Genomic DNA, 277,995 nt, shown 5'->3' with positions numbered 1-277,995 from the left:
TGAGCCACTATTTTACCTCTTTTTTTTTTTTTTTTCCAGCTTTCCAAGTAGCCGTAAAACCAATGTGTCAGATTCTCAGGAAAGCTTATACATATAATATTATATATTGTACATATTATATATAATATATTGTATAACATTATACATTATGTAAAATATAATCAGGTGATATATTCCATAGATAATATTGCACTTTGGAGGAAAGTGAAGAACGTATCCTATGTGCAGCCAAAGAAGTCTCACTGGAGCACGGAGAATTTGGTTGGAAATCATAGGTTTAAATTAAAAGAAGGAGAGCAGTCCTGGGGCACCCGGATGGCTCAGTCAGTTAAGCGTCCAACTTCAGCTCAGGTCATGATCTCACGATCTGTGAGTTCAAGCCCCTCAGCAGGCTCTGTGCTGACAGCTCAGAGCCTGGAGACTCATTCGGATTCTGTGTGTGTGTGTGTGTGTGTGTGTGTGTGTGTGTGTGTGTGTGTGTCTCTACCCCTCCCCCACTCATGCTCTGTCTCCATCTCAAAAATAAATAAACATTAAAAAAAAATTTTTTTTTTTTAAAAAGGAGAGCAGTCCTGCTTAATGTTAAGGGAAGAATAGCTAGATGAGAGCCTTTCCACCAGAAAGTTCCAGAAAGGGCTTGGACCATCGAAAAGGCAAAGTGGCCACTGACAGGCTGGTGGGAGGACAAATAGGACAGGATGTACAGGGTCGGTAGCCACCGAATCTGGGAGATGCCAAATCCAAATCAGAAACCAAGAAACCATGACACATGAAACCAGAGGCCAGAGAACCCAGACGACATGAAAGGAGAGCCCGGGGGTCTTCCGGTGAGTTCCAAGCTATGGCAAAATCAGGTCAAGAGCCCAGGGTCATAAACAGCAGCAAATGGAACCTCCAAATATCTCCAAATGTGACTCTAAATTCATTTCCAAAATAAGACTGGGAGTGGCAGGAGAGAGTTTGAAGTTCCAGCCTGTTCAGATGCTCTGCAACATAAAACCCTGAATGTTTGGGGGAATGAAGCCAGAAAACCTCCCAGTCAGCTTCTAACATCTGCCTCTGGGGTGAGAGCAGGAAGCACTGGAAATGAAGAGCCTTCCCAGATCTTGAGATCTGGGCTTGAAGGACAGATCCCGTGTGCTTATGAACATCCCTTTGCTGCCATCAGCACTAAGGTGACCTTCTGCACAGTTGATGAACAAGAAACGTCCACATCGTGCTTTTTTAAGTCATTTCATTTAATGCCAGAAAAGACTTATGGAGAGGTGTTTATGTCATACCCATTGTACCAATAAAGAAACAGGCTCAGAGAGCTTAAGTAACGTGCCTAAGGTCACGATAGTGAGTACTGGCACCAGGACTTGAACATGAAACTCTTCTCACTCCAGAATTGCCTGTTCGTTCTGGTACATTTGCTGCCACCAAAGACAAGTATTTCTCCAAGAGCCAAGAGGTGAATAAGAAGTCAAGCTATGGGGTGCCTGGGTGGCTCAGTCGGTTAAGCATCTGACTTTTGGTTTTGGCTCAGGTCATGATCTCACGGTTTGTGAGATAGAGCCCCACATGGGGCAAATGCTGACAGCACAGAACCTGCGTGGGATTCTCTCTCTGCCCCTCCCCTGCTCAAGCTCTCTCTGTGACTCTCAAAATAAATAAAATAAACTTTTAAAAAAAGAAGAAGGAAAGCTACACTGAGAGTAAGAGATGTGTGTGTATTGAGGAGAAGAAGAAACAAACATAAGCAATGGGCATTTTTCCCAAAGGCTGATGGGGAGCCAGACGTCCTGGAAAGGAAAAGAGCAGGAATAAGGAGGGAAGGAAAAGATTGGAGTCAGAAGGCAGGAGGAAGGGAGAAGATGAGCACCAAACTCAAAAGTGTCCCTCCAAAGCAGGGATACAAGATGCCTATCACACGTGCTGGCCAAAAGTTCCGGGGGAGTCTTTGCTTGGCCAAGTAACGGAACCAAGAAAAATGCCTGGAACCTAGCGAGGACTCAGGAAATGGTAGTGGAATGAATGCATTTGTTATGCAAGAAAAAAGAGCTCCCTGTTTACCTAAGCTGCTGTAAGTCTGCTTTTCTATTCCCTGTAGCTGAATGTCATCCTAATGGACACAGAAAAACACAGATGACATATCAGAGCCTGTCAAGGTGGGAGGGATGCGTTGGCGAAGGAGGGGGTCAGGAAAGGCTTCACGTGGGAGGTGGTGGCCTTTGAGTTGGGACCTAAAAGCCTTTCAGGTTCAATAGGGAGAGATGGGTGGGGAAGGCTGTAGTGGGAACAGAGGCAGAAGCGGCAGCAGGAAATGGTGGCGAAGAGTATCCTGTTCCTGCAAGTTCAGAAGCCAAACCCAAACCCAACTGAACAACAGAGGACAACGTTTTGCTTCTGTGATTGGGAAGCCCAAGATCGGACTCCCTCCGGGTCTGTCTGGATCCAGGAGCAGAAATTATTACATCATCAGGTGTGTGTCCCTGGTCCTTTTAACTCCTTTCCTCTCTGGCTTTGTTCTCGGGGAGCTCTCCCTGAGTAGCAGACAAGGTGACCAGGCAGCAGGGTCAGACGCCCCTTCTCCCAGCTTAGAAACCTCCGCAGAAAGGGAGGTTTGGACTCTTACCACGCATATATCAGACCTCAGGGAAAGCACCATGGGCCTTGCCTGGGTCATTCCTGATCAATGCAGCACAGACGGGGAATGTGAAAGGAGCCATTTCTCCAAAAGCTCTGCCTGGGCAGGACCCCACCTGCCATGTCCCACCACGTGCAGAAAGAAGACAGATTTCTTGATTGGTTTAAAGGCAAAGGACTGCTATGGGAGTAAGGGGTTCCAGAAACTGAACAGAGAACAGAACTTTAATGTTTATTTATTTTTTATTTTTTTAATGTTTATTTATTTATTATTTTTTAATGTTTATTTATTTTTGAGAGAAAGAGAGAGAGTGGGAACAAGGGAGGGGCAGAGAGGGAGGCAGACACAGAATCCGAAGCAGGCTCCAGGCTCTGAGCTGTCAGCACAGAGCCTGAGGCAGGGCTCGAACCCACAAGCCGTGAGATCGTGACCTGACGCATAAGCCTGACGCTTAAGCCGGACGCTTAACCGACTGAGCCACCCAGGCGCCCCAAGACAAAAAGTTTAGAGCATCCAAATCAAGTTTCTGTCCTGAGCTGCACCAAGCTGTCTTTGCCTACAAACGACCTCAGGCAGGGAGTCTCTGCCCTGAAAGGTCTCCAGCTGCTCAGAGAGTACAGAGTTTGGTTCTGCTGGTGATGCCTTAGTCCAGGGAGGGGCTACAGGCAATTCCAGAGGCCAGGCCCCCAGGGCAGAGTCCCCCAGGGCTCCCAAGGAAGATGAGAGATGACAGGGGCCTCTGGCCAGCACACTGGCTGTCACGCTTCCCGAACCACATTTGGTTCAGCCCAGAGATAAGGAAACCAGCCCAGGATTTGCCACTTTGCCCAGCTGTCCTGCTACTTCTGCTTCAATGAGAGAGAGAGAGAGAGAGAGAGAGAGAGAGAGAGAAAGCCGTGTCTTGAACAGTAGGAAAATGGTCATGCAGCCAACCAGAAGGCAGATGAAGGAAGGAGAAAAGACAAATGTGAGAGGAAGTGTTGGCAGGGGCTGGCCTCGGAGGCGTCCCCTGGAGGTGCAGTGTGGCAAGCTCTGCCTTCATGCAATTCTTCACAATCTCAGTCAAGCAGGGGAAGGCAGGTGCCTCAGATCAGGTGACCCTGAGACACACGCTCAAGAACAGATCTGTGCCCGGCTGCTCCCCAATCTACTCGTACCCAAACAAACCGCTTAGTAAGGCCTGTGGTCACTGTGGGTTTTGTCTACACTCCATCTTCTGGTTCCTTGGGGAACTCACCCCTCATTCCCTGTGGCCCACTTGGGGCTATCACATAGAGCAGGACATCACAGATGGGGCCCTGCTCAGGCAGTCCTTGTGCAAAGGTTCCTCATTTTAGGTTCCCTTCTGTGCTGGATCAGTCAGGAATGGCCCAAGCAAGGGCTCTTGCCAAGGCCTGACATACGCATATTAAGAGTCTTGGGACGCCTGGGTGGCTCAGTCGGTTAAGCAGCCAACTTCCGCTCAGGTCATGATCTCACGACTTGAGAGTTCCAGCCCCGTGTCGGGCTCTGTGCTGACAGCTCAGAGCTTGAAGCCTGCTTCGGATTCTGTGTCTCCCTCTCTCTGCCCCTCCCCCACTCAAGCTCTGTCTCTCTTTCTCCCTCTCTCTCTCTCTCTCAAAAATAAACCAACATTAAGAGTCTCAAGGGGCGCCTGGGTGGCTCCATCGGTTAAGCAACCAACTGTTGGTCTCAGCTCAGGTCATGATCCCATGGATCTTGGGATCGAGCCTCATGTCAGGCTCCGTGCTGACAGCAGGGACCCTGCTTGAGATTCTCTCCCTACCTCTCTCTCTACCCCTTCCCGCCCTCCAAATAAATAAACTTAAAAAAAAAAAAAAAAGGAATCTCAAGAAAGGCAACTCCTAACTTAGATCTGAAAGCCTTACAATATCGGGGATAGCCTCTCTACAGTGGCCTTTGTCTTACACTCATTGCCTCATGCTTGCAAGATGGCTGCTGAACATCCAGACATCATATTTGCTTCCAGGGAAATCATTATTTGTTTTCCAGCTATTTTGCCTCTTTTAGTAGGAGAATGAAAGCTTTCTTGAAACCCACCAGCAGACTTCTATGTGACCAGTCATGCCTCCAGACTACATCACCAACTCCTTCTGGTGGCAACAGAGGAAATGAGAATATAATTCCCCCAGTCTCTAGGGTAGATGAGGGAAAGGAGAGAGACGTTAATAATGGCTGGTAGGTCAGCCTGGGAAGAGTATCGGCTCTGTTGCATCTCAGGGCCCTAGTCACAGTAGTATCTTTCATTATAGTTTGTCACATGCCAAACCCTGAATCCCCTCTGGGAAGGGACTGAGTTCCCGGTCACTGTACCATCCATGGGTCCCGGCACACAACACTTTGATAAATACGTGCTCGGTGAATGCGTGTGCGGCCTCCTGCTCCAGCTCTTGGGGCCTCCTGGCAGGCAGAGCAGATGCGTGGCTCCCCTGGGGTAATTAAACGTGCATCCTTCTTTGATCTCTGAGCCATCCTGTTTGAGATTCAAAGTGGAAAGATACCAGGGTAGGTTTGTCCCTGTGCCTTGTCTAATCATCAGAATGGGTTAAATCATTTCTATTTCAGGTCTCCTATGATCAAAAAAGGTTCCCTGGCAAGAGTGTCTATTTGGTGCCTTAAAGGCAAGCAATTGTGGGAATTAAGAATTAGTGCTCTCTCTGACTATCCCCTTGATACAGTTAGAATAAAAGCAGCAGTGACATTGCCAATGACCCAGATGTTGAAGAAACCTTGGATTAAGCCACAGAGGCCCTCGCCTCCAAATCCTATAATATTGCATTAACACGGGCTCAACCTGCAGAATTGGATTTAAATCCAGCCCTTGAATGCTCCCCCTGCCTCTCCCCTTCCCCACACCTAATCTCATTTTGTCCTCAGAGTGTTGAAAATAATGGTAAGGCGGCTGCCATGGAAAGTGGCTGTGTGAGCATTTTTTACATTAGAAAGACACTTAATAAAGTAAAAGTGCTTTAAGTCCAGAAGCCTCTTCCTTTCCATTCCTCCTGCCTGGATAATAAATGGCGTGGTACAGCTCCCAGCTTCTGTGGCCCCGCCGTGACAAAGGCCACGCTGCCTCTCCCTGAGCACAGCACAACACGAGGGTATTCGTGCATGGGGGGTCATTGGAGCCAGTTCTACACAGAAACACAGCCCAGGAGTGAGTCAAGACAGGGACACCTTTATGGCCCCAACCCACTCCTCCACCTCCACTCATACACGTCATTAAAATAATTAATAACAGGGGCGCCTGGGTGGCTCAGTCGGTTAAGCATCCCATTTCAGCTCAGGTCATGATCTCACGGTTCACGGGTTCAAGCCCCGCATCGGGCTCTCTGCAGTCAGCATGGAGCCCACTTCGGATCCTCTGTTCCCCTCTTCTCTCTGCCCCTCCCCCACTCTCTCTCTCAAAAATAAATTCCAAAATTAAAATAAATAAATATCATAATTAATAATAATGGCAATTACCATTTATTGAGCGCTTAAGATATGCTAGGAACATTACATTCATGGTCTCATTCAATCCTCTTGAACCCCCTAGAGGCAGGGACTATCATTACCCCCATTTTCCAGAGAAGGAAATGGAGGCTCAAAGACGTTAAGTCACTTACCCAGGACCCCACAGCTGGCAGGTGGGGGGGTCCCGCTCTCAGACGCAGGAAAAGCCCCCATGCCACCTGGGCCCCCTCCGTATTAGTGTTGGGCTGCGGTTCTCAGCCAAGGTCAGTCGGAACTTGAGGGACCCCGGCCCAGATCAATTAGATCTGCATGTCTGGGTTTGGGGCCAGACAGCTCAAATCCGGGATCTGAGCTCCCAGCTGCAGATGTAGTGGAACAGGAACCTTTCTGTGGTCTGACCTCCAGAGTCACGCATTCTGGCCCAACACCTGACTAGCTACTGATTTTAGGACGTGATCGACGCACCTGCCAACCTCATGAAGAGAGGAGCCCCTGTGACTAGGAAAAAAGACAACACAGACAGATCTGGGCTTAGAGCAGCAAGGCCCAAAGCTAACTGCCCTGAGAAGCGCGCCAAGAGCCAGGATCCTGTGGCTGGTCACTTCATCCACCGATTAGTCTATTCACTCGGTAAACATTCAACAAGTAAGTATATATTACGTGCAAGGCTGTCAAGTGGAGAGGGAGGAAGATAAAAGATTCCTTCCATCCAGAGGAATTCTCTCACAGTTCCCGGCCCTCAATCATTTACGATCTAACTGAGGAGAGCAGCTGGCATGAGAGAAACAACAGCCACAGGTATATCCGGTGCCAGATGAATGAATGGTCCAGACCAGGAAGTCTTCAAAAGCTCTAACAAGGAGTGATGCCCAAGGTCAAGCAGCTTCATGCAAGAGGAGGGATCTGAGCAAGCCTCACCGGGCTGCAGAACCCGGTATGTGCCAGTGGCACAGGAGGATCCACCCCATCCCATATCGGTTCCAGCCCGAACAGGGACGATAGCTCATCCTAGATTCTGTGACCCAGTACCCACCACAGGCAGGAAGGCACTGACGGTGGGGAGGGACCCCAAATCAAAGAGGCTAACAGTCCTGGCCAGGTGGGTGATAGCAAGGTAGAGGGCATCTCCTGCTCCATCAGAAGCCCCTCAGCAGAAGACCCAGTCTTACCTGATAAACCAGGATAACAGTACCTTTCTCCCAGAGCCACTGGGAAATCAACCATCACAACGACCACCAGCTCCACCACCATTGACGGAGCCCGCTCCACAGGCCAGGCGAACCATTGACCACTTCACCCACTTTCTGATCTCCATGAATCCACCCAATGATGACAGGAAAGTGCCCATTATTATATCCTATTTTCCAGAGAAAGAAACTGATCTTCAGAGAGTCTAAGCAATTCTGTCAAGGTCATATAACCCATCAGTAACCCAGTAGACTCAAGCCAAGACCCATTGATTCTAAAACCCATACCCCCCTGGGGCACCTGGGTGGCTCAGTCAGTTAAGCATCCGACTCTTGATTTCAGCTCAGGTCATGATCCCAAGGTCATGGGATGGAGGCGTGGAGTCTGCTTAGGAGTCTCTCTGTCCCTCTCCCACACGCAGGTTCTCCCCGCCCCTCCTCTCTCTCTCTCTCTCTCTCTCAAAACAAAACAAAAGACCAAAAAAAAGAAAGACAAAACTCAAAGCCTGAACCAAGATGTACCACACAGCAAGAGTAACCTGGAGTCAGAGACCACCAAGGGATCCATGGATAGCATTCAGGGGTCTATGAACTTGGCTGGGGAAAAAAACTGTACCTTCACTTGGTGGCATCCTGGGGTTGAGGGCAGGAGCAATAGGAATCTTTGGCCCCTGGAGGGATGTTCTTTATCACTGACATTGTTTAAAATTAATGGTGCATGGTGATAATAAAAGCAAGGCGAACTTCGATTTTGTTATTGTTTTTAAATTTGCTACAGACCATACACCCTTTTTGTCTGCAATAACCTCTAACTAAAATTTAGCATTTCCCTCAACTCTAAATGTAGGCACCTCCCACAGAAGCACTAATAGTACCTGGGATTTTTGTCACCCATAGAAATCACAGATGTTTTATACCATAATATAGTCATTGTATGTATCTCCTGGGTCCAAGGATATAGTTTACACTCATCACTTCTTCAAAATTATGGTGGTTATAAGACCAATGTTAGCCCTTGTTACTTAATGGGTGAATATAGAAGATTAGCTGCTACTCCGTTCACAAATTGGTTTTGGCTTTTAGTGTTCGGATGGCCAGATTTCAATGTGCTTGGTTTCCTTGGTAATCCTATGTTCTATAAAAGGGGACCCTGGGCTCCAAAGACTCACAAAGAAGAGTGCGTGCCACCCACTCTCATGGGTGAACATGCTATTTAAATGCTGGAAATATTACAATCTTTGGGCTATTTTACTTTCCACATTGGTGTCTTATTTCCCCAAATAAACCACTAGCTCTCGAGCGTCATAATGTTCTTAATTTTTTCCACAGGCCCTTACAAACAGTGGTCATTCTACCACTGTTTGTTGCTTGACTGGCTGATAGAACTCCTTCAAGCTTCAGTGGTCTAAACCCAGTATCACATTCACTGACCAGGAGATGAACAATGTGAGAGGAGACAGAAGCATATTGAGATCAAACCTTCCATATAATTGGCAAACCCTGGGTATGGGGTGCTAGAGCTTGATTCTTAGAAACTAAATATAACTGTAGGAGCAAAAGGTCCACTGGAATTTTCCAGCAAGGCTGACAGAGTAGGGCAGAGTGCCCAAATGTCCTGGGAACCAAAGCAGACTCCGAGCTGGGAAAATATGCCTGAGCAAGATGGCATCCTTTTGGTACATACTGGAGGGCTTATAAAATAATGCCAGACAGCCTGGGATCCAAGTTTTTGCAAAGAACTCTGCACAGAACATCATACAAATACTCTCTGGCACCAAGTTGCTGAAGAGGGTTCTGGTGCCCTCGGTTGTAGTTAGTATGAAGAGCCTCTGTTCCAGTTATCTTAATTTTGTAATAAACACCCAAGACTCCACAGCATAAAACCAGCATCATTTTCTTCTGCTCACACATTCTGTGGGTCAGCAATTCGCGCACAGTGGGGGTGTCTCTTAACTTGTTCATGATGTCTTGGGCTTCAAAGTTGGCTTCTGCACACACATGCCTGGCACCTGGGCTAGAATGGCTGAAGGACAGGGCATAGCACCTACACACGGCCTCTCCATGTGGCTTGAGTTTCTCACAACATGGCTAAAGGGGGCTTCCCCAGAGGGAGTCTCTGGAGGGTGAGCATTGGACAGAGGACCAAGTGGAAGCCACGGGGCCTTTTCTAGCCCTTCTGCCATACTCTATCGGCTTAGGCTGTCACAACCTACCCGGAATCAACAGGAAGGGGCACAGACCCCACCCCTTGACAGAAAGAGTACCAAAGAATTTTGGAGTCACATTTTACACCCATCACACTGACCAAGCTAACATTACTGCTCTTGAGCTCACAGATAATGTCTAGAGACACAAGTGGGCCAGACATGAGGCGGTCTCTCATCAGGGCGGGAGACGAGGGGATAGCGGGTGGCCCCAGCAAAACCCCTAGGGTTGTCTTTCAAGAGTGAGTCCACCCTGCCCCCAGACAGGCACCCCCAGAGGAGTTTCAGCTGCCACTGACACTTGACAAATGAAAAGAATCCTCTCAGCATGGTAACCCAGCGCCCCACCTTGATTGCCATTCCTTCTACACATCCTTAAATCTCCAAATCACCCTCTGGCGAAAAACCTGCTCCCACAAAGCCAGTTGTGCATGCTGGCGTGTCTCATTGTTCTTCTATTAAGACACATCATTCACAAACACTACGGCTCCTAAAAGATACCTTCGGCTGTCACTTACATAACAGAACTTGGCAAAACAGATGGAGCACTCCAGTGGTGTCTTTGCCTGGGGCAGCATATGCTAATGTCTTGGCACAGGCACCTTGGGCTGCTTTGCTGCCCAGCAAAGTTAAATCAGCTGGAAAGTTCGAAGGGGTGATCAAGATCATGAAAGAGTGAGTGGAAGAAGCTTTTCCTCGTCCCCAAGAAAACAGAACCGCCTTCTACCACCCTCAGTCAAATGATTGGAGAAATCTGTAGAACCGATGCCCAAAATCAGCAGGAAGGGAGGAAGCTTGATGCTATCTGAAGAAAGAGACTACACATAGAAAGAAGGGGCATACTACCCCCAAACGTAGGAGAAAAGGGGCATTTCAGAGAGAGAATGGCACGCAAGACATTTGGGGGGGGGGGGGCAGGAATGCACCATGCTTCTTATTCCCAGAGTATTAAGACAGCTGGCCTAGGTGAAGTGGAGGGTTTGGGTTTGGGAGTTGTAGGGGACACTTATCATTTCATCTGCCCCAAACAGCACCCCCACCTTCTTTGGGAAACAGCTCCTCCCCCATTTGGTTCTCTGTAGCCCTTGAGATGGGCCCGTGACCTCCGCCGGGCTAAAACTAGTGATAGGGCCCTTTGACATCAGCGATTGGTCCAGGGATATGCAAATGACCTCCGCCAAGCCAATCAGAGCCCGCCCTCAGGAATGTTTTGTCTGGAGTTCCCCCGGGAGCTGCTTACTCTCTGCTGCAGGGAAAAGAGGCTGCGGAGTCTACGGGGCTTGAGTTCAAGCCCTTCGGTCTGGCTAACTCCTCGTCCCGGGCTCGCCTTCTTACTGGCTTTGGGAGCTTGGGCCAGTTCTCCACGTGCTCATCTGTAAAATGGGGATAACCACACCCATGCCACAGGGTTGTGCAGATGGTTACTTGAGAATGTAGGCCTCTCACTTAAAAGTAGTGCTTGACACTTACTAAGAGCTCAGTAGGTGGTCATGACTACTTTAAAGACAACATCTCGGGGCACCTGGGTGGCTCAGTGGGTTAAGCTCCAACTTCAGCTCAGGTCACGCTCTCGCGGTCCATGAGTTCGAGCCCCACGTGGGGCTCTGGGCTGACAGCTCAGAGCCTGGAGCCTGCTTCTGATTCTGTGTCTCCCTCTCTCTCTGCTCCTCCCCCGTTCATGCTCTGTCTCTCTCGGTTTCAAAAATAAATAAACGTTAAAAAAAATTTTTTTTTTATAAAAAAAAAAAAAAAAAAAAAAAGACATCTCCAGAGTTGGCCGGCACCAAGGCACTTGCTGAGTGTAACTCAGCCCTCAATGGAGACAGAAATGAGCAACCCAGCCTTCCTGCAGTTTGATTCTAGGAATCAAGAAATTCTCTTGTGGGGGACCTGGGTGGTTCGGTGAGTTGAGGGTCCAACTGGTGATTTCGGCTCTGGTCACGATCCCAGGGTCAGTGGGATCAAACCCTGTGTTGGGCTCTGTGCTGAGCTGGGAGTCTGCTTATGATTCTCTCTCTTTCTCCCCCCCCCCCCCCCCACCCCTCTCTCCTGCTCTTTCTCTACCTCTCTCTCTAAAAAATAAATTTTTTAAAAAAAGAAAGAAATTCTTTTATAATTTAAGCTAGTTTGATTTTGATTTCCATCACTGGCAACTGAACAGTGCTCAAGGGGTTAAGAAGAAATGAAAAAATGGGCAAAAAATCCTTAGAAATACATCCATAATATGTTTACCTAAGTACACAATTAATCCATTGAAATAATGTTAGTTTATTATGACTATTCCTTTTTTTCATTCCTTTCCCCTGAAATTACTTGCTCCAGAAAACACAAGTCAAGGCGGAGGGAGTTCCAAGAAGAAGCTGGGATGGGGACCAGGATATGTGTTACAGATGTGCAGAAGGTTAAGTGAACTATCAGCCTTGTGAGTTCCAAGCCCAGAGACCCCCTGACCCCATAACACCCCTGACTCCCATTTCCCAAAGCGATGAGAGCCCAGGATGCTAAGAACTCAGGTTCAGTATCCGGGAGCCTAAGGGGAATCTAAGAGGCAGAATCCCCATGAGAAACCAAACCGAAAAGCCAAGCAAACAAGAGAAAAATGCCCACTCTCACCGCTGTAACTTAATGTTGCCATGAGAGAATAAAGTCATAAACATAAATGAGAAAAAAATGGTTATTATTTTTGGCTGGTGTCAACTCTATACCTGGAAACCAAAGAGAATCAAGTAGGAAAAAAAAGAGAGAACTGTTAAAATCAATAGGAGAATTCAATAAGGTGACTAGCTATAAAAATTTATATATGAAAATCGATAGCCTGCTACGTACACACAACTAATTTGAAAATATAATGAAAGAAAAATCCCATTTAAAAAGCAGCAACCCAAAAAAGTCAAAAAGTCAAAACAAAACAAACAAAAAGCTAAGGATAAACCTAATAAGGAATGAGCAGAACCTATATGAAGACACATTTTAAAATTCTAATGAGGGCCTTACATAAATTTTTAAAAGCTGGACAGATGATAAGACAGAGTGGGAGACTACACAAATGGAGCCAGATAGAGAAACCAGAGAGAACAGATAACAGAGAAGATGGAAGCAGAGGTGAAAAGGTAGAGAGCCTGGAATTCTTCATGGGCCAGTGGGGGTGTAGAGGCAAGTGCGTTCCTGGGGTGCCCGTGGCTCTGGGCATAGCTGGGGAGGAACTGACCTGCGTGCCCACCACTCATCCCTCAGCCGCCCACTCCTTCCATGGGGACATGTTGCGCTCCAGGCCCCCAAGATTTAGGGGACTGAGTAGGCCAACAAAGGTGGACACTGGGCGGCAAAGGCATTGCTGTGAGTAGAAGTGGCATCCCATCCTAGCTAAATGAAAATCAGACCCTCTGTTTCAAAATACAGATTCTATTATTATCCAGATATAGGGAGGCCTCAAGATCAGGAGACAACTGCCATTGGAAAGATAATTTCTGTCTTTTAAAAAAACTGTGAGAACAATTGGACATCACATGCGAAAGAATGAATCTGGACACAGACCTTACACACTTCACAAAAATTAACTCGAATCATATCACCGACCTAAATGTAAAACACAAACTCTAAAACTCCCAGAAGATCACACAGGAGAAAACCTGGGTGACCTTGGGTATGGCTGTAACTTTTTAGACGCAACAGCAAAGGCACGATCCACGAAAGAAATAATGGATAAGCTGGACTTCATTAAAATTAAAGACTTCTGCTCTGTGAAAGACAATATCAAAAGAATGAGAAGACAAGCCACAGGCTGGGAGAAATTATTTGCAAAGGACACATTGGACTGGTATCCAAAATGTGCAAAGAACTCTTAAAACTCAACAGTAAAAAAAATAAGCAACATGACTTAAAAATGGGCCCAAACTTTAACAGACAGCTCGTTAAAGAAAATATACAGGTGGCAAGTAAGCATTTGAAAATAAGTTCCACATCATGTGTCATCAGGGAAATGCAAACTAAAACCACAACGTGATACCACTCTACACCTATTAGAATGGCCAAAATCCAGAACACTGACAACACCAAATGCTGGGGAGGATTTGGAGCAACAGGAATGCTCATTCATTGCTGGTGGGAATGCTCATTCATTGCTGGTGGGAAGGCAAAATGGTACTGCCACTTTGGAAGAGACTTTGGAGGTTTCTTACAAACCTAAACATACTCCTACCATTGTGTGGTAATCGTGCCCCTTGGTATTTCCAAAGGAGTTGAAAACTTACACCCACACAAAAACCTACACACGGATTTCTACAGCAGCTTTATTCATAATTGCCAAAACTTGAAAGCAACCAAGATACCTTTCAGTAGGTGAATGGATAAACTGTGGTACATCTAGGGGCGCCTGGATGGCTCAGTCGGTTGAGCGTCCGACTTCAGCTCAGGTCATGATCTCATGCTCTGTGAGTTCGAGCCCCACGTTGGGCTCTGTGTTGACCACTCAGAGCCTGGAGCCCACTTCAGATCCTGTCCCCCCCTCTCTCTGCCCCTCCCCTGCTCATGTTCTGTCTCTCTGTCTCAAAAACAAAAAAAATAAAAAATTTTTTAAATAAATAAACTGTGGTACATCTAGACAATGGGATATCATTCAATGCTAAAAAAGAAATGAACTATCAAGCCATGAAAAGACATGGAGGAAACTTACATGCATATCACTAAGTGAAAGAAACGCATCTCAGAAGGCTATATACTGCACGATTTCAACTACATGACATTCTGGAAAGGGCAAAACTACCGAGACAATGAAAAGATCGGCATTTACCAGAGGTTGGGGTGGATGACTAGATGGAGCACAGAGGAGTTTTAGGGCTGTGCAAATACTCGATACAGTGCCATAATAGTGGATAACTGTCATTGTACATTTGTCCAGAACCATAGAATGTACAACACCAAGAGTGAATTCTGAGGTGAACTATGGACTTTGAGTGGTTATGATGGTTCATCAGTTGTAACAAATGGACCACAGTGGTGGGGGATGGTGAGGAGGCTATGAATGTGTGGGAGCGGGGAGCATACGTACCTTCCCCTCAGTTTTGCTATGGACTTTTAAGTTGCTCTGAAAAATAAAATTTTTTTTTTTTTTGAGAGACAGAGGGTGCAAGTAAGCAGGGACAGAGAGAGGGAAAAAGAGAGAAGGAGGGGGAGAAAGAGAGAAGGAGGGGGAGAAAGAGAGAGAGAGAGAGAGAGAGAGAGAGAGGCGAGACTCACCAGGAGTGGGGCTTGAGCTCACCCAATGTGGGGCTCAAACTCACCCGAATTTTGGGGCTCAAACTCATGAACCGCAAGATCATGACCTGAGCCAAAGTCAGATGTTTAACTGAGCCACCCAGGCACCCCTCAAATAAAATCTTGAGGCACATGGGTGGCTCAGTCAGTTAAGTGTCCAACTTCAGCTCAGGTCATGATCTCACAGTTTGCGGGTTCGAGCCCTGCATCAGGCTCTGTGCTGACAGCTCAGAACCTGGAGCCTGCTTCGGATTCTGTGTCTCCCTCTCTCTCTACCCCTCCTCCACTCATGCTCTGTCTCTCTCTATCTCTTAAAAATGAATATTTTTAAAAATTGGTAATAAAAAGTAAATAAAATCTTAATTTAAAAAATAATCAATTTTTAAAATAGTTTGTTATACTTACAGATCCCAAGAGAAGAGAGGCATGCCAATTCATGGAGGGCCACACGGGGAAGTCCCGAGGCCCAGCAGGAGGCAGAGTGAGTGAGTAGAAAACTGGGACAAGAACCTTTCTTGTGGTTCATGCATGAAAAGACAGGTGAGGCAAGGTAAGCAGGCTAGTTTGAATAATTTCAGCAGTCTCTAAGACAGGGGCTGTCCCTAGTTGTCTGGAACCTGGCTCTGGGGTGACTAGGACAGGAGAACAGTGGCCCAGGGCTAAGAGTTTGATAAAGGGGTTGGTTGAGGGTATGGGCGCTGGTTTGCAGGTAAGTTGTTTGCTATCTCTAGAAATTAGCTGACCCAGGCAGGGGCAGTGTCTCTAGGGTCAGTAAGGCCCCAAGATAGCAAAGGACTGAAAATACAGAATAAAAAGACATGATTAATACGCCTTCCTATCACATCTTCCCAGTTCACAGCGCATTTTCACTTTCATGAGCCTGTATCTTCTCTACGACTTTCCTGAGAGCGAAGAAACCCAGGGCAAATGCCCATGTGCAGTTTTCTAAAGCTCATAAACCAACTACTCAGGGTGACACATGGCTCTTCGATGGCAGATGGAAGACAAGAATTTGGATCTTCCAACTACCACCAAGGCAGTTAGTTTTTCCTCTACAATACTTAATGGACAACTTCATAAACACGTGTCTACTTGTTTGACATACAAGATGGGGTGGGGGAGGGGTGACTCGGTTGCCTGAAAATCCCTGCTTCTGCAAGGAGCTAAGGGTTAAAAGTATTGAAAGTTCTCCTTGAAAATGCAAATATCCAGGTAAATTGACACATAAGCCACCATCTTTCATTAAGCCTACAGGCCAGAGTGGTTTATCCATCACTAACCATTCTCCATGCCACTCAGAGAGCACTAACTGGGGACATGTCTGGACTAGACACTGAATAGGGTGGGGACCAGGTTTAGCAGGACACATTTGCTCCGGCCTCAGTGTATTCATCTGTAAACTCAAGAGGGCTGGATTGGATTATCTATAAAATCCTGAAGTCAATACCCCCCTTCCATTAAGGGTAATCCTGGAATAGAGTCTTTCCTAGCCCCATCTCTGTTTGGCATTTGAATCCAAATCTCTTTGTTCTGGTAGGCAGCTGTTTAGGGCTTTTTACTCATTTAACAAGTGGATCTTTTTGAAGTTCTCATTTAAAATAATTTGATATTCAAGCAGTATGTGTGTGGTTCAAAGTCATAAAATTATTCATTTGAAAGACTTCTCCTTTTTTCTCAGATACCAATTGAAGTGTGTAACAGTTCCCCCGAGCAAAGCTCGCTGCCTAGAAAGTCCTCCTTCAGCAATGCTTTGCCACCGTCACTAAATTGAGTTATTCCGACAGCCTTTGATGCTCTGGGTTTTTTTTTTTTTCCTAAGTGTGCATATGAAAGCTGAACAGCAACATAATTTAATTCTTCAAGATTTACTTTTTAATCATCAAGGTGGCTCTTCTGGGGTACAGAGAGTTGACCCCATTTTCTCAAGTTGAAATTGATTTAGGTCAAATAATTCCTAGAATTTGAATTAGGTATTTCTCTCCTTATCAGGTTGAACTTCAGGCTTCATTTTCCAGCAGCTGGGAACATCTGTGCTACCTATGAATCAAAGATGATTTGAGGAAACCAAATGTGGGCAAAGAAGGTATTCACAACTCACTGAATTCTATCAGTAAAATTCTTCATGACAACCTGAATTGGTGTCAGGGTACAATTGTGTTAGGCGTCTGAATTCCTTTTACAAAAGGAAAATGAGACAATTACCAAGGACTAAGAATGTAATCAAAATAACACAACCGTTTTTCTGCTGAATAAGAAATCTTTCTGTACACACTGTGGCATATTATTCTGGAATAAAAAACATTTGCCACCAGGGAATTCTACTGAAAAAAAAAAATGTGCAATGGAAAGTTAAGGGCTGTCTTTCTCTTAACTCCACTGTGCATCCCCTGCCTTAAAGTCTGATTATTTATTCAATGAGCAAGGGACAAATTTATCTATCTACAATAAAGCACCCTGCTTACATCAACAAGATGTTTCTCCACGCAGGGATTGAGTTTGAATATATAAATATTTCTGTATGGTTTGTCAGTTACTTTTTAGTAATAAAAATGCTAACTTAGGTTCCCTCAATGGAGAAGTGTTCTCCGAAAATGATTAAAGAATGAACACGGGGGGCGGGGGGGGGCGTGTCAATGTAAAGATCAAGGACCTAAGGCAGTCTCTAGCGACATCCACCTGGAGCTTTACCCCCCTATCTGCCTGCAGATTCATACCTTCATTTATTTGACCATCTGGGCACCAGTGGAATTAAAACTGTCCTTTCATACTCCCAGATTAGGATTTTTTTAGGAGGACAAAGAAGGGCTGGCGTGGATCCCCAGACCCAAGAAGGGTGTCAGTTTCAGGGAAGTTCCTAGGGATTTAAACTGGACCAGGGTCTCATGAGAGCTTTTCTCTCCCCACCAAGCCACAGAAACTTCTCCAGCAGGAAAGAAAAGATTGAGAGACCCTTACATCAACTCAGTAAATAACTCCTGAGTGACACCTGGGTGGTTCAGTTGGTTTAGGGTCCAACTTCAGCTCAGGTCATATCTCGAAGTTCATGGGTTCAAGCCCCACATCAGGCTCTGTTCTGACAGCTCAGAGCCTGGAGCCTGCTTCAGATTCTGTGTCTCCCTCCCTCTCTGCCCCTCCCCTGCACTCTCTCTCTCTCTCTCTCTGTCTCTCTCTCTCTCTCTCAAAAATAAATAAACATTAAAAAAAAGAAACAGAAATTCTCACAGTTGTGTTTCATAAAAGGCCTTTATGGGCACGTGGGTGGCTCAATCAGTTGAGTGTCTCTGTCCTCAGCTCAGGTCATAATCTCTGAGCTCCACATCTCATGTGCAACTGTCAGCACAGAACCCGGCATCAGATCCTCTGTCACCCTCTCTCTCCACTCCCCTGCCCTCACCTCTCTCTCTCTCTCTCAAAACTAAACACTTAAAAAAATAATAATAAAAGGCCTTTATTTCAACCACCCCTATGATGTACTCACGTATCATTTATGTTACCCAGATTTTCCTTAGATGGGCCCCAAATCTGCCTCTCTCTAATAATTCAGTTAAATCACAGAATGTCACATTTCCAACTTTTTTAATCTGTTTGTTCATGGTTATCTAAAAACATATATTCCTCATATCTTTATCCATCTGTGCCCATTCCTTCCTTTACGGACATAGCTGATCTTCATCTGTTTTGCTTCCCTAAGACTTGGAGGGTCTGCTCTCTCTCATTTAGGAGGAGTGAGGAATCTGGTATCAGGAAAGGGAAGATGTGGATTCAGGCTTAGCCAACCCCTATCAGTTATTCACAATTCATCAAAATTATCAGTTTTTCACAATCCCACTGTCTGGTGTAGCGTGACCTCCCCCCTTCTCTGGCCCCCTGCACTGATGATCACAGTCTGCCTGATTTCTCTGGAAGCTTCCATCCCAGCTGTCAGAGCGGCAGGATCATGGAGAGGGTGTGGGCATAGGATGGGGCAGTTCCTCAGCTGACCCAGTGACTCACTTCTCTGGCTGTTCACAAATGGAAAGGTGTCGTGGACTCTAAGTCTATAGTTCTCTTTTGGCTAGCAAAAGAGCAGACACAGGATTAAAGCGAGAGATGGCTAATGTCCAGGATAAGACAAAAGCCCGAATAAGGGTCCTTGCCCCATATTTATTCAGATCAGAAGGCTTACAAACGTGATGGGTGTGCACAAAAGGACAAAGAAACTGTGAACATCAACTTGTTGTGAGGGAAAGGGGTCTTGAAGATTTGGGGGTTAGGGATTTGGGTTAATACAAAACAAAATCCGGGCACTGGGCAGTCGGGAGGAGGGTTGTTTACAGCGGACACGAAGCAGCACCTCTGTTTACCTTAGCTAGCCTGGGGGATGAGATAGATAGGGGGAATAACCTCAGGGTTGACAAGGCACCTTTTTCTTTTGTTAACCATCTCCACCCTGGGCTGCTTTGCCTGCAGTGCAGCAGTCCATAGTCCAATTCACTAGTTTACCTAACCTGGCCCTAATCTCCTATGAAAGCAGCTTTCTGCTATAGTACTAAATTGGGGGTGCTTCCACCCTGAATATCTAATCTTGTTTATTTCCTATTCCTATGTTTTGGGCACCTTTGTGCCATTCTTATTTTGGGCCTTTGCCCCTCCCTCTCTATTCTGGGAGCTCTGCACTCCCTCTCTATTTGGGGGTGCCTTTGCACCTCCCTATTCCTGGTGCCTTTGTGCCTCCCTATTCTCTAGGTGCCTTTGCACCCCCCTATTCTTGGGGTGCCAATCTGGTTTACCCAAACTCAGGTGTGAGCATTTTATGACTTTGTAATTCTTTATGCCTTGTTAACCCATTGGTGTAAGCCCAGGGGATTCCTAAGCTTACCCCCACAGAAAGGCATAAGGAAGCCAAGAGGAAGCCAGAGAAAGCTTTCTGCTGAAGCACCTTCACATGAATATAAAAATGCCCAAAGTGGGGCACCTGGGTGGCTCAGTCAATTGAGTGGCCAACTTCAGCTCAGGTCATGATCTCACAGTCTGAGTTCGAGCCCCACATCAGACTCTGTGCTGACAGCTCAGAGAGTGGAGCCTGCTTCCAATTCTGTGTCTCCTTCTCTCTCTGCCCCTCTCCCACTCGCACTCTGTCTTTCTCTCTCTCAAGGATAAATAGACATTAAAAAAAATTTTTTTTAATGCCCAAAGTGTCATCCTTCTTGAAACTTTTGTGCTGGAAGGTTTATTTATTTATTTATTTATTTATTTATTTATTTATTTATTTGGAAGGTTCTTTTAGACAAAGATTGCCTGACCTACTATTCTGTCAGTCATGCCCCACCTTTATAATTTTGCCTGTTCATTTTCCACTTATATCTGCCATTTTCTTAATATTTTCTCTTTAAGTCAACTGACATTTTGTTCAAATAAAGTTAACTTTAAAATTTTTTATGTCACAGGGCGCCCTGACATCAATTCAATAAATAACTCCTGAGTGACGCCTGGGTGGTTCAGTCGATTAAGCGTCCAACTTCAGCTCAGGTCATGATCTCACAGTTGATGTGTTCGAACCCCACATCTGGCTCTGTGCTGACAGCTCAGAGCCTGGATCCTGCTTCAGATTCTGTGTCTCCCCCTCTTTCTGCCCCTCCTCCACTTGCTCTCTGTCTCTCAAAAATAAATAAAAATGTTTAAAAAAAAAAAGATTTAAAACATTTTTTATGTCAGTGTTAAAAAGAGAAAACCAGTTTCACTTGCCATGTAAATACGAGGTAACCATAAAAATAAATATAATGGAAAACAGTATGATTACATTCTAGCTAGCTCTGTAACTAAGGCGTGCTCTCTCTTAAAGGGAGATTAGCAAGAACAGAGAGCTGGTTAGAGACAATCAGCACCAAATTGAGACCTTCTCTTTAACTAATCAGAATTATCAAAAGCAAATTCATCATCATAACAATAAACATGTATATAGCCCTATGTGCCAGGCATAGTTCTCAAAACAACCCCAAAAAGGCAGGTATCAACTCTATGCCCTCAAGAAATGTGGAAACTGAGGCATGGAGAGATTAAGTAGCTTGCCCAAGGTCATTTATCCAGTAAGTGGTGAAGCCAGGATTCCAGCCCAGCTAGTGTGACTCTCAACAGAACCCAGTTCTCATGATGTTACTTAATGTTATGCATTCATCAGCTAAGATCCCCACCCCTTAGCGACCAGTGATCAAAAGCAGCCTGAATCAGAACAGAGACATGCCAGCCCCTGTTCACTCATTTAGAGTCAAGACTTGTATTCACTGCACAGTGACCTTGATAAAAACAGATCCTGTTCTCAAGGTCAGTGTGCTGCCTTCAACGAGTGTTTCTTTTACAACTCACTGGTCATTTCAGTTTCTGGGCGGATTCTGCCTGTTGTTTGGTTTCCTGTTCAAGTAACATAATCCTTCTTAAAAGGAATAGGCACATACCAAGACATTTGAACATTTTGCACTTAATTTTAGCTTTACCATCTTCAGGCTTTGAACTTTATCACACGTTTTCTGGAGGGATGAGGAGGAAAGAAAGAAAAAAAAAAAGACTCTTCAGCAAGGACCCTGCAATTCTTTCATAGAAAACATGGGGGAGGCAGAAAAATAGGAGGCTCTCAGCCTCCTCGAGCTTGAGACCTGATTAAAGAGGCAGTGGCAATTCCAACCATTTTAGAATTACAGAGGATGAGGTGTCTTGGTAATTGCTGGAGGCCAGGGTTGGTGACTTAATATACTAGTGTTTGGATTAGTTAATAGTTCAATTCCAAGAGGTTATGATTGTAAATCCCAGGACTGCTGGCTTGGCTCTAATGTGCAGCTCAGGACCGTCTATGAAGTTGCCATTTACAGTCAATTTCCTCAGAGAGAGGGGAAAGAGAGAGAAGAAAATGAAAAGAGGGAATATTTGAATATCAAGTGAGCGCTTTCGATAGCCTGCGTGAGTCCCGGGAGAACCACAGTGAAGTTGACAGCACACTCTGAGAGCACACGTCACCTGCTCTGGAGTGGCACATCAGTTCATTAGAATTAATGGGTTGTGATGGAGGAAAATGTATGAACTTGACCTCCATCCCCACTCAACTCCCCTGCTTCAGTGCTCACCCCTCCTGTCTCTCGCCCACCCCTGGCTCCTCTCTGCCTCTCTGGCCAGAATCCTGCCCACACCTCTCAGTTATGCCTCTAAAGCCACCCTTGATCATGTTCCTGTTTTAAGGACAGACACGAACCAGTTTCTGACATAGCTGTCAGCCCAAATGGGTGCCGGGAAGAGACTTTTCTGCAGAAGCTGCTTTTCTTGCTTTGCTACCTGCTAAATTACTTCTATATACAGCCAGACCATACCCTGGCCTGACCGTATTTATAAAATGTGTGCAGAACCAGGCTGAAATAAACACAAAGCCAGCAAAGGGGAAGGTTTGGGGGTCATTTACTGCAGTAGATGACAGGCTGTCCCTAGGAGCCCAGCCAAGAGAAAGCCAGCTCCTTTTTTGGAGGTGAGGAGTTTGTGTCCCAGCTCACAGTGGGGTCCTCTGTGTACCGCCTTACCCTTTAATACACCACTATCCTCCTAAATGAGGCAGGGTGGACTTTTCTTGTGCTCTCCCAAGCTAGAAGGATACCAGGGTCACCCCCAAGGATTTGCTGAGGTGAGAAAAAGAGATTCCAGAAGCATAATGCACTTACTCTAAGAGGAGATCACTATTAACTAGATGCTTGTCTTGTAGACCTTCCACTCTGGCATAGCTGAAGAAAACAAGCCCAGAGGCACCTGGCTGGCTCAGTTGGTAGAGCATGTGACTCTTGATCTCCGGGGTCGTGAGTCCAAGACCCATGCTGGGTGTAGAGATTACTAAAAATTAATAAATTCAAAAAGAAAAGAAAATGGGCCCAAACCCAGAGGCAGTTTTTTTTCTCAAAAGCTAATGGGGCCCCTTCCAAGCCCCAGATGTGGGGAGCGTATTTGGAGAACTCACAAGGTCAATGGTTCTATAAAATTTGCAAAAGCCAGAGGCGCCTGGGTGGTTCAGTCAGTTAGGTGTCTGACTTCGGCTCAGGTCATGACCTCAAGGTTTGTGGGTTTGAGCCCCACATCAGGCTCTGTGCTAACAGTTCAGAACCTGGGACTGTTATGCCCAGAATTCGTGATCCCCAAAGACCACCAGGGAGCTGAGTCCGATGCAAAAGCAAAGAGCCTGTATTCGAGCTAGCTCGAGCTCAATCCCCTACCTGCACCGATACAGCGGTGACATACCAGAGAGAGAGAAGGTTTCAAAAGCACAAAGGTTTTATAGGGATCATGGTCTTAGCCGATTGGCTGGGGAAGGGTCGTGGCCTCAGCCGATTGGCTGGGGAAGGATAGAACAATGGCTGCCAAGGTGTGGTCCCAGATCAGCAATTATCAGCGTCACCTGGAACTTGTTAAAAATGCAAATGTTGGGCCTGGTGGTCACAGACCTACTAAATCAGAAACTCTGGGTGTGGGGCTCAGCAATCTGTGTTTGAACAAGTCTTCCAGGAGATTCTGATGCACCTGAAGTTTAAGAACCACTGTGTCTGAGGATCTCTAACATGTTTGGCCTCAGTGTATACAGAACGTTTCTCACTGGTCACCTATTAACCATTGGCTGTCAGCCTTGCTGTGCTATATAAATACCTAGCACCAAACACCATCCCCAGAGACTCTGATTAATTGGTTTGGGGAGGGGTAAAATGCTTCCAAGTCATTCTAAGCCTGGACAGGGTTGAGGGCTCCTGCCTCTGGCCCCTACCTGAGAGAAGCCCTCCCTCTTCTACTCACACTTTCCACGCCTCTCATACTCCCCTTCCTCCCACCTTACACTTCGAAAGAATGCATCAATCAGTAGCCTGCTTTCTTAGAAAACATAAGTTACTCAAGGGGAGGAGGCGTGGTCTGAGGTTTGAGCGGGAACCTCTTTCTGCGGCCATGTCAGGAACATAGTCACTAGTTGGCCGGCCTAGGTCTGCTCTTTCAGGACCTGCTTCGGATTCTCTCTCTCTCTCTCTCTCTCTCTCTGTGCACCGCCCCCCCCATCTCTGTCTTTCAAAAATAAACATTACAAAAAAATTTTTTTAACTTGCAAAAGCCAGGCACTTTTGTATTCCTTTTCTTAAAGAAGCTTCCCACCATAATGTAAACTTCCCACCCCATAAAATCCTATTCCGAGGGCACTTGGGTGGCTCAGTCTATTAAGTGTCCAATTCTTGGTTTCGGCTCAGGTCATGATCTCACGGTTTGTGGGTTTGAGTCCTGCATCGGGCTCTGTGCTGACAATGCAGAGCCTGCTTGGTATTCTCTCTCTCCCTCTCTCTTTCTGCCCCTCCCCAGCTTGTGCTCTCTCTCACTCTCTCTAAATAAATAAATAAACATTTTGTAAAAATCGCACTCCCCCCTATGCAGAAGGACAAGGTCCACAGCCCCCTCCTTCTACTTGCACAGTCCCATCCACCCATGCAAATTGGCCGACACATTGACCACAAACACCAGAGGATAGAGGACAGAGTCAGAGGAGAGGAAGGAGGATCCAGAAAAGAGGGGAATTCTGAAGCACCCACTACCACCACACCCAAGAGGGCCTCCAAAGGGACTGGTGAGCAGAAGAGAGCAAACTACTTCCCAAGGTCCTTTGGGCCCAGAGTGTAGTAGAGGCAGCAGAGTATAGTGGAACCAGACTGGGCTCAAAATGTCTCCACCACTTAGCAGCTGGGTGATTTTAGGCAAGTTCCTTGACCTTTCTGTGCCACAGTCCCTCATCGGTCCAATAAAAGAGTAGTTGCCTCATTGGATTGTGAGGATTCAATGACCATATGCATGTAAAACGCTTATAATGGTGTGTGGCATATAGAAAATGCTAGAAGGTGATGGTACCATCCTGCTCTTTTAAATACTAAATGCATAGCTAAGGTATTCTGTAAGTAATGCCAAGACCACTGTACAAAGTCACTCCGATCAGCTCGCAAAGGCAACATTACCTTCCTAAAATTGCCCGGAGACCAGCTCCCTGTACCTACTGCGGTCCAATTTCTACAGCAGCAATACAGACCTGTCCATTTTCCAGCACACTCCCCTCCTCACATACACAGTGCCCTTTCCAGCTGGTAGCCCCCTGCTCTCTCCCAGGACCAGGGCATGCTCCCCTCAGCCTCAAGCCTTTGATTTCTGCATCAGGAATGCCTTCCACCTTCCCCTCCAAATCCATACCCCTGAATCCTGTGATGCTTGGGTCTTCCCTCCTCTTTTATTCTTCCACTTAATGATTGCCATCTGACTCGATAAGCAAAGCAAACAATGCTTTGTATTCTGGGCTGCATTATTTTCTGAGCTTTTGCCAAAGAATGAGAGCATAAAAAGGGAACAAGCACTGTTCACACAAGCACTGCACATATCCCCTCATTCACTCATTCATTCATTCGAAGGTCAACAGGTGCCCGGCTGTGCTTGGGTTCTCCAGGGGGAGCAGTGTTTTAGCACGGAGAGTGTCAGGATCACCTGGCACGCTTGTTAAAATACAGATTCCCAAGTCTGGGATAGGCCCTAGAAGTTTGCATTTCTTTTTTTTTTTTTTAAGTTTATTTATTTATTTTGAGAGAGAGCGAGAGAGAGAGAGAGAGAGAGATGGAGCACAAGCAGGGGACAGCTAGAGAGAGAGAGAATCCCAAGCAGGCTCCACACCATCAGCACAGAGCCTGACGTGGGGCTCGATCCCACGAACCGCGAGACCATAACCTGTGCCAAAATCAAGAGTCAGATGCTAAACCGACTGAGCCACCCAGAAGCATCATAATTTGCTGTTCTAACAAGACCCCAGATAATGTGGATGTTTCTGGTTCAAGACCACACATTGAGTAGCACTACCAGGAAAGGCTGTCCCCCTTGGTGCCCAAATTCTGATGACTAATAGTCAACTCCCCTGCTATTGACCCGCCCTTCCATGCATGCCTGTCTGCATCAGGGCCTCTTTCCTCTGGAATAGTCTTCAACACCTCCCTACAAGCACTCCCTTCCACCCTTCTTTACAAAGCTGGCTTGTCCTCACCAAAAAGTCTCCCTACCCTGACACACACACACACACACACACACACATGCACGCATGCACACACATACACACACACATTATCTTCTATTTATGCTATTTGTCTCTTTCACAGAACTATTCAGAATTTGTATCAAGTATTTGTTTACTTGTCTGTCCCACTAGAATAGAAACTATGACAGCAGGAACAGTGTCTATTTTATTCCTCTATGTACCCCTAGTGCCTACCACAGAGCCTGGAACACAGCAGGTGCTCAGTAAATATGTTGGTCCATTAACTAATTCCTTCAGCAAATATTTAACGAGCATCTACTCTGTACTAGGCACCATTCTAGATGCTGGGGAGACAGCAGTAGCAAAAACCCGTATTCATTTTCATGGCGGGAGGCTGACAATAATCAATGAGAATAATAAATAACTGAGTTGTATAATATGCAATAAGGCATTAGGTGCTATAGAAAAAACAGAGTGAGGGGAGCAGGAATGGTTGGTGGGGGAACCGGGCTGTGGATTGAGATTTTAAGCTGGGTGGTCAGGCTGGGCCTCTTAGAGGTGACATTTGAGCAAAGGCTCAGGGGTTGAGGCAGTGTGCCACATGGACATCTTTGGAAAGAGCTTTCCGGCCGGTGTAAAGCCCCTAAAGCCGCACTGTCCAGCAGAATTTTCTGTGCCGATGGAAATGCTCTATCTGTGCACTGTCCAGTGTGGGACATGTGGCTAGTGGGAAGGGCCCTGTGCAGTGTGAAAACGTGCAGGACATCGAGTGCAGGTGCAGGGGAGGGACCGGGGGAAAGTGGGAACAGATGAGCTCAGAAAGGTAAGACAAGATCAGATACCTGGCTGGTCATCTCAAGGACTCCGCATTCATTCCGAGTGAGGTGGGAGCCATTAGAGAGTTCTGAGAAGGGCAGCGATATGATATGATTTATGTTTCAAAAGATTCCTCTGGCTGCTGTGTTGAGAATTAACTGTAGAGGCTGAGGGTAGACGCTGGGAGACGAGTGGGGAGGCTGGGCGAGGCGGGCAGGTCAAAGATGATGGCACATCAGAGCGGGATTGTGGCCGTTAAGAATGTGCTAAGCGGCAGGATCTAGATATATTTTGAAGATTGAGCCCAAAGGATTTCCTGACAGGTGCTGATTAAAACATATATTAAGCTTTGAATATACGCCAGGCGCTAGCTATGAACTTCTTCTAAGCCAGATTTGCCAAAGAAATGTCACCCACGTTTTGACTGGGACCAGCTTTTCCTGAGACAGATTGCACTTCGGGGCATTCCTCACTTTCAGTGTCCTACAATTTGGTCTTCCAACATTGCCTCTTCATATCAGAGCCAATAGAGCCTGCTGGCACCATGCAATTTGTTGTTATTATTCACCCAGCATCACTCCATGGTATGTACATTAAGGAAATAGATGACTCAAGTCCTGCATAAATCCTTCACTCTGCTGTTTTATTCCCCTGTCCATCACCTCCTCATTTATTCTTAATATTCAGGTTTGCATTCAAGGCCGGGTCAGTCCTCTGGAGGACGTCCATCTTCCTCCTCTCGCATCTGCTCCGTCCTCTCCCGGGACTCGCGCAGCCTGAGGACGGGCAATCGAGTCGTCCGTCTTCTGTAACCATATGGCTAAGATGTAGTCATTACCGTTGTCGGCATTGTTGTGCTCTGGAAGCTCATTAAGACAATTAGCTATTAAATACCAAAAACAATTAAGCTAATTGAAACAAACCATATGCGGTCTACACCCTTGCGTAGACAAAAACTGAACATGTGGCTAGAGGGAGGCACTACAGACGTTCCCGTGCCAGAATAAATCAGGGAATACGGGGGCTGACGACGGAGGTGTCTCAGCACCCAATCAGTTTACCACCACGAAAGGCTTCTCAAAAACATTTGGCTTGATTTTTGGAGGTTTCTTCTATATTGGAAAAAAAAAAAAGTGGATTCCGGCCCAAATGTTTCTTGCAGGCGGCAGCATCGTGCTGTTACCCTGCCTCTGACCCGACTCCGCGGCTGGCTGCGGTATCCAGACACTCAGAGGAGCAAAGCAGCCTGCTAAGGGGATCTCTGGAGATTGTGAGTTCACAGACATCTGGGGGAAAGGGCTTTCCCATGGTTTCAGGTTCAGGCTGGCCCCTTTGGACAGCATATATGAATTCCAAACGGCGGGGGAGAGGAGAGATCCAGAACCAGAGGAAGGGAGAGAAGCCACGGAGACCGGGAGAGGCTCTATAAGGAGTGTGTGTTTATCTGGAATTTTTCTGGCTCCACGTGCCAAAAAAAAAAAAACAAACCTCAACTAGAATTTGCTTCAGCTAAGAATGGACTTCAGCCAGGAAGAACAAGCTTCCGGGGACAGGGCCTCAGGACCTCGCAGGGACTCAGCCCAAATCGGATTCCATCTGTCTGTCTCTTATCTCTGCCTAGTTCTGTATTGGCCATTCTCTGGCTTCAGAGAGACTGTCTCTGGGTGGCAAGGAGCACGGATTCTGTCAGTGCCAATTTAGCAACCCCAGTGGATGAAGAGAACTTCTTATACCCCGTGTCCATGTCACCCCTTGTCTGTGCATGCCCACCTTTTGGACCGGTCACCACAGCCGTCCCACCACATGGGATAGGGTGGCTCATCAGATCCCTATCACAGGCCCATCGCCCCCCACTCCCGTCCCACCGGTGGCCAAACGGAGAAGCATGAAAAGGAAAATTTTACTGGCAGAGCAAAACAATAGCTACGCGGTCCGTAGGTCAGGATGCTAAAGAAAGGACCAGAATTTGATGGAGAGAGAGAGGAAAGAGGACGGCCTGGAGAAAAGTACAAAGATATCTGAGCATTCATAAGGCTCCTTTTTTTTTTTTTTTTGTAGTTCTACCATCCTGCCATTTCTCTGCTGAATATTCAAAAAACAAGATTATCAACACCCAGGATTCCATTCCCCACCCCACCCCCCCCAGCATCTGCATCACCCTCAGTCCACAACTGCCTCATATAAAATGAGGTAGCAATAAAGTGGAGGGAAAATAACCTTAAGAAGCCCAGCTTCTTCCTCTCATAACTGATCTGAGTCATTATCCGTTGGTTGATGGACATACGTTATGGGGGGGGGGGGAGGGGTCGGAAATCCACGACCTTATAAGCAGTGGTGTCCTGGCATAAGTTTAACAACCTGTTATGAAGAGAGCAGAGACCTAACCCACAGTGTCTGCTCACTCCCACTGTGAGATACTCCCGCTGTGGTTGATGAAGCTATCAGGGTGATGACACTGAAGGCAGAATTGGGGGGAAAGATACAGCTGCACATTGTTACAAATCTTTCCTCCCATGCAGATACAACAGGCATAAATAACTTCAAGAACACAGATAATAGTAAAAGTAATAAAATAATTAGAGAGTGACAAATTTCAAGTATTTGATACCTTTGCTCTTAACAATGTATTTAATTAGGCTTACGTCATTTACTTTTTTCAAACTAAGCGTTTTATTCTGAGGTCATATCACAATTCAGATACTGACATGGACACAGCCAAGAATACAGGACATTGCCATCGCAATAATGGCCACTCGGGCTGTACTTTTATAGCCACCCACTTCCTTCTTAGCCACATCCCCTCCTTAACCCCCAAAAGCACTAACCTGTTCACTATTTCTAGGATGGCGTCACTTTAAGAATATTATATAAATAGAATCATTCCGTGTATAACCTTTGGGGATTGGCTTTTTTCACTCAACGTTATTCTCCAGAGATATAGACAGTTTGTTGTGTGTACCAAAAGTTCATTTTTTTCATTGCTGACTGGTATTCCAGCTTGTTTTCACTCGCTGAAGGACATCTGGGTTGGCTATTACAAGTAAAGCTGCCATAAATATGTGTGTAAAAGTTTCAGTATGAACATAAGGTTTCATTTCCCTGAGACAAATGCCCAGGAGTGCACATGCTAGGCTATGTGGTACTTGCATGTTTAGGTTTCTAAGAAACTGCCAGACTGTTTTTCCAGAGTGACTATACATTTTCCCTTCCACCTGCAATGTGTGAATGATGCAGTTTCTCCACATCTTCATTGAACTTAGGTGTTGTCGTTTTTTTTCTTTTTCGAATTTTTATTTAAATTCTAGTTAGTTAACATACAGTGCCATATTGGTTTCAGGAGTAGAATTCAGTGATTCATCCCTTACATACAATACCCAGGGTTCATCACAGCAAGTGCCCTCCTTAGTACCCATCACCCATCTAGCCCATCCCCCACCCACCTCCCTCCATCAACCTTCAGTTTGTTCTCTATATTTAAGAATTGTCACTATTTTGGGGGCCCCTGGGTGGCTCAGTTGGTTGAGCATCCGACTTCAGCTCAGGTCACGATCTCGCAGTTCATGGGTTCGAGCCCCGCGTCGGGCTCTGTGCTGACAGCTCAGGGCCTGGAGCCTGCTTCAGATTATATGTCTCCCTCTCTCTCTGCTCCTCCCCTGCTCGCACTCTGTCTCTCTCTCTCTGTCTCTCTCTCTCAAAAATAAACATTAATTTTTTTAAAAAAAAAGAATTGTCACTATTGTTTATTTTAGCCACTCTGATAAGTGTGTAGTGATATCTCATTGCAAGTTTAACTTGCATTTCCCTGATAAGGCTAATAAGTTTGAGCATCTTATTTTTTTACATATTTTTTTAATGCTTATTTATTTCTGAGACAGAGAGAGACAGAGCATGAGTTGGGGAGGGGCAGAGAGAGAGGGAGACACAGAATCTGAAGCAGACTCCACTCTCTGAGCTGTCAACACAGGGCCCAATGTGGGGCTCGAACTCAGGAACGGTGAGATCATGACCTGGGCTGAAGTCAGACACTCAACCGACTGAGCCACCCAGGCACCCCAAGGTTGAGCATCTTATTAATGTTTATTTTATTTTTGAGAGACAGAGACAGAGCATGGGTGGGGGAAGGGCAGAGAGAGAGGGAGACACAGAATCGGAAGCAGGCTCCAGGCTCTGAGCTGTCAACACAAAGCCCCATGCAGGGCTCAAACCCACCAACCGTGAGATCATGACGTGAGCTGAAGTCAGACGCTTATCCACCTGAGCCACCCAGCAGCCCCAGACTGAGCATCTTTCATGTGCTTATTTGCCACCTATACATCCTCTTCGGTGAAGTGTTTCTTCATGTGCTTTGCCTATGTTTCAAATTGGATTACTTGGTTTTTTGCAGTTGTTTTAGAAATTCTTAATCTATTCTAGATACTAGTCCTTTGTCAGACATGTGGTTTGCAAATATTCCGTCCTACCCTGTAACTTATCTCTTCATCCTCTTGGGGTCTTTTGCAGAGTAAAATTGAAAGTTTTTGATGAAGTCCAGTTTATCAATTATTCCTATTATGGGTCATGCTTTTATTGCCAAGTCTAAGAACTCTGATTAGCCTTATATCCTAAAGGTTTTCTTCTGGTTTTTTTTTTTTTTTCCTAAAAATTTTATAGTTTTGACTTTTACCTTTAAGTCTGTGGCTTATTTTGAGTTAAGTTTTATCAAAGGTGTGCAGTTAAGATCAGAGTTCATATTTTCACCTCTGGATGTCCAAATCCTCCAACACCATTTATTAGAAGGGCTATTTTTCCTCCGTTGAATTGCTCTTGTATTTTTTGTCAAAAATCACTTGTACATATTTGTGTGGGTCTATAACTAACGTCTCCATTCTGCTCCATCAATCTGTGTGTCTATCCCTCCACCAATACCACACAGTCTTGATTACTGCAGCAATATAATAAGTCTTGAAATCAGAGAGACTGATTCATCCCATTTTATTCCACTTTTTCAACATTGTTTTAGCTATTAGTTCATACACTTTTCTATGCAAATTTTAGCATAATCTTGTATATATCTACAAAAAAAATATTGCTTCGATTTTAATAAAAATTTCATTAAAGGGGCACCTGGGCGGCTCATTCGGTTAGGCATCCAACTTCGGTTCAGGTCACGCATGATCTCACAGTTCATGGGTTCAAGCCTCATGCCAGGCTCTGTGCTGACAGCTCAGAGCCTGGAGCCTGCTTCTCCCTCTCTCTCTCTCTGTCCCTCCCTCATTCACACTCAGTCTCTCTCTCTCTCTCTCTCAAAAATAAACATTTAAAAATTTTTAAACAATAAATAGAAATTACATTAAAACTGTATATCAGTTTAGGGACAGTGGACATCTTTGCAATGCTGAGTCTTCCAGTCCATGAACATAGTATGTCCCTCCATGTATTTGGGTTATTTTTTACTTCTTTCTTAAGTGTACTGTTTAGTTTCCAGGCATTTGTAAATTTTCCTGTTATTGATTTTCTAGTTCAATTCCACCATGGTCAGAGAACAAACACTGATGATTTCAATTTCAAATACAGGGGCACCTAGGTGGTTCAGTCCATTAAGCATCTGACTCAGGTCAGATTCCAGCTTAGGTCATGATCTTGCAGTTCATGGGTTCAAGCCCCACTTGAGATTCTCTCTCTGTGCCCCTCCCCCACGTGCCTGCTTTCTCTCTGAAAATAAACCTTTTAAAAAAAGAAAAGAGTATATATTCTAATGTTGTTGGGTTACCATTCTATAAATGTCAATCTAGTCCTGTTGGCCAATGGTGTTGTTGAGTTCTATATCCTTGCTAGTTTTCTATCAATTGTTCTATCAACTGTTGAGAGGATTGTTAACATCTCCAGCTATAACTGTGATTTGTCTGTTTCTCCTTTCAGTTCAATAAGCTTTTACTTTGCATATTTCATAGCTTGGTTGTTGAAGTTTTCTTAATGGATTGACTTTTTATCATCATTACATAATAATCTTCTCTGTCTCCTACTGCTGGGCAATGATTCTGACTCTCCACCAGGCCCTCCTCTGCCTCCACCTCAGGGGATGTGGGAGAATGTGCCTCCTTACCGGTAGATAGAGATGGAAGTATAGGTCCCCTAGTTGGCCTTCTATGACACTACCCCAGCAAGGTGTGGAGGTCTCTCAAGGTTGGAAATGTAGGCTCCCCACTTAGCCTTTGTTGGCATGAGTGGGTATGGGGCTACAGTTTTCTCTGGTGTTTGGCAGTTATTGTTTAGACGTTTTCTATCTTGCTGTGTTGCTCCTTTCCTGACCATTGGTTAGAGAGCAGACTTTTGTTAGAGCTTTTTTGTCTGTCCCCACGGGCAATTTCTGGGTTGCCGGCTCTTTTACAGCTCCATATTTGGGAAAGATGAGGCAAAAAGAAATCCCAAGGAAATCACTGATGTGTTTGGTCTCTAGGTCCCTAGCTGGTCTGCCTTCTGGTCTCCTTAGGGTGTTTCTTTCATATACAATGACCAGGGGCTTTAGCTGTAATTTGCAGGAAAAATAGGGGAAACTACAGCTACTGTAATTTGTTTTTTAATAGTGGCTGTGTTTAACAACCAGCTCACAAGTCCCTGAAATTCTAACAATTGATTCCTGTAAACTGGCTTCCAGACACCACTGCCATGAATCTCAGAGGAAGTCAGAGCCCATCTTCCACCCCAGAAGCTAGAAATGTCACATATTCTCATTCCCAGCCTTCCCTGCAGTATGGACACAAGCATATGATATAAGCTTGGAGAACCGGATGCATCCACCTGAGACCTTGGGTCAGGCTCTGGCCATGCCAAGAGGCAGGACGGCGGGATATCATTCTAGGACCACCTGTGGCAGCAACCCTGAGATCAAGAATCACATGCTCTTCTGACTGAGCCAGCCAAGCACCTCTCACCCAACTTTTTCTATGGCGTGTCTTTGACTGTGGTTCTGGCCAACGTCACTTCTGAGTTGAATTCTCCTACCTTCCCAGTGGTTCTATATGTGGTTCTTTAAGCTCTGTTTCTGCTTAAATTAGCTACAGCTGGCTTCTATGAGGTGCAAATAAGCATTCTGACTGATGCACATTCCACTGGCCCTCAGCAGCAAACCCTTCTGGAAAATAAAATCTTGGTCTCTCCTGCAAACGTCCTTATTCTTGCTCAGGGGAAATGGTTTAAGGAATAACTGACAGGTAGAAGAGCAGGGGACCTGCATCTAGAAGGGCTTGCTGAGAGGGACAGCGGAGGAACCCAAAGCCACCATGACTTACCCCACTTAGTTGCCAAACACCCTCGTCAGCTATTCTGACCCCACACACAGTGAGCATACACTTAATTACAGTCTCTCCCTGTGAGATGAGCGATTTGGCATTGGGTGGAATAAACCAACTAGACTGACCCTGGGAACGAGACAATCCCAATGACACTGAAATTTTATTTCCCTTTCTCCCCTTCCACTCACTGTGCTCCCTCCGGCATCACTGAACACCCATTCACTGCTTAGAGGAAAGTTTTTTTTTAATTCCTTGAGGGTGGCTTTGGGGCACAGAAGAGACCACGCATAGTTCTACTTGGGTCTGCTCAAATACTCAAATGAGTATTTGATTTATTTAAAGTAGAGATTCAGAAATGTATTGCTCTTCCTTCAGCTTTTAAAATTGGCTTAGGAAGCTTATTGTCCTATTTATAAGTCTAGCAAATATTAACAATCACTTCGAGAGGGCTTTTGATTAATGTTTGGTCCCATTTATACACTTAGTTAATTAAACTTGTTTAACATTTTAAGCAGCATTTATAAATTTAATACATTCCATTCTTCTTTAAGTACTTCATCTGACTGACACACCTTCCCAAGTACTAAAGTGACTCTCAGAAAAGTTAATAAATTCGGCATGCAAAAAGCAGTCAAGCTTATGTTCTCATAAATTTCCAAACTATATGTAAATTTAGAGAGATTTCAACTTCAAATCTCAATCAGTTATTCAAGTACAAACATAAAAGTGGAATGTTAGTGGTCTATTATTGTCATAGCCAAATTCTCCTTAAAACCACACGTACATGAAATATCCTCACTATGGAATGAATGTTAGTGTCCCCCCAAAATTCCTATGTTGAAATCCTAACCCCCAGTGTGAAGGCATTTAGGAGGGGCCTTTGAGACATGGTCAGGTCATGATGGTGGAGTCCTCATAAGTGAGATTAGTACCCTTATAAGTAACCCCAGAGAACTCTCTTGCCCTTTCTTCCACGTGAGGACACAGTGAGAAGACAGGCAGATATCTAGGAACCAGGAACTAGACTCTCACACACCCCAACTCTGTAGCAACTTGATCTTGGACTTCCCCACCTCCAGAACCGTGAGTCATAAATTTCTGTTGTTTATAAGCCACCTAGTCTATGGTATTCTGTTATAGCAGCCCAAACAGCTAAGACAATAATATACACACAAATTCCTTTAACTGGAAAATATTAAAACTACAGTTTTGATTCCCTTAAACATTTGTGTGCTGAATTTCATGTTTTCCCTGGACTACTAAAATGTCTATCCATGATAAAGATGATTTCCTTCTTTTTAACTAAGGTTGTTCATCAATGAAAACTTTGGGGCAGATGCTGACTGGATCCTCATTGGTGGGAGACCACTCCCTTAAATACTGGCAATTGATTACTAGTTTTCAAACCAGAGTCCAGTCCACAGCCCCTATCCAGGGCCCACATTTGATTTTGCATTTATTTGACCCTTAAGGTATGTAACTATATATATGTTTCCATCTAACTCTAAAGAATCCTACATTCTAGTGGTACCTGGCTGTCTCAGCTGGTGGAGCGTGTTCTTGATCTCAGGGTCATGAGTTTGAGCCCCACATTAGGTGTAGGAATTACTTAAAAAAAATAAAATATTTTTTTAATTTTTAAATTTTTTTTTAATATTTATTTTTTGAGACAGAGAGAGACAGAGTGTAGGCAGAGGAGGGGCAGAGAGAGAGGGAGACACAAAATCCGAAGCAGGCTCCAGGCTCTGAGCTGTCAGCACAGAGCCCGATGCGGGGCTCAAGCCCACCAACCGTGAGATCATAACCTGAGCCTAAGTCAGACGCTCAACCCACTGAGCCACCTAAGCACCACTTAAAAAAAATCCTTAAAAAAAATAAAGAATCCCCCATTCTTTTCATGTGCTTCTCATGCCTTAGGACTGCACAATTCTCATGGATATTGAACTTTCTTCTAATTGAATTCGTTATCTCTTAGAGCTTTGTCTGATTATTCAGTCATGACTCCCAAAGTCATCCTCCAAGATCAACGCTCAGCCCCACTCCTCACCCTACCTCACCCCCTGGAGATCCCTGAGTTTCTAATTCCCCTGGGAATAGAAAAGTGAGCTCTCCCAAGATCTATTTTCCTGGCAAGGCTAAGGAAAATGTTCTTAAGCTTAGCAACTTTGCCCATAGATTGTTTGGGGGTTACCGTGGCATTGCAGCCTCTTGTTCCCCACCCTTCCTGGGGCAGGCACTGCAGCAGTCCAGGTCTGTTGGAAGAACAGGTCCACAGAAGACGCACTGAAGCAAATCCCCAATACCCAGAAAGATGAGGGGACATAACCAAAGTCATCACCTAATCCCCTGAACCCAGGGACTAGAACCCAGGACTCCTGACTCCCAGCCTCATGCTCTGGCCACTGAAACACAACGCCCTCAACAACAGCAAAGCCAGCAGAGCCAGAAAGGACCTCACAGATCACAGCCCCCAACCAATCAGCCCAAACATTAGAATATGCTACATACAGCCCTTCAGGTTGCATGGGAAACAGAAGAGAAATAGGCATGGTCCTGCCCTTTCTAAAGTAAATAAATGCACCATGTATTTGTATGTCCACACTAAGGAGAAGCAATGATAAGAAATGATTTTCAACTATAGTGGGAATGGAGGTGAGGGCTGGACCTCAGAGAGCAAACAGGGTATGAGGATGGCCTCCAGGGATCCTGGCATTAGGGAGAGCTCTTACAAAGAAGCATTATATTCGACGGGACCTCCAAAACCAGAACGAAGGAGAGGCTGTGGTCCCTCCATCATTAACATTTTGAAGAACCACCCATAAAGCAGGAATGGGACAGCTAAGATGGAACTTAAAGCTTTCTGCTGACTGGAGCCCCAGGGCCATCTCTCGGGCTTCCCATCCATCCCCCATCTTGGCTCCTACAGCTCCTGGGGCCCTTGATGGCACTTTCTCTTTCCCACCTGCCACTCATCAGCCTAGTATGCAGCATCACAACATCTCTCCTTCCGGCCGACTCAGAAAGAAACCCACAATGCCTGTTTGGGTCTTGAGGGTAGTACCACTAACAGACACCAAGAAAGTGACAGCTGTGAATGAAACTAACAAACACAAGAACCAAAACATCTTTCGGAATTTTTTAACGGTTCTACTGGTGTCACCCTTGGCTTTCAGGGGATCCTAAATAGGGCAGCGTCCTTGACCTCTTGACCCTTCCTTCTCTGCCACCTACTCACCTCTCTGCCCTCCATGCCCCCCTGTGACCAGGCCTTGTTTTGTTGTGGCTGCTGTCGTTGCTGTTGTTGTTGTTAGGGGCACAAAAAAAGGCTCAGGCTGGGTCTCTGCCCATCTTATGGCCCAGAGGGGAGACAGATGAATATGAGCCATGGAGGTGCCATGGGAGTCATGCCGTGGCCAGCATGCTAAGGGAGCCTCGAATGAAAGTCTCATTGTGTACATTCTTCAGTGCCCCCTTCTCCTCAACACTGTCATCCAGCAGCCCCCAGGCCTGCTCTCTCTCCAGTTGGACCCATCTCCTCTCTGTCCGTCACCTCCATGACCATGGCAGCCCTGACCCAAGAGCCCTCTGCTGCTTCTCCAGGCCCCCCAGATCTAAGTGGGGCTCACCCACCCCCACAGAACATCCCAACAGCTGCCTGCTCGGTCAGCACTTGACAAAGACTTGTTCAATAAAAAGAAACATTTCCAGGGTGCCTGGGTGACTCAGTCAGTTGAGCGTCCGACTTCGGCCCCGGTTTGTGAGTTCCGGCCCGGCGTCGGGCTCTGTGCTGACAGATCAGAGCCTGGAGCCTGCTTGGGATTCTGTGTCTCCTTCGCTCTCTGCCCCTCCCCCACTTGTGCTCTGTCTCTCTCTGCCTATCAAAAACAAATAAATGTAAAAAAAAAAAAAAAAGCAAAAGAAACATTTTCAACTAGATTAAAAATAATCCCAGCAGAGGTCTCAAATAAATCTTCCTTCCAGAACATAAACCCTACAAATACTGGAGTTTGCTCTTTGCACAAGTGGGCAGTCACACAACTAATCAAGTTGTCTCTCGGAGAGTTATATCATTTATTTATCTGGAAACCAAACCCCTCACTCTGGGTTTCCTATTTGCCACACTAGATTCAATCCACAGTTGGATCCACAGAACCTGTTTTATTGCTATTTTCAGCAATGGCTTAATGACCAGCTATACGGGTGGTGTTGGCACAAGTGTCCTTGACTTCTGCTTCGCCTTTCCATTGCTACTCAGAATTCCCTTCGGAAGCTCTAAGTGTCAACAGGCATGATCATTATTTGAGTCACCTAATACAATAAGAGATGTCACACAGGCTGCCAAATGGGACACATTATTGCCAGGTTCTGTGCCCTGAAGGAGGGGTTCAGGGCAATCCAAGCAGATGGTCTATGAGCGCTGACAGCCAGAAGCTTTCACGAGGGCATCAGACATCTTGAGTGAGCTGAATCCTCAGCACGGAACAAGGCGCCAGCCGCCCTCTTTGCTCAAAGTAAAAGAATGAGGTAGCACTTCCCTGGGCCTGAAGTGGGCTTGGACTTGTCTGAGAACGAAAGTGTGGGGCAGCCACCCAGGATGTGGCCATGACTCCACTCAGAAAGCTGCAAGGGGAGGGTAAAATGGCAGTGGGTCCACTATTCTCCTTATCAGAAGGGTCCTGTCCCACCTTGCTTGTGCCCACTTGCCAAGCTGCTTCTAGTCTCAAGCAGATAGCAGTGGGGCCTGTCATTCAAAAATACCAAAGGGGTGCCTGGGTGGCTCAGTTGGTTAAGCATCCGACTTCAGGCCAGGTCGTGATCTCACAGTTCTTGAGTTCAAGCCTGCGTCGGGGTCTGTGCTGACAGCTCGGAGCCTAGAACCTGCTTTGGATTCCGTGTCTCCCTTTCTCTCTGTCCACTGCTCCCCCGCCCCGCTCGTGCTTTGTCTCTCTCTCTCAAAAATAAATAAACATTAGCAAAAAAAATTTTTAAGTACCATGACCTCAGGGTACCTGGGTCGCTCAGTCGATTGAGCATCCAACTTTTGATCCTGGGTCATGATCTAACCCCCTTGTTGGGCTCTGCGCTGAGCGTGAAGTCTGGTTGGGATTCTCTCTCTCTCCCTCTGCCCCTCTCCCCCATGCGCTCTCACTCTCTCAAATAAAAAAATAATAATAAAATAAATACGTGGCCTCTAACCCCATCATAGTCCCCCAGAGCTGGGCCACCAGATGGTACCAGATGGGGCTCCTTTCTGTTGGTTCCCTCTCCTTCCCCCGGAAGAAGACATTCTCAATCAAGCTGCCCAATGCCCCAGGAGGATGAGGTGAGAGGGTCAGTGAAGAGAAAGTCAGAGAAAACCCAAATGAAATGAAATGAGCTCTAACTGTCCAGGCCCCAAACCAAGCCAGCTGCCATTCTATGGGTTTGCCACTGCTTCATCATCCCTTGTCTTTCTTCCATGCCTAACCTGGCCCCCACTGTGCCTCCTTCCTCTGCCACCCTCAAGGTACCCATCCCTGGCAAACTTTCGGGGTGCTGCAACCTCCTCGGGCCTCTTGGAGCCTCTACAGGCCCCCACCCTGGGTGAGGAAGAATCCCCCTGACCAGGCAGTTCAGCGTACGGGTTGGCCAACTCTGGCCTCCAAAACCTAATTCAACTGCACCTGCCTTCCCTCCATGGGGGTCGGGAAAAGGTGGGTGGCGCTTGTCTTCAGGGTCCCAGGCTCTTAGGTCTTATTCAAATCCTTCCACGCTGGGCGACATGTTCACTAGCCAGAAGTTGTATCTGGTTCTACCTTTTCACCTACTGCTCTGAGGCCCTGGCTCCTATTTTTACTGAAGGCCACCAGCCAGGACCCAGACGCATTCCTTTTGAAAAGCCCCCGCCATCTTGTTTCTCATTTTCCAGTTGAGGAACACCCCCACCTCCCAGCTATTTGCCAAGTAGAGATGACTGACACAGCCTGTGTCCAATGAAGAGCCAAGCTTTCGTGGCTCAAGTTAGCACTTGCCCTCAGGGGCTTAGGAAGTAGTAGGTTCTTTCCTTCGGGGGTGCCCGCATCCCCCAGATCAAATGGGGAAACCCACCCGCACCCTGACGGACCCCCCACCCGCACCCCTGCATACAACGCCTCTCAGCCACGCCCATCTGTTGCCTCTGCCATCTCGTTCGCAATCTGCTCTGCTCTCAATCTACTTTCCGGGTTTTTGTGTTTGACCTTCATTCACTTTGCTCCTGGCACAGTCCCTCTGAAATTCCACCGGGACTTGGCCAACCTCAGGGAAAAGGGATTTTGTCTTCATTAGGCCAAGGGAGCCAGTCAAAGGCCAAATGAACTTAGAGGCCATGGTGTCGCCGGAGACCAAAGGGGCCGGCTGGACTGAAATGCTTAAACCCAAATGACAATCTGGGACGTCTGGAAGGGCATCTCTTCCCTATGAACACCACAAACGGCCTCGCAGCGCTCTGTCCCCTCTGTGCTGACCAGCTTCAGGGCTCTAGCTGTTGGCCTGAACACGAGGGACGAAACTAGGAAAAGGCTAAGGAAGAAGCAAGGCCAGCTAGGGTGGGGCTGAGGAAGCCTGGATCGGGATGCGCAGAGCCACCCAGGGGGCTGTGGAACTCCACGTAACATTCCCGGCCCCTCTCCGTGTCTCCCAAGGAGGCACAGAATGTGCGTCCCTGGGATCTCTGACCACGAGATCCAGCGGGTCCACCAGGTGGCAGCGCTACTCCTGCCCGGTGGGGACGGAGCCTGCAGTGTGAGAGAACGGCCACCAGGGGGCAACACAGGGCCAACCTGCTTCACAACGCTACCGGTTGCCTAGCAACTGTGACGCAATGGGCTCCCAGTTTGCACCCTCTTCAAGGCCTCACAGGTTATTTCTGGCATAACAGACTGTTGCACAAGGAGTGGCCTCAGGAATCCCCAACTGCCACTCTTTTAAGCCGTGAGAATCTAAAATGGTCCAGGGACCCAAATCCAGCACCACCCTGGCGTCTAGGGGATTGGGCTACTGTCCCTGCTCCTCGGAATGCCAGGGATCAGGAAAAGAAGATAAACATTTTCCATTTCCCTCTACAGTCCCAAAGCCACTGGGGACACTGATTTCTCTAGTGGCTAAAGCGGAGCAACCTCCTCCCCTTCCCCTTTCCCACCCTCCCCCTTCTAAGCAGGGGCCAGATTAGCAGTATGTGACCTTGAGCCAGACCTTGAGCCTCCTGCTCCTTCCTCAGCTGTACTCGAGAGGGCCCAAGGGGGTGACGATAAGGTCCAGCTCGGACCTTCTGTGGCCTTGATTCTCTCCCGTCCCCCCAAGAATTCTGTCCTTGCCTCCAAACTCTCCCTGGCTTTGATGACCCTGAAAATAGAATTCTTCCAATTCCAGTTGGATAAGTATGACCTGAGAGACCAGAGATGGAACCAAGAAAGTGAGGCAGACACAAGACAAGGAGTGTGGTTATAATGAGCTCAAAGCCTGTGCCGGTCTGGTCTGTGAAAGGGCCTGGGTGAGCCAAGGTCAGTGCCCTGGGCAGAGTCATCGGGCTGCTCTGGCCGTGGCGGTGGTGGTTCCAGGCACGTCTCTGGGTTGTGAGGAACCCGCTGGCCCTGGGGCTGGGCTCCAACTGGGGCCCAGGTGTCGATCACTAAGGTATCGGGGTCTCTGAGGGGCACCACGTTGGAGGATCACACGGGCATGTGCAGCTCGTTGTATTCATCCTGGCCGTCCTCGTCAAAGTTTGGTTCAGCGTCTTCAGAGTCCAGCTGCAGAAGGGAGAGGGTTGGGAGAGGCAGGGAGGTGGCTCCCGCCCTCCCAGTCCCCGGCAACACCTCCGGCCAGCAGCCCACACCTTCCCGGGCCTCGCTGACTGCGGGGACCATGACGCCAGCCTGAAACACTTCCCTCTGGCCAAAACCCTCAGGTCGCCGGCCCAGTGACACCTCCCGATAACAGTAACGGTGACAGCCGCTACCGCCACTCAAGTACTTCCAAGGGGCCAATCCTCGCTCCTGTGTTACCCTGTACACCGCGTTCGGGTGGGTGACTTCAAAACCACGTCCCTTCCTCCAGCTGACCAAAACAGAGCTCGGGGTGGGTTTCGGTGCCACGCCACCCCCGCTTGTCCCTGAGCTGTGTGCTTTTGTGCAGGACACGACCTACACAGCTATCGGCAGTAGTCCTGTGCGGATTTCACACCAAACCGTCATACTTGGTGCTTTACCTGGATTAGCGCTTAACCCTCACGACACTCCTATAAGGAAGACTCCATTATCAGCCCTTTCCTACAGCTGGAAGTAAGATTCCAGGAGGTTAGGTAACTTGCCTCTGGTCACCCAACTAGCAGGTGGCACAGCAGAGGCTGGGACCCAGGAGCCCCCGATTCCAGGGCCCATCTGCCCTCACACCGCCCCGCGCGGCATCCCTTACCGCCTGCAGCTCCCTTTCCTGGAAGAGCCGGGGCAGAAGGCAACGCCTCAGAGGCACCGTAAGCAGCAGCAGGAAGGGAAAGGCGAGTGAGGCCGCTGTGGACTTGACGACCCAGAGCAGCGCGATGCAGCCCAGCTGGATGCAGGTGAACAGGTGCATCCGCCACGTCTTCACCTGGGGAACCGGCCTCGAGTCTCACAGCGGCGCAGCCCTCCGCCTGCTCCCCCCCGCCCCCCCGAGTCTCTGGGGACTCAGCTCCCCAGGCCCCAACTTACCCTCCACCGTCATCCTGTCCATCTCCAGCCCAGGAATCCCTCGCAGCCCCTCCCCATCACCCCTCCTCCCCACCTCCATGCTTCCTGGCCCTACCTTGGTCACATAGGGTTGCTCAGGATGGTGTTTCGCCGGCATGAGGATAAGCAACAGACGCTGGGACAGCTGGATGCCGGACAGTGACGTGACCCCCATGTACAGGAAAATCCCAAAGAGCACTGCCAACGGGATCCGGCGCAGCACAGCCCCCATGACGATAGACAGGCCTGGAGGAGGTGACACAGACCTACCTGACTCCTCGGACGGCCCCCATGAAGATGGACGGGCCCCGTGGAGAGGGGATCTGGGCCTCGTCGCTACAAACAAGAGAAGATGGAGCAGGACAGAGAACCAGGAAAAGGCTTGGGGTAAAAAGGTTCACAGAGTGTTAAGAGGCAGGTTGGGGTCACAGCGGGTGCTAGACGTGATGCCTTCGGAGACTCAGGAGTCACCTGGGTCAAGTCCGGGATAGACAGTGGATTTAAGGCCACAGGGTCCGAGAAGGCAAGTCTGTGGGGTGGGGGCAGGGGGCCTTGCAAGGTGGGTGCTCTCACCCACGAGGCTGGCGATGAGCACTCCAGTGACCCGCTGCTCCCGCACCTCCTGGATCTGGGGCTTGTCGCCAGGAGCGATGGCAGTGCGCATAACAGTCAGTGCATTCACATGAGTGACTGAGCGGACGGTGGCAGCCGTGAGCCAGGGCAACCCAAACAGCCCACAGAGCCCCCCCAGCGAGCCGATCAGGAGCAGGTCCAGGTGGAAGCCAGAGCCCTTGAGCAGCCTCCGTGCCTTCTGGCTGACGATGAGCCTGCAGGGACGGGACGGGAAGCGAGGGCTGAGGGGCTAGGAGGGCAGGCCAGCCGCGAGGCCGGGCACACGCAGCAGGGACAGCGTCGTCGTGGGGGAACGACATGCAGGGAAGAGCTCTTCCCAGGGCCTGCCAGTTTCCTCTTTCAAGTTCCCAAAGTGATGTTCTCACGGCTAAGCAAATCAGAGCTAAAATCTCATACTGTGGGTATTTAAAGCACCACAAAAGCCAGATGCCAGATCTCACCACGTTGTGGTTTAAAACCAAAATGAGACACATGCGAGCATCACTGGGCGAGAGAACGTACTGCCAGAGTGTGGTGAGGACTGCCAAGTGCCACCTCGCAAATGGTGATGCAGACAGATGGGTATCGTGTCACAGCACCGCAGGGAAACTGTGCCCAGGCCCACGTGCCCCCCCCTTGCCACCACTCCCACCGCTTCCCGCTCTTCCCCAACCTCCTCCACCCAGGGTCCTCCAGCCCCCTCACGCAGTGATCTGTGTCTCCATGAAGATCAAGATGAGGACCAGGAGGGCAGGGACAGCCGCCGCCACCATCATCCAGGGCGGGAAGGGACGGGCACTGCCCAGGGGTGGGATGAACCACGTGCGCTTATGGGGGGATGTCACTGAGAGCCCTGTGGGCACCGTCAGCTTCTGCATGGCAGGAAGGAAGACAGGGTTCAGGCACACGGCCTCCCCATGCTAAGAACCCCACAGGGTGGTACTGCCCCCACCACCAAGTTCTGTGTTCCCTGTCCCAGGACTCCAGGAAACCTGGACGTGAACAGGTTTTGGGGAAATTAGTTTTCCATCTTCCAAAGTCACTGTCTCTGCAAGGGTCTGGTAAAAGAGAATGACATCTTTTCTCCCTGAGGCCCAGGGACACCTGTCATTTGGCCTCCAGCCCATTACTTGCTCCAGGAGTCTAGGCACAGGGTCACACAGCCTCACACACCGCCCCCCCCCGGCTGGCCTCCTCAGCGGCCCCCAGCCCACCCACCCACCCCAGCGCGGCCCCAGCAGGTCACCATGTCACTAGGAAAGCTGAGGCCCACCCTTGATCGTGGCCACTGCAGCAATGGGAACGAGTCGTGGCCTCCCTCTCAAGACTCTGGGGTGAGAATCCCCTGCTGGGGCTGGGGGGCGGGGGGGGGGGGGTTCGCTCACCTGCGTGTAGGTGTCTGTAATAGAGTAATCCACTAGGACCATCACCAGAATGGAAATGGGGATGCCAAAATCCCCAATGATGCGGCGAGCCTGGAGAGAGGAGCCAATGGGGTAAAGGAGCAGAATGTGAACGTGAGGGTCAGGGGCACTGACATGAGGGCTCATTACTCCCGATTCCCTTGGGTCTGAGCTGGAGCCAGAAATCCCCTGACCCGTCCCTCTAAGTCCCACGGGTGCTGCACAGCTCAAGAGGACATTCCTCCCCTGATTCAATTTCTCTGACACTTCCAGGGGGGAAGGGACTGCACAGATTTGGTTTAGGTCCATGGGTTGACCGGGACAAGGGGGAAGCCCCTCTCTGGAGCGGAGACTGGCAGTGACGGCAGGAACTGGTGGTGGGGGGACCCACGGGGGCCCCCCACTCCCCAGCCACGCACCTTGCCACCCAAGAAGCGGCTGTTCCTGAACTTTCGTAGGAAGAAGGCAATGAGGAAGGTCCCAAGCATGAGAATGAGGGACAGCAGAGCCGTGTTGGGCTGGTTCCTCGGGCCCGGCGGCCCCTCAGTGGGGGGCAGGGCGCTCCCATTCAGGTCTAGCCCAGCCTCCAATGCCCCCTCGGGAGGGTAGAATGGCAGCAGCGGGTGCTCCGTGAATACCTGTGTGGGTTACAAGGTTGTGACACTGAACCTGGGCAGGTGACCCTAATTTCATCACCCTGATTTCATACAGCTGTGAGGGCGAAGCCTGGGTCCTCACATACCTGACCAGGCAACAGCATCACAGGACACCCAGCTACACCATGCACGCACACACGCGCGTGCACACACACACACACACACACACACACACAGTCCTCTACAAAAGGAGCCCCATAGCACCGACAGCGCCCCACTCCATCACATACTGGTTGGACCCCACTGGAGTTCCAACCTGTACCCTCTGGCTGTGGCTCCCTGCCCTTCAGCGCTGACCTAGCCCAGGGTGTCCCAACCCCCCACGCCCACACCCAACGGAGCCCTCCTCCCTGCCCCCTCTGCTCCCAGGGCTCCATGCGCCACCCCCATGCTCTCTTCCCCAGGGTGCTTCCCAGCCCCCACCTACGCCCACCCCCCAAGACCTCTCTGGACCTCCACCTTGTAGAGCTTGTGGAAGGTCTCATAGATGAAAATAAGCGAGATAAGAAAGGCGAAGATCTCCTGGGTGAAAGGTGAGATATAGCGGACCAGGAAGCTGCCTTCGGCGGCCACCAGGGCAAGGACAAAAACCACCAGCCAGAGGCCAACCCACACCCGGCCGGTGAGGTACTCCAGGTCCTGGGCTCGGCAGAACTGGAGGACAGGAGGGAGGTGTGGTTACCCACAGAGGTCAGAGACCCTGGGCGGGGGGGGTTGGGGGGGGTGGAGGTCATGGGATCCAAAGGGGGAGGAGGGGAGACACTGCAGGGACCCATGGCCTGGGCCAGGGGACAGGGCGTGAGAAGCTGATCCCTGGGGAGGGGCAGGGTAGCGCCGTCACCTTGAAGAAGGCTTCTTCGAACACCAGCAATGGCCCGGAGAAGCCGACCACAAGAAGCGGCTGGGCCCCCAGCAGGGAGAAGAGGACGCCAAGCACAGCGGTGGACACAATCAGCTCGGACACGCCCATCAGGCCCTCCGTCTTCTCCCCTGGCGAGGGCGAGGGTCAGTGGGAGGGCCCTGGCCTGGCTCCTTGGACCCGGGCCCTCCTCTTCATCTAGCTTACCCTGACCTGGGGACCCAACTAGTACAGAGCAGCCCCCCAGAGCCCAGCCCATCCCTCCCAGGCCCCTCACCACCAGCACCCCTGGGGCGGCCACAGCCTCCCTTGCCCCTTGCACCCCTCCCACCCCCTGCAAGAGTGATCCCTGGGATCCCCCAACCACAGACCTTGAGGGTGACGCTGGGCGCCTCGCCCTGCCTCCCCTCCTTCTCACCTAGCAGGCCCCCGAAGGTGATGGCGGGGCTGAGGGCAGCGAAGTAGATGAACAGCACGGCCGCCACGCACTGGGAGTGCAAGGCATCTCGCAGGTCACTGGGGTAGTGCGGGTACCGACGCTTCACATCCCGCACGAGCCCCCCAAACACTGAGCCAGTCCGCAGCAGGGGGTCATCTTCGGGGGTCGCCTCAGAGCCCCCCAACTCCACAGCCAGCTCTGGGGGAACAAGGGGCTGTTGGAGCACAGACCACCCCTCCTGCAGCAGGGCCCTGGGCTCAGTCCTCCCTGACAGGGGCTGGGAGCGGGCATGCAGGAGCTAGGGAGTCAGGGCAGGCTGGGTCACGACCTTAGGAGCTCCAGGGCGGGTAGGGGATGGGCCCCAAAGGGGCTGACCTTTCCCAGGGGCCACATAGCTTCCCTGGGTAGTCATCTCCACTTTGGTCTGTTCACGCTCCCTCCGCTTCCTCAGCAGCTCGCGCTGGAAGGCGGCCACAGAGCGCAGCAGGTCACGGCCCTCTACCTCCGATGGGGGGATCACGATGCTGCCATCCAGGAACTCGCTGATGGCACTCAGGAGGTCCTGCCGGTCATCTGCCTGGTAGGCAGCCTCATGAAACAGCTGGGGGCAGGAGAGGCAAGGGCTGAGCCTCCCAGAGCGCCCCTGGGAGGGCTTCGGAGAGGAGGCGTTGGGCCCTCACAGAGCCAGAGGCAGGGTGGATGTCTGGCCACGTATACGCGTCCAGTCCGATTGTCAAAATACGGAGTCATGTCCCTGCTGGCCAGCAATCGGCCAGCCACAACCCTGAACCTCCAAATGCTTTCTGTTCCCCTAGGAGCTTTGAGATTTTTCCACAACGCCACAACTAAAGGGGCAACGCTTGGCATAGCAGGGGCCCCCGAAACCATTCTGACTAGAGTACCCACACCCTACAGGTTGGTCAGTACGGATTTCCAACATCACCCCTGGCCAGAGGACCTTCCTATCCAAGCCGAGGAGAAGCCACAGCAAAGACCGACATACCCAGCCCTCCCCTTCAAGTCTCATGACTCATCCAGAACTCTTTCTCCCTCTTCAACCACCTCCCCTTCCAACGGCCCCAGCCTAGGGCTCCCTCTTCTCCCCTTGGCCAACAGCTCCTTCACAACCACTCCAGAGCACTGTCTCCACCCAGAAGGGCCCCCAGCACCCCTGCATCCACAGGCATCAAGGTAGGCAGGGAGAGACTGGGGAAAAGTAGGGCTCAGGGGAACAGGCCTAGAGCACCCAGCCCGGGGCCTGCAGGACCCACCTTGTCAGACATGAGGGTGGCAATGGAACGCCCAAGCTCGTGGTAGTCAGTGCTGGTGTGGCTGGGACCCAGCATCACAAAGAGAAAGCGAACCGGCACCGGGACCTCGAGCACAGACTCCAAGAGCACAGCCTCATTCAGTCGCACAAAAGCTGCCGCCGGCTGCTCCAAGAAAGGCACGCAGCCTGTGGGGGAGAGTAAGGCACCGGGCACTGGGTAAAGAGGATCAATCCAGGCTGGCCCTAAAGAAAACATCTGGGGCTGTCATGTACAGTTGAGCAGGTTGCGTGCTGCACGAAGAAACCCCAATCTAAAGAAACCCTGTTCATTCATACGTTTACATATTTATTATGATTCATCAATAGATGAAACGTTCACAGTCTTCAAGAAAGAGTGCTTCTTTTTAACTCCCACAAAAGTGCCGTGCAGACTAGCAGCAGTCCCAAACAGCAGAAAACTGGACGGGAGGCAGGCAGAGGACTGAGAAAGAAAGAGCTGGGGGCAAGACAGGCTGTCAGGAAAAGCAGGTACAAGTTGGGGGGCTGGCCAGGGATGGAAGAGGTGGCCTGCAGGCCAGAGCATAAGACCAGCAGACCACAGTGGAAGGAAACCCACACACCCAGTAACCCCAGCCCCCTGCCCTCCTTACCCACGAGCACAACAGTAGCCTCGGCATCTTCAGGGATCTTCTCCAGTAGCTTCAGGCTTTTTCCCCGGTGACTGTCTCCCCCAGGCATGTGGAGGGGCTTCTAAGGACGCAGAACTGGAATAGGGCTGGGACCCTGACCGGAGGCCGTGGCAGGCCCTCCCCTCCCTTGCTTCAGCCCCCCTGGACTCTGCCCTCCAACCCCTGGACCTGGGCCCTGTTTTGTCCCTCCCCGGGGTGACGCGCCCCACATCGGGAGCAGACCACTCGGGCTGTGGACCCCTCCTCCAAGCAGCTCACGACCACCTCAGCCTTATCTCGTTTAAACGGCTCCCATGGGTCTGCCACATCATCTCATCTAAACCTCCTATTTCTGTAGGGCAGAGGCCCTCATGCATATCTGGATCCCCCACATGCCTTGTGTGGTACCAGGCATCCAACCTTCCTGACCCACTCAACGAAGCCATCAGTGGCCTCCAGTGTGAAATCAGAAGCCCTCTCAGTCCCCCAGCCCAGGTCAGAGCAAGGCGACTGACCTCCTTGGCATCTGGGTCATGAGGCCAGAGAGGGGCTGGTTCCCCCACGTCCTCGGCCATGGTAGGCACTGCACCGTCAGGGCCATGGCTGGGGGTTGGGTGATGATTCCCCATGACCGAGTTCACGCTGGAGCTGGACGGGTTTCGGGGAAAGAAGCCAGTGTCCTTGTCATCATTGGGATGGCTGTGAAGAGGGCAGAGGGAGCAAGGCAGGTTAAGAGGAGATGCCCTTAGTGGACTGAGGTCATGAAGAAATGAGAAATAAAGGGTCGGGGGGGGGGGGCGCCTGGGTGGCTCAGTCGGTTGAGCATCCGACTTTGGCTCAGGTCATGATCTCACAGTTCGTGAGTTTGAGCCCTGCGTTGGACTCTGTGCTGACAGTTCAGAGCCTGATTCTGATTCTGTGTATCCCTCTCTGCCCCTCCCCTGCTCATCCTCTGTCTTTCTCTCTCAAAAATAAATAAAAACATTTAAAAAACTTGAAAGAAAAAAGCAAAACAAAGGAAAAAAAAGAAAAGAGAAAAGGAAAGGAAAAAGAAAAGAGAAAAGGAAAGGAAAAAGAAAAGAAGAAAAGAAGAGAAAAGAAAAAGAGAAAAGGAAAGAAAAAGAAGAGAAAAGAAAAAAGAGAAAAGGAAAGAAAAAAGAAAAGAGAAAAGAAAAGAAAGAAAAGAAAAGAGAAAAGGAAAGAGAAAAGAAAAGAAGAGAAAAGAAAAGAAAAAAGAAAAGGATCTGCATCCCTTGTACCTCAGTGTAAGAAAGAACCTTCTAACGGCTGGTGCCGTCCAAAGATGAACGAGGAATAAACTCCCTGTCGCCTGGGTTATGCAAGCAGAGGCTAGAAAGCCACACAGGTGAGTCTGTGCTCCTGGAAGAGCAGCTGACCTAGAAGGCCCGTCCCAGGCGCCCCACCCTGGCACCTGTGTTTCAGCAGGAGGGTGCGCAGGACACTGGCCCTGTCCTCCGGACGGATCTGGTCAGACACGATCATGGTCTCCACCACGAGATGTGCGATACCCGGCAGAGTGGTCTGCTCCAGGTCCAGGAGGGCAGCTCCTGGGGGCACAGTCGAGGAAGGGGGCAGGGCCCCGTCAGATAGGAACAACCACCCCGGCCGCCTCGCTCCCCCAGGGCAGGCAGACACGCGGCGCGAGCCAAACGCCCGGGGCTCACCGTTCCACACCGTTCCACGTGGCCTCGCCGAGCCAGAGAGGGGGGTGTGCAAAGGGAACACAAGAGCAAGGGACAGCCCCTCCAAACCCGGGGAGGGGAGCCACGGGCGAGCTTCCCGCACGTGGACTGCGGCCTACTACGGCCCAGGTCCTGCGCCGGGCACCAGAGGCACAGCCCAGGCCCTCAGAGCTTACGGCTACGCAAGCAGTCAGACCCCACATCTCCAGAGTGGCAGCCGGACCTCGCCTGGGCCCAGGACTCCAGTGAGCAGTCCCCAAGAGCCGGACGGCCTGCTGCGGGCCAACCTCCGGGGTCTCTGAAGAGGGCACTGCACCCCAGGGCCAGGCCCGCGGGGTGCCTACCGTGGGCGATGGTCCTCCGGAGCTCCAGAAGGCTGCGGAAGGAGAGCGAGGCCACGTGGGGCTTGCCCCAGCGCTCTGTCTCTTCCTCCACATCCTCCTCAAACTTGATCCAGCGCGCCGTCTCCCGCCAGTGGGGCTCCTGGCTGCGGTCCAGCGTCAGCTCATTGAGCTCCACAAACACCTGAGGCAGACGCCAAGGTGAGGGTCTGGGGGCCGCCAGGTGGGACCGGCGGTCTCGGAGACACGGTGCCCAGGCGAGGCAGGGAGGAGGGAAGAGGAGGCTCTGGGGAGGAGGGGAGAGGAAGCCGCAGGCCCGGTACCTCATGAGGCCTCCGATCCAACGTCTTCTTCTTCTTCTTCCTGCGCAGGATGGGGGCCAAGCCACCGGGGCTGCCCCTCCCACCCTGCGTGCGCGACGGCTTCTTCACTAGGTGACGCCGCATGCCAGGGTTGTCCTCCAGCCGGTGACCTGCAGACGAGGCAGGCTTCGTGGTCCCAGGGGTCCAGCTCAGGGCCTCACGGCCACAGTTAACCCCTCCGGCCCCCTGCTCTGCCCAGCCAGTCTACCTGGCGGGTGCCACGGTCGCCCAGGGGCCATGTCCACACCTCCACACCACAGACAAGGACAGTGAAGCCCCGACAGGGAGATGGACTAGCCCAAAGTAACACAGGGGACCACCGGCCAAAGCACAGTAAAAAGGCAGACCCCAGCTCAGTCCACGGCCCCAGCTCCCTTCCCTCGCCCATGGCCGCTGCCTCTCATGCCGGAGCTCTATGACCTGTATCAATTCACCAGGCCCCCAACACTTTCCCTGTGCCCTCTCTCAGCACCCAGGTCTCCCCCATTGATACACACATCTGGCAGACTCAAGGAGAGCTCTGTCCCTTCCTCCCCGCCTGCCCCTCCCAGGCCAGCAGCTGCGGAAAGGCCAGCTGCCCAGTTACTCACAAGCTGGTCCCCCTGCCATGGGGCTCAGCTGGCCCTGGGTGGGTTCCCATGGGTCACAGTCATCAAGGTCCAGCACCAACATCTCTAAGTCCTCTGAGGTCAGCGAGTCTCGAGTGCTGGGGGCTGGGGCCATTCCAGGGCCCCGGCTCTCAGCGTCCTCAGGCCTAGGGCTTGGTGCCCCAATGGGCTCTGTGACCTCCTCCAGCAGGCTCATCATTCCCCCGGGGGCCGAGCCCTCGGCCCCTGCTCCCTCCCAGAGCCCTGGCTTTCCTAAAAGGTGGGAGCCTGGGCCAGTGGTCTTCACCCAACCAGAGCCTCCTGACTCCTGGCAGCCCCGGGCCTGCTCCCTGCTGCTTCCAGCCCCCTCCCTGAGTCTGTAAACATGCCCTCCCCCTGACCCCCACCCCCACACCACTGCTGCCATCGGATTGTTCCTGTCCCTGTCCTCAGGCCCTGGCAACTTTCCATGACGTACTGAGCTCAAAGCCCTCCCTCCCACCCGCGCCCACACACTGTGGTTCCAAGGGGGAGGGAGGTGGGGTCAGTGATGCCCCTGGCCCGGGCACAGAGCCCCGTGGGTGATGACAGGTGGCACAGAAACCAGGGCACTGATAAGACGGAAGGAATGTGCCGAGATCACGGCCAGGCCCTGCCAACGGTGGTGTGACAAGTATGGGGCCCCCGATGTAGGGAGAAGCAGGACCCAGAAGAGTGGCTCACGCTCAGGGGGCCAGTGTGAAGGGGCCAAAAAGAAGATGAGAAGATGAGCCTTAGGGGAAGAGGAGATATAAAATCTCCAAATGCCATGGGGAAGAGAGGTTGCCTTATTCAGGGGGTGACTCAGAGGACAGAATCAGGACAGAAGGACAGAGGTGTCACGAAGGGAAATCTCAGCTCTGGCAACCAGAGAAGTGGCTTGGTGAGGTAGTGAGCTCCCCGCCCCTGGCCACATTCCAGCAGACAGGGATACTGCAGAGGGGACCCAGCGCTAGTCTGGGGAGAGCACAGAGCTTCCCCAAGGTTCCTCACAGGCGGGGCGCCCATGGGGGTGGGCCACGGGGGCTGCCACAGGGTGTCACTCACTCTTCATGTCGTCCAGGTCCGCGGAGCCCAGCATCTGGGCCTCTGCCTCGTCAGTGGGCACCTGCTGCTCCGGGCCACCTGGGCTACCCAGGGCACTGCCTGGGCACAGCCGTTCCCGAAGGTCATAGCTGGCCGACGGGCTCCAGGGCCGGCTCTTCTCCCCAGCGACTCGGGAGGCCCGGGCCCGGGGGCTCGGGGAGCTGAGGAGGCACCATGGCAGCCTTGGACTTGACAGGGAACCATGGTGGAGATGGGCCAGGTTAGGGGGTTCCTTTGCCCTCCTCCAGTTTGGGGTGGGGCCTGGAATAGCCCCCTGGGCACTAGACACAGACTCCTTCTGGGCAGAGAAGGAAGCTCACGTCCAGCTCCCTGCCCCCACCACACCAGTCCCCCCCTTCCTCTCTGTCCTTCCCCCTCTAGCCCTGTCCTCTCTAGTGACACCTTCTCTCTCCTCTTTGTCAGTCATGTGGATAGAGAGGGAGGCGTGCCCCTCCCCGCTTCCTCCGCCCCCTCTCCTCTCCTCCCCTCTTCCCCGGGGTCAGAGCTGGGGACAATCCCCAGGGTCAGGAAGGAGCCTGGGACCTGCTCTGGGCTGGATGCCAGTACCTGACTGACTGCTGGGGGCTCTTGTCAGAGCAAGGGCCCACCGAGGGCAGGGGCTTGGTGAAGGCAGCCTTCCCGGAGAGGCCAGGACTGTCATCCTCGTCACTTCCAATGGAGAACTGTGGACAAAGCAGAGTGCCTGGGTCCCTGCCCAGACTCAGCCCCCAACCCCCGACTCTGCTTCCCCCAGGCAGCCCCAGCCCCCTCTGCTTCGTCTTCCTTCCTCTCCTCTCTGCACCCCTCCCTGAGGAGTCGGTGCTCCTTCGGGGGCAGACCCATACCTTTGCTTTCTGTGGGGACCCTGAGGGCGGGGGCTCCACAGGTTCTGCCTCAGATTCCCCTTCCTCTTCCTCCTCCTCCTCCTCCTCCTCTTCCTCCACTCCAGCTGCCCCCTCCTCCTGGATGGGAGGGGTCCCCTCAGAGGGGGGAGCAGAGGTCTTCTCCTTCTTCCTCTTCCTCCTGGTCTGCCGGGCAGAGGTGGGGGGCAGTCGCCGCAGCTTGTGGGGTGGAGGCAGGCGCGCCGAGAGCGGGTGGTGGGTGTGGTGGGATGTGTGCCGGTGAACTGGGGGTGCAGGAGAGCCGGTTGGGGTCCCCACAGCAGAAGGGGGCCCCTCACCACCCTAGGGGCACACACCTTATTCTAGCTCAGGGCCTCAAACAAGGGCACCCTAGTCCTTCCTCGAGAGCCAGGCTCCCCCCGACACCTGTATCCACGTCCTGCCATTGGTAAGGCCTGGCAGAGCGGGGGAATGGGCCTAAGGGAGAAGGTCGTGAAAGGGGGTCTCGGGGAAATAGGACACGATACAGCAAGGGGGGAAGGCAGAGTCAGAGCTGAGGGAGGAGGCAGAGAGAAGAGAGCAGGGCCGGAGGTATGGCAGAGACTTGGGGAAGACGAAGGTCACGGAGGGAAGCCTCAGGCCCATCTCCCTGTGTCTCCCCTGCATCTGGGGCCCGGTCCCCTGGAAGGTGGACAGGCGATGGGTGAGTGAGGCAGGATGACTTAACATGGCATGGTGGCCCAGCACAGCGTCCAGCACAGCGTCCAGCACAAGATGGCACTGGGTGACCAAGCCAGTGGTGAGCACGGTGATGGTGGCAATGAAGGTGATGGTGGTGAGGGCGGCCACACTAGGGGTCCCCAGGCTACCCACACTCAAAGTCCCGCTCGCTGTAGCTGCGGCTGGGCTTCTCAGGGTCCCAGGCCGGGGGCTTGCTGATGAGGTCCCCAAACCTGCTCACAGCCAAGGTCTTGCCCAAGTCATCGTCCTCCTCCTCCAGGTCTGGACTCAGAGGGGGCTCCTCCAAGGGCACCCGGACCTGCAGGCTCAGACAGCCTCTCCTAAGGACCCTTGACCCAAGAACGCCCCACATCTCCCCCCTCCCCCCAACTCCCAGCCCTGGCTGTGGGCGGGGGGAGACCAGCGGGCTCCACCTTCAACAACCCCCTCTCCCTGCGCCCCAGGCTTGGGTCAGCATCCCAGGCTCCCCGGGCTTGGGAGGGGAGGGGGCAACAGAACTGAAAAATACCAAAGCGCGCCCCCCCCCACCCCATACCCTCCAACCCAGCTCCATCCCTGGATCTGGGGGTCCCAAGGTCGGCCAGAGGACTCCCCTCTCCTCTTTGGGGGTCCCTCCCGTCTTCTTCCACCCCCGCGCGCGTCAGTCACCTGGGGTAGGGGGGAGGCGCCCCCGGGCGGCGGGATCACTCCGTTGGCCATGGCCGGGGAGGCGACTTGGGAGCCTTGCTCACTGAGGGACCCGTGACCCGGTTGAGAAGAAGGGGGCGCTGCAGGGGCCTAGTGAGGAGCCCTGGGGGAGGAGGGCGGGGTCAGGAGCCTCGCGCGGCCGCCCTCTCCCCCTCGCCGAGCCCGATCCCCCCGCCCGCCCGCGCGCCCATCCGAGGCCCCGCCACGCCCGGGACACTCCGGAGCCCCGGCCCTGGTCCTGGCCCGCCGCGCCCCGCCCTGCGGTACCTCGGGGCTCCGGAGCGTGCGGGGCCAACGCCGGCCGCCGCGCCCCATCTCCCGCGCGCGCTCCGGGGCCTGGCGCCGCGCAGGGCCGGACGGCCGGGGGGCGCCCGCGGCGGCGGCGAGCCGGGCCGTCCGTGCGGACGCAGGCGCCGGAGCCCGCAGCCCGGGGCTCCACCTCCTCGCGCTCGGCCCCGCAGCTCCGCCGCCGCCACCGCCGCCGCCGCCGCCGCCGCCGCCGGGCCGCACAATGGGAGCGGGCGGGCCGTGACTCACTCCGCCCCGGCCGGCCCGGCCCCCACGCGCGAGCCCCCGCAGGACCCACCCTGCCCGCCAGCCCCTTCTCCCGGCGCCCCACGCATGGCCGGGGGCGGGTGCACGGCCCTACATTCCCACAATCCCCAGATCGCTCCCCCACTTTGCTTTTAGCCTCCCCTCCCTCCCCTCAGGAGCCCTGGAGGCGACCCCTGCACCCACACAAGCCCCTCCAACCTTGGGAACTGGGCTCACAGACACCGGAAGGCGGCCCCCACGTCCCCCTTTGGTCCCAATATAGCCTCAGATGCCTGGCTTCTGCCACCGGGCACCACCCAACATTTGACCTTGGCACATCACCTCCCCTCCCGGGTTTGCCCCTCTGTGGCCTGGAGTAGGAGTGTTCCAGGGTTCCATCCAGCTCTAAGATTCTGTAGCCCAGTTGCCACAGCCCCCCTCCCCACCTACACTCCCTGAGGTCACTTCTCCTTTTCCAAGGTCATATCTCCTTTTCCAAGGTCAAAGGTCTCTGGAAGGAACTGCTGGATCCCAATTTGATCCTCCGGTGTCTGGCTGAAATTGGGCACCCAGCCCCAGGCTACATCCATAACAGCCCCTGAATAAAATGTGTTGAAGATATAGTGCAGCCACTTCCCCAATCTTTGGGAAGACAGAAGACGATGTGGGGGCAGAACTGGGAGGGAGCTAAAGGGCAGGGGAAGGTGAGCCAGCCCAGGAGAGGGGAAAAAAACGCCTGCAGAGAAGGGGTATGGGGGACAGGGTGCTGGACAGGATGGTGCTCTGCGTGGGAAAGAGGTTTAACCTTGTGACCTTGGGCATGTTATATACTCTCTCCTACCCCTGCCCTCATTGGCTCTCGGCTCAATTCAAGAGATTTTCGACACCGAGAGCCACACAAGGGGAGAGGGGAGGGCAGTGAGGGCCTGTGAACACCCACTTAGCTTTGCACTGCACCAGACCCTCTGCAAACTCGTTTCAGCCTTCCCACAACAGAGATGCAGGGAGGCTGATTACCCTGCCATGGTCACAGCTGGGAAGCAGGCTGCCGAGCAGGTCTCGGGGGTGTGTACAGGGTGACTGTCCAAACCACAGCCATTTAACTGCCCCCAGCCTCTTACATCGAAAGAAGTGTGCTCGGCCTCCCCATCTTGCAGGGCGGGCGGTCGTTGAGAGGATGAAACAAGACGCCAGTGTGAGTCAGCTGTGTGCCAATGGAGCATGTGGAACTGTGCCCCAGAACTCCGGGAGTGACACCCATCTGTTATGGATTGAATTGTGTGCCCACCAAATTTATACGTCGAAGTTCTAACCCTGGGCACCTCTGAAGGTGGCCTTATATGGAAACAGCCTAGTCAGACTGGGGTAGGGTGGGCTCCTTTTCCAAAAGGACTGGTGTTGTCATAAAAGGGGGAGATTTGGACACAGACGCACACTCAGGGAGGACACCATGTGAAGACAGAGTTGGATGCCACAAGCCAAGGAGCTACTAGAAGCTGGGAGAGGGGCCTGGAACAGATCCTTCTCTAGCATTTTCAAGAGGGAACATAGCTGTGCTGACATCTTGATCTCAGGCTTCCAGTCACCAGAACTCTAAGCTAAATCTCTGTTGTTTAAGCCTCTCAGTCTACGGTGCTTTCTTACGGCAGCCCTAACACGCTGATATGCCATCCCAAACCTTTATACTCTGAGCCAGGTGACTCGGTCCCAAGACTCTATCTGGAGAGATGTTTGCACAGGGCCCTCACCTCCTTAGAGATACTCAAGAGCCTTGGTACCTTTTCCAGTCGGGAACATTGCAAAGGGCTCTGTTCAGTCTACCTCCGACCCCTTGGTCGTCCTCATGGCCCCGTCCCTGGCTTCTAGGCTACAAACTTGGTATCCAAGTTTGGGGGAAATGCTGATGGCCACTGGTTGTTTCATGCCAACTCATCCCATTAGACATCAGGGAATGCTCCATTTCTCCCACTTCAGATGTCCTGGCCTCCTGGAGGCTTTTCCAGTTGTGTTCTCCTGCACCTGTAATTGTCAATCCCCAACACAACGTTCCCAGTGGAGTCTTTAATCCTGCGACAAGCGTGCTCCTTGCATACTCAAAGAATGGCCACTGTGTGTGCGAGACAAAGGTAACAGGAAAGGTGACCAACGCAGAAACTCAGAGTACCCCACTGGCACCCTTCTCCTCAGCCCAGACTGACTTGAATGCCCGCACCCTCCATGTTGAGGCCCAGAACACTTGCCTGACACATGTACCACCACCAAGGCCTGTCCCGTATGTCCAAGAGCTCAGAAGCCACGCCACCACACCACCCGGATGCAGACACACGAGCACATCGTCCTCTAGGGTTCCTCACAAATGGACCAGGAGCCCTCGGGGTGGGTCCTCCCCTAGCCGTTCCCTGCAATCACAGTCTTGTGACCAAGCACGTTGGGAACCAGCCTGACGTAGTGGATATTTGTCCTCTGCAGCCACCCAAACCTTTGCAGACCCTCTACATTTTTGATCGTTGCCCATGAGTACTGTCCCTCCAAGGTCAAAGCCGAGTGCCCCTTGCCGGACTCCCTTGCAGCTAGGGTACAGACGCAACCTGGGTTCCACCTAGCAGACTTGCCTGTGCAAGACCTGAAATCAGAAGTGAGCACAGGAGTGGAGGCGGGTGGGTCCTCTGAGAGCAGCAGTGCTGCTTTTGCTGGAGAAGCTGTACTCACGGGGCCGGTCGTTATTCCTCTCTATTCCTCCCCCAAATACCACCTAACGTTCATTATTTCCTTTAACAAATTCCAGCTTGAAGTAGCTCAGCATTCTGACTGATGGAATCGGGGAAATGGCTCTGAGTCCAGGGCACAGGCTAAGCAGGCACCAGGCATTAGCAGTACCAACACCAGGGAGCTGGGGGCAGGCACATGAGAGAATGACAATCTTTTTTTTTTTCTTTTTTGAGAGAGGGAGAGTGTCTTTTTTTTTTAAGTTTGTTTGAGGTGGGGGATGGGCAGAGAAGGAGAGAGAGAATCCCAAGCACACTCCACACTGTCAGCACAGACCCAACGCGGGGCTTGAATTCATGAACCATGAGATCATGACCTGAACCGAAATCAAGAGTTGGACACTTAACCAGCTGAGCCACCCGGGCACCCCGAGAGAGAGGATCTTAAGCAGGCTCCATGCCTAGCGCAGAGGTCAACATGGGGTTCAGTCTCATGACTGTGAGATTGTGACCTGAGCAGAAATCAAGAGCCAGACATTCAACTGACTGAGCCACCCAAGTGCCCCGAGATGACCATCTTATTAGCAGACCTGGGCAGTCTCTGTCCTCTTATTACTATGTCACTCCTCACCAACTCTATTCCTTAATCTGTTGTGTTTTTCTTTAAGTTTATTCATTTGGGGTGCCTGGCTGGCTCAGTTGGAAAAACATGAAATTCTTGATTTGGGGGATGATGAGTTTGAGCCCCACATTAGAGGATTAAATAACCTCTAGAGGATTACTTAAATAAACTTTTTAAAAATAAAAAATAAAAACTGGTGCAGCTGCTCTGGAAAAGTGTGGAGGTTCCTCAAAAAATTAAAAATAGTTCTCCCCTATAACCCAGCAATAGCACTGCTAGGAATCTACCCGAGGGATACAGGAGTGCTGATGCATAGGGGCACTTGTACCCCAATGTTTATAGCAGCACTTTCAACAACGGCCAAATTATGGAAAGAGCCTAAATGTCCATCAACTGACGAATGGATACAGAAATTGTGGTTTATATACACAATGCAATACTACTTGGCAATGAGAGAGAATGAAATCATGCCATTTGCAGCAACGTGGATGGAACTGGAAGGTATCATGCTGAGTGAAATCAGTCAGAGAAAGACAGATATCATATGTTTTCACTCATATGTGGATCTTGAGAAACTTAACAGAAGACCATGAGGGAAGGGAAGGGGAAAAAATAGTTACAAACAGAAAGGAAGGGAGGCAAACCATAAGAGACTCTTAGAACAAAGAACAAACTGAGAGTTGATGGGGGATGGGGGACAGGGGAAAATGGGTGATGGGCACTGAGGAGGGCACCTGTTGGGATGAGCACTGGGTGTTGTATGGAAACGATGAACCATGGGAATCTACCCCCAAAACCAAGGGCACACTTTATACACTGTATGTTAGCCGATTTGACAATTATATTAATAAATAAATCAATAATGAGTTTTAAAAAATAAATAAATAATAAAATTAAAATAAAATGAAGTTGATTTTTCTTTAGTAATCTCTACACCCAACGTGAGGTTCAAACTCATGACCCCCCAAATCAAGAGCCACACGCTCTTCTGACTGAGTCAGCCAGGTGGCCCTCCATTCCCTAACCTTCATGATACACAATAATGACTTCATTACCTTAAATGTTGGTTGTGCTATCCTGGTTATAAACCACTTTAATATTCATAATCTCATTAGTCCACAACAACCTTCTGAGGTAGAGTGTCTTAATCCCATTTGACATGAGAGAGAGAGAAAGGGCTCAGAAAGTTGAAGCGATTTGCCCATGGTCCAGGGCTCTGGAGACAGCATGGCCAAGAATTGAACCCAGGGGTGGGGAGCCTGGCTGGTTCAGTCGTTAGTGCATTCGACTCTTAATCTTGGGGTTGTTTGAGCCCCATGTTGGGTGTAGAAATTACTTTTTAAAAAATCTTTAAAAAAAAAAAAAAGAATTCAACCCAAGGGCTTCTGGTTTCATGTGCAATATTCATCCCCATACATTACAGTGGCCCCAGCCCCACCCCCATGTCCTGACGTCCTCCTGCAACTGTTGAACTTTCCGCGTCACGAGCACAAACTGTGCCATCCATGAGAACGGAAATTCCAGATGAATTTTTTAAGGAGATTGCACCTTTGCTACCAGAGGCTGCAGAGGGGAGTGGTTAAGCATGAGATGGCTAGAGCCAAGCAGCCTGAGTTCACAGCCCAGCTCTGCCACCTGACAATCACATGACCTTGAGCAGGTTATTTACCCTCACCGGACCTCAGATTCCCCATCTGTAAAATGACAATAATAATGGGGTTGTTGAAAGAATGAAATGAGTTCATCCATGTAAAGCACTTAAAACAGTGTCAGGCACATAGTAAATGCTCAGTAAATGTTAGCTAGCTTCAATCCCATTACAAATCTAAGAGACACGGTATGGAAAAGACCTCGGGTAACTTAAACTACGAAAAGTGACAAAATGTACACACACGAAGTAAGTGGGAATGGTCTCACACTTAAAAGGACCGTAAGTCAGTCTTCCAGCCAAACTGGGTACTAGTCATGCGAATTCAAAGACAGAGAGCTCCAGAACAGCTTTTATCCCCACCAGGATAGATTCTGACACTCCTTGGCCAGTGGACCAAACTTTGCTCTGGTAATCGTCCCTCAGCAGACTGGAGAGCTTCTAGAAGATGGGAGGGTGTGGGTTCATATGTGCTACCGACAGAGCCAGTTGCCGTTTCAACTGGCCTAGAATCCCCTCTGGCCAAGCAAGAGTCCCTCACCCCTGTTCCCCAGAGCTGAACACCCAGTGCCATTTGTGGTTGACTGGCCAGCCTCGTGATGAGTAAGACCTTATTTTTACAAGAGAGATACCATGGCTCGAGAAAGAGCCCCAACTCTGGAGTCGGGCTAAAACAAAAATAAAACAAAATACCAGTTCAATGCTTGGCACAGAACAGGTGCTCGACAAATGTCATTCTTATTTACTATTGTTATTTGCAGTGGTTCTGCCATAACCCGTGTCCCTCAGCAAACCTGGACTCAGATCTGAAACAAATCCAATCTCAGGAGGGCACTGCCTCTCCCGGAAGGTTTTTTCACCCCTGCAGAGCCCACGTTTCAGCTTTGGATATACGGATTCTTTGTGGCTAGACTGACATTTTGACACAGAAGCTTAGGTCCTTTTGCTCTCCTCCCCCAACCCGCCTGAGCAGACAGCTTGCTTTGAATTTTGGTTTTTGAGAATGGGTAGGACAGAAGCCTGCAAGCCTTTCTGCACTTTCTGCACCGTCTTCTGCACTCAGTCGAAGTCTCAGGAAACCAAGGGAGGTTTGCAGAGGGGGAAAAAGAAGGGGTTAGCGAGACATGCGGTGTCTTGGCCAGAAAGGGGTGGAGGGTCCAGAGGTTGTCACAGACCCTTCGCCTCCCCCAGTCAGCAAAGCAGGAGGAGGTTCCCCCAAATGTGGGGAATGGGGAGGGTGAGGTCAGTGAGCCCCGCCAACCTCATGGGATGGGGGCTTGAAATAAAAGTTTGAAAATGTTTTTGTGGGGACGTCTTCTTGGTGGCTCAGTCGGTTAAGCATCTGACGTCGGCTCAGGTCATGATCTCACAGTTCTTGAGTTCGAGCCCCAAGTCAGGCTCTGTGCTGACAGCTCAGAGCCTGGAGCCTGCTTCAGATTCTGTCTCTCCCTCTCTCTCTCTGCTCCTCCCCTGCTCATGCTCATGCTCTGTCTCTCTCTCTCTCTCTCTCTCTCTCTCTCTCTCTCAAAAATAAACATTTGCAATTTTTTAATTGAAAAAAAAAAAAGAAGAAAATGTTTTTGTAAAGCAGGGTTTCAGGCATACCCAAGTGTGTAAACCAAAACCCACACACTCACTCTACACATCAGGTGTTGGATGTACCTCTGTGAAAAAACCAGCCATGCTCCCTGCCTTTGGGCTGTTTATAGTCAACAGACAAGCAACACATAAGTGTATTACAAAACATGGCAAGTGCCCGTTACAGAGACCACTGAGGTGGCACAGCTAAGGATACGCTCTGGAGAGAGGAGACGATTGAGCAGAGGCCATGAAGGGTATGGGGGGGAAGCAGGGCAAACGAGAGCATTCCACGCAGAAGGAAGAGCTTGGGGAAGGCCGGGTGGCAGGAAAGAAGAGGCAAGGATATTTGGGTGTGGAGGGTCTGGGTGGTGTTCTTCTGCCAGGACGTGGTACCCCTGGAGCCTGGAGCCACCAGGAGACGGATTTAAAATGACTGAGGGTGGGGGCACCTGGCTGGCTGAGTCGGTAAAGCATACAATTCTCGATCTCAGGGTTGTGGGTTCGAGCCTCACGTTGGGTGCAGAGATTACTTTAAAAAAATAAGATCTTTTTCAAAAATAATAATACAGTGACTGAGGGTGAGCCAGGGTGGACAGTCTAGAAGACAGTTGAGTCTAGAAGTCTAGAAGGTCTAAGAGGCAAGAAATACCATTTAGGAAAAAGAGGGGTCCTGACTGGGATCTGGCATCCCCTTGGTGAGAATCTTAACATTCCTTGCCCTGAGCCTCCGTTTCCTCACCTGTAAAACAGAGATCATGCTTTTCCCTCAGGGCTGTACTGAGGGCAACGGCATCACTGAGATGATCAGTGCAAAGACCAGCGCAAAGCAGGTGCTCCAAAATGGAGGTTATACTTCCCCGCTGTAGTCTTACCCACCCTTCGTGCGCCGGCTCCGAGGCGCCGTGTCCCACTCGCTCGCCGGACTGGAAGCTCCTTGAGAGCAGGAGCACGTCTGATTCGTCTTTATTCTCCACCCTCCCATCTTCTCTCCAGAGAGCCTGGCCCATTTTAAGAGCTCAATAAATGTCGTGGAATTGAAGACAAGTACGCGAGTAATTATAGTAACTAATAAACTGAAGAATGTTTTTGCGGAGGACAGAGAAGTCCCCGTGTCCAAGATGATCAAATGACAGAGGACGGGCCAAGAAAAAAACATGCCATGGCCTGCTCGCATCCCCAGCAGTGTCCGAGCTCCACTCCGAAGCACCCTGGGGAAACAGCCACTCGTGAACAAGCGGGCGGTCAAGATGTAGGTTTCTTCTGATTACAAAGGGCATTTCTAGGCAACAAAGCGGGCTGTGATAACTCGCAGGCAGTTTGTTTAAACCAGCATTTATTTACTGCTTTCTGGCTCACACAGCACTTCCACGTGCATTACCGCACTCCACAATTTGGTGAACTGGCAAGTTATAGATGAGTCTCATCCTCGCTGTAGATCGAGGTGCCACGGATCAGTAAGGACAAGTGACCTGCCCGTGGTGGAATAGTCAGCCACAAAACTAAGGCATAAGCCTGGACCTTCTGGATCGAATCCACCGTGCCTTTCCCTGGATGACCATCACCCCACGCGCACTCGTGAGTACACAGATGCAAAATACTGCACGCACCTGCAGACAGGCAACGCGCAGCCCAGCACTGTGGCTGAACTTCCAACCACACCTAAGCGATCCGGGGAGGGTCTTCTCAGAAGCCACCGCGGCATCCTGGCAAAGGGGGAGGGATGTGACTCTTCATTCCACGTGAAGTGACCCATCAGCAAGGGTGGACCCTGTCTCATTGAGAATGAAAGAAAGAGTCTTCGAGGTGACCTACTCCCCACCTTCCAAAGTCTCAGGAGTCGTCTATACCACTCAGTTTAGGGGGCACCTGGCTGGCTCAGTCAGTGGAACGTGAGACTCTTGATCTCAGGGTCGTGAGTTCAAGCCCCATGTTGGGAATGGAGTTTACTTAAAAAGTAAGTAAAATAAAATTTTAAAAATAATAAAAAAATAAAAATAAATGAAAACTTTTAAGTTTTGGCTACTGACCGCCTAGAGCCTCATCTAAGTTTTTAAATATTACTTTTGAGGGCGCTTGGGTGGCTCAGTGGGTTGAGCATCCAATTTTGGCTCAAGTCATGATCTCTCAGTTTGTGGGTTCGAGCCCCATGTCGGGCTCTGTGCTGACAGCTCAGAGCCTGAAGTCTGCTTCAGACTCTGTGTCTCCCTCTCTCTCTGCCCCTTCCCCGCTCATGCTCTGTCTCTCTCTCTCTCTCTCAAAAATAAACATTTTTAAAAAATCAATAAATAAAATAAATATTACTTTTGAATCATAACTTTAGGGGGGTTAAAAATATTTTTAAAATAAAAAGAGCCTCAATACCATCCCTGACCCCCTCTGCCTTGTTCTCATCTTCATCCCCGTCACAACTTGTCCCTCTGGAATTCACTTACACACAGAAGCAAATATGAATATATACATTTCATCTCATCCTACCTTATTTCTACAGAAAATGTGGCATAGTGCTGTTAGTGACGTTTTTAGGGAGTGACTCCTTTCTCTCCACTGCTTCAGGCCTGCACTGCCAGCAAGCCCAAGGCCAGACAGATGATCAATGAGCACTTGTTAGAGGGGAAAGGCCAGACTGGATGGACAGGTCGATCCCTGGGGCCAGTCCAGGGCGTGAGAGGCCAGTGCTTGCTGACAGCCATCTGTGCACAAGCATCAGTAGCAAAGCAGGTCCCATCCGCTCAGAGGGCAGCAGAGTGTCAGAAGCAGGTGCATCCTGGCACCTGGTGAGGTGTGGCGCTAAAGGCCAGATGCTTCCGAGAGTGGTAATGGTAATGGCCTCACCATCGTCCACTTCTTCGGTGGCTGATACCAGCACCTGTCTTCCGGGTCACCAAAGAAAGAGCAACCACAGGACAAAGGGTGCAGAGGACTCCACTGACTTGTTAAAGAAGACAAAGAAGCCCGTAGACATTTTAGGCACAAAGAAATGGAAGAAGTTCCTCGTGAACTACACCAGCCTCACACTGCTTTGCAAATCACGCTACAATGACTAAACGTTAGTCTGCCCCATAGGGACCGTCTGACGGGACTTCTGGAGAAGTCCTTATAAATGGGCCCGACCTTTCTGAACCGTAGCTCTAGGCCAGCGGCTGGGGAAGGTCTCTCTTGGGGCCAATACCGGCTTGTTCGCAGATGGTGCAAAAGTGCTGATGGGGAAGGGGGTGTGCACACCACCAAGAAAGTGGACTAATCTTTTTGGGAAGTTTTAATTTGCTTCAATTAAAAATTCAGGCCAGCTCTGAGCCAACAGAAGTAGGTGAACTTATTTTCTGAACCTCTGCACAGTCCTTTCGCAGGCCTGTCACCGAGGGACCTCCACCCTAGCCAGCATTTCCCAACTGGTCAGTTCCAAGATTCACACCGCTTCCTCTCCACTCTCCAGCTAGACCAGACCAGGATCCGGCTGGGGAAGCAGGAGACAGAAGCCATCTGGCTCTGAGGTGCAGAAGAAACCCCCTCTCTGGGGCCTCGGCTCAGGTCTGCCAGGTCTGGGTCATTTCTATTATACTGATGGCTCTTTTCTTAGGCGAATTGGCTCTACATCTCATGATCAAAGGGTGTAGGAAACACCTGGGAAAATGAGCTGCTTTAAACGACGTACGGACCGTAGTAAGGGCTCACTAAGCCATAGCTGTTAGGTTATTACCTCCCTCATTATTTTGAGGTGTGCCTCTATAAATCCTCAAGGGAGCTTTACATATTGGCACCACCAGCCCCTCTCAGCAGTCCTGACCCAGAGAAGGTAGGTGATTTCCTGGAGGTAGTTTATGGGCTGCTGGAGAAGCCCTCCTGCCCTGACGTGTGCTCTAATGGGCTCTGCGGTAGGACCTGTGTCCTATTAACCAATCAAGTGAAGGAATAAATAAACTCATCCTTTCAGTGTGCTTAGGAATAAATATGCTTCAGGACAGGAACAATGCTGACCCACATGAGGGTCAGAAAAGGCAGAATTAAGGAGGGGGTCTTAACCAGGATCAAAGGCTTCTCCCTCCCAGGGCCCCACAGTTCCTTCACCTCCTCAGAACTCAGGGGCTTCTCGGGGTGCCTGGGTGGCTCGGTTGAGCGTCCAACTCTTGATTTGAGCTCAGGTCATGGTCCCGGGGTCACAGGATAGAGCCCTGCGTCAGACTCCAGGGCTGAGCACGGAGCCTGCTTGAGATTCTCGCCCTCAATCTCCCTCTTTCTCTCCCTGTGCCCTTCCCCCCCACTCATGCTCTTGCTGACTTTAAAATAAATTAGACGGAAAAAAAATTAAAAAAAAAAATCTAGGGGCTTCTCTCTTGTACTTTTGCTGTCTCGTGAGCAGGGTTTGAGGCTGAGTGACAGGCCTCCAGTGGCATTGATTATTTCCCATACGACTCCACCCTCTGGAGCCCCAGGGTTTGCAGAGGCTGGCTGGGTCAAGGGTAGAACTGGGGCACAGTCTTCTCTAGCCTACAGCACACCCCAACCCCAGGCCCCACCTTGGACTCCCCCAAAGCAGCTTTACAGTGATGCCTGACCCAGTTTCCAGAGCACGTCCCTCCCCCATGAACCCTAAATCGAAGGCCTTCTAGTGGAGAGGAGTAACCCCCAGACCACTAACAAAGAAACCATACGCCCCTGCTCTCTAGGTCCACACCTTCCACACCCTTCTATGTTGACTTTTCCAATTGTAACAGATGAAAATTCCAGAAAACATGGCAGTCTTCCAAATTCAGGTATGCAAAAATGTGGTTTTCTTGACAACTCAACCCTATCCTTGTAACGAGCCCCCATTTCCAACCAACGGAGAAGTTAATCTGTTAACATTCAAGTCAAGTCAGCCTCATCAGTGATTTAAATTCAAGCAACTCGGGGCGCCTGGGTGGCGCAGTCGGTTAAGCGTCCGACTTCAGCCAGGTCACGATCTCGCGGTCCGTGAGTTCAAGCCCCGCGTCGGGCTCTGGGCTGATGGCTCGGAGCCTGGAGCCTGTTTCCGATTCTGTGTCTCCCTCTCTCTCTGCCCCTCCCCCGTTCATGCTCTGTCTCTCTCTGTCCCAAAAATAAATAAACGTTGAAAAAAAAAATTAAAAAAAAAAATAAATTCAAGCAACTCAAATTTAACTTGGTCATATCCCCATCTGGGGGCTGGACCTACACCACCCTCCGGCTGTGCTGCTGCAAGGACCCGGCCAAGCTCTCTAGCACGCTTTCCGTGCACTTCCCCGCACTTCCGGGAACCCACAGTATCCTCTGGGCCCCCTCCCCTTTCCATTCGAGAGAAATCTGGGCAACTGTCTCCAGCCCTATCTTGCCACGTCCTTCCAAAAGGCCAGCTCTGTGTGTCCTCGTGGCACAGGGAACATCTGACTGGTCACTGTCTTCCCTAGTTCCAAACACGGAGCTAGGCACAGGGCCCCTCCACCCTGAGAGCCCCCAGCAGTACGGGGCATCGTTCCTTCACTGCTCCTAATGCCCTTCTGTAAACACTCTCCCCTCTCTCCCCTGCAGAGCTCTTTGTCCCTTTCTGGTCCCTCTGAAATCTCTTCTTACCGTTTAGCCCTTTGACTTAAAACCTAAGGATCGTCATCTCTGTTCTCTACAGTTCTGCTGGAAGGGGTGAAAATCACCCATGAATTAATACTTCACCTAACATCTCGCTACACCCTGGAGGAAAGAAACTTCAGATACACTCCATCTGGCTCACCTGTCCTGCACGAATCTAGGATTACGCAGGGCAGGGTGGGCAGTGGTCCCTCTCTGTGAACTGTGAGTGGGGCCGGGCACAGAGGCCCATCTGTGGCAGGGAATGGGAGGCAGTGAGGCTCTGTGGTTTGCTGACTGCCCAGGCTTTGAAGTCCTACGAGTCTGGACTCATCGGGTCTCCGCCCTTTACTGATAGGACGTTGAAGAAGTCATTTAGCTCCTGTAAGCCTATTTCCTTCAACAAGACGCCACCCACTTCAGGACTCCTGTGAGGAGCTACCATCCCTAAGCACTTGGCTCAGGGCCTGGCATATAAATGCTCCATAGATGAGAGCCACCCCAAAACCACACAACAGACTCAGCCAGAGCCCAGCTTCTGGGTTTAAGGGAAGCTTGACTTAAGCCCTCAACACTCCTTCCCCAAGCTCTCCTCCCAGGGCCTCTGTGCACAAACATGTGGGTACCACTCCTCCCGCTGTGCGCATTCCTGGGTGCAAAAATCAGGTCCCAAGTCAGGCTGGTTCAAGTCAGGGTGCGGATTTACACAATTAAGACCCTTTCTATGGCTTGTTACTTGCTTCAAATTAGCTTAACCCAAAAGAGAGACAAAGAGAAGAAAAAAGGAAGGGATTTCCTTTAGTTCACATAACCCAAAGTTCCAGGGGCACCTGCTTCCAGGCATGACTGGACCCGGGAACTCCAAAGACACCACCAGGACTTGGTCCTGCCCGCCCCGTCTCTCGGCCCTGTCCTGTCTCTGCGCAGTTCCACTCTCAGGAAAGCTCTCCCCTCACAGCGAGCAGCTCCAGGCTTCCTCTCAGCACCCCTCACGGGGGAAACGTACCTCTTTCCTGGGTGTTCCGGCAACCAGACCAAGTCACATGAGCGTCCCTGAACTGATCACTGCGGCTACAGAGACAGAGGTGAAGGAGCAGGGTCAACCCAGCCAGGCCACCAGGCTGAGCGAGGAAGTGCTCAGACAAGAGGTAGGGGCGGCAACCCACAGAATGCCAACCACTTCCTCCGCAGCCCAACTCCACACACCCTCTCCCCAGACACCGTCTCATATCGGGCACCTCCTGCCAATGACCCGAGAGCTGCATTAGTTTCCAACGGTAATCCGAGACAGTGAGAATCGAACTGGCCCGACTGTTCGTTAGGCAGTGATTTCCACATCAGGCCCCGTAACAGGCACTACTGGCTGAGGACTGGGGCCCATGAGTCAGGGGTCCTACTTGCTCCCATCAGCCAGGGCAGAGTGGGGTTGGAGACGGGGTCTCACAGAAAAAGCAAGGCTGCTTGCGCTGTCCACTGAGGGAGAGCTATGGGTGGGGCAGTTTCTGTTAGAAGAGAGAAAGGAGCGGCAGGCTGCATGAATGACACATGTCAATACCTCCACGGCCTCTGGAATGGAAACAATTTATTGATACCTGAGACACTGTGCACGAGACACGTTCCTACTGACCACTTAGCTTGACCCCTTGGGCCAGACCAAGCCAGGCAACTTCTCCCACCCTTCCCTTGGGTGAGATGACCCTTTCCTGGGTCATTCTGGGGCCTCACTGAGCGTCCAAAGGCTGGAGAAGTCCACAGCCAGAGTCTGGAGAGACAGCCTGCAGCCGTGGCTCCTAAGGCCAAAGCGGGGTCGGCAAGGAAGCCTCATCGGTCAAGATCTAGAGCCTCCTGGGTCACAGTCCGGAGTCCGATGGAAAACAACTCCTCCCAGGGCTCCCGGATCCAGGCCAACAGGGCCGTCAGCTGCTCAGGACACACAACCCGAAGTGCCCAAAAACTCTCCAGCCGGGACACCTGGCAGACAAAGTGGCGGTGAGGTGAGGCTCACAGAGGACCCACCGCCCGACTCAAAAGGCGTCTTTCCTTCCCCAAGCCTGTGTCACTCCCTGTAGGAGACCCTGACTTTGAGCTTTTTAAACAGAACGCAATCAACACTTACTGGAGGCCCCCCAGAAGGCTTTCACATTTACTATCTTGTTCTTTTAATCCACCGTTTTTCAGAATATAAGTTCTGGAGTCAGTTCCAAGGAATTGGCTGGAGTTCAATTTCTGCATCTAGCACTTGTGACCCAGGCAAGTAAGTTAATGTCCCCAAGCCTCAGTTTCTCCATCTGTAATAGGCCTAATGAGAGTACTGTGAGTCTGAGTCTGAGTCTGTGAAAACCAGATGGCTGGCACTGGGGCCCAATCGAGCACGAACTCCAAGCGGCAGCCGGTGCGTCATGAAAGGCTTCCCAGGCGACACAAAGCCAGGCTCCAGGTCCATGGGGTTCCCATGGCTGTCTCCCCTGCCTCTACCTGCTGCTGATCCAGACACCCAGCGAGCCTCCCAGTTCCTCGCACCCCACTTCTCCATGCTCCCTCCAGCATGACTGCCCATCACATCCACACTGCCTCCAATGCCCAGCCCTCCTCGACTCATTTCCCACACTGCCCACCACCCCTGTGCTCCTCTCTCTCTCTCTCTCTCTCTCTCTCTCTCTCTCTCTCTCTCACACACACACACACACACACACACACACACACACACACACACCTCATCATAGAAGACCAGTCGCAGGTCCCCCGGGGCCGTGCGATACAGCAGCACCGAGCTCAGGCTGCTGAGTGGCCACTGCTCCCTGACATGCACAGAAGGGCCCAGCCCCCAGGGCAGGGACTTCTCAGAAGCTTCATCAGATGGTGCTGGAAGAGGAGGCTCTGCCTGGGACCCTGCCACGTCCTCCTCTAACAGGTACAGGGTGGACAGAGTCATCAACAGGGACACAGGGCAGGTTGCAGGGCCTAGAGGGAAAGAGACAGGGCGAGGCCCAGGGTGGAAAGCCGCAGAGGAGCCCAGATCCCCGGGGCAGCATCCCAGGGCGCTCGAGAGGAGTGAACCACACCCTGCTGAGGTGGTCAGAGAGCAGCCTGTGCCCCTGGAGGCCAGGGCCCTCCCTTCTCCAAACTCCAGGCATCTCTAGCTTCCAAAACCTGAGGCCCAAGACAAAGGGAACCTGCCCCACCACCCACCCCACTCAGAAAGAAAGATCCACTCGCCTCCTCTGACAGGATGAGGTGGAGCAGACCCAGCCAATCGGCTCCACTTCATAGAAAGCCCACACCCGGAAGCAAAGGTCTCTGAGCAACTGAGGACCCAGGAAACCTCCTGGCCCCCCTCAGAGAGGCCGGGAAGACTGAGGCTGTCATTTGGGTGTGCCTGTGAGTGAGAGGAAGTCCGGATTCCAGGAGCTGAAAATTGCTACCACGGCATGAGAGGCATGGGGGTGGGGGGGAGGCACAGCCAGCGGCCTGGACAAGAAGAGGTACCGAAGCCTTACCTTCGACCAGGAACACCCGAAGGTAGAAGAACAGGGGAGGCTCCGAGGAAGAGCCCCTCTCCAGCAAAGGCCTGGGGAGAAGGTGTGGTCAGCGAGGGGGGCAGAAAATACTGAGAGGGGCAGGGAGGAGGGACCAGAGCTGGGTCAGGGGGGTGCAGGCGTGAGGGCAGGTGGCAGGCCCAGGTGCTCAGGGCCTAACCGTGGCCGGAGCTGGTGGCGAGGGCCTGTGCACCAAGAGCGGCCGCATGGGCCACCGAGCCCGGCCTCGGCCTCCTATCCACTCACCAGAGGCGGTGCTCCGGGGTTACCTCCTCCTCTGTGGCGCTGACACTGCTCTTCCAGGCAGGAGGCAGAGCCTGCAAGACATCTGGACCGAGCCGGCCAGGGACAGGGAACCTCAGCGACCCCACCTCTTCCACCCCACCCTCTCCGCCTCTCAACACCTTCCGTTCTCACGATCTCTAGATTTCAGAAACCTCTACAAGGGACGAGTCCCAGTACCCGTCTGTCTCTGCTGCAGCTGCCAGACACGGGCAGCCCCCACCTGCCCTCCCTGCACCTCCCTTCCCCCTCTCCCCCCTCTCTCACCGGTGAGCTCGTCTAGGAAAGCCCGGCAATGTCTGGCATCTCGGGGCAGCAGGACACAGCTGCCTGTCCCGGCAGCCCACTCCAGCCGCAGACTCTGTCCTGCCAGCCCCAGTTCGAGGCCACTCAGGTCGTGCAGGGGGACGGCCAGGGTTGGCTGTAGCCAGCTAGCCGGAGGCCCGCTGAGGAGAGGCAGGGCCAAAGCGGTGGCGAACAGTGAGTGGTGTGAGACCCAAGGGGGCCCCGCCCTGACCCTGGCGGCCCCGCTCGCTCACCTTATCTCCCCTGTCACTTTTAACACGTAAAGCCTGTGGTCCGACACCACCACAAGACACACAAACTCCCCAGGGTGGCCTGCCAACACGACGGGCACCTGAGGAGCAGGGAAAATTAATGAGAAACAAGGGAGGACCAGGGAGGAGGCTGCCAGGCTGAGAACAGGTTCGCTGTGCTCAACCCTCCCCCCGGTGCTCACGCACCCTGGCCCCACCCCCCTGCACCCTGACCCTCAGCTGGGCTCAGCGGGTTTCCCTGCCTGGCACCGTGCCCCCTCTGGCCCACCCTCCACACTCCGCTGGACCGTCCTAAAGCAAACTAGACTGCCACTCCCCTGCCTCAGGGCTCCTGCGGCCCTTGGGATCGGGTCCAATCCCCTCGGCGGGCACTTGAGGCTGCCCCTCAACTGACCCCTGCCTCCCTCTTCAGACTCCTCTCAGGACACCCGCCCCCTCCCGCCCCCTCCTCCTGCTGCCCCTATAGCAGCCTTACCCACGCGCTAGCTCCTCTCTCAGGCCCCCACCTACGTGCTGCTTCCTCCCCCCAGATCCTCACCTCCTACTCTGTAACTCCTTTTTCAAGACCCGGATTACACCTTAGATCGGCTCCCCAAAGAGAGGCTCCCTCACTCAGCCCGATCCCAGCCCTTTCCAGACCATCGGGTTTCTCACACCACAACGTAAGACGACTGGCGACACCAATTTACCCTAGGCCCTTAGTGTCCTGCACATGCTAGATGCTCACAGAGGAACCAGTGACATCGCAGATCTACAACAGCAACGGGAGGTCCCCCTCGAGCGCCAGGTGCTGTGCTAGGCAGCTGTGACGCGGGCCCTCACTGACGCCACCACGCTCTGTAAGGCAGGCCCTGCTACCCCTGTTGCAGAGCGGTGACAACTGAGACTCCGGTATCACAGCCACGCTGCACGTGACCGCTGGAGTTGAAACCGGGAACCGGACCCGGTGCTTCCAGAACCACTGCCCTGACACGATCTGCTGCGCTGGCAGCGAGTGGGCACTCTGGTCAGTGAGAGGCGCGGGGCAGTGCCGGGCTGGCGCAGACCTTGGTGCAGCACTGGAACTCCTCCTGGGCATCGGTGAACACCTCAACATCCAGGAAGAGCCGGAGTCGGTGGTCCACGGAGCGGAGGCCGTGGCGCTCAGGGGCTGGGGGCAGCAGTGGGCCGTCAGCCTTGGCTGCCACAGCGCCGTCCCGCCTCCCCGGCAGGACCTCCTGCCTCCCGCAAACACCACCCCTGTCTCGTTTCACCTCTACTCACGGGGACTGAGGCTCCAACTGTGGTGATCTCGGGAGCCTGGTGCCTGAGATGGGGCCGGGTCGGCCCTGTCACTGTGGTCACTGTGGTCAGAAGGGTCACAGACAGTGCTGGTGGACTGCAAGGGAGCTGGCGATTGCTCTCCCTCCCTGTGCTCCCTGTTGGTGGTTCCCAGGGACAGAGCCAGGAGAACCACATGATCGCTACCACAGTTTGGACATACAGCAGGAGATTCTGGAAGGAAAGATGGGCACAGTCCCTGTGAACCACCCCCCCGCCCCACAGTGTCACAATCCCCTACCATGCTCATAATGTTCCCCACCCCCTCTTGGACTCCCCCTGGCCGGCATCTCCAGCTTCATACACTCCTACCATTCCCAACGCCCCTCTCCCCGCTCCCTCTGCAGGCCTGTTAACCACCCTCCATCCCGGTGAGGGAGCAGCAAACCCAGACCCATGGCCTGCAACCTCCTCAAAATGGACCCCACCTTCTGATCTGAGGCCTTCTCAGAGAGGACCAAACTCAGCCAGGCCCTGCTCTGGTCCCCTCCCACAGCCTCAGGCTGGTCATGTGCTCTGATGCTCCACCAGCCACGTCTGAAAGCTCCAAATCAACAGATCAGGAAGGCAGGGTGCCAGGTATGGGCCCAATTCCAGACTCTGTCACTTAACAGCTGTCATCTGGGCAATTATGACAAGTCACCTAAGCTCCCTGAGCCTGGTTCCTCTTCGGTAACAGAGGGTGATGACAGTGCCTATCTCACAGAGTTGTCAGGATGGGTGAACGGACCAGGTAAAGAACCCAGGTCAGGGATCGGCAGCAAGAGAAAAAACATTCCTTGAGCAGCTATAGCGTGCTGGGCATACGCTAGGACTTTTGACGACAGAATCAAAACTCTCCCGACCCCATTTTGCAAATGAGGAAAGCAACGATCTAATAACTGAACGTACCTGGACTGAGACCGTGGAGCTGAGGCTAGCGGTGGTAGCTACCATTTACGGAGGACCTGTGCTTTGTGCCAGACACTGTGCCTGGCGTCTTTGTCACATTTAAATCTCCTAACAGTACAGAGGACAAGTTCACTCCCTTCTTTGTTCAGATGAGGTAACCAAGGCTCAAATAAAAAGAGGACGTAACACACAGGAACGTTCAATAATAATGACCCACTGAAGGGACCCCAGGGGCCACATGACCCTGTGGAGCACAGAAAGGTCTTAGAGGGGATGGGGCTCTTTCCACTGTATACATTGTACTTCTGGGCCTCTGGGGAGGGAGGTTTAGAGAGGGGGGTGGAAAGGGGTCTATTTTCTCAATAAACTTTAAACCTCTGCTCTAGCCGCTGCCAAGAAGAAAAAAGTGGCTACTAAAAGTCATACGTTTCAACACAGACGTTATCAAGAATATTTCTTTCTTCTTTAATGTCTTCAAAGACATAGCTTTTTGACTGATCTACAGTGAAAAAAATCTCTCCCTCTAAAGAACACAGTGTGAAAAGATGCCATGAGGCACCACTCGATATGAAGTAGCTTCCAAGGTCAGTCAAGGAAGGACAATCTCAGCCAACTCCCACAGCATCTTACTCAACAGCCAAACACACTCAGAGGACAGCACTACACCCAATACTGCAGTGAGAGCTCAGGAGCTTTTATGCAGTTTCTAAATATTAGCCAGAAAAAGTGGAAAGAGCCTTCAAGTTATGAAAAAATAATGAGTACGTTTAAATAGTTTCAGAGATTGTATTTCCTGACTTTCAAAAAGAAAGAATATAATTTCTCTTTTTGCTCCTTTTCTTTTTTTTTTTTTTTTTTTTTTTTGATAAATGTATCAGACAGATGAGTCTATTTTCCTCCACGCAGAAAAGCTGGTCCCAATTCCTTCCCGTCCCTGGGGTTCCCCCTCCACACTCCCTCCCTCAAAGCCACTGTCTCTGAAATGGTGGGAGAGGTGTGGGCAGGAAGGCCAAGGGCAGGGCCCGTACCTGTCTCTTGGAACAGAGGCCTCCAGCCTTCCTCACTGTCTAATCCCAACCTGGGCTCCTCTGGCTTGAACTCATGGCCACAACGTAGACACTGGAGTCTGCCCCTCAGCGGGTCTCTTGCTTCCCCAAGCTGACACTGAGCCGTGGTGGCTGCTTGGGTCAACACGGCAAGCAGCTCCTGATACAGGGTTGGCCAGAAGCAGCTGTGAGCAATGGACCCTGGCCCTTGACCTCCCAATCCTTCCCCAGCCTCCTGGGCCTCGCTCCGGGCCCCATTACCTGGATAGCTGCATGGGCATCGGGCTCCAGCACCACATATCGACGCAGCTGCCGGTCAGGGCAAATATAGGAGAAACGCAGGACAAGGACAGGGGCCCTGGGGAGCGGATCTGAGCCCTGCACACAAAGAGGGGGACTGGGTAGAAAAGAGTAGAGAAGGGGCGCCTGGGTGGCTCAGTCGGTTAAGCGTCCGACTTTGGCTTAGGTCATGATTTCATGGTTCGTGGGTTCGAGCCCTACAGCAGGTTCTGTGCTGACAGCTCAGAGCCTGGAGCCTGCTTCAGGTGCCATGTCTCCCTCTCTCTGCCCCTCCCCCAGTCACACTCTGTCTCTGTCTCTTTCAAAAACAAATAATAAAAACGTTAAAAAAGAAAGAAAAGAAAGAAAAAAAGGAAAAGAGAAAAGAAAAGAAAAGAAAAGAAAAGAAAAGAAAAGAAAAGAAAAGAAAAGAAAAGAAAAGAAAAGAAAAGAAAAGAAAAAGGAAGAGAGAGTACAGAGTGGACCAGAGGGATTCCGGTTATACTGACAGCATGGCAGACAACAGTAGCTCTGGATGTCATGAAAATGCTCCTGCTGCCATCCACGCTCCAGCTCAGCAGCCCAGCCTCCCAGGCTGCCTGGGGCCATGCCTTTGCCCCCGCAGCTTCCCCCTTCTGCTCCAAGAGCCAACGAGAGACTGTGGGAAACTCGCAGTCCAGTGCTTTGCACCCAACAACCATGCTGTCCGAGTCGGCTCCTGCAAAAAGCCCAGCCCCTCTTCCAGGACCCCTAACACCACCGCTCACCTCGAGCACCGCTTCTCTGCCGGTCCGAGGCTCGGGCTCCACCTCAGCCGCCTCTAGACTCTGGAGCTCCAGCCGTGCCAGGGTCCGGGCCGCTTGGAGTTCCACCTCAAACAGGTGGCCAGAAGTGACCCGGAGAAAGCATTCCCTGCCCCGCACGCCCTCAGGCCCCTCCAGGGGACACACCAACATGGGGCGACACAGTTCCGCTGAGGAGAGATCAGGGGAGCAGCCCCATAAGAAGAGAGAGGTATCCCTGACTCTGCCCTCCCAAGGGGTGGCCTTCCATCCAAGAGGGGTAAGCCAGGGGCGCCTGGATGGCTCAGTCGGTTGAGCGTCTGACTTCGGCTCAGGTCATGGTCTCACAGTCCGTGGGTTCGAGCCCCGCGTCGGGCCCTGTGCTGACAGCTCGGAGCCTGGAGCCTGCTTCCGATTCTGTGTCTCCCTCTCTCTCTGCCCCGCTCCCATTCGCCCTCTGTTTCTCTCTCAAAAATAAACACTAAGAAAGACTGCAGGGGTGAGCTATCCCCAGGCTGGGTTTTCCTAACTCTCCCAGATACGCCACCAGCACCGGGCCCCGTCTCCCTGACGGGCACTGAGCGCTCACAACTCACCCTCCACTTCATTCTGCTCCTGCTCCTCCTCCTCTTCTTCCTCCTTTCCTTCTTCCTCCTTCACCAGCTCCTCCACCACCTCTTCTTCCCGGGGCTCCGGCCGTAGCCTGACCTCCTCTGCCATTTCCTGCGGTGACTCCTTCTCTGGGCGGGGAGGCCCAGGCACAGACCCTGGGCTCAGGGTGTCTGGGCACAGAGTGCTGAGGGCAGGGGTCTGGGAGGCAGCCAGAACTGGGGTCCCAGAGGTCTCCAGGTGATTCCTATACTGTAGCCAGTCACAGCCAAACCGTTCCCGGAAGCTGTTCATGAGTTCAAGTTCCCGATGCTGCTGCACAAACTGCCCTGGGCCGGTGGGGAGAGCACCACTGAGCAAGCCCACGCCCCCACCACAACCCCCGCCGAGCCCGACCTCTTCTGCAACTCTCCCTCACAGTGAAGTAAACGGGTGTGTAATGTTAATAGGGGCTGGGCATCAGGGGGAAACTAAAGGCTTCCCCTCAGCAGCGTGTCCTGAAGCGTGTTCTGTAGAACACCTGTGGTCGTGTGCAATTCGGAACCACACAACATCCACTCCTTGGGAGATTCGAGATACAAGGGGGCACCCTGGAGGTCCTGAGATGTCCTAGAAGGAGGACGTCTATTTGACTTTGGTTAGCCCAGAAGTTCCCATGGAATCTAGTCATCAAGTGACCTTTCGACAGCCTACAAAATTCACGTTCCTTGAAAAACACTTTGGAAAATGCTGCCCAGGAGTGGTCTCTTCTCCTTTCCCTAAATTAGAAAGAAAGAGGAAAGCCTACGAGGCCCTCTATAATGCTGTGCTCCACCACAGACAGAATCCTTCTACCGAGAAGACTGGGACAGGACACTGAAGACAGGACTGGGCAAGGGCAGCTGGGAGCATGGCAGACTTACCAGCCGGGGAGGGGTCCAGAGTACGGGGCTCTGGGTCTGTATCACTGGGTTCCGAGATACTTGCTCGCCTCACACGGACTCGGCTCTGAAGGTGGACAGAGGGCCCATGCTCTCTATGAAAGCCAGGGCCTCCCACCCTGCCATCCATGGCCACCCCCCCAACCTACCCAGAAAGCCCCACTCACAACCAAGGACGAGGCCTTACTATTTTCAGCCCATCGATAAACCAGAGCACCCATTAAAGGGACTCAACCCCAGCACAAGGCAGCCTAGGACACCGTTTACCTTAACCTTACGATGTGGGGGCTGGGCCACAACGCCCCCAGAGGAGATGCTGTCGCTCAAGTCAGGGCCACCTGAGGTTTCAACAGTACTCCCTGCTGGCCAGAGCACAGGTGGAGCCATGGAGCTGGAGGATGTGGAGAGCTGGGGTGTGACAACAGGAAGGACAGAAAGGTTGGAGCCAGAGGTACACGTCTGCCCTGCCAGGCTAGCCAGAGGACAGGCCCGACTTTGCAGCTTCCCAGAAAGACCCCTACCCTGGGACCCCTTTCATGTCCTCCCAAACCAATCCTATTCCCAGAGCTCCCAGCATACTAACCTGAAAGTCAGTCAGTGACAAGACTTTCCCATCGAGAAGGAACTGAGCAAATACAAAAGAGGAGGGGTCGTGTTGGTGGTAGAGTTCCTGCCTGCCCACGCAGGGAAACCCTTCAGCCCAGGGACCACTAGGCTCAGCGAGGGGTAACAGCGTAACAAGCAGGGAGTCCGGGGCTATGGCCCCTCACCCAAGGATGGGGTGGAAAGAGGCACAAGGGGGCGAGGGCAGGACCAGGCAAGAAAGGGACAGCAGAGCGGATGTGAGAAGATTACTCACGCCGGCTGCAGCATCCCTGACACGGGGTGACAAGTACTGGGCAGTGACCGCCCGATGCGCAGGGTGGAACCACAAAGGGTTCCCCTCCAGGTAGAGCTGAAGAGCAGGAAGGGGAGACTGAGATGGGCCTCAGGCCTCCCTGAGTGAGGAAGGGCACTCACCAAATCAGTCCAGGAGGGAGGGAGAGGCGCACAGCTGGCTCCCAAGTCCCAGAAGCGCTCAAGACTCACCTTGCGGAGCTCAGCCAGTAGCCACAACGGGGACAGCTCCCTGTGTCCTTCTAGCAGGTTGTAAGCCACATCCAGGTGCCGCAGGTTCCTCAGCCGCTCCAGGCCTGGGTGCAGATGAGAAGGGAGGAAGGACAGGTGGGTGAGTTCAGGGGGCAGGGTGCTGGGGGACATGCAGCAGAAAGACCAGCCTGGGCATCTCAGACCTACCCGTAGACCCACATGAGGCCCTGGAGGCATGCGGTTCCCGGACCACTCTCAGTCTCACATTGCCCCTAAAACCCTGTGTGCCCCCGCCTACTCTCTGGCCCCCCACTTCCCTCCCCAAACTCCCACTCACCCTGCAGGCTCCGGAGCTCATTGCCTCGCAGTATCAGGGTCCCCAGAGCGGCCCCTGAGGGTCCTATTCTTGGCACCATATGCAGGTGGTTATAGGAGATGTCCAGATGGCAGAGCTCAGACAAGTCCTGAGAGGGGTTGGTGACAAAGATTCTCTCCTTGACCAGACCCTAGCCGGGCTCCTCTGAGCCTTCAAGCAGGCCTCAACCTTGGCCTATAAAGACTGCGTACTCTCAGCACAAATGATTCATCCAGTCCTCCACGCCCCCCCCCCCTCCCCGCACCATGTTAACAGACTTGAACAAATACTGGCATAGTTCCTAATAGCTCAAGGTCACATCATTGGGAAGACAACTCCAACCCCCTTCCGTTCCGTCCTAGAGAAACTCCAGGCTGCCAGGAGAATTTAGTTTGTTGCAGCCAATGCCTGAAGATACAGCCCCTGTGTCCCAGCCTCTGTGGGAAGGTAGGAAGCTGACTCTGGCAAGCGCCGGTTAGCAAACCCAGACCCAGATGGGTTTCATATGGACCAATGCCCCCTTCCTGCTTTCTGTACATTTCTACTTTCTTGACCTGAGGAAACTAACTGGAGAGAATCTGCTCAAGCCCCTGTCTTCCCCGGCCCCATTCCCTCACTCTCCCTTTAAAGGTCCCAGTAATCTCTGCACAAACTGAATTGGAATTCAGTTCACGCTGAAGTTTACTACCAATTAAAATAGTTTTACTGCTGATTACATTCCACGCTAGCTTATTACTACTCCAATGGCACGTTACAGATTAAAGTCTGTTCTCACCACATTAACTAGTGTCTGACTTTGGCTACCCCTGACTATGAGATGCGGGAGAAGGCTCTTCACCATCTTCCCGAAGCCATCTTTTCTGAGCTAGGCATAGGCTGAGCAACATCCCACAACCTTCGCACCCACGGTAATACTACACAAGCAGGTACTCCTATGACTTCTGCTTGATGGGTGAAGAAACTCAGAGGTTAGTTTGTCCCAAATCACACAAGGGTTAGGAGCTGAGATTTGAATGCTGGCCTGTCTTATGCTAGAGCCTAAGTTCTCAAACAGTACTGCCTCCAGGATGCAGCCCCACCTGGGGGAAGGCGGGGAACAAGACGAAGGTGGGAGCAAAACCAGGTCCAGGAGAGAGGATCAGAGCAGAATCAGAGACCCATGTGGTGCCAGCCCCAACCAGCCTGCCCATACTCACCATCAGGAAGCCCTCACAGTCCTGCACTTGATTGTGGCTCAGATTCAGGAAGCGCAGAGCTGACAAGAGACGCTGGGGGGCATGGGAAAAGCAGCAGAGAATCAGACACCTCCGTGCAACCAGCTGGCCCTCCTCCCTAAGGGCCTGTCCGTGTCCTTCCCCAAATTCCCTTCCCTCTCAGGCACTCACCAGGGAGCTGTCTAAAGAAGTCAGCGCGTTGTAGCTGAAGTTGGCAGAGAGTAGAGCCAGCCAAGGCAGGGCAGAGCAGAGGTCACCACCGCAGGCTGAGAGGAGCTCCTGAGACAGGGTGCTCCATTACCGCCACTGTCCCCTCCTCCCCAATGCAAGGCCACGCTGTCTCCCAGCCATTCATTCGTTCTTTATATACTAAAGTCGGTCTGCAGAGGCAGACTGAAAGAAAGCCCAGGGCCCTGCCCCCAGGAGTTCATTGTGGGGAGAATGGGGAGACAAACATGGGAATATTGAATACAAGAGGGTAGGTGTGGCCATAAACATATAAACAGATACATAGTGCTCTGGGAGCAGAGCAAAGGGGGCAAGGACACTGTCCAGAGGGAAGCAGGAGGCAGGGAAGGCTGCAAAAAAGAGGGAATGTCAGAGCTTGGTCCTCTATGTCCCTCAGAACAGGGCATCTGGGCCCAGCCTTCATTCTCCTTACCTCTAATGCCTGGATGCTCCTGCTGCAAATCAGGGTCTCTAGCTGGGAGTAGATGCCACAGAGGCCACGAAGGCAATGGATGGGGACACTTCGGAGCTGCGGTGGAGAAAAGGAGGGAGGGAAGGAGGGAGACAAAACTTCACAAAAGGCAGACGCTTCGCTTCACTTTCCCTCCTTTTACAGGGAGGGAAAAGTCAACAAGGCCAACTATGACTCAGAACCGTTACACGAGACAGATGTCACACTGCCACAGAGCAATGGGCACACTCAGGCCTGCCCCCCTGCCCCACCCCCCCCCCCCCCCCCCCCCGCCGGCAAAAGAGACCGTCTCTCTTTCTCCATTCCCAAAAGGTTGTCCCAAGCTGGGTTTTGTGTGCCAGCATCCAACACTCCATACCTCCAGATGCCGAAGGGACTTGAAGGGAAAAATCTTGATGGGCCCTGGGAGGCCAGAACCAGGGACATGTACCAGCTAAAACAAAACAAAACAAAAAAACACTCATGTCACTGAGGCCAGCACATCTCTCTTTCCTTAACCTCTCCTCCTCGGCACAGCCACCCACAGCTCTCACATCTCCTCGATCTGGGCCCTGCAGACTTCTTGCACCCATGTACCCACCCCCAGCTCTTGGGCCCTGTGTACATCCTACCCAATTCCCACCCCAGGACCTTGAGTGAAAGAGTTTTCTGCAGCACATCGAAGAGGAACTGAAGCTGGAGGATGACAGGGGAGTCGGCGGGATGAGAGGGCAGAGCCACAAAGCCTGTCTGGCCAGGGCCCCATGGTCCCAGGTGCAGTTCAAATACGTGGCTCAGCTGCTGCAGGGTGCCAGTCAACAGGCTCAGAGTGCTACGGCCAGACAGGACCACATCACCTGCAGCGAAAGGGGCGGACAGGAAGGAGAGCATAACAAAAGGGTCTTTCCCTTTATCCTAAGACTCTGCGACCCCAGGACACACCCAGTCCAATCCACACTGTAATCTTCCACTGCCAGGATCGTACTATCTCCTCCCCCGCCCAAAAGTCTTCAATGGCTCCCCTCTATCTTCCCAAAAAGTCCTAACTCTTCAGCCTGAAATATGAAATCGTGTCACTACATCCAACCGACTTTTCCAAATTTTCTTTCACCATCTGCTCAAGAGAGTCTGGCCTACTCACGATGCTGGGAATACAGTCAGCGTGGTTCACAGCTTCCTCGTTTTCTGATATTCCCTTCCACTCTGCTCAGCCTGAGACCTACCTCCTCCAGGCAGGCTTCTCACTGTGTCACACTGCTGTACTTTTAGACCATAATCATTCATTTTACATAAAAGCTGGTAATGTGTCTCATCTTTTTTTTTTTTTTTTTTTTAGTAAACTCTACATCCAACATGGGGCTCAAGCCCATGACCCCAAGATCAAGAGTCACATGCTCCACCGCTGAACCAGCCAGGTGCCCCAGGTGTTGGTTTCATCTTTACTTCTTTTTCTGATTGAAAGATAGGCACACTTGCAGAAACTTTCAAACAATCCTAAAATGCACGTCATAAAAAGAATAACCGCTCGTTATAGCATTGGTACTATTCTTGATCTGTATGCTAAAACTGCTCTAACGAGACTGTCATCCTTGAGGGCATCTTTTGATCACCTTGGTACCCGTCACTGCACCTAAAAAAGTATAGCTATGAGGTAGGCACAGAGAAATTTTTTTTTTTACTTTTTTTTTTTTTTTAACCAAGATATAGGGGTGCCTAGGTGGCTCAGTCGGCTAAGTGTCCAACTCTTAATTTCGCCTCAGGTCCTGATCTCACGGTTCGTGAGTTCAAGCCCTGGGTCAGGCTCTGCCTTGGCAGCGTGAAGCCTGCTTGGGATTCTGTCTCTCTCTCTCTGTTCCTCCCCTATTTGCACACAAATGCTCTCCCTCTTTCTCTCTCAAAAATAAACAAACGTTTTAAATAAAAACAAGGATAGAGTCAAAGGATGTTGCAAAAATGTTACAGACAGGTATTCTATACCCTTCACCCAGTTTCCACCAATGGTTACATTTTATGTAAATGTGGTAAGAGATCAAAGGCAGGAAACTGACGATGTATATACGTACATCCCTATAGTTCTATGCCACTGTCATTGGTGTGGATTCCTATAACCAACATCACCATGAAAATACAAAACTATTCCATCACCATAAATATCTCTCTCTAGCTACCTCTTTATAGCAATACATACATACATACACATATACACATACACACACACACACACACACACACACACACACCATCATGCCTAACCCCTAGAGCACCAGGTCAGATTTGTCTGAACAAACCAATAAATCCTGTAACCTTACTTGAAAGATGGTCTATGTACTTGACACAAAGGATAGATGCAGACAGGGTTCAAAGACTCTTCCCACCCTCAAAGAGCCCCCCAGTCTACAAGAGATAAAATACATACACAGTTAATAAAACAAGCCAGAAACTGCAACTGCTACAAACAGAGATTCCACAGATACCATCAATGGGAGTACAGAGTGCTAGAAGGCAGCTAACATGAATTGGGTAGTATGTGACAGACAACTTTGTTACCTCATTTAAACTTCTTTAAAATCTCCTAAAGAGAAGCACTACTGACCACCTCTTTCAGATATGAAAATGAGAGCTTAGAAAAGAATATCAACTGAGATTATATAGGTGGTAGTTAGTTGGTACTTCTGTCTGATTTCAAAGCCAAGGCTTGTTGTACCACAACTAATGTCAACCACGTACTGAACAACCAGTGTGGCTCCACCATGCCCAAATCCTGAAAGAACAAACTCTAGTAAAAACAGCTACCAGTTTTGAGCCCTTACATATTATGCAAACACTGTCCTAAGTGCTTTACATGAATTAAAATTAATCCCCTCGACAACTTTTTGAGTCAAGCACAATCATTATGCCATTTTGCTGGTGAGGAAAACTGAAGCTCAGAAAACTTAACACCGCCACGTTTGAAAGACGGTTGGGATTCCAACCCAAGTGAATCTGACTCCAACAAACCTCGTGCTTTTAACTATACTAAGGGTCTTGCCACACAGCAATGATTATACTAGTCCCTGGTCTCCAGAGACTTACAGCCAAGTAATGATCACCTTCCTCTGAGAGTATCAGAGAACGCATGGAGGAAGTGGTACTGGAGTTGGGCCTCGAAGGATGGCTAAGGTTTGAACTGTCAAAGACAAAGGACACTGTAAGCAATGGCACCAGAGAAAAAACCCCAGAGAAGTAAAAAAATGAACTGACGCTCGAACCCTCGTGACCTTAAACAGCTGTAATTCTATGACTCCTAGGGGGAGTGTCTCTGTAAGGCAGGGTGCACCCCCACCCTGCCCCAGCCCCCAGATCAACCAGGTATCCACTCACCAGACTCCCGCAGCAGCCCGGCGAGCTTCCACACCAGGGCGTCCCGCTGGGCGGTCGTCATGGCCACGGGACGCTGGGGGCGGAGCCTGAGAAAGAGGAAGCGGAAGAGCCTCAGGTGGGTGGTAGTACAAAAAGCCTAGGACGTCCGAGCAAGCCGAGACCTCGCAGGGAAAAAAAGTAAGAGAGAGAGAGGAAGAGCATTCTGCCGGGTACCCTTTCGAGGGGCATAAGACCCAGCCACCCAAACTGACCTCCTGTGTGCTCCTTCCACCAACTCTGCAGCCCGGCGCCTATCAATAATGGACGGGAAGTCCCGCCCCGGAAGGAAGGCGGGGAAGCGGGACAACCGGAAAGCTTGCCTGCGCTGCCGGAAACCACGCCCTAAGTCGTGCAGACGTGTCGGTTGGAGGCGGTGGGGTCTGGGTGCGGATGGGGCGGTCCCTCGGCGCTCCGACCTGCTGGGCCCGGCCCCCCCCCCCCCCCCCGCCCGAAGGGGAGCCGCCACCGCCACCCCCGCCCCACTCGTGGGCTCCGCTCGGCAAGGGACTTCCACTCGGCTTGGCGCGGCCCCTGTGAGGAAAACAAACCTGACTCGTTGTTTGCAGACTGAGCGGGGAAGCAAAGTTTTGGGAAACGGAATTTTCTCTTAGTGAGGAAAGGACTCGGCCAAAGCGAACACTTGTTTTCCAGTTAAAGGAGAGCGAGTCCGCCATAGGAGTTTTTTTTGGTATCTGCCGAAAGCGGGAGCTGGCAAATTTGCCACTTCTGGAGTGCCCCTTGACGGTTTTTCCTTAACGTCCCTCCAAACTCTGTCCTTTTTTCCTTCAGCAATGTCAGACTCTCATACTGAGATTGGTAATGCTCCACGTGTATCAGGTCTCTTGTTTTTACCGCGTTCCGTCTCGTAACACGTGAATAAAAATTGTTAGGCCAGCTTTGAAAAAAAAAAAGCAGGTTCACAGAGGCTACGTTACCTGCAAAGGTCTTTCAATTAGTAACCAATTTTGTCAAGACTGCCAAATTTTCCTGGTTCCAAGTTCCCATTAGAGCTTTCACCTTGCTCCCGGTCAAAAGAGGACCTCCCGGCGCCTGGGCGTCTCAGTTGGTTAAGCCTGGGACTCGATCTCTGCTCAAGTCATGATCTCAAGGTTCGTGAGATGGAGCCCTGCGTGGGGCTCTGCGCTGATGCCACGGAGGAGCCTGCTTGGGATTTTCTCCCTCTCTCTGGCCCCTCTCCCGCTTGTGTTTTCTCGCTCTCTTTCTCAAAATAAACATTAAAAAAAAAAAAAAAGACATCAACTACTGAGCTAGATTAAAGAAAAATGTAACGATTTGTTTTTCAGGGAGAGTTGTGCCTTAATTAAGTGCCTTTCTTAATTAAGTGCCTTTTCTACAGAGGAAAATCAAATGAATCCTTTACCAGTTGAGGGTGAGACTATAGTTACCTTTATCTCAAGTTGCAAAATTTGAAGGATCTATTTTTCTAAAGACATAATATTTGAAATGGCAATTTATGCCTCTAAACCAGACAATTTAGCGTTTATCACATACTGTGTGATCTGAGCCAAAAGCCTAAAAGGCAGTCAAATGAAGTAAGTGGAAGCACGTAGTGAACGGTAGAGCAGTATACAAAGGAAGAGTAGAGCCTCAATATATTTTTGTCAAATTATTAATCCCAGAGCCATGATGGTTCAGTCTCTGTTCATCCGTCACCTGGAACTAGGAAGGGAGGGTTCTCCCATAGCTGTCACTGCCAACGGTAACCCTCTGAGGCAAGAAGAGAGATTGTTTTGGGGCGCCTGGGTGGCTCAGTCGGTTAAGCGGCCGACTTCGGCTCAGGTCATGATCTCTCGGTCCCTGAGTTTGAGCCCCGCGTCGGGCTCTGTGCTGACAGCTCAGAGCCTGGAGCCTGCTTCAGATTGTGTCTCTCTCTCTCTAACCCTCCCCTGTTCATGCTCTGTCTCTCCCTGTCTCAAAAATAAATAAAACGTTAAAAAAAATTTTTTTTAAAGAGATTGTTTTGAAATTCCTGACTTGACAGTGCTTTGAAATCTTTCAGGAGTGTCTTGCCAGCCCACAGATTCTGAGAATTGCTCTATTAATACGGAGAGACCCCTGTAGCCAGATTTGCTCGCGATCCCTTGGCCCCCCAGAAATGTGAAAGTGGAACAGAGAGCAGCAAAGAAAACTGAACTATGGAGGGAGAGGAAAACATCCCCTGAGAGAAGCAACAAGGGAAGACTAAGCAGTTCTTGTTTCCAGGCCCTGCGTGAGGCCCACTCCCCTTTCTGCCCTCAGGCTGCGGGGGAGAGGCCTTGGCCACCTTCCAAAGAATTCCTACCCAATTTTTTTTTTTTTTTTTTTTTTTTTTTTGCCTAAATTAGTTTGAGTGTGTCTCTGTAAATTGCTACCATTAAGAACCTTGAGGAAGACAAAAGCTTTTTTATTTTATTCAAGTTTATTTAAGAGATAGACAGCACGAGTGGGGGAGGGGCGGAGAGAGAAAGAATCCCAAGCAGGCTCTGCATTCAGTGCAGAGCCCCAGGCGGGCTTGAACTCCACAACTGTGAGATCGTGACCTGAACCGAAATCAAGATTCAGATGCTTTAACTGACTAAGCCACCTCGATGCCCCAAGGCAAAACCTTTTTTAAAAAACTGAAGTCTGGGTGGCTCAGTCGATTAAGCATCCGACTTTGGCTCAGGTCACGGTCTCACAGTCCGTGGGTTCGAGCCTCGTGTCGGGCTCTGTGCTGACAGCTCGGACCCTGGAGCCTGCTTCAGATTCTGTGTCTCCCTCTCCGCCTTTCCCTTGCTCACCCTCTGTCTCTGTCTCTCAAATACACATTAAAAATATTTTTTTTAAGAAAAGAAGAAAAAATGATGACAAAGTTAGTTACCAGAGAATACAGACCTCAGAGTCCTAGTCCAAAGCCTGATTGTTTCTAGTACCTTGGAGCATGCAGGCCCCTAGACTATAGCCCACAGGGCAACAGAGTAATGATTCCTGGTTAGGACATGAACCACTGTCCTAGATACAGACCTCACTGCTGTGGTGCTACAATCTCCCACAGCAGATGAGATGATTGAGACCTAAGGTTTCCTCCAAAATGAAAATTTCACACCTGAAACTGGGTTGTGGGTAGGGAGAGTGAAATTGGATGATCTGTTTCTTTTACCAACCTCTTCATGGAGTGGGAAAGGGGGGCAAATGGAAGAGAATGAAGAGGTGTGAATATCACCTGCAAAAAAAGAGAACTGCGGTAAAGGAGTTTGTGCTGGAGAGGCCCTGTGCCTGGCACTGATGGCCCCAGGATTGAGTGGTCAGAGGCAGCTCTTTCTACATAAGTTACCACACATTGTTTCTCTTGGCTCTGATACCAGACCTAGCCACAAAAGACTGCCCAGGAATTGGCCCGGTTGCCAGAATCAGACATATGGGACAAATCAGCAGCATTACAGGAGGTCTGGCATGAGAACACTGCTTTAGACCGTGACCGAGCGAGCCCATCAGAGCCTGGTTCCAGGAGAGACTGAACACAAGGCTCATGAAAGGAAAGCCAGAGAAGCAGAAGCCAAGCTCAGCGTGAGATTAGAGAAGCCAGGGCCCGAGAATGGCTGACTGAAAAGGAAGTAACAAAATAACAATATCGCAGTGACCCAACAGTAGCTGGGAGAGCCCAGCCTGAGCAGATTTTGCAGTGCTGCATAAAATAAACTGAGGGAGTCCCTGAGTGGCTCTATAAACCTGAGGTCCTTGAGAGTGCCTTAATTCTTTACATTGTCTCTGCTGGAAACCCCTAGAATCATATGGGGAGGGGTTAAGAAGCGCTGGAAGAAAGATGGGAACCTTGAGGTTAATCCAGAAAACAGAAAGGAAGAGACGAAATGAAAGCTCTATTCCTCATTAGAAGCTGGATAGGAAACCGGATTGAAGGCAGCTACGGAGAAGACAGGAAAGCAAGCAGAATCTTGGAAAAGAAGAAAACGTCAGTTTCAGGCATAAGCCTGATGGCAGAGTCAGGTGCGTATGTGACACGTGCCTTCCATCTCAATTCTTCCTGCACACAAAGCTGGAGAGAAGAGTCCACAACAAGGGAGGAATCTGGAAGTGGAATAGTGCAACGGGAAACTCGGATCAATGGGGCAAGGAAACTAGAGAAAAGTGAGATCAAAGGGCTTAGGGTCTCCAGGCCTGGGGAAAGGGAAAGGCAGTGGCCGCTTTGGAATCTCAGAGCCCGAGTAGAACCTCGAAAAGTTAAAGCAGGTCTTCATTCTTTCACCGGTTCCACAAATATTTACTGAGCCCTGACTATATGCCAGATCCTGTGCTGGCTTCCGTGTAAATAAAGGAGACAACAGTATGGCTCTTGTCCTCAAGAAGCTGGCAGTGAGGGGCGCAGGGGTGGCTCAGCCAGTTGGGCGTCCAACTTCAGCTCAGGTTATGATCTTTCAGTCTGTGAGTTCAAGCCCCACGTCGAGCTCTGTGCTGACGTCTCAGAGCCTGGAGCCTGCTTCAGATTCTGTCTCCATCTCTCTCTACCCCTCCCCGGCTCTCACAGTGTGTGTGTGTCTCTCTCTCAAAAATAAAATAAAAACATAATTTTTTTTTTTTTTAAAAAAAGAAGCTGGCAGTGAGGTGGAAGGACAGACACCAACAATCACATTTCAACATTGTGTTCACTTCCTATTGCTGTAACCAATTACACCAAACTTAGTTGCTTCAAACAGCACCGGGTTTGTTACCTTACTGTTCTGAAGGTCAGAAGTCCAAAATGTATCTCACTGGGCTAAAATAAAGGTGGCAGTGGGGCTGCGTTTTTTTCTGGAGCCTCCAGGGGCGAATATGTGTTCTTGTCTTTTCCAGTTTACAGAGGCTGCCCACTTCCCTGGCCCCCTTCACAACCAGCAATGGCTAATTGGGCTTTTCTCACATCCATCCTTCTGGTGCTAACTCTTCTGGCTCCCTCTTCCACATTTAAGGACCCTGGTGATTACATTGAGCCCGCCCAGATAACCCAGGATACTCTCCATATTGTAAAGTCAGCTAATTGGCAACCTTAATTCCATCTGAAATCTTAATTCCCCCCTGTTATCTAGCGTGATATTTGCACAGGTTCCAGGGATTAAGACACAGACATCTTGAGGGAAGGGAGGAGGCCATTATTCTGCCTACCATACTCATGATGCGTGTTATGGTAGAGATAGTGCTATGGGGAGATGGTTCCAGTCCCAGACTGCAAGCTGAATACAGGCTGCAGCCTCTTGCTCTCATCCCTAATGGTTAAAAATAAAAATATACAAAGGATATGAAAATGAATGTAGGAGCGCCTGGCTAGCCCAGTCAGTAGAGTATACCACTCTTGGTCTCAGGGTGTAAGTTCAAGATTCACATTGGGTGTAGAGATTAGTTAAAAATAAAATATTAAAAAAAAAAAAAAAGTGGAGGGGCGCCTGGGTGGCTCAGTCGGTTAAGCGGCCGACTTCGGCTCAGGTCATGATCTCACGGTCCGTGAGTTCGAGCCCCGCGTCGGGCTCTGTGCTGACAGCTCAGAGCCTGGAGCCTGTTTCGGATTCTGTGTCTCCCTCTCTCTCTGCCCCTCCCCTGTTCAAACTCTGTCTCTCTCTGTCTCAAAAATAAATAAATGTTAAAAAATAAATAAAAAAAAAAAAGTGGGGTGCCTGGTGGCTCGGTCAGTTAAGCGTCTGACTCTTGGTTTCAGTTCAGGTTATAATCTCACAGTTCGTGAGTTTGAGCCCCATGTCAGGCTCCATGCTCACGGCACAAAGCCTGCTTGGGATTCTCTCTCTCCCTCTCTGCTCCTTTCCCCCTCGCACTGTCTCTGTCTCTCTCAAAATAAATAAATTAACTTTAAAACAAAAAGAGGATAGATCAGCACTAAGAAAAAAATGAATTCAAGAGGAAGAAGTGAGGGAGCAAACAGCAATGGTAAGCAAAGACTTTAGTAAATTCATTCAAACTAAAATGTAGGACAAAATAGGCCCACACATACAAAGGAGGGAGGGAGGAAGAAAAAACAATAAAGGATAAGAGGGGGGGGGGGGGGGGGGCTGGCTGGAGAGGGCAAGGGCAGTGCCTAGCCCACAGGGTAGATGAGAGAGGAGGTCACAGGGCCAAGGCCCCCAAGCACACAGGATTTGCAATTTTTTTTTTTTTTAAGTAGGCTCCATACCCAATGTAGGGCTTGAACTCACAACCTTGAGATCAAGAGTCATATGCTCTACTGATGGAGCCAGCCAGGCACCCCAGGATTTGCAGAATTTAATAAGAATGTGAAGACCTTACAAAGAAACCTGAAAACAGGGGTGCCTGGCTGGCTCAGTCAGTTGGGTGTTCAACTCTTGACTTTGGCTCAGGTCATTCATTATTCCAGGGTCGTGAGATTGAGCCCCGTGTCACGTTTTGTGCCAAGCGTGGAGCCTGCGTGAGATTCTCTCTCCCTCCACCCCTCTCCCCCTGCTCATGCTTTCTTTCTGTAAAATAAAAATAAATAAATAAAAATTTTTTAAATAAAATAAAGAAACCTGAAAACAACCTAAGTGATGATGTATCAAGATATAAATTGGACTCAGGACCCCCTGGGTGGCTCAGTCGGTTAAGCGACCATCAGCTCAGGTCATGATCTCATGGCTTTGTGATTGCATGGCTGTGCTGACAGCTCGGAGTCTGGAGTTGGCTTCTGATTCTGTGTCTCCCAATCTTTCTCTGCCCCTCTCCTGCTTGTACTCTCTCTTTCTCAAAATAAATAAATAAACATTTAAGAAAGAAACAAAGAAAGAAACAAAGAAACAAAGAAAGAAAGAAAAGGAAAGAAAGAAAAAGAGAGAGAGAGGGAAGGAGGGAGGAAGGAAGGAAGGAAGGAAGGAAAGAAGGAAGGAAGAAATTGGCCTGGGCAGAAATGCAAATCTTCCAAATTTGATAGGCCTAAAGTTACAGTCTTTAAAAGACCATGAAGACTACATCAAAGGTTTTCCTGCTATTGAAGATATGTTCCCTTGGTTAAGGTGCTGACCACATCACTTCTCTGTAAGGTGCTGTGCAAATGAACATGAGTACAGAAGATCACATGTAATTCAACTTTCAACTGGAAAAGTTGTGAATGAACTTTTCAAAGAGGCGAGGGAACATTGGATGTCCCTCTGAAAGAAGCCACGTGAGCCTTGAGTGATGACAAACAAAAGTGATTTGCATGTAGAAGGTACAGGTTGGGGCATTCCTTTTATAAGGAATGAATACATCTATAGACCAAACCAGCCACAAGATGTTCAGATTTTGCTTAAAACAGTTTCAATAACAGTTTCAGTTTAGATGATGGTGAGTTGAAACCATACAATGATCCAACAAATGTTCAATTTCTGGAATCTGTTAAGGGTGACTCTGTGTGTATGCTTGAAATTCAGCAACTTATACTAGAAATCCTTTAAAGTGACGTTACTGTTGGCAGAAGGTTTCAAAAGAGACTCCCCTGGAGCTTCAGTGACTGGTTCACGGTGACCAAGTGAATTTGGATATGGAGAATGGTCAAGATCAAGAATACCTAAAGCCTAGAATAAGGTTCAAGGCTTTCCGTGGAGAAAGACAAACCTTTGGAAGCCTTACACCTGAAATTGTCAGTACACCTTCCTCCCCAGAAGAGGAGGAGAAGTCAATACTTAATGCAGTTGTTCTTATTGATGATTCAGGGCCAACAAAACCCAATTCAAATCCAGGGGCGCCATGCTGGCTCCATCAGTAGACAATGTGACTCTTGATCTCAGGATCGTGAGTTTGAGACCCACACTGAGCATAGAGATTATTTTTATTTTTTTATGAATTATTTTTTAAAGTGTATCTATTTATTTTGAGAGAGACAGGGAGAGACAGTGGGGGAAGGGCAGAGAGGCAGAGAGACAGAGAGAGACAGAGAATCCCAAGCAGACTCCAAGCTGCCAGCACCACTCGGGGCTCCATCTCACAAGCCATGAGATCATGACCTGAGCCAAGATCAAGAGTTGGACGCTTAACCCACTAGCCACCCAGGCACCCCTAGAGATTACTTCAAAAAAAAAAAATTCAGGGGCGCCTGGGTGGCTCAGTTGGTAAAGCGACCGGCTCCGGCTCAGGTCATGATCTCACGGTTTGTGAGTTCGAGCCCCGCATCAGGCTCTGTGCTGACAGCTCAGAGCCTGGAGCCTGCTTCAGATTCTATGTCTCCCCCTCTCTCTACCCCTCCCCTGCTCATGCTCTGTGTCTCTCTGTCTCTCAATAATAAACATTAAAAAAAAAAAAAAGAATTCAATCTGGGTTAGCAGATGACAGTCATTTGATACGAAGATGCAATAGCGCACCAGATAGTTTCCTGGATGTTGGGGACTTTATTGCACAGTCTCATCCTGAATTTCCAAGTCTTCACTTTATTCTTGTGACTTTATTTCCAAATAGCTATTAAAGGCTAGGAAAGAGTATGTGCCATATTAGTAAGGAAAATACTTTCAACATTAAAACAAATTATTTTTATTACTTTTATTTATTTATTTTTAAAGTTTATTTATTTTCAGAGAGAGAGCGAGCGAGCATGAGTGGGATAGGGGCAGAGAGAGAGGGAGAGAGAGAATCCCAGGCAGGCTCCTCACTGTCTGCACAGAACTGGACACAGAGCTCGAACTCACAAATCATGAGATCATGACCCGAACCGAAATCAAGAGTTGGATGCTTTACCGACTGAACCACCCAGGTGCCTCTTTAGTGCTTTTATAAATACATTTTGGTTTTATTCTTATTATTAAGGTCTTCCAGCCTTGGTATAGATAATATTGGACTAAGGATGAATCTTGAAATTAATATCTTTGAGTTTTTAGTTGCAGGGCTGGCTTATGGGGATAGCTTTTTTGTTTTTTAAGTAAACTCTACACCTAGCAGAGGCTCAAACTCAGGACCCCCTCCCCCCCAGATCAAGTTGCATGTTCTACCTCTTGAGCCAGCCACACACCCCATGGTGATAGCTTTTAAACATCCAGGCAACCCAATTTGTTACATGTTCACTGTTAATGTAACAACATTTATTTGCAGAAAAATGAACAAACCCCCTTTGCGATAAATGTATTTGGTAGAATTTGCACTACAGTTTCTTTCTTTTTTTTTTTTAAATTGTCACTGTTTTTTTTTTTTTTTTTTTTCCAACGTTTATTTATTTTTGGGACAGAGAGAGACAGAGCATGAACGGGGGAGGGGCAGAGAGAGAGGGAGACACAGAATCCGAAACAGGCTCCAGGCTCTGAGCCATCAGCCCAGAGCCCGACGCGGGGCTCGAACTCCCGGACCGCGAGATCATGACCTGGCTGAAGTTGGACGCCCAACCAACTGCGCCACCCAGGCGCCCCTGCACTACAGTTTCTTAATGCTGCATTGACCAACAGCCATTAAGAAATTTTTTTAGGAAATTAAGTTGAAAGTTTTTCTGTGATATATACCAAAAAGTATCTGGGGCGCCTGGGTGGCTCAGTCGGTTAAGCGTCCGACTTCAGCTCAGGTCACGATCTCGCGGTCCGTGAGTTCGAGCCCCGCGTCGGGCTCTGGGCTGATGGCTCAGAGCCTGGAGCCTGCTTCCGATTCTGGGTCTCCCTCTCTCTCTGCCCCTCCCCCGTTCATGCTCTGTCTCTCTCTCTGTCTCAAAAATAAATAAAAAAAAAAAGTTAAAAAAAAAAAAAAAGTATCTGTATTCTTATTTTGAAATAGTTTGATCAGATAATAATTATTTCTCCTGTTTAGATTTTATGCCTCCTTTTTTCAAAACTTTTTTATTGTTTTTTTATTTATTTTGTTGAGAGACAGAGAGCAAGCTGGGGAGGGGCAGAGAGACAGAGGGAGACACGGAATCTGAAGCAGGCTCCAGGCTCCAAGCTGTTAACACAGAGCCTGATGCGGGGCTGGAACTCACAACTGTGAGATCATGACCTGAGCTGAAGTTGGATGCTTAACTGACTGAGCCACCCAGGTGTCCCAAGATTTTATGCTTCCTTTTTACTTATTGATTTAACTACATTAATAGTATCAAAAAATACAGTTTGGTTCTATTTTGTAGAGCTGTGACCATCATAAACCAGAAATAAAAGGATATAAAGGTCAACAGTCCTTGAAAAGATGTGATAAATTGTTATTATTTTTTTTAAGGTTTTATTTTTTATTTATTTATTTTTTAATATATTTTTTAGGGCACTGGCTGGCTCAGTCGGTTAAGCATCTGACTTGGGCTCAGGTCATGATCTCACGATTCCTAAGTTCGAGCCATGCCTCGGGCTCTGTGCTGACAGCTCTATGTCTCCTCTCTCTCTGCCCCTCCCCCTGCTCATGCTCTGTCTCTCTCTCAAAAATAAATAAACATCCAAAATAATTTTTAATTTTAATAATTTAATTTTAATTTGATAATTTAATGTTAATAATTTTATTAATAATTTTTAATGTTTATTTTTTGAGAGAGAGAGAGAAAACACAAGCAGGGAAGGGGCAGAGAGAGAGAGAGAGAGAATCCCAAGCAAGCTCCGTGCCATCAGCGCAGAGCCCAACATGGGGCTCCATCTCAAGAACATCAATAACATGACCTGAGCCGAAATCAAGAGTCAGACGCTTAACTGACTGAGCCACCCAGGCGCCCCAAGGTTTTATTTTTAAGTAATCTCTACACCCAACACGGGGCTTGAACTCACAACCCTGAGATCAAGAGTCACATGCTCCACTGACTGACTCAGCCAGGAGCCCCAAGAGCACTTTAAAATGGAGTTATTACAGTCCCTCCCAGAGACTGTCCTGATCACATTCATTCAACGTAGTCTTCTAGGAGACCCACTATATCCTGAAAACTGTTCGAACTGCTCAACTCAAAATATATTCTACTCCAGGACAAAACCAGTCTAGAGACTCAGGAATGTATCTTCTGTCAGACACACTGGATCTAAGGAATGACCTCCGTAAGTGTTTGCATTTCTGCTGAACCCAAGCATTTCCTGAATGAGGTGGGCCACATCAGGAATGATAGAAAAGCTTTCTCTTCTTCCCAGATACCATGTCATCTTTGGTCACTACTCCTGATTAGTTTCCTATTACTGCCACAACAGATTTCTACGAATTTAGTGGCTTAAAATAACACAGACTTTCCATCTTACAATTCCATAGGTTAGAAGTCCACCATGGGTCTCGCTGGGCTAAAATCCAGGTGAGAGCCGGGCTGCATTTTTTTCAGGAGGCTCTAGAGGAAGATCATCTCCTTACTCTTCCACCTTCTAGAGCCTTCCTGCATCTCTTAGATTGTAGCCCCCTTTTTGTACCTTTCTGACCCTTCTTCCACAATCCCATCTCTCTGCAACAGCCAGGGAGTTTCCCTGCATTTATGGACTCCTGTGATTAGACTGGCCCACTAGATAATCCAGGATTATCCCCCCATCTTAAAGTCTGTAGGAACCTCAATCACACCTGCAAAGTGGCCTTTGCCATGTTAATTCACACTTTACAGTTTCCTTCCGGTAGGAAGGAAAGTTTCTCTCCAGGGGAAAACCTGTCCTTTGCCTTTTCCAATTTATAGAAGCTGCTGGCATCCTTGGATCTTGGCCATATCACTGCAATCTCTCTTTCTGGCCTTACAATTTTGATTCTCCTGCCTCCCCCTTACACAGATCCTTGTGATTACATTTAGTCTACCTAGATGACCCAGAATAATCTCCCCATCTCAAAACTCTTGACTTAATCACATTGGTAAATCCCTTTTATCATACAAGGTAACCTATTCACAGATTTGGGGGTTAGGACGTGAACATTTTTGGAGGGCCATTATTCTGCCTGCCACAGTCTACCTTTGCCCCCCAGATTCACATCCATCCCAAGTAAAATCACCCCATCCAAAGGTGCTCAAAAGTGTCAACCCATTACAGCATCGACTCAAAGCCCAAAATTTTATCTGAATCTCACCAACTTGAAAGTCCCAAATCTCATTATTTAAATTATCTAAAGTATGGGTGAGGATGTGGGTATGATTCCTGGGGCATAACTGCTCTCCATCTGTGCACCTGTGAACCAACAAAACCAGTTCTTTGCTCCCAAATATAATGGGAAGACAGTCATAGAGTAATAGTAACAGATGTTCCCATTCATAAAACAGAAAATGGAATGAACGAAGTAGCTACCCGTCCCAAGCAATGTAGCAATCCAGCCAGGAAGACTGCATTCATCAGGTTTGAAGGCCTGGAAATAATCTGTGGCTTCCGGCTTCACCCTTTGAGCCTGTGACTCCTTATCAGAATCATTGCTATTTCATGAGAGGTGGCACGTGTTTATAGCTGAGGAGTTTCATCAGCTTGTTTCCTGCCTGTAGACAAACAATACTTTCACATTGTGAAAGTGCACAGCATGCTGCTTTATTGAGTCATTTTCCTGAATTCCTTTTACTGAATCCCTGCAGTCATTGCAGCTTTTATTTATTTGTTTTTTAATTTCTTTAGTGTTTATTTTTGAGAGAGAGCAATACAAGTGCAAACAGAGAGGGGCAAAGAGAAACGAGACACAGAATCTGAAACAGGCCCCAGGCTCTGAGCTGTCAGCGCAGAGCCCAACGTGGGCCTGGAACCCACAAACCGCGAGATCATGACCTGAGCCGAAGTGGGACGCCCAATTGACTGAGCCACCCAGGCGCCCCAAATCGTTGTAGCTTTTAAAAATGTATAATGGTCTCAAGAAAGATGGTGTCACAGTGAGCAGTTAGACAGCCCCGTGTGAGGTCAGTTGTTTTGCATGATATAGGTAACGAAAATGAAGAATGTTTTCAGTGGAAAAGAAGAAAAAAGGACAAGACATTTGTGAGATCAAAAGTGATTGTGGAGGAGGAGGACGAGGAGGAGGAAAGGAAAAGGAGGAGGAGGAAGAAGAAGAGGGAGGAGAGGAAGAAGGGAAAGGAAAGGAAAGGAAAGGAAAGGAAAGGAAAGGAAAGGAAAGGAGAGGAAGAAAGGAAGAAAAGTAGGAAGGAAGGAAGAGAGGAAGAAAGAAAGGAAGGAAGGGAGGAAGGGAGGAAGGGAGGAAGAAAGAAATTGCCATCTCCACAAGTGTCCTGGCACTAGGATATCTTCCTTACCAATGAGCACAGTTTCATATCCTCAGCAGGCACATTTGGAGAACAGTGGAGAAGAGAGGCCATGTGGTAATGCAGCATAGTGGTGGGTGCACAGATTCTGGAACCAGACTTCTGGAGTCCAAATCCTGGCTCCACCTCTTAGACATGTGACTCTGGATAAATTAATTAATCTCTCATACCTCCATTTTCTCATCTGTGCAATGGGTGTGATATCAGTGCGCACCTCATAGGATGGTTATGAGGATTGGATGAGCTCTTACTTGTAACGTGCCTGGCACATAGTAAGCTCTATATAGCCCTTTGTTGTATAAATAGTAAAATTAATAAAACAAGATTCTTTGGTGGAGGGAGTGTGATTTCTAAGAAAAAAAAGGTAATGGCAGGACTGGAAATAAAGTCAATGAAAGTCCTCAGAATATAATGTTTCAGAATGTAGAGTTTCAACATAAGGCATGATATCATTTGTGGAGGAAAAAGCTGTTTCTACAAGGTGTATGTCTATATGTAAATTCATAGAAATGTGTCTGGCAGGATACTTACCTCTATGGAGGGGACGACCAAGGAGAACCTCAGCGTTATTTTCCATATTTGCAACCTGACCGAGAGAACATATCTGCGTGTTCTTTGTGAAATAACAAGCAAGCAACTTTTACTGAAAATCAACGTGAAAGAACAAAGTGCCCAGGAAACAGCAAGGAAGAGTGGTGGCTCTGCCATCTGGGAGTCAAGGGAAGTCACAGAAGAGATGACATGAGAATTGGATCTTCAAGGAGGCGTTGCCTGAGGAAAAGAGATTGGCTGAAGACAGGGCTGCTTGAGAATGAAATGATGGATTGAGGAAGATGGGAATTTATATTTCTGGCGTGTGTGGTTGGGTGGGGAGAGGAAGGGAGGGACGGGTCTGAGATCAGGCTGTGTGGACGGGTCATAAAGGCCTGCTGTACACACTGAGGAGGTTGAACTTTGTGGACACAACTTTTTAAGCCACCCAAGAGACGTGATCACAAAAGAAGTATCCTTCAGCATCCAGGTGGAAAGTAGCTGGGGAGGTGAGGATGATTGCTTAGGAACTGGTTCAGGAGGCTGTTGCACTGCCCTTCGAGAATTCTCCCAGAAGTGACAGAATAGCGTCTATGCAGGGAGAGAAAAGGGGCTTGATTTTAGAGATAGTTAGGAGGAGGCAGCAACAGTACCTGCCTCTAGGCATCGACTCCACATTTTTGTGTTAACTGTACCCTGCTTTGGGGAATCACCTTTTTTCACTTTTAGCCCTTGTGCTTTAGGCTCGGGGCTCCGGGGACAGGACACAGGATATATAAGTCATTAACTCATTCTGTTCCCTCGGCCACCTTTCCCGGAGGAGCACATGACCCCAATCAGGACAGTCAGGCCACCGAGACACGTTCTGGGATGTCTGGAGCAGACTCCCTCGTGACACCAGGTGTGAGATGACAAGAACCTGGAACTGCTCAGGCTGCCGTGTGCCTGGGATGAAGTCGGCCCAAGGGAAGTCGAGCCTAGAGCTGGATTCTGGAGGCATCTTTGGAGCCCCAAAACAAGCCAAACCTTAGCCAGACGTGGTCACAAAAGTCTCACGAGCCAGTAATTTTTTTTAATGCTTATTCATTTTTGAGAGAGAGGGAGAAGGACAGATAGAGAGGCAGACAGACAGAGCGTGAGCAGGGGAGGGACAGAGAAAGAGCAGGGCACAGAATCCCAAGCAGGCTCCAGGTTCTGAGCTGTCAGCACAGAGTCCGACATGGGGCTCGAACCCATGAACCGTGAGATCGTGATCTGAGCCGAAGTCAGACACTTAACCAACTAAGCTACCCAGGCACCCCATGAGCCAGTGGCTTTTAAATTAAATTAAACTAAATTTAGCTTGGTTTAAGTCAGTTTGAGTTGTGTTTTCTGTTCAGACTAACTCTGAATTAAAAGTCTTCAGAGTGTTTCTAATGATTAGCACTGGAAGGAGGAGCATCTCTGAAATCTACTGCTCTTAGTCTCTTGCAAGAAGTGAGGACAAAAAGATGTCCTTAGCTACTGTCAGCCCCTCTTAGGGAGGATAGATGTGTCATTTCAATTTGCTAAGTTAGAAGAGTCTAAGGCTTTAGAGATTCTGGAAGGGGTGGCCCAGACCAATGTGTGACTCCCTGACTTTGGGATTTTGCAGATCTCAGCTAGCAAAATTATAACGACAAACCTTAGGGTCCAAATTAGAATTGCTAAGTTTTAATTTGTTAAGTAACCATAAAAGAATATTATATCAGAAAAATAATAATACTTTTACACACTCTCTGTCTCTCTTCACACACACACACACACACACACACACAGAGAGAGAGAGAGAGAGAGAGAGAGAGAGAAACTTTCAAGCCAAGGATACCTCTTAATTTTTTTTAAATTTTTTTTAACGTTTATTTATTTTTGAGACAGAGAGAGACAGAGCATGAATGGGGGAGGGTCAGAGAGAGGGAGACACAGAATCTGAAACAGGCTCCAGGCTCTGAGCTGTCAGCACAGAGCCTGACGTGGGTCTCGAACTCATGGGCCGTGAGATGGTGACCTGAGCCAAAGTTGGCCGCTTAACCAACTGAGCCACCCAGGCACCCCAAAGGATATCTCTTTAAAACGAATACCTTGGGGGACACCTGGCTGGCTCAATCCATTGAGCATCCAACTCTTGATTTCGACTCAGGTAACGATCCCAGGGTCCTGGGATCAAGCCCACACTGGGCTCCATGCTGAGCACGGAGCCTGCTTGGGATTCTCTCTCTCCCTCTGCCCCTCTCCCCGGCTCAGGCTGTCTCTCTCTCTCTCCCTCTCTCGCTCTCTCTCTCTCTCTCAAAAAAAAAAAAATGTGAAATGAATATCTTTGGCTTTGTGAAAGACACTACACTGTACTCACTTTTCTCACTGTCTCAGGTATGTGAAAACCTTTTACCAGCAACCCGCTAACTGGCCTAGTAGAGAACCTGTGCCCTATGGTAGAGTTTCCACCCATGAGATGTCATCCACATCCCTGGGACAGGGAAAGTCTGAACAACACAGGGTCCCAGGCCTATAGGAGGATTGCAGATCCCAGGGAAGGCCTCACTCAAAGCAGGGAGGATCTGGCAAGGAAAGCCAGACAGCGAGAGCATGGAGCTCAGAGAGACTTGAGGAACATCTCCCATTCCCAGCATTGACCTAGCCCAACCAGCCCTCTCCCCAAGTCCACCGCCTGAGTAGGGACCCCCAGGAGCCCTGAGCACAGACTAGTTGCAATGCTGGGTCTAGATGAAGGTGCTGGGAGAGACAGGAGACTGAACAGGCAGGTCCCCCCCGCTCGGGAGCAGGAGCAAACCAGCTGGGGATTCAGCATCAACAGAGACAGGTTAGCTCAGGAGTGTGGATGCGGGCTATTCCCTTGTGTCATGAGGAACAGCAGCTCATTCAGCTGAGCTCAGAGTGGGGGAAGGGGTTAGCCCACGGGTGAAGGGATGGGAGTCTCGCCCCTCCACACTCCCTTCCTAGAGCAAGCAGTCACCCACCCCGTGGAGCTGGGTTCGCAGGAACAAGTCTTTGATGAGTCACAATCCAAGCTGTGGTTGTGCGGTCAATATCAGAAAGTGCTCCAACTTTCAGTCTAAGGGGCCTGAACATCCCCCTTAAAGGGAGACTGGACGGAAGCTACTGGCTTCGAGCCAGGACCCCGGGGCAGGGCAGGAGGATAACAAGACAGAGGGAGAAAGGGGAGAGTGGACAAAGCAGGAAGGAAGGCCAGGGAAGCAGGGCCCATCAAGGCAGGCAGGAATGGACTGACAGGAGACACAACGGGAAGAGAAAAGGACTTTTTGCATCCTGCTCTGGGCTCTGATCACATACACGAAGGGTGCACTCGGAGGCACACAAGAGCGCATTTCTCTGACGGTAGGCTCTGCCTTTCCACGCCTCCGACATTAAGGACTGAGTTAGGGGTTTATGTAAAGATATACCGGGCACATTAAGGGAAGCAAAGGTTTCTAGAACCTGAATCCCATGAGGCCAGGCCTCATGGAGTCTACATCAAGAGCCAGTGACAGATTCAAAGGGTCCTGGGACCCTCAGCAAATTGAAATTCTTGGGTCTTCGTTCTTCCACGTCTCTGCCCCTGTCCACTTTCAGACTCTGCCAATTCATCCGTCTTTCCCTGACTTTCCCACCCAAGTTCCTGAGGAACCCAAGATCTGAGCTGCTCTGAACATCTATCTCAGTGGGGCCCTGAAAGCCATGATCTCTGGCCAGTCTGCAAATCAGCTGATCTTGAACTAGGGGTCCATCAGCTAAGGGAGAGAATAGCAAGGGAGAGGCATGAGGGTCAGCTGTCTCCAGAGCAGCTGTCGAGAGCTCAGAACACTTTTATGTCTTCTCCACACCAGCTCCCCACCAGATGCATGTCCAATTACAGCTCTTGAACTCCAGATCTTTAGGTCAAGTGAGGCTGTGTGACCTGAGAGTCTACAATCCTATGCTCCTGGGGCCCAGAGCTGCTCCCCACCATATCAGAGAAGCCAGAGAATGCATGACAAGTCATATGCACTATGTTGTTTATTGTCACATGTTGCCCATGGGACAGGGTCATATGGGGGAGGGGGGCCCTCAGGCAGAGAGAGATGGAAGGAGGCGGAAGTAAGAACCATCTATTTTCTGAACTCGGCTCTTCCTTCCAGCTGTTGATGGTGGGGGCTTGGCCACCAGCGGGACTCCCTCAGATGCAAGCACAGTGTTGCGTGAGAAGGTTGGGCACGGTCTCATACTTAAAAGAGTAACCACCATCTGAGGTGGTGCGGACACGCAGGGGCCTCATGGTCCCAGGGAGGGCAGCACAGCAGGGCCGGGCCCCTGGCACTAAAGAAAGGGGCTGGGCAGGGGTCGGAGGAGCCCCAGGGACCAGCAGGGGCAGGTCTGGTGGGGCAGTCAGCCCACAGCCACCGTGACAATAGTGGAAGATGAAGCTGGGAGGGTGCACGATCCACCGGTCCCAGCCCAGCTCCTGGAAGGAGATATTGAGGGCCGCTCGGTGACAGTCCGCGTGGGCAGCGGGTTCCTCTGGAGACCTCTGGAGCAGGCGCAGTGCGGCGGGAGACCAGGGCCAGGGCAGCGGGGGAGTGGAGCGGCGGGCTCTCTCCCCTCCGCTGGGCGGCCTGGCCCGAGTGTGGGCCACCAGGAAGGGTGTGGCCTCGGGCCGGGCCGAGCAGGAGCAGAGAGGGCAACGCAGCTGCAGCACCAGGACGGGGTGGGTCAGCAGAGGGAGGGCAGAGGTGGCCAGGTGCAGCACGGCCCAGCGAGAGGGGGCCTGGCCCAACGACATGGGCACAGCCATGGGGACCCCTGATGACAGCGCCAGCAGGCTCAGCAGGGGTCCAGAGCTGTTGGAGGCTGCTCTGCCCTGCCTGTCCAGTCCCGTGTGGAACCACAGGTGGGCTGATGTCACCTGGCGGCTGCGTGTGTGCTTGGACGGCTGGAACACATACGTGAAGAGGCTCTCCTTGGCCTCCTGGGTCAGCTCTCTGGCAGCCGGCTCATCCCCACAGCTGGCACCTGCAGGAGATAGCGGGAAGGGAGAGGGCAGCCCGGACTGGCGGAGCCTGGGACCCCTCCTCCTCAGCCACTCTCCTGAGTGCTCTGTCAGACTTGGGGCCCCTCTCCAGTCTTGAGAGAACCGACAGAGAATCTCCATTTGTTTTTTCATCTCTATAGGACGCAGAAAATACAAGACGTTGCCAACTTCCCTCTGAAGTGGTTTTACCTATTAACATTCCTATCAGCAACGTATATACGAGGCCCTGCCCACCCTCTACTTTCACTTGGAGCTGTTAGGCCTGAATCTGTGCTCACTGATAGTGTGAAATGGGTGATAGTACTTTAGATACACAGGCAATTGTTTCAGTACCTCATATATCTTTTTACAAGTCAGAAATGTTGCACGATAAACTCTTCAAAACAATTCCGCTTGGGGCACCTGGGTGGCTCAGTGGGTTAAGCTCAGGTCATGATCTCACGGTCCGTGAGTTCAAGCCCCGCGTCGGGCTCTGTGCTGAGGCTCACAGCCTGTGCTCAGAGCCTGTGCTCAGAGCCTGGAGCCTGCTTTGGATTCTGTGTCTTCCTCTCTCTCTGACCCTCCCTCATTCATGCTCTGTCTCTCTCTGTCTCAAAAATAAATAAACATTAAAAAAAAAAAATTCCGCTTAAGGGGCGCCGGGACGGCTCAGTCATTTGAACTTCCCACTCTTGGCCATGATCTTGAGGTTCGTGGGATTGGACCCCGTGTTGGGGTCAGTGCTGACAGCAAGAAGTCTGCTTGGGATTCTCTCTCCCCCTCTCTCTCTGCCCCTCCCCACTCATGCACGCGCTCTCTCTCTCTCTCTCTCTCAAAATATATAAATAAACGTTTAAAAAACACACACACACAATTCCACTTAAAAAAAAAAAGGTTAATACCAGAAAGAAAAAGGAGGGACAGGAGGGGAAGGTAAATAGCCTAGGATAGAGGGCAGGGCTTTCTAAGAAAGGTGATTGGCCAGAGGGTTACTGGAGGGGTTGTGGGAGGGGGCATGGGCTAAATGGGTAAGGGGCATTAAGGAATCTACTCCTGAAATCATTGTTGCACTACATGCTAACTAATTTGGATGTAAATTTAAAAAATAAAATTAAAGTTAAAAAAAGAGAGAGAGAGAGAGAGAGAGAGAGAGAAGGAAGGTGGTTGGCATCCTTCCCCAACAGGTATGCAGGCTATATTAAACAATCATGGACTAGTTGACGGACTGGGGTTAGGACTCTAGTGTGACACAGATTCTGTTATAAATCTCACAAGTGATCTATTTTGCAGATAAGGAGAAAGGGTTACAAAAATGAACTACTAAGTGGCCAGGCTGGGATTCTGCCCCATCCCAGAGCCACACCAACTCACAGTGCTGCACGAGGACTAAAGCACAGGGAGGCACGGGGTCCCCTCTGAGGGAAAGATGGGCCAGATTACGAGAAAGTCCACCCGGAAGAGGACTTTATTGGTTCAGTCAGTGGAACATGGGAACGTGCATAAGGAGATGAGGAGTCATGAGAAAGTAGACTAATTTTCTGGAAAAGTGTCTCAACTAATCTCATTCCAGCATCTCTGATACCTTCTCAAGCCTCAGCTAATTGGGGCTAAAGAAACAAGATTCCGAGCAGGGAGTGGAGGCAGAGAAAGAAGGAAAGGTGGAAGGAAGGGGCCGATACCCAAATATCTCTGTCGCTAGAGACTCTAGGTCTCCCTAATGAGTATCTCCCAAATGCCTCCTCTCAGCCTTACATCATTTCACTTAATCCTCAGAGGTAGGCATTACTGCCCGTTTTAAGGTGAGGAAACGGAAGCTCAGGAAGGTTTAGTAACTGGTCCCCTGTTGCAAAGCCAGTTGAGCGGCGTGTATGGGACTCAAACCCAGACCTGTCTGGCTCCCAAGCCCACGCCGTATGTACCACACTGCTTCTCAAAGTCAAAGTCACCCTGCCAGTTCCCTGCCCTCATTACCTGTAGTTGGGAAAAGGATGGCCTGGGAGACATCCTCCTCCTCCCTGGGCTGAGAGCCCCTGTGCACGAAGCCCCCCTGGGCATGTCTTCGAGGCAGACGCCTGACTCCAGGATCCCCACTTTCCTCGGTCACTGCCGGAGGCCCCAAAGCATCCAAGAACAGGGCCCTCACCTTGGCCAGGACAAGTTCCCGGTCCAGCTCTGGCCCGGGGCAGCCATGCCCACTCTTCAGAGACAGCAGTAAGAGGAGCAGGAGTGGAGGCTGGGGCAACATGGCTCACCCAGTGGAGGGCCAGCGGTGTCCGGTGCCCTTTCTGTCAGGGTCTGCCCTCCACCCCCCCGCCTCCCCACTCTGCCCTCCCATCCCAGTACCGGCCCTCTTCTACCCCTCTCATCCCAGTCTCCCCAGTCCTTCCCACGCCCTGCAGTCCAAGTTGCCCCTGCCCACGGCATTGAGACCTCCTATCTCTGACGCAGATGTCTGTGGCCCTGAGCCTTATCTCCCACTCCTGCCAGGCATGTGGGGGAGGGGGCTGGTGAGAGTTCTCACCCAGAGTGACCTGACCTACACATACAACCTACAACCCTTTCCCCCTATTCTCTCTCTCAAACACACACACACACACACACACACACACAGCCACATCCCAGCACCCAGCACAGAGGTGACATCAGGTACAACAGGAGCCTGGGAGCTGGGGTCAGCCAGCTCCTAACAGTGTTACTCGTCGTCGGGGAGACAGAATGCGCCAGCCCCTCAGATCTTGGGCGGGGGGGGGGGGGGGGGGGGGGCGGTGGCTTTCAACCAAGCAGCTGCTGGGCGGGTCATGGGGGGGGAGGGCTGAGGTCGGGGCTAGAACTGGGGCTAGGGCCGGGGGCAGGTGGTCCCGCCTGCTCTAAACTTAGCCTGGAGGAGCCAGTCTGGGCTCTTGTCCTCCAGCTGTGTCATCAGAGAATATTTTTGGGATTGGCAGCTGCAGGCGCCTCTGCCACTCAGGCCCAAGCCTGGCGGGCGGTTGGGGACCTGGCGGCTGGAGGTGGGAGGGAGGAGGGGAAAGAGGCCCAGGCTGTGGGAGGGGGCTGGGAAGAGAGGCTCTCCGGAGCAGGAAGCCAGGCCGCGGGCAGGGGAGGCTGCGGGGCCCCTCGCTGCAAAGGCAAACAGGAAGGACTGCCCCTCGAGCTCTCGACTCGGGGCCCGGGAATCTCCGCCGCCGCAGAGCCGCAGCTCCGGGCCGAGGGTAAGGAGGCGAGCCGGGAGCGGGCGGCCGGGGGAGAGCCCCGCGGGTCCCCGCCGCCCCCGGCCCCAGACGCGCCGCGCCTCGCCTCGCGGGCTCCCGCCGCCGCCCCCGGCCTCCGCGCGCCCGCCGCCCGCCCTTTCCGCCCCCCCCCCCGCGCCGCTGCGGGCCGGCCGCCACGATGAAGGCGGGCTCGGGAGATCAGGGGAGCCCCCCGTGCTTCCTGCGCTTCCCGCGGCCCGTGCGGGTGGTAAGTGGCGCCGAGGCCGAGCTCAAGTGCGTGGTCCTGGGGGAGCCGCCGCCCATTGTCGTGTGGGAGAAGGGCGGCCAGCAGCTGGCGGCCTCCGAGCGTCTCAGCTTCCCGGTGGACGGCGCCGAGCACGGCCTGCTGCTGAGCGGCGCGCTGCCCACCGACGCGGGGGTCTACGTGTGCCGCGCCCGCAACGCGGCCGGAGAGGCCTACGCGGCGGCCGCCGTCACCGTGCTGGAGCCGCTGGCCCCTGAGCCCGAGCCCCAGCCCGCCGAGCGCCCGCTGCCTCCTCCCGGGGCGGGGGAGGGCGTCCCGGTGTTCCTGGCTGGGCCCCGGTCCCAGTGGGTGCTGCGAGGGGAGCAGGTGGTGCTGACGTGCCAGGTGGGGGGCCTCCCCGCGCCCGCGCTCTACTGGGAGAAGGACGGGATGGCCCTGGACGAAGTGTGGGACAGCGGCCACTTCGTGCTCGAGCCCGGCCGTGCCGAGGGCGGCCCCGGCGTGAGCCTAGCGCTGCGCATCCTGGCGGCGCGGCTGCCGGACTCGGGCGTCTACGTGTGCCACGCCCGCAACGCGCACGGCCACGCGCAGGCCGGCGCGCTGCTGCAGGTGCACCAGCCCCCCGAGAGCCCGCCCGAGGACCCCGATGAGGCTCCCAAGCCCGTGGTGGAGCCGCTCAAGTGCGCGCCCAAGACCTTCTGGGTGAACGAAGGCAAGCACGCCAAGTTCCGCTGCTACGTGATGGGCAAGCCAGAGCCCGAGATCGAATGGCACTGGGAGGGCCGCCCGCTGCTCTCCGACCGCCGCCGCCTCATGTACCGCGACCGCGACGGCGGCTTCGTGCTCAAGGTGCTCTACTGCCAGGCCAAGGACCGCGGGCTCTACGTGTGCGCAGCGCGCAACTCGGCGGGCCAGACTCTCAGCGCGGTGCAGCTGCATGTCAAAGGTACTGCGGCACCCCTGGGGCTGCCCGGGCCCTGGGGAGGGGCCTCCAGCGCTGCCCCGGAGCCGGTAGGGGGAGGGGAGACGGACTAATAGCATACCGTTTCCTGCCCGCCTCCCACCCCCCCAGGGATTCGTATTTAGTAGGTCTCCAGGGTACCCAGGAACTTCTTAGCAAACTTCGTAAGTGATTCTGAGGCAGAGGGTGGAAAACCAGCCTTTGATAAACCGCTTTAAGGAGTGATTGATGTACGAACCAAGAGGGAGCACTTCTAAGTCCAGGGGATTTCAGCCTCTTTGTTTCACTCCCCTTCCCTCAATGGAAATCCCTGTGGAGACTGATATAAGGAACATTTTATGGGTGTACATTTCCGGGTCCAGATTCATAACTATCCATGAGAACAAGGGTAAGAGGAGGCTGCATTCACAGCTGGGTCTAGTCTGTGAGTCCTGGGGGGAAAGTCTGGCTGCAAGCGACACATTGAGAACCTCCTGATTCACACCAAAGGTAGACTTGAGGGAGGAAAAAAAAATGCACTTTTATGAAACTGCTCTCCAGGTTTGAAAGAAGAAGAAGGTGAAGGAGAAGAGATTTCCATTTCAAAGTTGAGTCACCAGCAATATCTAATAACATTAGATACAGTGCTCATAAACAGAAAACTCAGAGGAAAAAAACATCCCAAACTCCCACTGGAAGGTGAAGCTCTCCAGAATAGGAGTTCCCTGCAACTCCAGGGGTTATACCTTCACTAGCTATTCCTCAACTTGTCCCCTCAGAGGAAGAAAAGTGGGCACATTTCCTGAGCCCTGCCTGGCGCGAGGGCAGCACGTGGCACCTGTGCTTCTGTGGTGAGGTCTGATGTGCACAAACTTGCAAAACTGCACTAACACCATCAGGAAAGAAAAGCCCAGTGGGAAGGCAGAGCTTCCCAGAGGCACAGGACATACACGCTTCTCCAGCGGCCTGATAACCCGCTGGCCATTTCCATCATCATGCTTTCTTTTTGTAAAATGCAGTTTTGACAACGACAATTTATTTTATTTTTTTAGCGTTTATTTTTGAGAGAGACAAACAGAGTACGAATGGGGAGGGGCAGAGAGGAGGGAGACACAATCTGAAGCAGGCTCCAGGCTCTGAGCTGTCAGCACAGAGCCCGATGTGGACCTTGAACTCAAGAACCGCGAGGTCACGACCTGAGCCAAAGTCAGATGCTTAACACACTGAGCCACCTGCCCCCCCTGAAAATGACTACTTTAAAATTTTTTTTTAAGTTTTATTTATTTCTTTATTTTGAGAGAGAGCACATGCTCTCATGTGCCAGGAGGGGAGGAGGAAGAGAGACAATCCCAAGCAGGCTTCACACTGTCAGCACAGAGCCTGACCCGGGGCTCAAACTCACGAACCGTGAGACCATGACCCGAGCCAAATTCAAGAGTCAGACACTCAACCTACCGAGCCACCCAGCCGCCCCTGTTTCTTTAAATTTTAATTGCACTTTTTAAAAATCATTTTATTTTTTTCATCATGATTATTGTGCCCCTTTAATCCCCATCCCCTATTCCCCCCCCACCTCCCCTCTGCTAACCATCAGTTTGTTCCCTATAGTTAAGAGTCTGTTTCTTGATTTGTCTCCTTTTTTTATTTTTTCTTTCACGCATTTGCTTTGTCTCTTAAATTTCACATATGAGTGAGGTCATATAGTATTTTTCTTTGACTGACTTATTTCACTCAGCATTATATGCTCTAGCTCTAGCCAGGTGAAAATGACTAAAGTTCTTTAAAAATGAAATTCAGCTCAGCCCCTTGCAGAATTTGTGTAGTGCCTCTGAGGGACCCCAGGGAACAGCTGGAAAATCACCGTTGTGGTCCAAACCCTTCCATCCCTTTCCCCGCTTGACAGTCAGAAAACTGAGGCCCAGGATCACTGAAATGGCCTTGCTCAGGGTGATGTGGCCGGAGCGTCAGGGTCAGATGAGAATCCAGGCCACCTGACGTCTCTCCTGTTGGGTTTCCTGTGATCCTGGAATACCTGCTGGCCTGGGAGGAAAATGGCAGGAGCTGACGCGGGTATAGGCAGTTGGTAATGCACGGAGCCCTTCCCCTGGTCTGGCCCTCTCCAGAGCCTTCTATCTCTCCCCTCCCCACAGAGCCCCGTCTGCGGTTCACCAGGCCCCTGCAGGATGTGGAGGGCCGGGAGCATGGCATTGCCGTGCTGGAGTGTAAAGTGCCCAACTCCCGCATTCCCACGGCCTGGTTCCGTGAGGACCAGCGGCTGCTGCCCTGCCGCAAGTACGAGCAGATCGAGGAGGGTGCCGTCCGGCGCCTCATCATCCACAGGCTGAAGGCAGACGACGACGGTGTCTACCTGTGCGAGATGCGGGGCCGGGTGCGCACGGTGGCCAATGTGACGGTCAAAGGTGGGCTGGCCAGTGGGAGGAGGCCGAGGCTGAGGCAGGCGGATGCCCAGGCCCCAGGCTGGGGGATTCCCGTCCTTTTCTCAGGGCCCATCCTGAAGCGGCTGCCCCGGAAGCTCGACGTCCTGGAGGGAGAGAATGCGGTGCTGCTGGTGGAGACACAGGAAGCTGGGGTCCAGGGGCGCTGGAGCCGCGATGGGGAGGACCTGCCGACCATCTGTCAGAGCAGCTCCAGCCACATGCATGCCCTGGTCCTTCCAGGGGTCACCCGAGAAGATGCCGGCGAGGTCACCTTTAGCCTGGGCAACTCCCGTACCACCACTCTGCTCAGAGTCAAATGTGAGGGCAGGAAAGCCCGTGGGCAGACTGACTCTCCGAGGGCCGGACAGGAGGGCCAGGGCAGGAGGGTGACCAGATGCCAGAGCCTGGGTTGGCAAAGCGGACTCAAGTTGGGAGGGCTGTGGGAGGCTGGAGCAGGGCTGGAATGCAAACCCTGCCTCTGTCTCAGGCGTCAAGCACAGCCCCCCGGGACCCCCGGTATTGGCAGAGATGTTCAAGGGCCATAAGAACACAGTCCTGCTGACCTGGAAGCCCCCCGAGCCGGCTCCTGAGACCCCCTTCATCTACCGGCTGGAGCGGCAGGAGGTGGGCTCGGAAGACTGGATCCAGTGCTTCAGCATCGAGAAAGCCGGAGCCGTGGAGGTCCCAGGGGACTGCGTGCCCTCCGAGGGCGACTACCGCTTCCGCGTCTGCACAGTCAGCGAGCACGGCCGCAGTCCCCACGTTGTGTTCCATGGGTCTGCTCACCTCGGTGAGTCAGTCCTTCCGGACCCAGCCTGTCCGCGGCCGTACCCCAGTCACACCTCCCCATCCTCTCTCCTCCCTTCCCCAGCCTTCGGTCCCCGTCGTGTTATATGCCTTCTGCCTGCCAACTCTTGTCCTCTGCCAGCCCTCTGGTTCTGATGGCGGCACTCTGTCCCCATCTCAGTGCCCACAGCCCGCCTGGTGGCAGGTCTGGAGGACGTACAGGTATACGACGGGGAAGATGCGGTCTTCTCCCTGGATCTTTCCACCATCATCCAGGGCACCTGGTTCCTTAACGGGGAAGAGCTCGAGAGTAATGAGCCAGAGGGCCAGGTGGAGCCTGGGGCCTTGCGATACCGGATAGAGCAGAAGGGCCCACAGCACAGACTCCTCCTGCAGGCCGTCAGGCACCAGCACAGCGGGGCACTCGTTGGCTTCAGCTGCCCCGGTGTGCAGGACTCGGCGGCCCTCACCATCCAAGGTTGGTGCTGGTGGGGACCTGGGTGGACACAGAAGTCCTTGGTGGGTTCAGACGGAGGGCTCAGCAGTCCAGAAGGCCAATTTCCACCTACGTACAACGTACGTTATCTTCAGCATCGTAGCCAAATTCTCTTTGTGGCTTATAGAATTCCATCACATTTGCTATCTTAGAGGCATGGCCCCTGGGCCCTAGTCCCTGACTGCTTCCTGCCTTCTCATGTAACCGATAACATTATCAGAGCAACTTCTTGTAGTGTTAGGCACAATCCTAATCATTTTACGTGCGTTAATTAACACGGTTCTCTCGACAGCCCTACAAGATAGATTCTTTGGTGAGTCCATTTTACGCATGGAGACACTGAGTCACAGAGGAGTTAAGTGATTTGCCCAGAGTCACCGAGCTAATGAGTGGTAGTGCTGGGTTATGAAGCCAGGCAGTCTGGTGCCAGAATCACACTGTGCCACCTGTGGAAACCAGGAAGGAAGGGGATGAGGGGTCTCTGAGGAGGACGGTTCTTGGTGGGCATCTGAAAGTGCAGGGGACATGTGGCATTTGCCATCTCACCATTGCTGGAGTTTGTCCGGCCAATCAAGGAATTCCTCGGTGACCGAGCACAGGGCCAGGCAGGTGGTCAGCTGCTGGCATCCTAGGAGGAGGGCAGAGTAAGAACCAACAACCAGAGTGGCATTTTCAAAATGCAGCCTCGGACCCCTGACATCAGAACTGCCTGGAGGGCTGGTTGATAATGCAGATCCCCTGGCCCTTGCATGCCTGTGTGGGGCCTAAGAGTTTGCATTTTCAGTAGACTCCCTAGGAATTCTGTACGCTCAAACGTTGCCCTTAAGAATTGGCATGTGAGCCCAGCGATTTTCTTTTTAATTCCATCAAACGCGTTGAGCCAGCGGTTGTCTGGCCTGATGTACTCCAGCCTGCACCAGCGAGGGGTGTTTATCCCAGGTGGAGCATGACAAGGGTGCTGCCTGTGCCCACGCTTCTCCCCACACAGAGAGCCCGGTGCACATCCTGAGCCCCCAGGACAAGGAGTCGTTGACCTTCACGACCTCGGAGCGGGTGGTGCTGACCTGTGAGCTCTCCCGGGTGGACTTCCCAGCGCGCTGGTACAAGGACGGGCAGGAGGTAGAGGAGGGCGAGTCGCTGGTGGTGAAGATAGATGGGCGCAAACACCGCCTGATCCTGCCGGCCGCCGAAGTCCGAGACAGCGGCGAGTTTGAGTGCAGAACAGAAGGCATCTCAGCCTTCTTCAGTGTCACCGTCCGAGGTCAGCAACTATGGTGGTCTGGGCTCCTGCAGCTGAGGCTGATTCCCAGGGGCCATGCAGGCCCTGCCCCCTGGTCTGCCTGCTTGGGGGTCCCTTCCAGGGAGAGCCAAGGGGGCCAGCGGACACGTTTTCAAATTACTCTGTACTTGCTTCCTAATCCTCCCGTGCACCAACACCCTCCAGCATACTTGCCCTCCACCTACCCCTGGCTAGGTAATGAGGGTGGGGAAATGAAATTCAATTAAGGGAAGGAGAGGCACGTGCTAACATTTACTGGGTCCCTGCCATGAACCCAACATAATACCAAATGTTTCAAATACATAGGGTTTCACGTAATCTTCACATCTGGATGAGAAGCAGTAGATCTCTACAACACAGATGAAGAAACAGGCTCAGAGAGGTTATGTGATTTGCCCATTATCACACAGCCAGCAAACACCATAGCTGGGTTCACACCCAGGTCTGTGCTTATCCTACTATCTCAGGTAGCCACGGTCAAAGGGAAGCTTTAAGTGCAGGGGTCCAGTGGTTCTCAGGCCATGTTCTGGCTGCTTCAGAACCACCTGGGAAGCTTGTTATAAATGCATACGCCCAGGCCCCCCAGCTCTCCAGCTCCAGACTATCCAGGGTAGAGCCTGGGGATCACTCCGGGAAGGCAGCTTGGGAACCACTGATTCACCTCATCTTCTCGCTTCGAGCGGACATCCTGTCTCAACCCCACTGCAAGGAGGCCCTCTAACGGCTGTACACGCACCCAGTGACAGGGAACTCACTACCTGTAGTGAGCAGCTGTCTCACTGTGGCACCTAAGTCATTCCCCCTTCCTGCCCATCCTAGGGCCGGTGCTCCAGGGGATCCCTTGTAAAAACAGCAGCAAGCGTGGCCCAGTGTGGCCCATGATAATGACCTCCTCTCAGCCTAGGCAAAGGCTGTCATCTGTGCCTCCCCCTCCCCCATGTCCCCGCCCAGCCACCCCCACGTCCTGTGGGGATGCCCAGAACACAAAGGTGCCACATGGTTTGCGTTGCCTCACCTGCCATGCCCTCAGTACCCCACGTCATTGCTCCAGACCACCCTGCACAGCACGGCCTTAACCCTCCTAGTGTCCCCTGGGGAGGAAACTGTCTCCTGTGAGTCTCCTGTCTGCGTGACCTCGTTTTGTCTGCTTCCCACCAGACCCCCCGGTGCATATCCTGGACCCCCAGGAGCACGTGTTTGTGCATGCCATAACCTCTGAGTGTGTCATGCTGGCCTGTGAGGTGGACCGAGAGGATGCACCCGTGCGCTGGTACAAGGATGGGCAGGAGGTGGAGGAGAGTGATTTTGTGGTGCTGGAGAAGGAGGGGCCCCACCACCGGCTGGTGCTGCCTGCCGCCCAGCCCCCCGATGGGGGCGAGTTTCAGTGCGTCGCTGGAGATGAGCGTGCCTACTTCACCGTCACCATCACAGGTGGGGGGACAGGCAGGTCCGTGTGGCACCGCCTAGCAGCTGTCACACGATCCCCTCCGGGCCACTCTTCCCCAGGCCCTCTTCCCTCCCCGGAAGCTGATTGCGTGCCCCTCCTCAGTCTGCATCCTACAATTCAGTCACCCACCAAAACTACGTTATCCTAAACGCTGGCCAGGGCTCCATGAGTCACAGGGCACCTCTGCCCCTTTCCGTTCTCTGGCGAAGGAGAACCTCTAGGAATGGCAGAGCTTTCCTGCGGGGTAGGGTGTAGGGCAGGTAAGCCCCCACCCTAGAGGGGTCAGAAGACCTCAAAAGTCTATGGGAGACCCTGGCTCCATCTGGGCACCTAACCCACCTCTCCCCAGCCCCATCTTACGTACGGTCCCTGCCCCAACCCAGAGAGCGTAGACCATTTCTACAGCCAAGGCTGACACCATGGTCCCGATGGGGCCACCGTGCCTGTGACGTGCTTTGGTGACTGTGGTTGTGTCTCCAGATGGGGGTGGCTGTCCCAGCAGCTAGGAGACCTAATCCAAAGGCAGATTCTCTTTCTTTTTCTTTCTTTTTTTTTTTTGTTTTTTTGTTGTGATGAGCACTGGGAGTTCTATGTAAGTGGGAAGGTGGGAAGGCTCTCTTCGTCAACACGTGGCCCACTTGCAGGAGGAGGGAACGGGCGTGGCTCAGGGAGGGCAGCCGGGCACCTCGGTCCCAGCTATGACTGTCCCTGTCCCGCAGATGTCTCCTCGTGGATCGTGTACCCCAGTGGCAAGGTGTATGTGGCGGCCGTGCGCTTGGAGCGTGTGGTGTTGACCTGTGAGCTGTGCCGGCCGTGGGCCGAGGTGCGCTGGACCAAGGACGGTGAAGAGGTGGTGGAGAGCCCCGCACTGCTCTTGCAGAAGGAGGACACCGTCCGCCGCCTCGTGTTGCCTGCCGTCCAGCTGGAGGACTCCGGCGAGTACTTGTGTGAAATCGATGACGAGTCGGCCTCCTTCACCGTCACTGTCACAGGTGTGGGTTCACCCCAGCCGCCCGGGGTCACCAGAGGACAGTCCTGAGCCCTCGGGGGAGCTGGCCACCTACTCCCTAGTCGGCACCCTGGGGAGGAGGGAGGTGGGGCTGCGGGTGCATGTACCGAGGCTCCCTGCCCGGAAGACCCCAGGGCCCCTATTCAAGGAAGCAGGCTCCTCCCCAGCACCAGGGCCAGGAAGAGCTGTGCTCCCCTGGCTCATTTACTGGGTGCCTCCCACGTGCCACCAGACCCCGGGCCGGGTGCTGCAGGTAACTGGTGTGTGAGACATGCACCATCTCTGCTCTCAGAGCTGCAGTCGAGCTGGGGAGGCAGCTGTTAACCAGGGGTCGCAAACGGGCAGTCCGTAGGGCCCCATGCAGCCCACAGATGTGTTTTGTTTGGCCTGCAGAGTCTTACCAAAGTCAGGACAGTTCAAATAACAATCCGGAGTTATGCGTCCTCTTGAAAAAGCCGAAGACCCGGCGGCTCTGGTCCCGATTCCCCCCATGGCGACGAACAGCTGGTGCTGAGTAGCAGCTGCCCCCATAATATGGGGCCCACATTCCTCTGCCCTTCCCCCTCTGCCATTCCTCTTTGCCTCTCCCCAGACCCCTTCCACCACTCACCTGACCACCTACCTGGCCCCTGTGGGCATTTGAGTTTGCGACCCCTGTGTTAAACCAATAAATGCACAAATAAATGCACAGTTGACACGTCGTGACAAGTGATGTGAAGGAGCAGAGGGCTGGAGAGAGAACAGGAGAGTCAGAGAGGGCTGCAGAGAAAGCCGCCACACCCCTGGGCTGGACTCTGGACACCCGGTGGCAAGCAGACAGACACGCTCACTTCCCTCCGGGAGCACGCAGCCTGGGAGGAAAGCCAGACACTTTAGAGGGTCTCAGAAGTTGGACTGTCTAGTGTTGTGACAGGGGTACAGAGGGAGCTCAAGGCTGGGGGGCTGCTAACCTTGTCGGCAGGCAGGGAGTGCCTTCAAGGCAGATACTTGGGGGCAGGGGCCGAGGTAGCTGAGTGGGGTCAGGTTTGGGCCGAAGGTAGATGGGAGAATGTTCAAAGCTGGAAAAGCACAAGACGACTGTGAAAGTCACGGTGGTTCGGTGCTGGAAAGCGTGGGGCCGCAGGCCTCAGCGCCAGACCTGGTGTGGATGTGCAGCTCGGGTGGGGGGGGGGGGTGGCGCTCGCAGGGCCTGACAGCTCGGTGGCACAGAAGAACCGCGCTGGCTGCACTGGCACTGTCTTGTCGCCCTGTCCTCCGCTCTGCCCCAGCAGTGATGCCTCGATCCAGGCTGAGCTGCCTGGGTGCCCCCACCCCCAACCCGCGAGAGTGCAGCCTGGAACACCCAAGCCACAAAGCCAAAGAGGCCTCTCTGTGCATGTTTTGTCCTGTAGTGACCCCTTCAAGCTCTTCAGCCCCACGCCCTGGCTAGACACAATGGCAGACACACATTTCAGCTCACACCTGGCCTCCCCACAAAACACCAGATTGCTCACCAGGAAGTTCACACAAGCGGCCCGGAAGTTCACACAGAGCCAGCCCGGCTTTGGGCCAGGGATAAACAAGTCTGATGCCAAGCTGAGGTCCCGCAGCTGTGCGGACACCCCAATCCTGTCATGGCACCTTGTCCTCACCCCACTGCTCCCTTCACCTCCTTGGCTCCCCAGGCAGCCGCACCTTGCAATCAACCAGCCTTGCTGGACCCCCGAGAACCAGCCTGCGTCCCTTGGAATCTTAGAACAAGCCCTGTTAGGGAGGTTGGTTGTGGAGGCAGAGGACTTGTGTGCTGGTGAGCACGTCTGCCCATGCGCGCACCTCTGCAAAAAAGTGTTTCCCGGAAGGGAGCAGTTCCTGAGCTTAGCCACAAGGGGGCCGCATGGTAAAGGGGCTCTAAAATGTCTTGGAAGCTAGAAGATTCTGGGAGATGTTCAGGGCGCATGGGAGCATGGGCAGGCTCGGACTCAGTGCACCAGTCACCTCCAGTGTTGACATAGGAGGTCCTTTCCTGTGGAGGAATGACCCCTTTGGAGCAGTTGGAGATGAACTCCCAGAATCAGCGTTTAGCATCCCTGGGGAACTCAGACAGGTGCTGGCAACTCTTAGACACAGATGCAAAAATCATTACTGAGTTCAGCAAGCTTTGGCTTTCGATCCCAGCACTGCTCACGGAGTCTGAGCCTCCCTTTAACAGATGGTGGCTCTTCCTCCAGCCCTCGAGTACGTGGACCCAGCTGTGACCTTAAAGAGATTGGTTAAATCACTCTTTGCCTCGATTTCTTCATCTGGAAAACCTACCAGATGATACCTACCTCTTAGGATTGCTGTGAGAGTTCAATGTGTAAAGTGCTTAAGACTGTTCCTGGAACCTTAGGAAATCATACAGAAGTATTCGCTGTTACGGATCTACGATCTCTTGTTCACAATTCTGAAATCCAAAAAACCTCTCCAAACCAAAAGTCTTTTTCTAAGTTTGGTCTTCAGAGTCATTTCAGTAAAACCTGTGGAACTATTTCTGCTCTTTAAGTATCTTGTTTAGAGTGAGTATATGTATAGGTCACACTGCCGAAATGTTAGTGTGGTTGGTTGCGGCAGGGGATGGGGCGCGGGGGGGGGGCTCCAGTGGGGGCTAAGAGAGGCAGGTATGTGATATATAATAAATGCACCTTTTTTTCCGGGGATCTGAAGCATTCTGGATTCACATCTCTGGCCCCAGGGTTTTCGGAGGGTAGATCGTGGACCTGTTATTCCTTGTTATTATTATCCTTATCACTCTTGTTGTTGTGAGCGACAGGAACTCCGTGTTGCCAGGGCGGCTGGCGATTGAGTTTGTGACAGCCTGTGATTGCCCCACTCTGCAGAGCCCCCAGTGCGCATCATATACCCCCGAGATGAGGTGACCTTGATCGCCGTGAGCTTGGAGTGTGTGGTGCTGATGTGTGAGCTGTCTCGGGAGGACGCCCCTGTGCGCTGGTACAAGGATGGGCTGGAGGTGGAGGAGAGCGAGGCCCTGGTGCTGGAGAGCGACGGGCCACGCCGCCGCCTGGTTCTGCCTGCGGCCCAGCCCGAGCAGGGGGGCGAGTTCGTGTGTGACGCCGGAGATGACTCAGCCTTCTTCACTGTCACCATCACAGGTGGGCAGTCTCTGGGCACCGTGGGGAGCTAGAGAGGCAGGAGGCCGAGGGACAGACACCCAACCTTCTCACTTCCTGCTTCTTAGGGGCCCCCCACCTGCCCCACACAGCCTGCCCCTCCCCCAGACTCCTCATTCTCAGCCATCAGAGAGCCCTGGCTTGCCCAGATCAGGCCATGACAGTGACTAGAGAGAGCCCAGCAGTTAGGAGCATTCATTCATTCATCAAATATTTATTGAGCAACTACTATGTGCTCGGCACTGTTCTGGATGCTGAGGGATAGAGTAGCAAGCCAATAAGAGAACACCTCCAGTCTTTGTGGAGCTCGAGTTCTAGTGAGGATACACAGACAACCAGTAGGCGATGATAAGTACATCAGAAGCAAAGCGGGGAAAGGGGATATGGAGTGGAGGCGTGGTAGGGTGGGGCGTGCATTGGGGTCACATCGGTCTGGGTCTACCTCTGTCTATCCATGGGCCCTCAGACAAATCACTTTCCTCTAAAGAGGCTTCGAGTCCTCATCTGTAAAGTGAAACCAACATCGGTGCCGTCCTCGGGAGTGTCAGGAGTAGCTGTGAAAAGAGCTGCCGTGTGCTTAGCACAGCACCGGGCACACAGTAGGTGCCCCCAGATGGTAGCCACACAAGTCCCAAGAACTGCTCTGGAAAGAGAGAGTGCTGAGAAGCCAGTGTGAGTGGGTGGGAGCCTGCTGGCTGAGCCTGAGCACCTTTCCCTCTGTCTGTCCACCAGCCCCACCAGAGAGGATCGTGCACCCGGCAGCTCGCTCCCTGGACCTGCAGTTCAGGGCTCCAGGGCGCGTGGAGCTGCGCTGTGAGGTGGCCCCTGCCGGGTCCCAGGTGCGCTGGTACAAAGATGGGCTGGAGGTGGAAGCATCGGACACACTGCAGCTGGGAGCCGAGGGGCCCGCTCGCACCCTGACCCTGCCCCACGCCCAGCCCGAGGACGCCGGGGAGTATGTGTGCGAGACTCGTGATGAAGCTGTCACCTTCAATGTCAGCCTGGCCGGTGGGTGCTTCCTGCCAGCCCGGGTGCGGGAGGGGGCAGTCAGCCGAGCTGACATGTTCCTCTCTCTGTCCAGAGCCCCCAGTCCAGTTCCTTGCTCCAGAGGCAGCCCCTGCCCCACTCTGTGTGGCCCCTGGGGAGCCGGTGATGCTGAGCTGTGAACTGTCCCGGGCTAGTGCCCTGGTCTTCTGGACTCACAATGGGAGGCCGGTGGAGGAGGGCGAGGGCCTGGAGCTCCATGCTGAGGGCCCCCGCCGCATCCTCTGTATCCGGGCCGCAGACCTGGCCCACGCAGGCCTCTACACCTGCCAGTCCGGGACAGCCCCGGGGGCCCCCAGCCTCAGCTTCACCGTCCAAGTGGCTGGTGAGTACGGCCTGGGCAGAAAGCCTGAGAGCGTTGCATCCCCAAGCCCGTATGAGTTTCCCCGCCTCTCTAGCATGCCTTGTCCATCCCTCACTCACCTCTCTCAGTATCTTGCCCTCCCCACAGCCCTCGGGCCTCTCCCCATCCAGTGACCCCCAGCTCTGACCCCACAGAGCCCCCCGTGCGGGTGGTGGCCCCCGAGGCAGCCCAGACAAGGGTTCGCAGCACCCCAGGCGGGGACCTAGAGCTGGTGGTGCGCCTCTCCGGGCCCGGGGGCCCTGTGCGCTGGTACAAGGACGGGGAGCGACTGTCGAGCCAGGGGCGGGTGCAGCTGGAGCAGGCCGGGGCAAGGCAGGTGCTGCGGGTGCGGGGGGCACGGAGCTGGGACGCTGGGGAGTACCTGTGCGACACGCCCCAGGACAGCCGCATCTTCCTCGTCCGCGTGGAAGGTAACAGTGCACCCCTCACTCCCTGTGGGCCCTGTCACCCCAAAGACCACACCCCTGCACCCTTCTGGGACTCCTTCATCCCCCGACCCCCTCCTTGCTGCCTCGGGCTCTAACCAGTGCATGCACAACTAGTACTTGGATGAGGCTTCGGGAACCCTCTGTATAGGAGGAGCCATAACCCAGTGGTTAAAAGCAGGGGCTTTGGGGTCAACCCACCCAGGTTCCAATCTGGGTTCCACTTGTCAGTAGTGCGAGACTCTGGCAAGTGGCTCCACCTCTCTGGGCCCCGGCTCTGAAGGGCGGGGCGGGGGGTGGTGCTTGTCTTGTAGGGCTGTTGTGACCGTTAAATGAGATAAATAGGGTCCATGGTAAATTACCTAATAGGGAGTCAGAGAAGTAGGGAGCCAGGCTGGGATTGAAAGGAGGTAGCTAGGAGCGGCAGGGAGCTGGCATCTTGTCCTGTGAGATACCCCCCGTGGTCCTCAGCAACGATCTTTCAGATAACTGAGAGACGAGGACCTGCACCCAGGAGAGGATGGAAAGGAGGGAGAGGGAAAGACACAGCCCACCTCACTGCCTAACCCCATCCCCCCAGAACCACCACTGGTAAAGCTGGTCTCAGAGCTGACGCCACTCACCGTCCATGAGGGTGACGATGCCACATTCCGGTGTGAAGTCTCGCCGCCAGATGCCGATGTCACCTGGCTCCGCAACGGGGCCGTTGTCACTCCGGGGCCCCAGTTAGAGATGGCCCAGAATGGTTCCAGCCGCACGCTGACGGTGCGACGCTGTCAGCTGGAGGATGCGGGGACCGTGACTGCCCGAGCAGGGGGCACAGCCACAAGTGCCCGGCTCCACGTTCGAGGTTTGGTCCTGATGGGGATGCAGTTGTTTTGTCTCCTGTGCCTGTTCTCTCAGCCCTGGCCCTGGCAGCCTTGCGCCTCTGCCCAGGGACCGGCTGGTGAGCAGGGGGTCATCAGCCTCCAGGCCCCACCAGGCTCCATGACCCCCTCCCCCTTCCTCCCCAGAAACGGAGCTGCTGTTCCTGCGGCGGCTGCAGGATGTGCGGGCAGAGGAAGGCCAGGACGTGTGCCTCGAAGTAGAGACAGGTCGAGTGGGCGCAGCAGGTGCCGTGCGCTGGGTGCGAGGTGGGGAGCCCTTGCCCCATGACTCGCGCATGTCCACGGCCCAGGACGGCCACGTCTACCGCCTCTTCATCCACGGCGTCGTCCTGGCTGACCAGGGCACCTACGGCTGTGAGAGCCACCACGATCGCACCCTGGCCAGGCTCAGCGTGAGGCGTGAGTGCCCTGTCTTCTCCTAACCCATCACACTGCCCCGTGGCGCAGCCTTTCCTGGCTGCCCCAGGGCCCCTCAGACCCCCCACCAAAGTGCCCCTCGCCACTGAGGCAAGTCAGCCCTGGCTGGCCTCCAGAAGTGTGACCTGAAGCAGCCTGCCCAAAGCAAAACTTTTCATTTTCTAGTGTTTTCTATTTACCCTAGAAGTCCGTGTGGATTTTGCATTCCATTTCACGTGTCCCAGTTGGCTTTGCTGTAAGCGTAAATATTATACTCCAGAAACACGTGCCGTGTTTATCCCTCAGTCACCTGCCCCAGGGTCCACGGGCCCATTTGGCAAATAGCAACTCCCCCATCTGCCCCAAGCCAGAGCTTTCTATTAACTGCGAGACCTCATGCAAGTTACTTACTCTCTCTGAGCCAAGTTTTCTCAAGAATGGGGCTGATCCGTACTTCAAGGGTCTTCAGGAACAATAGCTGAGATGACATGAAAAATGCCCACACAGAGCTTGGTAAACGGTTGCTGTTGCTGATATGTAGTCTCTTCTAATTTATTTCATTCATTTAATCGCAATAAACCCATGTCTCAATGCTGTTCACCTTGTACGGTTGGAGAAACTAAAGCCCAGAGAGGTCGAGCAGTTTGCCAAAGGTCACACAGCACACAAACCATGTGGCAGAGCTAGGGCCTAATCCCAGCTTGTCTGATTCCGATTCCTGTGCTCCTCCCAGTGTCACAGCACCCCTCACCCAGACTCCTCGACCCTCTAGCCACAACTCATCTCCTTCACGTGTGCCCTCTCCTAAGCCCCTCCCCACCCCACCCAGTTGGCCTCCTGTGCTCCTTTCTCCCTGACCCTGGTTCTGGGCTTCCTTCCACAGGGGCTCAGATTGGGTGTTAGGGGTGGTACAGGTGGGGCCAAGAGCTGTGTGAACCCTCAAAACCCCTGCCCAGAGCTGTAGCCTTCATCCTCCCTCTCTCCCCATCTCCCCCCAACCAGCGAGGCAGCTAAGGGTGCTGCGGCCTCTGGAGGATGTGACCGTCACTGAGGGGGGCAGTGCCACCTTCCAGCTGGAGCTGTCCCAGGAGGGTGTGACCGGGGAGTGGGCCCGAGGTGGAGTCCGGCTGCAGCCGGGGCCCAAGTGCCACATGCATGCAGAGAGCCACAGTCACCGTCTGGTACTCAGCGGCCTGGGCCTGGCTGACTCGGGCTGCATCACCTTCACGGCGGATTCCCTGCGCTGCGCAGCCAGACTCACTGTGAGAGGTGTGGATTCTGGGCCCGCTGCTTGCCTGCTGACTGCCCTGAGTGTGATTCCACCGATCCCCCTCCCTGTGTGGCCCCCTGCACTGACCCTGCCTGTCAGAGTGTGCCTCTCCTGTCTCTTTGGCCTTGGGTGGCCCCCGAGACCGCCCTGCTTGAGTGTGGCTCCTCTGACCGATCTGATCCAGCGTGACTCCACTGACCTTCTGGTCCCTGTGAACCACTGACCATGCCACTGTGAGTGTGCCTGTGCCGGTGTGGTCCCTCTTGTCTGCTGCCTGACCAGGGCCCCACTGACCACTCTGAGTGTGGCCCCACTGACCACACCTGCCTGCCGTGGCCCCTGCTACCTGCCTGCATGTGCCCTTCTGACCACTCAAGTCCCAGTGACCCACTAACTGCCTAAGGATGACTCCACTAGCAACTCTGGTTCAGGGACGCCCATTTTTCTACGCCCCATATTCCCCACTGACGACACGTGCTCTGGAGTTCCCCCCATTGCTCCTCTGAACACATCATGTCTCCCACTGGCCAGTGTCACCTGTCCATTCCAGTAAAGTGTGGTCCCCACTGACCATGCCTGCCTATAGGTGACTCCACTGGCGTCCCTGCTTTGGTTCCCGCCCCCATGCCCCTCTAATTCCAGCATGTCCCCCACTGGCCAACTTAAAAGTGTGATACCCCCAGCTGGCCACTCCTGTCCCATTGACCCCTGTGGCCCTGTTGTGTCCTCCACTGACTAGCATCCCACTTGGACCACTTGTGTCCAGGCACATCCCCCTCTGACGAGTGGCCTCCACCCACCACCTTCCCCAAATGTGTCCACCACTGACCCCTGTGCCCAAGTGTGTCTTCCTTCTCCCCCTCCCAGAGGCCCCAGTGACCATTGTGAGGGGGCCGCAGGACCTAGAGGTGACCGAGGGAGACACAGCTACATTGGAGTGCGAGCTTTCCCAGGCCTTGGCTGATGTTACCTGGGAGAAGGTCAGAACCCATCCCACCTTGACGTCATAAGGACATAATGATAATGGCCCAAATGGAAACAACTAATACTCCCTGAACAGATGTGTCTGGCACTGTGCTCAGATTTACTTTACATTAAACCCTCTAATCCTTACAACAGCCCTATAGAGTAGGTTTTGCTATCTCCGTGTTATCTCTAAGGAGCCTGAAGCTCAGTGGGGTGATATCGCCCAGCGGCAGACAAAAGGGGTAGAGCCATATTTGAATCCAGATTTGCCTTATTCTAGAATCCATGCTCACGTCCAGAGTGATCGGTACACGACTTTTGGCTTCCAGTGCCCACGGCGCCCCTTTTCAGTCCTAACATCCCCAAGGATGACACCTTCCCAGTGAGGCTCCTGGGGAGGCCCCAAAGGCTCAGGACAGCCAGATCCCAGCCTGGGGGGACAGAGAGGCATAAATGCTCCTCGAAACCTCTGGACTTGAACAGACGGCGCCGCCCTCTCCCAAGGCCGAGGCTGCCTGTGTCCAACCGAATTCTCCCTGACCCTCTGCAAATCTCGCCCCTAGGACGGGCGCCCGCTCACCCCCAGCCCTCGGCTCAGGCTCCAGGCCCTCGGCACGCGTCGCCTTCTCCAGCTGCGGCGCTGCGGCCCCTTGGACGCCGGGACCTACAGCTGTGCAGTGGGGACGGCTCGCGCCGGGCCCGTCCGCCTGGCAGTGCGCGGTGGGTACCGGGCGCTGCCCGGACTGGGCAGTGCTGCGGGCGCGGGGGCTGCGGACCCGACTAGCCCCGGACAGACTCCGGTGCCTCCCGGGAGTAGGGCGGAGTGTGGGCGTGAGCGGGCACCGCCCCCTCAGCCCCGCCCCCGCCTCACGCCCCCGGCTCCGCCCCAGAGCGCACGGTGTCAGTGCTCTCCGAGCTCCGGGCGGTGCGCGCCCGCGAAGGCGACGGCGCCACGTTCGAGTGCACCGTGTCGGAGGTGGAGACCACCGGGAGCTGGGAGCTCGGAGGCCGGCCGCTGAGACCCGGAGGCCGCGTCCGCATCCGACAGGAAGGTCTGGCGGACTTTCTTCCCATTCTGGCCCCCTGCTGCCCCGCCCCCGGCTCAGGCAAACCCCGCCCTACTAGGATAAGCCCCGCCTCTGGCTCGAGTGAGCCCCGCCCCACAGCCCAAGGAACCTTCTCCCGGTATTTCCCCGGTCCCCAGCTCTGAGCCACCGGTCCTGGACCACTCCTCTTTCCCCTCCGTCCCGCCCCCAGAGCACATTGGCCGCGTCCAAACCGACCCGGGGACCTACTCCGGCCCACCTTCATCCCCGAACCCTCCCCTTGGCTGCTCCGGCCTCGCTAGCGCCTCTCTCACCCCCAGGGAGGAAACATGTTCTGGTGCTGAGCGAGCTGCGCCCGGAGGACGCCGGTGAGGTCCGCTTCCAGGCGGGACCCGCCCAGTCCGTGGCTCAGCTGGAGGTGGAGGGTAAGCAACTGGGGAGGGACGGTTGGGAGAGGGCATCATCTCCCCTCGGGACTGGCAGGCTGGCGGCTGGTCCTGGGAACACTGCCTCCCCACCTCCCTTCCTCGAGGGACTCTTCTGGGGCGGGTCACAGAGGGCAGTGCGTTTCCTGGGGAGGAGGAGACTTTGGGTTAAGGGTACAGAGGATCGGGCTGGTGCCTTAGATATCTAAGAGAAGTGGAGGCTGCAGGGAGGGGGAAGATGCGTCTCTCCTCCTGGGGGCCCTGCGTGTCCCTATTAACTTAAGCCCTCGTCCTCACCCCCAGCACTGCCTCTCCAGATGTGCCGCCGCCCCCCTCGAGAGAAGACGGTTCTGGTCGGCCGCAGGGCGGTGCTGGAGGTGACTGTGTCCCGCTCGGGGGGCCACGTGTGCTGGTTGCGGGAGGGGGTCGAGCTGTGCCCGGGAGACAAGTATGAGCTGCGCAGCCACGGCCCCACCCACAGCCTGGTCATCCATGACGTGAGACCTGAGGACCAGGGCACCTACTGCTGCCAGGCCGGCCAGGACAGCGCCCACACACGGTTGCTGGTAGAGGGTGAGTGGAGCTGACTGGGCAGAGGTCAGAGGGGCAGGCTGGCTGGCCAGACAGGAGGGGTCGCCTGGGAGCTGGTGGGCTGAGACACGCCTACCAGAGGTTTTCCAGGACTTGGGATGGCCAACTGGTTCTGGGGTGTGTGGAGGTGGGAGTGGGGGAGGGGCTGAGGGCTGAGCAGAGGAGGGAGCCCTGTGTTCTCTACTGGAACCGTCTGGTTCAGGTCAGCCGTTTCCACCTTTCTATGCCCTTTCCTGTCCAGGCTTCTCACTCTCTCCTGCCTCTGGACTGTGTCTGTCTCTCTTGAATGCCCCATTTGGACCCTAATTCCTCTCCTTCCTACCTACTAGCCCCTGATCTGTGCCTACCTGTCCCTCATCCCCCTCCTGCTTTCTGCCCAGCTGGCTTCTGCCCATCTCAGCCAGCTCCACATCCGGCTGAGAAGAGGGCTCCTCTAGTCCCATTTCCTTCCTCTTCCACAGAGATGCCCCCCTCCACCTGAATTCCTGCATTTCCTACCCCTAACTGGGGGCTGACTCCCATTTTCCTGCCCTCATAGACATCCCTGACAGAGGTCCAGAAAGGGTGGGGCAGAGGGTGAGGAGCCAGCTCTTCCTGTGCGGGTGCCCAGGCTCTGCCAGGGGAGAGGACGGTGGTACCCACTCTCTCCCCAGCCCCACGCCGAGTCATTCCTCTGCAGGTAGCTAGGAGGACCGAACCAGGCCAGGCAGGTGCCCTCGGACAGCTTGGAAGGCGTGTGCCCGTACCCTGGGCAGGGGTGGGGAGGCAAGGGAACCACAGGTGTTGGGGACAATAAAGTGGTACAGTCCTTTTCCCTGGCTCTCTGTGTGATGTAGGAGGGCAGAACTTGCCTGGAGCCTCTGTGTAGTAAGTGACACAGGACACCAAGGGCTGCGGGGCTTCCCATTTGGCCCATGAAAGTGCCAGCCACTGAAGACCACCACCACTCCTGGCAGAAGCCACACAGTTTGGCACATTTATAAAATATGTAAAACAGGGTGGGGTGAGGGGAGACAGAAGCATGAGGTGTCCAGGGTGGCATGACAGACACCAGACATGCACCGTGCATTTAAGCCCCCTCCCCCAGCCCCTTTCCCTAACCCAGCCCAGAGCAGCACCCCCCACCCCCCTCCCCTGCCACTGCCCTCAGGCTGGTGGCTTTGTAGAAGACAGGGGACCAGGGCTAGGGGTGCTGCCATTTGCCCCAGGGACAAGGACAAGAAGCCTTAGATGAGTCTGGTTGGGAGGTGGAGCAGTGGGGGAGGAAGGCAGACATCCTCCACTTAGACATGCAGGAGAGTGGCCTGTGGGACCCCAGCAGTGGGGGTGGAGGCAGGGCCAACCTTGGAGAAGCCCCACCAATCGGAAATCTAAGGCAAGGGTCCCAGTGTCCCCTCAAGCCCACGCCTCCATACACACATATACACACACACACAGGCGGCACACTCACAACCCTGAGCACACCCCAATGGGGCTCACACCCCGCATCCCTCAAGAGCCCCTCTGGAGCTCGGGAGGAGGCTTTCCCCTTAGGCCAGGCCCAGCCTGAGACAGGTTCTCTCTTCCAGTAGCTGGGCCAGCCCTCTTCAGGGTGGGGAGAGGGACAGCCAGAGGCCACAGGGCCAGGCAGGCTGGGTAGCGGCCCAGCAGACCTCCCCAAGCTGGCAGAGCCGGTGACCGCAGAGTCTAGGTGGGCAGGAGCAGCAGTACTGCTATACCCGCACGGGGGGCCCTGAGCAGGCCGTCAGTGGCCCCCGAGACCCATACTCATAGTCCGCGTCTGTGGGCGAGGCCATGAAGGAGCTCAGCGAGCTCCCCGTCTGCCGGTCCCGGAAGCTCTGGATGTAGCTCTGTGGGAAAGTAAACACGGGTGTAAGCGTGGAAATCCTGCCCCGGAAGCCACCTCCAGGGACATCCTCTCCTTGCACGCCACAGCCTCAGACTCACCCCAGAGTGTCACAGGCCCAGGGCCTCACCACACCCATAGTCCATAGCGCGAGACCCTACCCATACTATACCTCATTAAAATTCCTACTCAGGACACCTTTCCCCCAGTCCTAGAGCTGGACCCGTCAGTCTCCTTGTGCAGGGGTTACAATAGGCAGACAAATGCTAGCCCTTCTAGATCGAGATCGGCCTCTGGGGAAGGCCCAGTTCCGTTGGACAGAGTCTACAGTACTCCCTTCTCCCCCCATTCAGGCTGGAGGGGCCCAGGTTGCTCACCGGGGAGAGGACATCTCCATTGAAGCGTTTGATGGGCACGGGCCTGCGCCGATAGGCGGGGTCAGGAGGCCCGGGTCTTGGAGGAGCCCGGGGGCCTCTGGGGGGCGCTCGAGGGGGTCTCTTCTTCCTCCGCTTCTCCTTGCGCTCTTCCTGCTGCCGAATCCGCATCAGCTGCACGCGTCGTCGCTGCCGGCTGATGACCACTGTGCAGGGGTGGGCAGAGAAGGGTCTCACAGGCTCACACGCCTCGTGTCCTCCAAGCCTCCCTGATCCTTCCTACCTCAGGGCTCCAGGCGTCCAGATTCCCTTTGTCCATAACCTCCTGCTCCCCCTTCCTTTCCCCATCTCCCACGCCCCAAATGGGACTTCCTGCAGTTGTTCTTTTCTTCCAAAGGTCATATGGAAGATTCCTAGACTTCTAAGTACTCCCTCTCCAGCTATTATCCCTTTCCCAATCCTGAGCCCCAGGTGACTCACCTAAACCAGCCGTCATCATCTCTCAATTGGACAACTACAGCCTCCTTCTCACTGGTTGGGCCTTCCATGCTTGCCCCCCCCCCCACAATGTTTCTTACACTCAGCAATCAGAATGAGCATCCCAAACGCTAAATGAGATTCTATCCACCCCCTGCTTTAAACCTGCAATAGCATCACATTGCCCTCCTGGTAAAATCCAGAGTCCTAATCACGGCCCACAGGGCCCGCACAGTCGGTATGCCTCACCCACCACACTGCAGCCCACTTCCTCAACAAGCCAAGATCTTTCTTTCTGGGGACTGCCCTTGCTGTTCCCTCTTTTTCTAGCTCTTTGCACGTGGCCTCTTATCCTTGAGCACTCTACTCAAATGTCACCTCTTCCTAGCGGCCTTCCTTGACCCCTGTGGCCGTAACAGCCTCTGTAGGTCACTTGTTTACATTGCCCTGCATATTTCTTTCGTATCACTCCGGAGCTGGAATTATCTAGTTTGTATGCATTCTGTTGTCTGTCTCCCTCCACCTGAATGCAACCCCATGAGCGCAGGGTCCTTTTCTGTTGGATCCCCTGTGCCTGAAACGGGCTTGCCACAGAGCCACTGCCCCATACCTTGTTGCAGAATGAATAGTGGGGCTGAGGTCCTGTCTTCCCAGACCCTGAGCCAGTCAGCTCTCTAACCCTATTGAGGCCTTTGGCTACTAGTGTGTACTGCTCCTTCCCCCGTGCCCCATTTGCTCAGTCCTCCCACCCGTCCTTGGCCACTCATTTCTCTCTCACCCACCCTGGCCTGGACCCTCTCACCTTCCGTGTGGGAGTCCCCCTCGGCCGTCACCCGCCACTGCACCAGAACGCCCATCAGGCTGAGCAGGGGCCAAAGTGCCAGCAGGGCCCAGCTCCGCCAGCAGAGGGGGGGTACTGGGGCGGCACGCAGTCGCTCCACCGCGTAGCGCCCCAGCAGCAGCAGCTCAGCAAAGTAGTCAGCGGCAGTGGCGATGAGCGCAGCACCTGTCACGGCGGTGGCCAGGGTGGTGAGTGGTCGCGGCCAACGCAGTGTGAGCAGGGCGCAGAGTAGGCCGCCCCCCAGCAGCAGCCCCAGTGGGCCCCACACAGAGCCTGGCTGGTAGTAGGGAGCGGAGCCCAGCAGGGCGGCAGCAGCGAGCAGCAGACCCAACAGCAGCCCCACCAGGAAGAGGCCCACACTGCGCACCAGCATGGCCACCAGCCCGCAGAGCAGCCCGATGCCCAGTGCGATGCCCGCACTTGCCCCGGCACTCAGCTGTGTCTCCAGCACCCGCTCTCGGTAGCACAGCAGGAAGATGACCACCGAGCCAAACAGCAACCCAGTGAGGAAGAGTACTGCCTTGAAGCAGCGGTAACCTGGAGGGGAACAAGGGCTAGTGAGGGGCCAAAATGAGGTCACCAGGCTCCAGAAAGGGGATCAGAGGGGTTATGGACATGAGAATCACAGAGGAACCAGGAGCAGGTCACTAAGGTCAGAATCTTGGGGGCCACTGGAGTTCTGAGGGCATCAGTGATGGGACCATTGGGGTCCAAGGAGGTCAGAGAGATAGGTCATTGGGACTCACTGGGAAAGCAGAGAGATAAGAGTTACTGAGATGAGTGTTGGGTCTTTGAGGGTCAGATAAACCATTGGAGTCAAGAGTGAATCAGTGATAGGGTCATTAGGGTCTTTGGAATCATAGGGGTCAGAGAGAGAGGTCATTTGGGGTCACAGGCGATCAGCAATAGAATCACTGGGGCCTTAGGAGGGATTGTTCAGAGATACGAGGTATTTAGAAGTCAGAAAGAACTTGAGAGATGAGGGTCACACAGGTTCAGAAAGATAATGTCTTTAAGGGGTAACAGGGCTTCAGAGATACAACATTAGTAGAAAATTACAAAGAGAATGGAAAAGCAGGGTTATTGGGGAGGGGTTCCAGAAGATGAGGTCATTGCAAGCAGGGGAATTAACAGACATGGAATCGTTGAAAGTGTTAAAGGGTTTCTGAGAGAGGGTAATATTGAAGCCAGAGAAATGGGAGATCATGAGGGTAAGCAGACAATGGCATCATAGGGACCAAAGTGTCAGGAGTAACAGAGGGAGACAGAGGGATGGAAGGTAATGAGATAACTGGAGGCGGCTGGGGGTCACTAGGGTCATAGAGTGTTCAAGAGGATTATAAGGGGAACCGGTGGTCATGGAGTTTCAGAAAAATGGAAGTTATACCCATTAAGGGTAACTGGAAGAGTGAGGGACTTGTAGATACTGAACAGTTGGGAAGATGGAAGTCAGAGATGGAGGTCAAGGGGTCAGGGTACGCCAAAGAGAAAGTTCATAAAGAGATTCAGGAGGTGCCTGGGTGGCTCAGTCAGTTAAGCATCCGACTCTTGATTTTGGCTCAGGCTGTGATCTCGAGATAGTGAGATTGAGCCCCATGTTGGGCTCTGTGCTGAGCATGGAGCCTGCGTGGGATCCTCTCTCTCCCTCTGCACCTCTTCCCTGCTCTTGTGCATATTCTCTCTCTCTCTCTCTCTCTCTCTCTCTCTCTCTCTCTCTCAAAAATAAATTAAAAAAAGAGGAGATTCAGTTTTAGGAATGAGGGAAGCATCAGAGTCCAAGAGGTTCTGGGGTCAGATAGAGGAGTAGGGCATACACAAGGGCTCAGAGTCCAAGAGCCTGGGAATGAGGGCATCCAAGGTGGGTAAAGTGGCAGAGAAGCCCAGGGGAGAGAATGTCAGGCTGCTTGAGCAACTGCAGAGAGAGTGGGTATGGGTAGTGGAGAGCATGAGGTGACAGACTCCTTAGAGACCCAGAATGTGTCCTAAACCCTTAGAAGGGCACATCTTCTTGCTCATTCTGCAGTTGTTCAGCTTAGAGTTTGGGGGTGGAAGAGGAGGGACCATCTGGCTCCCATCCTTACCTACTACACAGCCATTCTAGGGGGAGGTATAAATGCTGCAGAACACTAGTCTCATGGCACCTCTGCCCAGCCTGGAATCCAGATCTCCATGCTTCCTTTGTACTTCTTCCAGTTGTCTATAATGATCCTCCTGGAGGCTTCCCTTGGGCCCCAAGCCCATGGAGCTCACGCCCCTCTCTGAAATTCTGTAACTCTTGCAGTAGTCACCAGGCACTTATTCCACTAGCCCGTCTGGTACCTTTGTGCAAATTAGAAAAAGTCATGTCTTCCTCTAGGTAAAGCAGCCTTGTGCCAAGGCCTAGAGTTTGGCAAATGGACCATGGGCTGGATTTCAGCTCCCGGTTGCCTATTCAATTGAACTCCCTTGTGCAGTACCCATCTTAAACAACTTTATAGCAGGCCTGGTTACTATAGCTATCTCCATGTATGTGACTACCATCTAGCCCACTCTAACATGTATTACAGGTGTGAATGTTCCAGAAGTCTCTCCCCTATCAGACAATATGCCATGTGGTAAGGGACCATGTTCAACCACCCTGCTAAATGCTTTTCTGTGCCTACCTAGCACAGTGACCCAAACCCATCTTCACCATAATAGCTATTATTTATTGAGCATCTACTATTTTCCCAACAACCCTCTATGAGACAATTATCATCGTTCGCACAGTTTAGATGGGAAAACTGAGGCTCAGACAGGTTAATGTGCCGAGGTATCATAATTAGTAATGTGCAGAGCCAGTTTCAAATTCAAGCATGCTGAATTTAAAAGCCTGTGTTTTTTAGGACCTAGAGTCTAGATGATCCATGAACATGTGTGGGATGAAAGAAAGAGAAAAGAAAGATAGTTATTCATGGTGGTGGTGGTGATGGTGGTAGTGGTGATGATGTTCTAGAGAAGATTTGAGGCGCCTAAAAAATAATTTGGGAAACAGTGGGGAGCCCAGGTGAAGGATGAGGTAGGGGTCTCACCGAAGAAGCAGTAGACGACTCCGAACAGACAGCACATGATGCAGACGAGGGCCGGCAGTGCCTGGTACCTGCGCTCCAGGGGCTGCTCACAGGGTGCACCCCAGAAGGCATCATCTGGCTCGGGGGGCAGCAGCTGGAACCGCAGTGTCGCCACAGTGCCTGGCATAGTGCTGGGAATGGAAGGGAGTCAACCTCCCAGGTCAGCCTGACAAAGAGTAAGTTGGGGTCAAGGAGGAGTGCTGGGTCTCCACCAGGATGGGGGCAAGAATGGGAATGGGAGAACTAGGCAAGGACACCAGTGGACAAAGGAGTGATGCCCAGCTCTGGAAGCATCTCTGAAGTGGAGCAAAAGACAAAGGGAAACAAAAGTGCCTGGCTAAAGGAGGCTGAGATGTAGAAGTTAAAAGGGACCCTGGTTGGGGGAAGAGGAGGACAGTGTGCTGCCCATAAGAAAGAGGCAGCCAGGAGACTCCTCTGTGGGCGGCCAAATCTGGGATTGTCCAAGATCTACCTGGGCAGGAGGCGACCTGAGCTTCTGAGCGAAAGAGGCTGTGCAGGGGCCGGAGGGTCCGGGGTTGCAGAGCGCCAGAGGCCCCAGCTGACTGGGGTCCGGGAAAAGTCCGCCGAGCCGGGAAGGGGGCTGCTGGGCCGGAGGGACCGTTCTCTGTGCGGCGGCGTCGCTGCTCCGCCTCCAACACCGGCTGGCACTCCAGTGCCGCGGAGTCTGGGGACTCAGGCTGGGTCTGGGGAAGGGAAAGGAGCAGGAGCAGGGGCTTGGGCTGCCCCAGAGCCGCGGCCCCATGCCCTGAGCCCGCCCGCGGCCTTTGGTGCTGATGGACAGCTCCGGCCTCTGCTCCTGACGTCACTCAGGGCGCACCATCCAGGCAGGGGCGGGCTGCTTCTGACGTCACCAGGGACGCACCAACCACGCCGGGGGAGGCAGGGGACTCCGCCTCCGGCGTTTCCCTCACCGGCACTGAGGAGGGGGCACTTCCGGGGGTCCTTCCCCTTTAACCTCCCCCTTCTCCGTCTCCGGTAGCTGGAGCCCGAGACCCCACCCCGGGGGCGGGGACCTCGCAGTGACACGTCGGACAGCAGCGGCCGTGGTCGAGGCTCCTGCGCGGAGCGCTGGGACCCTGCGCCGGACGGAGGAGGATCGGAGCGCCGCGCAGGGGATTCGACTAGGACCGCGTCGGCGGGGAGGGAGCGGGCCCGCCCGCTTGGCCCGGGCCCTTCGGATCCGCCCCCTCCCCGGTCCCGCCCCCTCGGAGCCTCTTCTGGCTGCTGTGGGGCTGCTCCGGGCCCCGGGGCCCGTGGTCCCGGCGCCATGCGGGCATCGCTGCTGCTGTCGGTGCTGCGGCCCGCAGGGCCCGTGGCCGTGGGCATCTCCCTGGGCTTCACTCTGAGCTTGCTCAGCGTCACCTGGGTGGAGGAACCGTGTGGCCCAGGGCCGCCCCAACCGGGAGAGTCTGAGCTGCCGCCGCGCGGCAACACGAACGCGGCGCGCCGGCCCAACTCGGTGCAGCCGGGAGCGGAGCGCGAGAGGCCTGGGGTCGGCGCAGGCGCCGGGGAGAATTGGGAGCCGCGTGTCTTGCCCTACCACCCTGCACAGCCTGGCCAGGCCGCCAAAAAGGCCGTCAGGTAGGGATCAGCCCCGCCAGCCCCACCCCCTGGGCACCGGTCGGGTCGGGCGCGCCGGGGAGGCCGCCGGAGGCTGGGTTAGGCTCCGGAAGGAAGGGGCTGGCCAGCCAGGAAGTCTTTGGCCCCAATAACTTCCGATTGCCCTGCTTCCCCGGGAGCTGTGGAACCCATCTGAGGCCCTTTCTGGGCCCCGTCCAGGCCTGGGCGGAACTTGCCCTCCTCTGTCCTAAACTGGCTCGACCCCATGGTCCCTCATAGATCCTATTAGCTCCCTGATTGGGCTGTTGGGTTGCGAGAAATGACTGGTACTTGGAGTGGGTGCATAGAGAGAGGGAAAGAAAAAAGAGAAACCAGAATTTACCTGTATCTCTTGTTCCTGGGTGGGGCACCTCGGGATGAGGTTTGTGGGGGAGGGGTGAGGTACCCATCCCATTAATGCCTTTGCGCATGAGTTGAAATACTTTTCTTCTGAGCAACACTGAGTTCAAATTTCAGCTTTGCGACTTACCCTCTGCATTATGGAAGCTAAGTTACCGGAACTGCTGAGCCCCGGTTTTCCCTTGTCCCAAACACACTCAGTACATCCCTCTGCCCTATATTCCTTTACATCATTTATGTGATGTATTTGTGCTATGATGGCATATTTATATAGAAATAAGTATATACATGGTGTGTGGAGTATCTATGTGCTAAGCAGTTGCCTAAGTGCTTTGAATAGATACTATCAGCTCCTTTATGCAGAGCAGACTACTGAATGAGGCTCAGGTAGGTTAAATAACTTGCTCAAGGTTAAATAACTTGCTCAGAGAATCAAATCCACAATGTACCTCTCATATCTCCACACACATTGCCATCCCTCCCTCCTCAAGGCACTATATAGGTAAGGCAAATATTTCACGTAAATCCCCATGACCCCCGGGGAGTTGGTTATTCGTATCCTATTCGTAGGTGAAGAAACAGGCCCAGAGAGGATGTGACCTGCCAGAGCCTATGTTGTCTTCTGATAACCTTGTGCCCTCTTCTCCCCCAGAACCCGATACATCAGCACGGAGCTGGGCATCAGGCAGAGGCTGCTTGTGGCGGTGCTGACCTCACAAGCCACGTTGCCCACACTGGGTGTGGCCGTGAACCGCACGCTGGGGCACCGGCTAGAGCGTGTGGTGTTCCTGACGGGCTCTCGCGGCCGCAGGGCACCACCAGGCATGGCAGTGGTGACACTGGGTGAGGAGCGGCCCATAGGGCACCTGCACCTGGCACTGCGCCACCTACTGGAGCAACACGGTGACGACTTTGACTGGTTCTTCATAGTGCCGGATGCCACCTACACCGAGGCACATGGACTGGCTCGCCTAGCCGGCCGTCTGAGCCTGGCGGCCGCTGCCCACCTGTACCTGGGCCGGCCACAGGACTTCATCGGTGGAGAGCCCGCCCCAGGCCGCTACTGCCATGGCGGCTTTGGGGTGCTGCTGTCCCGCACACTGCTGCAGCAGCTGCGCCCCCACCTGGAAGGCTGCCGCAACGACATCGTCAGTGCGCGACCGGATGAGTGGCTGGGACGCTGCATCCTCGATGCCACAGGGGTGGGCTGCACTGGCGACCACGAGGTGGGAAGATAAGCCGCCCCGTTGGCACCTCCTGCCTGAGCTTGTGCCCTTCCCCCTCGGAGGCAAAGGGGTAGTTGGAAATAATAGGCCTGGGTTTCCATGCCAGTTCTGTCACTTTCTGTCCCTGTAACCTTGGGTGAATGACTGCATCTCCTGAACTTTGGTATCCTCATCCATACCAATGAAAATAACTATGGTTCAGGTGTGTTCTAAGGATTAGAAAAAATAAGGGAACCTTGCACATAGCAGGCGTTCAGTGTTGGCTACTATGATTTTTATTTGAGCCCCTGGACAGCTCTGAGATAGGATCCATATGCCCATTTCCACACATGAGCTAGCAGAGGCTCGCCCAAAGTCACACAAGCTAACAACTGGTCAAGGTGTACTTAAACCCAGTAATTCCGACTCCAGGTCCACATAGGTCATGGGAGGGGAAGATGAAATCCACACTGGGAGGTGAATGGGGAGCTGTCCCATCTCTTCCCATCATAGACCCCTTCCCTTCCTCTCCCCAGGGGGTACACTATAGCTACCTGGAGCTGAGCCCTGGGGAGCATGTGCAGGAAGGAGACCCCCGTTTCCGCAGTGCCCTGACAGCCCACCCTGTGCGTGACCCCGTACACATGTACCAGCTGCACAAAGCTTTTGCCCGAGCTGAGCTGGAACGAACATACCAGGAGATCCAGGAGTTGCAGGTATGGTCGGGGCCCTGGGGGACAGAGGGGACAGGTCCTAAGACATCTGAGATCCCAGGGAAGTCAAAACTAGAATCAGAACAAACTGGCTTCCCAGTCCCTCTTTGTTCCTGCCTTTTCTGAGAAGCTCTTCCAGAAGCCTCCCTTTTAATTCTTAGGTTGCCTCAATCTGGGGAAAGGAGGTGGAGGCCCTGGGATAGTAGAAATTGGGGACTAGGGACCCATCCCAAGTAGCACCTGCTGTCTGCTTAGTCGTCCAGCTCTGCGCTGGCCCCCACGGTCTCTACCTTGCTCCTGGTCTATTTTTCCGATCTAGTGGGAGATCCAGAACACCAGCCATCTGGCAGCCGATGGGGAGCGCGCAGCCGCCTGGCCTGTGGGCATTCCGGCACCATCCCGCCCGGCCTCCCGTTTTGAGGTGTTACGCTGGGACTATTTCACGGAGCAGCATGCTTTCTCCTGCGCCGATGGTTCGCCCCGCTGCCCGCTGCGAGGGGCTGACCGGGCCGATGTGGCTGACGTTCTGGGGGCGGCCCTGGAAGAGCTCAACCGTCGCTATCATCCAGCCCTGCGGCTCCAGAAGCAGCAGCTAGTTAATGGCTACCGACGCTTTGATCCTGCCCGGGGTATGGAGTACACACTGGACTTGCAGCTGGAGGCGCTCACCCCCCAGGGTGGCCGCCGGCCCCTCACCCGCCGGGTGCAGCTGCTGCGGCCACTGAGCCGTGTGGAGATCTTGCCTGTGCCCTACGTCACCGAAGCCTCGCGTCTCACCGTGTTACTGCCTCTGGCTGCGGCCGAGCGGGACCTGGCCCCTGGCTTCCTGGAAGCCTTCGCCACTGCGGCGCTGGAACCTGGCGATGCCGCGGCAGCCTTGACCCTGCTGCTCCTGTACGAGCCACGACAGGCCCAACGGGCGGCCCACGCGGATGTCTTCGCGCCCGTCAAGGCCCACGTGGCGGAACTGGAGCGGCGTTTCCCCGGGGCCCGGGTGCCCTGGCTCAGCGTGCAGACGGCCGCACCCTCCCCGCTGCGCCTCATGGATCTGCTCTCCAAGAAGCACCCGCTGGACACACTGTTCCTGCTGGCCGGGCCAGACACGGTGCTCACGCCTGACTTCCTGAACCGCTGCCGCATGCACGCCATCTCTGGCTGGCAGGCCTTCTTTCCCATGCACTTCCAGGCCTTCCACCCCGCCGTGGCCCCGCCCCAGGGCCCTGGGCCCCCGGAGCTGGGCCGAGACACGGGCCGCTTCGATCGCCAGGCAGCCAGCGAGGCCTGCTTCTACAACTCCGACTACGTGGCGGCCCGAGGGCGGCTGGCGGCGGCCTCAGAGCAGGAGGAGGAGCTGCTGGAGAGCATGGACGTGTACGAGCTGTTCCTGCGCTTCTCCGGCCTCCACGTTCTGCGGGCCGTGGAGCCGGCGCTGCTGCAGCGCTACCGGGCCCAGACGTGCAGTGCCCGGCTCAGCGAGGACCTGTACCACCGCTGCCGCCAGGGCGAGCTGGAGGGCCTGGGCTCCCGCACCCAGCTAGCCATGCTGCTCTTCGAGCAGGAGCAGGGCAACAGCACCTGAGCCCGCCCTGCGCCCCAGCACCCTGGCACGGCAGCACCCCTCTCCTCCCCAACAACCCAGAGTCACCTGCCAGCCTCGCCGGACAGGGCCGGCCGTGGTCTCAGACCCCAGGGCAGAGCCCGCTGGCCCCCTCTCTCTAGCTTTGTGGGTCCTTGGGCTCAGGACAAGCCCTGGGAGGTGCCTTTGGAGCCACCCCTTCTTGCCCCAAACCTGGTCTCCCTGCCTCTCCTCCCCCCACCCCCCCCAACGCCCCCCCCACCCCCCCGCCGCCCTTGACGCTGCTGATTCAGGCTGTGGCCTCTGAGTATTTATGCAGTGCAGTCTGCCTGACGCCAGCCCCATCTCCCTCCTGGGGGCTGGGCTGTAGATGAGTGGTTGGGGAAGCGGGGAGCTGAGAGAAGAAGGGGGGGTGTCCCCCGGCTTCTCCCTTCTGGACCTGGATGAAGCTCCCTGCCTTTAATAAACTGGCTGAGTGTGGACTAGTGATTCTGAGTTTTCACAAGGTGGCACAGGGACTGGCAGGGCTGGTGGTAAGGATGGAGACTCCCTTGTCCTGGCTGGGGGCCCCGGTCTCCTTTCCCGGGGACTAAGCCATGAGATGCCCAGCCCTGCCCCAGCTCACAGCTTGGTCATATGTGCACACGGAAAGTTCTTTAGGCCTCTTTATTCTCAGTTTCGTCAGCACTTATAAAACCAGACTGGAGGCAGAGAGGCCATTCAGGAAGGCTCCCTTCCCCACCCCCAAACTCAGCCAAGGTCTGATAGGTCAGCCTGCTCCCTGTGGAGGGGACTCCGAAGGCGGGGTGGGGGCAGGGGAAATTGGGAGCTAAGCCAGGCCTGCTGGGCCACCCAGTCCCCCTGCAAAAAGGGGAGCTGGGCCTGGAGAGGGACAGGAAGTAGGACCAGCCCAGCCCTCCTGAGTCCTGGGGGTTCTCCCTCTCCTGCTGACATTCTAGGGCTGGGACCCTGGCTGTCCCTGAATCACCCACCCCCATAGCCCCACCCTGCTTCTACTTCTGTATCCCCACCCCCACCCTGTCCTCCCTAAATATATACAAATGTACAGGGGGTTCCACCCCTGCTGGGTGGGCCCCTTCTTCCATCTCCCTCTCTCCTTTCCTTCCCTCCCCTCCAGCCCTCCCTGGGCACCAGCCTGGGGGTGGGAGGTGTGGACAAGAAGGACCCTTGTGCAAAGCAGCTGGCACCAGAGCTGGTGAACTGAGTCCCCACCCTCCCAGTGAGCACCGCCCTCTCCCCCTCCCCTTGGGTCACCCCCTGGCCTTGTGTCCCAGGATCAGGAGGAGACTGTTGGGGATCCTGGGAGGGGTCCCAGACTCCTGGGTCTTTTTAGACACAGCACCATCCTAGCAAGCAAAGTCTTCAAAGAGGCCTCCTCGGGGACCAGGAGGGTGGTGGTGGTTGGGGAGCAGGCCGCTGGCTCCCCCACCCTCAGCACAGCCCCGGCTTGGGCATGGACTCTGCAAGGTAAAGAGGGAGCGGGACGTGGAGAATGCAAGCCCTGCCCCCATGCCCCGCCGCCCCACCCCCCACCCCCACCCTGCAGCAGCCAGCCTTTCCTCGCCCCCTAGGGTAGGGGCTTCCAGGGAACCCAGGAAGAGCTTGGGCAGGCTAGTTCAGAAGTTGCCGAGGCCTTCAGTCCCGGGAGAGGGCACCGGCTGCACTCCGCAGAGCTCACCCTCACCTGCTCCTTCAGCTCCTGCAGCCCCAGGGTGGAGATGCCCCCAGTGGAGGTCCGCAGGGGGGTCTTGGGACGACGCCACACCCGCTTCAGTCGGTCCCAGGACACCTTGGGGTTCAGAGTGAGGGGACAGCAGCGGGCTCAGGAAACTTGGTAGAGGAGAAGGGCAGGCCTCACCAGGCCCACCTTGTAGGACTTACTGCCCCAGCAAACCCCCATTAGGACTCCCCAGTCCTCCCCACCCATCCCCTTCTCCTGACTCCTCAGCACCCCCCGGCCTTTCAGCCAGTCAGGAGACCCTGGCCAAGAACCCTGGCTTTGCAGTCAAGCCAGCTGCACCAGGAAGACTGTACTGCCCCCTGCTTTTCCCACAGCCCCTCCTCCCACCCTCCATGCCCCCTCTGGGTGGCCCCCACCAGGCCCCCATCCCTTGCCTCATAGATGTAGTCCAGGATCTCCAGCAGGGTGAGGATGCTGGCCCCGATGAATAGGCCCATCTGTCCCCCGAGGTCTCCTGGGGCGCACAAGAGCAGGGTCAGAGGCACAGGCTGGGCTCATCCGCCCCCATGGAATCTGGGTCAGGGCCTCGTCTCACCCAGTAGGGCTGACAGGCCGTAGGCCGCTCGCTGCTCCATGGCCTCGGAGGTCAGGGCTTCAAAAAAGACATCAAGGACCAAGAAGTTCTCCCTGTGGAGACAGGAAGCAGGGTGTCCCTGTGGGGCCATCCTGATCTGAGTCCCCTGCACCAAGAAGCTGGTGACCACCCTCAGACTCCCAAAGGCTGTGAGGGAAGACAGTCCCAGATGCATGTCTGCTTCATATTTTGAGGGTTAGCCAAGGGCCTGGGAGAGCAAAATGAAACTCCTGGGCCTGGGGGCACCTGGGTGGCTCAGTCGGTCGAGTGTCTGGCTTCAGCTCAGGTCATGATCTCACAGTTCATGAGTTTGAGCCCCACATCGGGCTGTCTGCTATCAGTGTGGAGCCCGCTTTGGATCTGCCGACCCCACCCCCTCTCTGCACCTCCCCCTCTCGTGCACTCTCTCTCAAAATTAAACATTAAAACAAGGAAAACAAAAATAAAAACAAACAAACAGAAACCTCCTGGGCCTGAAGGAGACCCTCCTGCCTTCTGTAAGACAGCAAATGGCATTCACTCTGTATCATCCCAATACCTCTCTAGAACTTTCAGTGGCTCCCCTTTGCCTAACAGTACACCCCAAAATTCTTTTTCCAGACTTCCAAGACTGCCTGTGATCTGCACCTTCTTATCCAGACTTCTTTCTTATCTGCTTCTCTCCACACAGCCTCCCCACTGCTCAGGCTGGTCTGTATATGATCCCACAGTTCTCTAGTTGGGATGCCTCTCCCCCACCCTGTCTCCTCCTGTCACACACCCAGGGTCCTCAGAGGCCCCACACATGCCTTCCCTGCTTCACCTGCCCCACCCGTTAATCTCAGCGGAGGCCTGACGATCAGCACCTCACTATCAAACGTGGCCTCACCCACAAATTGTGGCAGGAGCTTTGTGGTGTAATCACCTCTGTCCCCGCAGGACCCACACCCTGGCACCCTGGCACCCACAGGATGTTCAGCCTTTGTAGATTGACTGCAGGGGACCAGACCCAAGACTCAATGAGGCCTCTCCTGAAGGCCACCTTGTCCCTCTCCCTTGGCACAGCATTCTCTCCATGTGCATTTAATGGCTCCCAGGTTGCTGGGGGGGAGGGGCGGGGAGCGGGGGTTGGGGAGACACAAGCAGAGGGCTGTAAAACAACCATTAAGTGCAATGACCGAGAGAGGTACAGAGTGCTGTGGGGGCTCAGAAGAAAGGCGTTTGGATCAAGAAGGGCATCCATGGAGGTGGGGACACAGGATGTGACTTGGGGGATGGGTAGGGATTAATTAGAAGAAAGGGATCGTGAAAGGCATTCCTGGCAGAAGACTCATTAGTAAGAAAGATACCGCCCACTCCCAGTCTCCATCATGGACCACGCCTGTTGCAGGTGGCCTCTACTAAAGACACACACACACACACACACACACACGCACACACACACACGCACACACACACACGCACACACACACATACCGTATGTAGGTTTCGTTGCGGTTGTACTTCCTTGCCAGGTACCGGGCTGAGCCCCTGTTGGGGATCCTGACCATGGAGATTTCTTTCCCGTAGCGGGTCAGGTTGCAGGGAGTAGGGCAGAAACACGGGCCCTCGGTGCCCCCACCCAAGGAGTCTGCAACACAGAGGTACCAACTGCAGTGGCGGGGGGGGGGGGGCAGGTGGCCCAGAGGCCCACTGGCTGCAGGGAGAAGGCATAGGGGCTGTCCTGAGGCAGGCAGGTCCTCACTGAGGGCCTCTACTGGCCACCCTGGCACTGCCTAAGGGGGACTGGCTGGGGGTTCCTTCCTGGACCAGCTTCAGACCACCTAAGAAAGTGGGTGAGGGCAGAACCCCCCAGCACCCTCCTACAGGCTTATCTTTCTGTGTCCTAGCCCTTTGGGGCTGAGGAGTCCTCATGGTGCAAGACGGAGGACATCCGTCAGAGCCATTCACACGAGATCTCAGACACACACGGGGCTTGGAGAGGATGCCGGATGAATGGGATTATATGCATGTTTTCACATATGCAGATGGATGAGTGGGTGGATGGGTGGACAGATGGGCAGAAGGACAGATGCTATGTTTCATATGCTGGATTTTCTTTGTTCCCCCCTTCAGATCCACTCTCCACTCTCCTCCACTTTTCTCTGTGTCCAGGAGGCAGGTCTCTCTGCCAAATGCATTACCTAGACTCCCTTGTCTTCTGGCTTTGGGTTGGGTTTGGCCAGTGGGAGGCCCCAGCAGGGTCAGAGAGCAAGGAGGGGAGAGATGCCAGGATATTTCTTTCCCCAGCTTCCTCACCGCCAGGCCATTGGTTGGCTGAGACTGCTTCCCCCTCTTGTGGCTGGAGTTCCCGTCCTCTGGGACAGCCACACATCTCTGCCTGGGCCCCAGAGGCGCTCCCTTCCTTTACCCTGTAAAGCAGCAAATGGCATTCACTCCTTATCATCCCAATACCTCTCTAGAACTTTCAGTGGCTCCCCATTGCCTAACAGTACACCCCAAAATTCTGGACAACTAAAGTCCCTGCTCACACATCTGCCCCTTCATTAAACACTCTCCCACTGCCCCTTTGGCCGACGCAGTTGGAATGCGTTGGGACAGAGAAGGTCTCAGTTCCACTTCCTGTCATGTCTCTCCCTCCCTGGGGGCCCCATCATCTGGATTACTGCAGTGTTCACCTGACTGCTTGCTCTGCTTCTGGTCTTAACTTCCACCATCCCTTCTCCACAGCTAATCAGAGTCACCTTGATAACATCAGATGGCATTCTTGCCTTGCTTTAAGCCATTGTTGGCTTCCCAGAGCCTCTTCCAGTCTTGCCCGCCCCCCCCCCCCCCGCCACCTCCTGTGTTCTCTGCCCTCGGGCCACACTGACCTTTCCGTGATTCCCCTCCCAACTCTCTTTCCGGCTACAGATGTTTAGCACTGAACTGTTCCCACTGCGTAGAACACGTTCCCCCCTTTTCACCAGGCTGACTCTTCCACACCCTTCAAATCTCAGCTAATCAATCTATCACCTCCTCCAAGGATCGTCCTGCCTTCCCAGGTGGAGCTGCACGCCCATCCCTGGGGCCTTGTAGCACCCCCGTTTCCCCTATCCAAGGACTAAGGCTGTGCCTGTGCCAGCACGGTGCCTGCCCACAGCCCTGCTCCATGAGGGCGGCCTCTCGTTCCCACTCTCACCTCCAGCACCAGCCCAGGCTGCCACCATCTGCAGAGGAATGAATGGATGGATGGATCGATGGATGAAAGAATGAGTGAATCGCAGCCCAAGTGAGACCTATGGCCAGATGGGCTTTGCCTTACCCACACTGATAGCAGCGCATCTTTCCTCAGACCAAGAGAGAAGTCATTTCGCTTCCCCAGAGAGGGTGAGCTCGTTGGTGGAGCCACAACAGAAGCCCAACCCTTCACTCCCAGTCCTGGTTTTTCTGCAACCCCTACCCTTCTACCTCCACTTACCCAAGTGTCCACACCTGCAAAGTCCTCAGACCCCCTGGAGGTATGGGATAAGGCTCAACCCTGGAGGGAGTGTCCAGGGAGAGAATAGGAGGAAGGGGGCCAAGGCAATGAGGAGAACAGCAGACGGGGGGGGGGGGTGAAGAGGGAGGCGACGGAGAGGCAGGGGAGGGGAGAAGGCAGCACGGACCCAGTGTGTGGTCGGCACACTCGATGTAGATATTTGGCGGGCAGATGGTCTCATTGCCTGAAAGGAGAGAAGATTATTCCTGGAGTCTATGGTTCCACCCCCTCTCCCCCACCACGCTCCCAAATGCGGGCACACACATGCACGCGCACAGACGTACATGTTTGCACATCCCTGTACATGCACGAGCGTATACATGCTCGTGCATGTACGCCTGAAAATGTACACATGCATATGTGCATCAAACGGATGCACGTTGCCTGCATACACACATGCACACACATCTGTACGCTTGTGTACCAGCACATGCACACAACCGCCTCAAATACACAAGCCCAAATGTACGCAAGCCCACGTATGCAGAAGTGCGCATCAACCAGCCCACAAACATGCATGCGTGCATTGCCATATGCATACGTGAAAACATTTATGAAGTCCCAAACACATACGCATACACTCACGTGAGTGTCGACACACACACATGTTGTTGCACACATGCACTTGCTCGTGCACATTAGCAGTGTTCTGCCCCTGGAGGTTCTGGAGCCTGGCAGGGTGGCACGGAGGGTGGCACGGGAGGGGAGGGTGCCCACCTGGCATGTGCACCATCCGGCAGTGGCAGCGCTGAAGCACGGCCTCCTTTTCACAGCGCAGCCGGCAGGCAGACACGCTGTAGGCTGAGTAGCCCTGAAGCTCAGGCTCCCTGAGCCCGCTCTCTGCCCGGCAGTTGCCCCAGGGCTGGGGCAGATAGGTCAGCTGCAGAGGGGGTGCATAATGGGGTCATGCCCAAAAGGCCCACCTGGCCTTCCATTGCCCACAACCTCAGCAAAGTCCATGGGTGGCCCGGTGGCCTGTGAGCTTCTGGAGGGTAGGTCTGGTCAGCATCCCCTCTGGGCCCAAAGACCCTGCCCAGTGTCCAATCCAGGGCCCAGCTGGAGGTGCTCACCCGCTGTTCCTGGCAGGACACGAAGGTTTGGAAGCCTGGGGACACGCCAAAGCCCAACTGGTGGATGTAGGGTGGCTCCTCTTGGCTATGGATCTGCACTCGGATGCCGGCCTCAAACGATGTCTCATCTGCACAGTGGAGATGCGGACCTTTGGAAACCCCTCCCAGGCAGAGGGCCCAGGCTGGAGCCCCCAAATCGGTCCCTGTCCCTTTCCCTGCATACTTGTCTCTCTCCAGATGGGCAGGTATTCCTCCTGCTGGATGTCCAACATGATCTCCAGGCCACTGCCCATGCCCCCAGCCCGACTGGGCAGTGAACTCTGTGGATCCGCGTTAAAGGTATAACACTTCCCATAGCGAGTATACACCTGGGGCAGGGGGGTGAGAGAGAGGAAGAGAGGAGGTGAAGCTAAGACAATTCCTGCAGCTCAAGGCTCCCTGTCCTGTGAGAGCGCCCACCTGCCTGGACATCGCTGTCCAACAGCAACCACTCTACAGCCCAGCCTCTTCCCTAAGCTCTATGTTTTCCACTGACATCCTCTCTTAGCTGATTAAAAGACATCTCCAGCTTAGCGTATCAATAGCAGAACTCTTGCGATCTTCTGTGCTCCGTCCCTCTGATTTAAGGGCCCCACCATCTACCCCATTTCTCAAGTCAGAATCTCTGACTTTTTCCCTCTCCTTCACTCCTACATTCAATCCAGAATCTGCGCTGGGCAACTCTACTCCTGAAATCTATTTGGAATCCAAACACTTTCATTCCATCTTGTGTCCCCTCTTTCACCAGCATCTCCCACCTCGCTCCGGGCTCCTAACTGGTCTGCCTTCAGCCATCCTTGCCTCTCGCTCCTGGCACCCCCCCCCCCACACACACACAGCAGCCAGAGTGCCCATTGTAAAGTACAGGGATCCAATTGAGTCCCCTGCTGGCTTGGAGCCCAACATTTCCCAGAGGATAAAGCCAAACTCCTTCCCTAGCCTGAAAAACCTCCATGTGTCATGACCTCTCCTGCCACTCTACCCCCAGATCTCAGTGACAAATTCAAACCTATGGAGCACCTTTCCTTCCTCTGGTCTTTGTTCATTTATTTCTCCCTCCTGGAATGCCGCCTCCCCCCACCTTTGGCATGGTTAGCTGTCTTTAAGTCTCAGCTTAAGTGCCCCCCTCTTCATTTTTTTTTAATGTTTATTTACTTTTGAGACAGAGACAGAGCGTGAACAGGGGAGGGGCAGGGAGAGAGAGGGAGACATAGAATCTGAAACAGGCTCCAGACTCTGAGCTTTCAGCACGGAGCCGGACGCGGGGCTCGAACCCACGAACTGTGAGAGCATGACCTGAGCCGAGGTCGGATGCTTAACCGACTGAGCCACCCAGGTGCCCCAAGTGTCTCCTCTTCAGACACACGCACATATACCACACACACACTTAGGGTGATCCTCCGCAGGTGTTCATCGGTTTGCTCAGTGTATACCAAGACCTGAGATTATCTTGTTTATCTGGTTGTCTCCTTGTTCCGTGTCAACATCTCCCCCACTGAGGTTTATGCTGCACAGGAGCAGTGGGTTTGTCTGGTGTCCCCAGCACTGGCCCAGCGGCCAGCAGGAGGAAGGCTTATAAGCAGTTACTGCCGCACGGAACGAAGCTCTTTTCCACTACGGAGGGTTCCCAAGAATGGACACCAGATGGCGCTGGCGTCCCAGAGATGGATGCCGAAGCCCCGCCGGCCAGGAGCTGCGATGGGGTCGTTGCGCAGCAGCTGGGGAGCGGGGGTCAAGAGAGAGGCGGAGGCAGGTGCCCCGCTGCCAGGCTCACCCCACAGAGACGAGCCCCCGGGTCAAACCCATCACAGGCAGCACCTTCCCTGGGGGCAAGGGGTCAGTGCCCTCAATCACTCTCGTGCTCCCTCTCCCCTCTCCTTGGAAACATTTCCAGCTGGTAAAAGCTGGGAGAAAAGGCTTGGGCGGTGTTGGGGAAAAGATATCCTAAATGCCTAGCTTCAGAGAAAGGGTGTAGAAGGGAGAGGGGCTGGGTTGTGGGCAGCAGGAAGGATGATTTCTAAGAACTGGGGGCCTGGGGCACCATCGTCTGGGGAGCAGGGTTAGGTCTTCTGTCACCCAAATATCCTGCCTGCGGATCCTCAAACAAACACGTGTCTAACAAGCACCTTGCAATTTACAAATCATGGCTACATCCACTCCCACCCCCCACCCCCATTTCATGCACTCAGCAACTCTGATATGGATAGATTTAAATTACTTGGCTTTTATAGACCAGGAAACTGCAGCTCAGAGAGGTGATGTGACTTGCTCAAGGCCACACAACCAGTCAACTAGTCGGTAGGAGAGGCGGAATTCATCTGGATGCAAGACTTGAGCTGTTCCCACAACCCACAGCTGCCACCTGCCAACCCAAGCCCCAGCTCCCTCTCAGTCCCACCAGCTGAAATGAGACAGGTGAGAAATGAGAGAGGTGAGTGATTTAACACCCGTCTGTCCCCTCCCCCACCACTTCCTCCTTCCCTTCCATTCCACTTCCGTACATCTTCCTTGCTTTTTTTTTTTTTTTTTGGAAAGCTAACCCTCTCTTTTGGGGTAAGGGGTCAGGGATTACCTGTTTCTAAGCCTTTCATTTTTTTAACGTTTATTTGAGTGAGTGAAGGGTGGGGCATGAGCAGGGGCAGAGACAGAGGGAGACAGAGAATCCCAAGCAGTCTCTGCACTGTAAGTGCAGAGCCCAACGTGGGGCTCGAACTCACGAACCATGAAATCATGACCTGAGCTGAAATCAAGAGGCTGAGCCACCCAGGCGCCCCACACCTTCCTCATTCTTTGTTCTCCAGATCTGCTGCCCCTCAGTTCATTGTCCCTCCCTCCTGCTTCTCCCCCTGACCAATTTCTGGGTTCCAGTCCTTGACCCTGTCTGTATCAGCCTTGTCCACTCCATGCTGCACGTCTATCTGTGGGGCAAGAGTAGGCATGGCTGACAGTCCCAGAGCATTCGCTGTGCCCAGGCACTGACTGAATGCTTAACGTGCTCTTTCCAATGGAATCCTCACATCCCCCTCTATCAGATGGGGAAGTTGAGGCTCAGAGAGATGGGTTGATTTACGAAGGTCTCCAAGATCAGTGCTTCTCAAACTGTATTGTACACAAAGCACCTGGGGACCTTGTTAAAATGCAGTTTCTGGTTCAGTCGTGTGTGTTGGCAAGGGGAGGGGGACAAGACGGAGATTCTGCATTTCTAACAACCACTGGCACGTGGACCAACTTCAAGTAGAAAGGCCCGAAATGAACGGGTGAGAGTCCTGTAGGACAGCTCCACTTTAGGTCTGCGCTCTGCTCTGACAACGTGTTACTGGAAGGAGGGGAACCCGGAGAGGGGCTTGGTGCAAGATTCCTGGGTCCCCAGGGGTGTGGGAAGGGTAGATGGGGAGAATACATAAGTATTTGACTCAAATCTCAAGGCAGCCACCCTCTTCCTCCTTCGGGCCAAGAAGATGCTGGAATCAGCTCTTGCTGATGCAGCTGGTTTGAGTGTATGCTCCAGCTGAGAGGCTAAACAAGGCGTGGACTGTATGGGGGACCCGTTTAGGTTTAGTGAGCTACCCCCCACCCCCGATGTGCAGCACCGCCCCGGTGGCTCCCCCTGATCACCAGGAACCGTCATGGCCTCTCCACAGCTCAGCCTGACCCAACCCAAAGGACTGTGGACTCCCCGCAGCTGAGAGGCTCAGAGCCCATTTCGGCATGCGTAGACCCCAGTACAACTCGTAGAAGGTGTGAGGTGGAGGGACGGAGTGCCAGGTGAACCCTACCAAAAGTCTTGCACTATGGTGCTTTTGATTTATTTTCTCCTTTGAGAAGGGCTCTCCTTTGCCTTCCGGAAAACCACACGAGGAGAGTATCGTTGCCCCCATTTAATGGTGAGGAAGCCCAGGGAGGGAAAGTGAGTTGACTAAAGGCACACAGCCAGTAAACGACAAGAGATCCAAACGGAACTGAGCCCAGTGCCAAAGCAGAATTAGCCCTTATAAAACACCTGGCGGGTGCGTATCCGGTGACTAAATGACTCTGGTAGGCTCCTGACCCTGGGCGGGCCTTGGGCAGCCTCCCTTTCAATACCTCCAGTAAGTACACACAGACCATTCTGCATGACACTGAGCCTGGGCCCCGTGCGGGGCAAGGGTAACCAGGAAGACTTTGACTACAATGGCTTTGGAGGGGGGGTGGTTACCTGGCACCCCTGCCCTCGAGGGGGTTGTGCAGAGTGGGGGTGGCGGTGGGTGGACGTGCTCCGGGTCTGATGGATATACTCTGCAGGGAAGGGACAGGCCAGACTGGCAGGGCCGGGCCACTTGCACAGCCCGGGTCAGGCCCGACCGCTGGGCAGAGCAGAGCGTTGCCCCGGAGACGGTCCCCGGGCCAGGCAGGCAGCGGCGGGTGGAACTGCCAGCTCCTAAGTGGCAGAACCCTGGTGGCGGCACAGCCCACAGCCTCTTCCATGGAGACGGCACGGCCGCTCTGCCTCAAGGTCCCCCAGGCTGGTCACTGCTTTCTTCCCCATGGACTGGCCCAGAAGGAGGGAATGCATACAGGAGAGTCCAGGGCCCCGCGGCGGAAAGGGGCAGGTGCTAGGCTAGGATGTGCCGGAGTGGGCCGAGGGTCTGTCTCCAAATGACCCACTACCAGCCCTCAGCCTTAGAGGCTCAGACCCCTACCTCTGTATCTCCCATCTCAGACCCCTCCCACCTCAGACCCCTACCTCTGCCTTTGGTCTGTATCCCACCCCCCCCACCCCCCCCCCCCCCCCCCCGCCTCGCTTTCTGCCTTAGCTCCTGGGTCCGCCCTCCTGACCCTAGGCTGAGCACATGGCCTCCCAGAATCCCTCTGGCCCCGGGCTGAATAAGCTTCTAGACGGGAATCTGTCTGTGCTGCGTGTGGACCCTTGGACCCTTCCATTACCTTTCTTTTCCTTTTGGCCAGCCCTCCGCCTGTCCCTCTCAGACCAGCCCACCCTTTCTTGGCCTGGACCCTGGCCCGAGTCTGACTCCCTGGTGTCTGTCCCTCTGATCTCTGTGTCTCACGGCCCTTCTCTATTCTCCTGGCCTGCCTGTCCTCAGCATCTGATAAATTATCCATCTGGCCTCTGTTTCTCGGTCCCTTGCCCTCTGTCAGCCAGCCCATCCCCCTGGCCTCTGTCTTCCTCTCCCATTGGCCTGGCTGCGCCCTGTCCTTTCCTTTCCTTTGCCCTCTGCATCTGCAGTCTGTTTATCCTAGCCGAGGTGTCCAGTCCCCATCTCTTATCTTCCTACTAGACTCTCCCCTGGGCCTGAGACTGCTGCTGCCAAGCCAGGAACCCTTCCCGGGGCATGCCCCCCTCTCCTTCTCCCTGCCCCCTCCTCCAGGTCTGCCCCGGACAACATCAGAGGTTGGGAGGGATCTGTCCTCTCTGAGCTCCCTACTCTGAGCAGTGGCTCCTCACAGCCTCTTGGGTTCCATCTACCCACAGCTGCCATTTCCCCCAGGAAAGCTCTCCTTGGCTGGCTTGCGTGCACCCCCAGCCCTCCCCACCCCTCATCCTCCCTGCAGTCACGGAGCCCACGGGGTTAACAGGCAATTAGCGGGGCCAGGGCTCAGAGCTGTGGGGGAGAGGGCCAGGGGCCTCCAGGAGATAAGAAGCCAAGCAGCCAAGGCTGGGCTAATCCCAGAGCTAATCTGCAGCCTAGGCTTTTATCTCCACTGCCTTCTGGGCACCCTGCCTCTGGTAAGGCCCTGGCGCCTCCCCCCCAACTTTTCCATAAGAGCTTCCTCCTGCCCCACATTCCGTCAGCCCTCCCCTGATGTGGTCCAGGCCTGGGCCTCTCACTCAGGCCTCTGGAATGAATTCCCTTTAACCCTGTGGTGCCCTGGAGTCCATGGGGGTGGCCAGTGGAAGTGGGTGCATCTTCATCCATTCTGGACTGTGAGTAACACCCCAGGCTGAACAGCTCTTGAAACAACACTCAGGGGTGGCCCAAGTGTCCAAGTTCAAAGGCTCCTGCCTCTCTATCCTCCTCGATGGGGAAGGAAGAGGGCATCATCGTGCAAAGGCCACAACAGAGGGGTGGCAAGGTACATATCCAAGGGCACATAGGAAGACGGGGCAAATTCAGAGTCCAGTCCCTCTCCTCCACTGGCCCCAACACTCTCCTCTAACCCCCCCACCCTGAGGAGTCAGCAGACTCTGGTGTCAGCTTCAGCTCTACCACTGACAGCCTTGTGTAACTTTGGCTAGTAAAGTGATTTATTGACTTCTCTGGACCTCAGTTTCCTCATCGGTCAAGTGGAAATAGAAATTCTTGCCTGACTTATTTCATAGGGCGGTTGTAAGTGTATGAAAGAGGCATCTGCAGAGTGAAATAATGTACATGAGTCCTCAATATTTGTAACAAGAGTGTCATAGAGACCAATAAAACCTAGGGCAGAGATCGACCACTGGAGGGGGTGCTGGAAATGGATACACATATCATAGCTTCATAATATGGGGAAAGGGGCACGTGTTTTGGAATCCTACAGAACAGGGTTCAGATCCTGGCTATGCCACCAACCGTTGACAAGTAACCTTGGGTAAGGATGCATGATTTAATCTCTCTGAGCCTAGGATTGCGCATCTGTGAAAGGGAAGTGGTAACTTCTCCTAAAGTTAGTTATGAGGATTAGAGATAAATTCAGAGTGGGGTGTGGTAGGGTGTTCAAGAAAGATAAGGGAAGGGGTATGGTATGGGGTATAGATTTGTGAATGGGACTTCTTGCCAAATGGTGCAGCTGTTTCTTTTTCTTTCTTTCTTTCTTTCTTTCTTTCTTTCTTTCTTTCTTTCTTTCTTCCTCATTGAAGTATACTTGACATTGGTGTAGCATTTTGATCTTGGATTCCCACCGGTCCCATTCTCAGGGCACCATGCACCTTGGTAAAGGCTCTCCCAGCAATTTGGGAGAGACTGTGTTTCTTAGGGGATGGGGCTCTGTCACAGTGAACCACCCGCCCCGGCACAGGGATACGGCTGTCCTACCGGATGAGAAGCAGCACCGAATGAACAGGCCTGCAGCCCAGCCTGGTTCACATCTGAGGCCTGCCTATATTGTCTGTGGGATTCGGATTCAGTCATTGAACCTCTCGGATCTGTGTTATGAGGTAAGAGATGATATACATAAATCATAGCAACATCTAACATGTATTTAGTGCTTACTCTGTGTCAGGCATGGCCCTGGGCACTTTATATAAATTCACTCCTTAATTCCCACAAAAACCCTGCACTAGAGGTCTCTTATCCCCATTGTAGAGACAAAATACTAGAAGCCCAAAGAGGGTAGGGAACCTGCCAGGGTCGCATATCATGGCACAGCAGGGTACCAGGCAGTCTGATGCCCAAGCCTGTGCTCATATCCACTGTGTGATGATACACACCTGTCACAGCACTGGCAAATAGTAGGTGCTCAAGAAATGGCAGGTGTTAAAACAGCATTTATGTACCCGTCACTATTCTTTGAGGCTGTGCACTGTGTCAGGCACTGTGCTTGGTGCTGGGGATGGTTCAGAGAACAAAACAGACAGTCTCTGCCCTGAAGGCGTTTGCTGTCTGGCTGCAAAGGGATTCATTCATTCAAAACGTGTTTATCGAGCCACCTACACTATGAGGCAGGTGCACAGCAGCCGGGAACAAAATAGAACAATCACAGGTATAGGCAGATCATTACTGCCTGGGACTATTGCTGTGACGGGAATCCCACAAGTCCTCCGGCAGGGGGATTGGGGTTGGAGGGTAGAGCTTCCCGGAGCAAGCTCACTCACCGGCACCGGAAGGGCTTGGGTTCCCGCCACACGGTCCAGACCGAAGAGAATGCCCCCCCCCCCCAAGCAGGCCTGGCCTCCTCCCCTACCACACCCCCACAGCCAGCCAGGTGCTTTTCAGAGCAACCTCCTCCCCAAGGTCGAAGCGCTCCCGCTCCCAGGTCCGGGAGGAAATGGGAGCAGTGTTTGTTCAAATGTAAATGTGTGAGCTGCGGTGGAAGAGAAGTAGGGGGCGGTCAAGGCCGCGTGACTCCAGGCCGAGGTCGCTCTGGGAGCCAGGAGAGCTTGGGGCTGTAGAAGAATGCGGTGACTCCAGGAGTGCGCCGCGTTTCCACGGGAGAGGAGCGCGCAGGGTGTCCAGCACGCAGGTAAACCCGTAAACCTGCTCCCAGGTAGCTATCACTTAGGCCTTAAACCCTAGAAAGGCAGTTTTTCAGGCGAGAATATTTTTAATTTGTAACGAAGCCCTTGCCTGACATTGCCGCCCCTGGATGTAAAGTTATTCGTTAGAGAGTTTTGTTGACACAGTGCGGCACACACCCACGGCCGGGCGGGAGTTCCCGGACCAAGACTGAGCAGGTGGCGGTGGGCGTGTGGGTGTGCGCCCCCCACCCCAGCACACGCACCCGGGCATCCGGGCCGGGCTCACCCGCACCCCGAGGGCCGCACCCACCGCCGCGCGCTCCCCGCCGCCCCCTCCTCCCTCCCGCGGGGCAAGCATCCATCACCGCGCCCGAGCGCCCTCCCTCCCGTCTCCTCCGGGCGCCTCGGCTCTCCTCCCTGGGTTTGCCTCATTTGCATTCCCCCGGCTCCTGGCTCCTCGGCAAAGTGACCTCCGCACACAGCAGAAGCCAGAGGCTTCCACCGCGGAGGGAGACACCGCCTCCCGCCGCCCGCCGCGGCCGGGGAGGGCCGAGGGGGCGCAAGCCCGGACGGCAAGGCGGGGGCCCGGGGGAACAGTTCTCTGGGGGCAGCTGGAGGGCCCGGGAGCGGCGGGAAAGGCCTGGGGCCGAGGGGCGCAGACGGACTCCGATGGGATTTGAACCTCAGGTCCTCTGTGTTGAGGGAGTGGCACGTGGAGGTCAGCACCGGGCCCGCGAAGCTGCGCCCCGACAACCCGCTTGGAACCTGGGGAGCCCCAACCCCGTTTCCCTCCCCTGCACCCCCACTGGAGAGGGGCCAGCCCTACCGGGCAGTCTCCCAGGAGTCCCCAGTTCCCCCCCCCCCGTGGGGCCTGACCAGTCCCTGTCCCCGCTCCCCTGGCCTGCCGAGCCGCCTCCCCTCCCCCCATTTGGTATTTACACCTTTCACACATTTGTAAGCTATTATCCTGTCCACGCTTAGTCACCGCTGAGCCAAGCGCCACGGATTTAGCTCCTTTAATCTTTCCTCCTAAATCAGTCCTCCATTTCCCCTTAATCATCCCGTGGCTCCTCTCTGAACTCTCTCGCTGCCGCCTCGGCTGCTGCAGCCCATGCCTGTCTCTCTGGAACTGCTCCCCCTCCAACCCCAAACGGGTGTCCCAAGGGCATGGTGAACGTTAGAGGGGGCCCGGGGTTGGATTTCCAACGCTGCGGGTCCCCAGCTTGGGAGCCGGGGGAAGAAGTGCAAACACTCCCCCCACCAACCCCTTTCTGGAAACACACAGCACTCTGAACCTTCTCCTCTCCACCCTCGTTGTCTCTGTCCTCCTCCTGCCTTCCCACCCCCATTCATCTGGATTCATCTGGATGGCTCCAAGACCCTAACCCTCAGGTCTCCTGACCATGGTTCTGGCTGTCCACCGCCTCCCCCCCCACTCCCTCCACGAGACAGAGGTGGCATTGCCGAGAGAGCGTGGAACGACAGGGCAACGCTGATAACCCACCAGCCTGAGGCTGCCCTCCTCCCCTCTCCAGGGTGACTGTCCATCTCTCCTTGACCACCCTGTCTCCACCCTGCACTCACTCCCGCCCAGTGGAACCCACGGACTCAGGGGCCTCAACCTGAGCAGCGCTGAAACTCAGCCCTCCTAGTGCTCCCTGGGATGCCCCTGCCTCCCTGCCACCCATTGCTGTTCCTTTCTGCCCCCCAGCCTGGGACTGGCAGGGGCAGCCCTGCCGCCAGCCACAAGAGGGAGAAGATTCCTCCCTGGAATCCAAAGGGCAAGGGTGGGAATCCTGCAAGGAGCATGGGTAGGGGAGACAGAGGGAGGACAGGAGGGGGCTACTGGGGCCATTTCTTCAAATGCTAATCAGCATCTTCCGGCAGTGCCACAAGAAGCTGAGCTGATAATGAGCCCAGCTCGGGGCTGATTCCTGATTAATGAAGAGGCCACAGGGCTGCTGAGTGGGGCTGGGTGGGGCAGGTCCCTCCTGGCCCTCCCCGCTGCCCTGGAAGACCAGTCCTCTGCAACAATAACAGCCCCCGCCCTTGGGTGTTTGGCCACACCACTTGAATCCCCCACCACCAATTCCACTTGCTGGCCAATGGGAAGCAGCCAGACTGAGGGCACTGCCACCAGGAGGGCCCGAGGGACAGCAGCCAGCTCTGGGGCAGGCGGTGGGGAGAGCAAACACTGGGTTCTGCAAGCTGTGACTTGTAGGTAGCCCTCAAAATATTTCTTAAAGTCAGGAAAATTTTTATTCAAATCATCAAGACTTGGGCTTCCCTGGACAGATTGGAAGACCCTGCCCCCACCCCCAAACACTGGGCATCCCCGACCCGGTCGGTCGTGAGTTAGCTGGGGCTGAGGGACAGCGGCTCCCCTCGGGCATAAGCGATCTTCCCTTCTGCTCAGACCCCACCCTTCCCTAAGGTGTGCCCTCCCCTACCTGACCTGCCTGGCTCCTGAAGGCAGGCCAACCCTGAACTAGATGTTGAACTAAATGTTCTCAAGATTCATGCCTTAAGAGAGGACAGGGCAGAGGGGCTGGACAGAGGGTGAGGGTAAGAGGTAAGCTTGTCTGGTAGGTAAGAGGCCTGCGCCAACCTCAGAGGGAAGCCCGTCCGTTCCTGAGTCGAGGGGGCAGGGGGCAACCCTCAGGCCCTCAGGAGCCAGCAGCCAAGTTATGGAGTTGTCACGCTCATGGGGTAGCCTTCCCACAACCGAGGAGGCAGGGCAGAGCTGATCAGCACCGCCCTGACCACACCAGGGAAGGCAACGGGCTTAGGAGGAAGCCGTGAGCTTCGGAGGAAGCTGGGATCGAAGGCAGGGGATTGCCAGGATCTGGCATGGGGGAGCCAGGGAGGGCTAGAGGGCCGCATGCATGCTGCCCCCCTGCCTCTGAGCTGTCCTGGCTGGCAGCCGGGGTGGGGCTGGGAGAGGAGGGAGGAGGGCAGGGAGGGGGACTGCCCAGCTGGAAGAGGCCTTGTCTAATTGTGCCTGATTAGTAGAGAGGAAGAGAACAGGGCGAGTGATTAATAGTCACGGCAGTCACCAGCGAGTGGGGAAGGAGGGTTGGGAGGGGGAGGGAAGTCTGAGAGCCAAGAGGGAATGGGGACAGTGAAGTGCCCACACGTCCCTGGTCACCTGCCCCTCCAGGGAGTGGCTGGACCCCTGACGACCCACAGAGAGGGGCTGCATCCTACCCCTGCCTCCTCCAGGATTTTCCACCTCCCCCACGCCTCAATTTTCCAGACAATAGAATGGAAGAGAAAAGACTGAGGTCATGCCCTGCACCTGGGAAGAAAGGTGCATCGGCTCATGTGGTATCAACAGACACCTCAGTGTCTCCAGACCCAGGCCCTATCCTCTCAGCTCAACCTGGGACCTCAGCCCAGATCATAGACGCCAGAGCTGACACCTACCACCCATATCCTCTGGCCCCGGCTGGAATTCCTAGCCCTGCCCAGTCCTGCAGTCTGAACCTAGTTCCTGGGTCCACTGAGAACTGTGCTGTCCACTACGGTTGCCACTACCCGCGTGCGGCTATCTGAATTGAACAATTCATTTTCTCTGTCACGCGAATCACATGTCAGATGCTCAATGGCCAGTGTGGCTGGTGACTCTCATGTTGGACAGCACAGATACATTTCTGTCATCCCAGAGATGTTCTGTGGGAGAGCAGCGATCTGGAGAGAGTCTGTGCACACGCATGCACGCACGCACACACGTGTGAATATTTGGAAGGGGTGGGTAACACGGGAATGCTATAACAGGGGAGGGGAGGGGCTGGGCCTGAGGATCAAGACCGGGGGGAAAGACAGGAGACGGCAAATAGCAAAGATGCCTGCATGTGGGTCGGCAACCGAGGGCGGTGCTGGGAATCGACAGGTAAGAGAGCAGGAAGTTGGGGCAGTGGCACTTGCAATTGTGGACTCTTCCGGAGGACACACTATGTGCACGCCAGGCAGTGTGCTGAGTTCTTCTCGGCCATCTTTTTAATCCTCTCAACTGCCCGCCTTGTTTAGGTTCTAATATTGCATTTACTGGATGTAGAAACGAAAGCTCACGGAAGCTTTTTGACTTCTCCAAGGCCACACAGCTTAGAGGGGAGAGCCGAGGTTCAGATCCAGACGGTCCGGCTCCAGAAACCACACACTTGACTGCTCCGCCATACACTCCCCAGCTGAGAGGAGAAGCTGAATTTTAGAGCCACCCTTGCATTTTACAGCTAAAGAGATGAAGCCCAGGGAGAGAGAGTGATTTCTGCCTTCGAGTAAGTGGGCAGGCTGAGAGCAAGCCGCAATGGGGAAAGTATGGATGGGGCTCGGAGCACCAGGGTGGGGGGAGCAGATGGTGGTGGGAATCGGAGGAAGGGAGAGAACATATAGGTGGTGAGAGCAGGAGGCGAGGTGGGAGTGGGTGGGTGGGTAGGAGACTGAGTAAGGAGGGGGAAGGGAAGAGGAGAAGGGACGGGGTAAGCTAGGTGGAAGGAAGCATGGGTGGAGCGGTGAGTGTCCCCCACCGCCCAGGAGCTCTTTCCTCTCTCCTCTCTCTCCCCTCCTCTCCAAACCTCCCAGGCCTGCCTCACCCCTTGAACCTTCCCAGCCCTCTTCCGCCCAGAGTGGCCTCTCTGTCTGGGCTCTTACTACCCATGGACCTCTTTTGGCAATTGATCCTGGCAGCTCAGGATCAACCCTGCATGGCTGGTTAACTCTCGCGTGGTTGGTTAAGCTTCTGAGTGTCCCTGTCTCTGCTCCACCAGGAGAGTGTAGGCTGCCTGAGGACAGGGACCGGGGACTGGGGCTTCCCTTCTTTGTTCTCCCCCCGCACCACCGAGCAGGTACACAGTAGGCACTCAGAGCTCCTGTTGATTGGGCGAGTGACTGGGAGTCGGTGAGGGGGTATTAGGGAGCGTGGGGGTGAAAGCGACTGCAGTGGTAACAGAAGCAAAAGCAGCAGCTTAGGGGACTGGGGGAGGGCACATTACCCAGAGTAAAAATAGGCTGGAAAATGTGACATTTATTAACTTGGATTCTGGAGGAAAGGTCACAGCAGAGTGGGGAGTGGGAAGGAGGAAACAGGGAAAGCCACAGAACACACGTCCCAGCCCCTTCCCCAAAGCCTGTCTTTGTCACTGACCATCTCACCACTCACACCCTGGCAGGTCCCCTGCCAGCGGATCCCTGTACCCGTCTCCCCACCATCGATCCCACCAGGAGCTCCGTGTTCTTACCGCAGGGTCTGTTGTGGACCTCGTGTCCTCCTGAAAGACCCCTTGTGTTCATCTCCTGCCCCTTCTCTGATCTCACCCTGCGGTACACCCTCATCTTCCCCACGGCCGTGCGGCATGAACCGCCATCCCAGCCCACACTCCCAGACCCTGGTGAATCTGCAGCAGACTCAGCCCTCGAAGGCCAGGTCCAAGGGAGAGTTACGCTCAGCAGACGGGGGATGGGCAGAGGGATATGGGGTCTAGACTGGGTGGGAGACAGGGAACGCAGGCTCTAAAGGGGAATTCCTGTCCCCCAGTGCTTGCTTTGCCCTTCTGCCCTTCTTGGGCCTGCCGCAGCCCCAAAGCTGAGACCCACAAACTTCTGTCGCCCTCTTGTCTGCAGCCCCAGGGTATGAAAGGGCCCGCTGGACACCCATCCTCCCCTTTTGCCATCCTCAGGATTCCCAGAGACTCCCTGTTCCCAGATCCTCCGGGCACCTCCTTTTCCTAGAGCGAGGCAGGAAACCCTGCTTCCCTCACCTTACTCCCCCCTTCCCCATCTCTCCCTCCCCGCCACCCTCCTTCCCACTGAGGTTTCAACACACTTCCCCTTTCCTTTCTACCCACCCCCCCCCCATCCCTGCGCAGGGACACAAAGCTCCCATTGATTTCTGCCCCAACAACACCTGCTGGGACTGGGCTGTGTCTCCCTCCCCCCAACTCTGAGGGGTGAGGATGTCAGACAGAGGGGCTCCATGGACCCAAAAGTCCACATGCACACTCTCTACACCTCACCTCCTTCTTGAGGACTCTGGCAGTCCCGGATTTGGGAGCAGTGATTTTTCCTAGAAGAGGGGTGTGTGGCCACACAAAAGCCCAGTGCCCCCCACCCAGGACGACCCCTCCTTCCTGCCCCTTCCTCCATTGCTACACAACTGCTCCCACACCCAGTGGCAGGAGGACCCAGAGGCTGCAGGCATGGGTAGCGGTGAGAGGAGACTAGTAGGGGCACGTTTCCTGCTGTACTGAGGCAGTGAGTGAGCGAATGGGAACCTGGGCCGGAGGAAGGAAAGCGCCCTCCCCATCCCTGGGGCAGGCCACTGGAGGCTGGCTGGAGTGGGCACCATGTTGGCGCCACGTATTTGCATATGCACTGGGCAGTGGTAACAAGGGTGCAAACACACATGTACACAATGCTGGGAGTCAACCGTGCACCGGGGATCTCTAGCACCAGGGATAATAGATACCCTGTGAGTGTGGGTGAATGGAGCACTGACTGACAGACAGACAGACAGCACGCAAGACACGCCCCCTGAGCTCACACCTGACTGTGGGAGGTGTGCATGGGAGGGCAGCCCAAGCCGACACTCCAGATCTCAATGAGAGTGTGTGTGTGTGTGTGTGTGTGTGTCTGTGTCCACACACATGTGAGAGATGGCACCAGCAGTCCCCGCATGGGGCGCAGGGATCAAGATAGATGGGCGGGGGGCATCACAAAGGGGATGGCATCCACAGTGTGACCCTGTCCTCGTCCTCAGCAGCTAAGTAAGAGCTGGGATCTGGGCATAGAGATGGGTAGCTCTCGGTGTGTGGGTGTGCAGGTGTGCATGTGAGTGTGGTGACAGGGACACTGAGTATGAGAGAGGGAGCGCAGAAAACTGTCCCTGAGCGGTAGGGGCGTGTGTGTGTGTGTGTGTGTGTGTGTGTGTGTGTGTTGCTGGGTTGCAGTGAGGGTGAGCCATGCACATAAGAGTGAATGAGTGATTCTCAGTGTAAGAGCCAGAGCCGGGCAAGGGAACAGCAAGAACCAGGAAACGGAGGGAGGGAAAGGGAGAGAGGCTGGAGGGGCAGCATGAAAGAGGGATGTGTGAGGGAGTCTGTGAAAGGGGGTGTGTATGAGAGACACAGAGACAGAGAAGAGACACTGGCACCCAGTGTACACGAAGATCAAGATCGTCTCTATCCAGCCTGCCGGTCGGGCCAGCTCCCCAGGAGGCAGCCCTGAGTCCCTCTCTTGCTGGAGCCCCCCAGACACCAGTCCCCAACACCCTCATTCAGTGGGGAGAAGAATCCAGAGGAAAAAGGGAACAAGAGATGAGTGGGGGTCAGTCGGCCCGGCCTTGGCACGGTGCATCCCTTCCTTCCCTGCAAGCTTCCCGGCTTCGGGGACCCGGGGCCCACTCCGGGCCCCCCGGGCCCAGACCTGGGCCCTGCAGCAGCAGCAGAGCCGAGAAGAGGAGCGGCCGCAGCAGCGCCAGGGTGAGCCCCTAGGAGCGTCCCCTGCTCCGCGGCTGGGGAGCGAGAGGGAAACACCGGGCTTGGGGGAGACACGAGGCCAGCCTCTGGTGGCGGAAGGAAGGGAAGCCCTGTAGAGCCCTGTTGAGGATGCCCCTGCGCGCCACCTCCCCCCCCACCCCCCCACCGGCCTCCGGCCACCCCAGGCCCGGCGGGCCAGCTGGCAGGACTCACCACAGAGAAGTTGCTGGCGGAACAGTGGTGCCCGCTGAAGTTGCAGCTCTTGAGCATGTCGGCAAGCTGGTGGCCAGTGCGGTTGAGGATGTCTACCATGTCGGGCTCCGGGTAGCGCAGGCCGGCGGCTCGGTGCCCGTCCCGGTCTTTGGGGGGCAGCCCCGTCAGATTGGCCAGGTGGAAGATGTCGGCGTCGCTGAGCGCCGAGTGCCGGAAGCGGTTGATGTTGCAGAGGGTGACGGCCGGGAAGCCAGCCACCGGGGCTGGGGCAGCAGGGTCCATTGCCACCAGGTGAGGCCGGGTCAGGTAGCCCCGGGCCAGGCCAGCCGCCTGGTACAGGAAGGCAGCCAGCGAGGTGAGTAGGGCCAGTGCCCACAGGGTTCTGCGCAGTCCATGGGGGCCTGGGCCACAGGCCCGGCCCAGCCCGTGCAGAGTGCTGGTGCTCGCAAAGGTGGCCAGGTCCCGGGGGGCTGCTGCCCCCCGTGCAGCCCCCAGGAGGCTTTGCTCATCCCCTGCCTCCTTCTCCTTGGGTTTCGCATCCTCCTCTGCAAATTTGATTTTGCACACAATCTCGATCGGCATCTGTCCCCGGCTGCTGGGACTGGCCAGAGCCTCCCTGCCCCTGTCCCTCCCTGGCCGGCAGCCCCCCGGTGCCCTCCGGAGTGGCGGTGGTGGCAGCGGCCGCTCTCCTCAACTCAGGGCAAGCGGGAGGAGGACAGGGACAGGGTGGGGGCCCGAGGTGGGGGAGTCACTCCCACTCCCAGCAGCTCCGCAGCCCTCGTGCTGCCTCTGCTGCTGCTGCCTCTGCTGCTGCTTGTCTCTCTCCTCGATCGTCTCCTTGTGGCTTCCCTTATCAGCACCAGCACAGCTGTCAGCCCCTGCGTGTGTCCCTGCGAGCGAGCGAGCGAGCGAGGGAGTGAGCGCTGCTCCGCCACGCCGCGCAGCCCCAGCCGCTCCGCTCAGCATGTGCTCCGGAGCCCACCCCGTGCTTAATAATTCAGGACATGTCAACAGCGCTTCACCGGCGGCACTGGCGGCAGGAGCCAGGCCAGGGGCGGGGGCAGCCCCCAGCCCAGGACTGGGATCCCCGGCCCCCGCCTTCAACAACCTCGTCGGGCTGCCCCCCCCAAACTCTTGTCACACCCTAGGCACTCACGGGGTCCCCAGATGGCCCCACTCCCAGGCCACCCAGGGAAGAGATCTGCATCCAGAGTCCTCAGCTCATTCTGCCACTTTTGGGGGACCACACCCAGGCTCAGCCGACTTCACCACCCCCCCCACCTCCCTGACTCTTGACTCGTGACTCCTGACCCCAGCACCTGGCCACCACCTGCCCCCAACTACCCCAGTCACAGCGGCTTCCAGAAACTCCTTGGGAGAGCCACTTGTTTGAATGAGGGAGGGGAGGGCAGAGGAGGGCAGGCAAGGCAGACAAGGGGACAAAGGTGACTCCACCAAGATTCGTGACTGGCCTGGACCTTTGCTCCTGAGCTCAACATCCACCTTCCCCGCCCCTTCCCCCCCACCCCCTCCTGGGATGCTGGCCGCCCCTCCCCCGCCCCCAAACTCAGTCATTCCTGTGTCTGGGACAGAGGGCACCCTGGCTGACTTGAACATCTGTGGCCACATTTTTCTTCCCCAAACGCTTCCCAAATCCCTTGCCACACCTGTCTGGTGGGTGGGGGAGGGTGTTGGGTGAACGGGCCAAGGAGCAGGGGGGAGGTGTGATGGGTGGGGGAGAGGGTATGGAATGGAGGGAGAGGAAGAGCCCAAATGGGGATTTGGGAGGGAGGAGAAATGTGCGGGGCTTGGATGGGGAGTACTATCTCAGAAGCGGAAGCAGGGGGTGGCCGGCAGAATAGGGCAGGGGCGCCCTGGTGAGGCTGCTGTCTTGCCGAGGGGAACAGGCATGTGGGTTGGTATGGCAGGCAGGGGTGGGGCCCCAGTGGGCAGCCCAGGAGGAAATACCTTGGTGCTCCCAGGCTGGGGTGGTCACAGGGAGCGGCTTGTGTTCTGGGGGGCCCGCGTGAGAACGTGAGCCCTCATGGGGGAGGAAGCACTTGTCCCCCAGAGGAAAGGGGGGGCTGATTAATCGGGGCACTAATGAGCAGCAGGGAGAGGAAGCTCAGAGGGGCGGGGGAGGCGGCTCCATCGATCCGAGCCGCGGAACCAGCAGCTGAAAAAAAAGTGAGAAGGGAATCGATCTGAGGGAAACGGCAGCTGCTGGGGATTAGAGCCCGAGGTCCACCCGCTGCCCAGAGGCCACCCCTCCCCTGCGTCAGGCCTGCCCTGCCAGTCGCAGCCCCCCGCCTGGGCCCGGAGGAGGGGCCCACGGGCGGCTACCCCGGGGGTGGGGGTAGGGAACCACGGGGGCCACCCTGGCTGTGAGACCAAATCAGGCCCCATCAGTCACCGTCGCCCCAGCACTGAGCCCACCAGCCCCCTGCCCTGGCCCCGCTTGGCATCCTGCGGTGTTGTCCTCAGCCTCTCATCAAAGTAGCTTCCTGGGGGCGGGGTGGGGGACTGCGGCTGGGCTTCCCCACAAGCCAGCTCCCCCAAGCTGGGAAGATGAGACCCCTGGGGTCAGGGCTGCGTCTGGCGGCCTCCCAGAGGGGAAAGTGGGGATGGCACTGGAAGCAGCTGCCGAGTTAGCACTCCGAGTCTCCAAGTGACCACAGACAATCCCCCTTTCTCTATCCCCTACCCAGGCAGCCCCCTGCCATGCTCTGCCCTCCCGGCTAGACTCCTAGACCCTTCTAGTGCTTCCACCCCACCTCCTCCTCCCCCAGCCTCTCTTCCCCTTTCTCCTAGTATTGATTTTTCTTTACTGGTTTTTTTTTTTTAAGGTGATTTAATTGCTTTTTTAAGGTTACTTCAGTCTGGGGCTCTGCCAAGAAATCAGGGAGCTACTCCCCAAGCTCTCCCCAGCACTCGTTGCTACCCCGTACTCAATGCCTAAATTGCCCTGCCATCCACTGAGATCATGGGGTCATACTCTTTTAACATACTGGCCTCCGTCATCATCAGCCCAAATCACACTCCTCTGGAGGGCACAAAGTTGGGGGGTGGGTGGAGAGGAGAGTTCAGGCCACGGGGAAGTAGAACTGCATTCACTCCCCGCCAGTGCCCCACAGCCAGCTGTCTCCAATTGTCCCCGGGTCCCCATCACCCCGTCTCCCAGACCCCTAGGAATCTGGTTACGCTTGGCGAGAGTCCCCCTTCCATATCCCTGCAGCCCATCCTGTGCCTCCCCTCCAGTCTCTTCCGTCTCTCCTGCCCCCCTACACCCCCTTCCCCTCTGGCCCCCCGTCCTTCCCCACCCCCCCCCACGTCCCTCTCCCCGCTTCCCTGCTTGCCTCCCTCTCTGCCCGGCTGCAGTTGGGTGATAATCTCCCTCATTTAGCCTCCCGGCTGCTTCCCCGGCTCATTGCCCAGCTGGTCCCTGGGGCCTGGCCCAGCTTCTTCCCCACCCCCACCCCCAGCCCTGCGCCCAAGCTCCCCCATCCCCTCCTGACTTCCCCCACCCACTCCCCAGGGACCACCTGCCCCCTGCAGTGAGCATCAGGGCCAAAGTGTGGTTGGCCAGGACCTGAGCTGGGTGTGAGCAGAGGGAGAGGGTCTGTCGGGGACCTGGTTCCCGAGTAGGTGTGGGGCACAGGGGTAAGGGGGCTTCAGAGCCAGATTTCCTCTGCTCTCCAGTTGTCCCCATTTCCCAGATTTGTTCCTAGTCCAATCTCCACCCATCTCCATCCCCCAGAGGGTGAACTAGGTTTCCTGATGGCAGTGTGTAGACTGAGAGGCAGAGATTAGAGTGGCATCTGTACAGCCAGATAAGGCAGGGCATGGGAATGCGGGACAGAGGGTGAGGGAGATGACAGGGAGGGCAGAGGGTTCTTACAGAGCACCTGAGAAGGTGCAGGTTTTATTTGGGCAAAATGCCTCAAAGGCAGATCCAGACACCTCTCATGATCCAGCTTGGGGGCTCCTAAGGGATCCTCCAAGGTCCTTATACCCAGGCTTTTGGGGCTTCACCTCTTTTCCCAGCAGAGGGACGCCCCCCACCCCATGCTGAGTGAGTTGCATCTGCCCCTTCTCACCTTTGTGTCAGCCTCAGACTCCCTTCCTGGGTGGCCCACACATAAATGACATGACCCCCAAACTCTCTCCTAGAGAGAGTCCCCAGCCTCCCCCTCCTCCCAGTGGACACCTTGCCACCCTTCCAAGCCCAGACACCTGTCCCAGGCCTGGCTCTGGTGCGGACCAAGGGATGAGCTAGTGTGGGACAGACGTGGGCGGGAAGGGACAAGGATGGGGGGGTGGAGGCCGGGACTGGGCCAGGCCTGGCTGGTGAGCGAGCAGCGGTGACAAACGGGCTGTGCGGGGGCCGAGGGGCGGGGGGCGGACGGCGGCTGATTTATCTGGGTTATTTATGCCGCGGACGAGGCAGGAGAAGCGGTTAATGAGAGTTCCAGTGAAGGGGGGTGGGGAGGCCCGGACGTGATCTGAGGCGACTGAAGAGGGTTAGCGTCCCACCGCCAGGCCCTGCCCCCACTGCCCGCCAGCATTCTGCACCCCCTTCCCTGTCCTAGGGCCAACCCAGCCTGATCCCTCTCCTGTGGCTCACACCAACACCCCCCCCCATCCCCTTTTGAGGATGGCCAAGCCAAGGCAATGGATCACCGGGGCCGAAGGACACCAGGTCCAAGATCGAGGGGCAGACAACCGGAGGAACTGAAGAGAGGACCAGGAAAGGGAGAGTAGGGAAGAAGAAAGATGAAAAATCTTGGCTAGTCAGAAACTGACCAAGTCTGCGGGGCCTGAGGGGGTGGGGCGGGGTAGAAAGAGACCAGTGTGGGAGTGGGTGGGCATCAGGCAACCTCTGAACTGAGGCTGGAGAGAGGGCAAGGGGCACTGGAGGGCAAATTTGGGGTCAGCCAGGAGCCGTCATGGAGGCCTGAGAGACAGACCGGCTGGGAGTGGGGGTGCTGGTCAGAGAGAAGAGGGAGCCAGGGAAGGAGGGGGAGAAGATCCAGAGAAGGAGGGGGAGAGGGCTTTGCAGCAGCGAAAGCTGCTGGGAGCAGATAAGGCGGCACAGCAGCAGGAGGGATTAAAGCTCTGAGGGGCAGGGGCGGGGGCGCGACGCAGGACGGGGGGTGAGGGGGGGCGCGGGGTGAGGGGTACGAAGGAAAGGGCTGAGGGCAGGACATCAGGGCCAAGGAGATGAGCAGGAGAAACAAGGGCTGTGAAGGGGGCAAGATTAAATCAGGGGCCGGGAGATGACTACTGCCTGGCAGAGAGGAAAGGAGTTCCTGATCATCTCTTCTGGGCATGGGGGCTCTGCCACTATTGGTGAGGCCCCATACCCCGCGAGTACCAAGGGTGGCAGAGCTAAGCAGGGGTGAGCAGGGTAGATTGTGTGGGAATGGCAGGTGCCGGCCCTGGGAGCCTCTGAGCTCCTGGCTGGAGAACCCAGGGCAACGCAGCGCCTCCTCGAGGTGACCAATGGAACTCTGCCACGGGGAGCAACAGTCAAGGGTGCTCAGCCCACCCGCCCCGGGATGGAGCGCCAGCCCCATCACGCCCAGGGTGGCAAGAACTAATGTCTCAAGGGGCACTTCTTTGTAGGGAGGAGTATGGGCCCGGAGGGTGGGCCGTGGCTTGCCCAGGCTCCTGCTCAGACCGGGCGGCCCCTTACCACCTCCCGCCCTCCGGTTCTTCGTGCCTCCCAGAAAGGTGTGCTCAGGCAGGGTGAGGCCCCTGCTCCCTCCAGAGGAGCCGAGGTGGCCGAGGCGGCGGAAGGGGGAGACTGGAGGGAAGGAAGGGGAGGAGGAAGAAGGGGCGGGGGGAGGGGAGCGGGGGTGGCAGGCGGGGCAGAGTAATTGCGTGTTTGTCAGTTCTCCTGTCTGCACAGGAGGGAGCGTGTGTGGTGGTGGGTGTAGCTTCGCCTCGAGGAGTGTGTGTCTGTTGGCAGAAGTGTCAGTGTGTCTGTCTCAGGGGTCTGGGCTCTCCTTGGCCCCCGCCCTCCCCTTTGTGTTTTGGGGAGCGCAGCTCTGGGCACACCCAGCTGTGCTCCGTGCTGATGCGGCAGATGTGGCGGGGCCCCAGCTGTGCCTGCTTCCCGGAGAGGGGGAGGGGGCTGCAATCTGCTCCCCCGATAATGGCTGCTCAGCGCCAGGGGGAGGGGATGGAGATGGGGGTGGGACTGGGGCCCTGGTCAGCCCCGCCAAAGGGACAGGAGGGAGATGAGGGCCCTGCCCCCACCCCACCCCAGCCAACCTCCCCCCAGTCTGTGTTCTTGGCTCGGCCTCTCCCCCTCGCTGGCTCCTGAAGCCCATCCAAATTTCCGTCCAAGCTCGGTCCCGGTCGGGCCCCAGCTCTCCTCCCATCGCCCCATCCAGCTCGGTGCCAGGGACCTGCCCCCCTCCCCAGCCCCCAGCTTGCTCCCCCTCGTGGATTTTACAGAATCATCTTTTTATGGAAACCTAAAAAAGCACTAATGGCAGGAGCGCACCCCTCCCCCGCATCCCTTCCCCCGCTCACCCCCACTTCCCACCCCAGCTCCCTCCCTTCTCCCTTCTCAAACCCTTTGGGGGCCAGCACCCTCCTACTCCTACAGGGCCAATGAAGACCTAGAGGTGGTGGAGAAGGGGGCTCCCACATCCTGGGCCCTGAGCTGTGCCCTCAGAGGCAGACAGGGTGCTGAGTCCCTCCTCAGGCGGACAAGGGCTGGAGGGGAGTGGAGGGCATCACAGCTCCTTCCTAGACCCCCACCTCTGCCTGCAGCAGTGACTAGGGCAGCCTGGTGGGAGGGGGCATGTTACAAGGATCTCCGCTACACTGGCCACCCCCCGCTTCAAACACTGACCCTTTCCCCTTCCAGTGCCTCTCCCCACCCCCACTGGGCCTAGGAGGGGGGTCCCGGGGGCCAGGGCCTGACACAGACTTATTGGATTTCACGGTGTTTTGCTGAGAAAATAATTAAATTATCATATTTATGATGGAGCTGCCATGGCCTCTGCCAACCACTTGGAACAGAAGGGTCAGGACTGGGGGGAGGGCAGGGAAGGGACCCAGTCTCTGGCCCCATAGCCCATCTCTCTCCCAGCTCCCTCCTCAGGGAGTTGACCCCAGGCCCAGAGTAAGCATCTGCTGTTCCCTCCAACCCCATGCTGATAATGGAAGGTCTGGGCTGGAGGCAGGGACAGGAAATGGGAAAGAGGCTGAGTCAAGGCAGGTCGTAGGTCGGGACTGCTAAAACCCGGCTCCTTTCACACACACTCCCATACAGCCTGCAGGGCCTGAGGGGGCTGGGAGGTCACATCTAGCCCAATTCCCACATTACCCTCAGCCCGGCTCCAGAGAAAGCACATCTTCCTAACTGCTCAGCTCTGATGCTCTGAAATCCTGGGCTCTGTCCCAGACCCTGGTGCTGATAACAAGGCCCCGGCACCCTGCCGCCTGCCACCCCTGCCTGCTGCCAGGACCCCCTCCTCCCTCCCACCCACGCCCTGCCCCCCCATTCTCTTTGGGTAATTAGATTCCTCTCAATTAGCAGATTACGATCATTACCAGCTCATCTGGCAACTAAGCTCCGCACCCACAGCTGGGGAAGGGGGGGGCACCAAGAGGGGCACACGGGGGTCACGGGCAAACATGATAGATGGTTGGGTTTCTCTGGGGCTTCAGGAATGTGGAGAGGACTAAGACCTCCCAAAGGGCAGAGTTGGTGGCGGGAGGTGGCCAGGGCCCCTCCTCTCCCAGCACCAGGGGCCCCACTGTGCTGCAGGTACCAGCTTAGTTAGGTCTGTCCTGCCTGCCAGGGGAGAAGACAGACACCAACCAGGCCTCGGGAGGGGAGAAACCCCCACCCAGCCAAAAGCCAGGCGAGGAACAGATGGAGCTGGCAAAGCGGAAAACAGGCTGGGGCCGGGCTGGGCAGAAACTGAGGAAAGCAACCACCGGCTGATCCAATCTCAGGCCTGTGGCTCTCAGTCTGTGAACCCACGGCCAGCACCCCACGGCCCCACCGAAATCCTTCACCCTTCCCTTCAGAATCCTTACACTCAGAGCCCGAGCCAGGGCCAACGAAGAGGAACAGGAAGGCTGGCAAGCTGGCCATGCTGGGGTGGGGGTGAAGGCAGGGGCCAGGCAGGCTGGGAGCCTTGGGGGCCTTCCTCCCTAGCAGCGAGAGGCTAAAGGCACTGGGAGGGGGAGATTTACCAGGTCTCCAGATTCATTATTCATGAGCCGGCAGCGATGACTCCAATTTAAATGCTAATGTGGGGGGGCCTGACTCAGCTGCCCCCCTTCCACCCCCACCCCCAGCCCAGGCACAAACGGGAGTCCGTGCTGGCTCCAAGGTTCACGGGGGTTTATTAGGGAGCGGAGAGGGAGGCCTGGAGTCTCCCCAGCCACCCGGCCACCCACGTTGCTCCCCGACATGTGAAGATCCTGCCTGGCTTCCTCCGGTCTTTTTGGACAGAGGCTGGCCATGCAGGCAGCAGCCTCGAGGGGGGTGGGCAGGAGTTGGAGGGGTGCCTTCTGGCAGTCCCCCTCAGAGGATGATCTGGTTGGTAAAGCTGCGGCTCAGCTCCTTGTGTGGCAGAACAATCGAGTTCAGGATGAGCACCTCAGCAGGGATCCGGACGCGGCAGCCTGCAGGGGGGACGAGGGCACCAGGAGGAAGCCATGGGGAGGGGAGACCAGAGGCCAGGAGCTGGGGCCACTGCCATCCGGGAGGGATCCCTCCCTGCCCATCTGTGCCCTGGCCTCTTGCCCCCAGTGACTCAAATCAGGGCCTGGCACACAGCAAGCACTTGCTAAATGTTTGCTAAGGGAGTAAACACGCACGTGTATGTGTGCATGCAAACACACACAAACACGTGCACGCATGCTCCCCACAGGGCAAAGCCATCACCTGTGGAGGTTTTCCACAGCCGTCTGTCCCCTAGGAAGCCATACCTAGGATGGTGATGGCAGGCAGCAGCTTCCCATCCTTGAAGAGGCTCTCACTGTCCATGTGTGCTCGCGGGTCGTTGGGATTGGGGTCATTGGGGGTACCCTCCACACGGGCCCAGCGCCCCACAGTGCTCCCCCAGCCCACAATGGTGTGCAGAACACACGTGTGCTCCTGCCAAACATGACAGTGTGAAACGAGGGAGTAGAAGGTGCCAGATGCAGAGCCCACGGGGTTCACCCCTCCCCTCCAGCCTCGGGGTCCCATGCCCTGCCGCATGTGCCTGGGCACCTACCTGCAGGGTGGCTCCATGGAGGACAATGCTCTCTCGGAGCCGCACACCCTCGCCCACGGTCACCCCCTCCCCAATGGAGACATTGGGGCCCAGCTGTGGAGAGGAACACATACTATGACCCCTGGAGGGCCTTGGAGAAACCCAAATCCAAACCCTTCATAGAACAGATATAGGGAAGGGACCTGCTTGTGGCCACACAATGGGCTGACAACGCAGAGCCCAGCACTCTGAGCTCAGGAGTTATCTGCACCGCCCCACCCATCCGGACAGCCTGGCCCACCGCTTACCACAGCCGACGGGGCCACCTTGGCCGTTGGGTGGATGTAAACGTTTCCTAGAAGCAGAAGAGAAGACCTGGGGGCAAATACCCTAAACCATATCTGGTTCAGGGAGGGCAGGGATTGAGTCTTCACCTCTGAATCTGAGGTTGGGAGTCATGGCTCAGAGGGTACAGGAGGCTGGGGTGGGGGGCAAAGATTAGGAAGGGGGCAGGGCGGGTACCTCGGATTCGTGGACCCCCTGGGGTGTGCTTGGCCAGGCGTTCTGGGTGAGTGAGCTGGTACTGGCCCAGGTAGAGGCGGGAGGCATAGAGGGCTGAGCTGGAGGGGCCACAAAGTGGAACAGGGGTTCAGGGGCCAGCAGGTGCCTACCACCTGAAAGTCTCAACCCCCAGGTGCCCCGCTCACCTCCCAGAGGCATACGTACCCTGCAGACTTGATCTGGCTCCAGATACCATCAGTGAGGTGTACATAGATCTGGCCCTGTCCAGCCAGGGCTGAGAACACATCCTGTTCCAAGCGGATGGTGCCTGCCCCTGGCCATAGGCCTGAAGAGTCCTCCCTGGCAGAGAGGAGAAGACGTGGGCATCAGTGCCCCGGCTGAGCTGGCCCCACACAGTCTCTCAGAGGATAGGAATCTGAGGGAATCCCACCCCCTCTCCAGGTCTGGTCAGATCCTCTCCAAGGGGAGGCTTATGTCCCCGGAGACTCTCCCACTGCCCTTACCCACATCACCCTCCACCCCTAGCTAGGGTGGTATCCCGGGGGATCCCCAGGCATGGACCACACCCCATCTCTGCCCCCTGTCCAAGAAGTTGACCCAGACATACCTTCCCCCCATTTTCCTATTCTCCTCCCCGTCCACTCCTCCCAATCCCACCTCCGGCTACCCTCCCTCTCACAGGATGGAAGGAAACACAGACACTCACCCCAGAGGAAGACAGCTGGTGAGGGCAGAGACAGTCACAGAAAGAGAGGGGGAGAGAGAGATGGTAGAGATGCCAGCTCAGCAGAAACAGACAGAGGCCAGGAGAGATGGGAAGAGAGAAGCAGAGATGGATGAGAGTGAGAGAGTGAGGCATGAGATGGGGAGCCAGCGGGGAGGAGGGGGTGAAGGGCAGGACCCACGGGGGTGGGGGAAACACGTCCGGGGCCTCCAAGGATGACCTGGGGAGGGGACTGTGGTCAGCAGGACTCTGGGCACTATGCTCTGAGGGGAGCGTCAGCCTGAGAGTGTGTGTGTGTGTGTGTGTGTGTGTGTGTGTGTGTGTGTGTCTTTCTCTCTCTCTCTCTCTGCATGTCTCTACACCCAAGCATGTGTGCGCCCAAGTGTGTGTGTTGCCTTCTGTTCTGAAAGACATCTCTGGGACACTTAGGGCTTGAGAGAAATGGACCAGAAGGGGGAGGTGGGCAGGCAGTGACAGAGGAGGAACCGGGATGGGTAGGAAGAGGGACAGAATGAGGTTAGAAGGGGAGGGACTGGGAAGGCTCAGCTGGGGATGACAAGAGGAAAGGAAAAGGAGGAGGAAGGTGAGCGGGTAGAGATGGAGCCTGCAGAGGACTGGGGTGGGGGGGGTAGGGGGGGTTACGGGTGGTCTGGGACGGAGTGGTACTTGGGTTACAGGGCCATGGGGCCCGCCTCACAGTTGCCCATCCTGCTGGTTACGCTGGAAGACGTCCCGAAGGGGCTTCAGGGCTTCGGGGGAAAAGAGGTAGATGCCGCAGTTGATGATGTCACTAACAAAAGTGCTGGGTTTTCTCCACGTAGTGCAGGACCTGGGGACACAGCAGGCTGCGTCTGGTAGAGGAGGGCTGCTGCCACCATCCCCTAAGACCTTCTGATCTCCAGGTACTCCCCGCCGCCAGGGTGGTCTTCCTAACTGCAGTCACTGCCCTTCACCTTCAAGACAAGTCCCAACTCCGTGCCTTTTCCCTCCAATCCTCCCCACCTACCAGCAGCCCTGGAGCACAATTCAATGCCGTCGCACCTGCCTGTGCCTGGAATGCCCTTTCTCCGCTCTCATCTGGAAACCCAGCTTTCAAAACCCGGTCCACTCTGCCACTGCCTCTGTGAGTCTGCTCTTGTCCTGCCTCACAGGTGGCTTCTCAGGTCTGGGCACCCGTGGCCTCTGGCCACACCCCACTGTGGCACCTGTGTCATTTGCAACGTTTGATTTTTTGCCTGACTTTCCCACTGACAGGGGCTTCCTGAGAGGCAGGGATTGTATTTCTTGGCTCTGTCTCTCTAAAATCTAGCTAGTGCCTCGCATATAAAACTTAAAAACACCCCGAAATCACACATATTTATGTGTATGTGTGTATGCTACCCTGCGTGTGCCTGTTTAGATGTATTTTTAATACGAAAGCTTGAGCAAATAAAAGGTCGGTGTGAAAGTCAATTAGGCTCAAGGGCCGGGAGTTTCACAAACAAGGACAGAGAACCTCTGCTTTGCCCTGCAGGCCCCCTACCTGCAATGCCTTCCAGTCTCCTTCCTCTCTATGTGAATTTAACTCGGCTCAGACCTTGCCCCTTCCCGGGAGCTCTCCCAGCCCCCACCCAGGCAAGGCTGGGGTGGGCCTCCTTTTGGTTTCCCATAGCACCCTGTGCATACATCTATTGGGGCGCTGAACCCATGGAAATTAACTGTTACCCCCTTGTTTTTTGCCAATCTCTCTAGAACGGATAGAAGATGAACAACCAAGGGTATGCCCACCAGTCTGACAGCACTAGCCCCCCCCCCAATAGCATTCCAGCATTCTCAGGGCACCTGGGCGCTCAGTCGGTTGAACATCCGACTCTTATTTCAGCTCAGGTCATGATCCCACGGTTTGTGGGATCGAGCCCCATATCGGGCTCTGCAGTGACAGCATGGAACCTGCTTGGGATTCTTTCTCTCTCTCCCTCTCTCTCTGCCCCTCCTCCACACACGTGTGTGCATGCATGCACTCTCTCTGGCTCTCTCAAAATAACTAAGTGCTTTAAAAAAAACAGCATTCTAGCATTCTCTAGAATCAGAGGGGTGGGGGAATGAAGACACAGAGTAGAACCCAGCCAGCCCCTCTCTCTGCTCCTCACCTCGTGTGTCTGTGGATTCTCTACAATGCAGCCGTAGTTGAGGGATTGTGTCCTGTTAGCCCTGAAAGACCAGACCACCAAAACAATGACCCGCCTGCTCCAGGGCAGCAAGGTCTGTTTTCTTGCTTTCTTTCCCTCCTCTGCAGCACCTGACACATATTTCTGCCACTGACAGGCCTTCAGCAGGGGGAGAATGACAGCTGCCCCTCCCCCTCCCTTCTTCCAAGCAGCCACAGGCTTAGGTCTCCACCGCCACCTCAGCTACTGCTGGGATTTCTGGCACATTTCCCTCTTGATTGTCGGTTACCACTCCAGCTCCCTGGGCTGCCCTGCCTCCCCGACACCCTGCATTCCAGGAACTTCTCTGGATCACCCCCTTTACACCCTCCAGCCTTCCCAGCCCCCTCACCGTGGTGCCAAGGAAGCAAGAAAGGGTGAGGCTGGTTGTCTGTAGGCATCCAATCATAGCAACTCAAGGGGAAGTCGGAACAGGACGTCAGCGTTGAGCACGAAGAAGGCCTCAGGGCCCCCAGCCAGGATCTGGTCCCGGAAATGGTAGAGACCACACCCTGTGCCAGGGCGCAATTCTGCAGGGACCTGTCCTCCAGGGACCCCCAGAGCCAGCTCAGTGAGATCAAAGGAGGCAGATATCCTGAGCCTGGCATCTGACCCCTCCTGCTCCCAGGAGTACATCTGCCTAAGGCCAATATACTCAGCGATTCAGAGAGGCCCAAACAAGAATCCTCCCAGTATAGAAGGGTAAAGTCTGGCAAACACCAACTCAACCCACTCACAAGAACCCTGAGTGCCTAGGTCACCGTCCCACACCCCCATATTGCACGTGGTGCACAAACACCTGACTGGAAGGTTAAACTCCTGCTGGGCAGCCTCTAGAAACCGGGTAAGGGGCTCGTCAGGTTGGTAGAAGCCAATGAGCAGAATCTCCTGCATCCCAGGGACCTGAGAACAAGGGAAGAGGTTGGGAGGAAAAAGAAAATATCTGATAGGAGGGAATGTTCGGGGAACCCCTGGAACAGTCCCAGGAGTCCAGAGACCACAGTTTTGGTCTCAGCTGTGGGGCCCCTGGCACGCACTTTACGAATCTGGCCTGATTTCTCCTCCAGACAAAAAGGAAGTTAGAGGAAGTCTGTCCCTGGTCTTTCAATCTTTTATTATTTTACTATCCCCCCCCCATCCCCACCCCCACATCTGAAGATCACCCTAGGAAAGATTCTGCCCACCAAGCTGCATGAAAAGATAATCTTTTCATTTCCCCCCATATTTATTATCTGTCAATCTGAGCTTGAGATCAGCACGAGATATGGGTACCATTTATCAAGTGCCTACTTTGTACTAGGCACTTTACCAACCTCATCTCTAAGCTCTGTCAGCCCACAAAGTAGGGTTTAATCACCCCATTTGACAATAAGGAAACTAAGGCTCACAAAGCGGGGAGAAATTTACTCAAGTCCCTTATAGCAGTGCAGAGACTGGATTCAGATAAAACTCTACCTGTCCCAATGATAAAAGCAAGACAGAAATTAGCTCCATAGTGAGCAACGGTTTGAGTTCTGTGCTTTGCTATCATTAAGGTTCCCCATGCTACAGCTTTAAATGGTCTCTAAGATTCCTGCCTGCTCGCACATTCCGTGCTTTAAAAATAGGAGTGAAATCTAACCAAGAAGAGGCCAGATGAGAGACCAGATTAGTAAGGACAGCAGGGCAGTTGCACTGCATAACTCCAAGGGACACCATTCACACTGTCATTTGTAAATGGGAGTCCTTGGAGTTATGCCTGGTGGGAACAAGACACGGTTGGAAAGGGGGACGTACAGCATGAAGAAGATAAGCAGGAAGTGAGGTGGGAGTGGGGAGCCTACGGGGTTACCTGGGCACAAGCCTCAATGTGGTGCTGGATCATAGGGACCCCTGCCACTGGAAACAGGGGTTTGGGCACCTCAAAAGACAAAGGCCTGAAGCGAGTCCCTGAGACAGGAGAGAGAAGCCCATTACAGCTTCTTGCCTCCCTCCCTCTGCCTCCGCTCCACCAACCGCTCCAGCCCAACCTCCCTGCTCCTTTCCCCGGGGCTCCTCACCCTTTTGAGGGCCTCCAATCAGGATCACAGCTTTCAGCATGATGGCAATCGCTACCTAAACCTCAAATCCCAACAGAGAAATCAGGCTCAGATCTCACACCCCAATCCAAGAACCCCACTCACATCCCAAGCAAACCCCAAACCCCAATAGAAACACTTAGCCCTCTCCAGGATGTAAATCCAAAATTCAATGTAGTCCCTCCCTGGACACAACACCTCACAAATCCCACCACATCTGAAATCCCATCCCAGATTCCAACTGACCTTTAAACCCCCAGTGGTTTCTTCCTAATCCTGAATTCACACCCTTGCAATTTGATCCAACAGACTTCCCTGTGGCCATAAACAAATCTAGCTAACTCAGAAACTCAGTCATAGACCTCTTAGGACCCCAAACCTCAAAACCAAAACCCCAAACCCAATTGATTTCCAATTGTTACATTCTTATGCTGTAGATGTTAAGCCCTGAATCCCAAGAGTGACCCTGAATACTGAATCTCAAATCCTGAGTATGCCCTAGATATTTAAACCACAATCCTAAGAGTGAATCCCTAGAAATAAGGGTAACACTGATCCGCATCTCATGAATCCCAAGTTCCGAGCAAAACCCTCTATATGCCGAACTTGAATCCTAAAACTAACCTCTAAGTGGTGAACCCTGAATCAAAAGACGGGATTCCCTTGGCATCTTAAACACGGAATCTACTAGCCCCTGAGTCCCAATACTGGCGACGAGTGCTAAAACTCAGCCTTCGGAGGATTGATTGCTGACCCCTCTGAAACCCTACAACTGACTCCGTTCTAACAAACCCTAGCCTTGCTTAGACAGCGGTTGCGGGGCTAACACAAGAGCAGACCTCCGAAGGGCCAGCCGGGACCTCCGAGCAGCCACCGGTCTAGGGGCGGTCCCCCTCCTCCTACCCTTTCGGCCAACCCTTCCATCGGCTCCGTTTTACCACTAGGGTCCCTTTATTCCAGCTCTGCGGCCAGCTAACCGCTTGCTCCTTCCGCGCACGTGTCTTCTCGCGACTCGCGAGAACTCCTTAGCGAGTATGCGGGAATAGTAGTTCTTAAGCTCTTGTTTGCCGTAGCCTCCTCGCTACCCCTCCTCCACTACAAAAGAGGAGGGAGGTGGGACTAAAGGGAAAGAATGGGGCGCGGCCTAGGGATCGAGGGGAGTGGCTAAAGAGAAGTGGGGGCCTAAGAGGCGAGGCTGGAAGCTAAGATTAGGACCCCGAACTGTCCAGGAACGGGCCCAGAGTAGCAGTCAAAGTAGAGAACAGGGACACGGAGAGGCGGGGCTAGAGACGAAAGGGGTGTGGCCAGTCTTGAGATGGGCGTGGCGAGAGCCTCCTACCGCGAGTGGGTGGGGCTTGAGGGACTCATAAAAAGAGAAGGCGGAGTCATATAGATCCTCCGACCGTCCGGCTGGTAAGGGAAGGAAGCTTCGGTCGTTGAGAAAAACCTTGTCTCAGATTTACAGTCTGTAAAATAAAGCACCGGACCAGTCACTCTCCAAACATTCTGGTTCCAACATTCTGTGACCGTGGTGTGGGTCTGGAGTAAGCGTGGGATTGGAGTGCAGGGGAAAAGGAAACGGCGGTCCTCCAAAGAACAGAACAGGCGGAGGGTCAGAGAGAGCAGCTTTATTAAGCAGATGGAGGAGGGTTGTCGGTCCCACCCACCCCGGGGGCTTGGAGCCAGGGCGAAAGGTACGAGAGTTCCTTTCAGGCCACGTCCACTCGTGCGAAGCTCTGGTCCATGCCACAGTGCTGTTCTCCACGTACACCTCGTACTTGCCGCTGTCCTCGGGCGTGGCCCGGCGGATGGTCAGCGTCGTGGTGGTACTGCCGATCTCGAAGAAACCACCTGGCGGGGAGGTGCGGGAGTGGGGAGGGCGGGCCGCGGTCAGGTTACAGGCGCCCGGGGCCCGGCTGGTTAGCCAGCTCTGGTGCTCGCCTCCCGTTCCCCGCCCCCCGGCCCACTCCCGCCAGTTTTCTGGGCCCCGTTCCGCCCCAGCGGCAGGTCCCCGCCCTCGCCTGTCATCCTCCTCGATGTCCTCCCCGTCCTTGGTCCAGCCCACGTCGGGTGCAGGCTCGCCCATGATCTCCGCAGTCAGCGTCACCGTGGCGCCTTTGCGCGCCTTAGTGTTATCCGGTCCCTTTTGAATCTTCGCAGGGACTAGAAGAGAAAGGGCATGCGACCTAATGAGGGTCCTAGGGGTGAGGCGGGGCAGGGGCATCACCTCCCCAGATAATACCCAGCGCTAAATACGAGATGGATTTAAACTCGCAGTGTGACGCTGGGCAAGCCTGTAGCCTCTCTGTGGCTTCATCTCCTCAGCTGTTAAGCCGGGCTAGCAGCTGCCGTTCCAACTTCCCACGGGGGAGAGGGGGGGACGGAGGATCAAAAGAGGTACTACGAGTGCAAGCCCGGGAATGTTTACACACCTCGGTGCCCTGGAGACAGCTCCACGTAGTGGAAATTGCCCCGGGTTGGAGTCCGAAGACCTGGGCCCTAACTCTGGTAATGCCTCTGGTTCAATGTGACCTTGGGGCCCTGGTGTGGAGTGATGAAAGCCCACTGCGGACTTCTCAGTCTGGGTGGGAAGGGCTCCTGAGGCAGGCGGTGCCCCCAGCCCCATCGGGACTCGGCTAGGCCCAGCGGATCGCGCGCGGCTGGACCCAGTTGCGGCACCTGGAGGTGGTGCCGCTCTGCGTGGTGGCACCCGGGGCGCGCGTACCTTCCACCAGGATGCGCGCCGAGTCGGAGCACTGGCCGAAGGGGTTGGTTACGTTGATGCTGTACTGGCCCAGGTCTGCCAGCTCGCCGTCGCGCACCACCAGGGCGACCACGTCAGGGTCCTCGAAAACGTAACGATACTTGGGCCCGTCACGCAGCTCCTTGCCGTCCTTGCTCCAGCGGATGAATGGGTCCGGGAAAGCCGAAATGCGGCAAGTCAGCTTGGCCGCGCTGCCCTCGATCAGCACCACGTCCTTCAGTGGCTCCAGCACTCGTGGTGGCCCCTTCTCGCGAAGCTCCTTCCGGGACCTATCAGAGAGCCGGCTCAGGGCCCAGAGGACCCACGACACGGCTCTGGACCGCCGGCACCAAATTCCTCGCCCCCTCCCCCATTCGGTCCACTAGAACTTGAAATGTGGGGATGGGTTCGGAGGGAGCCTGCTCTTGAATTGTTACCCTGATGAAATGATTTATTCTTGTCGGCCACTGTGCCACACCTCACTAACGGCTTTCCCCTAAGTGCAGGGACCCCAGCGGTCCGTAACACTGTGCTCAGCTTCCACCCCCCACGCAGCAGGGCGCTTTCTGCAGCTCCAGCTCCCCTCCTCCTGAGGGCTCCGGGCTCCCCCTCACCTGTGGCCCCGGTAAGAGGCCTGGATGCGAATGGCTGCTCTCTGGACCTGGGGGTCGTTGATATCCAGGGTACATCCCGGAGGCGGGGCCGCGGCTGCTGGTTTTTTGGCGGGAGCTGCTTTGGACATCTGGGGAGCGCAAAACAAACATGGGGTCTAGGCTCACACAGAGACTTTGACTTTCAGCCTTTTCCCTGTCAATTCAGAACATCTTGGCGGATGGGAGTGTCTGGGGCTGGTCTGAGGATGGGGACTCACCGCGGGCGGGTCGACTTCGGGACTTGGGTCGACTAGCTGGGTGGAGGTGGGACAGAGCCCTCCTGGAAGGCACAGTAGGGGCGCGAGCAGGTGCTCAGCCCAGGGCCCCCGGTTTTATACATCACTCCCCGCCTTGCCTTGTTTGGCGTGGTTGCCCCAAGCCCCCCGGGGACCCCAGCCCCGCCCACTGACCCAAGCGGGCTCCTTATTTAGCCTGAGGATGTGTTGGGATGCTGGCTCAGCCTCTGGGGCAGGCCCGGGGGAGGAAACCCGAGCAGCTCTGGGGTGCACTCATGTCAGCACCTGGACAGCTGGGCAGCTGGATGCGGCCCCACCCCCTCCCAGGGCAGGGGGTAACCATCCCACTCCTGGGAGGACCAGACAAGGGCCCAGGCTGACAAGAGATTCAGCTCCCAGCTGGGGCAGCTTTATGCTCTGGTCAGTCCCCAGACCGTCAGACAACATGCGCTTCCCAGGGAACTGTCCGTTAAGGGGCACAAGTGTTTGTGGGGGCGTCCCTGAATGACGCTAGAGTAGCGGGGTACTTCGCTGTCCATCCAGCCAATTATGAGAGGGCAGTGTGGCTGTCAGGACCAATCTGGAAGCACTTACTCCCCTGGCCCTGGAAGTCCCTAGGGTTGTCATTTCCACGCTGTGCCCCCTGGCGTCAACTGAGATAAACCTAGAGGGGACAGTAAAGATTTTTGAGAACAGCACCCCCTTCTACCACCCCAGTCCCACTCTCTTCCCTCCATGTGACATGGTAGGGTCTGGCTGGGCTGCACTGTCCCAGGAGATTTGGCATTAATACCAATTCCCCAATTCTAGGTCTGCCCAAGCCCCTTTGGGGTCGTAAACTAGTGCATAGGGTCACCAGACAGCTTGGATGAAGGGGTTCAGTTAACCCTGCTGGGACTTGCCTGGAGTCCAGCCTACCCAGTCCAGGGCACCAGGAAGAGCATTGCTTCCACTCTTTGTAACTGCCCGCCCAGGTGTGGAGCACTGTCACCTTTTGATCAGAGCAATTTTGACACAGCTCTGCTGACATAAATTACCTTTGCTCCTCCGGGTTTGGAACAAGCAGTTCACATGCCATTTTCAATGGAGATGGGAAGGGAGCTCAAGATCAGAGTGGGGACGGGAGAGGAATTTTACCATTTATCAAGATATGAGTTCAGGCACCTCATTTTTATATGAAAATACTTGCAGTGAGTAGGGGATTAAAGATTCTCACAGGCAAACTGTATATCTTCATCGCTAAAATGACAGGTGGGCAAGACGTCTCTGTAGTTCCTTCCAGCTGGCTTGAACATCCTGTTATTTTATGATGATGGGGCTTGCCTCTTCCCTGGGGTTCCTGAGAAGCCAGGGAGGCTGGGCTGGGTGAGGCTGGGTGAAGGTTGTTTGGGGGCACAGCCAAGGGGCCCTCAACCACGATCGGCAACACACCAGTGCTACCTCTCTCTGCTCATGGTGGGAGGAGACTTTAATTCCTCTCACTTTGCCAAGAACAGAGTTTGCAAGGTGTGGAGGAGGTAGGAAACAGCCCCCCCTGGACACAAGGAGAACTGGCTCCCTCCTCCCCTTCACCTCTGGGCAGGGCAGCTCAGTTCTAGGACCCCAGCGACCATTCTGTGGTGCTGCAGGGAGCAGCTAGAGTCAAGGAGCCTCGGCACCCATCAGACTCCCTAGAGTGCCATGGGGACAAGAAGATCCAGCTTGGTGTGCCCCTTAGCTCTAGGAAGATGCTCGTCGGTGGCCCTATCTCAGCCGACACGCCGGCCACAGCCTTGTGCAGCTGGCGCCCCAGGTGCCTGATTGGTGCTCTAACACAAAAGCGTGGAGCGAGAACGTGTCCTGGTTTCCTCTGCGGCCCTTTCATGCCATCATCACCATCTTGCCAATTATCATGATGAAAGCCCTTCTGTTCCAGGGGTCGGGACCAGAGCTGGCCTGTCTCCTGGGCAGACATGCTGGCCGCGCCAGCCTTGGGGTGTGGACTGGTACATTCCAGAGCCCAGTATCCTCCAAGTTGCAATGAGGTAATATGTGAGACAAGATGGGGGCCACCAGGACTCTGTTACATGGTAGTGGTGAGGAGTCAGTGGTCCTGCCAGGATTCCAGAAACTTCAGAAGGAGGGGCAGAATGAGGGAAAGGTGAGGGGCCAGGAGGGTCAGGGTCAGGAGCCATGGTCCTAAGATGCTAGCTGTTATACCTCAGCTCTCACTGGCCAAGGGCAGGCCGAAATGCCCCTGTCCCAGCACCCCCAGCACCCTGTTCCCCTCCCCCCCATCATCCCTCCCCAGTTGACCACACATAGGTCCTGCTGCTTGCCGTTTTTATTTTCCTTGTGACAGACAGACAGACAGCTGCACAGACAGCTGGATGGCTGGGGGGATGGTCAGGACAACACGGGCAATAGGAACTGAATGGAAGGGAAATTTCATAAAAGTCAATAAATAATAAATATGAATGGGAAGAAGGGTGAAGGGCCACAGAGGGGCAGCGGGGACATCCTTGGGCCAGCAGAGTGCTCACAGCTGCATCCACTTGGGACAGGAGAGCACTGGCTCCATGTAATCACTGCTTCCAGGCCCCAGTGCTCCAGGTTCTCCTTCTGGGATGCTGGCAGCTGGCCCACCTCACCCCACCCCACCTGAGTCCTCTCCTCTCCCTCCCCCACTTTGCTGGCCCTCCCTCACGTGCTGGCTCTGGCTCCCTAGCGCTGTCTCCACGTCCTGTCCCCGCTCCACCAACACTCACTTCCAGCCCATGGCCCTGACACGCTGGCTCCTTCCTCTTCCTCCTCTCAGCTATTCATACCCTGCTAAGTTGGTTTCCCCCCAGATACATTGTCTCTCCCCCCCAGAACCTTCCTAGAGTCTCCTCTCCCTATCCTGTGGCTTCTTTTCCTGTCTCTTACCCATTCCCTTCTTGCCCCCTTCTTCCTGCTTCCCTGTTCCCGTGCCCCCACCCCCACCCAGCCTGGCCCATGGGTCTCCCCCTCTGGCTCTGGCCGGGGTGGCATTGGGCAAAGCCCAGGGCCTCTGTCCCTGCAGGTCACATGGAGGTAACGGCCCGGCTGGATGTTGCTGCTGGTGGTGTCCGAAGCCCTGGGCCCACCCGGCTCAGTAGGGGCCCTGGAATGTCCCGTGGCCTCAGTGGAGCCCCGAGTTGAAGCCGAGGCCAGGCTGGTGGTCGAGCCGCTAGGGGCTGCCTGGGTAGGATGGAGCAGCACCTTGGACGGGGTGGCAGCCTCGCCCGGCGGCGCCGCTGCTCGCCAGAAACTCCTTGAGCCGGTTGGTGGTGAAGGTGAGTGTCTGGCGACGCAGCTTCAATCAGTAAGGCATCCTGCAGCAGGGGTGGGCCAGGCAGTCCTGCAGGGAGGGCCGGCTCCTGCCAGGCCGGCCAGGGAGAGTGAGCCTGGAAGGCTCCGCCCTCCCACGGATCCAAGTCCCGGTCCTGGATTCACATCCCTCAGGGAGCCAACTCTGGGGCTCGGTTTCCCCATCTCTGGAGCAGGGGCGGTGACTCTGCCCGCCTCACGGGGCTTAAAGGCATCAGTGGTGGAGAGAACAACCATTTAAAAGTAGTGGTGTATTAGTGGTGGCCGGGGAGGAATTGGGGTGGGGGGGGGGGCTTCGGCTCAGGCTTGGCCAGGGTGGTCTGAGGCCGCGGGCAGGTAATGCCAGGTGGGTTGGCAAGTGTGGGGCCTACTCACCAGGGGTGTACCGAGAGGACCTTCCGCAAGAAGAGTGTGGCGCTTTGGGAGGTGTTAGGGTACAGCTGGAAGGCATCAAAGCGGCCCCCCACAATCCGAGCCTCTGTTTCCTGGGGGTCTGGCTCATAGAACGGGGAGCGTCCACTGAGCCTGTTGTGGAGACGGTTCAGTTGATGCATGCAGACTGAAGGTCAGCTCACAGCCCCAGGGGGACGTTAGTGTGGGGGTTCAGAAGGGCACAGCGCTCAGAGATAAGTCTACTGAGCCTGAGCTGGGCGTGTGCATTGTGTGCAGGGGAGGCTGTGAGTGGGGAGAGGGATGTAGGCGGAAGGTGGGTCCTAGGGGCACTCACATGATGTAAGTGAGCACACCCGCTCCCCAGATGTCCGTGGCGGAACCGATGGGCTCTCCCTTCACCATCTCAGGAGCTGACGGGAGACAGAGGCCAAGGTGAACCAGCTTCCTGATGGCAGGGGAGCGGGAGAGACAAGGGAGGCCCCTGGGGGCTGGGGGAGCAGGACAGTGCCCAGGTCACAAGACCATGGGCACAACCAGAGCAACAGGCCCTGGATCCAGCAGGTCGAATGGGAGTTGGGTGGCCCCCAGCGGAGATGTGGGCTGCCTGAGGAATCGGGCCCAGGTACTGAATGGTGGGGTCCCCAGAACTGCAGAGGGTACTGGGAACCAGGGCCACTAGCTCCCTCGGATCAGCCCTGAGGTAGGACGCCCATTCACAAAAAGCGTGGCCAACACCAAGGTTAAGAGCCTTTGAAATCAGCCTGGCTGGCTCTAATCCAGGCCTGTCCTTCTAGCAGTGGGACGTTGGGCAATGTACTAAACTTGTCTGGCTCTCCATTTCCTCATCTGTAAAGTGTGGCTTGTAGAATAACCTCCCAGGAATAGAGATGATGAGCATAAAGTATCAGTAGGTAGCTAAACGGTTAGCTGGTTTACCTTATGTATATAGATTAATAATTGATCTCCTCTCTGTCCAATTTTATCAAATCCTGGCTCTACCATTTATAAACTGTCTGATATTGGACAAATACTTAACCTCACTGCACCTCTGTTTCGTCTGTAAAATGGGGGTAATGTTATGCCAATCTCTAGGGCTACTGAAAATATAATCCATGGCGGGTGTCTGGGTGCTCAGTCAGTTAAGCGGCTGACTGTTGATTTCAGCTCAGGTCATGATCTCACGATTCGTGAGTTCAAACCCGCATCAGGCTCTGTGCTGACAGTGTGGAGCTTGCTTGGGATTCTCTCTCTCCCCCTCTCTCTGCCCCTTTCCCAACCCATGCTCTCATGCTCGCTCTCTCTCTCTCTCAGAAAAAATAAACTTAAAAAAGAAAAGAGAGAAAATGCATGGAAAGAACCGAATTCGTTGCTCACATATAGTAGCGCTCAATAAATGGCATATACGGGTGAGTGAAGCAGAGTGAGCCCCGGCTTCCAACCCCTCTGGTAGCACCCCAAACCCCCGGCTGGCATGGCGCCCTCACCCATGAACTCCAGCGTGCCTGTGCGGTGGCCAAGGGGCCGCAGGGCCTGGGGGTTGTAGGGCTGGGCACTGCCGAAGTCCACAATCTTGAGGGCGTTGTCAGGGGCCAGCAGCAGGTTGTCAGGCTTGATGTCCAGGTGCAGCACGTGGCGGCCGTGGAGGTAGTCCAGGCCTTGTAGCAGCTGCACCACATAGGTGGCCACATCGTCCTCTGAATACCGGAACCTGGGGGGCCCGGGCGGAGCAGGTGACATCCCAGCTCAGCTGCCCCCACTTGCTCCCTGCTCCCCCAGGTCGCCGGGTTACCTGTCGCTGAGCCCACAGAGGAGCTCCCGGTTCCCGCAGCTCTCAGCGATGAGCACAAGGTAACGCGGGGTGATGTAGGCCTCGTGCAGGGACATGAGCCGTTCGTGGTGCAACGTCCGCAGCACTTCGTACTCCTGTAGGACGCGCCGCTTGCCCTCAGCCGCGTAGGGCACGATCTTGGCCACGAATGTCCGCCCGGTGGCGTTCTCCCGGCATGCACGCACTACACCGAAGCGGCCCCTATGTGTGTATGGGGGGGACACCACATGATCAGAGAAGAGGAGGTCGGGGAAGCAGGGACCCCCAGCAGCAAGTATGCAATGGTTCTGAGCGTGGCCTCTGAAGTTCAATCCTAGGATCCTGGATGGGAGTCTCAGCTCTGCCACTTACTGGCTCTGTGCCTCAGGCAAATCCCATAACCTGTCCAACCTCAGTTTTCCTATCTGTGAAACGGCTGATGATAATAATGCAGTCTCTGTCTCTCAGGGTTGTGAAGATTAAATGGTATCATATGATTAAAGAGCTTAGCACAGTGCCTGGCAGAGAAAATCTGAATTTAATATGCCAGGCATCCAGATCTCAGTCCCTCCCCAACCCTGCCCAGGGCAACCTGATCTTCTCTCTGAATTGCTGTTCCCTACATCCCACCCACTCCCCCCTCCGTCCTCCGTCCCTTCCCCAGACCCACTTGCCTGGCCTTCTCCTCTAGGAAGGTGTAGGGTTTCTGAGGGGGCCCCTGTCGAAGAGTGGTGCCCTCTGGCCCAGGAGAGCTGGGGGGACCACCCACAGGGGAGGTGACCACCTCCTTGGCCGGGCTGAGGCTTCGCACAGTCACCTTGGTGGGCTCGGGAGGGGGCTCGGGGGCTGGGGGCTCAGGGGCTGGGGGTGCAGACACAAAGGAGGTTACCATATACAGGGGAGTAGAGGAAGACGCTGGTTTAACCCCTTGAGGGGTGGAGGCTGGGGTTGGGGTCCCAGTGTCAGGGATGGAAGACTTGGGCTCACTTGGGGTGGCCTGGGCACTGGGTGGGGCGGGCTCTGCTTGCTGGGCAGCCTGCAGGCCTCTGTGCTTTCGTGGGGGGGTTTGGGGTGGTGGACCCACGGCCTTGACGGAGGACAAGGCCTGACTGGGGGGTGTTGGGGGACATGAGGGGCTGAGAGCGGCTGACTGAGGGGCTGGGGGAGCAGGAGCTGGGGTGGGAGTCTGGGATGGGGCCAGTGAGGTAGGAGAGTGAGGAGGCGGGGCCCTGGCTGGCCCTGAGGTAACAGGGGCGTCTTGGTGAGCAGCAGATGGCAGAACTGAGGAATCTAAGTGGAGAGAAAGAAAATCATCACCATGGTACCCCCGGGGCAAAACCATAGTTCTCTGGCCACCCCCCATCCTGTCCCACTGACCTTGTGTGCCCCTGACGATGACCTTCTCGGAAGGGTTGCTGAAAGGCCCTTGCCCAGCACGGTTGGCACAGGCCACACGGAATCTCACGGTCACACCGATTGGCAGGTGGGTCACGTTGTAGTAACAGTCAGGGATGCCTGAGCTCACAGGGTGCCAGGCAGACTCCCCTGTAGGGCAGCATGGGGGAGGGGCTGAGGCCACAGAAGGGGTGGCCCAAGCTCCCAGGGCTATCTGTGAGGAGCCAGGGAGGGCAACTGTCTCCCGGGACCCGAGCACCTCCCAGCTCCCACCCCCTCTTCCGCCAGCCTGCCCCGTCCCTCACCATCCACCCGCCGCTCCAGCGTGTATGTGCAAGGTGCCCGGCTATCTCCTGGCTTCCAGAGCACCAACGCCGTGTCCTGGTAGGTCTGGGGCACCTCAGGAGGAGCTAACTTTCCTGGGATGCCTGGCAAGAGGAAGGGAGCCCCAGTGAGCCCCTGTGCCCCAGCTTAGGGACCCTCAAACCCTAGCCCACCATGTGCCATCGCTGCCCCCCTCAGTCCCTGCCCCTAGCTCACGGGCCACAGCCACGGTACAGGAGCTGGTGATGCTGCCCAGGACATTGGTGGCCGAGCACTCATAGAGCCCAGCATGTCGCTTGCCCACCCGGGGGATGCTTAGCAGCTGCCGTCCATCTTTGCAGGACACGATGATCACTGAGGGCTCTGATTGCAGGGACTGCTTGTCTGCGGGCCGGGAAGAGCAGAGGGGGCTGCTGAGTGAGACGGCTCCAGGCCCCCCTCCCCAGTCACCACCTCCCCTGAGCATCCCCTGGCTGTGGGACCACTTGCCTGCCCGCTGTCTGTGACAGGAGGGTTCTCCTTACCTTTCATCCAGGAGATGTGGGGTGCAGGGCAGGCCGCTGGCAGACAGAGCAGGGTGGCTGCCTCTCCCTCCAGCAGCACCTGGTCCTTGAGTTTGATGTGGAAGACCGGAGGGAAATCTGCAGGGAGGACAAAGACAGCCATGGGTCTGCAGGAACCCCAGCTCACTTACCAAGGAGGGAAGGGAAGATGTGTGTGAGAGCGGGGGCTGCCAGCAGGAAGCAGAGTGAAAAGCTGTCCCTTCCCAGTCAGATGTGGGAAGGAGAACCCCAACGCCATGCCTTTGAGAATTTTCTTTAGGGTATCACCTCCTCTGGGTGTAGAACTAACTTTTTCTTTCGTTGACTATTGAAGATGCTTGGGAGCTACCTCATAATGTTTGTAAAGCGCTTGGAGTGGGGCCCGGAACTAAGTAAGTGTTCTGTAAGCATCTGTTAAATAAAGTAAAAACAAATATTGGAACACTATGCTGATTAAGATTTTGAAATACCCACTCTTGTGGGGCACCACAGGGCAAGTGAGAGGAGCCAGTGACTTGGGCACAGACTCCTGAGATTGAACATTACGTTCAATCAAAACGCGTCATCTCGAAAGATCCAAAGTCAAGGCAAACGGGGCAAACCCCGGAAGTGTGTCAGCCTCCCCGGCCCCTTACCCCACCTGGGGTCTGGGCACACAGTCCCAGACCTTGTATATACTCCTTCGGGTCAGCTAAGTAGCGAGAGCTTCTGCAGGGACAAGAGACAGTATCTGTATGACCTTGGACCATGTTTTGTCTGTAAATCGAGGAAAATCCTAACACAAAGCTTCTAGGCTGTGAGAATTAAAAGAGGTATGGAAAGTGCTTAGCATGTATCTAACATGTAATAAGTGCTCACAAATGTTCGCTTTTATTGTTGTCAGGATTACTATCCTGTTGATATGCCCAGTAGAGGAGCTAAGGCCAGACCCCCAGAGAAATAGGCTGTTTCAGCAAAGCTGGCTTCATAGCTGGCTGGTGAGTGCATCCAAGCCTGGGCTGTGGATGGGTCAAGGTCTTTGCCGCTGTACAGCCTGCCTGTGGGTCCTTGGTGTCCTGAGGATTTGCATTCCTGCTCCCTGGAAAGTCTCTTTAGAAAAATCCCAATCTGGTCGAGACCAATGCAGGGTGGGGTATGGGGTACATTTTTCATGTGGGAAGAGAGCTGAGGGGTCGATACCCCTGGGAGCCCCAGCTGCTGCCTGTCTAAAGAACCAGGAGGGAGCAGAGGTGGGGATGAGCTGCGTAGGGGAGGGATGGTCAGCCAGAGTGGATATCAGGAGAGCCAGCATGACCCCTCCTTTCCCACTATACCCCAGTGTTCCCTAGGAGGGGTCCCACTCCGAGGCGCCAACAATGCAAAGTAAATATAGTTTCATCAGTGGCCACCTCCAGGCCAAGTGAGGGTACTGGGGAGAGGGGAGAGGGAGGGGGGCCAGGAGGAGAGGGGAAAGGTGACCCCAGCTCAGCTCTGCCAGCCCCACCTCCATTCCCGCAGAGGCCAGCCCTAGTTGGTAAAGTGGACGAGGGACAGCCTTCTTCCTGCAGGGAGGGGGCAGAGGATGAGGTAAGGGGACACTGCCTCGGCAGAAAATCAGCTGCACAAGCAAAATGCAGCTGGGAGAGAAGCCCCAGTGGGAAGGAATCAGCTGTCCCTGGGCCTCGATGCTGGCTTATCTCTCTTTCCCTGCCTCTTCCACCCCTGCCCCCACCGGCTGGCCTCCTTCCCTCCCCTTTGCTCACTATAGGCCCTGCTGCCTTAAGAAAGACACCCCAGCTCCCCTGGCCAAAGATGGACACAGTCACCCTGCGTCCAGCGGAGGCACGGCTGGAACGGTGCTGAGGAGTTTTATCAGGAAACTGGGGAAGATCGGAGCGATGACTGATAAAGATCCCACACACAGCCGGGCTTGGTGGGCCTGCTCTTTTCTGCGTGCTGGTCTGGAAAAGCTGCCCTCCCCCCAAAAGCCTTTGCCTGTGGTCCTTGAAGAACGAGCCCTTTTCTGGTGGGGAACTGGGGTGACCCCAGGTGGAGAATACCTCTCTCCCTGCAGCCCCAGGATACTTGGGCAAAGAAACAGACCAGGGCATATGCCAAGTCCCCCACCCCTCAGCAAAGAGCCCTGAAGACTGCTTGTCCCCACACAAGTGCCTTCTGTGGGGGCAGGGAGGACAGGAAGGGGCAGCGAGGGTGTTCAGGGCTCTGGAGGAGTAGAGAATTGGGGGCACAGTCCAGATTGTGGGCCGCTGGGCTGGGAGAGAAAGAATGTCTTTGTACGTACACACATTTGGAGGGGGAGGCTAGCCAAAGAGAGGCATAAGTACGGTGTCCCAAAGCCACCCCTGGGTTCTGGCTACAGAGGACCGTGCAGTCCAACTCTCGGCTAGCATGGCTAAACCTGTTTCCTCACCCATAAAATAGGGATGATGATAAGAACAGTTCCTAAACAACGTGGGAAGGTTAGATGAGGCAGCGCTTGTACAGCACTTACTAGGACACTCAGCATTACTAGTCAACAGGATCAGTTAATGCTATTATTATTGTTGTTTTCCTGACTCTGGGTCCCTTCCACTACTGCCCAGCGTCCTCAAGGTGGGCTCCACCCAGCTATGACCGCTCCTGAGGCAGGGAGGGGGCTACTCACCCAGCAGGCCTCTATTACCTGATTCACTGCGCACATACTGGTGACCCAAATCCTCCTGGGCACTGGGAGAGAGGTTTGGCTGTGATAACCCCTTGTCCTTTCGCAGCCGAGAGAAGCCCCAGCGAAGCCGCCTCCGGCTTTCCCCAGGAGCTGTGAAGACCCAGGCCCATAAGCCCTGGCCCAACCACTGCCAGAAAGCTCCCACCTCCCTGAGGCCCTCAGCCCAGGGAAGTAGAGAACTTCTAGCCCCCACCGCAGCTTGCTCCCAAACCAGCCTCAGCCCCCTCTCCAGGACCTCCAGCTCCTCCTCCCAGAGCCTCCTTCCAGCCCTCCCACCCTCTTCCGGGCTCTGCACCTGTCATCGCAGCTCCACCCCACCCCCCACCCGCACGTGTTCACACATTTACCGGCCACTCTGCCCCCGTCCCTCACCCGAGGAGCCGGACGTAGCGCTGGCCTCGGAGCCCAGGGACTCTGCGGAAGGTGTGCTGGCGCCGGCCTGGGCCGCCAGCTGGTTGTGTGCGAGGCCGAGGCGCCGCAGACTCTCGCCCTCCGAGGTGGCCCTGCGCAGCCGTCCAAACAGCGGCGTGCTGCGACCCGATGCGCCTCCTGAGTCCTCGCTGCTGCCGCTGCGCTGCAACCGACTGGACAGCCGCTCGAGCGTGGAGCTGAGCCTCCTGCGCACGGCCAGCACCGGGGAGCCCCGCGCCGAGCTGCCGCCCTCCGAGCTCTCCCCGTCCCCACCGCGGGCCTCCCAGGCTGGGTGGCGCTGCGCGGGCGGGGTCCGCCGCAGACGCTGGGACAGCGACAGCGAGAGGCGGCGGACGAGGCCCGGCTCCCCGACCGCCCTGAGGTCTTGCACGGAGCGGGAACGCTCCGGCCGTCGCACCAGCTCCAGTGGCGTTCCTGCCGGGCTGGGCCGGTACATGCCGTCCTCCTCCTGGGCCCCGCGAAAGGGGCCGCGTTCCTCTGAGCGCGAGCGGCTCAGCAATCGCAGCCCCCGCGACAGGGGCGACTCACGGCTGCGCTTGAACTTGGCCTCGAATACAGCCTCTGACTCTAGGTTCTCGATGCTGCTACTGAGACTGCTACCTGGCCTGCGGGGCACTGTGGGCACCCGGGCTTTCTCGGCTAGCACTGCGGGCGCCCCGGCTGAAGGCACGCGCTTCTCGGAGGCTCCCGGAGGTGGGGAGGCCACCCGGGCAAACACAGCAGGGTGGGGTCTGGGCTCTGATGGAGATGCCCCAGGGCTCTGCAGGGGGCCCGTCGTGTGACCTGACAGCTGGAGCGACTGCATGATCTGGGCATAAGGTGTGAGGGGGGCCACTGGGGTTTGCGGAGTCACAGAGGGCTGTGTGGGCTTGGGGGCTGGGACCGGCTCCAGCGTGGACTCTGGGGCCTTCTCTTGGGCAGTCTGGGGTGCCAAGGGCTGCGGGGCATCACTGGGTGTGGTGGTAGGAGGTTTCAAAGACTTGGGGACACTGGATTTGGGGGCGCTGGGCCTCGCAGGGCTGGGTGGTTGGGCCTCACTGAGGGCAGACAAGGAGGGAGACTCCTGTAGCCTGCGGGCCCCAAGCCTGGCCACGGGGATCTCGAGGGGCGCCCCAGCACGGCGGTGCCTGCCCCGGGGCTCCGCCTCTCCCTGTGAGAAGCTGCTGCTCTTCTGCAGGCCCCGGGTCTCAGGTGGGGGCTGGTGTCGAGGGGCTGCCTCACTGGAGGCAGCCCGTGCCAGCCGGGGATCCCGGGCACGGTCCCCCAGGCTCTCTAGCAGGGGGCCCCTGAGGCCACTGACCTTGCCATCCTCAGGGCCTCCCCGCAACAGCCGCTGGCGCAGGGCCTGCAGCCTCTGGGCATACTCACCCTCACCCAGGCCTCCCCGGGTCAGGCGGGTGGCGCCCGGGCTGGGGCTTCGGCGCTGCGGCAGCTCCACAGAGGCTGCCTTGTGCAGGCCCCGGCCCGGCTCCCTCGGCCCGGCCTGGGGCAGGGCACTCTCAGCAGAGGTGCCCCTCCGGAGCTCTCTCCGCTGGGGGCTGGACCCAGCTTGGGGCTCCTGGCCTGGGGAGGGGAGGGCCTGAGGGCTGGGGGCCTCCTGGTCCTGAGAGGGGGCGCTTCCCTCCTCCTGCCAGTCCATGGGGGTGGCCATGCCAGCCTCTGGGGCGCCCAGGGCCTCATCCTCAGTGGGAATGTCGGTGAGGGACACCCGGGAACCCGAGAACTCAGGCTGCAGTGGCCGGGGCACTGAGGGCAGCTCCTCCAGCTCTTCCTCCTCAGAGTCAGAGGAAGATGAGAGCCCCCCACTGGGGGGTGGTCTTCTGGGTATGGCTACCCACACCCGCTCTGGGGGTGCCCGCAGCAGCTCAGGGATGGGGCGCAGCACCAGGTGGCACTTGTAGCTGATCTGGGAGCGCTGGAGACAAGGTACTAGAGTCAGACCTAAGAGGGACCCCTGAGGCCAGACTGACCCACTCAAGCCCACCTTAGCCCCAGGGGAGAAGATCCCAGGCAGGCGGAGGGTTGGGGAACGGGAGTGAAACTGGGGGTTGAGAGAATAAAAAGTAGATGAAGACAGACGAGTGGGGAGCGAGGGCACGTGATAGAAAAAAGGCAGGGTTCAAGAGAAAAACTGCGGAGCGAAAAGGTGGAAGGCACAGAGGCAGGGCCCAGGCAAACTCACCTGCCACCTCCGCCTGGAGAGGAACAGCTTTAAGTGATCCGTGCTCACCTCTGCGCCCTTGGCCTGTGTCTGCAAACCCAGGAAAGAGGGCCTGAGGAAAAGTCCTCTGTCAACCTAGACCCTCAAGGTTTGGCAACAGAGAGGCAAAGTCCACAGCAGGGGACAGTGGACTGGGCAGCATTGAGTCTGGGTTCCTAGGGGTCCCTTCCCCTTAGATCTGTCACGACTCCCACAGCCAAGGTGCCTACGAATGACAAAATCCCTGAACCTAAGTGGAAGGGCAGAAAGTCAGTGGCTCTTCGTGTGGGTTTGGGGCTTACGCCAGGGCTCTTACACCGTCCTGGCACATTGGCTGCCCTCAGGAGCCTGCACTTGGGCCCCTGGCCTGGGCTCCACTCCCCAGCTCACCACCTGTCTCACGCAGAGCCGGCGTCCCAGACATCTGGAGCTTTGGTGGGCCAGACGGAGACAGATATTTCCCTCAGTCTCCCACCCAGGTGTCTGAAAAGAGCTCATTTATGATCTGAGAGACAAGGCTCATAATCCAAGGACGGATACCAGAATGACCTCAACCTTCAGTTGACCCAGCATAACACTCAATGGATGGTTTATTCAGTCACTCTTTCTGGGTCATATGCTGAACTCCACCCCTCTGCCCTGTGGTGCTGGGGTTTGAAGATGAATGAGTGAGAGTTCTGGCCACACAGAGCTCAAAACCAAGAGACTGGTCTAGCCGGGCCACCCACCAACCGCAGTGCGGGACAGAGGCAGACACACAGGAGTGAGGAGGACCAGGGCTGGTCTTGAGAGCCAGGGAAAACCCTGACGACTTTGCTTATTAGCAAAACAGGAGTAATAATGTCTTTCCATGCAGAGCTATTGTGAGGCTAACAGACCATATGGTTATAAATTGCCTCTCGCAGACTATACTGCACACAGTAGGTACTCAATAAATGGAGCTGTTAATAATGTTCTCTCCCCCCACCTCTTCTACCACAACTTTGCAAGAGACTCACTTTGAACCAAGGATGTTCTAGGGTCTCCTCTGCGGTAGGCCTCCTGTAAAGGAATGAAGGTTAAGAAGGGCTCCATCACTCATTCAGAGAGCCAGTCAACACATGGGCAAACAGGGCCTGTAAGGAGTTGAGAGACTGAACATCTAAGGGCAGAGGCTGGGTCAGGAGTGGGGGGTGGCATGAGGGGACTCTGAGGGGTGGGGGGCTCCTCAGGACCCTGTACTCACAGCCGGTCCCGCACCAGCACTTTGATGAGGAAGCCCCGGGCCTCCCTGCTCAGGCTCAGAAATGTGGTCTCCTCGAAGGCCACGTTGTAGTTTCGAATGTTCATCAATGTCGTCCGATCGTTTTCCCCAACAAATGGGGAGATTCCCGTCAGACTGCAGAGGCAGAGAAGGCCAGCATGAGAGGTGGGCGGGGCCCTGGGCTGAGGCAGAGACTATGAGGGATGCCAGTGGTGACATGGGGCTGGGGACAGGTGGAGGCCCTGGGGCTCTGGGGAAGGCAGAGGCAGGGTGAATCCGAACAGAGGGCAGTCTTTCAGACTCTTGCCTGTCCTGCCGCCACCCCCCACTGCCAAATAGGTGAGGAGGCAGTACTGCTTTGAGACCTGAGCACCCAGCTGGGCCCTGCACCCATGCTTTAGAGGACCTATTTTGTCCCTCCTCCAGCCACGGCCTGTTCCTGAGGTGAAGAGTCTGTGCCCAGGGGATATGCCGCCCTGAGCCTGAGCCTCTTTCTTCTAGTGCCTGTTCTGAACACTCAGGGCCTTATAATACCCTGCCTAGATGGCACTGAGCCTGCACGGGCCTCTCTCTGTCCAGCCTCCCAAGCATGCTGCTAGCATGACCGCCCTTCACGGAGGAGCGTGGTGGCAGACAGAGCTTCGACTCGCAGCCCGAGGCATCCACATTCATGCACGTGAGGCCCCTGACAGTGCAGGGGGGAGAAAGAGAAGGGGTGGGCTGCAGGCCCTAAACTGCTCTCCTGCCCCAGGCTCTGCAAATGTTAGGGGTGGGCCTGCTAGGAGACCATTGGAAACTGGGTGTAGAGGGGTCCTTACCAGAGGAAGGCAACAACGCCCACAGGCCTGTGGGGAAAAGAGAGTAATCGAGGGGTAAGTGGACAGCCCGCCTCCCACTAGCAGTGAGCGGTTTTCTGCTACCGCTAATCTAGTGAGGAGTGTCCTCACTGGGACAAATGGGCACAGGGATGCCTCCTTCCAGGAGGCCTCTCAACCCAGAGGTCTCAAGGTCCCTGGAGGAGTCAAGGGTCACGGCAGGGCCAGCCCAGGAAGCACAGAGGAGTCTGGGAGCCAAAGAGCTGGCCTCCCTCACTGCGGGGAGGCAAGATGGCCACAGAGGGGGAAGTCCCCGCACCTAGGGGAGATCAGGAGCCAAGGATGGACAGGGAAGGCTACGGCCTTGAGTGACTGGGTCAACTCTGACTGATGAGGGGCAGGTAGAAACATGGTCAATAGACCTACTGTCAGAGGAGGAATCTGGGCTTAGCGAGGCTCCTCTCTGCCAGCGAGCAAGGCCCCAGCACGGCACTGAGGGAAGAGGCCCTGGCCCACCCGTGGCCCAGTATGCCAGCATTACCAGATGTCAGTGACTCCAGACACGGGGGTCTGATTGACAATCTCAGGTGCCACGAACTCAGGTGTGCCGTATTGGCAGTACTGGGGCTCTCCCGGAGTCAGCTCCTGGGCATTTCCAAAGTCACAGATCCTCACCTGCTCCTCACCCTCTGCGCCATCCCACACCATCAGATTCTCAGGCTGCAGAACACAAGGGAAGGCATGGGAGCTGAGTGAAGAGGGGGGGATGCCCCACTGCCTGCCTCCCACGGGGGCTGCCTGCTCCCCACCCCCGCCTGCACCTCACCTTGACATCCAAGTGCAGCACATGGTTCTGGTGCAGGTAGCATATTCCCTCGAGCACTTGTTGCATGTAGGCCCGGATCTGTGGAAACAGGAGGCCCAAAGTCCGCGGGGGCAAGGGTGGGGTATTAGGTTTGCTCACCACCAGAGCTGTGGCAAGAGATCAGGCCATGCCTGAGAAGTGGCCTTCAGATGGCCGGCTGGTGGAGGTAGCTGAAACATAGGTTTGGGGTTTCTGAGATCTGGGGCCTCCAAGTACAACTGTATAGGTTGGGCACAGCACAAATATAGGAGGGAGCCATTTACATTATAATAAGTAGAACTGTGCAGTGTACAATTTGTACAGCCCTCCATGGCGGGACAGCAGTGAGACTAAATAGAGTCGAGGTGGGGTGCCTCCCGAGAGAAATATCTGAGGAATGTTTATGGGGGGAAGACTGGGAAACAACACAGGTAGGGGCCAGTGGGCCTACTGAGATTTACAGAGGACTGTGCAAGTCCCAGCGTGGGAAGTCTGGTCCTGCCTGCCTAACAGTCCTCTCCACCACCACCCCTGGCCTATTCATGGGCATGGACGGCATGCCCAGGACCCACCCCTCAATTCTCAGAGCTCAGGTGGGTAACCACGGGTGCCCAACCTGACCCCTACCACCCACTGCCCTCACCTCAGACTCACACACGGTGGGTTTCCTGGCCATTCGCTCCAGCAGCTCCTCTGTGCATCTATGTCCCAGATCAAGGAGAACAGTGACAGCAGGGCCAATTCCTGGGCCCTCCCTGGGCAGTGCCCTCTACCCCTAGAGCTCAAGTCAGATTCTGGCTCTGCACAGAGTTCTCCTTCCTCTTAAAACATATGTAACACCAGTTCTGTGTTTCCACCCTTTCCCTATCATCTGGGTGCATAGATGGGACCACCCTGCTTGAACTCTCATTTGCTGTGGGGTCTCAGGCAAGTCACCCAACCTCTCTGAGCCTAGGTTCCCTCGGGTGGAGAATGGGGATGACATCTTCACTCATACCCCTCCGTTAGCTATTTAAAAAGGCCAAGTTAGAGCAGAATTTTGTGGACCATGGATGGAATCTCTTGCCTCTTTTTGAGAATGACCCGTGACATTTAACAAATGGTCATTTTTCTGAGGTTTGGGCTCTTATAGTGCAGACTGGAAGGCTGGTGTGAAGGATATGGTCACCCTGCTAATGGGAGAGACAAGCTGACCACCTTATCACAGTGTGCCTCTGTTTAAACAGAGTTCTCATGGAAGGGCAAAATCTATTCTTCATGAAAACAACCTTTCAAATAAAACCAGTCCTGATGCTCATCTGAAATGGGGTCACTTCGAAAGTGGATATATTGGATCCACTTGGATATATTGTACTGTATTTCGTGTACACGCCTTTTGTTAGCCATGTGACCTTGGATGAGTTACTTAATCTCTCTATACTTCAGTTTTATCATCTGTAAAATGGGGATAAAAAAATTCCATGACATAGGTATACACGAGGATTAAATAGGTTAATATTGGCAAAACTTAGGAGCACTGCCAGGCACCCACTAAATGCTATGTAAGTTTAAGCTAAAAGGGGTGCCTGGGTGGCTTGGATGGTTGAGAGTCTGACTTCGGCACAGGTCATGATCTCTCAGTTCAAGAGTTCAAGCCCCACATCAGGCTGTGTGCTGACAGCTCAGAGCCTGGAGCCTGCTTCAGATTCTGTGCCCCTCTCTCTCTCTGCCCCTCCCCCGCTCATCCTCTGTCTCTGTCTCTCTCTCTCTCTCAAGAATAAACATTAAAAAAAAAAATTTAAAAAGACAGGGGTGGGGGAGCTAAAAAGTGTTGTTTTTTGCAGAAGTCTCCAGACTCTACTCTGTAAAGTTCTGACAAGATGTCTTCAGAACTCCCAATCATCGATGGGAACATTTCCTAATAGGTGGTCAGCACCTCCTAAAGGTCAATGGGACCACTTTGTAAAGTATAAAACGTGTTGCTAATTGGCCACGTGTCCCCTACCCGCCCAGCCTATCCCAGGATACAGCTCGGTGACAATGACCAGTCCCCGACGCCTCTCAAAGGCCTCATGGAAGTAGAGGACACAGTCGTGCTGGAGCCGGGCCAGCAGCCGGGCTTCCCGCCATGCTGATGCCTTTGGCTTGGCCTGGCTGGGGATGAACTTGGCTGCAAACTCCAGGCCGGAGCTTCGCTCCACCACGCGCCGCAGGTAGGAGAAGGCACCCCTGGGTGATGACATGGGGAGGTGAGGGGCTCCGTCATCGAGGTAGCCCTGGCTCTCCAAGGCCTCGCCTCAGACCCAGGCGCCCTCGGCTCCCAGGCTCGGCACTCTCTCCCGGGCCCCACACCTGCCGATCTCTTGATGGATGTCATAGAAGTCGCTGAGTCTCCTTCCTCGCTGTTCCTCGGCCTCCCCGGCCCCCTCTACTTCCATGGCTGTCTGGGCTGGGGAAGAGATGCCTGGTGTTAGGTGGGGGAAGGCAAGAGAGTAACGAGGGCAGAGACCGGGACAGGCAAGGCAGATGAAGGAGACAAAAGAGGACCAGGAATGTTGGGGGCCCGACGTGGGATGCCGGCGCTGGAAGATAGTGGTGGTTTAAGAGGGAAGGGCCTGGTGAGTGGTTCCTGGCTGGGGGCTCACATGGCATTCCCGAGAATAAGCATTCTGCCTTTCTCCCTTCGCACTCCAGCCCACCTGAACGCACAGCCAACTCTGCTTTGCAGGAGACTTCGCCAGCCAGGTTCCGTGCAGTGCAGGTATAGACGCCTCCATCCTGGGTCCCTGTGCTGAGCACCACCAGGGAGCACTCGCTCTCTTCATACACGAAGCTCACATGGCTACTCTCGGTCAGCAGCACCTCGTCCTGCAGAGTTGGCCGTCACCTCCAGCCCAGGCCTGGCTTTACCTCTACCTGGGACCCACCTTTATCTCCATGACTGAGACCCAGTCTCAGCCCTACCTCAAGGGCCAGGAACACTCCTACCCCATGGCTCGATATTATCGCTGCCCCAGGGGCCTTGCTCCCTTCAGCACCTGAAACTGGCTCCACTTTATTTCCCAGTAATAGCCCTGCACCACCCAGTTAGTCCCCTGGTTCCTGAAACACCCACGATTGTCACACGGCACCCTGGGTCCCATTTTCTTCTCCTAGCCACACCTCTGGCAGAACCTTTGTTCTTCTCTGTCCAGGCTCCCCTCCTCCTAAGGTTGCCAAGACCCCTCCTGTCCAGAAATCCCTCCTTCCTTACCCTCAGGCTCCCAGCCAGCCCCATGCTAGGACTCCCTGAGGCCTTTGTCACCCTCTGACCTTGTACCACATGATGTCTGGCAGTGGTTTCCCCTCAACCACTACAGCAAAGCGTGCGGTTTCCCCAGCCCCGACCTCCACGTCCTCCATGATGGACTCAAATCGAGGGGCCTCTGAAATACACAGGGGTGGGGTGAGGAAGGGAAGGTGACAACACTGAGGTCATGAGGGCGTGCCTTTTCAGTCCCTCTCCAAGCCCTCCCTCCCTCAGCGACAGGCTCAGGCAGAACACCAGAAGCCCCTACACCCCAGCACCCCACCCACCGGGGTCTCAAACTCGGCCCCTGGGAACACCAGAGTTCCTTGCCTGTAAATCCATATGTGATGTTCTCCAAATCCCAGAAAACCTAAGCCAGAGGGTGCAGCCTTGCTTTGCTGGACCCTCAGTGTTCATTTGCCAGCTCTGAAACTAGGAGATTTTGACACACAAAAGAAATCTGGATTTCCTGCCTCTCTTGGAAAAAATCAGGATTGGCCATGCTGAGTGAGCCTCTTCCCTCACTGCATTAATGGGCTGGCGCAGAGTGGCTCCATGCTGCCCCCTGTGGGTAACCGCCCTTCTGCACAGCCCTACCTCGGGCTTTACTGTCCTGGGCCCCGGAAGGCAGCTCAGGCTGTGACCCTGAATTAAATTCGCGGATGGCATTGCCCGTATCTTGACGTTTTCTCTCTGAATCTTGTTTAAATGTTTAAAGGGGCCTTTTGCCATCTGGGAGATGACAAGATGAACAAACAGATACCAATCCTCAGCTTTGCTCTCCCACATGTGACAGTGATTTCATTCTCTATGCATATCATGCGGTCATGTTATTTCCTGGCAGAGTGGCTTCTAATTCTCGGAATGGAATTAAATACCTATTCTAGCGTGCTTCACAGAGGAACCTGTGACTGCCCAGTGCCCCACCTCCTGAGCATGTTTGAGGGTCTCAGCTTTAAGAGGAGTGGGAGTGAGCAGGCCCTGAGGGAAGAACAGGGGCACAGGGCAGGGACCACCACCCATCACAGGCACCCAGTCTGACTTTGTAGAGATAAAAGGGGGGCACCCTGGGAGTGAAGAAGACCCTACCGTGGGGCAGATATGGAGGAAGGAGGCAATTCCACTTGCCCTGCCTGGGGGCTGGGGGGTCGTGGGCACAGTGGGAGGGGCATGAAGATCCAAGCCCCAGGCCTGTTCTAGTCCCGGCTAACTGGAACACAGTGTCTCTCTCTCTCTCAGTCACTGTCCCAGCCTGGCTGGGCTGCAGGGCTCTCAGTGGCCAGGGCTTCCCAAACCCTAAGGCTCTTCCTCTATCTGGGAAGAAAAATGAGTCCTACAGATGGTACGCTCAAGGACCAAAGTGGCAGCTGAGTAGGAAGTGTGTGTGGGGGGGGTGCGGGTGGAGAAGCTGGGCAAGGGAGGAAACACACAAAAGGGAGACAGGGACCCAGCCACCGATTACGGTGCCCACCCCCCATCCATATCAGGGCCAGCAGGGCTCCCTCACCTCTTCCTCACACACCCTACCTGGCCACTTCTCTTCCATGCTCAAGATCCCTTCCCACCCCTCGGGGAATCTGGTTTCTCGTCCAGAGGTGGTGGGGGGTTACTCCGTGAAGGTCAAAGGACTGGAAGGTTTCAAGTGAACTTGAACAATTTTTTAAAAGCACCAGCAAATGTACATTTATCCAGATATGATTGCCTGTGCTAACTAAAATGTCACTTTCTTTGCCTTTGGTTGGAATTGTATCTACTCAGCAGGTAACACTGTTTAGCTCATGCTGATCTGAAGTTCTGAGTGGCGGGTACATATGCCTAGAGTTAATTAACAAACCGGAAAACAAGACAATTACTACTTAACGCATGCCACCGGTTGAGAGCCTACATCTTTAAAGGAGAAATTATAAAAAGGGTTCTCACTGCAAAGGCTGGCAGGGTCTGTCAAATAGACCAGTGCAAAAGGGCAGCCAGGGTCCCCAGAGCTGAGAGTCTGCTAATCAAATGTGCTCGCTTGGGCTTTTTTCTTTTTGAAATTAAACTTGGTCCCCTTACACTTGTTACATTTGAGGTGCTATTTCCTGTTGTGTTTAACACGGGAGCCAGGAGTTGGCCCTGGCGTTGGGCATCCAGGCTTGAATCCCAGCTCCTGTCCTTATCAAGTTGTGTGACCTTGGGCCTGTTACTTAGCATACTCTCCAAGCCTCAGTTTTCCCATCTGTCAAATGAGGATAATAACCAGTCCCATATCGCAGGGCTAATGTAAATATTCCATGAGGTGATACACGGAAGGTATTTGGCACTGAGCCTGGCACATACTAGGTGCTCAATAAATATCTTATTCATACTATCACTGTTATTTCTGCTAGCATTGGTATTATTACAGCCATTAGATGGCCAGGCCTGACAGGAGGGTGTATGCACCTGGGGGCATAAGGCAAGGACCATGGGCCTGACAGGGAGGAGAGGGAAGGAAGCGTCCTGTCACCCACCTGCCAGCTCCAGGGTGACTGAGCAGGCCTGTGTGCCGTGGCGGTTGCGGGCAGTGCAGGTGAGGGGCCCCATGTCTCGGCGGCTCACCCGGCAGATGCGAAGACAGTACTGGTCATCATCCGGCTGGCTCAGCTCGTACACACCTGCCCGTGCCTCTAGGAGGGCCCCTCGGCAGCTAAGAGACACGACAGGGAGGTCACCCAGCATCCGGTCACAGGGTGGGGGTCAGGCCAGGACGGCCAGAGCTGGACGGCCACATGTGGGGAATGAGGCATGCAAGGCAGGGCCCCACCTTCTCCAGACGACCTGGGCCTCCACATGGTTGAAGGTGACCGTGACACTGGTGGGCTGTCCCTCCACCACATACACGATGTCCGGCTTGTCCAACACAGCGGGCGCCTCCTCGAGTGGTGGGCCTGGATGGAGAAGAGCACGAGCTGGTGCTGGGCTTAATACCAGGTCCTTAGTGTCCTCTATGCTCTTAACCACCCGCCAACCACCATGGGAGCTCCGTGTTTACAGATGAGGAAGCTGAGGTTCAGAGAGGTTCAGCTATCTGTCTAGGGCGCATAGCCAGGAAGTAGCAGAGCGGGGACTTTGCCCCTAGCTTGTCTGACTCCAGAGCCTCAGCCTTGCCCACTGTGCATGCAGCTTTCAGGAGGAAAACGTGCTCGGACTGGTCAAGGTTCCCCCAGCCGTGCTATTCCCACCATAGCTAGAATGTCTAGATCAGCCCTTGAGCCTCCACCACGAAGACCCAGTTCCCTGGCCCAGCAGCCCCAACCACCCCCACCCCCATAGAAGTACCCAGGCTCACCGTGCTCCAGCAGCTGCACAGGCTCAGAGGGGGGTGAGGGCTTGCTGCTGCTCTTGATGGTGGTGCTGAGGACCCGGAAGATGTGCTGGACCCCCTTACGCAGCCCCATGGCTGCCCACCCGGGCTCCCGCAGGCCCGTGGCCAGCACTGTCCACTGGTCTGAGCCCAGAACCTGGTGCTGCACGGTGTAGGTCAGGGCGTCTGGGTCTAGTGGGGAAGTAGCTGCTAGAGGTGGGCATTGCTGGGACACCCCCTTCCCCCCCCCATTCAGCTGGCTCAGGACCCAGAAACTCATCATTAGTCTGCTCTAAGGACCTGCCTCAGTTTCTCCTGTTGCTTCTGCCTACCTCCCATCTGCTCTTTCCAACCTGGCCAGCCATGCTCAGGGCCAACCAGGTGCCAGGCATGGGGTCCAGTTGTAGGCATGGAGGGAGTTTAACTCATATCCCAATTTCTTGCTACAACCTGAGATGGAGAAACTGAGGTACAGAGCAGGGAGAAGTCATATGTACAGGGAAGGGGAGGGTATTCCCAGGATCATGACCCAAACACCCAGTCCCTCTGAGAAAGGGAACATGGAGGCCCCTTTGTGGCCTCCCCTGATGCGGACCCAGGGCTTTATCCACCTTGGAGAGGAGACAGGCATAGCAGCTCCTGGCCATGTTCCGAGTTCCCTGCTCTGTCCTACCCTCCACTGGTACACCTCTCTGGGTCCTGCCTCCCCATCCTGGCTCCCTGGGTGCCCCTGCCTGGGTGTCCCTGCCCACATTCCATCCCCACCCCACAGCCCTGTGCAGCCTGACCCACCAATAGCCATGTCCAGACTCCTGGGGGGGTTCCATGTGAGCGTGATCATCTTCCCAGTCACAGCCACCACCTGCGGGGCGCCATCTGGGGGGCCTGGAACCACATCTGAAAGCCAGAGGTCAGAGGTCTGCTGGGTCTTTTAGGGCCCAATGGCTCCGCAGGATCACCAAGCCTCAGGACAGTGGGATGGAGACCAGAGGCACAGCCACAGGGCCAAGGGCAAGGCCAAGTGGCTCCACCGGGTATAAGGGGAAGGGAGGCCCCTCCCTCACCTAGGCCTCTGTGCAGGCAGAAGCCAGCTGACCGAGAAAGTGCCTGCCTTACCTGTGACATAGAGGTGGGCATAGCACGCAGCTTTGCCCAGCTTGTTGGCGATGACACTCTTGTAGACGCCGGCATGTTGAGGTCCCACAGCAGGGAACACCAAGCGGTGGACATCCCTGTCTGGGGGGTGGGCAGGGAGACAATGACACCGAGCCTGAGTGAGGAGGTTTGGAGGGCTGGACCCATGCCATCACAGGCCTGGCCCTTTACCCTCACCCGCTGAGGGAGCAGCGAGGGGGCAAGAGGGGGGCGGACAGCAAGAAGCACGTCCACCCTGCAGCAAACCCGAAGTCCAGCCTGCCAAGCCTACACCTGCAGCCCTAGCCCCTCTTGGCTGTCCCTCCAGTGACTTCTCATCTTTCTCCCACACTGATTCACCCTCTGTGAGTTCCTACCCCGCTAACTACCCTTCATTTCTGCACCTCTGGCGGTCACACCTGGGCATCAAAGTGCTGACAGGTTTCATTCCTAAGGCCCCTCCCTCAGTCCCCTCTTCATCCCGCATGGCCACTGCTGGTCCCGTCTGCAGCACGGCACCCAAAAAAGCCCTCCACTGGCACAGTCCATGCTCTGCCAATGGCATTGCCTGCTACCTCCCAACCTGGAAACCTTGACGGCACCTACCGCACTCGACATACCTACTAGCATCCAAAGCCCTCAGCCCAAACACCCACCCGGCCATGTCTCCCTCTCTTCCTCCAACCCTGACAAGCCATCAGGTCCCTGAACAAGCCCCAGGAGTTCCATCTCCAGGTTTTTCCTCACGAAATTCCTCCCTTCTCGAATACTCTTCCCTTACTTAAGGCCTTCTCCTTCAAGACACAGATCAAGTGAATGCCAGCCTGGGAAGCCTTCTCTGTACCCCCACCCCTGACTCCCTCCCCAGGGTACCCGGCACCAGGCCTGCACTACTGTGGGTAGTTCTTCCTCTTTACTTACATGTGTCGTGGCTCCTTAAAGACAGGGCTAACTTGTCCTGTCAGGCCCAGTACCCGACGCCTTACACATAGTAAGTGCCAAAGATGTTAGATTATAAATTATAATAAGAGTTGTCTGTTCTGTGCCCAGTCTATGCCAGCTACTTGACATGTACTTTTTTCCATAATCCTTTCAACAACCCTGCAAGATGATCCTCATTTTACCAATGAGATCAGAGACATTAATGGACTTGTCCAAGGTGACCCAGCTAATGAATGATGGAACCATGGCTTGAAGTTGCTTCCCTCTGATTCTGATCCTCCTTTTCTACACTGTGATCCCTGAATGATGATAAGGAAGCCATCTCAGGCGGGGGTGTGAAGGGGAAGAGGCCTGCACTGTCCTCCTTCACGTCAAGGCCATCCCCAAACACCCCTCCCCTCTCTTAGTGATTATCGCCACGTGAAACACTCACCCATTCATTTATCTCTGCTGACACTATTTATAAAGGGAGAGAGACCAAGGGCTGCCGCTGACCCCAGATACAGACAGAGGCTGAGATGCCAGCTCAGATCCCAAGAGACACCCACCGGGGGCCTCAAGCAGAATGAGAGACAGGAAGCCTGTGGGCTGAACAGACAGCCCGAGGAGGGGGCTGTGAGGAGAAGGGTCACAGCCACAGTGGTGGCACTGGACAGTGGGGTAGGGGAGTGGGGCACAGGTGACAGGGGGCATCCTGGTTAGGAGGTGGGTGCCAGGGTCAGATGGTGTTTTTCTGCCTTTGGGCAAGTCCCTGTCCTTCTGTAAGCCTCAGTTTCCCTGCCTGCAAACTGGGATAATAGTACCTGCCTCATAGGCCCTTGATGATGTCAGGCCTTCAGCACTCAGGGCCTGGCACTCACAAAGTGCTCAAGAAAGATAAGTTCTGTCATGTCGCAGCGGTAAGAGGCACCCATCACGGTCGCAGCATGGGCTGTCTGATGGGGTTAGATAAATCTTTTCCCATGAGACTCAGATCCCTTCCAGGATGGAAATGAGATACCACCGAGAGAAATATCTGAGGCGGAAAGGACACGGTCCCAGATACGTTCCTCTGTATTTCTCCCCTGGCTCCTTTTCTTTATTTGGTATTGTTAACAACCCTGGCCAAGCATCCTTTCGGAGCCAGACGCTGCCCACACTGGCCTTTTCACTGAAATTTCTCCAGGAAGGTGTGAGCAACACTGCTTTATGAACAAGGATAATAATGGCAACAACAAAAACAATAGCAATGATAATATTTTTAACATTTACTGACCACTGGCTATTTGCCAGGCCCCGCTCTGAGTGCTTTATATGTATTAACTTATTTAAAGCTCATAACAAGCTTTTATAGATAAGGAAACTGAGGCACAGAGAGGTTCCGTAACCTTGCCCACAGTCCTGCAGCTGGTCAGCAGCAAGTTGTAGGGCCTGTCCAGCAAGTGTTAAGGGGGCCACCCCAGGCGCAGAGCGGTGATCCAGCAGGTGGCGCCGTGCAACTCAAGGAAGGAGGCCATGACCTCCTAGCGCCTGCGCACTCCCCTCCCCGGCAGCGCCCCATCCCTGGGCAGGCTAGAAAGGGAAGGCTCAAGGGCAGGGAGAAAGTGAAGGTACTGTGTGTGCAGAGGGTGCCAGAGGGGACACTCCCCAGGGTCCCTCCCTAGACACATACACTGTGTCATGCGCCGGTCATCACTGCTCTGGATGCGGTGGCCATTGTGGAACCAGCTGATGGTGGGGTAGGGCAGGCCGGTCACCTGGCACTCCAGCATGGCCTCCTTGGCCAGTCCCACCTCCAGGTCCTGCAGTGGCCGCAGGAAGTCGGGCATAGACAGCCGCTCCAGCTCGCCCTGCTCCGGCTCCTCGGGGATAGAGGGCATCTTCTCCAGCTTTGAGCTGTAAGAACAACATAGCTGCCCAGATGCCCAGAGCAGCCCCTCCCACCACGGGCCGAGGCCACACAGAGGCAGCCCTGGGAGCCCCGGGCGTGCCGCAGTACCTGGGGCCGGTGGCAGCCGTCCGAGGCTCCTCCACGTAGAGCTGGGCCGAGCACTGGGCCTGGCCGTGGGCGTTGGTAGCACTGACTGCGTACAGCCCCTCATCCTCACTGCCCACATGAGCGATGTGCAGAGAGTGCAGACCTCCTTCCTGCCGCAACCGCAAGTTCTCGCTCTCCTCCACCTGGTGGCCTGGGGGAGGGAGGGGCGGGCATGCAGAGCAGGCTCAGTGGGGGCCCCCCAGCCGGCCCTCTGGCCCTCAGGAGGCGCCCAACATCTGCAGGGTGGAGGGCCATACCAAAATGAGTCCAGGTAACGGCAGGGGGCGGAGTGCCGCTGATCTTGCAGTCGAAGCGGGCCGCCCGGCCCTCCAGCACCTCCACGTCCTCCAGCAGCCGAGTGAACAGGGGCGCCAATGAGGGCCGCACCGTCAGCCGGGCACTGCAGGTCAGCTCATCTAGTGGCGGGGGGGGAGGTCAGCACTGGGGCAGGGAAGGCCACGGAGTCCCAGGAACCCCAACCCACAGGTCCTGCCCTCATATGCCAGGCAGGAGAGGGGAGCTGGGCCAGGAGCTGGAGCCTGGGCAGAGCCCAGCAAGGTCCCCAGACACCAGAATGAGGTAGTAGGCAAACCCAAAGACCTGGCCTTCTCAGGAGGGTGGAGGTTGGCGACGGTGGGCGGCAGGCTGCCACGGTGGTTAGGGAAGCAGCAGGAGCCCCTCGTCACCGCCCCTGCTCACTCAGGACAAAGCTCCACTCAACTCCAGGAGAGGGGCCTGGAAGCCAAACCCCGATCCTCCCCCACACCTTTCACCTCCCCTCGGAACTGTCCTCTGGGCCTGGGCTGTGCTTCCACTCCTCCCACCCATCCCAGACCCCGTGAAGCTAGCCCACAAGGAATCTTCTGGGGGAAAGAACAGCCCCTTATGCCAACTGGATCCTTTCCTGCTTTACAAAGACTTCCAGCGTCACCTAAGGGGCTCATTACCACAGCTGGTGAGGCGTCATCTCTGCTCCTCCAATGAGGACAGAGACCAGGTCAGAGATGTCATTAATAATAATAATGGGTGACATTTATCAGGTGCCACCCTTTGCCAGCCTTGTGCTGTACTTTGTTCTTTACACATGTTATCTCATTAATCTGACCAATTCCCCTACAAGATAGCGAGTCTCGTGATCTCTTTTTACAGATAGTCTAAAGCTCAGAGAGATGTAGTAACTTGTCCGAAGTCACGTGGCAGTGCGTGGCAGGGCCAGAATTGGAACCCAAGTCCGGATGGGTTCTGCTGCACCTCAGCAGACTGGTTCTCTACGGGAACAGCAGCTGACACTGACACAGAAGGCCCTCTGTGCCAGGCGCTACTCCGCGTGTTGAGGCAGGTGTACCGCATGATCTTACTTTGCGCCCAGCTCCTACACTTCCGGTCCCCTCCCACCAGCTCTGGGGTGCCCATGGCAGCCCTCGGGTCTGAGCGGGCAGTTACCTTTGGCCGTGCTGAGCTTGCAGGTGTAGACACCACTGTCGTCCTCGTGCACAGACGTGAGCAGCAGCTTGCATTTCCGGCCATCGAAATGCATCTTGCATTTGAGCAGTGCGGGCTGCAGCAGGCGGCCTCGGCAGAGCCAGTCTACCTCCACGTCAGCAGGACCTGCCACCAGGCACTCAAACAGCGCCATCTCCCCGGCCCCCACGTCCACGTCCTGCAGGGGGGCCAGCACGGCCAAGGACCGGCTTTCAGGATGTGCTGGGGGGAAAGCGGCCACAGCGGGGCACGCGAGGAATAGAGACACACGGGGTGAGGGAGACACACACACACACACACACACACACGCACACACAAAGAGACAGACAGATACAGAGAGAGAGATGCATTTTGTTCCTTTGGAGACAGGGAAAGCCCGCCCACCCGGCCAGGACAGCAAGGAACTCCAGGGCCTGCCTTCAGGATGGCAAGCTGGGCCAGGGAAGGTGGACTCAGGGGAAGCGGGAAGGAATCAAGGGCAGGGGAACTGAGAGGGCCACGTAGGGGCAGAGACGGCGGCGGAAAAAAAAAAAAAAAAACACAGCACACCAGCTGGGTACAAACTGGACTTTATTTGAGCTAAGAAACAACTTTTTCCAAATACCTCCACACCCATTACAGCAGGCCCTCACTCTTTGGCCAAGCCTGGCTAACACCCTCATTTCCAGACAGAGCGTCCCAGGCCCTGACAGTGAAAAGGGGAGCCCCAAATGAGCCCTAAACCTGCCCAGAGCAGGACTTGGTCAGGCCTCCTCATCAGCATAGGGCCTGAGGCCTCTGGCTTTTAGTCTCTTGTGAAATAGAAAGTGTTGTGCCATTTGAAACCCACTTCTGGAATGGTCAGTGCACTGCCCCCCACTTCATGAGCCTCTTGTCAACAGCCTCCTGCCCTCCTAGGCCCCTCCATCCTGCAGAGGCTATGCCCTGGCCTGTCCCGCTCTGCCTCACCCCACACCAGCTCAGAGGCATCCTTCCCTGACTGTCACAGACACACAGACAGACAAACGGAGAGACAGACAGGGCCTGTAGCAGCGGTAGCACATGCGCTCGCTGGGTGCTCCCCTGCAGGGAGAAGGTGGGGGGGGTGTCTTGATACCCCTCATGGCTGCCCCTTCCTGGCACTCAGTCCATGTGGGGGCTGCCCAGCCATATGTCCACTTGGGGAAGAAGGGTCCCTAGGGGCCCATGGGCTATCCCAGGATGCTGCATAAGGTGGAGAGGGGAGGGAATGGGAAGCTGGGACAGGGTCCAGGCCGGCGGGCCGGCAGGGTCTGTGGGCAGGAGGCAGTGAAACACAGCGAGGTCCGAGAGGTGCCTGAGACAGGGGCGCGGCTCGGAGGGTAGCGGGGGGAGCGCAGTCGGCCCCCTGAGCTCACTCGCCTGTGTACAGACAAAAACCTCAGTCAGCAAGCGGCAGGTTAGTGCAGCACACGCACACACGCACGCACGCACAGGCACGCACACCACGCAGACCTGGCTAGGGCCCCTCTACGTGGAGACCTGCCTCTAAAACTGCCAGGGCACGCTGCCAATTTCAGTTCCCTCCAAGATCGGCCTTGGGATGGGGGGATTGGCAGCCAGCCAGAGGCCGGGCAGAGACCGCAGAGGTCTCTGGGGTTCCTGGGTGGGCAGAAGCTGTGGGCAACTAGGGAAAAGGCATCAGGGGTACCCAAAGCCCAGGGGATGTCAGGAGGAATCCCAAAGAGAGAGAAGCACTGAGACATGGGTTAAGACAGAGAAGCAAGGCAGAGCCAGACCCTGGAGGGGAAGGAACAGGCCAGGGAATGGGAGCAGGGAGAGCTGAAGAATTCAGAGACCAAGGAGTGGCAGCTCCAAGAACAAGAGGCATAGGGCAGGTAACTGAGATAGGGAGGGCCCCACGAAGGTGACCGTGACTGTTGGGGTCTAAGCTCCAGCAGGGGCTGGTGGTATCCAGAAGCTCGCCTCTACCAGGAAGGGAGGGATGATGGCTGAGTGCAGAACTAAGGAAGGGTTCCCAGTCAAGAGCTGCCCACAGAGAAAGGTGAGTAGAAGGCAAGGTTGACAGCCAGCCCTCGGGAGGAACACCACCAGCCCCCCAAGGGCAGCCTGGCTAAGGCCTGCCTGCTATCCCCATTGCCTGAAAGGCCCCCTGCCCTCATGCCCCAACTCTGGGGGCCCAGGCCTCTCCACATTCCATGGCCCTGCTCACCCTCACAGCCCTGGGGTCCCTGGCAATGCTTCAAGCCCAAGTCACCCCAAGGGCCCCTCGGAACGGGTCCAGCTATCAGACTCTCCCCACTGCAACCTCCAACCACAATAGCTTCTGCACAGCAATGGGATGGGTAGGAGGGCAAAGGGGCAGGGAGGGGGTTTGTGAGGGAGAGGCCTGGAAAGGGCAAGGTGACCAAAGCTTGGAAGAGTGTGTGGAGAGGACAGCTGGTGGCAGGAAGTAGGGTCTCTCTCTGGCTAATATCAGGGAGCAGGTGTGACTAAGCATAGGGAAGGCAGTACTGCATAGTAGACTAAGCACTGAACAACTTGCCAGGTGGCCTTGAGCAAGTCACTTCCCCTCTCTGGGCCTCAGTTTACTCAACTGCAATATAAGCAACAAATTACAGGATTTTATAAGGCCCTTTCTGTTCTGGCGTCCTCTGAGGTTGTGTGAAAGTTGGCATCTGAGCAGGGAAGAGGCTGGGGATGGGGGGGCCAGGGCCGGCGGGCAGGGTGGGTTTTATGGAGAGCGTGAGGCACTCACCTCTGACCTCCAGGCGGGCCTCACACTGCCGGGCTCCATACTCATTAACCGCTTTGCAAGTGTAGAAGCCAGCGTCAGCCCGCTCAGCCGCCAGGATCCGCAGCCGGCACAGCCCGCCCTCTGCCTCCTCCGCGAAGCGCCGCTGGTCTGGGCGCACCGGCTGCCGGTTTCTCAGCCTGTCAGAAGGACAGGAACTCAGTCTAGGGGCCCAGGTCCTGACTTGCCTGCACCAGGAAGTGGGGCTGCAGAGCCAAGCAGGCTCCTCCACCCCCCACCCCGTCTTTGGTCCACTTGTCAGATCTGTCTCACTGACCATGAGCACCCTTGGGTTAACAGGGCCAAGTTCTCACCCTGACTCTGAGATCCTCCCCCACCCCCAGGAACTTCCAGAACTCCTCTGCCCACCTGAATCTTAACCTTCCTTGGAACCTAACTACACTCTTCAGTTCTTGGTAGCTCTGAAATGTCTTCGTGTCTTATTTTTTTTATTATTTATAACCAACGGATAGCTTTCTCACTTTCCAAAAGGGCTAAGGAATAACTTACGATGTTAAAAAATCACAGGGGACCAGACAATCAATTACAGATGAAAACTAGAATCCAAATAATAAGAACCTAAGCGACCTGAGTAATCAAAGTTCTGCGCACCCAGGAGGAAGCAGTGCAGCTGAGGCCCACATTTAACCCTGGGCTCTGCCAGCTCAGATACAAATTGTTATGCCCAGGCCTAGCACAGGTCTGGGAGCAGAGCAGGCCTTGAAAATCACCCCGCTGTCACCTGATGGGGGTGGGCATGGGCAGCCTTCTCCAAGAGATGACTCCTGCCCATTCATCCCCAACTGGACAGACAGGAGACCTTTTGTTACCCAAACCCTACCCCAGAAGAAGCCCTGAATGAGCCTGAACAAAGGCATGTTAAGGGAGTGGCACCACTGGACCCGGGATAGACCCCTGGGCAGATCACAGGGAAGTCCACAAAGGGTCCACTCCCCTCAACCCAAAGCCAGGCCTCCCAGGGCCAAGGCTGGAATGGGGGAAGCCGGCCCGTGGTGGCCAGTGGCTGCTACTCACCAGGAAACCACCGGCTTGGGCTCCCCCTGGACACGGATGCTCATGGTGACATCTTGGCCTTCTCTTACTGACTGGTCCATAAGTGAGACCTGAAGGGGGGGGACCCCAAAGTGTCAGGGGAGACATTCAGGACCCAGATGTGGCCTGGGGGCCAGAGGATTCTGGGACAGAAACCTCTTCCACACTAGGCTGACAGAGGCTGGCTCCAGGTAAGAAGGGTTAATGGGGCCAAGCTCTAGGCCTTGCTAAAACCTGGTGTGGCCCCAAGAACAAAGGCACACAGGAAGGAATGAGGTTGCCCGGGGGCTGGCCTTAGCGGTCTGACCTTGAAAGTGGGGGGTGCCTTGGAGCCAGTGTCAGAGGAACGGCGGTTCTGGCTGGGACTGAGCTTCATAGCGGGGGTTCCGGGCCAAGTCTCCCCAGGCTCTGGAAACTCCTCTGGGGGACTCAGGTATTCCTCATCAGAGGTGATGGGGCTGCTGAAAGGTGATGTGGACCCTCCTGGAAAAGAGACAGAAGAGAGACAGTGGCACAGAAAGAGACACCGGGGTGGGGGAAGAAGGGCCAGAGAGAATGACAGAGCTGGCTAGATCAGCCCCAGATCAAGGGCCTGATAAGGTCTGGAATGTCCCGCAAAGCCCAGGACATAGGCCAGCCCTGCCCTGATTTCACTTCATGGGGTTCCTACTTGCTTGCTGCATGACCTTGCTCAGGTGTTTCCTGTCCCTGAGCCCATGAATCCTGCTCTGCCACAGAGTCTCCTAGCACTGACGCTGCTGACCCTCCTGGGGGGGGAGAACCATAGGCAATGGCCTGGGACAAGGCATTCAGGCACCAGAGGGGCTGCCGTCTGGGCCCGAAAGGAGGCTTAGAATTCCACTGGAGCAGGGAACCCACATTCCTGGCATGGAACTGCAGGTTCCTAATGCAGATGGTCCCCAGAGTGGTACAGCCAGGGACCCGTTTCTTGGGTGAGCTGGGCCTGGTGCAGAGGAACACACACCTCAGACAAGCCCCATCCAGACAGTGCCAGGGCCAATGAGGCGGCACTGTCCAGCCTGCCCTTCCCCCTCTCCCTTCTCAGCTTCCTGCCCCAAATACCCCAGGGGCACCTGTTGGCCCCAGCCCTAGAGCATGGACCCCAAAACTCTCAGGGGATGGAAAAGCAGTTTGAGTGATCCACAGAGAAGGGCAGCTGAGACCGGGAGAGGAGGGGGGCACGAGTGTCTGCTTTGGGGGAGGGGTGTCCCCAGGGCCCTGACGCCCTCTCCTGCAACTGGCCAGGGGCCCAGCCTCACTGAGCTGGCTCCTATCCGACTACCAAATACAGACATGAATCCACCACAGCCCCCTGGCCCCTCCTCCTGGTTCCCCTACCCCAAGCCCCTGTGGCCCAGCCCCCCCACAGGGCCGCACCCCAACTCACCAGAGACTCTGCACACAGACCCCAGGCTGTGCCTGTCCTGAAGGCTCTGCCCTGGCACCAGGCCCTCCTGCTGCCTGCCCACTGCCCACCCCACCCAGCTCCCCAGGGAGCAAGATCCCAGCCTGCCCAGCCCCACTCACTCGGAGGCTCTACACCCGAAGGCCTGGGGGAGGGGAAGGAGCCCGAGGAGGGGAAGGAGGAGGTGGGGGCTGGCAGGGCAGGGACAGGCTCGGTGGCAGGCAGGCAGCTGGCTGGGAAGGTGGTGCCTGCTAAGACCACAAGCAGTGCGGGCCCTGGAGTGGAGGGGGAGGAGAGGGGAGGGGCAGAGCGCAGCCAGGCTGGATTTAGCCACCCTGCTCATTCCCAAGCAGCAGGACCTGCCTTTTCTCTCTTTACAGTTTCTAGACCCTGACAAGAGCAAAGCCCCCTCGGTGGTACCTTGACTCAAAGTGCGGGGGCCTCAGTCCCCAGGGAAAGATGGGGGTGCTATCTTCACTGCAGCACCTAAGATGCTTGCCCTGACCCGTTCACTTTGACATACCCACCAGATGAGGGGCCGATGGCAAATGGCCCCTATGACGCCCCTTGTTCCCCACGTGGGAATGTGCTGACAAGCTTCAAATCCTGGAGCCAGGCCATACCCTGTTTTTTCTGGTGCTGAGAATCAGGGAACTGTCAGGACCTTCAGCCTCTTCCCAGAAATACCCTCCTCAACCTGAGGGGGCCCAGAATACCACCTCTGCCTCCACACTACTGCCATGGCAGGGTTGGCCCTGTACCACCCAGGGGCACCGGGCCTGCACTCACCCCTCCTCCTTCAGGCTCTATCAGGGGTACCTGTTGGCAACTGTCCCTCACCCTGTCAGCTCTACCAGGACCAACAGTCACGAGGCAGGGGCTGCTTCCCCCGTAATGCCCCACAACTAGCATCCTTCTGTACCAGGGCTGGGGAAAGGGCTTGGAGATCAGCAGCAGAACAGGGGCGCTGTTGAGAAGTCACATGTCCTTTTCCTTCCTCCTATCACTACCCCCCCCCCCAACCCAGGGCCACATTCCCAAGCCATGACCTGTGTTTCCCAGCACTGCCAGTGAAGAAGGAGGAGGGGACTGGCAGAGGAGGGGGGCCCACCATTCAGGTTGGCTGTCTTGAGGTGGGGGTGGGGAGGCAAGTGGGAATGGCATTTAGAGAACATCTGCCCGGGGCCTTGGCCACCAGCTGATGCTGAGACCACAGGCATGGGCCCTGAAAGCGGGAGCCCCCTCCTCTCTGTGGTGCCTGGTGACCTCCAAGGTCACCTCGAGATTGGATGGCGCTGCAGGCGCTCAGGGGCCCAGGAAGGGAGAGCAGAGACTTAAAGCAGATTGCCAAGGTTTGTAGGGAGCCTCAGAGACCCCTGGTGGTGACTTGGGGGAACTGCACCCTGAGGGCATCCAGCGACCAGGTGAATCAAGGTCCTGAGGCCGCCCGGAGACACTAGGCAAGGATCTGTCTCCAGCTCCCAGAACCTCTGGGGTTCCACATCAGGCTCTGGTGCCACCCCACTTCTTACTGATCCCACCACCCAGACCATCTTTGTAGCCAGTCCTGCTCCACCCACAAGCCTGGCTCTCACGGTGGGAAACATTCTTATACCAGCCAGGAAGTGGGTATAACCTAATATGCACATATTGGTTAGGTGCTGCCCCTACACACCCCACCACCCCAAAACATGCCAACTCTGTGCACACGTGTGGCCTTTCAACACTGCTCCCAGGTCAGACTCACTTGATGAAAATACCACTGTGAGGGAGCCTCCCCAGACCCGTGCATCCAGCTCAATACTGGTCCCAACATCCCTTGAGATGTTCTAAGGATAAATATAGTCACAGTCACCTACATGAAAGGCCTTCTACACCAGGGCTTTTCAGCCACCCACATCAGGACCACCTGGGAGCCTGTTTAATCTATAAATTCCTGGGTCTTACTCTGAAGAATTAGATGTCCTAAAATGGGGGTCAGGAAAATACATTTTAAAAAAGCACGCCAGGTGATTCTTATGCACATGAAAGTTTAGGGACCCCTGTGATCTTCATGGAAGAACAACCCTGAGAGGTGAGCTCACCTTACTTGGCCACTTATCAGGGCAGGGATCTGAATAGCCCAAGTGCTTCCCACAGGACCACCTGGCCTCCCACCTTGAGCAAGGTTCCTGACTCTACAGCAGTGGTTCTCAAAGTTCACGGGGCATCAGGATGGAGCTTAAACCACAGATTGCTGAGCCCCAGCCCCAGAGTTTCTTTTTTTTTTTTTTTAAGTTTATTTATTTATTTGGAGAGAGAGAGCATGCATGGCACGTGCATGTGCATGTCAGCCGGGGAAAGCAGAGAGAGAGAGAGAACCCCAAGCAGGCTCTTTGCTGTCAGCACAGAGCTCGATGCGGGGCTCAAACTCACACACTGTGAGATCGTGACCTGAGCTGAAATCAAGAGTCTGACGCTTAACTGACTGAGCCATCCAGGTGCCCCACCCCAGAGTTTCTGAGGGAGGGGGTATGTTAATGTGCATCTCTACCATATTCCCAGGGTGATGCGGATGCTGCTGGTCTGGGGACCACACTGTAAAGACCGCTGCTCCCTGGTTTCTTCTGCCATCCCAACCTCCATGCTTAGGCAGATCTTCGTTAGTACCCTTTGCAGATGCATGTCCCGCCCAGCCTCTGCGTGTCACCCAGGCTGTTCCAGGGACTGGGAAAGTCACATGGATCTTGATTCCCCCCACACTACTACCTCACATGCAATCCCTGTGGTCCTCATAGCCCCAGACTAGCCAGGAGGGCCTCCAGGTGTGGCTACGATAGCTGAGAAGTGGACAAAGCATGGTCATGATTTCAGGAGCCTTCTGCCTGATAAGGGTGACAACTGAGACACATACACAACTAGTCTAGTGAGAAGGAATAAGGTGGCAAGAAAAGGGCAGATCAGAGCCATGGGAGTGCAGAGAGCAGATTACTCTGGACTCAGGGAAAACAGGGTAACTGAGGGAAAGGGTATTATTGGAATTATGAATATGGTTGAGGGGCACCGGGGTGGCTCAGTCAGTTAAGCATCCGACTTCGGCTCAGATCACGATCTCAACGGTTCACAAGTTCTAGCCCTGCATTGGACTCTGCTGTCAGCACAGAGCCTGTTTCGGATCCTCTGTCCTTCTCTCTCTGCCCCTTCCTCAGTCGCTTTCTCAAAAATAAATAAACATTAAAAAAAAAAAAAGTTTGGTTGAAGAAGGAAAAAGGGGGAAAGTCTTTCCTGAGGAGGAAACTGTGTGAGCAAATATTCGGAGAAAAAAAGGACATGCAGACCACTGCAGCTCAACTTGCTTACAAAACTGGGTAAAAGTGAAAGGAGTGAGACCCGACCACGTTAGAGTAGGTGCCTCTCTCAGCCTCTCAGCGGCCTCCAGCCACCTTGGGGTCATTCTCAGGCCAGATGGCGGAGGCCAGCTTCCGGGGAGTGGCCTTCACTCTCAAGGCAAAGGGCAGCTCCCTCGAGGTTTCCGAGGGAAGGGGTGACATGTGGGACTTAAACACTCGAATGTGGCCCAGCCATTATTCGTAGCCCGTTCTCCACGGGCACTGTCTCAGTGGGCTCCTCCAGAGGTGATGCCTTTAAATGTCTGCTGTGGTCAGGCCACCATGGAAGACAGAGAGGCTGAGAGAAAAGGAGGATACAGGCCAGCCTGCAGCTGGGAAGGCACAGGTGCTGTCACGGGTACTGCCCCTTCCAAAGCAGAAGAGCAGCGCTGAGGTTTCTGTTTTGGTTTGCAAGGGACAAGGAGCAGAGAGAACTGGGGCGCCTGGGTGGCTCAGTTGGCTAAGCGTCTGACTTCGGCTTATGTCATGATCTTGTAGTTAGTGAGTTCGAGCTCCGTGTCAGGCTCTGTGCTGACAGCCCTGAGCCTGGAGCCTGCTTCGGATTCTGTGTCTCCCTTTCTCTCTACCCCTTCCCCGCTCATGCTCTTCTCTCTCTCAAAAATAAATAAACGTTAATTTTTTTTTTTTTTTTAAAAGGGGGCAGAGAGAATTTCACATGGTCGGCCTGACCTCACCATAGAAACAGTTAATTCCCTACCTGTGACTATTTGGGGTTGCTCTGTGTTAGACAGAGGGTTGGCACTCATGGTAGACTAAGTCCCCATTCTTCTCATGGGCTGAGTGTGACAGCCCCCACTCTGAGGAAGCAGCCCTGGGCAGACACCCATCACGGCCAACCTGCTCCTGGTAGACAGGAGTGGGGAGGAAGGGCTGAGTCTGGCCAAGGGACCACACTGCTTTTTTAGATGCTATCCAACCCCCCTTCAAAGATGGACAATGGGGTCACATGGCATTCCAAGATCCCCTCCTTCGGCAGCCTCTGCCTTCACAGGGGAGACACCGTAACTCTGCAGCAGCCCTGGCCAGGAGCAGGGGCAGGAGCAGACACTGTTGCCTTTCCTTTTGTCCTCATGACCCGCTATAGCCAAACTCTATTCTGTTGCGACAGTGTCAGTCATATGGTGGGACCAGAATGAGCCCTGAAAAGCCATATCCTCTGGCCCAAATGTCCTTATCTACATTCTCATCCCCACAGAGCCTCATAAATCTTACCAAGTAAATAGCCCAGTAGATATAAGGACCCTCACCTTACAGATGAGGAAACTGTGGGCAGACAAGGAAACATGAAGAGGCCAAGGCCTCAGCTGGAAAATGCTAGAACCTTGGGCTCAAATACACAAGACCTGTGCTTGAGGGAGGACGAAAGGAAGCAGAATGGAGCCCCCATGTCCCCTTTTGTCCTGACTAGCACCCAAAGGGTCTCCTGTCAGAGCCTGAGGTGCTGGACCACAGCCACAGCAGAGATGGGGAAACAAGAGAGGAAGGAGAGAACTCCCCCATCTGACCCACCCACAGAGGGCATCAGCAGTCTCTGACCCCCCCCCCCCAACCCGGTATGAGCTCACGAGCACAATTCTACCTTCACCTTGAACCTGTTCAGAGTAGCAGGGAAGGGGATGGTAAGGAGTGTAGGCTTGGGAGATCCAGGGACAGGGCTTCAAAGCATGACCAGCCCCCAACTGACCGTCTGCTTCTAGAGCTGAGCACCCCAACAGGGAGGGCACTAGCCACCTGAGGCTACTTATACGTATATTAATTTAAATGAAAAGAAAAATCACTTCCTTGGTCACACTAGACACATTTCAAGGGCTCAACAGCCACATGTGGCTAGTGGCCACCATACAGGACAGTGCACATATAAAACATTTCCATCATCACAGAAAGTTCTATTGATCAGCATTTCTCCAGAGCAATTTGCTCAAGTTTTCCAAGTCTCAGCTTCCTCATGTGTAATGTGGGCATAATAATAGAACCTACCTCCCGGGACAAGAGTAAATGTGATAAGCCAATCAACACAGGCCCTGGTACATATGAAGCACTGACTAGAAGCTAACTCCTTGTTCTTTTCATTTGCTATCCACCTAAGCTTATTTCCATCACCCCAGATCACCTGTTGCTTACAACATTCCTAGGTAGATTGCAGGTACTCAGTAAAGGCTGCTGGCCTAGCGCTAGCTCCACGTCACTTCGTTCTCCTTGTTTCTGTCTTCCTATCTGTCAAATGAGAACATCGCCACCTATCATGTACCTCTCCAAGGGGTATATACGGTGCAGTGTAGCTCAAGTAAGAGAGGAGATGTGAAAAGACACTCTCCAAACACACAAAAAACTGTTCAGAGAGATGTAGAACTTGGCACCCAGCTGGTACTCAATAGATGCTTGTGTGACAGATGCAGGCAGCTGAGAATGCTTCACTTCAGGTAAGCATACTTCTCACACTCCCCAACCACCCGCCGCGATACACACACGCCCTCGGGAGAACGACTGTGGTCTCAGCAGTACCCAGTGGGCTGGGGCAGGCTGGAAGGGACATGGGGCCGGGGTGGGGCTGCCGGAGTGGAAGGGAACCAGACCCTGCCCCTCAAACCACAGCACTCGAGCGACTACATTGCCCAGTTACCCATTCCCTAATTCCCATGGTTCCCAACCAGGAACTGAGATCTGTGGGCTCTCCAGAACAGGCCCTTTTGGGGTGGGCATGCCAAGAGGGCACTGCACAGTCAGCCCTGGTTGCCAGGGTCCTGGGGTGGGTGGTTAAGGAACGAGAAAGGGAGATGGTTCCAGGAGGCCGCTTCCGACCAGACACTACGCACCCCCTCCCTGGGCGGGCTCCCACCGCCCTGCAGGCAGCCACACTGCCACGCTGCCTGACACTCTTCCTTAGCCCCACCCCCTCACTGCACACAGTCCAGGCCCGGGACCCCGCCCTGGCCAAACGTCGTGCCACCCCATCGTTCCAGCCACTCTGTTGCTCTCCAGGTCCACTGGCCCTCGTCCAACCACTCTGGACCAAACAGTGCCTTGTAGGGGAAGAAAGTCTGCTTCTGCCAAGGGAGTCCTGGGGCCGAGTCAGCATGACTTACGGGGGCTGCTCTCTGGGGGCAAAGACACTGACTAGTGGCTGACTAATGAGATGAAGCTTTTCTGACTCCCCATGGCGGGAGGTGGGCAGACAGATGCCACCATAGGCTGAGGACCCAAACACTGGGAAATATAGAGGGGCTGGGGCTGCGCGCCTGGCAAGAGCAGGGGAGGAGGCCCCAGGGCACAGATAGTCTGGAGAATGGTCAGAAAAGGAAAAGGCAGCTTTCTGGAGGCTCGTGGAGACCTGACCTCCTGTGCACAACGGCACCCCTTAATAACGCTAACAGTTAATGTTTGTCTACAGCTTTACAGTTCATAAAGCTCATTCACACATTTACTTTTGTTCGTGAAGATGGTATAATTATCTCTGGTTTACAAATGAGGAAACCAAAGCACAGGGAGGTTCAGTGCAACAAACACAGAGCTCCCAGTCAAGTGCTGACAGCTGCCTTGCCCCAAGCCTCTTTCCCAACCTTAAAAGGCTCCCAAATGGCCACAAGCCAGTAGCGGGGCACCCCCCACCCCCTTACCAGATCTCAGCCCAAGCCAGGTATTGACCAGAGTCCTGGAGCCAGCCCCAGGCCCCCTGAGGAGAGTTGGGAGCTGAGTCAGAAGCCAGATCCCAGAGGTGATGGAAGGCCGGAAACGTGCCATGGAGGGCCGGGCATGATTCAGCGTGGTGGGAGGGGTGAGGAGAGAGATTAAACATGGGCTCCTGGGACGGGTGTGTATGCTAAGGCAGACGAAGACCTGCTGGTCTGCAAAGCCAGACAGGTGCAAACAAAAGGATCTAATGCAGGACTGGGGCTCAGGGCAGATCCCACCAAAATCACCGTTATGGTGAAAAGTGCGGGAGCCCCGGGACCACAGCAAGACAGGCTCTGTAATCCTGTCTCCTGTCGAGCTGAGTGAAAGAAAGGGACAGAACAGCGTGTGCTGTCCCCCCTCCAGGCATGCCCAGCCCCTCCCGCTGCCGCTGTAAATCTGCCTCTCAATCCAGCATCCCATAACACTGACTGACTGCTCTGCTCCATGTTCTAGGACCTGGGTTCCTCTGCCCTGCAGTGTCCTCCAACCTAGGTCCCCTGATCAAGCTTGGTGACCCAATGGCAACATCCTTGAGGATGGAGTCTGTGTCTTTCCTTTCTACGCAGCCTCACCTACCCCTCCCCCACTGCCCAGGATCAGCACACCGTTGGGCCCATGAACCTGAATGAGTAGAACTAACCACACACACTGACGCCAGGCTGGCCCTGCCCCGAACCTGAAAGAAACCGGGCTTACACCCAAAGGAAGTAGTCCAACACCAAGTGAGGGCTTTTGTAAATATAGAAAACAAAGCAGCCAGAGCCACAGCCATCTCCAGAGCAGTGCTCTCAGCTGCCCCCTCTTTAGGGCTTTGGGTTCAACAGGAGCGAGGGAGTGGGGAAGGGTCTTCTTTTTACTTCAGACCTCAGAAGGCTCCTGATGGCTTTTAAGCCCTCTGAGCTGAGAGGTTCTTCTTCTCTGAGACTCAAGGATAAGTTGCTTTCCCCACAGGACCATTTTCAGGGAAATGCCACCGGAGGATGGCATTTAGAGGATACATAAAGACAAATTTCAGTGACTTCATGAATTGGCCGGCCTGGTGTGTGCCTTTGGGATTGCGGCCCCCGCTCTGAGGCTGGGCCACTTAGAATGCTTCCACCAGAGCAGGTGACATCTAAGAACAGACTGTGCACGCTGGTCGAGAACCTGAGCTCTGGGCTGGGAGTGGGAAGGGTCACGGCTCATCCCGCCCGGGGCCCCACAGGCTCCCTACCAGGTCTCACGGCCAGCGCGGCAGCACAGCGGGCCTGACCCAGCTCGTTGGTGGCGGTGGCTGTGTAACTCCCGGCATCGGCCGCCCGGGCCTCCCGGAGCAGCAAGGTATGCCGCTCTCCTTCAGCCCGGATGAGAAGGCGGCCATCGCTGCGCAACGCAGACCCATCCTTCTGCCAGGACACTGTGAGGAAGGAGCGGAGTGACTGGATGCCATGGCCCACAGCAGTCCACTGGAGCAAATCTCCCCTCACCCCACACAGAGCCCAAACCCTAGGGAATCCTGAGGACTGCCCCTCACTCACAGAAGCCCAGGCCTGCCCTCTCTCCCCCCAGGGGGTTCTGGGAAAACTCCCCTAACACACACACAGAAGTCCAGCCAGCCCCATGGGGCAGATGTGCCTCCTCCCCTTCCCCTCCCTCCAAGGACTGACGGGGGACCTCCCGCTCCCTGTCTCAACCTTAGCCTGGTCCCAGCCCTGGAGCTCACCTTGGGGCGGGGGGTTGGCAGTGATGATACACTTGAGCAGTACATCTGCCCCTGGAGCTGCTACCACATTCTGCAGAGGGATCTCAAACACAGGGGCCTCCAGGGGCTCTTCTCCAGCGGACACATATGAGTCATCTGAAGACTCTGCCGGAGACATGGGTGACGAGGTAAGGGGACATGGTCCCTGTGGGGATGACTCAGGGGGACAGGGGATGGTGACAGCCTTGTATCTTAGAAAGCCAAACCCAGAGAGAAGGGCTTCCAGAAGGTGGGGTTTGGGGAACAAGGGCTCTCACTCCTGAATGTCCTGAAACAGGGAGGAAAAGACAGAAGAGAGGTTCTCAAACGGGACAGGGCAGCCAGGACTCCACATTAGCTTGACTTCTCAACTTCAGCCACAGCGACTGTGGTTTCTGGAAGAAGTCTTGCACGTCTTTCCACAAATCAGTCATCAAGGGTGGTAGATCAGGCCCTGTTTTAGGAAGTGCTCTGAGTGCACAAGGTGTTCCCAGCTGCCAAGGAGACCGAGTACAAGCTAATAGCAACCCAAGCCTTAAGCAGTAATACCGCTGTCACAGGACAACATGTGGTAAGTTGCCAAATTAGTGATGCCACCGGATTCAAGAGGGAGCAGCACGTGGGTCCAGCAGTCGTCTGAGACGCCTCGCGAATCAGCGTCGATTCTGACCATCCACCAAACAGTAATACTGTACCTACAGCGCACTAAGCTCTGTATGAGTACCAGGAATACAACAAGAAGAAGCACTCCCTGCTTCCAGGAAGCTTGTACGCACGAATATATCCTCCAACCCCACTGCAGTGGATCCCTCTACCAGAATGGCCCAACTCTGACATTCTTTAAGCTAAACAAAGCACAGCGTATGTAGCCAAAAGAGCAGCGAGACTCCCAATCACACTGTTTTCCAGCTCCATAACCTTGGACAAATGATATAACCTCTCTGCGCCTCAGCTCTGTTATCTGCAAGGTGGAGCTGATAAGTAACACTCAACATCTTACACAGCTGACATACAAATTAAAATAAAACAACATCCCTAAGCTCCCAGTTAATACAACACCTGTATTGTGGTATGCAATAATGTGGCCAATAGGACAATGGACAGGTACCTAATTATTTTTTAAAACTTTGAAATGGTAATACTTAAATTAAAAATAAATTAACTTTGATGAAGAAAAATACAAGGTGGTAAGTGAAACGAAAGCAACTCTGACAAGGGTCCTGGGAGCAGTGAACACAGGCATCTGGCCTGGGGAAGCAGCAGGGGGTGCGAGTGAGTCAAGGATGGCTTCCTAGGTCTCCATCCAGGAGTGGACCCTGAGTTGATGTTCAGGGTGAGCAGAATTAGGAGCAGGGGCATTCTGGCTGTTGGCCACCATCCACAGGACGACTGGGAGACAACACACAGGCTGGCATGTATCTACGGTCAGCACAGCCACACAAGGACTCAAGGATGGGAGAGAGGCAGCGAGGTGATAGACCGGGTCAGATCTCAGTGGCCACAGGTGGGTCAGGGGATGGTGCTGGGATGAAAGGGCACAGATGAGAGGTGGCGGGCCCAAAGCTCGCCTGGAACAGGGGCCTGACACATTATTTATTGAGATGGCTTTCCATCTCTTCCCCCACAGAGGAGTGGGGTTTGGAGGGGCTCCTTAGATTCCCAGCAATACCTCCCACCATGGTTAGGTCCTTGACCCAGCTGGCCATTGGACCCAGGGCACCTGCGGCAGGCATCTGGACACCTTTCTTTCTTCGGCTCCCCCCAGCCTCCACCAAAACACACTCGCACTCTGCCTCACCAGCAGGCAGGTTCCAGCACAAGGACCTTCACAGACCTTCACTCAAACTCGAACCTGGTGCTTTCCCTGTGAAGCCCGCCCTCTCAACCGCCCAGCAGCGTCGCTCTCCCCAAACGTCCTCCCACCCAGGTCTCACTCAGCACCTTCTCAGCCCTCGCCGAGGCCTTACCGAGCTCAGGTGAGGTGGGCCGGGCACGGCGACCTCTGCCCTGGCTGCGGGCCCCTCGGCGGTCCCAGGGCCCCCAAGGACCGTCCTCCTCCGGTCCTCTGCGGAGCCTCTTCTCGGCCTCAGGCCCCGCCCTGTTCTTCTCCAAGGTCTGGGGCACAGCAGTGCTCTCCTGGCCCGGCGTGGCCCAGGGCAGGAAGCGCACGGCCTGCGTTGGGGGCTCCCGCTTCCGACCCGGGGGCGCTCTCGTCCTGGCCTCGGGGGGATCGGTGGCGGCGGGGGGCGGCACGGGACTTCGGCACTCCTGGATGGCTCTGCTCCGGGTCAGCGGGAACTGGTCCCGGCGCCTGACTTCCTGCTGCGGGCCTTCCCCCGGCTCTGTCCTGCCCGCCGGCCCGCGGCTCCTGGGCCTCCCCTGTTCGTCCCCGAGCTTCCCCGTGACGCTCGGAGGGGGTGGCTGGGCGGCGGCGGGACTCTCTGCCCGAGGGGTCTTGGGAGTGGAGGGCCGGGAGAAGAGCGGGGGCTCGCCAGGCTCTCGGGGGGACGGGGCCCGCTGCAGCGTGGCGCGCAGGGACTCGTGAGAGCGCACCAGCTCCTCCCGCGACGTGGAGCGGCGGATGCGGCCCAGCTCCTGGGCAAAGCGCAGCTCAAGGTCACAGGCCGGGCTGCGCTGCCGCGTGCGCTCGTCCAGCGAGGCCGCCTTCTGCTGGAACAGGCGGCGGCGCTCGGCCACGCTGCCCCCCGGCGCCCGAAGCTCCTCCTGCGAGGTCCCGGGTGTGCCCCAAGGCGCTCCGCCGTCGGATTTGGGCTGCTCCAGTGAGCGGGCCTTGCGCAGGGGTACCCATGGCCGCAGGGGCGCCGGCGGCGAGTCGCTGCGCTCCAGGCTGCGCCGTCGCTCCTCGAAGAACTGCAGCTTGTCCAGGATGCGGGAGCCGGCACGTACCAGCCTGGGCGAGCGGCCCAGCGCCGACAGGCGGCCAGAGGCCTCGCTCAGTGGTGTCTGGGGCCGGGACTCTGCCGTGCCCGCCAGCGAGGGCCCCGACGACTTGGACTTTTTCCCTCGCTTCTCTTCTGCGGTGGCGTCCTCCGGCAGCACAGGCTCCTGCGTGCGCCGGTGGGGCGATGTGGGGGTGGCGGGGGGCTGGGCGCTGGGTCCCGGCGGGGGCCGCTTACCCACCCGAGGGGACGGTGGGGGCAGCAGCGCGGATTTGGAGGGAGGCGGTAGGGCGGGGCGACGCGGGGCCTCACTGGCCGGCTGAGGCTGAAGATCAGGCTCCTCCCTGTGCAATCCGCTCTGAGGGACGCTGCTGCAGAACCAAGAGGAAGAGGGGTAGAAGATTTAGGGATCTCCCCTCCTAGACCTTCAGCTCGTCATAGGAATTGGACGGTGGGGCATGCTGGGAAGGCTTGGGGGTGACATGGGTCAGACCCTCTGCCCCCTCCCCCCAAGAGGAAGGCACAGCCATAGCAGGTGCTGGGGAGAGGCTGGCTGCCCTGGCACCAGAAGACTGGTCTGGTGGCTGGGCCCAAGTACAGACTCAGCATCCCGGGCTCTGGCCAGTCCCCTCCCCCCAGCCCCGGAAGCTGGGAAACAGCAAAAACAGAACGGAGCGGTGGGAGAGAAAAGAATGAGCTTAGGACCCAAAGGATGGTGAAGAAAGGCAGGAGGGTTGGATGGGGAGGGGCCCTCTCAGGAATGCAGCCTCCCACTCATTCCTGCCCCCAGCTGGCCCCCGCAGCCCTGCCCATCCTTAGCAGGACATACCCCTTTCACAGTGGCCTCTAGAAGAATAGGCACTAGCCTTCGGGGGGCAACACCCTTATCCCAGGGACTACCTAGCACCTACTCAGACCTAAGCCCCTTGCCAGTGCTGACACAACGCAGCAGGTGGCAGCTGAAGTCCCTGGGGTGGGAGACTAGAATACCCAGGTTCCCATTCTCTTTGATCAATCTGCCCCCATTACAGGCCTTTGACTTCCTCCTGCCTCTGGGAAAATTACCTTGAATCCTTTGAACCCCCTCACCCACCTCCGCCACCTTCCTCCCACCCAGCACAGAAGCTCCCCAAAGGGGTATGCTCCGAAATAACTCAGCTCAGAAATAACTACTGCGTGGGCCTGAAGAGGGGGGTGTGGGAGAAGAGGAAGAGGGAATGAGCTGGTCAGCTCAGAGTACCCCTCTCACCCACAGAGCTTTTGATGCCCAAGAGCTGGGCCTCAGTTTCCCCTATCTGGATTCTTGGGGAACACATCAAACAGAAGGATTGGCAAGGAAAGGAATCGGAGATATTAACATCATACCTGACTCACTGGAGAGAGCTTACTAAAAACTTAGGAAATGGCTCATTGAGTACTCACTGTGTGCCAAAGCGTGGACTAAATATGCTTAAGGTGCACTGAGCCGCTTAATCCTTACAACAATCCTCCGAGATAGGAAGCGTTACTGCTTCCATTTACAGATGAACAAATTGAGGCTTAAAGAGGAAAAGTGCCTTACCAAGGTGACACAGCTAGGAAATGGCTGGTATCGGGACTGAAACCCAGGTGGTCTGACTCCTGAGCCCTTATTCCCTGCAAATGTCTAGGATTCTGAGGGCACAGAAGGGAGGAGAAATAGGGTACCAGCCACAAGCAGAAGTTCTAGCAGGTGCCTGAGTGTACGGATGTTTCAGACTACCTGGGTCAGCCACCCACACTGCAGACCCCACCTCTGACTGCAAGGTGGGGGTGGGGGGAGGGGAGGATGATGGGTAGAAGAGCAATCCACAGTGTCCTGAGGGAACAGAATCTCAGCCAGCCACCTGCAGGGAGGCAGAGTTTACTATGGGGAAGGGACAGCAGAGAGCAGAGTCCCTGATGAATGGCCTCTGGGAACTGGGTAAAGCATTGGAAAGAAAACGGGGACAGCAGAGGAGGCCTCTTGCTGGCAGTTCTGAGCTCCAGGCCAGCCTCTGTACCACAGACACCGCTAAGGAAATGGGTTCCTCTGAAGTTGCCATAGCAACTCCAGGCTTAGGCTGAGGCCTGGCAAAGGAAGGCAGGGAAGGAAAAAGCGAGTCCAGGGCCCAGGAGTGCCTGGTTAATGCCAACCAGATAAAGCAAGGGAGCCTCCCCTGCCCCAGACCTCTCCCCTGCCTACCGCTAGCCATTCCAACCACCTTCAAAACAGCCTCCCTCCACCAGCCTCCTTCTTCCTCCTCCATGATGGTCCCTCCCCCACACTCTCATACCCATCACAAGTTAGGCCCCTCTCAGCTCCCCAAATGTCCCCCAATACCTCTACCATCAGCCACTCCCCTCTTCTACTATAGCACTCCCTCCTGTATCTGCCAGCCCCCAAATCTCTAAAAATGGCTCCAATGCCTCACTCCAAACACCTCCGCTCCTTGCCACCCCCTGCCACGACAACCTTCATCCCTCCCACGCCCCCCCCCCCCCCCCGCCACAGGCATTTCCCACCAGGTCATCACATGCTCCTAGCCTCCATCACTCAGCCCTCTACCTCCACCCCAGCCCCCTGATTCCATCCCTCCCTGCCCACCCCTGCCTCCCACACACCCCACATCCTCCTGCCTTCCCAGGCCCCTGGCCCCATCTACTCCCTGACCACCTCACTCTCTTCTCTCTCCCGGCTGCGCTCTTGCTCCCTTGCTCTCCTGCTCTCTCTCGGGAGCTGCCTTGCGGAAAGGTTCCGTTCCTCCCAGAAAAAGGCCCACATGGGAACAGGAATGTGCAGAGAGAAGAAAAGGCAGCAGCTGCTGAGACAGCAGGCACGGAGGGGGCCCCGGGGGGGGGGGGAATCTGGGGGACAACTGGAGCCTGAATGGGCGAGGTGAGAGAGGGCCCCTGGGAAAGTGGAGATCTTGGAGGGGACGAGGAAGGGACAGAGGGGTCCACGAGACCATGGCGATGGCAGGGGGAAGCCAGGGCCGGTGGGAACAGGAGGTTGTGGGTGGTGACGGCACAGGAGGGAGACGGAAAGTGTGGGAGGACAGAGTGGGTAGCTGGGGCCAGGGTGGAAGCAGGGGCGGTGGAGAAGTGCACAGAGGGATGGATGGTGCAGGGGAGGTGAGGATGAAGGCTGACGGGGTGGTGAGGGGCAGTGCAGGACAGCATGGTGAGGTGGAACAGTGCAGGCCTGGGTGAGGCCATTACTTACACGTGAATCGAGAGCGCCCGTCCTCTGTATAGACTGAATGCGCTGCCATACAGGTCACTGGCCACCGAAAGGCTATCCTCTGACCCCCAGCTTGCGCCCACCAGATTAGCTCGAGACGCCCGTACCAGCGGCTCCACCCCCAGGTGCCGTGGCCCGGCCCCGGTTGCCTGTGCTTGCCTTGGGCTGCCCGGGAGGCGGCGGGTGCCACCCCTGCTGCCCGCTTCCTGCTCCAAGACCGTCTGCCCGCTGCCCCACCAGCTCACTTGCTCCTCTGAGGTGCCTGTCACGGAGGTCGGGGGTGTGTCCAGGGAGGTGCCCACCAGGGTGTCGGAGCCCCCTAGAGAAAGGAGCACGGTGAAGCCCGGGCACCTCTTGTAGGAAGCCCGCCTGCCTGCTCTTAGAGCAGCCCAGATAGCTCACCCGTGGGGGTGCTGAAGTCCCCGTCATCCCGAAGCTCCAGGCGCTGGGTCCCCTGCACATCGCTGATGTCATCCTCGCCCGTCTCCGAGTCTGGAGAAGAAGGGGTCTGTGTGGGCAGGGCCCTCCTCCCTCTGACTCCAACTCTTCCCTGTGTCTCCTCCCGCCTCCCCCCCACCCAGCAGGCTCCATCTTACCACCAGCACGGCTTCCACACCTATCTTCTCCCCTCTTTTGCTCCCCCACGTCCCCCTGCCCTTCCTGGGCTGCTCAGGCCAGTCCCGTGGCTTCACCTCTGCGCCCCTGGCTACTCACCCCTGCCTCCCTGGTAGTGCTCTCAAAGCCACCTACCATCCCCCCTCCCAGCCACTTAATGGATTACCAGGGTCTTAGCCCTCCCCTCCTCCCTGGTCAGTGATAGCTTAGGTTCCTGTGCAGCCCCCAAACAACAAGATCCTAGGTTCCAAGGCTCTAAAGTGTGGGTTCCAATACTCCAGGAACAAAGGGGAGTCACCTCAGAGTCGTACTGTCAGGGCACTTGACCAACCGCAGGGCCAGCCTGTCCTCCACCCCAAGCCAGCCGGAACACATCAGGGTGCAGCTGAGGCAGGGTGAGGAGAGGCCAGGATCGGGCAGGGAGAGGGGAGTGGAGGGCTAGGGCAGGAGCCAGTTTCCTACCGTAACTTTGCTTTCTGCAGGAGCGGAAAACTTCGCTTCCATAGGAGCAGCAGGAGAGAGACATGGACAGACTGTTATCAGAACGTTTGTGGTGTAGGGCGTGGTGGGTAGGCAGGACAGAGGGGGCATGAGGGTACCCAGTGCCCAGAAATGCCCTGTGGGGATGGGGGAGGGGGAGGGAGGCACCTGGAATGGGCAAAGCATCTCTCATCCTGACTGCCTGCAGGCTCCCACTGTGCCCAGCTGGGGAGCACACCTGTTTAGACTGGTTATTCCAACTACCCCAGCAATTCTGTACCCTTGGCACTCTCACTGGTGCTGCCACTGGCCATGCACACACATGTACACACATACATCTGCTTGTGTTGAGCCCAGTCACAGACCCAGGCCCCCCATTAGGGGTTAGGCCCACCCTCCTTAAAATACTTGCGCTGTGCTTTGACCCTTCCTTGCAAACCAATCTCCCCACCTGTTCTGCATCATGATGTGACAGCTACCCTCTTCCTGATCCCTCTCTTCTACTTCTGAGTGGTCCTCAACAATGCCCAGTGGTTAGGCGAGAAGCAAAGTTTCCTGGGCATATTTTTAACTTTCCCAGGTCCTATCAGGTTCTGTGCCTCAGTTTCTCTATGAGTGCTATGACAAGCAGGAGCCACGTGCTGGTTGTCAAAGCATGGCAGTGAGCTCATCACCACTTGGCCCCACAGATGGAGAACCCTGAGCCCAGGCCCATGTTGGGGTGTGCTAGTGAGTCCCCCCCCTCCCCCGCCATTGTTAGGTTCTCTCTCAGAGGGTACGGAGCACCTCCTTGAGTGGGTATGGATGTGTACTGGGGGATCCCACATCTCATGGGCTGTCTTCCGGGCCTGGGTGCCTCATGAAGGGACATGGACCAAGAAAAGGAGTGGGCATGGGCTAGAGCAAGGAGCCCATGGTCCACGCACCATGGGTGAGTCGGCCAAAGGCCCGGCGGGAGTGGCCGGTTTTCTGAAAGAGAAAAGCCAGAATGAATTGTTGAGGGGAAGGCTCACTCCTGATGTCCCTTACTTCCCATCGAAACCTCTATATTAAACAGAAACTCGGTCCAGGGGCTGGGGTGGGGCGGGGGGGGGGGGCAGTGGTAATGCACAGAGACTTAGGGCAGCCAGCTTCCCCAGTAGGGAATGTTTCCACTCTTCCCAGCCTTTCAGCCCTCCCAGCAGGAGCTCCAGGCTGGCTACCCAGCTTGGCTCTGGGGAGGAGCAGAGGAGGAAGGAGAGAGAGGACAGCAAAGCTGTGGGTCAAATGCTGGGACTCTGACAGAGGCTCACAAGACTGGGGACCTGAGCGACACCCCCCCCCCCGAGATAGAAGCTAGGGGATAAAATAGGAAGCTGACTGACGTGAAGGAATAGAGGGGGGGTGGGGGGGGTGCTTGGATGACTGGGAGATGGAGGGACGAGGGCACAGATTCCTGCTTGGGGGGGTAGGTGGGTGAGGACAGATACCTGAAATAGGTGTCAAGCGGGCGGGGAGGGTGATGGGGGAGCAGAAGGCAAGGTCCCCCAAGGGCCGGAGCCTCACGAATGCAGGAAGGAGGCCCGGGTACGCGGAGGACAGGGCAGGGCTTAGGGAATTTATTGCGCTCGGCGCGGATCCCTGTGCGTTGCTTCCAGGAGCTCGGGAAGATGGAAGGCTCCAGAGTGGGGGGGCTGGGGAAAGCCGGGGCGGGGGGCCGGGGTTGGACCGAGGCGAGAGGGGACGGGGTGGCAAAGAAGCCAGTGGGTGCTCCACGCCGAACTGCGGCGGGGGCCTTCCCGGGGGGTCGCGGGGATTGCGGGCAACTGGGGGTCTGCCCTTCGGCACGGGGAGGGGCCGGCGCGCGCGGCACGCAGTCTGGGGAGCCCCCCACAGCGCGCCCGGCCGCGGCCCTGGGCCGCTGGGTGGGGCGGGCGCGGCCCCGGCGCCCCCTCCCCCGGGGCCCGGCCGCGGTGACCCGCCCTCCCTTGGGGCGCCCAGCCCTGCCCGCCCCCTCCCGGCGCCGCCCGCCCCCGGAGCCCTCACCTGGAAACGCTTCTTCACCCACAGCTTCTTCATGGCGGGGGAGGGGGCCGCGCCGGCGGCCGGGCGAGGAGGGGACGGGCGGGGGCGGGGCGGAGTCGGAGGCGGGGCCGGGGGCGAGCGGGGGAGCGGGCGGGAGCCGGCGCCGGTGGCGGAAGGAGCCGCGGGGCCGCTGGAGCCCGGGCGGGGGGAAGGCGGCGGCGGCGGCGGCGGCGGCGGCGGCGGCGGCGGCGGCGGCGGCGGCGGCGTCCAGAGCCCGCCCCTCCCCCGCCAGCCTGCACCCCACCTGGCGCCCCTTCCCAGGCCTGCTCCCCTGCGACCTCCGGGGCGGCGCTCACCTGCCTCCGGTCACCCCCGCCCCGCACCTGCCTCCCGGGCCCTGGGCACATGGGGAAACTGAGGCACAGAATGGGGTGCAGTGGCCCCTATGAGAGTTCGGGCCACCCTCTCATTGGCAGCCCGACGCGGTCTCCACGCCACCCCCACTCGCGTCCCGCGGGGCCGCTCTGGAAGGTCAGCCGCATCTCGACTTGCTCACTCCACAAACATGCGCACACTCCACTGTGCCAGGCAGTACCGAACTCGTCACCGCGGGAACACGCCGCAGGGCCACAGAGCCGGGCGGGGGCGTCTAGGTCGCACACTGGGTAAAAGTCCTGGTGGGTGGGGGCTCCGAGCTGCCATGGACCGAGACTAAAAACCTCTGGCTCCTCAGGAGAGCCAGAGAGGACCCTAGAGTCTCTTGATGGTAGGTACTCTGTCCCTACCCCGTGGCGCATACACACACACACACACACACACACACACACACACACACACACACCAGCTAAGGTGCCCAGAGATACTATTATTCACAAATAGGACCCATTTTCTCATTCATAGGTGAGTGTACTCCCAGGCTTCCTTTGTCCTTCTCCCATTCAGAACCATGCACACTCTGCCTACACAAAACTCAACCCTTCCTTCCCCCCACCCAGCAATCATTATAACTAAGTTTCTTAAGCATTTACTAAGTGCCAGGCACTTTATAAATGTTACCTCATTGACAACAACCCCTTATGGACATTTAACAGGCTCCATTTAACTGACAAGTGACTAAGGCTCAGAGAAGTCCTATCACTTAGCCAAAGCCATACAGGTTCTGTGTCACCCTGTCCTCTAGATCCAAATCCCCACCCCAGCATACACAAGTAGTGCCATTCCTGGCTTCTGAGCTGTGACTACAAAGTCATCTTCATTAACAATTACTGCATGCTTAGTATGTACTGAGCATTGTGCTAAGCACTTTTACATGAATCAATTCATTTAAGCTTTACAATGAGAGGCAGGACTGAGGCAGAGAGAGGTTATTTGCCCAAGGTCACACAGCCAATCACTGGGGGAGCCAGGATTCTAACCCAAGCACTGTGACCGAGTTATTGACCACTATGCAATAAAGCCTCACATGCTAATAAGTCAGTATGTTCCCTAACTTTATTTCTTTAAAACAGGGGTCCAAAATAAATACACAGCCAACTGATGAGTTTTGTTTAGCCTGCACTCTATTTTAGGTGGGGCATGGACCTTCAAGTTCAGCCCCTGACGACAATTCCTCTCTGTTATCAATTTCTACTGGGCTTCTGAAGTTATTTGAATTTATGGACCTTTTTTTTTTTTTTTAGTTTAAAGTCATGTCTTGTACATTCTGGGTGCACACAGGTGGTCCTGTTTCCCAGAACCCCAAAGGCAAATGTCGCATGTACAGGCATGTGCATGGGGATGTACACTCAGAGCATACACGTGTGCGTCCATATCGGTTCCAGTCAGAGCACCCTGGACACCCACAGGTGCTTTTCTTGCCCACCCCCAAACACACCCACTCACAGATGGGGAAGCTGAGTGAGGAGAGGGGGTAACTTGAGCCCCTGTTCCCCAGGAGAATCCGAGGGGCTGGCACATTCCATAGCAAAAATAACCAATGGGCAGCGGGCGTGAGTGACGGGACAGCTGGGCCGAGGACAGGCCTGTGGGATTCTGTGTTCCTGTTCTGGGTCTGCACTGCTCACCCCCACAGGGCTGGCCTGCGATAGGCTTGCAGGGTGGGCCACCCCCAGCTGGCCCTAGATTGCCCCATTTTCCCCTCCATGGCTGGACAGGTGTGCCCCTTTGTCATTTCCCCAAACCCAGACTTCCAATTCCCACACTGCTAGCATTTCCCCTTCCAAAGAAAGCCCAGCTCATCATGCCATGCCCGATCTCTCACACGGACCCTCCTCAGAGCCAGATGCACCCACTCCCCTCCTCCTTGCCTCTTCTCTTTCCTTCCTGGAAGGTCCAGTTTCTCCCTTCCCTCCTTTTGCTTACCCTGCTCTGCATTTCTGACATACTATAATATTTTTACTTATTTATTGTGTTGATTGCATATCGTCTGTCTCCCCTCACTAGGATGTAATCTCTAGGACAGGAACTTGGGGGTTTCCCCTCCTCTCATGTAGCCCAAGCACCTGAAAGAGTGCCTGGCCCACAGTAGACACTCGATAAAATGAGAGGGGAGGGCAGAGCTGGGGATGGTGGGGATAGGCATGGTAAAGCTTCCTGGAACAGCTCATTCATCGAGCCCTCCTCCCTCCTCTGTCCAGACCCAGACCCTTTCCTAAGAAATAGCTGGAGCAATGGCCATTTCAAGTTCCACTCAGGATCTTCCCAGGAGAGCCTTCCCTGGCTTCAGGAAAGTTCTCCTGCATAGGCTTTGGCTACTTTGGGGCTTCTCTGCTCCTGTCTCTCTTTCATCCCAGGGCTCCTCACTGCTGCCACTCTGGCTCCTCCTCCCCTACCTGATGAGGCCTGGGCATGAATGGATGGCGACACTGTCCCCACCCATTCCCAACTCCATACTAGTCTCCTCCTGGCTTTTCATCCAGACATTCCAAATTCCTGGTGAAAAAGAGAACTGCAGAATATTCCTCAACACAGGTTCTGGTGTATTCCCACCTTTTCCTTGCTGAACAAGCCCTCTCTCCCTGTCTCTAAACTCTCCTCTCCATGCTCTCAAGTCCCCAGCATGGTCCACTCCTATCTGTTGACCGTTGGCCCTTCTGATTGAAACCAGAGTCTTTCAGACTCCAGCTACACAACATGCAACTAACAGGGTAAGCACTGTCAGCTTGCCCCTTCTCTCGGCTATGCCTTGTCCTCCTTACCCCTTGCCCTTTAAGCCTCCACCTCCAACCACACATGTCCCAAGCTTCGAGGGTGGTGCTTGTTCTGGTCACTTGATTTGCACATAGCTCCACAACCCAGTCATGAAAGAGAATGCCCACCTATCTTGGACCAGCTACGGGCCAGAAGATGGCTTTGGGGATATGGTTGGGAGAAGGATGGTTAGTGATGATAGATCCTTGCCTTTAGTCTTCCCATGCTTCTCTTCCTGAGGACAGGCAACGTGGACCTGAACCCAAAGACCTGGCTTTCAGATCTGGCTCTGACACCTCTCTTAGGCATGTGACCTTGAGTCAATTCCCTCTTGGAACGCCAGTTTTCTTGTATGTGTAACCATCACAACAGTAATCTAGGCTTAGAAGATTAAATAATGGAATGATAGAGGGTTCTGTACACATGCTAAGGATTCTACAGGTAGCCTGCATGTCTGCCATCTTCACTATTCCTGGTCTTTCCTCATTTCTACACCCCAAATCCCACTCTCTTGTGTCCCATCCTCCAAACTCTCCAGCCTGTAGCCCACTTGTCTTCTTAAGGCCTCAGTCTCCCCAAGCCATGCCAATATGCCTCCATCCTTGAGCTAACATCTCAGGAGGAGTGCCAGGAGCCTTAGCATCACCCTGTCTTCCGGAGCCAGACAGCAATCCCAGCCAGGAAACTGCCTCCTTCTTCTGCAGCCAGGTCCTGGCTTGGCTTCCTCGAGAACCCTGAAGTCCTCCTGCTGTCGATCCCCACCAAGAAAAGTTTTCCATGAGTAAGTCTGAGCAATGCTGAGCTGCTGGCCCAGCTGCCTCTGACCAAGACCTGTAACTGCAGGGACTGGCAGTGGGGGCGGGGGGCGGGGGGCAGGGGTGGGGTGGAAGGGACTGGGCAATAGGAGGAGGAGGAAGCCAGACTCATGCAGTCAGTCCCCCACCACCACCAAGCAAAGCCCCCTGCCCTCCCCCAAATCATGTGAAAGGGGAGTAGTAGTTAAGCACCTAGTTCTTTTGCAGCGAATCAGATCCCCCCCAAAATCCAGCTGAGCCACCTTCTATCTGTATAAGACATGACATTTAATCTTCTCCACCAGCTCCCCCAGGGTTGCTATGGGACTTCAATTATATATCAACAGATATGATAATGTGTCACCTGCCATGCAGTACTGTGGAGCTCTTCATAATATTACAGATTACCACCAAGAATAATTACCAACTGATAATAATTATAAGACTGGTCTTGGGGTAGGGGCGCCTGGGTGGCTCAGTAGGTTGAGGGTCTGACTCTTGATTTCGGCTCAGGTCATGATCTCAGGGTTGTGAGGTCGAGCCCTGCATGGAGCTCCGTGCTGAGCAGGGAGCCGGCTTAAGATTCTCTCTCTCTCCCTCTGCCTCTCTCTCATAAATAAATAAATAAATAAATAAATAAATAAATAAATAATAAGACTGGTCTTGGGGTAAAGATTTTGCCCGTACGAAAAAGCTCTCAAATGTGACTTATGACCTGCTGCAGCCCACTCCTTTTTCTGTTTTAACATAACTGTCAAAAGGCCCCAAGTCCAGTCCCCAGGGCACGTAGGGTCCTTTCCTACCCCACGCCTCTCAAACGTGCTGTTCCACCAGCGCAGCCTGGAGACCATCCTCCTGGCCTCTATCTAGATACGCCCCGCCAGCATTCAGCCCTGCCAACCATGCTACCCAGTTTACAGAGGGACTGAGGAAACACATCTTGCAGGAGGGCTCTAGCACCCTGTCACTCTCCCCACTCTGGGGAACCAGAGCAGGCTAGAAGGCTCTCCTCTGAAAGAGAAGGTCTGGGCTACTCCCCATACAATGGACAGCTGCCCTCCCTTTCTCTTTCTCTCTCCTACCTCCAGAATTCCTTGAGTGGTAAAAAGCCCCCAAGGTGGAAACCAGGAGGAATGGGCTCTTAGTTCTGGGGTGGCCATAACTAGCAATATTTTTCTGGCAGATCTTTCTCCACTCTGGACTACAGTGTCCTCGCCTACAAAAGGAAGTATTTGGAGCTACTGTTCTCTGTGGTCATTTCAACTTGAAACAAATATGGCACTCCTCAGTGCTTCCTTTCCCCTCCCTAAAATCTCTCTCCCCCAGACTGTATTCTCACCAACCTATCTATCATGCACTTCGGTTTATGTTCTGTTTTCGGTCCCCTTTGCCCCAAGGGGACCAGATCCCCAAGGACTCCGATCCTCCCCCAGTTCAGAGCACTACCAGGATGGGTCTTCTTCCCCGACTCCTGCGCCTGGCCAAGTACAAGGCTAATCAAGAGAAGCCAGCCTTGACCCTCTCCGTCCCAGGCTTGGCCACAGGAAGTCCGAGGAACCAGTTGTTGAAGACGGTGGGGGTGAGCAGGGTGGCACGCAGGAGAGAGGGGGGATGCTGACAAAGGGAGGTTGAGCCCCTGCTCCATCTTCCGACACGCTGTAACTCAGAGTCAGCTACCGAGGTCCCCCATCCTTGTGCCTCCTCCTTGTGTCTACCCAAGGGTGCACCCCTACACAACACCACCCAGCTGGAATGAGAATTCCCTGTTGAAGATGCCTGGGACACACTCAGTGATCAGTGATCCCCACGCTCTTTGCCATCTCCCCAACTCCAGCCTACTTCCCCAGGATTCTGGTTCTGTCTGCAGAGAAGAACTGGCTGGCTTAGGGGCTGAGAAAATTAAGGAAACCCAGACACTGACCCCGGGAGAGTCCGCCCTGGCCTGGCCCCCACACCAGCCCCAGCAGGACCCTGAGGACCAGGCCCAATCTCGGTCCCCTCCCTTCTGCCTCAGATCGACATCTGTCCCTTCACACACGAGCCTGGCACTCTACCCCCACATGGGCAGGGGCCCAAGCACAGGCCTGAGCATCCTCTTTCCACGCCCTCTGAACCTCAGGTAGACATACATGGCCGATTGGCCTTCCATCCCAATTCCACAAACCCCCATCCCTCAACTGCTTGTGCCACCAGACCCCTCCACGGCCCGCATAGGTACACACGCACATGCACGTGCACACCCTTGCACGTGGATTCTCAAGCACCCTCCTCCCTGCACACCGGGGAGCCCCCAGACCTAGCTTCACTCTCTGATGCTCTGTACTCTGTTCATAATTGTCTACCCACTGGCTTCTTCTAACTAGCCTGGTGCCCATTACACCAACCCTCCCCAGCAACGGACTGTGAGGAGCTCTGACCCATCCCTTCACATCGCAGTGGGACCTGGGGAGCCCGCCCCTCTTTCAGACATGTGCACACCTGTCAGGGGTCCCAGGTCTAAGTTATCTGAGCTGATGAAGACGATTTTTCCCCAGGAGGACTCTCTTTACTGGAAACTAGGAGGGCTTTCGCTATGGAAGTCCCAGAGAGGCCTGAGTGGGGCTCAGGTTTTGCTTAGCAAATGCTGACCCTTGACCTCTGACCTTCCTGTGGGGGAAACCTCTCTACTCTGACACCCCTTTCCCCCCAGCACACACTTTCCTCTTGATGGGCACTTCTGGGTCAGCACAGCTAAGAAGCCCGAGCACCTGGGAAGAGACCTGGGTGCACCGGGACCTCCCCACGTTGCCTGGCAGTCCTTGTCCGGCTCCGAGCACCCCTCCCCACCGGGCACCCCCGCCTCCCCATTACCTCCGACCTCCAGCACCGTGAGGACAGCCTCACAGGAGGCCTGGCCCCGCTCGTTCTGGGCCCTGCAGCTGTACACGCCGGCGTCCTGCGCCCTGCAGCTCCGCAGCCACAGGCAGCTGGGCTCAGGGGCCTGTGGGGGCAGGGGCTGCCCGTCCCGGAACCAGCTGAGGCTGGGCTGGGGCGTCCCGCTCACCGCCACCCGCAGCCGCACGTCGCTGCCTGCCAACACCGCCGCGTCCTTCAGGGGCCGCAGGAAGACCGGCGCCCCGGCCGCCGCCCCTCCGCCGGCCCCCACCTTGGCTCGCTTCGGGGGCACCCCGGGGCTGGGGGGTGCCCTCATGCCCGCGTCCCCGCCTCGCGTGCCCCGGGCTTTCTGCATGGCCTCTGCGAGCTGGGCTGGGGAGAACGCTGGAACCGGACGGCCACGGGGGGCACCCAGGGGATGGTGCCCTGGGAGACGAGTCCTGGGGGGCCGGCGCCCTGCCTTCCTGCCGCCCGCCCGCCTTCGGCCTGTGTTACCCAGAAGGTCACCAGGGCGGCCGGCCGGTTGCGCCTCGGGGGCTATTTTTAGGCCCCCCGGCTCGGGTTGCGAGGGAGCAGTGGAGGGAGGGGGCAGCAGAGGAGGGGACTTGGACTCCAGACTGCCCCTTCCCTCTCTCCAGGAGCCCCTATCTCCAACACCGGCTTAAATGGGGGCCCTGAGGACTGGTTCCAGGCCCCATCCCCCAAGGTGCACCGCCCCCGGCCCACTCAGGAGTCTGGAGTCAGATTACCCCTGGGCTCATCACATTGCCCTTCCTTCCACCCTCCCCTGGTGCTGCTGATTCCCAGCTGGGGGAGAGGGAGAGGAGGTCCTGGATGACATGTCTAAGAGGCAGATGGGGAAGCAGGCTGCAGCGGAGGTGAGTAGACAGCCAGGAAGAAGGACCAGTGGCCACCCCCAGCCTCCATGCCAGCCTGGTGAACAGTAAGCCCAGGAACAGGGAGTCAATGGATTCAGGCTCCCAGCTGGTCCTGCCCTAACTTGCGGGGTGGTACTGAAGCTCTCTCAACCCCCAAGTCCTCATCTGTTAAAAATGGGTAGTTGAATAGGGGTTGCAACAGGCAGAGAAGGGTGGAAGGACGTTCCAGGCAGAGGGAACAGCATGACCTAAATCAGAGCAAGCTGAAAGTAGATGACATGTTCTAAGAGTCAGAGGAGTTTGGAGACATTGAACTGCAGTGGGGTGGGGTGAGTGGAGGTTTTGCTTGCAAGGTCTGTATCCTGATGGCAGTGGGGCGCTGCTACAGGGTGTTACACAGCAGGATAACATGGTCAGAGCTGTGTTTTAGAAGGATCCCTCTTGGCAGCCATGGCGCGCAGGGTGAGTCGGAGTCGATGGGAGAGCTGGAGGTCAGTTACAGCGTGGTTCTCAAAGTATGGCACCTGTTGAAAGTACAGACTCTCAGTCCCCACCCCCAGAGACCAAGGTGCATCGGGGGTGCTGGGAGGGTCCAGGAATCTGCACATTTAACAAGTGGCCCAGGTGACTCAGATGCATCTAAGGGTTGCACTTTGGCAAACATCAAGATGGGACATTACTGGTCTTAAAAGTTCAAGTGAGACTTTTGCAACGGAACAGTTCATATGCTGACTGGTGGTAGCCACATGAATCTACATATGCGATAAAATTGCATGCACACACACACACACACACACACACACTAATGAGTGCATGGAACACTGGTAAAATGTCAAGAAAGTGGGTGGCAATTTCCTGGTTGTGACATTGTACTGTAGTTATGCAACACGGAGCCATTGGGGATCGCCAAGTGAAGTATCTTTCTGTATTGTTTCTTAGAATCTCATGTGAATCTACAGTTATCTCGAAATAAAAAGTTAAACAAAAGTTCAGGTGGCAGACCCAGGCCTGAACTTGAGCCTCGAGGAGTGAAGCCTGGGAGGGCAGAGAGGAGCCTGAGGAGGAGCCCTGAGTCATTCTGAGATGCAGAAAGTTACTCTCAATGTCACCTCACCCCCCACCCTCACTTGGGAAGACCAAAGTCAAAGTGTGCTTGTGCATGTGAATGCAGAGGGTACAGAAGAGACAATTTAAGCACTGAATTATGTCCACAGGGATTAAGAGCCTTGAGGAATGAAATTTCTTTGTTGTTTGCATGCATTAGAGCTTACTCTTTGTGCTGTTCAGTTCTTTGGGTTTTGACGAAAGCACAGAATTGTGCATTCTCTACCTCAGGACCATACAGAACATCACCCTAAATATTTGCCTGAATATCCCTTTTGTGCTCAACCACATCCCCTCTGCCGATCCCTGGAAGCCATTGATAATGAAGTATTAAACATGAATGTAATTCTAAAAAGATAAAAGTGGGGGGGGGCGGGGCGGGAGGCTTCACAAGCAGATGGAACATCAAGAACAAAGAACTAGAGGGGCACCTGGCTGGCTCAGTCGGTTAAGCGTCCCATTTCAGCTCAGGTCATGATCTCATGGTTCGTAGTTCGAGCCCTGCGTCAGGCTTTGTACTGCCAGCTCAGAGCCTGGAGCCTCCCTCTCTCTCTCTGCCACTCCCCATCTTGAGTGCTCTCTCCCTCTCTCTCTCTCAAAAATAAACATTAAAAAAAAAAAAAGAACAAAACCCAGTAATCCAAAGCCACCTAGCACTAGACCTCAACAACTCGCTCAGAATGCATGCAGTTAGGTGGTCTGTAAATGTTGACTGGGTGGTTGGTTGGTTGGTCAGTTGGTTGAATAAATGAACTGTGTGGTCTTGAGTAAGTCACTTAATGTCATAGAGGTTCAGTTTCTTCATCTATAAAATGGGGTAGCCCAACTCAGGATTTATTCGTTCATTCAACAAGCATTCTTGAGTTCCTATTCTGTGCTTGGCACTGTCCTAGGCAGTAGGGATATAGCAGTGGACAAAAAAGACAAGGATTCTTGCCCTGCGGGGGAAATGGAGCAGGGCAAGGGAGATGGGAGCGTGGTGGGGCTTGAACTTCCGAATAGGGTGGTTGGAGGCTCACTGGGAATAATTGAGCCAATCTTAAAGGAGTGAGGAAACAAAAGGTGTGGATATATGGATAGGACTGCTTCTGGCAGAGGGGGGAGCGTGCCTGGTAGGCTCCAAGCAGAGCCAGGGGCCAGAGGGGCTGGAGGGAGTGGTAGGGAGGGCAGAGGGACATGAGGTCAATTGGGTAGCAGGGGCCAGACAGCAAGCATCTCGTAGGCCATGGCACTTTTATTCTTAGTGAAAACGGGAAGTCATCTCGGAGGATTTTGAGCTGAGGAATTACATGATCTGACTTAGGTTGTTGTGATGGCTTTAAATTATTATATTAAATATTAAAATGAATATTAACTATTTAACAGGGCCTGGCGCAGGGCCTGGAACATGGCTTGTGTATCTCCTGGCAGAAGGTCCATAAGGGGGGGCATTCATTGATGTGTGCTCAGGGGTGTGTGGGCCCCGTAGGGAGGGCACAGGCCCGTGTGAGTCACTGGTGCCCTCTCCTGGAGGAGCCCGTACTAGCCGTGCCGGTCAGAGGCCAGCACGTTCTGGACAGGCCCACCACCCGGAGCAGCTGGCTACAAGGCCCTCATCTGTCCCTCAGAATGGGCCCCATAGTGCTCTGCGGCCTGGCGCCGGGCTGGGTGTGTGCTGCCAGTCTGCCCTGCCTTGCGATCACAAGCCTATGGTGTCATGGAAAGAGATCTGGACTCCGGAGGCCAAGGAGCCTGGAGCCTGGTCCTCCTGTGCCGTGGAGATGCTGTGTGACCTTGCCAGTTCACCCCACCTCTCTGGGCCGTGGGGAGTTTCCTCTGGAATGTAAGGATGCACCATGTGCCTGGCACACAGCAAAAGGTCAATAAATGTTGGTTGGATCAGTGAACGAAGTGGGGGCCATCAGCCTTCCCAGTAAATATTTAATTTAGAGAAACGTAAATAAAAGTGCTCGGTGGGTATTCATTCAACAAGTACTTAAATATTTAATGAACACCTTCTATGGAGCAAGCAAGCACTCTCCCAGGCACCAGGGGAACAGTGGTGAGTAAAATGATGAACCACCCCCCCCCCCACCTTGGTTAGCTGACATTCAGGTGCTGAACCGGAGGCCATTGATGTCTTTGCATAAGTGTTCTGGGCCACCAGGTGAGAGGAGGGAGAGGGAGGCATAATTGGGTTGAAGGTGCTGTCTCAGGGGCAGGGGGAGGAGGAGGGTAGTCAGAATGGACAGAGAGGGCAGGACAGTGTCCACTGAGCCCTCAGTTCCTGGCCCAGGGACATATTTGTCTTTATAGTCTTTCCTACCTCACCCCTCAGGTGGCATCTGAGTTGGTCTAGAACAGGTCCCCTGGGTCTAATGTGAAGCTAGTCAGCCCTCCATGGGCTCTCTTATTTCATGATGTTCAGAGTCTTACAGGAGAAGATACCAGAGTGCTCCAAGGAAAAGGGAGAGTTTTTGCCATGGAGGTGATGGGGTGCATATATATGACCACATGGAACCCAGATCTTTTTTTTTTTTTGGCTTGTTTTGTCCATTCTTTGGGAGCACCACATCCATGTCCCCTGCCCTAGAGTCCCTGTATCACTGTCCAACGCCCAAAGAGATAGGCAAAGCAGAGGACTTAGAACCAGAGGATTTCTATTTAGGTTTTTTGCTGTTTTTAAAGATTTTATTTTCAAGTAATCTCTACACCCAACGTGAGACTCAAACTCACAACCCCAAGATCAAGAGTCAGACGATCTACCGACTGTGCCAGGCAGGCGCCCTGAACCAGAGGACTTCTAGGCCCAGGAAGGCTCTGCTCAGAGAATGCTTCCCCGCTGGGGACACAGGGTGGGTCTGGACTTCTCTCTTCTCTGAGGACAAGTGGGTAGTAGTTACCGGAGACAGAAGTGTGCCAAGGAGGAGGACTTTCTGACTTGCAGAGCTATCCCAGCTAGAAGGGGTCACTATGCAGGTAGTGTGTTCTCTGACACCAGAGATATTTAAGCAGAGCTTGACGACCGCTCATCAAGGTGTTGGGGCGGGGCTGGGGAGGGGACTCCTGTATTGTGGGGGTCACTGCCTCAGGGACTTGGGGTCTGACTATAAGAGTCGAAGATGCCTAGACTCTCTCCACTTTAGTGACTAGTCTACACCTACCCTTTTTTTGGAGGGTAGGGATGCCTCTAAGACCTCCCCTGACCTACGTGTCCCTTTAGCCTTTGTGGGGTAGATGAGTGAACATACTCATTTAGGGGAAAGAAGAAATTGCTAAGAGGCTCCTGAAATCACTCACAGATACACACACTACCTCTTATCCACCTGAGCCTAGCCTCACCCAGGCATGTCTCTCACAGAGAAACTAATTCAGACTCCAGGGCCCCCACTAGGCTCAGGGATGAGAAGCCCCTCACCCATCCCTCCTCCTGTATCCCAGGATGGGGACACTGTAAATGCTACTCCTGACTTCATTTGGAATTTCACTACCGGTTGATTGGGGTAGCTCTGGGGCCCGCAGGGTTCATCCCACTAGATCACTGGGGGGAAAGAAATGACCATGAGTCGCCAGTAACAGAGGGTGGGGACCTGGGTGTGCCCACGGTGCTCCCAGGGCAAAGACAGAGAATGGGGCCTTCTTATAGGGACGGGCTACACAACCCAGAGGGAAGGGGCAACTCATGAGGGAGGGTGGCATCCAAGGAGAAGAATGATAGAGACACCAGAAAGGCTCTGGAAGTTTCTGGAAAAAGCCAGTTAGGAGCGTCAGCCTAAAGACCTTAAGACTAAAATCCTATTAGGTTTTGTTTTGTTTTTTTTTTTCCTTACAGACTGTTCCTGAGTTTACCACATTTGTGATCTCTACCCTCTTCTCCTCTCTTATAAAGAGTAATCTCTTAAATCTGTGAGGACTAACTTGAAGGTTGAGGCCTATACGGATCCATCAGGCTTCCTAAATCTTAGGTCCATCTGGAATTTTTTGGAAGGAGTAAAAAGAGACAGGCTTCACTCCTGCCCCAATGGCTGCCCAATGACCCCTAAGCCTATATATTCTCCCACAGAAACCTTTAACACATCTGTGTTAATATTTTATTCTAGGACTTCCTAATGCTTTTTCATATGTCTACACTCCCCTCTCCTATGCTTACCAAATTGTCCCCAAATTTCCCTTTGGTATTTTCACTGAGATTGCATTGCATTGAAATTATAGATTAACGTAGGATGAATTGACATCTTTAGAATGTTGAGACTTCTTCTCCAAGAACAAGATAAAGCTTTCCATTTTTCTTAACATTGTTTTTGTTCCTGAATCAGCCCTTGTTCATCGAAGGTGCTCAGGCAGGTTTAATGGGAGGAGGCTGTGAACTTCTTTGGGGAAGGGAATAGGGGAGTTCTACTTCAGGGCCGGTCTGTGTCCTTCAGGAAGAGCAGCAGGTGGTGTCCCTGGGGCCCTGATCATCTCGAAGTGGGGTAGGGGGCCCAAAGGCAGCAGCTCAGGAATTGGGGCCTAACAGGAGGTGTTCAAGGGTCCCTTTAAAAAGTCTCCTGCCCAACCCCCCTCCACCACTCACTACATGCACACAGCAAGGCTGGGAAGTTCTGGGAACAGTAGGGGTGACAGGCCCTGGGGGACAGTCTGACTGGGCAGGAGGGCAGCGCACAATCCATCTCAAGGGGCGTGCGACAGGGCCCTGGGGGCCCCCAGAGGCAACCAGGCAGTCAACACAGCCAGGACATGCTAGGCTTGTGCTTCCTTTTTATTGTTTCTGTCCAGAGCCCCTGCTGCAGGGGAGGGGCAGGTATGGAGGGGGGCACCCCTCCCCCTGCCTGAGACCGCTCTCTGCCTCTCTCCTCTCCTCTCCTCTCCAGCATCTCGCCCACCCTCTCTCTTTCTGAATCTCCTGCTCCCACATCTGGCACCTTCGGGGGTTCCCTCTTGCAGCCCCTGCTTTCTAAGCCCACTGTGGGAAAGGAAGGGGCCATGGGGTCAGTTTCAAGCCCCCATTCCCACAGGGGCTGGTCTCCCAGTCACCTGCCCGGCTTGTTGGGGAGGCTGCCCTTTCTCTCTGACCCAGGCTAGGGAGTAGGGAGTAGGCACGTCCATAGGTTCCATCCTGATCACATGGGGTCTCAACACCCTGCTCTGGAGCCCTCTCCAAAGCCAGAGGCTAGAGCCTGAGGTCACAGAGGTAGGAGGGGCAGGGGCACTGCTCTGCCTTGGCTCCATCCTGGCCCTGCCCAGCACACTCTGAGGGCAGCCAGGAATCAGGCTCACTCATCTCCAACATCCAGGACTCACACAGCTGGGGCTGCCTGTGCCTGGGCAGGGGTGAGCCATGTCCCCTGTAGGGGCCATGAGCAGTGGTCGGTGAGCAGGGGTCAGAGGCTGTGAGGGGAGCACTGTGGCTGGGTGTGGTGACCTGGGATGGAAGGAGGCTGGCTTCAGGAGGCAGTGAGGACAGGGGCGAGGTTGGTCTCTGATGGCAGAGGGGTCTCTGGCTTTAGAGCACCTCATGTTGCTGCTGTGTGGCCTCACTGACGACCTGGGGAAGAAGAGAAGCCCAGTGCAAACCAGTGCTGGCAGGAGAATAGAGCCCCAATCCTGGGTTGCCCTTCAACTCCAGGGCAGCAGGACCCCCTCTCCTTCCAGGTAGAGGCTTGAACCAGCACAGCTGGTGGGAGGCACCTGGCTGACAGCCTCTCAGACACACCCCATAGCTCCCCCTCCATGGGTAAGGGGACCAGGCAGATGGCTCACCTCCCCATCCCGGGTCTCGATGGTCTTGATCATCACTGTCTTCTTGGTATGGACCTCAGAACCCCTTTGCTCAGGGCTTGTTTCTGTAATAGATCCAACCACATAATCAGCCTGACCAAGTCCAGGCCTGGGCCACTCCAGGGACTAGAAGTTCATCCCTGGTTCCATGGGATGGAGCCCAGAAGTCTCCTCCCCCTTCAAGATGGGCCTGTTACTTCAGGAAGACTTCATAACCTGTCCTTGAGCCCAGCATCCAGCAGCGGGCTCTGCAGACACTGGGGCCAATCCCATGGCCGGGAAGGGCCCAGAAGCCAACAGATGTGCTCCAGCTATGGGCTGATTTAGAAGGGTGGGGGACCCCTGAGGCCCCACCACCCAACATTCCCATTCTTCACACACCTCTTTGCTCCCTCTCTACCACTGGGCTCCAACACAGCCCTGCATGAATTTGTACCCGGAAAGAACCCCAACCCCAGCGTCAAGACACTCTTTTGGAGGACCTCATGGCACCCAGCCCCCTTTCAGACTCCAGATGAGTAAACTGTGTCTTAATGAAAGAGAGACAGACAGAGAAGTCAGCTACTGATTCATCGTGCTGGTGGCCAGTCACTTGCCCCTCTACGCCCCAGTGTCTTCACTGTGATACTTGCACTGTCATGGCCACAGAACCATTGGTTTGAAAAAGCATTAAGCAGTTTCAGTTGCAAGGCTTACGCTCAGGTGTCTGCATAAACTACCAACTGAAAAAAGAGGTTCTGAGTTTTACAGGGCAGGTCAAATTTAGGTCCTGAGTATTCTGAGTTTGGTGTTCATGAATCTCCTTAGTGAGCAACCAGCCTGTGATGAACGTTGTAACTCGATGGGGCACGGCATGTATTTTTCCCGATGGAAATGAACGTCGAAGATATAAAAGGTTTGATCTAGGAAAGGCGATCCTGCCAAGGACTCCGACTTGCTTTCCTAATGTATCATTAAAGCGCGTTTTTCTGCTCTCTGGGGCTGGAAAGCCACTCGATCTGCATATTACTAATGTCAGAATGGCAGAATGCCCTAGGAGCTCGTTCTTTTAATTGTTTGGCTTTGCTAAGGTTTGGCTCCATTTTTTGTAAACATGCATCCAACATCTTGCTCCAGCAAACTGGAGGTGTTCAACAAGGAGCTGGGGGTGGGAGTGGGAGTGGTAGGGGATGCTTGGCAATTTGCCAAACAGACACTGGCTGGGGGGTGCCTTGTAGCCCAGGGTGTATGGTTCTAGATGCTTCTGCTGCCAGACCCCCAAGGACACCCCTGGTACCTTCAGAGTTTGGGTATATTGGGAACATCTTGCTGTCAGACGGTGCCTCTCCCTAACTTCCCTCACCCACCTGCAGCAGCCCCCTTTCTCTTTCCCAGACCTCAGCCCTGTCCCCACGGCTCCATCTTCCCTTCCTGGCTAGCCTCGGGCGGTGCCCATGCCGGACGCCTGCCCCTGCCACCCAGCATCCCCTGACCAACAGGCACTCACCTCGGAAGTTGAGAGCAGAGAAGGTCTGGATGGGGATGTTGATCCTGAAAGGGGAGAGACCAAGCCCCCAAAGGGTTAGGGCCCTCCATCTCTCCCTGTGACCCCCCCCCCCCACCAAAGCTTGCCCAGGCCCCCTCTAAAGACCATTGTCAGCTGTCCCTGTCCCACTGACCTTAACACTCCCACCTTCATGCTACTAAGGGCATGGGGTCAAAGGTCAACTGCAGCTATCCCAGGAACTGTTCCTTCTGGAAGGATCACTCATTCCATCCCTGACTTGCTGGCCTCACATCAGTACTCCCAACCCCACTGCCCTTTCCAGTTCACCAGGATTTCCTTCTTCAGGCACTGCAGGGTGTATCGATAGCAACATCCATCATGTATGCCCACCCTCCAGCCAGGCTGGGAACCTCCAGCCCACCCACGGGAGGGCAAGTGCCAGCGTAAATGCCATCCCCATTTATGCCTAGTGCTGGGAGAATGCAACATTTGAGAATGCGACTTGAGCCACCTTAAAAGGTCATTATAGGTACACGTAATTCTATGAAATCTGAAATCTCTCTATGTGCAGTCTATCTAAACATGTCTGCTGATTTTTTAAAACCTTAGATATTATCATTCTTATGAGTATCAATAGGCGTCACTTTTTTTTTTTTTTTTTTTTTTTTTTGAGCAATTGACCTGTTTTAAATTGAGGTTAGGTTTACATGCAGGGAAATGCACAGTTGCTTAGTATACAAGTCAGCAAGTTTTGATCAATGTCTACATCCATGTAACTACCAGTCTAAATCAACATATACAGCATTTCTAGGGCGCCTGGGTGGCTCAGTCGGTTAAGCACCCAACTCGTCATTTCAGCTCAGGTCACGATCTCATGGTTCATGAGATCGAGCTCTGTGAGCCCACTCGGGATTCTCTCTCTCCTGCCCTCTCTGCCCCTCTCCCACGTATGCCCTCTCTCCCCCCTTCTCTCTCTCAAAAATGAATAAATAAACAAACATTAAAAAAAGATGTATGGCATTTCCATCACCCCAGAAATTTCCCTCACATTGCCTTCTAGTCACATGTCATTTTCGGTATCTAGAGGTTAAATTGCTCTGAGCATGTCATGCTGTCTTATCCTCCGACCATGTGTATGTGTGTGTGTACGTGTGTGTGTGTGTGTGTGTGTGCACTTGTACACCCTCAGTGCACGAGTCTTGCACTCTCCTTCTTAGCCTGTGTCCAAGGCTCTCTGCTTGTCTCTATTGGCCCCTCCTTTACCTTCCTCATCATCCCCTACTCTGCTTTCAACTCCCCCTTGACTGGCAGTAATATTTTATTACTCATTCCTGAACATGGTTTTATGCTGCTGGTTCTTAATTCTGAAGGTGGATGAGGGAATACTTATGTTTCTCTTTTTATAAAAGCTATTAATTAAATCACCTTTACCCAGGTGGCCTTAGTTAATTCTCCACAATTAGTGGTGTGGTGGCCTCGTGTACAGAATTATTTCCAGATCTTGCTAAGGTGATCCTGAGCCCCCCTCCCAGGGCAGGAATGGGCGCCTCAGCACTCCCCAGAACCCCACCACCAGCCCCGGCCTCGCCTCTCACCGGCTTTCCTCGCCCTCCAGCAGCTTCCGGTAGGTGGCGATCTCCACATCTAGGGCCATCTTGACATTGAGCAGGTCCTGGTACTCGCGCAGGTGGCGGGCCATCTCATCCTTGAGGTGCCTGATCTCTTCTTCCAGACGTGCAATGTTGTCCTGGTAGCCACTGGCCTCACTAGCAAAGCGGTCTTCCAGCTCCCGCATCTGCCTCATTAGGGAATCGTTCTGCAGGAGAGGGACACCCAGGTCAAGAACAGGCATGGAGGGGTGGGCACTAGTGACCCGGGATGGGGAGAGACACAGCCTCAGAGCTAGGAGGCAACCCCAGATGGTCAGGTCCAGGAGTTGGAAAACCCTTCTGAGCTAGGGGACCCTGAACTCACGTGAAGTCTTATGTAGAAACCCAGAGAACAGAAGTGATAAAAGGAAGCATCAATGTTCACCCTCTCCACCCCCACCTAGGAGCCCCATAATTCCTGAGAGTCCAGCTGAGAATCCACCCATCTGTTTTCATCCCTGTGGTAGATATAAAGAGACAGAGGCCCAGAGAGGGTATGTGATGGGAACCAAGGTCACAGAGGGAGAGTGTGAGCTGTAGGCCTGAAGGATTGGGCTGGGCAAGGTGGGCAGGGACTCACAGTGCCCTTGAGGGCATCGATTTCACAGGTGTAGGACTGGATCTGGTGTCGGTACTCCATCATCTCCTGCTTGGCCTGGCGCAGCGCATCGTTATTCTTGTTGGCTGCCTGGGTCAGGTCGGACACCTAAGGGTAGGGAGGGGCATGAGAAAAGGAGAATGCAGGTAGGGATGGCAAGGGACAAGGGAGCGTGGAGACCTGGCTCACCCTCCTCCCCACGGATAGAGCAGAGGAAGTATCTCTAAACAGGGATGGAGGGGGACAGAGAAGCCAGGGCGCCTGGGCCAGGTTACCCACCTTTGACTTGTACCATTCCTCAGCTTCTGAGATGTTCTTAGCTGCAATGGTCTCATACTGAGCCCGGATGTCCCTGAGGGCAGCAGTGAGGTCTGGCTTGGACATATCCATCTCTACTTGTACTTGTTGTTCCTGAAGTTGGGCCTGTAGCTCTCGGATCTCCTGCAGGGTGCAGCTGGGTTTCAGTGCTTTACCAAGACCCACCCACACAGCACCCCCACAGCCCTGTTCCCAGAGCCTTGCACTGCCCCCCATCCCTTCCAGCTGCCCTCACCGGGGTCTAAAGACCCTGAAGATGCAGGCTGAGGGCATACCTCCTCATGCACTTTCTTAAGGAACGCAATTTCCTCGTTGAGAGATTCAATCCTGCGCTCCAGGTCAATTCGAGCTAGAGTAGCGGCATCCACGTCCTGGGAGTGATCAAGCAAGAGGGACAGGGTCACTGATAACCCAGGCAGGGCAGAGGGAGACCAGGGGTCACATGGGGTGAGAAGGGTAAGGCTCTACTGGGGGACCAAAGAGGGCTCACCGCTCGGAAGGCAGCCAAATTGTTCTCTGCTTCTTCTTTCAACTGAATCTCCTCTTGCAGCCTGGCCAGAACAGACAGACAGAAAGTGACAGTTGGTGGGGATAAAACTGGCCGTGGAGATGCCTGGGTGGGGGCTGCCCAGGGAGTGGGGCTCCCACAGTGTCAGGAGGCCTGGCTAGAGGGTAGAGACAAGAGGCCCCGCCCACCCAGGGAGGGGACAGGAAGTGGTCCAACTTCTTCCCCTGAGCCACACCCCGGAAGTCTATGTCCCCACCAGATTGTGACCTCCCTGGGATTAGGAACTGTGTCTATTTTATCCACTGCTATGTTCCTGGTTCCCAGCCCCAGCCTGGCCCATGTAGGCACTCAATTATTGTCTGTGTCCCAGTGGCAGGACAGTGATTCTGCTCACTTAAGCTGTAAGAAGCAGGACCTGCTAACACTTGCTGTGTTCTCGTTCCCTTTTCAGATGGGAAGCCTGATGAAGCCCACCACCAAGTCCTCCAAGTTTTCTGGGGACTGCAGCTAGGTCCTCCCCTTTTCCTCTAGCTTATCCATTCCCTCTGTGAAATGGCACAGCCTCAGCGAGGGACAAGGACCAAGATCTGCTGTCTACCCACTTCCCCTGGGCCCCCTTACAGATGAGCTGAGAGCTACCACTTGGATTCCCCAGCCCCTGCCTGTCCCAGCCGGCCCCATCCTCCTTGTCTCCTATCAACCTCTCCTCTCCCTCTGACTGAACCCCGACCTCCTCCCTCCACTCCTCTGCCTGTCCCCCGTCAACACCACCCCAGCATCTTCAGATGCTCTTAAGGAGGCTGTCCACAGGGCCCAGGTCTCCCATTTGCACCCCCAGGAGGTCCCCAAGAAAACTCCTCCTTTGCAGAGTGAGAGCACGAGGGAGAGACCTGCGGTCCATCTCTCCTCGGAGGACACCGTAGATGGCTCTCTCCCCGGAGTGGGGAGGAGAGGAGTCCCTGGCGCCCTGGGGGCAGGCAGGTGCTGACGGCTGCGCCCCAGCCCCCAGGCCTCGCCTCCCGCGCCCAGCCCGTGGAGAAGGGGTTCCGGGAGCGCCGGGACCTCACTTGGCCTTGAGCCGCTGCAGGTCGTCCAGCAAATTGTCGCGCTCGACGTCGACGCGGGCGCGCTGGTTGGTGAGCACCTCCACCTGGCGCCGCAGCTCCCGCAGCTCCTCCTCGTAGATCTCGGCCACCCGGGTCGGCTCGCGGCCCTTGAGCCGGTTCACCTCGGCGGCGAGCGCCGCGTTCTGCTGCTCCAGGAAGCGCACCTTCTCGATGTAGTTGGCGAAGCGGTCGTTGAGTTCCTGCAGCTCCACCTTCTCGTTGGTGCGCGTGGTCAGGAACTCCTGGTTCACGGCGTCGGCCAGCGAGAAGTCCAGCAGCTCGCCCGCGCCGTAGGAGGAGGAGGAGGGCACGCGGGCCGTCCCCAGCCGGCTGGCCCGCAGCGACCCCAGGCCCCCGGCCCCGCCCGACGTGCGCGACACCTGGTACACGCGGGACGTCACCGAGCTCGAGGAGCCCTTGGTGCCGAAGCTCCCGCGCGGGAACACCGGCGAGCTCAGCGGGGAGCCGAGCGGGAAGCCCGAGGCCCCACCGAACCTGCGGTGGTAGGAGGACGTGAGCTGGCTGGACGAGTAGGCCTGGCTCATGGTGACGGCGCGGGCGAGGCTGGGCGGCACGGAGGAGGCGGCGGGCGGCGGCCGGCCGGAGAGTGGATGCGTCGAGGGAAGATAGGGCCCCTTAGCCGTCCGCACTATTTGTATCCCTCCTGACATCAGCCCCCGCCGCCCCTCCCCTGACAGCTGCAGGATCCCGCTGTCCTGCCAGGAAGGGCGGCCGCTGGCGTGGGGGCGGGGAGGCCGGCTCCCCCGCAGGAGGCCTGCGCCCCTCGGCTGGTGGGAAGGGGCCCGTAAGAGGTGTGGGACAGGCTGGAGGACCTAGGAGGGCAGAAGATGGGCAGGCCTGCCAACCCTTTCACCGGGGGCAGCAAGCATGTCCAGAACCCCTTGACAGGCCTCTTTCAGCCCTTGGGTGCCTGGGGAGGGGGACGGGAGTCAGGGGAGAGAGTAGGAGAGAGGGTTCCACTTGGTTTGAGGGTGTCCCTTTTGCTCTAAGGAGAGACTTTGAGTCATTTCCTGAAGGGACAAGACCTATTCCCAAGAAAGGCTCAAAATCACATCCCCCCTCCCCCCCAAAGATTTTCTAGAAGGGACGGAGTTTCGGCAGGGCTCAGGCAACACAGCCCACCAGCCGGGCATAGAGGAAGAGGGTCTCTAGGCAGGCAGGGTGGGAGAGGATCCTGGGGGGCAGAGAACAGTCCTGGCCAGATCCCGCCTGCTCCTGAATCTACCCTGGTACCAGGGTTCTAGCCCTGAGCCTCAGTTTCCCTCTGGGCTAGTCTAGACCCTTCCCCCACCCCTCCTCGGGGTAGGGCGGAGCCTCAAGTTTATAAACAACAGGGTGATTTCCAGAAAGAGTCTAGTGCCCTCTCAGTTTCCAGTTGCTGTGTATTCTCACCCCCACACACCAACTTCACCTGGCTTCTGCCCCCTTGTGCCCACCCCCACCCATACTCTGATTCATCCCCCTACTCACATCACCCACACCCACATACACCAGGGGTTTGTATTTTGTCAGGAGCCACATGTCAACCCAGCCATCTCTCTGGCAGCAACAGCTGCCAGCCCTGACATACCAGAGCTGGTATTTATAGAGGAGAATGCATCAATCCGGGAAGCAAGTGCACGGGAGAGGCCCTCTGGGGGATGGGGGCCCGTACCTGAGGAGGCATGGGTGTCAGATGGCGGAGGAAGGTTTGGGGAGAGAAGCCCCAGTCACTTCCCACCCCCATAAGGCTCCAAGCCCCCAGCAAGAATGGAGTCCCACAGAGGACCTGTCCAGTCCTTCATAGCTCCCCGTCCGCAGTGTACAAGGTACTGGCTGACCTCTGAGGACTTCTCCAGGAGCACTGGCTGTCTCCCTACATCTCCACCTGGCACTTTCCAGGCCTCTCTTAGATCTGACCCTCTCAGAATGCAAACTTTGGAATTAGGGTGCTGGTCCTGGCTTAGCTCTGCCGTCACCAGGGGGCAAATTACTAGCAGGCAAGTCCTTCTTCTTTGTGTCTCCACTCTAAAGTGGAAATAGTCACACAAGTCAAATAAAGTGGAAATGGTCAGCCTTGCCATATCTACCCCACAGGGGTTTGAAGAGGCTTGGGTAACAGCATGCAAATAATACCTTACACATACTAAGCACCCGCTGTGCTGAGCACTCCCCACCCATGACCCCCAATCCTCCAACAATCCTATAAAGTAGGAACTAGTATCATTCCCAGGGATACTGCAGGGAGCTGAGGCAGTCTAACTCCAGAGCTGTGCTTTGCCCCCAGAATGGATGTGAATGTGCCAGGTGAACTGTAAAGGGCTTTGTTACTGCTGTCTTTTCAAAGTCTTTCCACACCAAGTATCTGATTTTTATCCAGGAGACAGGCCTATGAGGTGGGTGGGGAGTTCCAGATATTCTTACCCAAGCCTGGAGTCAGTGCAAGCTGTTGAGTTCTGGTTATTTTTGTGTCTTGTCTCCCAAACTAGATTGTAGGCTCCTGGAGAATTTTAGAGACCATGTGGATCCTTAGCATATCCTAGGCAACAACCGTCCTTGTTGTAATTCAAGCTAGCCTGCAAGCTTTCTTTCTCATTCTCTTATTTTGGTAACAAATGCTACACACACACACACACACACACACACACACTGCACATGATGGGTGGACAGGTGACTCAGTTCCCAGCCGGTATTATAAACTGTATCTCTCTGACTGCAATGATTGGCTCAACGGGTGACCTGGACTTGAGAAGGGCCAATCAGAGACCTTCCCTGGAATTTATAGCTGGAACATTGATTACTAAACTGGAGGCTGTGGCAACCATGTTTTTTGCCCATTGGGGTCTTTCTGCACTAGGAGGAAAGGGAGGTCAACATTCAAGGAGAAGCAGAGACACCTCGAGAGGAGAGTGCCAGGCAAAAAGTCCTAAATTCCAACCCCTGGGGCCCTGGTTCTGCAGTTCTTCCCTCAATGTTGTGAGCTCCCCCAGTGTCCTTCCTGACTTTGGGGCCAATAAACTTTTCCTTTTTTTTCACTTAAGGCACTTGGTGCTGGCTCCTCTCACTTGTAGCCAAACATTCCTGACTAATCTATTGTAGGAGGCTGTGCACCCATTTCCTAGGGAGGACAGAACATTTTTGGGAGTCCTCTCTGTGAACAGTCTCCAGACCACATAAGGAAATTGCCCTTCAGACCAGCCCGAGATCTCAGTTCCTTGGTGAAATGAAGTAGAAAACAAACAAATAAATTATGTCACCTATTCTCTACTCAAAATCAACATCTACCAGACTTGGCTCTGAGCCACTTGGGGCTGTTTCCAAACTTCAGTTCCAACCCCAAGAATTTGCTACCATGGAGGGCAGCAAAACAACACTCCAAGTCTTGGACAGCAGGTGAAAGAGGAGTGCTCCAAAACACGTTCTGAACTGGGCAGCACCTCAGGAGTAAGAGTTTAGCCTCCCCAGGGAACTATTTAGACTGGGACACACTAAAAAGAATAATAATTTATCTGGATGGGTAATCTACTTGGCACAAAATTCAAGAGGTCCCATTCTGTGGGTTGGTTGCCTTTTCACTCTGTTGATCATACCCTTTGATGCACAAAAGGTTTTCATATTGATGAAATCCAATTTATCTATTTTTTCTTTTATTCCCTGTGCTTTTGGTGTCATAGTCAAGAAATCACTGCCAGATTCGATGTCATGAATTCTACCGCTCATGTTTTCTTCTAAGAGTTTTACAGTTTTATGTCCTTGATGCATTTTGAGCTCATGTTTGTGTGTGGTGTGAGGTAAGGGTCCAACTTTGTTCTTGTACATGTGAAAATCCAGCTTTCCCAGCACCATTTGTTGAAGACTGTCTTTTCTCCAACGAATGGTCTTGGCACCATTGCTAAAAACCATTTCAACCTATGTGTGAGGATTTATTTCTGGGCTCTCTGTTCTACTCCATTGGCCGATCTCTCTGTCCTTTGAGAATACCACACTGCTTTGATTACTGTAGCTTTGTGATAAGTTTTGAAATCAGGAGGAGCACCTGGGTGGCTCAGTCGGTTAAACTTCCGACTTCGCCTCAGATCTTGATCTCACAGTTTGTGAGTTTGAGCCCTGCTTCAGGCTCTGTGCAGACAGCTCAGAGCCTGGAGCCTGCTTCCGATTCTGTGTCTCCCTCTCTCTCTGCTTCTCCCCTGCTCATGTCCTCTCTCTCTCTCTCTCTCTCTCTCTCTCTCTCTCTCTCAAAAATAAATAAGCATTAAAAATTTTTGTAATTAAAAAAAAAGAAATCAGAAAATGTGAAGCCTTCAACTTTGTTCTTTTTCAATATGTTCTGGCTATTCGGGGTCCCTTGAGATTCCATACGAATTTTAGGATAGATTTTCCCATTTCTTCAAAACATATTTGTGGGATTTTGATAGGAATTGCATTGAATCTGTTGGTCACTTTGGGCAGTATTGACAGCTTAACAATATTAAGTCTTACAATCCATGAATATAGGATGTCTTTCCATTTATCTGTGTCTTCTTTATGTCAGTAATGTTTTATAGTTTTCAATGAACAAGTCTTATGCCTCCACTATTATGTTTATTCCTAAGTATCTTATTCTTTTGATGCTATTATAAATGAAATTGATCATGTGGGGTTTGCCCTTCATTCTGTAAATGTGGCATATTAAACTGATTGATTTTCATATGTTGAACATCCTTGCAACCCAGAAATAAATCCCACTTGGTCATGGTATATAATCCTTTTAATATGCTGCTGAATTAGTTTGCTAGTGTTTTGTTAAAATTTTTTTATGTTTATTTTTGAGAGAGCTAGAAAGACAGAGTGTGAGCAGGGGAGGGGCAGAGAGAGAGGCAGACACAGAATCTGAAGCAGGCTCCAGGCTCTGAGCTGTCAGCACAGAGCCCAAGGGGCCCTCAAACTCACAAACTGTGAGATCATTACCTGAGCAGAAGTTGGTCACTTAACAACTGAACCACCCAGGAGCCCCTAGAATTTATATTAATATTCATAAGGGATATAGGTCTATAGTTTCATTTTCTTGGTGTCTTTGTCTGGCTTTGGTATCAGGGAAATGCTGGCTTCATACAATGAGTTAGGAAGTATGCCCTCCTCTTCAAATTTTTGGAAGAGTTTGAGAAGTACTGGTGTTAATTCTGAAATGTTTGGTAGAACTCATCAGTGAAGCCATCTATCTGGGCCTGCTCTTTTCTTTATTGGGACATTTTGAGTCATTCTTCTTAATATCCTCATTTGTATTTCACTGTTTGAGCTTGCCATAATTTATTTAGCCAATTTTTTATTTATGGGCATTTATATTGTCTCCATTCTTTTGCTATGATAAACAATGCTACTGTGAACATCCTGGGGACACACTTTTGAATTTATAAATTTTGATAAGATATTTAAAAAAAATAGATTATTTTATGGTCACAGTCTTACTTTGAGCTAATTGGTATTGGAAATGTGAAGGTCCCCTAAGACAAACCATTTCATTCAGTGTTTTTCAGGAAAAAAAGGGGACGATTTATAAACTTGTGTATGTGGTACAATGTCTTGTACGCTGGTTGTTATCAATACATTTTGTCAACCCAATTAAAGAAAAAAGTCAGTCCTGCTTTTGCTTGAAATCTTCCTAGATTACCCTGACCTTGGGGAGTCTTGGGAGCTTGAGGTTGGAGGTGACTTCAAAAGTCACGAGGTCAGCCAGTCCAATGTCCTTACTTCTCAGTTAAGGTTGAAATCTCTCTGGTGTCTCTAGCAGGCATGGGTCCTGCTTGAATCCCTTCACTGCCTGGGAACTTGGTGTCTTCAGGCAGCCCATTCCATTCCACTAAGAGTCATTGGGTACCACACATCTCCGTCATGGACAATGGACAGCTGTGCTGTTAGAAAACATTTCCTTAGGGGCACCTGGCTGACTCAGTCAGTACAACATGAGGTTCTTGATCTCAGGGTTGTGAGTTCAAGCCCTACATTGGACATGGAGCTTACTTAAAAAAAAAAATATATATATATATATATATATATATATATATACACATACATATGTATATACGTATATATATATGTATATGTACATATGCACGCACACTCACACACACACACATATACACACACATATATATGAAAACATTCCCTTATATTTGAACCTGCATGATGTGTCTCTGCTATGCTCTTACTCTGACCGGGGAGCCCAGCAGAGTGAAAAGAGCTCCACTTTCACAGATCAAATACTTGGGGGCAGTACACCTTCCTCTTGGAGACTCTGCCTGTTTCACCATTTTCAGTTTCTCTCCCTTCCCTGAGCTAACAAACCAGCAAAACCCAAAGTCATCATGGCCTCCAAGGCTCCATAGGACTGGCCCTGCCCACCTTGCCAACCTCAGCTCATTCACTTTTCCTTTGGGCACACCTTACTTCAACCACACCATCCTCTTTTCTGTTGGGTGACACTGGTTGGATGACACCAGTTGAACCACCCTGCCAGGCTCTTTCCAGCCGCCAGACCTCTGCATTTGCTGTCCCCTGCCTTCCCCTAAGCTCGGTGTCTGGAGGGCTTGTGGACGCCGACCTAGCGTCTGGAGGGCCTGTAGATACCGAGGCAGATCTCTGAACCTCACAAAGGGTTCCCTGGAACTGCCCATAGAACCTCCCAGATCCCATAGATGGCACAGATGAGGGGTCAGGTGGCTGGCCTTGGTGGGTGGCTGGAGTGGGAGTGCTGACCTGACCAGCCTGGGGCATTTGGATTGAGGAAAAACTGAAAGAGGGCAGAAAAGGACCAGGAGCCACTCTTCCACCTTGCCCTGTCTGGGAGCACCTCATACCCCAAGTCTGGCCCAGGAGTCTGACTCCCACTCCCAGGTGGGAGACAGTGTTGATGTCTCCCCACATTGCACCCCTCCTCCACCCACTGACATGCCCCCCCTTCAAGGCTTTCCCTTTGCCCCTTTCTCCAGGGCCCATCCTCCCCCTCTTTCTGTTTTCCAGCTGAACACATGGGGCTTCTACCCAGAGCTGGATTGGGCCAGGAGGCAGCCATTGCACGAGAGCCTTGGGGACAGTGTGGCAGGTGTGAACTCTGGAACCCTGGCTCTTGCCTCAGCTTTCCACTTGGTAGGGAGGTAGTAAGCTCAAGCATGGGGGTGTGGGTGTGGGGTGGTCAGCCAGAGGCTAAGATACGGGTCTTCATCCTGGGGGTTCACCAACTAATCATTTGGGTGACCTGGACAAGTCTCATTTCCTCTCTGGCTCTGTCAGTCAGAGGTGTGAAAGGGGATCAGGCCAGGTCACCTCTGAGGTCCCCTCAGCCTCTGATATCCTGAATCCCTGGGCCGAGGGAGTGGGAACAGGGAGTGGTGAGTGGTCCCCAGCAGAGGGCTGAGCCCTTGCTCTCTGGTGCCTCCCTGCCTCAACGCTCCCAGAGCTCTCCCTGGGCAACAGCCCCCTTCCCTGCGGCACCTCCCCACCCCCCCTGCCCATTCCTCTCAGCTCTAGTGGCTGCTTAACCTTCTACAAGCTGCTGAGGAGCCTGGAGTGACTGTAAAAGGGAAGGAATGTCCAGAGGCAATTGTTTCTTCCTGATATCACCAGGGGGAGGTTGAGTTGGGGGGCCCAGCAGGACGGTGGCGTCAGGATTCTCCCTGCAACTCCTCTCTCTCATACTGCCCTTCCCCAGGCTGGGCCAGCCCCCCAGCCCTCATCTGCCTCCCTCTGCCTCTCACTGGCTTAAGACCTTCAGGCCAGTCTCCATGTGACCCCAGACTGTTTTCTGAGCCCCTGGCTTCACGATGGGGGGTGGGGGGCACTCCCACCTCCATTCTCATAAATCCCTCCTCCACCTCCTCCTCATCACCCCCACACCGCTGACCCAGCTCCTTCCCCGGGGAGGCCCCACAGCCCAGCTCCAACCCCCTGCCTGCCCCACGGCTCCTTTTACAGACATGGAACGCTGAGGGTTTTCTGCCAAAGTAGGAGAAGTCTGAGGCCAATCTCACCTCCTCCCAGCCCCCAACTTCTACCAAATAGGACACTTTGCAGGCTGGGGGGAGAATGGGGGGTGAGGCTGAGCTTCAAGGGGAGGGGCCGCTGAGATGGCAGAGGTGAAACTGCCTTATGGACCCAGAGCATCCTGTCCCCTCAGGTGACACTCGCATGGGTAGGAGATGGAGAAGCAGAGGAAGGGGACCAAAGTCAAATCCAGGGAAGGAGAAGGGGCTTCAGTGGCATTAGAAGAAGGTCCCCCCAGAAAGCCTTCTGATGTGCAGAGAGCAGCCTATGGCTGGGAGTTGGGAGGCCAGAGGCCTGCTAGATCCAGATAAGCTGTGTGACCAGACTGTTACGTCCTTTCTCTGGGTGTCAGTTTCTCCTTGCTTAAAGTGAAATATCCTGGACATCTCTCCCTACTCTGCCCCAAGGAGAGGAGTGAGAAAGGCCTTTTTCTTCTGAATCAAAGCTTGGGTGCCTCCCCGGGGCAGCCCCGTTGGGAGCCTCTCAGACTCACCATCAATCGGAACCCAGCTCCCTGGCACAGCCACAGAATGGCCCCAATCCCATGATGAGACGTGGCTACACCAGCCAGCAGAAATGGGATCAACATCCTCCTTAGACATACGTTCTCCCTGCCCTCCTGTTCCTTGAAACCTGTAGGTGCTCCTGTCTTCCCTCTCCCCGGGGGTGTCCCGCCCAACAAAACAACACAGCCCTGTGTCCTGCCGGCTCTCCCAGCTGTCCCCACACATCTCTCTCTCCTCAGCACGATTACCAGCAGTTTGGAGGGGATGCCTCTAAACTTCTCCAAATGGCGCCGGGTCCTGAGCCGTTTCCCGAAGAGACAGAGAACCGAGGCAGAGGAGCTGTCTGTCCCCACATAGCCATGCACCCCTCCCGCCCCCCGCGGAAACCCCCAAGCAGAAGAGGAGAAATGCTCTTTGACCACACTAGGGTGTATCTGGGTGGAAGAGGGTAAGGGGTCTGAGAACTGGGGTGAAGGGTGTCAGAGGGAAGTCGAGAGCCCCTGAGATGGGGTCCGATGGCACTCCGCCCTGCTCCGACCTCCGTACAAGATTTCACAGGCCTGACTCTAAGTCAAGGCCTGACTCTAATTCCTCTGCTGAAATGCAAGCCCCTTCTTTCTTAGAATTTGACCAGATAGAAAAGGCAGCTTCCTCTCTTCCCTGGATTTCTGGCAGGTTCTTAGTGCCATCACTCCGCCTCTCCTTCCCTGATTCGTCCCCATTCCTTTCATCTTTCCTCACAGGCTTTTTTGGTTTCAGCCCCTCCAGTTTGGTCATATCTCTGCTGTCCTGGGCCCTTTCCAGGTTTCCTACATCACTCTGAGGCTGTGGAGTGCTTTAAACAGGGCCTGAGCAGGCTGGCGATGACCTCACATGGCCACTATGCACAGTTGCTATCTATAGCCTTATAGGATCATCCTCCTCTTCCTCTAGCCAGCTGAGTCACAGTCATCTTGGGGTCCACTCAGACCCTAGGGCCTTCTCTGCCAGTCCAGACCACAGCCCACCACAGCACTCTGAGCTGTTCTAGCGGCTGAGTGGGATGCTTTATTCTTCAAACCATCCAAGTACACAGTGGAAGTGAGTCGTGGGTTCCAGAAGATAGCCCTTCTCGAACCCTCAGTGTTTTTGTAGCCCCTGTCCTTCATCTTTCTATCTTCTCACACCTGTCCAGAGAGCCAGCCAGTGGCTTAAATTCCATCTGACCCTACAGAGGTATGGGTAAGGGGTGGGGCGGGGGGGGGTGGGATTTGGGAAGCAACTGTTGGACCACTGCTTGGGGTCAAATTGGATCTATCGCTCTTGAGTGAGTTACTTCACCCTTCTGAGCCTCAGTTTACTCATCTGTAAAACGAGGATAATAGCTACTTCCCAGTGTTGTGAGGATTAGAGATAGATTTTTATATGGCAGGTGTCCAGAATACCATGCCCAACATAACTACCAGTTATGGAGCACCTACTGTGTACTAGGCATAGTATTCTGGACACCTGCCGTATAAAATCACCATATCTCTAATCCCCACAACATGGGGAAGTAACCATTATCCTCATTTTGCAGTTATGGACACTAGACTCAGAGAGGTTAGGGAAGTTCTCTAAGGTTGCATAGCAAGTAAAAACAAAGTCTGGGTTGAACCTTAAGTTGATAGCTCCTAGAAACCCAGCTCATTTCTCTGCGTCTCTAAGGCCTTGCCACAGACTGACTTGGTAGCCTCAGCTCTAGGTCCTTCCTTTTTTTAACTCAGCCCCATCCAGGGATCTCCACTGAAAAGTCCCCTGTCTAGTAGTGGGCAAGTCCTTCTCAACCTTCCACCCTGCTCCTCTCCCCAACCCCACTGCCCTCCAGGAAGGGGACTGGGCTTGGAGGGGGCAGGTTTTAGGGAGTCAGACCCCATCAGCATATGGGGTCTGGCCTCCATCCCATGGGACCTGGGAGCACTGAGGATATTCCATCCAGGGATTAAAGAGGCTGGTGGGGGTCACTCTGCCTAGTGCCACCCTCAGGCCAGCCAGGCACTGGGGCTCCCCTGCCAGCTGGAAAGGATCCCCTGAATGCACTCTGGCCCCAGACTGCCCCCAGCTGGCCTGGGAGCTGGCCTCAGGCAGAAGCATGCCCCATTCTGTCCTCGAGAGGCTGCCTGGGGGACTGGGACTGGGGGCTGGGCTGGATCCTGGGGTCCAAGGTCAGCTGCTGAGGACTCCCACTGCCACAGCTCTCAGGCCCCAGAGCCACCTAGAGATGTCTCAGATACACCCCCCTTCCCAACTTTAAAGATCCCGAGAGACAATTTGTTGGAAACAGAGCACTGGAGTTTTTTCTCCGCACCCAGAGCAGCCAGAACCCTATCCCCTAACTGTCCCAAGAAGCCCCCCTTATGCCCCTTCCCCATCGAGCCTTGGAGACATGGGCCAGGCTCTCCCTCTGCCCTTCCCCAAGCTCCCCAGCCACCCTGGCACCAGAATAGACCACTGACCACCTGCCCTGGGAGCTGGGAGGGGCCACAGCTGGTGCTGCCAATCAGGCATGGGGTGGGGGGAGGTTAGCAGGAGAGGAGGGGGGCGCTGGGACCGTGGGAGGGTACTCCTCAGTTTTGTGCCAGGAGCTCTCCACCAACACCCTACAAGCAACAATGCCTCCCTCTTCCCAGCCACAAGGCTTGGAGTGCCTTATACCCTCTCAGGATGGGGCTCAGACTGTCTCCAAGCCCAGCTTCTTCCCCTTCTCTGGTCTCTGCCCCCTCTCCCTCCTCTCCAGGCCATTCCTCCTACCCCTCCTCAATCCTCTACCGCCCCCCCCCCCCCCCCCCCCCGCCATGGTCTCTCCACCCCACCCCTCTGGTCTCTGGGTCTCTGCCCCCACCCTCCCCCAGCTCCATCTGAGTAAGGATGCCCTTGCTTGGTGACCCCACATTCCGGTTACTGGGGTCAGAAGGATTTCCTGCCTGGTGTGGGATCCCTGCCCCCACCCTTAGCTCCCAGCAGCCTCTTGGGGCCAGCCAGCTGCTGGCCCTTTGCAGTCCCCTTCTCAGACACCTCCCCCAGCCCCAGGCCCAATTTAGCTCCTTTAATCTTCCCTGTAATCCAATCCAACCGTTTCCTGAGCACAGAGTGCACTTCCCCAACGCCGGTCCCTGGAGAGGGGTGGGGGCAGGGTGGCCTCAGCTCTACCCCGCGCTGGAGCACCCCCACTCCATCCAGGCACCCCTGCAGTGCCTCTCTTCTTCCCACCTCTAGGAGGCCCAGGGAAGCTCTGACTGCGCAGGCCTCTGCCATCTGGCCTCCACACAGGGCCGCCGGCCTCAGACTAGCCTGACTCTTCACCTCACTTTCCCACCTCTAGGCCTTTGCTAATGCTCTCCCCTTTGCCTGGAATACCCTCATCTCCCTAGTGCATTCCTTCCCAAGGGACTCTTAGCCCTCCCCTCTCCAGGCCAGCTCCAGCCTAATTTCCCAAATTCCAGACTATAGATTCTGTACAGATTCCAGACTGCCAGGGTCCCTAATCCCAACTCTGCCTCTTACTGCCCTTGGGCAGATTGCTTCCCTCTCTGAGACTCCTATTTCCTTGTCTGTAAATGGGGATCATAACAGTGCATACCTCAGAGGGTGGCTCTGAGGATTAATTGAGTTACTTTATGTAAATAAAGTGCTTAAAGCAGTTCTGGGTAGGTTGTAAAGTGCTATTTAAGTATGAAATGAAAATTATCTTTTTCTGCCTTATATTACAATGACCATTTCCTTCAAGACACCCATGAACTGTGAAACACTCCATTTATTTAATAACATCATTTCAGGGGGAAAAAAAACATTACCATATGAAATGTACAAATTGTAAGCCATCTTCCAATTCTGTATATGTATAAATTGTTCAGTAACAATATTTGTGTTGAGAAGAACATATTCTTCTCTACGCTCCTACTCAGCCAGCCCCCTTTGCTGCTTCATGTGCATTCATTTCTGTTTAAAGTAACCTCTACACCCACAGTGGGGCTTGAGCTCCCAACCCAGGGATCAAGAGTCTGGGGACTCATACACTACCCACAGAGCCAGCTGGGCACCCCTGTACATTTGTTGATTATCGTTGGTGATAAGGGCTTGGATTCAAGTTCTTACTCCCAAATGATATTTATTTTTTTTATTTTTATTTTTTAATCTTTATTTATTTTTGAGGGACAGACAGCGTGTGAGCAGGGGAGGAGCAGAGAGGGAGGGAGACACAGAATCCGAAGCAGGCTCCAGGCTCCGAGCTGTCAGCACAGAGCCCGACGCAGGGCTCGAACCCACGAACGGTGAGATCGTGACCTGAGCCTAAGTCGGACGCTCAACCGACTGAGCCACCCAGGCGCCCCCCAAATGATATTTAGCTGATCCAACTTAAGTAAATTCTTTTGCTTCGTTAAGCCTCGGTTTTTCCTACACAGCCAAGATGACTCACAATTATAGTGAGTATTAAGTGAGATAATATATATATTTTAAGGTGTTGGCACTGTGTTGGATATTCAACACAGGAGAACGACCATTATTGGGATGATTTAAAAAACGGTTCTCTCCGAAGACAGGCGGTGAAGAGCTGGTATTTCAGGATCGAAGTGCCCTCCAGTGGCCATAAGGGAAAACTGCAGGCTCCCTGATGAGCTTGGGGCGCTCTTCCTTTGCTGTCCCAGGAATGAACTCAGCCCCCACCCCCACCCCCCAGCCAGGCTTATCCAACCCTTCTGGAATTCTTCACATTATCTTTCCTTTTACAGAGGCTTTAAGGGGCTTTAAAGAAGTACTTAATAGGATAAGACACCAGGGACAGAGCTTTAGCCCAGGAAGGGCTAGAGCCTGGACATACACTGTCTCAAAACTTGTGGGCCCAGGGCCCTGTGGCAGGGAGGTAGGATGGTGGAATGCTTTGTGCTGGGCATCAGTTCTCCTCTAACTGGGACACTGGTATCTTGCCCTTGAGAAAACCTTCCTGCTACCCACATCCAGAAATCTAGCCTAGACCGAGTATAGCCCATTCCAAGTATCTGCTTCTGTGCTTTCACAGATTTGTCATTTATTCACTCATGCCCCCTTCCTTCTTCCCTCCCTCCCTTCCTTCCTTTATATTTCAGTATTTACTGAACACTGGCTGCGTACCAAGCTTCATTCCTAGGTGCTGGGGTTAAAAAGATCAATCTAACACAGACACAAACACAGCCCCCAAGAGTTGTTCACAATGTCCCAGACACCACGTGCAGAGTTAATCCTTGCATTTGAGTGTTTACAGCTTCTCTATGTGGCTGAGTGGGAGGGAAGAGGCAGGAGTATCCGATCCAGGCTGCCTGATTTCCCCTGATGAAATAGGTCCATAATGGAAGCTTTGCCTGGCCAGGTTTGGGGCTGACTTCCCCCTCCTGGGCCACACTGCTCCTCTGAGAAATCCTCCCCATCTCAAACATGGACCAAACCCCCAGCTCCACCTGCCTCCGTGTCCCTGGTCTTCCCTCCCTTCCCCCAATCACTGCCCTCTGCCCAGGGCCCAGATTCCCTGTGCTGGGAATCAGGGAGGGGTAATGGGGGCCGCTCTTGCAATGGACGGCGTGAATAGGGATTTTACTTACCTGATACTCAGCATCCAAACCCAGATCACTGGCCACGTGTGGCCAACTGTGGATTGCCCAGGATTGAGAGAAAAGAGCCTTATTCTAGAGTTAATGCATGGGAGGGTGACTGGAAGCACCCAAGGTTCATCTTTTGGGAAGATGACAGGAGGGGGAGGAAGAGCCCGGGTGATGTGTGCATTGTTCCTAGGACTCTGTTGCCTCCCTGAGCTGTCATCCTCCCTCCTTCCTTTGTGATCAAGCTTCTCAAATGTCTTCCCATCTCTTCCCACCCTCTTGCTTGCTCCCAATTGTTCCACTTCCTCAGAATTCTTCCCAGCTGTCTTAGCACAGGCTACCCGTCCACCGCTGGGTCCCCTCCACTCCTAGACCAGCCTAATAGAAATGTAATGAGAGCCACACAGGTATCATTTTAAACGTTCTAGCAGTCACATTTTAATTTTTTTTATATTTATGTATTTTGAGCAAGCGAGCGAGAGAGAGTACAAGTAGGGAAAGGGGCAGAGAGAGAGACAGAGAGAGTCTCAAGCAAGCTCCATGCGGTCAGTGTGGAGCCGGACGTGGGGCTTGATCTCACGACTGTGAGATCATAACCTGAGCCAATACCAAGAGTTAGAAGCTCAACCAACTGAGCACTAACACCCTGTAGCAGCCACGTTTTTAAAATGTAAGAGGGGCACCTGGATGGCTCAGTCAGTTGAGCACCCACTCGATATTGGTTCGGGTCATGATCTCACGGTCGTGAGATCAAGCCCCATGTCCGGCTCCACACTGACAGCACGGAGCTTGCTTGGGACCCTCTCTCTCCCTCTCTCTCTGCCCCTTCCCCTGCTTGCACTCTCTCCGTCACATAAAATAAATAGACATTAAAAACATGTTCTAATTTCTTTTCATTGTATTTATATTAGAGAGAGAGAGAGAGAAAGAGAATCCCAAGCAGGCTCCGCACTTAGCGCGGAGCCCCACGCGGGGCTTGATCCCACGACCCTGGGATCACAGCCTGAGCCGAAATCAAGAGTCAGATGCTCAACTGACTGAGCCACCCAGGGACCCCTTTAAAAAAAATCTTTTTAAATAAATAAAAAGTAAAAGAAACAGGTGAGATTAATTTTAATAATATAGTATTTTAACGCAGCTCTTCCAAAATGTTACCGTTTCAACATGTAATCAATATTTTAACATTGAGATTATATATTTTTTCATAAGCTGATGAGTATATTGCTTTCTATGTGTAGCATCTCTCAATTCAGACTAGCCCCACTTCAAGCGGTCAGCAGCCACACGTGGCCGGTGGCTACTCTACGGGGTCGTGCATACACACTTTTGTTACGCGTGGCTAATCACCCCTCCCCACATGTCCTGTCTCCCCAGGGAGATTAGAAGCCCCCTGGGTCAGAGCTTTCACTTCATTCATCCCTGTATCTCCTGTGGCACGTTAAAGCTGTGCGCCACCCCCCCCCCCCTCAGGAGGGGCCCTCCAAGCATGTTTGTTGATGGGAGTGAGCGTTGGGGATTGATTTTTGTGGTTTAGTTATGGCTGTAAATGGTGTTTTATAGATCGCTTCTATAGATGCACCCTGCTGCAATATTAGCAGAAACAAGCAGCCGTGGTTGTCAGCAGAGGCAGAGGCAGACGCCTCAGGGCAGTTAGGGCCCCCTGACTCAGGCTGGGGAAATCCTGCCAGACCATATACCATTTCTCTGGCTTAAGTGCCTGTCATTGCCACAGCGTGATCCTGCCTGCAACCCCATCTCCGCAGACCTTGGATATAGCCCTTGTCAGGGCGCGTTGCACAAAGGATGCGTCTCCAGCATCCCACCACCAGGCTGGGAGCTCCTTGGGGCAGAAAAGGAGTTATTTGGGTTGACAAGAGCCAGATCCGCGACAGATGTACAAAGCGTGCCTGTCGAGTGAATAAATGGACGGATGGCTGGAGCCAGCGAAGCCTCTCATTCATGCATTCGTGCACCCCCAAAGTGTTTGTTGAGCATTTGCTACGTATCAGGCACTGTGCTGAGCACCAGGGATTCAGCAGTGAAAAGCAGATGTGGGCCATGCCCTCCTGGAGCTGACTTTCTGGTCGGGAAATGGGATAAACAAGTAAACACGTGAAAATGAAATAATTAAGCACACGGACCTGGGAAGGGAAACAAAGGGGACCAGAGAGAGAATGAGAGCGGAATCCCTCAAGCAGAGAAGAAAGTCTGTTTGTAGCTTCTTGGGACGCAGGACCCTCCCATGCCCAGGTCAGGAGTCATTGTTTAGACGTCGGGCGCTCTTGGTTAGCCTGAGGCTTGGCGCTGTGAGGGCATTACTGTTTCAACTTGCATTGATGATGTCACAATGGGCCCTATGGGGACAGGGACTGAGGACCCAGTGAATTGCTGCAGAGGGGCAGAGGCGAGGGGAGGAGCTGGCAGAAGAGGCAGTAGGGACTCCCGCTGCCCTCCCCCCTCCCCCAGGTCTCTATCCAGCCTATGACAGACCTGGCCCGGCTCAGGAGGAGGTGAGCAGGTGACCATGGCGATCAGCCTCTCTGCCTCGTCCATTGCCAACAACTGGCTCCCAAGCTACCCTGAGGTAACCAGGCCTGCCTTCTAGGTCTGTCTTGGGTGGGAGAGTCCCAGCCAGAGCAGATCGCCAACCTGTAAGCCGAACTTTGTCCTGGGCATTGTGGGGGGTGATAAGATGCGGGAGATATGGCCCCTGCCCTCGAATTGCTGACAAATTAGACCTTGAGCAAGAGGCTTATCAGAATAATACTCCTCGTCCTCTCCTGGCTAGCTTTGGAGGCGGAGGGTGCTAATTGTTGATGGGATCATTACAAACATCCCTGTCTGGTCCCCCAGTTTCTCTCTGTGTGGGCCCACAAGGCACTGAGCTTAACGGCAGCTCCCCCGTCGGCCGCAGTATTTTTGAGAATCTGAACTGTGTTTCTCAGGGTGATCTAAGGATAGAATTTGCAGCACGAGATAAAAACACACATTCCTGAGCCTCAGCCCAAACCTTCCAAAGCAGAGTTCTCGAGTATAGGGCTCATGAATCTGCATTTTCAAAAACACCCTAGGTAATTTTTACCCTAAGCACTGCCCTGGTGTTTAAATACCTACTATAGTTCCCCAGTCCAGCTGACCAGCCTGGGTCAGTTTCTCCGTCCAAGATGGGTGTTGGTTTTGATATTTTTATTACTGATGAGAAGCCATGATTCATAGGCTGCTAGTGGCTGGCTGTCAGCTTGGAAGGAATCAGAGGCCACTGAGAAAAGAATTCTCTATCTTTTCGATCCATCTATAAAATGCTTACCTGAGCAGACACTGTTTAAAAGCCATTAAAATACCAGACACAGAATAACCCAGTCCCTGGAACTTTATAGACATATTTACTCAAACCCAAGTGCTTGCAAAAAGTAAATAAAAGGGAAGCAAAATGAGCAAGCCACCCCTAGAAATACAAACAGAAAGTAAACAGCCCTGTTCACTAAAATAAACAGGACAAATCCAGCGAGGATTAAATGACCTCTAGTCAGACAGGCTCAGAGCCAGAAATGCCCCATCTTGGCTCCAGGAGGAAGGAGAGGTGAGAGCCTGTCCCTGTCACCTGGGGGTATATGCCAGGATCGCTGCCTTGGTGGCCAGAGCCGGGCCTGTAAAAGCAGACATCATCCTGGGGGGTATGGGTGCTCCCCAACCCTCCCTGCAAGCCCGCCGCGGGGCCTGAACATCTCCATGTTGCAAGATCAAGAAGTGTGCCCCAAAAAGCCTCTGATAAAATGCACATTTTCTGGAGGTATAGAACCTTGAGTCGCTATTATATGCCATTTACTCCTTAATTTAGCGAACATTTATTTAGCACTTGCTGTGTTTCAGGCCCTGAGCCCGTCGCTAAAGATACCAAGATAAGGAAGGCATAACCGTGCCCTCAAGTTGCTCACAGCTTAATATGAAAGAAACAAGAACAAATAGTAACATATAGTGTTCACTGCCGATTTGATACACTTAATGATAAGCACCCTACAGGCACTGTTTAGCCCTCATAACATGATGGGTCTCATTTAAGGATCTCATTTACTCTTCCTGACATCAGGCAGTCATTACGGATGTCTTTCCACATTTTACAGATGCATAAACTGAGGCTCAAAGTCTATGGTATGATGGTAAATGGTTAATAAGCTCTTTGAAACTAAAAAAAAAAAAAAAAAAAAAAGCCCTGATTCATAGTGTTTGTCAATCTCGGTAGTGTAAATACTCCCGGGTTGGTTTCAAGCTACCAGCCCGATGTCACTGAATGTGGAGTTGGAAAGACATAGGGGTGTGAGCTGGTTCCAGCACTTCAGGCAAACAAGGCTCACAGCTAATCAATGGAGGGGCCAGAACTTAAACCCAGGTATGTGTAATCCCAAGCCCCCGTGCACAACCACTTTGTTATACCGTCAATAACTACATGAGATCATTGACATTTGAAAGGGGATACATCTTAAGACCTTTGTGAAGTGCCAGTTTTACAATGCTCCATAAAACTTCTTGGCTGGTTAATAGCCTGTGCTTCCTCTAGCTCTGTTTTTATTACCCACAAGAGCCGTTGGTTTTCTTTCAAGGGCCACTTAAAAAACTTTTTAATTTTGAAATAATTATCATTCACAGGAGGTTGCTAAAATAGCACAGAGAGGGCCTGTGTACCTTTAACCCACTTTTCTCAATGGTCACATCTTACATAACGACAGGATAATATCACAATCAGGCAAGTGACATTGGCAAAAGGTGTGTGTATATTTCTATGCCCTATTACCTAGGAGTGCCAGATTTGACAAGTAAAGATAAAGGATACTCGGTTAATTTTTTTTTTTTTAGTGTAAGTATATCCCATGCAACATTTGGGACATACTTATACTAAGAAATTATTCTTTATCTGAAATGCAAATTTAATTGGGTGTCCTGTATGTTAGCTGGCAACCCTCATTTTATCACATGCGTAGAGGCATGCAACCACTGCCCTAATCAAGATACAGGACCATTGTGCCACCACAAAGATGTTCCTTGTGCTACCCCTTTAGAATCACGCCTGTCCCGTAGCAACCACTAATTCCCTCTCCATGCCTATAATTTGGTCATTTTTTTCCCCCGCTTAGCATAACATCCATGAGATCCAATCAAGTTGTTGCAGTTTTCAATACTTTGTTCCTTTTAAATGCTGGGGAGTATTCTCTGGGGGCCAATTTTAACAATGAATAATTTTTTTTAAATCTCATTCATTGGGTATTTATTGTATCTCTACAAGGTGCCAGATGCAGACATGGAGCAGGTGATCTCGGTGCAGTCAGGGCTGGGTGTTTGCCAGGCAAGTAAGCAAATGCAGTGGCAGGGCACAGGCATGATTAAGACAACTGAGTGAATTATGCTGGAACCCGATGTGGGGCTCAAACTCAACATGATCACATGTGAGATCATGACCTGAGCCGAGATCAGAAGTCAGATGCTTAGGACACTTAAACCAACCGAGCCACCCAGTTGCCCCTATTTTTTGTTTAAATATCATCAACATCAAAAGAAACATTCTATCCACACCTCCTTCCAAATGTAGACACAATTTCTATATCAGAAGTAATACAGGGGCGCCTGGGTGGCTCAGTCGGTTGGGTGTCCGACCTCAGCTCAGGTCATGTTCTCACGGTTCGTGGTTCCAGCCCCGCGTCGGGCTCTGTGCTGACCTCAGAGCCTGGAACCTGCTTCAGAGTCTGTGTCTCCCTCTCTCTGGCCCTTCCCCATTCACGCTCTGTCTCACTCTCTCTCAAAAATAAACATTAAAAATTTTTTAAAAATAAAAAGAAGTAATACAGTTTTACATGGGTATTTTAAAATTTTTTTTAAATGTTTATTTATTTTTGAGAGAGAGAGACAGAGTGTGAGTGGGGGAGGTGAGGAGAGAGAAGGAGACAGAATCTGAAGCAGGCTCCATGCTCTGAGCTGTCAGCACAGAGCCCGACACGGGGCTTGAACTCACAGACTGCGAGATCATGACCTGAGCCGAAGTCAGATGCTTAACCGACTGAGCCACAGAGGCGATTACATGGGCATTTTTAAACTGAAGATTTTAGGGTTAAGTGTTAACTAACAAATTGCTCACTAACTCAATCAGGGTACAGAAGAAAACAAGATGGTCACAAAAAGTACTTAAAGATCATCTTTCCATCTGTTTTTTTAAATTTACTTATTTCATTTTAAAAGTGGGTAATATGTGTATGTAGAAAAAAATTCAAAACATACAAAAGGACTTATAGGAAAAAAGAAACGTTCCTCCTACCACAGACCCTTAGCCAAAATTTCTCTTTCCCAGAGTCACTATTTTCTTGTGACTGCTTTTAAACATATAAGAAGGCGTGTATGTGTGTGTGTGTTTATACACAAACAGAACATACCATAACTGCTATTCTGCACCTTGTTTTTCCCTTAGTATATCTTGGAAATTGTTCCCTATCAGTACCTATAGAGGTGCTGCATTCTTTTTAACCATACAAACTACTTTTTAAAGCCTCCCTCCTAGAACGTAATTGGTTGAAAATTTCAATCTTACCGAAGTGACTCACCTCAAGGCATCCTGGGATTTGTAGTTCTTAATCCGTTGAGTCTTGCATGGAAAAGAGAACTTGAGCAGAAGACTTGTGCTGGAAACGAAAATGTCCTTCCAACAACACTGTGAGAGGACATATTGTACTGTGTCCTATGTATGCTCCTATCATTATGCCCAGAAGCAAATTATTCATACATTTAAACAACCAAGATATCAATGAGACACCCAGGTCTGTCTTAGAATCAGGAAATCAAGATCATTTTAGCAAACAGGGACAGTACAGACACACACACACACACACACACACACACACACACACACACCACGCCTTTTCTCCCTTACATTGCTTTGGTCTTCTGTATCTCAAAGCAGACTTAACAATTATGTGACAAATTACTACTTAGAAAGCTTCTCTCACAAACAGAGGAGTCAGAAAGGATACATATAACCAATGGACACACGCTGAAGAGTGTGTGACTAATTGCTATGATAACTTCCAGGTATTTGCTCTTTAAAAGTTGTTCAGCCAATGGAGCACCTGGGTGGCTTAGTCGGTTAAGCATCTGACTTGGGCTCAAGTCATGACCTCTTCGTTCGTGGGACTCGGGTCATAACCTCTTCATTGGTGGGTTCAAGCCCCGGGTCAGGCTCTGAGCTGTCAGCTGTCTGTCAGCTGTCAGAGCCTGCTTCAGATTTTGTGTCTCCCATTCTCTCTGCTCCTCCCCTGCTCATGCTCTCTCTCTTTCTCTCTCTCAAAAATAAGTAAACATTTAAAAAAATAATAAAGTAAGATAAAAGTTGTTCAGCCAAACAGAAATGAATGATGGTAGCATTTTAAACATCAGCTAAGGACTAGTCAGGAAGATTTTCTCAGCAGGCTGAGGGCAAGAATGATTCTCAGAAACTCTTTTTGGATCGCTAAGGTCCCCCCCCTTGACCCTCCCATTTCCTAACTAATGCCATTCCATTCTCCCTCCAAACCTGTTTCCACGCACTTACATGTATATGCATATAAAATCTAGACATTTAGCTCATTATGTGAATTTTACCTAAATGCTCTTGCCGTGTAAGTGTTGTTCTGGAAATTGCCTTTTTTTCATTCAGTATATTCAGAAATTTTTTCTATGATAATACATGACAAGCATGACCTCATTGCTTTTTTAAATTTTTTATTTTTTTACATTTATTTATTTTTGAGAGACAGAGACAGACAGCATGAGCTGGGGAGGGGCAGAGAGAGAGGGAGACACAGAATAAGAAACAGGCTCCAGGCTCCGAGCTGTCAGCACAGAGCCCGATGCAGGGCTCGAACCCACGAATCGTGAGATCATGACCTGAGCCGAAGTCGGGCACTTAACCGACTGAGCCACCCAGGTATCCCTGACCTCATTGCTTTTTACTACCACACAGCGGTTTAAAACAACGTGTCTCAAACTTGAATTCGCATACAGACTAGCTAGGGATCTTGTTAACATGCAGATTATGATTTGATAGGTTTGGGGTGAGCTCTGTCATTCTGCATTTCTAGAAAGTTCCCTAGAATTGTAGATGCTGCTGGTCAAAAATCACACTGTGAGGAACAAAGACGTAGAGTCTGAGAGAAGTTGTGTGCTAGAGCTGACTTGGATCAGCTCATGAGAAATGATTATCAAATGTCCAGGAATTTTGTGATCCTGCCATTAAACATAGAAATCATTAAAAAATTCAATTATGCACTCTTAATAAATTATATTGCAAACATATAATAAATACTCAAAAATCATCACCTTCTTAGCTATTTTATTATCAATCTGTGCTCCTTTTTTAAAGTTTATTTATTTATTTATGTAAGCAATCTCTACACCCAACATGGGGCTTGAACTCACGACCCCAAGATCAAGAGTCACATGCTCCTCTGACGGACCTAGCCAGGCACCCCTCAATCTATGCTCTTGAGTTTATTTATGTCCATTATATCTGTATGGTACAAATCTATACAATGCCCTGCTTTTGTGCATCTCTTCCTAACTCCACATTCAGTTCATGCTGGCAGCTTGGAACGAGCCACTGGGAGAGTTTACATCACAGAAATTGGGTATAAAGGCATGCGTTACCCCAAGTCTTCTCCAACACTTGACGTTACTTTGCTAATATGACAAATCAAAAATGGCACCTCATTTTTAGCTTGCATTTCCCAGATTACAGTGAGACTGAGTATCTCATACTCATTCTTAGGAATTTAATAGTATTTCTTGTTCTTGTAAATAGGACCGTTTTACTAGTATATTTTCTAGTTGATTATTGCACAGGAAAGCTGATGATGTTCAAAATCAGGTCACTCCTGCTACCCGTTCAAATAGCTTATCAGCTTATTTTCTTGGAGGTTCTAGGTAATCAAGTAATCTATAATAACGAGAAAATTTACTTTTCCATATTTATAGTTGTTTATTTTGCTTTGTGGCACTGGCTCTCACTGCAGATCCACATTGACTGCCAGCAGTAATAGCTCACCAGTGTCTTACTTCTGACTTGAACAGGAGCACTTCTGTATTTCCCCACTAATTTCTACTGTAGATTTCTGGTAGATAGTCTTTATCCTTCCTTTCTGGTTTCTTTCTTTTTTTTAAGCTTATTTATTTTTGAGAGAGAGAGACAGAGCACAAGCAGCGGAGGGGCAGAGAGAGAAGGAGACACACAATACCAGAATCCAAACCAGGCTCCAGGCTCTGAGCTGTCAGCCTAGAGACGGAGGCGGGGTTCGAACCCACTGACTGAAACTCGAGATCATGACCTGAGGGGAAGTCAGACGCCCAACGCCCGCGCCTGCCTCTTTCTGGTTTCTTAAGAGGATTTCATTTGGGTTTTTTTTTTTTTTTATCAAGAATAGATGTTCAATTTATCAAAATGTTTACTTTCACTTTCTAAGTTACCCATTTTGGTGTTATTTGAATTTCTCACATTAGCATGTACTTTTTTTTTTTCTTGTACTCAGAAGAGCATTACAAATTTTTTGTTAAATTTCCTTCCCTTATACATTGCACCCGTTTCTGTTCTTGTCACTGTCCGCGAATGTGTCCCCCACTAACCAGCCTCTGGCTCTCAGAGGAAAAGAATGTTCTTTCCATGACACTCTCAGCACAAAAACTATACATTTCAATAAACAGGGAATGCCATGAATTTACCCCACCCCCTGTATATTCTTGAACACTCCCCCGCAATACCTACTTCTGTGAATTGAAGACTGCGGGGCCTTTCCGACCACTCCCCTGGCCCATTCCTACCCCAGTATATAAAGGGCAGCTTGCTCACCTGTAATCCCTAGAGTGTTAACACCGCTGAGTGCTGGGCCCTGTTTTGTACCTAGGGGCCACCAACAGTCCTGATCAGAATCTATGACTAGGTGGGCACCTTGGTTTTTTAAATTGTGGCTTACCACTCTTGACATGTGAAAACTGGGATTGCCTCCAAGAACATGTGGAGTTTATTTTGTCCTCTTAAGAAGTGGAAAGAGTGCAGGTATGAGTCATTCCAGATGCATCCAAACAGTTGTGTGATCTTAGGCAAGTCATTAACTTCCCTGGGCCTCAGGGGACTTGCCGTGTAACGTTACACTCACCAAGGTGCATAGAAAAAGGCCGAGAGAAACGATCTGAGAGTAGCTTGCTCCAGGCCCCTGGAATCAAATTAACTGGGCTCAAACCCCACCTCTGCCATTTACTGCCCTGGACAGGGTACTTGCCTCCGTATTTCGTCTCGTTCATGTGTAAAATGGGGACAGTAAAAGTACAAAGTTGACGAAGCAGTTGTGAAGATTAAACGAGGTAACACGTTAAGCCTTACTGGAAAGCTAAAGCTTATCGTGAACGCTCCATGAACACTAGCCATGTTGCTTTTATTACCACAGGGTGCCTGCGGTGAGAGAGAGCACTTTGTACCGTACTCGTCGGACCAGGTGAGCCGGCAGGGGCGAGTTTTTTCTCAGATTCTCTGACCTGGGACAGGCGACGAGGCGCGTGACTCGGAGGCTGCTCTAGCACCTCCCGGGCAGCAGAGGGCCCCCGCCCCCACCGCGGTCGGCGGGGCGGGGCTGGCGGCGCGACCTATCTCGGGGCGGAGCAAACGGCGCGGCGGAGCAAACGGCGCGGCAGGGGCGGGCCCGGAGGCGGGGGCTAGCGAGGGGCGGGGCGGGCAGAGAGCCGGAGCCAGGCTAGCGGACACCGGCCCACGCGTCGGGTTATGCAGGTAGGTGTCTCCGGCCCGCCCAGCTGCAGCTCAGATCCCCTCCGATCCCGTTCGGGACTGAGGTCAGCAGCGCTCTGAGGTGAGGGCCGTGCCCGACCCAAAGCGAAACCGAAAGCCCGGCCTCCGTGACCTGGTCTTCCTGGGGTTGGAAAAGGGTGGCCTGCTATAGACTGTGGGGGTGGAGGGGACGGGGGGGTGGTATTCCCCAGAGAATAGGGCTTTGGCTCCTTGGTGCAGGCCCGCCCGGAGTTTAGGGGCCCGTTTGGGAGCTGAGAGCTTGGAACCGACCGGGATTTCCCCGGTGGGCGGGCACGTGGGGGTAGGATTTAGGGGGCCGGGCTAAAGCTCGTATTGGGGGCGGGCCGTCTGGGAGGAGCTGGGCGGGGAGCACCCTTGGGGTTGTGATACTTTGGCTGGAGGGCTGGAGCTTTCTGCTGAGCGAGGTTTGGCCGGGCATCTGCGTCTGTCCGTAGCGAAAGGGGCGGAAGCAGAGGTCTGAACCTCGCAGCGGTCACTTAGGGAGAATGGGGCTGGGGAAGGAGGTGGTTCCCGGGGCCTGGATGATATAACTCTAGGGTCCCAAACCTCGTTAGGAGTCTGAGCACCTCCCCTCCCCTAGGTGGTCATGACCGGCAGAGCCCGCAAAGAGGCGGTGCAGGCCGCGGCCCGGGAACTCCTCAAGTTCGTGAACCGGAGCCCTTCTCCTTTCCACGGTAAGTGACCAGGACAGGGGAGGAGGGTGGGGCCGGTGTGCCCCCTTACCCGCTTCCATCGCTCTGAAAGCCTTCTTTCGCTATAGCTGTGGCTGAGTGCCGCAGCCGCCTCCTCCAGGCTGGCTTCCATGAACTCAAAGAGACGGAGAGCTGGGATATCAAGCCAGAGAGCAAGGTACTTGGGGTGGGGTGGGGGCAGAGAAGCATGTTCCTAGGCTGGGGCTCAAAGTCCTTTGTGCCAGCTGGCTAGCTAATCCAACTCAATCTCCGCACCCCTTCCCCCCCACCCCTCCCCCAGTACTTCCTGACCAGGAACTCCTCCACCATCATCGCTTTTGCTGTGGGAGGCCAGTATGTTCCTGGCAACGGTTTCAGCCTCATTGGGGCCCACACGGATAGCCCCTGCCTGCGGGTGAGGAACTGGGGCTGCGGGGGGGGGGGGGGGGGGGACAGGTCAAAAGGAAGTGGAGAGGTACAGATTGGGGAGTCTATTCCTGAAACTTGTTGCGCCCTTCCTCCACACTTCGGGCCCTTCTCTGCAGCAGTATTCGCTCTGTGTTAACTAGCTCTCGATCAGTCTGTCTCCTCTCCACATCATGTTGTTCAGCCTTCTCTCACTTCCCCACCTTCACACGCAGGTGAAACGGCGGTCCCGCCGCAGCCAGGTGGGATTCCAGCAGGTTGGTGTGGAGACCTATGGTGGCGGGATCTGGAGCACCTGGTTTGACCGGGACCTGACCTTGGCCGGACGAGTCATTGTCAAGGTGGGAACTGGGGTGGGACCTGGGAGGTTCTCACCTTCAGCTGCCTGAAGATTGACTGTGACCTTCCTTTAGGGTACCTGTGGAGAGCCCCCCAGGGAAGGGGTGGCGGGGCAGTGTGGTCTGAGGACCATGTTGGTCAGTCTGGGGTTTTAACCAACGGTGATTGGGAGGTTCCCTGGGCTGACCTGGCCTGGTGGGCCACAGTGTCCTACCTCAGGCCGCCTGGAGCAGCGCCTGGTGCACGTGGACCGGCCCATTCTCCGCATCCCACACCTGGCCATCCATCTGCAGCGAAATGTCAACGAGAACTTCGGGCCCAACATGGAGATGCACTTGTGAGTCTGGTGCGAGGGCTGTGGCACCAGGTGAGGGAAGGGGCCCGGTGGGATCTAGGACACCACTACCTACCTAATGGTGGCCACAGCCAGGTTCTACTGTTGGGACCCAGCTGATGCTATCTGAGGTCCCTCATTGCTCTGCCACTTGGAAAGCAAGCTGAGAATCAGGGCAAGGGCAGTTCCCACTGGGAGATGCTGGAGCTCAGGGATGCCATGCCTCCAGCCCTCCCCACACTTCCCTCTTGTGACTCCACACAGAGTCCCCATTCTTGCCACAGCCGTTCAGGAGGAGCTGGAGAAGGGGACTCCTGAGCCTGGACCTCTCAGTGCTGCTGTAAGAGAGTCCCCTGCTCATGGGGAGGAGTAGGGCAGGGACTGATTCTCTGAGAAGGGGGAGGAGGGGAAGAGCAGACCTTCTCCTAACATCCTTTTGCCCTGCAGGATGACCGGCACCACTCGGTCCTCATGTCCCTTCTCTGTGCCCATCTGGGACTGTGCCCCGAGGATATCTTGGAGATGGAGCTCTGCCTTGCTGACACCCAGCCTGCGGTGAGGAATGGTTGCCGGAACTCATGAGTGGGGATCGCCGGGATCCTAGCCTGCCTCTGTGCGCCCTGAAGCACTCACCGCGTCGGCCGGTCCCCCAGTTACTCCCATCTCATCCCTGTTCTTTCCAGTAGTCATCATGCCCCTCTGCCTCCAGGCCAGTGGTTCTCAAAAGGGCACTTTCCTGCTCCAGAACTGCCTACCTGGACGTCTGTGGTGGGGCCTGGAAATCAG

At 54.3% G+C, this 277,995-nt stretch overlaps 12 protein-coding genes and 1 pseudogene across 19 annotated transcripts in view; 4 read left to right on the top strand and 9 right to left on the bottom strand.

Moving 5' to 3' along the window:
* Positions 1-41,319: 41,319 nt before the first annotated feature.
* Positions 41,320-55,216, bottom strand: SLC4A3 (solute carrier family 4 member 3). 4 transcript variants are annotated; one of them, XM_030325327.1, is made up of 23 exons: positions 55,161-55,216; positions 54,855-54,996; positions 54,339-54,504; positions 53,469-53,749; positions 53,191-53,306; positions 52,585-52,811; positions 50,873-51,021; positions 50,553-50,733; positions 49,938-50,073; positions 49,021-49,204; positions 48,488-48,587; positions 47,839-48,023; positions 46,943-47,168; positions 46,547-46,765; positions 46,111-46,259; positions 45,729-45,923; positions 45,033-45,251; positions 44,596-44,685; positions 43,916-44,082; positions 43,172-43,425; positions 42,675-42,844; positions 42,306-42,479; positions 41,564-41,641 (listed from the first exon to the last, which is right to left on the bottom strand). In XM_030325327.1, exons 2-23 carry the CDS (start codon positions 54,903-54,905, stop codon positions 41,564-41,566), a joined length of 3,717 nt encoding a protein of 1,238 aa, XP_030181187.1. In that variant the 5' UTR covers positions 54,906-54,996; positions 55,161-55,216. The 4 variants fall into 4 exon arrangements, with proteins under 4 accessions (XP_030181188.1, XP_030181187.1, XP_030181189.1 ...); XM_030325328.1 differs by lacking the exon at positions 55,161-55,216 and having other exon boundaries at positions 41,320-41,641; positions 54,855-54,905; XM_030325329.1 differs by lacking the exon at positions 55,161-55,216 and having other exon boundaries at positions 52,585-52,784; positions 54,855-54,905.
* A 13,881-nt stretch (positions 55,217-69,097) lies between these two features.
* On the bottom strand, positions 69,098-84,798 carry LOC115520730 (serine/threonine kinase 11 interacting protein). Of its 2 annotated transcripts, XM_030325332.2 has the most exons (25): positions 84,710-84,798; positions 84,459-84,544; positions 81,750-81,955; positions 81,478-81,552; positions 81,081-81,176; positions 80,591-80,698; positions 80,402-80,473; positions 79,188-79,314; positions 78,851-78,954; positions 78,621-78,716; positions 78,345-78,386; positions 78,029-78,169; positions 77,744-77,828; positions 76,829-77,170; positions 76,218-76,423; positions 75,433-75,549; positions 75,154-75,331; positions 73,178-73,408; positions 72,961-73,064; positions 71,897-71,994; positions 71,625-71,803; positions 71,322-71,403; positions 71,037-71,107; positions 70,253-70,500; positions 69,098-69,510 (listed from the first exon to the last, which is right to left on the bottom strand). In XM_030325332.2, the coding sequence occupies exons 2-25, from the start codon at positions 84,517-84,519 to the stop codon at positions 69,361-69,363; spliced, it is 3,219 nt and encodes a 1,072-aa protein (XP_030181192.1). In that variant the 5' UTR covers positions 84,520-84,544; positions 84,710-84,798; the 3' UTR covers positions 69,098-69,360. The 2 variants fall into 2 exon arrangements, with proteins under 2 accessions (XP_030181192.1, XP_030181193.1); XM_030325333.2 differs by lacking the exon at positions 69,098-69,510 and having other exon boundaries at positions 70,407-70,915.
* Positions 84,799-88,820: 4,022 nt separating this feature from the next.
* Positions 88,821-92,907, top strand: LOC115519914 (annotated as a pseudogene).
* A 9,216-nt stretch (positions 92,908-102,123) lies between these two features.
* On the bottom strand, positions 102,124-105,809 carry INHA (inhibin subunit alpha). Its single transcript, XM_030325765.1, has 2 exons — positions 105,104-105,809; positions 102,124-103,134 (listed from the first exon to the last, which is right to left on the bottom strand). Exons 1-2 carry the CDS (start codon positions 105,375-105,377, stop codon positions 102,302-102,304), a joined length of 1,107 nt encoding a protein of 368 aa, XP_030181625.1. The 5' UTR covers positions 105,378-105,809; the 3' UTR covers positions 102,124-102,301.
* Positions 105,810-106,511: 702 nt separating this feature from the next.
* Positions 106,512-126,342, top strand: OBSL1 (obscurin like cytoskeletal adaptor 1). Of its 2 annotated transcripts, XM_030324908.1 has the most exons (21): positions 106,512-107,531; positions 109,676-109,945; positions 110,030-110,281; positions 110,451-110,753; positions 110,931-111,227; positions 112,234-112,506; positions 113,683-113,955; positions 114,691-114,963; positions 117,836-118,108; positions 118,859-119,134; positions 119,208-119,495; positions 119,669-119,944; positions 120,540-120,809; positions 120,973-121,245; positions 122,245-122,511; positions 123,380-123,492; positions 124,042-124,198; positions 124,369-124,530; positions 124,845-124,949; positions 125,253-125,522; positions 126,224-126,342. In XM_030324908.1, the coding sequence occupies exons 1-21, from the start codon at positions 106,520-106,522 to the stop codon at positions 126,334-126,336; spliced, it is 5,796 nt and encodes a 1,931-aa protein (XP_030180768.1). In that variant the 5' UTR covers positions 106,512-106,519; the 3' UTR covers positions 126,337-126,342. The 2 variants fall into 2 exon arrangements, with proteins under 2 accessions (XP_030180768.1, XP_030180767.1); XM_030324907.2 differs by lacking the exons at positions 117,836-118,108; positions 118,859-119,134; positions 119,208-119,495; ... (8 more) ...; positions 125,253-125,522; positions 126,224-126,342 and adding an exon at positions 115,374-115,676.
* Positions 126,343-126,495: 153 nt separating this feature from the next.
* Positions 126,496-132,974, bottom strand: TMEM198 (transmembrane protein 198). The gene is made up of 5 exons (XM_032594524.1): positions 132,640-132,974; positions 132,129-132,333; positions 129,040-129,615; positions 127,764-127,966; positions 126,496-127,390 (listed from the first exon to the last, which is right to left on the bottom strand). The coding sequence occupies exons 2-5, from the start codon at positions 132,292-132,294 to the stop codon at positions 127,253-127,255; spliced, it is 1,083 nt and encodes a 360-aa protein (XP_032450415.1). The 5' UTR covers positions 132,295-132,333; positions 132,640-132,974; the 3' UTR covers positions 126,496-127,252.
* Positions 132,975-133,057: 83 nt separating this feature from the next.
* CHPF (chondroitin polymerizing factor) lies at positions 133,058-138,130 on the top strand. Its single transcript, XM_030324909.2, has 4 exons — positions 133,058-133,769; positions 134,800-135,373; positions 135,889-136,068; positions 136,385-138,130. The coding sequence occupies exons 1-4, from the start codon at positions 133,456-133,458 to the stop codon at positions 137,642-137,644; spliced, it is 2,328 nt and encodes a 775-aa protein (XP_030180769.1). The 5' UTR covers positions 133,058-133,455; the 3' UTR covers positions 137,645-138,130.
* A 647-nt stretch (positions 138,131-138,777) lies between these two features.
* On the bottom strand, positions 138,778-161,039 carry ASIC4 (acid sensing ion channel subunit family member 4). The gene is made up of 10 exons (XM_030324910.2): positions 160,423-161,039; positions 144,770-144,914; positions 144,547-144,674; positions 144,194-144,356; positions 143,604-143,660; positions 141,433-141,586; positions 139,939-140,030; positions 139,778-139,857; positions 139,347-139,451; positions 138,778-139,122 (listed from the first exon to the last, which is right to left on the bottom strand). The coding sequence occupies exons 1-10, from the start codon at positions 161,002-161,004 to the stop codon at positions 139,009-139,011; spliced, it is 1,620 nt and encodes a 539-aa protein (XP_030180770.2). The 5' UTR covers positions 161,005-161,039; the 3' UTR covers positions 138,778-139,008.
* A 7,733-nt stretch (positions 161,040-168,772) lies between these two features.
* On the bottom strand, positions 168,773-176,070 carry GMPPA (GDP-mannose pyrophosphorylase A). The gene is given in 14 exon segments (XM_030324914.1): positions 168,773-169,077; positions 169,384-169,552; positions 169,674-169,766; positions 169,961-170,007; positions 170,175-170,272; positions 170,379-170,513; positions 171,596-171,708; positions 171,710-171,727; positions 173,028-173,088; positions 173,437-173,614; positions 173,698-173,702; positions 173,878-173,987; positions 174,916-175,013; positions 175,124-176,070. Coding segments are annotated over 14 exon segments (1,266 nt in total). The 5' UTR covers positions 175,164-176,070; the 3' UTR covers positions 168,773-168,976.
* A 698-nt stretch (positions 176,071-176,768) lies between these two features.
* On the bottom strand, positions 176,769-178,626 carry SPEGNB (SPEG neighbor). Its single transcript, XM_030327325.1, is given in 5 exon segments — positions 176,769-176,892; positions 176,895-176,990; positions 177,162-177,304; positions 177,867-178,174; positions 178,499-178,626. Coding segments are annotated over 5 exon segments (717 nt in total). The 3' UTR covers positions 176,769-176,850.
* Positions 178,627-181,078: 2,452 nt separating this feature from the next.
* Positions 181,079-237,549, bottom strand: SPEG (striated muscle enriched protein kinase). The gene is given in 41 exon segments (XM_030326343.1): positions 181,079-182,153; positions 182,479-182,628; positions 182,831-182,906; positions 183,981-184,204; positions 184,286-184,525; positions 184,978-185,593; positions 185,681-185,848; positions 186,004-186,126; positions 186,239-186,406; positions 186,547-186,663; positions 189,227-189,358; positions 189,641-191,615; positions 191,883-191,951; positions 192,899-192,941; positions 193,126-193,278; positions 193,962-193,988; positions 194,500-194,678; positions 194,785-194,862; positions 195,446-195,503; positions 196,810-197,010; positions 197,134-197,230; positions 197,481-197,649; positions 198,094-198,206; positions 200,560-200,735; positions 200,853-200,976; positions 201,378-201,584; positions 202,185-202,289; positions 202,509-202,628; positions 205,120-205,343; positions 205,447-205,636; positions 205,743-205,901; positions 206,929-207,189; positions 209,705-209,880; positions 210,776-210,864; positions 211,101-211,276; positions 220,494-220,676; positions 220,983-221,126; positions 222,968-224,271; positions 227,124-227,460; positions 227,544-227,633; positions 237,074-237,549. Coding segments are annotated over 41 exon segments (9,810 nt in total). The 5' UTR covers positions 237,453-237,549; the 3' UTR covers positions 181,079-181,963.
* A 6,502-nt stretch (positions 237,550-244,051) lies between these two features.
* On the bottom strand, positions 244,052-251,061 carry DES (desmin). Its single transcript, XM_030327178.1, has 9 exons — positions 250,463-251,061; positions 249,378-249,438; positions 249,163-249,258; positions 248,849-249,010; positions 248,552-248,677; positions 247,918-248,138; positions 246,323-246,366; positions 244,819-244,901; positions 244,052-244,603 (listed from the first exon to the last, which is right to left on the bottom strand). Exons 1-9 carry the CDS (start codon positions 251,044-251,046, stop codon positions 244,562-244,564), a joined length of 1,419 nt encoding a protein of 472 aa, XP_030183038.1. The 5' UTR covers positions 251,047-251,061; the 3' UTR covers positions 244,052-244,561.
* Positions 251,062-275,323: 24,262 nt separating this feature from the next.
* The window catches only part of LOC115521256 (aspartyl aminopeptidase), an 11,079-nt gene continuing 8,407 nt past the window's right edge, over positions 275,324-277,995 (top strand). The window contains exons 1-8 of one of the 3 annotated variants that reach the window (XM_030326361.2): positions 275,324-275,400; positions 276,020-276,113; positions 276,200-276,288; positions 276,412-276,525; positions 276,752-276,877; positions 277,082-277,212; positions 277,474-277,549; positions 277,657-277,764. In XM_030326361.2, the coding sequence (XP_030182221.1) occupies positions 275,395-275,400; positions 276,020-276,113; positions 276,200-276,288; positions 276,412-276,525; positions 276,752-276,877; positions 277,082-277,212; positions 277,474-277,549; positions 277,657-277,764 (744 nt within the window). In that variant the 5' untranslated portion in view covers positions 275,324-275,394. The other 2 variants (XM_030326363.1, XM_030326364.1) reach the window with 2 other exon arrangements.

The sequence above is a fragment of the Lynx canadensis genome, chromosome C1, assembly GCF_007474595.2.
Source record: "Lynx canadensis isolate LIC74 chromosome C1, mLynCan4.pri.v2, whole genome shotgun sequence".
In the NCBI taxonomy this organism is placed as follows: domain Eukaryota; kingdom Metazoa; phylum Chordata; class Mammalia; order Carnivora; family Felidae; genus Lynx; species Lynx canadensis.
Note: the sequence above shows the minus strand (reverse complement) of the source record. Positions and strands in the feature narration are given on the sequence as shown.

What these genes read in the sequence shown, in the direction of transcription:
- SLC4A3 (XM_030325327.1), bottom strand. Translation starts at nt 54,905, where the DNA reads ATGGCCAACGGAGTGATCCCGCCGCCCGGGGGCGCCTCCCCCCTACCC. An exon ending in CCGGAGGACCATCGCCCACG is followed by an intron (nt 50,074 to 50,552) that starts GTAGGCACCCCG and finishes CTGTGCCCCCAG; the next exon opens with GAGCTGCCCTCCTGGACCTG. An exon ending in CCTTCCACAAGCTCTACAAG is followed by an intron (nt 45,252 to 45,728) that starts GTGGAGGTCCAG and finishes TAACCCACACAG; the next exon opens with GTATTCACGGAGCACCCGCT.
- LOC115520730 (XM_030325332.2), bottom strand. Translation starts at nt 84,519, where the DNA reads ATGACGACCGCCCAGCGGGACGCCCTGGTGTGGAAGCTCGCCGGGCTG. An exon ending in GGAGCATCCAGGCATTAGAG is followed by an intron (nt 80,699 to 81,080) that starts GTAAGGAGAATG and finishes ACCCTGTCTCAG; the next exon opens with GAGCTCCTCTCAGCCTGCGG. An exon ending in ATGCCCATGCAGCTATCCAG is followed by an intron (nt 75,332 to 75,432) that starts GTAATGGGGCCC and finishes ACCCTGTATCAG; the next exon opens with GAGCTGCTTGCCGTGTTGAC.
- INHA (XM_030325765.1), bottom strand. Translation starts at nt 105,377, where the DNA reads ATGTTGCCCCAGCCTCCACTCCTGCTCCTCTTACTGCTGTCTCTGAAG. An exon ending in CATCCTTTTCCCAACTACAG is followed by an intron (nt 103,135 to 105,103) that starts GTAATGAGGGCA and finishes TATCTCCTGCAG; the next exon opens with GTGCCAGCTGTGGGGATGAG.
- OBSL1 (XM_030324908.1), top strand. Translation starts at nt 106,520, where the DNA reads ATGAAGGCGGGCTCGGGAGATCAGGGGAGCCCCCCGTGCTTCCTGCGC. An exon ending in CTTCACCGTCACCATCACAG is followed by an intron (nt 113,956 to 114,690) that starts GTGGGGGGACAG and finishes CCTGTCCCGCAG; the next exon opens with ATGTCTCCTCGTGGATCGTG. An exon ending in AGCCAGACTCACTGTGAGAG is followed by an intron (nt 122,512 to 123,379) that starts GTGTGGATTCTG and finishes TCCCCCTCCCAG; the next exon opens with AGGCCCCAGTGACCATTGTG.
- TMEM198 (XM_032594524.1), bottom strand. Translation starts at nt 132,294, where the DNA reads ATGCCAGGCACTGTGGCGACACTGCGGTTCCAGCTGCTGCCCCCCGAG. An exon ending in GGGGGACTCCCACACGGAAG is followed by an intron (nt 127,967 to 129,039) that starts GTGAGAGGGTCC and finishes ACCCCTGCACAG; the next exon opens with TGGTCATCAGCCGGCAGCGA. An exon ending in ATGGAGATGTCCTCTCCCCG is followed by an intron (nt 127,391 to 127,763) that starts GTGAGCAACCTG and finishes ACTTTCCCACAG; the next exon opens with AGCTACATCCAGAGCTTCCG.
- CHPF (XM_030324909.2), top strand. Translation starts at nt 133,456, where the DNA reads ATGCGGGCATCGCTGCTGCTGTCGGTGCTGCGGCCCGCAGGGCCCGTG. An exon ending in GCTGCACTGGCGACCACGAG is followed by an intron (nt 135,374 to 135,888) that starts GTGGGAAGATAA and finishes TCCTCTCCCCAG; the next exon opens with GGGGTACACTATAGCTACCT. An exon ending in AGGAGATCCAGGAGTTGCAG is followed by an intron (nt 136,069 to 136,384) that starts GTATGGTCGGGG and finishes TTTCCGATCTAG; the next exon opens with TGGGAGATCCAGAACACCAG.
- ASIC4 (XM_030324910.2), bottom strand. Translation starts at nt 161,004, where the DNA reads ATGCCGATCGAGATTGTGTGCAAAATCAAATTTGCAGAGGAGGATGCG. An exon ending in CGCAACGAAACCTACATACG is followed by an intron (nt 140,031 to 141,432) that starts GTATGTGTGTGT and finishes CTGTCTCCACAG; the next exon opens with GGAGAACTTCTTGGTCCTTG. An exon ending in CGGCCTGTCAGCCCTACTGG is followed by an intron (nt 139,858 to 139,938) that starts GTGAGACGAGGC and finishes TGTGCGCCCCAG; the next exon opens with GAGACCTCGGGGGACAGATG.
- DES (XM_030327178.1), bottom strand. Translation starts at nt 251,046, where the DNA reads ATGAGCCAGGCCTACTCGTCCAGCCAGCTCACGTCCTCCTACCACCGC. An exon ending in CTCTGCTCTCAACTTCCGAG is followed by an intron (nt 244,902 to 246,322) that starts GTGAGTGCCTGT and finishes GATCTATTACAG; the next exon opens with AAACAAGCCCTGAGCAAAGG. An exon ending in TCGAGACCCGGGATGGGGAG is followed by an intron (nt 244,604 to 244,818) that starts GTGAGCCATCTG and finishes CTTCTTCCCCAG; the next exon opens with GTCGTCAGTGAGGCCACACA.